Source organism: Rana temporaria, chromosome 9 (genome assembly GCF_905171775.1).
Source record: "Rana temporaria chromosome 9, aRanTem1.1, whole genome shotgun sequence".
In the NCBI taxonomy this organism is placed as follows: domain Eukaryota; kingdom Metazoa; phylum Chordata; class Amphibia; order Anura; family Ranidae; genus Rana; species Rana temporaria.
The window spans coordinates 44,668,857-44,902,577 of NC_053497.1; the positions used below are offsets into that span (position 1 = coordinate 44,668,857).

Sequence of the window (233,721 nt, forward strand, 5' to 3'; positions counted from 1 at the left end):
AAATTGTCGCTCTATTTTTGTTTATAGCGCAAAAAATAAAAACCGCAGAGGTGATCAAATACCTCCAAAAGAAAGCTCTATTTGTGGGGAAAAAAGGAGGCCAATTTTGTTTGGGAGCCACGTTGCACGACCACGCAATTCTCAGTTAAAGCGACGCAGTGCCGAATCGCAAAACGATGCAAGGTCCTTACCCTGCATAATGCTCCGGGTCTTAAGCGGTTAATGACGTTTAATTAAACAAAAATATATATTTTCTGTACAGCTATTGAGAAGCTTTGTTTTTCATACTTGTATTTCTCTGATACTTACAAAATCCTGTATAATTACTTGTACTGTATTATTCTCAATAAAATATTTGAAAGGAAAATTGCAAGAGGAATGAATCCATTTTCAAGGCACTGTAAGCAAAACATGAAATGATGTAATGTTCCATTATATTTTTATTCTTCACCCGGACAATGCAGTGATAGATTAAAAAATGGTAATCCTAAGAAACAAGTGATTTTGATCATTCATTTAGTAAAGTTTTTTTTTTTTTTTTTTTTATAACAATTAGGAAATAGGAATGACCACACTAACAAAATAAGCACCACTCCAAATCCACAGGTAAAAACATAAGGGCAAACTACAAAGCAATCACAGTACGATTGGCATAGCAGATTGGACATTGGTTTTACAACTCACGGCTATCATTTTCAGAGGATTTTCATTGTGCGTTTCACCTAGACCAGAGCTGATGCACTGGAAGTTCAGCTTGACGCGTTTCGTCATCAATAGCCGCTTCTGAAGATGTCAAGTATTGATAAGGAGACGCATCAAACAGAACATCTGGTGCGTAATTTTTGGTCTCTGGACCCCATCAATATATCTTGACCATTTGTTCACGATTACAACTTTTTCAATATATACAGTGATCAACCAAAATCACATGCTGGGATTTCCAGTTCTGGTTGTGTGTTTCTTGGACCAACAGCCTACTTCCCCAGGAGAAGTGGCAGCAGGGTTTAAATGGACACAGTGAGCGAATGTGTTAATTTAGAAAAGAAAGGGGCTGGTAACCTACATATTTACTAGCCCCTTCCATTCTGAAACATCCCTAGCAGCAGCAGCAGCAGCCGGGGGGCAGATGGACAGGAGGGAAGCCAGCAGCACTGCAGGGCAGCCATCACAAATTTTGGGGCCCCTTACACAGCTTTAGGCAGGGCCCCCTGGAGCACATAAACGGGAGGGGGGCCGGCCAGGCCTGCAAGAGGCCCTGGGGACCGTTGGGCCCCTTACAGGTGTAATGCAAAAAAAAAAAAATGAAGAAAAAATGAAGGAAAAAATTAATAAACAAATGAAAACCCCCCCCCCAAAAAAACGGGAGGGGGACCAGCCGGGCCTGTAAGGGGTCCTGGGGACTATTGGGCCCCTTACAGTTGTAATGCAAAAAAAAAATTAACGGGAGGGGGGCCAGCCGGGCCCCTGGGGACCATCGGGCCCCTTACAGGTGTAATGCCTGTACCCCCCCCTGATGGCGGCCCTGCAGCACTGTGTGGGGTGCCCGGGCAGTAGGGGGAACCGCCCCCCCCCCCCTAGCATTTCTGGCTGTGGCTATCTCGAGTAAGCCCCTAGCTCAGGCATGCTGGCAGGAGGGTGTGCTTAACTGAGAAAACCCCTCCTCCTCTCCTGATGACTTCTGGAATGTATGACATAATTTGCCTAGGCATGAAAACTAGGAAGTAACTAAAGAAATGTAGAAAAAAACTGTAAAAATAAGTAAATATGATACACTTTCCTATCTATTTACTAATACTAGCAGCATAAGGATTCAGAATAGTCAGAGTTGATTGAGAGAGTGACGTTCCACTTTATTTTTGTGCTGTGCTGGCCCTTATCAGTCCTGATGCAAAGTAATAAACACATCATAGTAACTGTTGTGCTATAAACATTGATTGTTTAACTGCTTGCCGACCAGCGCACGACTATATACGTTGGCAGCATGGCACGGACAGGCAGGACGACATATATATACGTCCCTTTTAAGATCGCGGCATTGTGGACGCGCGCCCGCCGCAAGCTCCTTGAGCCCGACAGCGGGGCCCGTGGACTCGATCGCCGCACTGTAAGGAAGAATGGGGAGATGCTGATGTAAACAAGCATCTCCCCGCTCTGCCTAGTGACATTGACAGTGATCAATGCTTCCTGTAATCGGAAGCGGTGATCACTGTCTTGTCACGTGTAGCAATCCCCCCCCCCTACAGTAAGAATCACTCACTAGGGCACACTTAGCCTTTATAGCACTACCTAGTGGTTAACCCCTTCACTGCCAGTGTAATTTTCACAGTAATCAGTGCATTTTTATAGCACTGATCGCTGTAAAAATGACAATGGTCCCAAAAATGTGTCAAAAATGTCCGCCATGATGTCGCAATCGCCATAAAAAATTATTAATAAAAATGCCATAAAACTATCCCTTATTTTGTAGACTCTATGGCCCGGATTCACAAAGCACTTACGCCGACGTATCTCGAGATACGCCGCGTAAGTGTAAGTATGCACCGTCGTATCTATGCACCGTGCCCATAAACGGAGATACGCCTGAAAATAGGCTTCATCCGACCAACCTAACTTTCCTACGCCGGCGTATCGTGGGGGCATATTTACGCTGGGCGCATTTGCCGCTCCCATTGATTTTCTATGCACATATGCAAATGAGGGAGATACACCGATTCACGAACGTACTTGCGCCCGGCGCATAATATACGCGGTTTGCGTAAGTCGTACGTCCGGCGTAAAGTTATTCCCCATATAGGAGGCGCAACTCATGCAAAGGTATGGACAAGGGAACACAGCCGTCGTATCTTTTTTCGTTTACGTTGTACGTGAATAGGGCTGGGCGTAGGTTACGTTCACGTCGTAGGCAGTGATCCGTCGTATCTTAGGGAGTAGTTCTGACGTGATTCTGAGCATGCGCACAGGGATGCGACCACAAAGCGGCGCATGCGCCGTTCTTTTTAAGTACTTCTTTGGCACTTGCCCCATCATTTCCATTAGCATGGCCCGCACCCACTTCCACCTACGCTGGCTTACGCCGAGGAAGCCCAGCGTATCTTTAAGAGCGAGTGGGAGCAAGTGCTTGGTGAATCCAGTGCTTGCCTCTGTGCGCTGCGTCGGCGTAGCGTATATTAGATACGCTACACCCGCATAAATATGCGACGATGTATGTGAATCCGGGCCTATAACTTTTTTGTGCAAACCGATCAATAAACGCTTATTGTGATTTTTTTTACCAAAAATATGTAGAATACGTATCGGCCTAAACTGAGGCAAAAAAAATGTTTTAAGATATTTTTGGGGATATTTATTATTGCAAAAAAAAAACGTTTTTGTTTTTCAAAATTGTCGCTCTATTTTTGTTTATATCGCAAAAAATGAAAAACCGCAGAGGTGATCAAATACCACCAAAGAAAGCTATATTTGTGGGGGAAAAAAAAGGAGGCCAGTTTTGTTTGGGAGCCACGTCGCACGACCGCGCAATTGTCAGTTAAAGCGACGCAGTGCCAAATCGCAAATAGTGGCCCTGTCATTTGGCTGCATAATGGTCCGGGGTTTAAGTGGTTAATATACAGTATACTGTACATGATCATTAAAAGAGGAATCCCCATTTTTTATGAAATGTAATAAGACTATATCAAACACAAAATGTTTAAATATAAGGATATAAAAATACGTAGGCAGGTTGTGGGCGGCGTTAAAACACTTTGTATGCCGTATTTACACAAGTTGTACAGGATTTAAAGGTCAGAGATGTGGTGTGGGTTGGGAAGATCACAAATAATAGGATCATAATGAATTGTAATGTCTGATGTTTGTGGCAGGCACACAGTTAATCACAGTAAGTGAATGTTCAGTCCTCTGGTGCCTATTGTTCCCAGCAGATCTCTGGCAGGTGTCCTCCTGTCTATTGTGTCCGTCTTTGTGTAGAAATGACTGGCCGCAGGGCTGCTATCTACCACCTGGACGAGGGTGGAAAACTGCCCGGAGACACCACAAACTGGATTAGAGTGGCGCCTCTGCCTTCATACAGGGCATAATAAAGGAGGCAGGTTAAAGGGGGCTCCGGATTATTCCCCATTTTCAACAACACATAAGTAACTAAACTTCTGTGCTGTATTATATGCCGGGCGTTACTCAATATACTCACACATAACGCTATCATTAGCAGGGCCGTCTTTAATGTTGATTGGACCCTGGGCAAAAAAATTCTTGCCCCCCCCCCCCCATGCAATTTTGCACTCCAACTGCTCTGACAATAACAATAAATATCAGGTAGACTTAAAACCAGTTTACTGTATCAGATCAGGCAGCAATTGTGATTGGTTGCCAGAGGTTACAGCACATGATTTCTTCTTGAATGGTTGCTAGAGATAACTGTACAGTAATAATGCTCACTGATTGGTTGCTAGAGGTTACAACACACATTACGGCTCACTGATTAGTTGCTAGAGGTTACAGCACATGATTTCTTCTTATTGATATGTTGCTTGAAATTACTGTAAAGTAATAATGCTCACCAATTGGTTGCTAGAGGTTACAACACACATTACAGCTCACTGATTAGTTGCTAGAGGTTACAGCACATGATTTCTTCTTATTGATATGTTGCTTGAGATTACTGTACAGTTATAATGCTCACTGATCGGTTGCTATAGATTACTGTACAGTAATAATGCTCACCGATTGGTTGCTAGAGGTTACAACAGACATTACGGCTCACCGATTAGTTGCTAGAGGTTACAGCACATGATTTCTTCTTATTGATAGGTTGCTTGAGATTACTGTACAGTAATAATGCTCACCGATTGGTTGCTAGAGGTTACAGCACACATTACGCATACCTCCCAACATTTTGAGAAGGGAATGAGGGACACCTACTATAAAAAAAAACATATCTAGGCATAAGACACACCCCCTGCCACATCCCCTTAAAGGAGAAATAAAGTTAATTAAATCCACAAGGGCTTTTTTTTACCACTATTATTCCTTTATATTGGCTTTTCAAATTTACAAATGCAACAATTTAGAAATCAGATGAAAGTTTTAGTGCTGGAAAACACTTTGATAGATAAAGAGTTCATTTTATATACAACTCTATAGATCAGGCCAAAATGAGGGACAAATGAGGAGGAATGAGGCACAGAGGGACATTGCTCGAAATCAGGGATAGTTGGGAGCTTTGCATTACGGCTCACCGATTAGTTGCCAGAGGTTACAGCACATGATTTCTTCTTATTGATAGGTTGCTTGAGATTACTGTACAGTTATAATGCTCACTAATTGGTTGCTAGAGGTTACAGCACATCATCTCCTCACAGCAGAGGGGCAGGATATACATATAAATGCAGCCTTTATTTACATATGAATTCCGTCGGCCTCAGCTATTTACATATGAATGGTGGTTATTTACATGTAAACACAGGGTCTGCAGGTGAGTAATCTGTACACAACAATAGGGCAGAGCTGGGTAGCATTAGTAGCAGCACTTCACACTGAGATATCAGGACACAGCACAGGACTAAAACTTGAAGGGACAAGGGAATTTAAACTGGGATAGTTGGCAAGTATGGGGCAGCTGCTTTGGGCCCCAAAACAATGACAGGGCCCAGGGCAGCTTCCCCATTTGTCCTGCCTTAAAGATGGCCCTGATCATTAGCAATCTTGCTGGGACGGATAACTATAAAGATTTGTGAAATGATTGAACTACTTACCTTTCCTGAGAAAATGCAGCTTAAAGTGGAACTTTAGTCAGAAAATTAAGTCCTGCATGATCACTCAATTTTGGTATAGCTATGTAAAACCTTAAAAAAGGTTACTATACTGTTTAAAATCCAGTAATACACTGTCTCACCCTGCTCTGTACATGCTCAGTTCTTCTCTATTGTTAGGACCTATCCTGAATTTCTAGAAGACGATCTGCTGACAGCCTAAAGATTTACTGCTGCTCGTGGGCACTGGGCTGCAGCGAATGGCAGCCTCCAGCAAGGGGAAGCAGTAACAATTCTATAGGCAATTTACAGCACACACCAATTATTAATGTGGAATGTATGTTCCTTGCTAAAGAATATTGTACCTCCACACAGTAATGCAAGGCTTTCTCCCTGGTGTGGAGTGTCGTGCTCACCCCCCCTCACTTGGACTACAGGAAAGTCAGGACACCCACTAACACACAGCTCCTTTCTCCGTCTGCAGCGTAGAGAGCGTCCTGACTCTCCCGTGGTCCAAGGGAGGGGGAAAGCACGACACTCCACACCAGGGAAAGCCTTGCATTACTGTGTGGAATTACAGACAGAAGAAGAGGAAGCGAAGATTTCTCAGAAGAAATAAGGACATTTAAAAGCAAAATGGAAGGATGAGGTAAGTGAAGGAGGACTGCACCAAGGTAAAGGTAAAGGAAGCTATTTAGGAAAAAAAATTGTACCTTTACAACCCCTTTAATTTTTTTTTTCCTGTCAATCCTGTACCAAGATGAGCTCTGAATGCAGGATTGATGCCCGAAGCAAACACTACTTTGGTGTCACCACTGCAGAGGCTTCCATCTTCACAAGTACTTCCTTCCGGGTTCCCAGACTCCAGCTCTCTGACTGCCCGGGCCTCATGCCTGCTCTTTTACACAGGAGTCTTGGCTGCGGCACACAGCTCTGAAGGAACAGCCCGGGTATGCTGCTCCTTAGGAGCGCATGTGCTGGTGACGTCACTGGCCCAGATTCAAGAAGCACTTGCGCCCGCGCAACCATAGGTTGCGCGGCGCAAGGGCTTACTTGCTCCGGTGTAACGAGTGCTCCTGATTCAGGAACCTCGTTACACCGACTGCTGCCTAGGATATGACAGACATAAGCCTCCTTATGCCTTCACATCCCAGGCTGCATTCTTGCGTTGGCCGCTAGGGGGCGCGGCCTTTGTGATCGGCGTATAGTATGCAAATTGCATACTACCACCGATTCACAAAAGTTGCGCGGGCCCTGCGCACGCAAGGTACGGAGTTTCCGTACGGCCACTTTAGCATAAGGCTGCTCCTGCTAATAGCAGGCGCAACCAATGCTAAAGTATAGCTGCGCTTCCCGCTCGCGACGTTCAAATTTTACGTCGTTTACGTAAGTGAACCGTGAATGGCGCTGGACGCCATTCACGTTCACTTAGAAGCAAATGACGTCCTTGCGACATCATTTGCCGCAATGCACGTCGGGAAAGTTTCCCGACGGAGCATGCGCTGTTCGCTCGGCGCGGGAGAGCGCCTAATTTAAATGATTCCCGCCCCCGGCGGGATCATTTACATTAGGCAGCCTTACGCACGGCTGATTAACATATCGCCCGCGCAATTGCTCCGTGAATCGCGGGCAAAGCGCAATATTTGCGTGGGCGCAGAGAAAAATTTTTGCTCTTTGCCCACGCAAATATTGCGCGATTCTACCTGAATCTGGGCCACTGGCTGCTACTGGCTAGAATATCTCCTAAAAAGAGCACGTTTAGGAGATATTCTTTTTATCTACAGGAACATTTTTATTATAAGCTTACCTGTAGGTAAAAATAAAAGCAAAGGCCCATATTCTCAAAGGACTTACGACGGCGCAGCGCCATGAACGCCGTCGTAAGTCCTAATCTGGCCCGTCGTATCTATGCGACTGATTCTTAGAATCAGTTACGCATAGATATCCATTAGATCCGACAGGCGTAAGTCTCTTACGCCATCGGATCTTAACTGCAATTTTTTTTTGCCCGCTAGGTGGCGCTTCCGTCGATTTCCGTTTTGAGTATGCAAATTAGCTAGATACGCGAATTCCCGAACGTAGGCACGGCCGATGCAGTAAAGTTACAACGTTTACGTTAGGCTTTTCCCGGCGTATAGTTGCCCCTGCTATATGAGGGGCAGCCAATGCTAAGTATGGCCGTCGTTCCCGCGTTGAAATTTTAAAAAGTTACGTCGTTTGCGTAACTCGTCCGTGAATGGGGTTGGACGTTATTTACGTCCACGTCAAAACCAATGACGTCCTTGCGACGTAATTTAGAGCAATGCACACTGGGATATTTTAGGGACGGCGCATGCGCAGTTCGTTCGGCGCGGGGACGCGCTTCATTTAAATGATACACGCCCCCTACCCACCGAATTTGAATTCCGACGGGTGATTTACGCTACGCCGCCGCAACTTTACAGGCAAGTGCTTTGTGAATAAGGCACTTGCCTGAAAAACTTGCGTCGGCGTAACGTAAATGAGATACATTACGCCCACACAATTTTGCAGCGATCTACGTGAATCTGGGCCAGAGGGTTTACTACCACTTTAAAGCTAGACATACACAGTTCCCAATATCTACATCCAAGCCGTGGATGGAGAAATATACACCACCAGCTATTGTATTCAGCAGCCAAGGCACCTGCAAATGCCCAAATACAATGGCACTGCCAACAGTGACTGAATGTGGCTGTGGTCACTGTTCAAACGATAATTTTCCATCTGGAACAGTCAATTTTATTTGAGTTTTTGATGAGCTGGGTGGTGCTTGGAGAACCACCCACAGCCAATTCAACGGGAATTGCGTGTAATTCGAGCGGTCTATGGCAAGCCTTACGCCTTAAGAAAGCACATGTTCACCTTTTAGGGGGCATTTACTGATAATCTGACACATGCCAAGATGCGGTTTAATATTTGTTGGAAAAGCAATAAATAATATAGTACAGTTAAACACTGTGATCCAAGTGACTCAAAGGTCACCAGTAGTCACTATCCCACACATTTTGCATAAGAATTTGCAATAAACTTTGCTAAAAGTTTCCAAATGTATAAAACTGTCCCAAAGAGAATTGTTTTGCGATCAAGAAAAGTTTAAAGCTGGCCATACACTGGTAGATTTTCATTTTAAGAAAAACCTTTCATCATGCGCCTTCAAATTTTCTTATTACTACATTTTCTACAATTGTCGATTTGACTCCACTAATCATTGGAATAGCCAACACATGTTCAAAATACAATGTTGCTTGAGCCTGCCATACACAGCTCAAATTACATCCAAATTCTTTGGAAGCTGACACAATTTGAGCCATGCGTAGGAATGGGCAAGGGGTGTGCCTGGGTACACCCTAATCCTGCGTTTGGCAACCGGTCAATCAGGTTGGTGACGGGTAAACGGCGATCCTTCCTTGCCAACCCCCAGAATCTGGACAGGAGTTGCAGCAGGGGGTGGAATTTTTGAAAAATAATCTGAAGCAGCTGAAAGTAGGCTTCTTCTCCTCTTCCTCTCGCCAACATTCAGCTGCCACAGGAAAATGCAGGAGAACAGTACCAATATATGTTGCCCCCCCCCCCCCTCTCCTGTCCCTGTTTCTCTTCTTTCTACTGTGTGCTCCCCTGTCCCCGTTATTTCAGGATGGAGAGCAGAGAGGGGGCCGGGAAAAATGTAATTCACCTGCCCCTTCCTTTTCTCAATGAACACAGTGAGTGATTGGTACAGCGTTAATTAATAACTGAAGCATAGTAAACTATGTTTACTGTGCTTCAGTTTGTGAATGAACAGGAAGTGTCTCAGCACAGGGCACATCCCATTCATGCACTGTCCATTGCAGCTGAGGGACTGTGGAATCTCTACCCTCAGTCCCTTTCTGCATCTGAAAAGTGAGACATCAGGGGTCTGTTTAGACCCCCGATATTTCACCATAGCCCCCCAACTGGGCTCCTACAAAAAAAAAATAATAATAATAATAATGTAAAAAAAGAATAAAAAATAAAATTGTAAAAAAAACACACTGACACTGTACACTGCCTGACACCATCCTCTGTCCTACTGACATATCAATTGTTCTGACTGACACCATCCACTGTCCTACTGACACTGCTCTATTGGCACTGTCTATGTTTTAATATATTTTAAAATGTTTATTTACATTTACTGTATTTATAAATGTGTGTGTGTGTAATATATATATATATATATATATATATATATATATACACATACATATACATATACATATATATATATATATATATACATACATACATATATACATACATACATACACACACACACACACACACAATATATATATATACATATATATACACACACACAATATATATCACACACACACACATATATACACACACACACACAAAACACAACATATCACCCATGCATCTGTTTTAGTGGATAGGATCGGATGTCGGCAGATAGTCCAATTGGGCCCACTTAAAAAACGCACAGGCAGAGAAGATCGGTCCGCCTGTGTGAAAGGGGACCATGAAAATATTAAAAGTGAACTTTTTGCCATTAGCTCAGGTTGCAGTGTTTGCTATCTAGCAATAGCTGGTTAATGACTGGTTTCAGGTGCTGCCTAGAACTGATCTAAAAACAGCACAGAACTATACAAAGTCGCACACCATTAACAAATTCTTTATTTACAATAAACAGAACAGAAATGGTAGAAACTCTGTTCAGAAGACTTTCAAGGGTCATCGCATTGGGCTGTCCATGTTGCCCCTTACACCCATATCAATGCACAGCTGTCATTTTCTATTGTAGCTTGGGAGAGCGAATGACTGGTTACTACAGGCAACACAATCACTCCTTTCACAATCGGTTGCTTCTTATGTTGGGGGGGAAGATATGACTGCTCCATTTTCCATTGTCCAATTGGAGTGCTGCATCCCTGATACTGACAGGTCCTCCTTGTCCCTTCCGATCACAATGTCACGTCATCGTGCTCTCAGACTTCTTCTGGTTTGGTCCGATGTATTTCTGTAGAGTGTAAGGAGGCTTTTCTATAATGTCTGTGCCCATGTAAGGCTGCAAGACCTTAGGAACCCGCACTCTGCCATCCTAAAAAATAAACAACGTTACAGCATCTTTCAAACACAGTAAAAATGTATAGGCATTTCCCCTGTGCTTATACAACACTAGATTTGCTTGTTAGTCCAGTGCTTTATGCGATTCTTGTATATATGAAAAAAAATTATTTACCCATAAAAACTTGTAATGGTAAAATATACTGTATGTGTATTTTCCTGTAATAAAATGTTATGTCTAATTGCACAAGGTTAATATAAGCATTTGTTTGCTGCCATTTAGCATCCATTCACACCTGATAATTTACAGATGATTTTAGACTTTTCTCTTTAAAAAAAATAAAAATGAATAGCTGGTTAAGGAGCGGGCTACTCTTGTAGTGTCTTTATTCCTTTTTTGGTCAATGAGTAGGGGTACCCCATAATCATTCACATGGGGGGGCGACGACTGGGATCTGGACGTTGAAGCGGCGAGGGCACACAAAATGGCTCCCACAGATTATAGCACCTACAGCCAGGCTGGTGCCCAGCAGAAATACAGTGCTTATTCTGCCCAGCCAGCTCAAGGATACACACAGACTGCTCAGGCAACCTATGCACAACAGAGATATGGCACTTATGGGCAACCTACTGATGCCAGTTACACACAGGCACAAACCACTGCCACTTATGGTCAGTCAGCCAGCCTATGCTACTGCTTATGCACAGCCTCATGCTGGCTATAATGCTCCAGCAGCATCCTACCACTACCCAGGATACATATGCTGCACCCACTGCTGATGGTGCTCAGCCAAGCATACCCTTCCTATGGGCAGCAACCTGCAACCACTGCTCCAGCAAGACTTCAAGATGGAAGCAAGCCAGCAGATACAAGCCAACCTCCACCAAGTACAGCCAGGTATGCACAGCCCAGCGTGGGTTACAGTCAAAGCAGCTACAGCCATCCCTCGGTCCCAGCCAGCTACCCTATGCAACAAGTGACTGCGCGACCATCTTATCCACCAACTAGTTATTTCACATCCCAGCCTTCCAGTTATCAGCAGAGTTCCTATTCCCAGCCAAGCTCTTACATGCAACAGAGCAGCTATTGGCAGCAGAGTTACAACCAAGCAGTTACAGGCAACAAGGTGGTTACAGCCAACAGAGCAGTTACCAGAAGCAACAGCAGCAGCCACCTCCAACAAGCTATCCATCACATTCGTCCTCTTATGGCAGCCAACCACCCAGCCAGTATGGGCAGCAGAGCAGTGGCTATAGCCAGCAAAGTAGTTATCGTCAAGACCACTCAAATAACAAAGGCTCTTATGGGCAGGAACCCCAACAAGGTTATTCTGTTCCTGAAGGGCACAAAACTGGACGCTCGAATTCCCGCAGTAGGGGCCGGGGCATGTAGGACAGAGGTAGCATGAACCAGGGGAGGCCGCGGAGGCATGGGTGGTGGAGATCGAGCTGGCTTCAGTAAGCCTGGCGGACTTCTGGATGATGGTCCTGAACCTGACTTTGCATACCCCCTATTGAACCAGAAGAGGAAGCGGCGAACCCTACTATTTACATGCAGGGTCGAATTGAAAATGTGACTGTTGAAGAGTTGGTGGAGTTCTTTAAAAATTGTGGGGAGGCCAAGATCAACAAAAGAACTGGGCAGCCACTAGTAAACATTTTTATGGACAAGGAAACTGGAAAACCAAAAGGGCGATGGAACATTTTAATTTGAAGACATACCTTAAGCTAAAAGTGCCGTGGAACTATGTGATGGAAAATAATTTCAAGGAAATAAACTGAAAAGTGTCTTCAGCTCGGAAGAAGGCTCCAACTAGCAGGAGAGGTGGATTATTGCCACGTGATGGTCATGGGGGGCAACCACCACTCCTTAGGGGAGGTCCCATGCCAAGAATGGTTGGCAGAGGAGGGGACCGTGGTGGATTTATGCGAGGAGGGCCACGTGGTGGTCTGCATGGCAGCCCTGTTGGTGGACCCAATGTGCAGAACCGAGCTGGAGACTGGCAGCGTCCAAACCCCGGTTGTGGTAATCAGGACTTTACCTGGTGAACAAAGTGTAATCAGTGTAAGGCTCGAAAACCTGAAGGCTTCATTTCTACTCCATTCCCACCCCCAGGTAATGAAAGAGGTAGAGGCGGTCCTGGTACGAGAGGAGGCAGAGGTTTAAAGGACGGTGGTGGCCCTGGTATGTTTAGAGGTGGACGAGGAGGAGACAGCGGAGGCTTTAGAGGTCGGGTGATGGACTGTGGATTTGGTGGAGGAAAGAGAGGGGAACCACCTGGTTCCCCAGGACCTCTCTTGGAGCCAATGGGAGGAAGAGGTGGAAGACGCGGTGGCCCTGGCAAGATAAGGGCGACCATTGCCAAGAGCGCAGGGAGAGACCCTACTAGAAGTTGAAAGCCTCCTTTATTCAAGATTTATTTTTTAAGGCAGAAATGTATTAAATTTACAATTCAATATTTATAATGCTAGCATGGAATTCCTCCATTGTTACATTACGACTATTCTTTGTCTGTAGCTTTAGTATTCACAACTTTTAAAATTTTAATAAAAAAAAAAAAAAAAAAAAACACACACATAGGTAGGTGTCTAGGGTTAAGACTTGAACATTTCTCTTTCAGCCAAGGGAATACTAGTTACTAGGGGAAAATGGTCGCTTAGGCAGCAAATTAAATCTGTTGGGTCAAAAATGACAGATTCTGCTTCCAAAGTAGCCCATGTACCTTTTTAGGTGTCAGGTTCTAAGTTACAGATGCCTGTATGCTTAGTTGTGAGCAGACACCATTCAATATCATAGGGTGATTTGGTTGTTAAAGTAGAATTCAATCCAAAATCTAACTAGTCTTAAACATGTTCCATATTCCTTGTTAACATCTATACTGACTAATAGTGATGGGCTCGGGTGTGGTCTGATCTAACCCGCCAGGAAGCTGTCACTGTACACTGCCAGTCATATACAGTGAGGCATCACCTGACCAGCAACTGCACATACACATGCTGCCTATGATTGGTGGTGTGCAGTGCCGGCTTCCTGGCGGGTTCTATCCGAACACTCCCAATCCCATCTCTACTTACTAACTTAAAAAAAAAAAAAAAAAAGAAAACAGATGTATTTTCTTACCTATTTTCAGCTCACTCTGGCAGCAGTTGCAGGGGAGAGGAGTGAGAGTTCTCGGCAATGGCTGGGAATACCTAGAAGCAGTGATCACAGCCATAGGCTTCCATGTCCCAGCAATTGTTGGTGCTTCCTCCTCCCTGCATCCACCACTGGCTGACACAGGGGAGCAGGATTATGTGACTGGATTGGAGTGGACCAAAAATAGGGAAGTACAGTATATACACATCTTTTTTACACAGGTTAGTCAGCATGGGTGTTAGGAGGAGGATGGGAACATTTTTAAAACTAGATAGGTTTAGGGCAGGAATTCTACTTTAACAGGATAAGTTTCAGGAAAAAAAAAAATGCAAATAATTTTTCCAGAAAAATAAATAAATGGGCATTTATTATTTTTTGCCTACAGGAGCCTGCACAGCAATGTACAGATCTGTTAGAAAGTTGAAAGAAGTGTCTGGAGTCTACAAGGGTGCTCATGCGTGTTGGCAGACAGGACTTGTTGTTTTCTTATTCACAGATCCCTGTGAATGAATGACACGGCTGTAGGGGAGAAGAAACCTCGCCCTCTGTCACGGGGTTCTTCTAAATACAGGTGTAACATGCTCAAAAAAGGGTGAACTTGGCCTATAAGCATTGTGGAGCTTTGAACTTTTGAAAAATTAAAGCTGAGGGCAGAACTCCTCTTTTAGCAATAAGATGAAATACTGTAGGTGAAAAAGGTGATGAGTGCAAGTGATGAGACGTTCACCTTTAACTGGTTTGACTCCAGAATGGCAATGATGAGTCGGGGAACTGCGCAGGCTGTACCATTAATCTACAAGAGAAAAGATCAGATTATACTGCAAAATAAATAACTAAATAGAAAAATCAACATTAAAATGTTATATTATATATACACACACACACACACAAAGTATTTGATCCCCTGCTGATTTTGTATGTTTTGCCACTGACAAAGAAATGATCAGTCTATAATTTTAATGGTAGGTTTATTTTTTTATTTTTTACAAACACTGGTATATATACTGGAATTTACAAAGCTATAGACGCTATACTGTAATGGCCGTGATCAGCGACTTATAGTGGGACTGTGATAGTGCAGCAAGCAATTTGGCGCTAGCCGACGCTGGCTGGAAGGTACACAAATTAACTGAACATCAATAGTGACACTAATACAGTGATCAGTGCTAATATTGTACACGGTCACTGTACTAATGACACTGGCTGGGAAGAGGTTAACATCGAAGGGCAATCAAAGGGTAAACTGTGTGCCCAACAATGTGTAATGTGTGCTTTTACTTAAAGGGGTTGTAAAGGTTTAATTTTTAATTTTTTAAATAACAAACACACCATACTTACCTCTACTGTGCAGTTCGTTTTGCACAGATTGGCCCAGATCCTCTTCTTCTGGTGTCCCTCAGCGGCTGTCCCAGCTCCTACCCACAAGAGCTAACCCCCCTGGGAAGCGCTCTCCCAAGGGGGTTAGCTTGCGGGTGCTTCCATGTTATACAGTCGGGGGCCATTGCCGCCGACTGCATTACTCAGCCCCATCCCCCGGCCACACCGCGTCATTGATTTGATTGTCAGCAGCGGGAGCCAATGGCTGCGCTGCTATCAATTATCCAATGAAGAGCCCACAAGAGCTGAGGGAAAGCATCGCGCCCACAGAGATTTGGGGCTCAGGTCAGTAAAACGGAGAGTGCAAGGTATTTTTTCACCTTAATACATTGGATGGTCTGGTTGTTGTTTTTTTCAACATGCAGATCACGGTTCACGATATACAGAGTTCTGTGCTTTTGTAAACGCAGAAATCTGTGTGTAATTAGCCACAGCCGATTTCAGACATAATCATTGGCTGAAATAAGCTGGCAAACTTATGCTGTGTCCAATGACAGCAAGGGTCGGCACTAGGCAAGTGGGTAAACCTTTTTTGCATTTACTTTCTCTGTCTCATGCAAGATCAACTTAAAAGCAGTTACATAGCTTACTCACCGTGTGTGCATGACGGCACTCGCCATTAGGTCCCTGGTACATAATGTTCAACCGACGGCTCTGGTAATCAGTACAGTTTGATGCACTGGAAATCTAGAGGTCACGGAAAGAAAATGTCAGCATTGAAGAGCAAAGTGTTCTCAAGTAGACGTAAAGGCCACTTCGTTCACGCAAAATCTTTTCTTTGTCTCTACAGTCAATTCTTTGCTTTGACAACAACCCTATAAAACATGTACTAGCTGGAAAAGCAATTTTTTTATGTTGATCAGATTATCCCTCTAGGTGTGTCACTCTGGGTTCTGACACCTGTCCTAAAGTAAGCCTAATTTTACTGTGCTGTGAATTTCAACTGGTGTTGAGGGGGTGATGAAAAAAAAAAAAAAGAAGGGGATCACAAATAAAGATTAATAAAAAATAACAACTCCTGCTCTGGTGCTTCCAGCTGGAGGTAATTAAGTATTACACCAGATTTAAAAAATCTGTTTCTTGAACATTTTAGCGACAGTGACTCCTTGGATATACACAGGGCCATGTTGTTTGGCAGTTAGCGTTCCAAGTTACCTCTCCATATTTCCCTCTTCCGGGCATCCATGCCTCTATATCATGCTTCCTATAGGCAGGTAGGCCCAGTTCATGAGTCGGCATCTCCAAAACCCTGAAAGGCAAAATTAATCTTGATAAATGTTGTTGCGGTTGGTGAAAAGATAGACTCCGTACTACTGGAATACCACCCCACTTAATTCCATGAATTGTTAATGCGTGGGCAGCCTGACAGTAGATTTTCACCACCAGGATGCAGGCAAAGAGGAAGACCACCGCCAGAGGAGGCAAGCAAGCACTAGAGGGGTGATGGTTAGGCTGTATAAAAAGTTAGGGGACTAGGGGATTATGTACAATAAAAACATTACATTTGTCCTTAAAACAATGACAAGCTCTATTTTTCTTTCAGGGAAAGGATTATTTTAGAGAAAACCTTAAAAAAAAAAACCGTTCTTTGCTCTATTTACAAAAAAAAAAAAAAAAAATATCAGCAGCTACAAATACTGTAGCTGCCAATTTATAAAAAAAACAAAACAAAACACTACCTACCTGTCCAGCGGTCCATCTTCACCGGGGCCCATTCTACGGGTCCCCAGCGACAGCATTTTTAGTGTGGGAAGACGGCTATGACTCCTTGCGGTTTCTCACAGTAGGCTTCCTGCTGCACTGCAGGGATAGACCGGCTATCGAGACTACCGGGAGTTTCCCGGTGGGCCGATTGCACAGTGGGCCGTTTAACACCTTCCATACCGCGTCATTGTAAAATGACAGCGGCAGGAACCCCTCGCCGATCCGGGTAGACGTCATATGACGTCCTGTGTTCCCGACGATCTAGGGCGTGCGCGCCCGCGGCGACGCTCGTGACCCGGCGCGGGTGCCAGGCGGCCGTGATTGTCGGTAATCACGGCAGGAGTGTGGATCTGTGTGTGTAAACACACAGATCCACCTCCTGTCAGCGGTGAGGAGACCAATGTGTGTTCCCAGTACAGAGGAACACACATCGGTCTCCTCCCCTTGAGAGTCCCCTCCCCCCCATAACACACCTTAGGGAACATATTAACCCCTTCAACGCCCCCTAGTGGTTAACCCCTTCCCTGCCAGTCACATTTACACAGTAATCAATGCATATTTATAGCATTAATCGCTGTATAAATGTGAATGGTCCCAAAAAAGTGTCAAAAGTGTCCGATGTGTTCGCCGCAATGCCACGGTGACAGTAAAAAAATCACAAATCCCCGCCAATACTAGTAAAAAAAGTTATAAAATAAGAAAAACCATAAATCTATCACCTATTTTGTAGACGCTATAACTTTTGCGCAAACCAATCAATATACGATTATTGCAATTTTTTTTTACCAAAAATATGTAGAAGAATACGTATCGGCCTAAACTGAGGAAAAAAAAAAGTTTTTTTAAAAAAAATTGTGATATTTATTAAATAAAAAAGTAAAAAATATTGTGTTTTTTTTTAAATTGTCGCTCTATTTTTGTTTATAGCGCAAAAAATAAAAACCGCAGAGATGATCAAATACCACCAAAAGAAAGCTCTATTTGTGGGGGGAAAAACAAAGATTTAGTTTGGGTACAGTGTTGCATGACCACGCAATTGTCATTCAAAGTGCAACAGCGCTGAAAACTAAAAATTGGTCTGGGCAGGAAGGGGTGAAAATGCCCTGTATGGAAGCGGTTAAAAAAAACCCTCTGTCTCTCAGACCCCCTCTGTCTCTTAGACCCCCTCTGTCTCTCAGCTCTCCTCCTCCTCTGTCTCTCAGCTCCCCCTGACTCTTAGGCTGATTCACACTGGGGCGGGCACTGACGGTATAACGCTGCTAGTTTTAGCAGCATTTTACTGTCATTTTAGCTGCGCTATTCAGCTTCCAGCAGGCGCTTTTAACCCCCGCTAGCAGCCGAATTAAAGGTTAAATGTGCCCGTGAAGCGCTGCTGCCTAAGTGCTCCTGAAGTGGCCATTAATTTCAATGGGCAGGAGCGGTATGTACACTGCTCCTCCACCGCCCTAAAGATGCTGCTTGGAGGCCTTTTTTTAATGGCCTGGCAGCGCCCCAGTTTGAAAGCACTCAGCCTTTCACACTGGGACTGCAGCGGAGGCGTTTTTCAGGCGCTATTTTTAGCCCAAAAGCGCCTGAAAAATGCCTCGGTGTGAAAGGGGTCCTCTCCAAACCATTGCTGGTCAACTTATTAGATACATAAGGCCTTAAAGCGAAATCCATAAAACAGTTTAATTTCCAGCACTCTCATTGGTTGTGCTCTCAACCAAACTGTCAAACCATCCAATGGCTGGTGTCATAATTGATCACATGTGCAGCATCATGGCAGTTGTAGACTAAACAGAGGCAAAGATGACAGCTTCCTTGGCTGAAAGCGATAGGGGGGTTTACTTACACTTTAAGTGTTGACACTGAGATCAGTGTACATAAGGATAAAAGCATTTATGACCTTTTGTCACATGAGAGGGTATGATTTTTGAAACTTTAACTGTACAGATTTTTTTTAAATAGTCATTAGAACTAGGCCACAGTAACTCATTTTAACACATGCTGATGCACAGCAATTCCGCAACATAAAGATGAATGCAATACTTACTTAAAGTGTAAACCAAGCTCCGAAAATATCTCTTTCTGCAGCTGAAGGAATTCATTAAGCAAATCCTGACTTTCTGTTCCGCTTTCAGCAGCTGTGACCCCAAACATTTCTACCTGAGTGGGGAAGGAGAACAAAAGTTAAAAGCCGGGAAGCAAAGGTGTGAATAATTATTTGAAACTCTAGCTGTAGTGTAATAATGTCAATAAATGTAATACTGCCCCCCCCCCCCCCCCCCAAGACTTATATTGTCTTCAGCTATGCTTTATTTTAAAGGGTGGCAAATTCTTCCCGATTGGGTGGTACTTGACATTTAGTCAGTGCTAAAATTCACTTAGACCTTTTTAGAAAAGTAGTAAAGTGGCCATAGAGCGATTTTCTTTCCTGCAACCATAAGTTGCAGGAAAGAAAATCACTTGATTCCACAATCAGTGTTGATAGGGGAATCCTTCCTGTGTTCTCCTGGTGGGGAGAGCCGTCCTGGCCAGGAGAACACAGTGATTATTGCCAGTGGCTATAGTCGCTGGCAATAATCGCATAAAAAAGCCAACAGCCTGGTTGTACCCAAAGCTGATTAATAAACTTGGGTACATTCAGCCTGCCCATACACATTTCGAATCTCAGCCAGTTCAGCAGGAACCGGCTGAAACTCGAACAGTTATTGGGCAGGCAGAAAGTACCAAGTTGATCGATCAATCAACTTGGGGACAATGAGCCTGCCGGATTCTCTTACCATTATAGCTAGTGGTTGCTATAGCTGCTAGAAATAATCACTGTCTTCTCCCAGTGGGGATGCCTTCCCCAGCCAGAAGACAATTGCGGATGCCCCTGTCAGCACTGTCTGTGAGGTTGGGGGAATTGGGAAAATTGCTTTCCTGCAACCTGTGGTTGCAGGAAAGAAATTTGCATCATATGGGCGGGCTAAGTAATAGAGGTGCAAATTGCATCAAGGTTTTTGTGTGATGTTGCTTGTACACTGTGCTCTCTGAATAAACACCCAACAAGCCACAAGATGTATTCAAGGATTCCTTGTGTTTGTTATGTGTCCAGAGATAGTTAGGGGACAATTTCCTACAGCTCTTTTAGACCCCTTTCACACTGGTGTCGCTCCGAACGTCGGCGGTAAAACGCTGCTATTTTACTGTCGGATTTGCGGCGCATTTCGTCCGCTTGCGGGGTGCTTTTAACCCCTGCTAGCGGCCGAGAAGGGGTTAAAACGGCCTGCAATGCGCCGCTACTTTGGCGTATTGTGGGCGATACGGCAGCGCTGCCAATTGATTTCAAGGATTTCAGGAGTGCATTAGCAGCGGTGAGTTCACCGCTGCTAATGCACTCCAAAGAACCTGCTGGCAGGACTTTTCCTGACGCCCTGCCAGCGCACCGCTCCAGTGTGAAAGCCCTCGGGCTTTTACACTGGAGACAATATAGCAGCTGTTTTAGGGCAGATTGCAGGTGCCATTTTTAACGCTATATCGGTCTGAAAACAATCTAAATGGAGCAGTCATCCGCAGCTGTGGTGTTGGGATTTGGCAAAGAGAGACTGGATGGACAGGTTAGTAAACATTGCCCAATCCTGTGTTTTTTTCCCCCCGAAAAGCTGTTGCTGAAGGCAGCAGAAATTTCCACCACCTCCCTCTACAGGCTAAATACAAGCCGTCAAGATAGTTAAACATTCATGTTCAGTGGCTCGGCCGCAGATTTATATGCCTGAAGTTTGTATGGTCATATCTACCCATCTCAATGCTCTTCACTGTCTCTGACTCCTCTAATCCAGTACAAGCACGATGATTAGCAAGTCAAGAGTCAAGTCAAATATGCATACGTGGTCTGCGTCACTGACTTAGAAACTATCCTGGCAACTTTGAATCAGAGAGAATGCCAGACAACTAGCATTTTGGAGGAGAAGAGGACATGTTTTCTTTAGGAGAAGAGAGCGAGACAAACCTTGGTGAAATGGTGAACACGGTAGAGACCCCATGGTTCCCGGCCTGTGTCTGTCTCTGCTCTGTAGCATGTGCTGCTGCAGACAGTTCTAGAAAAAGAAGAAAAAAAAAACGTAATACCATAACGTTACTGGACACCAGGAAAAAGTAGAAATTTGGCAAATAAGTCATACTGGTACCACCAAATAAAGGGGTTACAGTGCGCCTTTACTTAAAGTGATACTAGACACAGACTGTTTATTTTACATTGTCCCTTCTCTTTATGTATATGAATGATGGCACTGTAAATTATTTTCATTAAACCAATACATCCAAGTCATTTTCCTAATCGATATTCAGCAGTCACATGACCCAGCTTTTTCCCAGCCTGTCTGCAGGGAAACATAAGCAGGAGGAGCTTTCTAGTCCTCTGCTGCAGGTCACATGTAAAAAAAAACAAAAAAAACAGCTTTTGGAGTAGAGTACAAATAAATGTATACAATCAATTAACGGTTTTATATTGTCATATTTAAAATCTTTATTATTGTTTGGATACAACATGGTGTGGGTGGATTTCTGCCATTCACAGGCTGTGTACTGCCCCTCCAGCCTGTGTGTTAGAATAAGAGGGAGATGAGGCCTCTATCAATCTACATGTAATATCCCACCCCCATTGTGTTTAGCCGATTAGTGGGCATGGAGGGGAATAGAGGGAGTGGGCTGTCATTTACAAATCTATAGTCACATGGGCTAGGGAGGAAATGCTCAGCATATAAACGCACTAAAAACTGAGCATGTGCAGAGTTGCCACAGGAGCTGCAAAATCCCTAGCTGAATTGGGGACATGAACAGAAGGTGGAGATTGAGATTAGCAGGACCAACCAGGCTTTTTGCTGAATACATAAAATAAAACTTACAGTGGTCGAGTGAGTATGAAAGTAGTTTTTTATGATGTGGGTTTAGCGACACTTTAACCACTTTAGCCCCGGACCATTTTGATGGTCAATGACCGGGCCACTTTTTGCGATTCGGCACTGCGTCGCTTTAACTGACATTTGCGCGATCATGTGACGTGGCTCCCAAACAAAATTGACGTCCTTTTCCCCCCCCAAGAAATAGAGATTTCTTTTGGTGGTATTTGATCACCTCTGCGTTTTTTAGTTTTTGTGCTATAAACAAAAATAGAGCGACAATTTTGAAAAAAAAAAAAAAAAAGAAATTTTTTTACTTTTTGCTGTAATACATATCCCCCCAAAAAATAGATACAAAAAAAAAAAAAAAAAGATTTTTTCTTTAGTTTTGGCCGATACGTATTCTTCTACATATTTTTCGTAAAAATAAAAATAAATAAATCGCAATAAGCGTTTATTGATTGGTTTAGCAAAAGTTATAGCGTCTACAAAATAGAGTGTCGTTTTATGGCATTTTTATTAATATTTTTTAATGCAATTTTTAATCGGTACTGCGACCTTATGGCGGACACATCAGACACTTTTGACATATTTTTGGGACCAATGGCATTTTTATAGCGATCAGTGCTATAAAAATGCATTGATTACTGTAAAAATGTCACATTTGAACGCCCCTAGGGGGGCGATCAAGGGGTCAATTATGTTCCCTAAAGTGTGTTCTAACTGAAGGGGGGGGACTGACTAGGGGAAATGACAGATCGCTGTTCATACATTGTATGAACATACGATCAGTCATTTCTCCCCCTGAAAGAAACACACAGCTCCTGGTTCTCACTCTGTCAAGAGCGGGTTGCCTGGCAGTGATCGCGCCCGCCGGGCACTCGCATCAGCACCAGGAGTGAGCGCGCACGCGCCCCTAGTGGCTGCAGAGCAACACCACAATATATTACGTGATCTTGCGCAGCCGAGCCAACCTGCTGCAGTGAAACTGCGGTGGGCGTCGGCAAGCGGTTAAGCCACTAATATGCTGCCTAATGAAAAGCAGTGAAGGCTCCATAGTAAGTAGTTGCAAAAGGGCAGCAGAAGTGAAAAAGGGATGAAAAGCAGATAACCTAATATTACTAAACATACACAACTCACCTCAATGGAAGATCTGACAGTTGTACTGCATGATCCATAAAGTATCCTGTTTTGAATAAAAAGAGCAAGCAGCCGAATTATCAACACTAATTTTTCTCTCTGATCAGGTGTGCAAAGTAGAGCAGTGCGTGCATAAGGTATAGTACAGCATACAGAGCACAGCTTTTTATGCGTATAATGTAGAGCACAGCATACAGATTAGAACAGTGTGTGCGTAAAGTACAGCACAGTGTAGTGTGGAGCAGTCTCTGTACAAGCTATACTATAGAGTGTAGAGTGTGTTAAGCGTATAGCACAGCAGTCAGAGTAGAGCAGTGTGTTTACACAATGTATAGCACAGCGTACAGAGTAGAGCAGAGTGTGTATAGCAGGGGTGCCCAACCGCTGGCTCGCAGGCCACATGTGTCACCAGTATCAGTCATTAGTACCAGCCACGCAGTACCAGTCACCAGTATCAGCACCAGTACCAGCCAGCAGTACCAGTACCAGCCAGCGGTACCCGCCAGCAGTACCAGCCAGCGGTACTAGTACCAGCCAAAAGTACCCGCCAGAAGTACCGGTACCCGCCAGAAGTACCAGTACCCGCTAGAAGTACCAGTACCCGCCAGAAGTACCAGCCAGCAGTACCAGTACCCGCCAGCATTACCAGTAGTCAGTACCCAACAACAGTACCAACCAGCAGTCAGTACCCAACAGCAGTACCAGCCAGCAGTACTTGCCACCAGTACCAGTACCCACCAGCAGCATCAGCCCTGGAGGACAGCCAGCAGCAGCCACCAGCCATAACCGCCTGGGGACAGCAGCAACCAGCTGCAGGAATCCTGAGAAAGAAGTGAAGATTGAGGTCAGTTGAGGTGCAGGTAAACCGCTGTGCATCAGTGCGAATGCAGTCTTAGGTCCCTGTCACACGATCGGTCCAATCGGGTTAGCCTGTCTGTTTTTCAGGCGTACCCAATCGGACCCTCCATTCACCTCTTTAGAGCGGCAGATGTAAAACAGACTGGTGTCTGTTTACACCCGCCTATCTGCAATCCGATCTGCTTAAAAAAACAGAAAGGGATCTGTCCCCTGTCTGGGCGGATCGGAGGGCCTATAGAGTAGAGAAGCCTGCATTCGTGTCTGCTCTACATATGCAGAGTGGACACAGACCTGCCATCCGCCCGCTACACTCATTGTGGCCCGTGACCGGTTACCAAGTTGCTAAAGTGGCCATTGCTCCTCAAAAGGTTGGGCACTCCTGGCCTAGAACAAGCATGCAGAAGGTGATGTCAGGATTCCTGATCTGCATTTTGTTATAGGTGAGAAAACACATAAAGCAAACCTGTGCAAAGCAAGAAAGGCAACATAATAAGCATTAGAAGTGAAAGAGCAAAGTTACCTGCAATGCCAACTTCTGAGGTGCCAGCCAGGTGCAGATCAGGGTGCGAGGATGGATCCAGGCTGTAAACTTGAGAGCTGTGGGCACCAGGCTGCATACCACAGCCTTCCTGAGACACAAGGTACAACAGAGATGTCAGGAAGATGGAAGAGAACATGACAGACACAACCACATGCAATGGTTACAGACCTATAAAAAAAACTTAATTCACAGTCTCTTTTTGCAACTGCTAGTTCTCGGTCTGTTATTCTGATCCTCCAGCTTCCTGGGAATTCCAGAGTCAGAACAGGCACACCCCAAATCAGAACTAACCAGCATATTTGTCCTGGGCAATCGACTTACTTAGGAGTTCTGCATAAAGCGGCGTTCCACCCAAAAATGGAACTTCCGCTTTTCGGAATCCTCCCTCCGTCTGGTGTCACATTTGGCACCTTTCAGAGGAGAAGGGAACAGATAACTGTCCAATACAGGTATTTGCTCCCACTTATGGGGAAAGATATCCGTGGATAGTTAAAGCCACGTCCGGCACCTGCTCCTTCCCCTCCGCTGTCTTCTGGGAGACACACAGGTCCCAGAAGACAGCAGGGACCATTCAGACTCACGCATGCGCAGTAGGGAACCAGGAAGTGAAGCCACAAGGCTTTACTTTCCGATTCCCTTAACGAAGAAATCGGCACCCGAGAGTCAAGGGACAGATCAGCTTCGGGTGCCAGCAGATGCTGACTTAGGCATCAGCAAAACAGACAAGGAAGTAGAATTTTTCAAGAAAAGGGATAGGAAAGGGCACAGCCATTTTCCTCATCAGATTCCCTTTAAACCATCTTTACACTAGGTGATATTTTTTGTGAATTATTACACCATCCAGAGGCCTAATCAAAGAGAAGAAATGGCACCGCTCACCAACCAAGTGCATTAGTATGTATTGTAGACCTCTGTGACCAAGCGGGGCGAAACATGTCGTGGGGGAGTGGCAGAGGCCGACGATGGTAAGCGGTGCCCTTTCCTCTTTGATAATTCTCTTACACCTCTGAATGGTGCACTGAAGCCAGCTACCTTCGCTGCAACCCTCTGAGAGATCTCAGTCTTAGATTAGCGTAGCACTGCACGTTTCATTTGGACCACCCAGAGGCCCATTGTACACTCAACCCCCATAATAGACATTCTGCATTTTTCCCAATAAGCAGAGCGGTGCAATACTGTATATCACAGGTACCGCAAAGCTAAAAGGAGGTAGATCTTGTTTCACAAGGGCTTCGGCTTTTAGAAGAGCAGTGTGAACAAGCTTTTACAAGGCATCTGCAGAGCTTTCAGCAAGCATTGTTGAAGTTTTAACATACCATTCAGCTCCAGTTTGTAAAGGTTGAACACAAATCCTAAAGGGAGTGCTTATTGCAACATTAAGCATGCTACTAGCAGGCTTCAGCTCTACTTGAAGCTTGCTGAAAGCCTGCGAGCAGCTTGTTTAAAGTGATTATCAATACTCCCATTGGGATCCATGTAAAACATTTCCAAATGGGAATTGAAGGGAGCTTCAAAGGTTTGGGATAAGCTGCTCAAAAGCTGCTCAAAGCTTGCGGCAAGTTTTATAAAAAAGGTTGCCGTTCATACTGCTCCTGTATATTCCGAAGCCCATGTGAATGTAATGTGTGTAATGAGCTTTAAGCTGGGTATACACTAGTAAAATTTTAAACCAAAATTTGTAAGAAAATTCTCAGTATCTTCGAAAGTCATTCAAAAGTAGTTCATGATTCCATTTGACTTAAATTGGGGTTTTGGAATGAACAGACTTTTACTGAACGCAGACCACATACACAGTTAGAAAAATCTTCCATTCTGTTCCTCAAAATTTTCTCATCACTGTGGTTGAAAACAAACGTTGATTTGACACCACTATTGATTTAATAAATGAACGCTCTTACAATAAACAAATGTTGAATACAACTCTACCAGTGTATACCCTGCTTTAGTCATTTACACTTTTATCAGGAAAACAATAAAAAGACAGAACTTACGAATACAGCTCCTCTGAACATGTCAGGAACAGACATCGGGATAAAACCCTGCAGGGGATAAGAGCGAAGAGTGAATGGTTTCATTAGTACTAGGCATTCCTTTACAGAGACCAGTGCTAGCTATGCACTGCAATTTTCAGGCAATGTAAACCAATGTCAACAACATTCAATAGCAGATGTGACAGAATAGATCAATGCAGCCCAACATCAACAGCTTCCACCGACACTGTGAAATGAACATAATTCCGATTAGCTCCCCACAGACGCCACAACTACGAGTCAGGGTTGTGGGGAAGAGGCCCTTGGCCCAACATGGGAACAAGGTGCTCTGGTGGGAACCCCCTAGATCACCCTTCATCTTGAAGACATGCGGCCTGGTATGTTTGGGGGAGGGGTGCTCTCTCTCCCCACTGCCACTCTGCATGCTTGGACAAGGGTCTGGTATGGATTTGGGGGAGGGCCTTGACATTTTAGAACAACATTTTGGCGTGGGGGTTCCCCTCAAAAATCCATACCAGAACGAAGGGTTTTCTTATTATTTTATCGCCAGCAATGGTTTTTTTTTTTATAATCAGCTGTCAGCGGGGAATCCTGCTGACAGCTGATGACTCATCTGTTAAGAAGCAGGCCGGGAAGTTGGGCATCGCGTCCTTAACAACCAACTATTCACTGGTTAAGGATACCAGTGCCCACTCCTTAATGCTACAGCTACTAAACATAGCTTACACATAGGCTAAAACACATGCAAAAACATGTTTGTTTGCGTTAGGCTTTTTTGTCCAATGTTTTTAAAGCAGTTTTTAGCTTTCTAGTGTGCATGAAGCCTAAAATTTATGTAAGAAAAAAAAAAGAATTCTTTGCAAAATAAAGAACAAAATGAGGCCAATGTATATAAACAAAGGGAATACAAAAAACTGCTAGTGAAGTAAATACAGACAAAAAATAATAATAAAAGAAACCGGTAGGCTGTGGTCACTAATGTGTATAAGAACGATAAGTAATTTTGGTTACCTTTTTTACAAGTTTATCGATTGTAAAGTTAACAAGAGCATACTGTAACATCGTGCCAGCTCCTCTGAGATAATAGGATCGGTGACCCGAAACATGTGAAAGGCGCCTGTCAAAATTAAATAAAATACATATAAATAATCCATTTATACACAGCAACAGTAGGGTTATAAATTGGTGACATTGCAGTCCGGCAGTCATTTTTAGAGACAAAAAAAAAAAAAAAAAGAAGAAGGACAGCTGAAAGTATAGCTCAGTGAGCATCTTTTTTTGTATCATTAGTGTAGTATTTTACATATTTTATTTGTGGTTTCTTCCATTTTTTTTTTCTTATGAAGTAAAGATGTGCAAATGAACCAATAGTAGGTCTGCCTCATTCATTCCCAATGCCGAACACCTACTGAGATAGAAACATCAACCACATTGGGAGTGCATTGTTTACAGTGAGTCGGCATTGTGATAGAGCAGTAAAACAGAACCACTCCATGGCTCCCATATACATAGAGCATATCATTCCAAAATATTCACAGAATGCACAGAAACATTCATTAAAGCGGAGTTCCACCCAAAAATGGAATTTCCACTTTTCAGAACCCCCCCTCTGGTGACACATTTGCCACCTTTCAGGGGGGGGGGTGCAGATACCTGTCAGGTATTTGCACCCACTTCTGGGCATAGACTCACGTCCATAGCCCCCCCACCCCCCGCTGTCTCCTGGGAAGCACACTGTTCACAGGAGAGAGCGGGGACAAGTGACGGTGAGCCGCGCTACTCGCGCAAGGCTTCACTTCCTGATTACCTCACAGAGCATGGTGGCGGCAACAGCATCCGAGGACCAAGCAATTGCTCAGCCTCGTCTGCTGACATTGTGGGCGTGCTCGACAGGCAAGTGTCCATTTTTTAAAAGCCAGCAGCTGCTGACTTTTAAAAAAAAGATTTTCGGGTGGACCTCCTCTAGGTATTAAAGGGCCCATTCATGGCAAAATGCTGTGCAGAAAGGCACATTTCGTGCATGTGAACACGCTGCCCTTGTGACAGACACGAGTGTGCCAATGAATTGTAAATGGCACCCCAAACGCATCCCACAAAAGCAGCACATTACCGCAAGGTACCACAGTAAAATGCAGTTTGGTGCAGTGCAATCTGAAAAAGCAGTGCTTGCACTACTTTTTCTGCGTTCCAGTGCATTTTGCAGCTCATTATCCACTTGCCGACCGCCGCATGCCTATTTACGTTGACAGAATGGCACGGCTGGGCAAATGGTCGTATATATACGTCCCCTTTAATTTGCCACCGTGTGGATGCGCTAAAGCTCCGTGACCGTGCCCGCGGGACTCGATGTCCGCCGGTGTCCCGCGGTCGGGTCACAGAGCTGAAGAACGGGGAGATGTCAATGTAAACACAAGATCTCCCTGTTTTTCCTAGTGACATGTCACTGATCGCATGGTGTCAAAAGTGTCCGCCATAATGTCGCAGTCACGATTAAAAAAAAAATAAAAAACACGTTGATCGCCGCCATAACTAGTAAAAAATATTTTTTATAAAAATGCCATAAAACTACCCCATATTTTGTAGACGCTATAACTTTTGTGCAAACCAAACGCTTATTGCGTTTTTGTTTACCAAAAATATATAGAAGAATACATATCGGCCTAAACTGATGGAAAAAAAAAATTTTTATAGATTTTTTTTTGGCCATATTTATTATAGCAAAAAGTAAAAAATATTGCATTGTTTTCAAAATTGGCGCTCTATTTTTGTTTATAGCGCAAAAAATAAAAACCGCAGAGATGATCAAATACCACCAAAAGAAAGCTCTATTTGTGAAAAAAAAAAAAAAAAAAAAACAGGACATCAATTTTGTTTGGGAGCCACATCGCACAATTGTCAGTTAAAGCGACGCAGTGCCGAATCGCAAAAAGTGGTCTGGTCTTTGGCCAGCCAAATGGTCCGGGGCTTAAGTGATTAAGATGAACAGGCTATCGAAACCAGACCGCATAGGAGTGTGTATGTTCTATTGTAAACTGACCCTTATACAAACACATATCTTGAAAATGTCTGAAAGAACAAAACAAAAAACACGTTCTCACAGAGGAGAGAAAACTGTCACTAACCCGATTTGTTTAGACTTAACTGGCTGACAATTGTTACGCTACATTTTACACATTTTTAAGCATTTTTAGGAGCAAAATTGTACATATTTGCTGCTTTTGTCAGGCGTTTTTCAAATAAAAAACAGTTGTGTAGTGCAGCTGAAAAAGGAGAAAAGAGCTGCTGTTTGAGCAAAATACGTGCAATAAAACACTTGAAAAGACACAAAAAAAAAAAAAAGATCATAATCTTCTCCTACAATCTGCTAGGTTATCTATTTTCATTTTCAAGAGTTACTTTCCTGAATGATTACGCCTTTTTCTATTATACTATTGTTCTGTTAATGGAATATCTATTTCTTTTATATTATTGTACATTCTGACAGTGGAGGAGTTCCCCTGCTATTAGAATATAATAGCCCAGCAGGGAGGGTTCCCCTATCCACCTTTAAAATGCGTGGATGGGAGGAATCAGTTTAGTTTTTTGTTCAGCCCCATGGCCGATCAAAGAAAAAAATAAAAAATAAAATAAATACTGAACAATGTATGATCAGCTTTACTGTCAAAACATAAACCTTCGCCCACATTTCTCCCTCCCATCTACTTCTCCACCTGTGACTCATTATCTCCCGATTTATCTTCTATATTCTTCACAGTATTATGACTACACTACATAAGCTGTTGTACAGAGACAAACAAATGGCCTTATGCCACACAGACGCCTAGAAGGGTACAACCGAGTTCACAGACTGCGCTTTATTGTGTTCTGACAGATGCATCCCACTCTTATTCCGAGAAATGATGAGGGAAACTGAATTAGTAGAAGACTATAGTATGGAAATTGCCTGAGGCCACTATTACCTAATGAGACATTTGCTACATCCAGATGTGTCCTATACAGATTCAGACACCGAGTAATTGTGTACTCTGTGTCATACCGTTCTTTAACCACTTAAGGACCGAAAAGATTTACCCCCTTAACCACTTCAGCCCCGGAAGAATTTGCCCCCTTAATGACCAGAGCACTGTTTGAGATACGGCACTGCGTCGCTTTAACCGACAATTGGCGCTGTACCCTAACAGAATTGACGTCCTTTTTTTCCGCTCAAATAGAGCTTTCTTTTGGTGGTATTTGATAACCACTGCGGTTTTTATTTTTTGCATATAAAAAAAAAAAAAAAAAAAAAAAAAAAAGGGTAAATGTTTTACTTTCTGCTATAATACATATCCCAAAAAATATATACCGTATATACTTTGAGTATAAGCCGAGGCACCTAATTTTACCACAAAAAAATGGGAAAACGTATTGACTTATGGGTGTCCATCTGCGTGCCTCACTGTGCCCATGTGCATGCCTCACTGTGTCCATGACTAGACTGACGAACATGGGAGCCTATGGAAGGGGTACCCGGCTTTGAAAAATGCTCCCCAGACAACAAACCTTGCACACTTGTAGAGGAGAAATGGGGCTACAGGTGTGCCAAGTTGTGGGTCCAGGGGACCTACGACCGGCCGGTACCGGGTTCCCAAAGTCCAGGAGATCTTAGGTGGTTCGAACACAGTGCGGGAAGCCGGGATCGAGCGGAGAGGACACCACGATGGCCGCAGAAGGACGCCGGACCGGACGAGGACGCGATGGACGACGGGCAGGACGCGATGGACGACGAGCAAGACACCGACGAGGGGCATCCAAACTAAGTATTTTTTTCAGGAATTTTCCTTTAAGTTCGGGGGTGCGCGCTATACGCCGGGCACGTTATAGCCCGATAAATACGGTATGCCTGGATTTCAGATTTAGCATTCATAAAAAAAAAAAAAGGTTTTATATATTCATATTTACTGTTAGCTCAAGTCTTGGATCAATGTCAGCTTTTCTACCTCTGTCTGATAATATCCAGGTCCTCTCCTATTTCCAGATGGCCTCGAACTTTAAAATCAAACTCTAAAAAAGAATGGATAGGACAGATAAGAATATTGACAGTTCCTTAAAAAGTATTTAAACCTCCCCAAAAAATAAAAAAAATTATCAGTCTCTATATGGAGGTTCCTACATTTGATTTTTCCCACTCTGGCTTTTTTTTTTTTTTCATTTGGCAATCATATTAACAACACACTTTCTGCAGCTACGCTCACTCCTCCACTTTATCTATGGAGGAAGCCATTGGGGTTGCCAACCAGGCAAAACTGCAAACAAATCTGTCTTTGTTCATCTCCATCACATAACTGCTGAGGGATTAGTTTACAGAAAGATAGTATTTTTTTTTTACGTCCAATTCAGCTCACAGGAAGTGATCAGGACACTACTAATTCTATTGGCTTTCTCCCAAGATATTGCATGGTGGTTTTGCATATATGTGTTGACGTTCTAAAGGCAGTGGGGTGCTGGAGCTACAGCCACCTGATTACAGCAGTTTTTCTAACTACAGTGGGGAACTCTGCAATCCCGACATAGGTTTCTCTCTGCATACACAGTTAATGTATACAATCCCCCTCCCCTATGCCAAAAATCACACTTTATCTCCCACAAGACATAAACACTTACCAGGCTTCACACCAACTACTTCTAGTTCTCGAGCATTGCTCTCATCTCCCACAGGCTGTTACGGGAATATGAAATAAAATCAACATTAGACAGACATTGTGATGACCCAAAAATACTGGAAAATATAGCGATACATTTTTTTATTTTATTTTTAAATAACAAAACATGCTATACTTACCTGCAAAACCATTGCACAGAGCAGGTAACCCCTGCTGGCACTCCTGGCCCCTCGCCCTCCTGCGCCTAAGTCGAGCCACTGCTCTGTGTGTCCATATAGACACAGAGCCATGGCTCAGCCCTGCCCCCCCCCCCTCTCTTCTCATTGGCTCACTGACAGCATGGGAGTCAATGGCACCCGCTGCTGTGTCATGAAGGAGAGTACCGGACAGTCAAGACTTACATGCAACATCACTGGAGCCAGGTGGGGCTCAGGCAAGCATTAGCGGGGCTGCTACATACAGAAGTTTTTTTTTTTTTTTATCTTAATGCAAAGGCTGCATTAGGATAAAGAAAATCTTCTGCCTTTAGAACCAGGAATTAGGAAGTTCAACTTTACCAGGAAAGGTCAAGATTTACATTTTAAAGTGTTACTAAACCCAGGACCCTGCATTCACTATATCTGGTCTCCCACAGTACACAGAACATGGAAATGCAATAATTTTTGTAAACATAAACCGCTAAATACCTTTTCTCATCAGCAGTCTATAGCAGTCTTGTGACTTTTAGAAGTCTCTGGCCGAGCACTGGTTAAAGCTTGTAGGAGGAGTTTTCATTCTCCAACTGTCCTATGAGGCTGCATAACCCCTGACCCTTTGTCTGGACAGAGCCAATTAGCCCTGTGCTGATCACATGCAACCCTGCGAAGCTTCTTATGTCCGTCAGACAGGGTTCACGATCCGTAGCCGAATACGCCATTGAGTTTCGTACCCTGGCAGCAGAGGTAGGCTGGAATAATGAGGCTCTGGTCGCTGCTTTCTCTCATGGTCTCTCGGATGCCTTGAAGGATGAGGTTGCAGCCAAGGACCTACCAGTGGAGCTCGAGGCTCTTATTTCTTTCCTGATTTTGATTGACACCAGACTCAGGGAGAGACCTTCCTTTAAGGAGAGCTTGCGGAGGCCTCCTAACAGTTTGGCGCCTACGTTTGCTGTCCCACCCGTGCCTCCCTCTCCTCCCACGCCTCCTGGGGTTGACTTGTCTGGGGGTGAACCCATGCAGCTGGGGTTTGCTCGCTTGTCCGAGGGGGAGAGGGTACTCCGGAGACGCGAGGGCCGATGCATGTACTGTGGTCTCGGTGGGCATTTTCGGTTGGCATGTCCGAACCGTCCGGGAAACGCTCGCACCTGAGATCCTGTCGGGGGCAGATCTTGGGTGGAGTCTCCTCGTCCCCGGTTTCCCGTGTTGATAAACCACTGATCACTGTTGTCCTCTCCTGGGTCGGGGGCTCGGTGACGACCCAGGCGTTGGTGGACTCTGGTGCTGGTGGTTTTTTCATTGATAGTGAGTTCGCTGCCGCCAATTCCATTCCTCTGCAGGCTCGAGGTTCCCCGCTGGCTCTAGAGGCGATAGACGGCAGACCCCTCCAGCCCTCACACGTGACTCATGAGACCCTTCCAGTGGGGATAGCCATTGGTGTCGTTCACAGAGAGTCGGTCTGCTTCCAGGTTATTTCGTCTCCACACTACTCGGTGGTCTTGGGGTACCCCTGGCTCCAGAAGCATAATCCGACTTTCGACTGGAGATCGGCCGAGATCCTCTCATGGTCACCACAGTGTGGGGCTAGTTGCATCCATGGGCCTGTCAAGTTGCTGTGTACTTCCTCTGACTCTCTGTTGCCTCCTGAATACGAGGAGTACCGGGATGTATTCGATAAGGTGCGCGCAGTTGCCCTACCTCCGCACCGCCCATACGATTGTGCCATAGAGTTACAACCTGGTGCCGTTCCTCCTCGCGGCAGGGTCTATCCACTGTTGCGGAGAATGAGGCCATGGAGGAGTACGTGATGGAGGCGCTGTCCCGTGGCCACATTCGCAAATCCTCGTCCCCGGGAGGGGCTGGATTTTTCTTTGTGAAAAAGAAGGGCGGTGAGTTGAGGCCTTGCATCGATTACAGGGGCCTTAAATCGCATCACGATCAAGAACGCTTACCCGATACCCTTGATTTCCGAGCTGTTCGATCGCCTTAAGGGGGCCACGGTCTTTACCAAACTCGACCTGAGGGCGGCATATAACCTGGTAAGGATCAAGGCGGGCGATGAGTGGAAGACCGCGTTTAACACCAGGACCGGTCATTATGAATCCTTGGTTATGCCCTTTGGGTTGTGCAATGCGCCCGCAGTCTTTCAGGAATTCATCAACGATGTTTTCCGTGACCTGTTGCAGCAGTGTGTGGTGGTCTATTTGGATGACATCTTGGTATACTCTGAATCCATGGAGGCCCACATTCTGGATGTCAAGCGAGTGTTGCAACGGTTACGAGAGAACAAGCTGTTCGGTAAGCTTGAGAAATGCGAATTTCACCGATCCCAGGTAACCTTCTTAGGTTACATCATTTCCGCTGAGGGGTTCTCCATGGACCCCGAGAAGGTTTCGGCTGTCTTACAGTGGCCTCAGCCCAGTGGTCTTCGATCCTTGCAGCGCTTTTTGGGCTTCGCCAATTATTATCGGAAGTTCATCAGGGACTTCTCCATGCTGGCTAAGCCTCTCACGGATCTGACCAGGAAGGGCAGTAATTCCCAGGTCTGGCCGCTCGAGGCCATCCGGGCTTTTGAGGCCCTAAAATCCGCCTTTGTGTCGGCTCCGATTCTGTCTCATCCCAACCCTGGGTTGCCCTTTGTCCTCGAGGTGGACGCGTCTGAGACGGGAGTAGGCGCCCTTCTGTCTCAGCGTAGAACACCAGAGGGTCCGCTGCTTCCTTGTGGGTTTTACTCCCGGAAACTGTCACCCGCGGAGTGCAACTATCAGATTGGTGACAGGGAGTTATTGGCCATAGTGCAGGCTCTCAAGGAGTGGAGGCACTTGCTCGAGGGCTCGGTGGTTCCGGTTCTCATCCTGACGGACCACAAGAATCTGACCTACCTTTCTGAGGCCAAGAGATTGACACCACGTCAGGCCAGATGGGCTCTGTTCTTGTCACATTTTTATTACGTGGTCTCCTACCTACCCGGTTCCAAGAACATCAGGGCGGATGCCTTATCACGGCAGTACTACGAGCTGTCCAGGGAGGAATCTATACCGACTTCGGTCATACCTCCGAATCGGATCCTGGCCGCCATTCGCACCAGCCTGACCTCTCCCCTTGGTGAGCAGATTTTGGCGGCTCAATCTGGTGCTCCCTCTGGGAGACCCAACGGCAGATGTTTTGTGCCTGAGGAGTTGCGCACTCGGTTGTTGCGAACCTACCATAACTCCAAGACCACGGGGCATCCTGGTAAGAATCAGCTGTCCTGGGCTGTTTCACGTCTGTGCTGGTGGCCTTCCCTACGTTCCGACATCGCCGCATATGTAGCGGCATGCTCCGTTTGTGCCCAAAGTAAGTCCCCTCGGCACCTTCCGTTGGGCCTGCTGCAACCCATAGCCACCGGGGAGCGCCCATGGTCACACCTGGGGATGGATTTCATTGTGGACCTCCCTGCATCCCGAGGCCATACGGTCATTCTCAGGATTGTGGATCGGTTTTCCAAAATGTGCCACTGTGTTCCTCTCAAGAAGTTACCCTCTGCACAAGAGTTGGCCACGATTTTTGCCTGGGAGGTCTTCCGGTTGCACGGTTTGCCCAAGGAGATAGTGTCGGATCGGGGGAGTCAGTTTGTGTCCAGGTTCTGGCGTGCCTTTTGCTCCCAGTTGGGGATTCATCTCTCCTTCTCCTCGGCCTACCACCCTCAGTCCAATGGGGCCGCAGAACGATCCAATCAGGCCTTGGAGCAATTCCTTCGTTGCTATGTCTCCGATCACCAGGACAATTGGGTTGACCTCCTGCCTTGGGCTGAGTTTGCCAGGAACACGGCGGTGAACTCTTCCTCTGGGACGTCTCCCTTCATGGCCAATTATGGGTTCCAACCTGCCGTGTTACCGGAGGCATTCTCTCCCCAGGATATTCCGGCTGTGGAGGATCACCTTTCCGTCCTACGCGTCTCTTGGGTACAGATCCAGAGGTCCCTTGAGGTCTCTGTGCAGCGCCAGAAACCCCAGGCTGATCGCAGACGAGCGCCTGCTCCTTCCTACCAGGTCGGAGACCGTGTATGGTTGTCCACTCACAATCTCAACCTTCGAGTGCCCACTCCCAAGCTGGCTCCTCGCTTTGTTGGTCCCTTCCGAGTGCTTCGCAGGGTAAACCCGGTAGCCTATGCCCTTGCGCTTCCTCCTGGCATGCGGATCTCCAACGTGTTTCATGTCTCCCTGTTGAAACCACTGGTGTGCAATCGCTTCACTTCCTCGGTTCCTCGGCCTCGTCCGGTCCAAGTGGGCAATCATGAGGAGTATGAGGTGAGCAATATCCTGGACTCACGCCTGGTTCGCGGTCGGGTGCAGTTTTTGGTCCACTGGCGTGGTTATGGTCCAGAGGAGCGTTCCTGGGTTCCCTCCGCAGATGTCCATGCTCCTGCCTTGCTCCGAGCCTTCCACGCACGCTTCCCTCAGAAACCGTTTTTTGCACCGCGGAGGAGGGGCCCTTGAGGGGGAGGTACCGTCATGGTCTTACCTCTCTCCTGTCTCCTTCGTTTGACATGTGCTGGCGGCCATCTTGGTTTCTGGGTCTCTTGTAGCCTCCCACCCTGCGGCTCCTCCTCCTCACTGGGAGGAGCTGGATGCCTGGCTCATATATACAGTGAGGAAAATAAGTATTTGAACACCCTGCTATTTTGCAAGTTCTCCCACTTGGAAATCATGGAGGGGTCTGAAATTGTCATCGTAGGTGCATGTCCACTGTGAGAGACATAATCAAAAAAAAAATTCCAGAAATCACAATTTATGATTTTTTAACTATTTATTTGTATGATACAGCTGCAAATAAGTATTGGAACACCTGTCTTAAACCAGCACATGTCAAGGCTCGTCTTAAGTTTGCCAATGACCATTTGGATGATCCAGAGGAGTCATGGGAGAAAGTCATGTGGTCAGATGAGACCAAAATAGAACTTTTTGGTCATAATTCCACTAACCGTGTTTGGAGGAAGAAGAATGATGAGTACCATCCCAAGAACACCATCCCTACTGTGAAGCATGGGGGTGGTAGCATCATGCTTTGGGGGTGTTTTTCTGCACATGGGACAGGGCGACTGCACTGTATTAAGGAGAGGATGACCAGGGCCATGTATTGCAAGATTTTGGGCAACAACCTCCTTCCCTCAGTTAGAGCTTTGAAGATGGGTCGAGGCTGGGTCTTCCAACATGACAATGACCCGAAGCACACAGCCAGGATAACCAAGGAGTGGCTCTGTAAGAAGCATATCAAGGTTCTGGCGTGGCCTAGCCAGTCTCCAGACCTAAACCCAATAGAGAATCTTTGGAGGGAGCTCAAACTCTGTGTTTCTCAGCGACAGCCCAGAAACCTGACTGATCTAGAGAAGATCTGTGTGGAGGAGTGGGCCAAAATCCCTCCTCCAGTGTGTGCAAACCTGGTGAAAAACTACAAGAAACGTTTGACCTCTGTAATTGCAAACAAAGGCTAGTGTACCAAATATTAACATTGATTTTCTCAGGTGTTCAAATACTTATTTGCAGCTGTATCATACAAATAAATAGTTAAAAAAATCATACATTGTGATTTCTGGATTTTTTTTTTTTGATTATGTCTCTCACAGTGGACATGCACCTACGATAACAATTTCAGACCCCTCCATGATTTCCAAGTGGGAGAACTTGCAAAATAGCAGGGTGTTCAAATACTTATTTTCCTCACTGTATATAGGAGGTCTGTGGCTTCAGTTCCTTGCTTGGTCCTCCTGTGTTCACATGCTTCTAAGACTGCTGCTGCTTCTGGTTCCGATCCTGGCTTCGTCTGACTTCCCTGCTGGTTCCTGATCCTGGCTTCGTCTGACTTCCCTGCTGGTTCCTGATCCTGGCTTCGTCTGACTTCCCTGCTGGTTCCTGATCCTGGCTTCGTCTGACTTCCCTGCTGGTTCCTGATCCTGGCTTCGTCTGACTACCCTTCTGGTTCCTGAACTCTGGCTTCGCAGACTCTGCTTCGGTTTCACCATCCGTTTGGACTTTTGCTTTAATGCTTGATTTTCAATAAAGCCTTCTTATTTTCACTTATCTCTTGTTGTACGTCTGGTTCATGGTTCCGTAACACAGATGAATTGGAGACTATGGAAGAAGGGGAGGATCAGAAGATGGGATCAAACAGCCTTTTTACACAGTGTGGAGGGTTAACCCCCTTAGGTTCCACAGTGAGTGTAACAAGCATGATTTACTGCATATACAGAGTGATTTTATTGTTGTGGGTTTAGTAACGCTTTAAGTATATCTAAAGCCAAAAAGGTTTTTCTTTGTAAGTTTTGGATTAGAAAAGGAATTGATAAAACCATCATTAGGTTTATTTCAACTGTTTGTGCTCCATTGGGGAGATTTTTCTTCACACCCGGTCCAGAGACACAACAGGAAATCTCCTGCAAGTGCAGGAACTCCTCTTTTGAACAACTGTCACATGACAGGTTTCCCCACTGTAAGATCTGCATTTTAGTGACACCTATAGTATTTTGGATCAAACCATCACCTCCCTCCTGTGCGAATGACAATAGGAACCAGGACAAACAGACTGTCTTCAATAAAAGTGACCACGTTATATATTTTTACTCGTGCTTAAAAGCAGAACTTCACCCAAAAGGAGAAGTTATGCTATTCCTCAGCCTCCTTCACATTTGTCACTTTATTTTTTTTTGGGGGGGTACCTGGTTTTGACCGGTACCCGCTCCCCCACTTCTGGTCGAATCGAAGCAGCCATTCGGGCAAAAGCTTGGCCCTCCTTCCCCCGCAGCCTTCTGGGGCACGTCATAGGAAAAGTTTCAGGACCATTTAGGGCAGTGATGGTGAACCTTGGCACCCCAGATGTTTTGTAACTACATTTCCCATGATGCTCATGCACTCTGCAGTGTAGTTGAGCATCATGGGAAGTGTAGTTCCAAAACATCTGGGGTGCCAAGGTTCGCCATCACCGATTTAGGGTATGGGGTATGTGCAGTGAGCAGCTGGCTGTAATGCCACAAGCAGTCGCAGGCAGCTGCCCACAGTTAGTATGACAGCGCCACAAACCAAATCCTAGTGAAGAAACTGTCTGGGTGAGGAAAGCACTGGATCCCTGGACAGGAAAGTTTTTTTTTGATTTTTATTAAAAAGGCAGCAGCTACAGTTTTTGCAGCTGATGACTTTTAATTTTTCAAAAGGAGGACTGAAGAAAAAGAACAGCCTAAAACTAAAAACTCTAAATCTACAGCCAACTTCTACGACTAACCTATCTAACCCTTCAAAGCAAAAATCGCTAAACATACCTTTTTTTTTAAAGCTGGTCCAGTCTGATCTCCAGCGGCGGAAGATGTGTGCAGGACACAGCCGACAATGGCTGGGAAGTGACGTCACCCATAGAGTTACTATTGGGCTTCCGTTGTCTGCTGCCTCTTCTGCACACTCCCACACACAGAAGCAGCCGCTGACAGCTCAGTGTGGACCAGACCAGCTTCAGAAAAGGTATGTATAGCGATTTTTTAGTTTTTTTTTGAGTTAGTCTTAGAATGTGGCTGCCAGTAGATTTAGAGATTTTAGTTTTAGGCCAAACTTCTACTTTAATTTAAACTGCCCAGATATGTAACAGGAATATCTTAAAGGGGATCTGTCACAAACTGATAATGGAAGCCTCTTCTGCCAACTTGTTCTTAAAGTGGATCTTTACTGCAACGAGCACCACAAACCAAAAACACTATTTATTATTATTATTATTATAATACAGGATTCATATAGCGCCAACAGTTTGCACAGTGCTTTACATCAGGGAAGACAGTATAGCCACAATACAATTCAATACAGGAGGGATCAGAGGGCCCTGCTCATTAGAGCTTACAGTCTAGAAGGAAGGGTCAAGTGAAACAAAGGGTAGTAGCTGTGGGGGATGATCGGATGGACAAAAATGAAAATACAGTTGTTAAGTGTGGGTAGGATAGGCTTCTATTCAACTCCCCCATCCATCCATGCCTCTATGCTTTATTTTGGTGAAAAAAAAATCTCTTTAAAACCCCCCCCCCCCCCCCCCCCCCAGCATTTCTGGCCTTGGCCATGTTGAGTAAGGGCAAATGATTCATGTAGCATTTACTTCCTGCCCTTAGCTCAAGTATGCATGTAGAAGTGTGTGCTTAGCTGAGAAACCCCCCTCCTTTCCTCCCATACTGGATACTCCTGGGATGTATGAAATTATTTGCTGTAACTGAATAAAATAAAAGAATAAAAATGTATCTATCTATCTAATATACTTTTATATCCATCTATGGATTTACTAATGCTAGCAGCAGAGGATTAAAAATAATCAATGTTGATTGAGAGAGTGAATTTTCACTTTAAAAGTGCAAGCTTAGATGAAGATGAAGCAAACAAGCAAGCAAGCAAGCAAGCAAGCAATCATCTGCATACAAGGGCCCGGATTCACAAAGCACTTACGCCGACGTATCTTGAGATACGCTGCATAAGTGTAAATATGCGCCGTCGTATCTATGCGCCATGCCCATAAACTGAGATACGCCTGAAAATAGGCTTCATCCGACCGACGTAACTTTCATACGCCGGCGTATCGTGGACGCATATTTACGCTGGCCACAAGTGGCGCTCCCATTGATTTCCTATAGGGAGATACATCGATTCACGAACGTACTTGCGCCCGGCGCATAATACACGCGGTTTGCGTAAGTCCGGCGTAAAGTTATTCCCCATATATGAGGCGCAACTCATGCTAAGGTATGGACCAGGGAACACAGCCGTCGTATTTTACGTTGTTTACGTAGTACGTGAATAGGGCTGGGCGTAGGTTACGTTCACGTCGTAGGCAGTGATCCGTCGTACCTTAGGGAGTAGTTCCGACGTGATTCTGAGCTTGCGCACTGGGATACGTCCACGGGACGGCGCATGCGCCGTTCGTTTTAAGTACTTGTGTGGCACTTGGCCCATCATTTGCATGGGGTCACGCCTCATTAGCATGGCTCACGCCCACTTTCACCTACGACGGCTTACGCCGAGGGAACCCAGCGCAGTTTGGGAGGCAAGTGCTTTGTGAATTCGGTGCTTGCCTCTCTGCGCTACGTCGGCGTATCGTATATTAGATATGCTACGCCGGCATTAAATATGCGCCAATGTATGTGAATCCGGGCCTTAGTTTACTACTTAGGATTATTTATCCTGACAGGTTCATCTAGAGAAATATGGGACATGCTAGGAGGTCAAAATTGGCAACAGCTATTATTTCTTTCCCCAAGAAAGATATTAGAAACTACTGATGTCTGGTACTCACCGTGCCTGGGTGGGTTCTATTTGGCAGCTTTAATGCCCGGAGGTAGAAGGAATCCTCCAGTGTAGTCTCTTGCTGGTAGAAAGCAGTAAGCTGTTGGCGGATTTCTTTTCCACGATTCCTCATGGACTGGAAGCTGGGAAGCTAAGATATAGGCAACATCAAGACAAGCTAATACTTTCCAGCACATGCTGCAGCTGTGCCAAGATCAGAAAATGTATTAAATTCATCTTATTTCAGAGTTTATTGCTAGCAACTACAATACCATGCACATACAGCTCTATTAGTACTTTCTAACTCCTGTGGTTTTAAACTCAATGCCTTGGCTTTTTGCATCTGCAATCGCATTCAAAACTCCAAGTTAGGTTTGAATCCAACAATTGGCTGTGAGAAACGATTTAGAACTGGAAACTGGCATCTTGTTAATTTCTCTAAGTGAAAGGTAGCAATAGGTCTGCAGGTTGTGTTCCAGCACCACAAACAGTTCACAATAGATCCATCCCACCCGTGTACTTCTTGGGACTAGAATATTTTTGTGCATGCATGACACACACTGGTGATAGGATGATGTAAGCACCCTGGTTGAAGGAACAATTCCCAACTAATCACTATGCTAAAAAAATCCTAAACTAAAAGCTCCTTTTACTTACCCAGATCATAGTCATGTAATGCGCTGGGTCCAGAGTCTCCTCCTTCTTCCTCATTGCAGAAGAGGCGGGTCTTTCAAGTGTCCATAATGCCTGGGTCCCCTGGACACTTCCTATTGGCTGTTTAGCAGCGGGACCTCTCAGGCTCCAGAAGACTGCACGGTTTTATAAAATGTTGTAAATGGGATTATGGTGGGAAGGTAGAAGGGCTTGGAGGAGAGACCGTGATGCCCAGGGATAGGCTTCAAATACGAAGGAGAAGAAAGAAAGAAAAGAAAAAAAGAAAAAGAAGTCCACTTAGATGTTTCTAAGGTTTCTTAACTACTTGGACCCCGGACCATTGTAAAATGACGGCCACAAGGTGGCTCTACAATGTCGGGAGGCCGTCTATTGACGTCCTTGGCTCCTCCGGCCACTGGGGGACGCGCGAGTGCCCGCCGTGTCACTGAGATGCCGATGCACGTGCCTGGCAGCTGCGATGTCCGTCAGGTACCCGCAATCATGTTACCATGATACTGTGATGTGTGTCCAGTCTTCCTAAGGTATTTGCCCTAATCATAACGTTTTCCGCACAAAAATCATTTCAAATTATAGCAGGACTTACCGATTGCATACTCTGGCGATCATGTGTGAGCTGTGGGAGACGCACAATTAGAAAAACAAATATGAAATAGATCACAAATATTTACATGGTTTAAAAACATGATAATATTATACACACACGATATTGCCAAAAGTATTGGGACACCTGGCTTTACATGAACTTTAATGGCATCCCAGTCTTAGACCGTAGGGTTCAATATTGAGTTTGTTTACATTGTGATCGGCTGTGACTGGACACCGCTGATCACATGACAACGGGCCGATACGATTAGCCATTTACCACAATCTGTGATCGCTGTAGACATCGGCTAGGGGTGCAGGTGCCAGCATCTTCACTAAGGGAAATCTGAAGTGCATTTCCTACTGCGCATGCGCAAGTTGCGCTGCGCTTTCTGAATGGTCCCGCTGTCTTTTGGAACCCGTGTGTCTACTAGAGGACAGCTGGGGGGGGGGTCGGAAATTTTGTAGATTGACGTACAATTGCGGTGAACTAACCCGGAAGTTGGAGCGGGTACCTGATTTTGAAAAGTATCCGCTCCCCCCAAAAGGTGCCAAATGTGCCAGTGGAGAGGGGGAGGAATCAAACAAGTGGAGCTTCCCCCTTTTGGGTGGAGCTCCGCTTTAAAACCCACTAGGTCGGGGGGGGCGGGGTTTCCAGCCAAGAAATGCTGATAATAGCCTATGGGGGTTATTTATTAAAAGGCAAATCCACTTTGCACTACAAGTGCAAAGTGCACTTGAAATTGCACTGGAAGTGCAGTCGCTGTAAATATGAGGGGTAGATCTAAAATACTCCGATGCTTCAGCCCGATACCTGGACAGTCAGGGTGATCAGTGCGGTGGGGAAGTTACAAGCACTGATCACCGCTGACTGTCCTCGTATCCCCCTCCATGTCCCACTCCATACTGCCATCTCCCTCCGTGCTGCCATCTCTTTTTCCATGTTCCTGCCGTGTGCCCCCATCCGTGCTGCTGCTGTGTCCCTCAATGCTGCAGTCTCTTTTTCCGTGCTGCTGCCGTGTCCCCCCTGCATGCTGCCGCCGTGTCCCGTATGGAGACGATCTGTCAGGATGGAGAGCGGGGGTAGGAGCCGGTAAATCCGGCTCCTACCTTTTCCGAATGTAGAGAGTCAGTGAGACCCTAGATAATAAAATGGCGGTTGTTGCAATATTTTATGTTGCACTGTATTTGTGCAGCAGTCTTTTTAAATGCAATTTTCTTGGAAAAAATTAGTTTAATGAATTTTAAAAAAACTAGCAAGTAAAGTTAGTGCAAATAATTTTTTTGTATAAATGTAAAAGATTTTACGCCATGAGAATCGTGATCTTTATTCTAAGCAATAAAAATTGTGATTCTCATTTTGCCCAGAATCGTGCAGCTCTAGTACATGGCAGCAACCTCATATTCTGGCACTATAGCTCTTGGGGAGAAGCTTCCCTGTTGATGTTTTCGTATGACCACCCCCCAACCAAAAAAAATAGGAAAAACTAACATTTGAATAGGACAGGCACCTATGTGGCCAAACAACACATTCCAGTTTTTAGATTGCTGCTGGGATACATCCTGAAGGAAAGAGCATCTTTCAGAAATGTTTATGGCCAACTTTACCTTTAGGACTATAGTTAGACTGGGTCTGACCCACCTGCCATCCCCAAAACTTTTTTTTTTGGAAAAGTGGACTTGGCCTTTAGAAAGGAGATACTGCGGGTGCATTGGGGGTCAGTAGGTGGCATTAATGTTCATTAAAAATCCATTCACATGGCAATAAAGTTCATTAAAAGTCCATTAAGACAGTCTCTTATAGGGTCCACTTAGGAGAGGGAGTTCCCTTAAGGCAAGTGGAAGCCAACTCTGTATGCCAAGGAAATAAAAAGCAGAAAAGTGCCTCTAAGTGTAGTATCTTTATAAATATTAGTGGCACGCCAATGAGGGACAACTCACATGGAATACAAGAAGATAAGGCCGTTCCCTTCCTGTACCAAGGCTCTCGGGTTGTGGTCCTTGGGTGTTCTAGAACTTTGATGTTGACCAGTGTTGATAAGCCTTACCTTCTTGTATTCCATGCGATTTGCCCCTCTAGCAGGTCAATAAATTGTATGAAGATATTACATTTGAGGCACTTTTCTGCTTTTCATTTCCTTGTTGGCCTTTAACTCTTGAGCCACAGCGCCACTGCATCTCCCATAATAATGAAGAGCATTTCACAATAACTTTCCAAGGCCAAGCATTTAAACAATGAAAAGCCATAAGCTCATAGCGCCCCCAAGTGGCAGCGTACTCACTGCCAGATTCTTGATCTTGTTGGCTATTTGTATCTTCTCCTCTTCCAGGCGGTGGATATCCTGCTTCATCCTCTGCAGATGCTCCCATGAGCTCAACTGTGAAATCAACAAGATAGGAAATCTCTTTACATACGTTTTCCTCCGATAGCACAAAACACTCCTTTAGTTGCACTAGATCAGGGATATGCAATTAGCGGACCTCCAGCTGTTCCAAAACTACAAGTCCCATCATGCCTCTGCCTCTGGGTGTCGTGCTTGTGGCTGTCGGAGTCTTGCTATGCCTCATGGGACTTGTAGTTCCGGAGGTCTGCCAATTGCATATGCCTGCTCTAAAGGTCACACTGTCACTGAATGAAACCTGACCCTGACCCTCGCTGTGTCTGGGCTGGAAATCTGTCACACTTGGCTGCCCAGGAATACAGACACACAGGTCCCTGTCACCGAGACACACAGGTCCCTGTCACCGAGACACACAGGTCCCTGTCACCGAGACACACAGGTCCCTGTCACCGAGACACACAGGTCCCTGTCACCGAGACACACAGGTCCCCGTCACCGAGACACAGGTCCCCGTCACAGACACACAGGTCCCCGTCACAGACACACAGGTCCCCGTCACAGACGCACAGGTCCCCGTCACAGACGCACAGGTCCCCGTCACCGAGACACAGGTCCCTGTCACAGACACACAGGTCCCTGTCACAGACACACAGGTCCTTGTCACAGACGCATAGGTCCCCGTCACAGACGCACAGGTCCCTGTCACCGAGACACAGGTCCCTGTCACCGAGACACAGGTCCCTGTCACCGAGACACAGGTCCCTGTCACAGACACGCAGGTCCCCGTCACAGACACACAGGTCCCTGTCACAGACACACAGGTCCCCGTCACAGACACACAGGTCCCCGTCACAGACACACAGGTCCCTGTCACAGACACACAGGTCCCCGTCACAGACACACAGGTCCCCGTCACCGACACACAGGTCCCCGTCACCGAGACTTTGCTGATTTGGGCAGCTAAATAATAATTCCCAACTGAATCCTCACTGCCTGGTTATCCTAGAAAGGCGGAGCAGAAATACAGAGAACATCGGGTAAGAAATGACATTTATTTTTTCCTGACATTGTAAATCCAGATTGGTCATTGCTGCAGAGCAGGTCGGTCATCTGTATAAGTAAAAAAAAGTGTCAGTAAGGTTGATTTACTGAAACTGGAGTGTAAAATCTGGTGCAGCTGTGTCTGGTAGCCAATCAGCTTCTATCTTCAGCAAGGCCTGGACAATAAGTAAGTGTTGTGTGTCAGTCAGTAAAGTGTCAGTAAGTAAAGTGTCAGTATTTGGTGTCAGTAAGTGATGTGTGTCAGTCCATAAAGTGTCAGTAAGTGCTGCATGTCAGTAAGTGACGCGTGTCAGTCAGTAAAGTGTCAGTAAGTGACGCGTGTCAGTCAGTAAAGTGTCAGTAAGTGACGCGTGTCAGTCAGTAAAGTGTCAGTAAGTGCTGCACATCAGTAAGAAAAGTGTCAGTAAGTGCTGCGTGTCAGTCAGTAAAGTGTCAGTAAGTGACGTGTGCCAGTCAGTAAAGTGTCAGTAAGTAAAGTGTCAGTAAGTGCTGTGTGTCAGTAAGTGTTGTGTGTGTCAGTAAGAAAAGTGTCAGTAAGTAAAGTGTGTCAGTATGTGGTGTCAGTAAGTGATGTGCGTCAGTCCATAAAGTGTCAGCAAGTGCTGCGTGTCAGTAAAGTGTCAGTAAGTGACGCGTGTCAGTCAGTAAAGTGTCAGTAAGTGACGCGTGTCAGTCAGTAAAGTGTCAGTAAGTGACGCGTGTCAGTCAGTAAAGTGTCAGTAAGTGACGCGTGTCAGTCAGTAAGTGACGCGTGTCAGTCAGTAAGTGACGCGTGTCAGTCAGTAAGTGACGCGTGTCAGTCAGTAAGTGACGCGTGTCAGTCAGTAAAGTGTCAGTAAGTGACGCGTGTCAGTCAGTAAAGTGTCAGTAAGTGACGCGTGTCAGTCAGTAAGTGACGCGTGTCAGTCAGTAAGTGACGCGTGTCAGTCAGTAAGTGACGCGTGTCAGTCAGTAAGTGACGCGTGTCAGTCAGTAAGTGACGCGTGTCAGTCAGTAAGTGACGCGTGTCAGTCAGTAAAGTGTCAGTCAGTGATGCGTGTCAGTAAGTGACGCGTGTCAGTCAGTAAAGTGTCAGTAAGTGACGCGTGTCAGTCAGTAAAGTGTCAGTAAGTGACGCGTGTCAGTCAGTAAAGTGTCAGTAAGTGACATGTGTCAGTCAGTAAAGTGTCAGTAAGTGCTGCACATCAGTAAGTAAAGTGTCAGTAAGTGTTGCGTGTCAGTCAGTAAATTGTCAGTAAGTGCTATGTGTCAGTCAGTAAAGTGTCAGTAAGTGCTGTGTGTCAGTAAGTGCTGTGTGTCAGTAAGTGCTGTGTGTCAGTAAGTGCTGTGTGTCAGTATTTGGTGTCAGCAAGTGATGTGTGTCAGTCCATAAAGTGTCAGTAAGTGCTGCATGTCAGTAAGTGACGCGTGTCAGTCAGTAAAGTGTCAGTAAGTGACATGTGTCAGTCAGTAAAGTGTCAGTAAGTGCTGCATATCAGTAAGTAGTGTCAGTAAGTGCTGCGTGTCAGTCAGTAAAGTGTCAGTAAGTAAAGTGTCAGTAAGTGCTGTGTGTCAGTAAGTAAAGTGTCAGTAAGTAAAGTGTGTCAGTATTTGATGTCAGTAAGTGATGTGCGTCAGTCCATAAAGTGTCAGTAAGTGATGCGTGTCAGTCAGTAGTGTCAGCAAGTGCTGCGTGTCAGTAAAGTGTCAGTAAGTGACGCGTGTCAGTCAGTAAGTGACGCGTGTCAGTCAGTAAGTGACGCGTGTCAGTCAGTAAAGTGTCAGTAAGTGACGCGTGTCAGTCAGTAAAGTGTCAGTAAGTGACGCATGTCAGTAAGTGCTGCACGTCAGTAAGTAAAGTGTCAGTAAGTGCTGCGTGTCAGTCAGTAAAGTGTCAGTAAGCGCTGTGTGTCAGTCAGTAAGTGCTGTGTGTCAGTAAGTGCTGTGTGTCAGTAAGTGCTGTGTCAGTACGTAAAGTGTCAGTACGTAAAGTGTGTCAGTATTTGGTGTCAGTAAGTGATGTGTGTCAGTCCATAAAGTGTCAGTAAGTGCTGCATGTCAGTGACGCGTGTCAGTAAGTAAAGTGTCAGTAAGTGCTGCGTGTCAGTCAGTAAAGTGTCAGTAAGTGACGTGTGCCAGTCAGTAAAGTGTCAGTAAGTGCTGTGTGTCAGTAAGTAAAGTGTCAGTAAGTGCTGTGTGTCAGTAAGTCAAGTGTCAGTAAGTAAAGTGTGTCAGTATTTGGTGTCAGTAAGTGATGTGCGTCAGTCCATAAAGTGTCAGTAAGTGCTGCGTGTCAGTCAGTAGTGTCAGCAAGTGCTGCGTGTCAGTCAGTAAAGTGTCAGCAAGTGCTGCGTGTCAGTAAAGTGTCAGTAAGTGACACGTGTCAGTCAGTAAAGTGTCAGTAAGTGACGCGTGTCAGTCAGTAAAGTGTCAGTAAGTGACGCGTGTCAGTAAGTGACGCGTGCCAGTAAGTAAAGTGTCAGTAAGTGCTGCGTGTCAGTAAGTGACGCGTGTCAGTCAGTAAAGTGTCAGTAAGTGCTGCGTGTCAGTAAGTGCTGCATGTCAGTAAGTGCTGCATGTCAGTAAGTGACGCATTTCAGTCAGTAAAGTGTCAGTAAGTGACGCGTGTCAGTCAGTAAGTGACACGTGTCAGTCAGTAAAGTGTCAGTAAGTGACGCGTGTCAGTCAGTGACGCGTGTCAGTCAGTAAAGTGTCAGTAAGTGACGTGTGTCAGTCAGTAAAGTGTCAGTAAGTGACGCGTGTCAGTAAGTGACGCGTGTCAGTAAGTGCTGCACATCAGTAAGTAAAGTGTCAGTAAGTGCTGCGTGTCAGTCAGTAAAGTGTCAGTAAGTGCTGCGTGTCAGTCAGTAAGTGCTGTGTGTCAGTAAGTAAAGTGTGTCAGTAAGTAAAGTGTGTCAGTATTTGGTGTCAGTAAGTGATGTGTGTCAGTCCATAAAGTGTCAGTAAGTGCTGTGTGTCAGTCAGTAAAGTGTCAGTAAGTGCTGCGTGTCAGTAAGTGACGCGTGTCAGTCAGTAAAGTGTCAGTAAGTGACGCGTGTCAGTAAAGTGTCAGTAAGTGACGCGTGTCAGTCAGTAAAGTGTCAGTAAGTGACACGTGTCAGTCAGTGAACTGTCAGTAAGTGCTGCCTGTCAGTAAGTGCTGTGTCAGTAAGTAAAGTGTCAGTAAGTAAAGTGTCAGTAAGTAAAGTGTCAGTAAGTAAAGTGTGTCAGTATTTGGTGTCAGTAAGTGATGTGTGTCAGTCCATAAAGTGTCAGTAAGTGATGCGTCAGTCAGTAAAGTGTCAGTAAGTGCTGCGTGTCAGTCAGTGACGCATGTCAGTCAGTAAAGTGTCAGTAAGTGACGCGTGTCAGTCAGTAAAGTGTCAGTAAGTGACGCGTGCCAGTCAGTAAAGTGTCAGTAAGTGCTGTGTGTCAGTCAGTAAAGTGTCAGTAAGTGCTGTGTGTCAGTCAGTAAAGTGTCAGTAAGTGCTGTGTGTCAGTAAGTAAAGTGTGTCAGTAAGTAAAGTGTGTCAGTAAGTAAAGTGTGTCAGTATTTGGTGTCAGTAAGTGATGCGTGTCAGTCAGTAAAGTGTCAGTAAGTGCTGCATGTCAGTAAGTGTCAGTAAGTGCTGCATGTCAGTAAGTGTCAGTAAGTGACGCGTGTCAGTCAGTAAATGACGCATGTCAGTCAGTAAAGTGTCAGTAAGTGACGTGTGTCAGTCAGTAAAGTGTCAGTAAGTGCTGCATGTCAGTAAGTAAAGTGTCAGTAAGTGCTGCGTGTCAGTCAGTAAAGTGTCAGTAAGTGATGTGTGTCAGTAAGTGCTGTGTGTCAGTAAGTGTTGTGTCAGTAAGTGAAGTGTCAGTAAGTGATGTGTCAGTAAGTGATGTGTGTCAGTCCATAAAGTGTCAGTAAGTGCTGCGTGTCAGTCAAGTGCCAGTAAGTGCTGCATGTCAGTAAGTGACGCGTGTCAGTCAGTAAAGTGTCAGTAAGTGACGCGTGTCAGTCAGTAAAGTGCCAGTAAGTGACGCGTGTCAGTCAGTAAAGTGCCAGTAAGTGACGCGTGTCAGTCAGTAAAGTGTCAGTACGTGACGCGTGTCAGTCAGTAAAGTGTCAGTACGTGACGCGTGTCAGTTAGTAAAGTGTCAGTAAGTGACGCATGTCAGTCAGTAAAGTGTCAGTAAGTGCTGCATGTCAGTAAGTGCTGCACGTCAGTAAGTAAAGTGTCAGTAAGTGCTGCGTGTCAGTCAGTAAAGTGTCAGTAAGTGACATGTGTCAGTCAGTAAAGTGTCAGTAAGTGCTGTGTGTCCGTCAGTAAAGTGTCAGTAAGTGATGTGTGTCAGTCAGTAAAGTGTCAGTAAGTGATGTGTGTCAGTAAGTGTTGTGTGTCAGTAAGTAAAGTGTCCGTAAGTGATGTGTGTCAGTCCATAAAGTGTCAGTAAGTGCTGCATGTCAGAGACGCGTGTCAGTCAGTAAGTGACACGTGTCAGTCAGTAAAGTGTCAGTAAGCGACGTGTGTCAGTCAGTAAAGTGTCAGTAAGTGCTGCATGTCAGTAAGTGCTGCATGTCAGTCAGTAAAGTGTCAGTAAGTGCTGCGTGTCAGTCAGTAAAGTGTCAGTAAGTGACACGTGTCAGTCAGTAAAGTGTCAGTAAGTGACACGTGTCAGTCAGTAAAGTGTCAGTAAGTGACACGTGTCAGTCAGTAAGAGTTGTGTGTCAGTCAGTAAAGTGTCAGTAAGTGATGTGTGTCAGTCAGTAAAGTGTCAGTAAGTAAAGTGTCAGTAAGTGATGTGTGTCAGTCAAGTGCTAGTAAGTGCTGCATGTCAGTAAAGTGTCAGTAAGTGGCGCATGTCAGTCAGTAAAGTGTCAGTAAGTGGCGCATGTCAGTCAGTAAAGTGTCAGTAAGTGACACGTCAGTCAGTAAAGTGTCAGTAAGTGACGCGTGTCAGTAAGTGCTGCACGTCAGTCAGTAAAGTGTCAGTAAGTGACACGTGTCAGTCAGTAAAGTGTCAGTAAGTGCTGTGTCCGTCAGTAAAGTGTCAGTAAGTGCTGTGTGTCAGTCAGTAAGTGCTGTGTGTCAGTCAGTAAAGTGTCAGTAAGTATTTGGTGTCAGTCAGTGACATGTGTCAGTAAGTGCTGCATGTCTGTCAGTAAAGTGTCAGTAAGGGCTGTGTGTCAGTCAGTAAGGGCTGTGTGTCAGTAAGGGCTGTGTGTCAGTAAGGGCTGTGTGTCAGTAAGGGCTGTGTGTCAGTAAGGGCTGTGTGTCAGTCAGTAAGGGCTGTGTGTCAGTCAGTAAGGGCTGTGTGTCAGTCAGTAAGGGCTGTGTGTCAGTCAGTAAGTGACGTGTGTCAGTCAGTAAAGTGTCAGTAAGTGCTGCATGTCAGTAAGTATTTGGTGTCAGTAAGTGACGTGTGTCAGTCAGTAAAGTGTCAGTAAGTGCTGCGTATCAGTAAGTATTTGGTGTCAGTAAGTGCCGTGTGTCAGTAAGTAAAGTGTCAGTAAGTGCTGTGTGTCAGTCAGTAAGTGATGTGTGTCAGTCAGTGCTGTGTGTCAGTAAGTGACGTGTGTGTGTCAGTCAGTAAGTGCTGTGTGTCAGTAAGTGCCGTATGTCAGCCCTGATGTAGACAGTGGCGGGGTGTGTCAGTGATCAGTGTCCCCCTCACTCACTCACCAGTGCTCTCAGTTCCCCCTCCGGAACTATCCCGGGTCTCCTCTCTCTCAGCTCGCGCTCCGCCTCCTCCAGCTCCCGGCTCAGTCTTTCCATGTCCAGCTGAGGCCACCCGGTGTATCCCTCCTTCACATGTCCGTAGAGGCGGCTCGCTGGCTCCCCCCCACTCAGTGCCCGGCTCCCCGCCGCCCCCCTCCACACCGACCGGGCACACAGCCTGACCAGCATGCGGGCTGCCATTTTCTCCGGGAACCCCAAAACTGACCAATCACAACGCGAACTGGACTCTCCGGCACTGCCATTGGTTCATCGTGAAACGTCCTAGCATTCTGCAATTGGTTTAACCAATCACAGGCAACCTGTATGCTCCTTGCCCGCAGACTGCACCAATCATGGAACAATAACTTGAAAACCTGTCAGTAGCGGACTGTCATTGACGAAGGGGCATCTAGTTGCTTCCTAGACAGGCAGAGCTTCGAATATGTGATTGGGCGAAAGGAAAAGTTAACCTTACTAGCTCCGCCCGGTATTGCTGTGACCCGGAAGTAGCCGCACATGGTGTGCTGAGTGTGTGGCTCGGGTCTTGGGGGCTCTTCAAGGTGAGTGAGGATCAGCAAGGCATGCTGGGACTTATAGTGTGATAATGAAGTCCATGAATATACAGAGAGGCAGACTGTAATTCTCAGTTCATTCTGCTAAAGGATCTCACACGGCTGACAATCACCTTATGTGCCGCACATTGATTGTGGTGTTTAGGAGGTGAATGTCACACTCAGCATGGAGTCCTCCCCTCCCCCTCCGAGATACAGCACACATTTCACATAGTAGTTTTGATTCATATTTATCAGCACAATTGTATACACTGTGTAATACAGGGCTTGACAAGTTTGCATGGAATCTAGGAGCCAGCTAAAAAAGTTAGGAGCCAGAAAACGCGCCCCGTCCCGACGAGCTCACGCGCAGAAGCGAACACATACGTGAGCAGCGCCTGCATATGTAAACGGTGTTCAAACCACACATGTGAGGTATCGCCGCGATTGGTAGAGCGAGAGCAATAATTCTAGCCCTAGACCTCCTCTGTAACTCAAAACATGCAACCTGTAGATTTTTTTAAACGTCGCCTATGAAGATTTTAAAGGGTAAAAGTTTGTCGGCATTCCACGAGCGGACGCAATTTTGAAGCGTGACATGTTGGGTATGAATTTACTCGGCGTAACATTATCTTTCATAATATAAAAAAAATGGGGATAACTTTACTGTTGTCTTATTTTTTTAATTAAAAAAAGTGTAATTTGTTCCCAAAAAAGTGCACTTGTAAGACCGCTGCGCAAATACTGCGTGACAGAAAGTATTGCAACGATCGCCATTTTATTCTCTAGGGTGTTAGGATAAAAAAGATATATAATGTTTGGGGGTTCTAATTAGAGGGAAGAAGATGGCAGTGAAAATAGTGAAAAATTACATTAGAATTGCTGTTTAACTTGTAATACCAACGGCCACCACCAGATGGCGCCAGCTCACACAAGGAAGAGCTGGGGACTTCACTTTTTTTTTTTTTGCCCACCTTCCAAGTCAAGTCGCCAGGATGCTATTTCTAGTCGCCCTGGCTACTGGGATTTGTCGAGCCCTGTACTAAGGGGTCCAAAGTGTTCCAAGAAAATACCCCCCCACCACCACCACCATTGCACCACCAGCCTGAACCATTGATACAAGACAGGATGGATCCATACTTTCATGTTGTTTACGCCAAATTCTGACCCATCTGAATGTCTGAGCTGAAATCCAGACTTATGAGACCAGGCAACGTTTTTCCAATCTTCTATTGTCCAATTTTGGTGAGCCTGTGCGAATTGTAGCCTCAGTTTCTTGTTCTTGGCTGACAGGAGTGGCACCCGCTGTGGTCTTCTGATGCTGTAGCCCATCTGCCTCAAGATTCGATGCGTTATGGGTTCAGAGATGGTGTTCTGCGCATACCTTGGTTGTAACGAGTGCTTATTTGAGTTACTGTTGCCTTTCTATCATCTCGAACCAGCCTGCCCATTCTCCTCTGACATCAACAAGGCATTTTCCTCTACACAACAGCCGCTCACTGGATATTTTCTCTTTTTTGGGGCCATTCTCTGTAAATCCTAGAGATGGTTGTGTGTGAAAATCCCAGTAGATCAGCAGCGTTTGAAATACTCAGACCAGTACGTCTGACATCAACAACCATGTCACATTCAAAGTCACCTAAATCCCCTCTTTTTCCCATTCTGATGCTTAGTTTAGGCTTCAGCAAGTCTTCTTCACCTCGTCTAGATGCCTAAATGCATTGAGTTGCTGCCATGTGTTTGGCTGATTAGCAATTTGTGTTACCAAGCAATTGAACAGTCACCTCATATAATGGGCGGTGATATTGTGTGTGTGTAGGGGGGGGGGTATGTATGTATGTATGTGTGTGTGTATATATATATACACACACACACACACACACACACACACACACACACACACACACACACACACACACCCCTCCTGGTAAAATAAGTATTGAGCACGTCACTTTTTTTTTTTTTTTATAGGTAAATAGATTTCTAAAGGTGATTCTGACATCCAATTTTCATAATACGTCGGTAACAACCTGTGCAATCCATAGATACAAAGAAACAAAACAAGTCCACAAATGAAGTTATGTGTATTAAAATGGAATGACACATGGAAAAAGTATTGAACACATGAAGAAAAAGAGGTGCAAAAAGTAGAGGTCGACCGATATATCGGCCGATATTTGGCGTTTTTTAATTAATCGGCATCGGCTGATTTGTACTGTAAAAAAAGCCTCTTGAGGGGGCGAGCAGGAGTGTCAGGACGCCCACTAACACACGGCTCCTTTCTGTATCTGCAAAGTAGAGAGTGTCCTGACTTGCCTGCTCGCCCCCTCAAGAGGCTTTCTCCACACCAGGGAGAAAGCCTTGCATTACGGTGTGTAGTTACAGACAGAAGAACAGGAAGTGAGGATTTCTCAGAAGAAATAAGGACATTTAAAAGCAAAATCGAAGGATGAGGTAAGTGAAGGAGGACTGCACTAAGGTAAAGGAAGCTACCGTATTTATCGGCATATACCGCGCACTTTTTTGCCCTGAAAATCAGGGCAAAATCGTGGGTGCGCGGTATACGCCGATACCCGCTTTCCCGCGCCGAGTTTTGAATACTGCGCCGACATATACCGAGCGCAGTACACTCGGGTATAGTCGGGCAGTCTCGGCTCCTTCCGCGCTCACGTCCTGGACGTACAGGACGTCAGCGCGGGTAGCCGAGCATTGCCGACAATACACGAGTGTACTGCGCTCTGTATATGTCGGCGCAGTATTCAAACGAGCGGGGAGGACGCCGCAGAAGGACGCCGGACCCGCCTCAGAAGGACACCCGACCCGCCTCAGAAGGACACCCGACCCACCGCAGAAGGACACCCGAAGCCGCAGAAGGACATCCGAAGCGGCAGAAGGACGCCGGACCCGCCGAAGAGGACACCCGAAGCCGCGCAAGACACCAAAACTGTAAGTACAAAAAAACTTTTTTTTTCCACAGGATTCGGGTCAACTTTGGGGGTGCGCGGTATACGCGGGAGCGCGTTATACCGCGATAAATACGGTATTTAGGGAGAATTTTTTTTTTTCCTTTACAACCCCTTTAACTGGCCTGCACAGGGTCCTGACCTCAACCCGATAGAACACCTTTAGGATGAATTAGAGTGGAGTTTGCAAGCCAGGCCTTCTCATCCAACATCAGTGCCTGATCTCACAAATGTGCTTCTGGAAGAATGGTCAAACATTCCCATAGACACACTCCTAAACCTTGTGGACGCAATTGTGTGTGTGTGATATATAAAAATGTGTAGAATTGTAAACAATTATTAGTCAGCTGGGATCAAATTATTATCTTATCTGCTATCACATACAGACAGTTTTTATAGTATGTGTATATAATTATATAATGTGTAAAACATGATGCTGGGCAGTAATCCAGGTCACAGGCTATCCCTCTGTCTTGACAGATAACATCTTCCTGATCCAGAATGGTCTTTGCTGGAATCCGGAGTCTGGTCTCTGCACCCTGGACATGGGGTAAGTCTGTTCTTCAGCATTGTCCATTGACACGGAGCCTAAGAGCAACCAATGCTTGAACAAAGGCTTACTTATTAACCACTTCCCGACGGCCGTACGACTTTGTACGGCCGCAGGGTGGTTCTACTTCTCTGAGTGGCAGTCTTTATACGGCCTCCGCTCCTCCTGGCCACTGGGGGGCGCGCCCACCGCATCACTGGGATGCCGATGCGCGTGCCTGGCGGCCGCGATGTCCGCCACTCTCCCGCGATCGGCGGTTACAGAGACAAGGACGTGGATCTGTGTGTGTAAACACAGAGCTCCACGTCCTGTCAGGGAGAGAGGAGACCGATCTGTGTCTCTTGTACATAGGGACACAGATCGGTCACCTCCCCCAGTCACCCCCCTTCCCCCACAGTTAGTAACACTCACTAAGGTATACATTTAACCCCTCCCTCACCCCCTAGTGTTAACCCCTTCAATGCCAGTCACATTTATACAGTAATTAGTGCATATTTATAGCACTGATCGCAGTATAAATGTGAATGGTGCCAAAAATGTGTCAAAAGTGTCCGTCATAATGTCGCAGTACCGATCAAAATCGCAGATCGCCGCCATTATCGTCGCCAATAATAATTCTGTCCCCTATTTTGTAGGCGCTATAACTTTTGCACAAACCATTTGCTTATTTTTTTTTTACCAAAAATATGTAAAATACGCATCGGCCTAGACTGAGAAAAAATTTAGCTATTTATTTTTTAGCAACAAGTAAAATATATTATTTTTTTTTTTCAAAATTGTCGCTCTATTATTGTTTATAGCGCAAAAAATAAAAACCAGAGGTGATCAAATACCACCAAAAGAAAGCTCTATTTGTGGGGAAAAAAGGATGTCAATTTTGTTTGGTAGCCACGTCGCACAACCGCGCAATTGTCAGTTAAAGCGACGCAGTGCCGAATCGCAAAAAGGGGCCAGGTCCTTTACCTGCATAATGGTCCGGGGCTGAAGTGGTTAAGCATGGAGGATGGGGAAGTTTGCTTTGAATATTAAAAGTGAATGAATATGTTTTCAGTTTGTGGTGCTCAGATACAATTTAGTTTCGCTTTAGAGAGGAGTCTTGTTCTTTAAAGTGCACCTGCAAAAAAGTATTTAAATCTTCTCTCCTGCTGCCCTGTTTTCCATAGTAAAGAGAAATTTTCCGCTAAGGCAGTGGTCATCAACCCTGTCCTCAGGGCCCCCTAACAGGCCAGGTTCGCAAGATAACTGAAATACATCACAGGTGATATCATTTGCTGCGCAGTGATTGCAGTATTCTAGTCTGCATCTCCCCAAGGTAATACATAAAACCTGGCCTGTTGGTGGGCCTGAGGACAGGGTTGATGACCACTGCGCAAAGGAATTTTCAGAAACCAACATGTCAGGAGTGTGAACCTCCAGGTCTCCCCGAGCTCTGTGGTTCCTCCTGCCAGCCCTTGCGTCACTAGAAGACACAGATTTTTATTTATTTTTATGTCACACTGTAGAGCAGGGATCCTTAAACTACTGCCCTCCAGCTGTTGCGGAACTACACATCCCACGAGGCATTGTAACACACTGACATTCACAGACATAACTAGGCAGGATGGGAATTGTAGTTCCTGAACACCTGGAGGGTCGTAGTTTGAAGACCCTGATGTAGAGTATAAGATTTCCTATCATCTGTGCCCAGTCTTGCCACACAGAGTTAATCCAGCTCTGAGCAATCCTCTTTTATTGTTCAGTGAAAATTAACAGACTTCCAGATAAAAACCTGTCTAAATACAAAGTCCTTTCCTCTCTCCTTGCTTTGAGTGACAGGTTATTTACACATCTAGCTTGGACATGTTTATCATATGTTATGTTTATCATATGAGGTGATCCACAATTAATTTTATATTACCAGGTTGTGTTATGTGGGGGAGGGGTGGATTTCTCACTTTTTATACTGTGGATCACCTCATATTATGATTAACATAACATATGATATACATGTCCAAGCTAGATATGTAAATAACCTGTCACTCAAAGCAAGGAGAGAGGAAAGGACTTCGTATTTAGACAGGTTTTTATCTGGAAGTCTGTTAATTTTCACTGAACAATAAAAGAGGATTGCTCAGAGCTGGATTAACTCTGTGTGGCAAGACTGGGCACAGATGATAGGAAATCTTATACTCTACATTGTGACATAAAACTTTATGGCAAATCTACTGTTTACTACAAGTGCAGTTGTTCCAGAGCTTAGTAAAGTAGGTAAAGCTTCACTTTGCAAAGAATAACCAATCGCCTTCAATAAAAATACGACTTATTTCCTGCACATGATTGGATGATTGAAATCGGCAGCGCTTCCCCTTCTTTACTAAGCTCTGGAGCAACTGCAAGTACAGTATATTCGACTTCATTAAATCAACCCCATCGTATTGATGTACAGGTTGGTGGAAGAAACAAATAGTTCTTCTTTGCAGGTGCTGCTTTATTTTGGTTTTAGCCGCACAGAATTCTCAATGGAAATCTTGTTACCAGTAATGTTTCATTCTCCTGGTCTAAAGAGAGCACTCGCTACTTTTACCTATACCTTTTTTTCATATTGAATATTTACAACTTTTTGGTTATAGGATCCTCCTTCTTTCGGACAGTTGTACCAAATTACTCCGCTCTTCCACTTATAGCGTCCCGAAGCATGGCCACCCTGAATCAGATGCATCGAGCTGGCAAACCCAAGCGTCCTCCTCCCAAAGTAGGACCTTTAGGTGGCTGTCCTCAGCTGAAGGGCGTTGTACTGAAGACCATGATCCGCAAACCCAAGAAACCCAACTCCGCAAACCGCAAGTGTGCCCGTGTGCGGCTTAGCAGCGGCAAAGAAGTGGTGGTTTTTATTCCAGGCGAAGGACATAATCTGCAGGAACACAGCATTGTCCTGGTGGAAGGTGGCCGCACACAGGACCTTCCCGGGGTGAAACTCAAAGTGGTGCGGGGAAAATATGACTGTGCCCATGTGAAGAAAAAGTAGTAAGGGACATTGGGCAACCTGTCATTAATTCTTCACCAATTCCTGAGCCAGAGGGGTATACATCAACTCATACAGCAAGGGGGCTTATTTGGGGTCTTCCAGTGGCATCCTTGTGTCTCCACCACTAAAATTTCTCTCAGCCAGTTATTTTGTGTTCCTTGGAGTCTCACTTTTGGTGATGCAATCTCTGAGAATAAGAATAAAACCTACTAGAAGTAGCAAGACTCTTATAATGGTTGCAGAAGATGGGAAAATCTGCTGTAGAGATCTGACCTCTGGAACTACTAGAGATAGTAGGAGGCTGATGGGATTATTCAACCCACCTACATCCATCCAAGATCAGTTATGGACGAAGTGGCCCTTAGGGTTTTATGGACTTCAGGATTCGGTCTCTTGTGCACTTCTGTTTTCAAGGAAATTTCTGCTATTAAAATATTTGTATTTTGTAAATGTATTTTATTTCAAACGCACATTTTTGGGGGAAGCAACATATATTTTGGGAATATGATGGTGTATTTGGAAATTCACTTTCCCTATGTTTCCAGTATGGTGCTATGTTGCCTAGCACTACCACCTTACAGTATCGGTGTCATTTTTATCAGCAATGTAACATGGTTATATGTAGAGTTGAGCGGACACCTGGATGTTCGGGTTCGGGTCCGAACCCGAACTTAAAAAAAAAAAGTTTGGGTTCGGGAACCCGAACCCCATTGTAGTCAATGGGACACGGACTTTTAGGGAAAAAAAATGCGCGGAGGTCCCCGCAAATTCAATAACCAGACCCTTTAGGTCTGGTATGGATATTAAGGGGAACCCCGCTGTCAATTTAAAAAAAATGACGTGCGGTTCCCCTTAAATATCCATAACCAGACCCGTTATCCGAGCACGTTGACCTGGCCGGCCGCAGAAAAGAGGGGGGGACAGAGTGCGGCACCCCCCCCTCTCCTGAACCGCACCAGGCCACATGCCCTCAACATGGGGAGGATGTCCCCATGTTGATGGGGACAAGGGTCTCATCCCCACAACCCTTGCCCGGTGGTTGTGGGGGTATGCGGGCGGGAGGCTTATCAGAATCTGCAAGACCCCTTTAACAAAGGGGACCCCCAGATCCTGACCCCCCCCCTGTGTGAAATGGTAATGGGGTACACTGTACCCCTACCATTTCACGAAGGAATTGTAAAGTCTTGTAAAAAAAACACACACACCGTAGAATAAAGTCCTTTATTAATAAAAAAACTCCAGTGGTGATAATCCACTCGTTCCCGGCTTCCTGCTCCAACGTTGTCCCGATCCTGCGACGGCTGCCGGTGATCTCCAGCGATGAGAAGATCGAGCGACGGCCGGGTGATCTCCGCTCCAGCGATGAGAAGATCCATCCGGAGTGCAGCATCCCCGACCTCCTCTCAGCGCTGGACACAGCCCAGCGAATGACGTGCTGGAGCTGTGACATTACTTATATAGAGGAGGCAGGGCCACCCGTCACGTGACCCCGCACCCTCTGACGTTCCCTCTGCTACGTCACTGGGGAAGCCGGGCTTCCCCAGTGACGTGTCAGAGGGTGCGGGGTCACGTGACGGGTGGCCCTGCCTCCTCTATATAAGTAATGTCACAGCTGAGGTCGGGGATGCTGCGCTCCGGCTGGAGCGGAGATCACCCGGCCGTCGCTCGATCTTCTCATCGCTGGAGATCACCCGCAGCCGTCGCAGGATCGGGACAACGTTGGAGCAGGAAGCCGGGAACGAGTGGATTATCACCGCTGGAGTTTTTTTGTTTTTTTTTTTAATAAAGGACTTTATTCTACGGTGTGTGTGTGTGTGTTTTTTTTACAAGACTTTACACTTCCTTCGTGAAATGGTAGGGGTACAGTGTACCCCATTACCATTTCATACAGGGGGGGGGGGTCAGGATCTGGGGGTCCCCTTTGTTAAAGGGGTCTTCCAGATTCTGATAAGCCTCCCGCCCGCATACCCCCACAACCACCGGACAAGGGTTGTGGGGATGAGACCCTTGTCCCCATCAACATGGGGACATCCTCCCCATGTTAAGGGCATGTGGCCTGGTGCGGTTCAGGAGAGGGGGGGGGCGCACTCTGTCCCCCCCCCTCTTTTCTGCGGCCGGCCAGGTCAACGTGCTCGGATAACGGGTCTGGTTATGGATATTTAAGGGGAACCGCACGTCATTTTTGTTTTAAATTGACGGCGGGGTTCCCCTTAATATCCATACCAGACCTAAAGGGTCTGGTTATTGAATTTGCGGGGACCTCCACGCATTTTTTTTTCCCGGACCCGAATTTTTTCCAATTATTCGGGTTTGGGAAAAACCGAAAGTCCGTACCGAACTTTACAGTTCGGGTTCGCTCAACCCTAGTTATATGCATTTAAAGTGAAAGAGGAACTGCAGTCTGCTCACATATTTTGTAATAAAAACATCTTGAGCTTCCCTCCAACCACTTTGCATATTATTTTATGTGATTCTGTACTTGCCAAATATGCTGCAGAAATCTCCATCCATTGAGTCTGGCTGAAACCATTTTAACTGTGGGCAGCTGAAGCTGCTGTCTGTTCACATCCTGGATTTACACAGACAAGCACCTCCAGCTCTGCATCTGTCATTTGCCCTCTTATGACTCATCCCCCACCTCCCTTCCTGGCAAAAACTCACGAGTGAGAGAGAGCTGTGCATGATGTCATAAGCCTAGGCTAATGACCAGACAAGAAACAGGAAGTGGGCTGTATAAGGTATTGGCAGAAAAAAATATGTTTTACTATCCAAAGTTAAAACAACAAGGGCAGAGGATTTAATAGATGGAAAAAAATGACTGGAGTCACAAAATGGGAGGGGGTGTACTCACTTTTGGAATGGTTTTACAGGTGGAGGCCACTGACTATTTTTATTATTCCCTACCTCACTTTTCATACATATATAAATATCTTTATAAAATTCCTGAGCTACTAGCCAAACCTCATGGATTACTCGCCACCAGTTGCCCTACCATACCCAGCCCCTAAACACGTCCCCATAAATTATCTCATGAAATGACACTTAAATGTTTTATGCAGAATTAAGTTCTAAAAATAAATATTAACAACTTTATCTGTGCCCACCAATGCAGCCTGCCCATGTCAATCATGCTGCCCCTCATGCTGCATGTGTCCATCATGCCGCCTGTGCCCTTCATGCAACGGAACAGAGGAGAGGAAATGGATTACCGGGTGGATGATGAGAGCGCAGAGGAACATCACGGCTTTAATTTCAATTGCCGTGTGTTCCCGCCAGTCCGCGTCACTGCCCCCTGGCCGGGGAACTTTGATACATGCCACTCGTGATTGGATGGGTGATCTGTCTATCAAAGTTCCTGGACCAGGGGGTGGGGCTGTGTTTGACAGCGAGTGCGGGAAACACACAGCAATTATAAATGACAGCCGCTAGTGATTTTACCTGCGCTATGATCCGGCCGCCACTCTCCTCTCTTCCCCTAAGAGCGCTGGGAGAAGGACTTCAACCCAAACGCATCAGAGGTATGCATTTTTTTTTTTTGTAGAAAAATGTATTTACATTTCCCATAAGAGATTTCAGTGATATGCATTTAAGGTACAACAAATACCATTTTTTTTTCCAATATGGATTAAGGAAGCATTAAAAGCCCTTTAATTATAATTTTTTTTTGCCATTTGTGTCCTATTGGGGAGGTTTTCTTTTGCTTCCTGTCCCATAACCAGAATGGTCACCAGGTTAAAAAATAGGGTGGAACTTGGCTTTAAGGAGATTCAACTCTCTGAGATTTTTTTTGCATTATCAGACTCCTGGAAACCTATAAAAAAAACATTTGGAGCAAAAAAAAAAAAAAAGTTTTACTTACCAGAATGGCCATGTTGCTATGTAATCCTCCTAATCTACCACTTCCTGGTCCACGGAGCTCCTAGGTAACTTCCTCCCTCGCCTTTGCTTCTGGGAAATGATGACACATCATTTCCCAGAAGTCTGTGGGCAGTACTGTGATCATAAATTGTGTTATTTCCCGACTGGAAATTACACGATTTAAGGCGGATCACAGTGTTGAGATGTGTTTGTCTATGTTGCCATAACAACGGGGCGGGACCTTCCTCCATCGTCGCCTGTTATGGCAACTTTGGAAACAATCGGGGCTACGGCCGCCGGTGAATCGCACATGTGCAAGATCGTGAGGTGCATGCTGGTTACCCAGCATGCACCTCTCCAAAGCAAACCAGGAAGAGATATCGATTAGGCTTCACATGCCCACAATCATAATGGCAATGTCCACAACAGGAGGGAGAATATGTTGAGGAAGTAATATATATTTTTAATAAATACATAATGAACTTTGTATAATCGTTATTGTATTTAATTAGTAATAATGCTCGGATCAACAAAAAAAAAAAACCTGACGTGGGTTCTATTCCCTCTCCACGTATGTGTAGTTTCAGTTGGGTAGCTGGGAAAGTTGCCCCCATGGCACTTCAAGGGCAGTTGGGATGAACTTCCCATTCTGCTGAATGACATCAGCATACAGTATAGAAATTACAATTTTGACCGAAGGCTTCTCACAGAGGCTTTTTTTGTGACATAACATTGGCAAAGGACTTTTACCCAAAACAAATCAGGAGCACACTTGATTTTGTGTTGAAAAATAATTTTTTTTTTTAAATTTGTCATAAAATATTTAGTGGTATTCATCTCTCAACATCTACTACATAGCTACTGTATAACTACAAACAGTATATACACATTGAAAAGGTGACCCAGAAAACACCACAAAATGAGCCATATTGCTGGTACAAGGAAGAAATAATAAAACAAATATGGCTCAAGGTGTACGTCTGGTCACGAGAGGGCTGGTTACTGATCACAGCCATTGTCTACTACTGTGATTTGTTCACATCGATAAGGCACAGAGCCACTCTGATTGGCTCTTTAGATTTGGCCTGTGATCTGCACTGTTTGTTGATAAGCATTGTAAGTACACAGTGCAACCAGCATCCTCTCAACAACTGGTGTCCTGACTGGCTGTTAATTAAAACAATCGGTCATGGGTAGGGATGTCCCGATACTAGTATTGTATCGGTACCGATAACGAGCATTTCCCTGAGTACTTGTACTCCGGGGAAATGCTTCACCCGCTACCTGGACAGTCAGGGTGATTGGTGCGGCAGGGGAGTTGCAAGTCTTCTCCGTTCTGTCTTCTCCCCCCATGCTCCGTGCTGCCTTCTTGCTCCGTGCTGCCTTCTCCCCCCTGTGATGCCTTCTTGCTCCGTGCTGCCTTCTCTCCTCCGTACCGTCTTCTCCCCCCTCCGTGCCGCTCTCCCCCCTCAGGATGTAATTTTCCGAATGAACAGAGTCAGTGATCACTGACTCTGTCCATTCACATAACTGAGCAACGTAACCTGTGATTACGATGCCTCAGTTTATGAATGGAGAGGAGCTTCTCTCCATTCATTTTAACTGAGGCTGCAGAGAAAGGGACTGGGGAATCTGTGTCCTGTCTTAAGTCCATTTCTCTGTCCTAAAGGGGAGATGTCAGAGGTCTGTTAAGACCCCTGATATCTCACCAAAGACCCCCAACAGGGCTGATTAAAAAAAGAAAAAAAATTGCAATAAAAAATAAACACTGAATACCACTTTCTCAATTCCTGCCTAAGCAAGAATGACATGCACTTGGGTACACCCCACCAGCAGCCTTCTGAGATATGTCACATGTCCCAGGAGGCGCAGCACCGGTCCCGCAGCGTCATGCAATCCCATGCATGTGCAGTGGGGAGCCGGCTGTGATTCCTCGGGAAGTCAGTTGCTCCCATATCCAAAGTGGTGGCACAAGACCCACAGCAGTAAGAAGAACCAGCTGCTGGTGGGGTAATCAATTTGTAAATATTCAAATTCGAAAGAAAATTCGAAAGAATGAAAATCTAAAATTTGAACATAAGAACGAAAATTCAAAAGAACGAAAATCCGAAAACCAGAAAATTCTAAATAATAACCAACTAATAACTATTACTAACTATTAAAATGGGACAGGGGTTAAATCCGTTCACGATATTCCATTCCACCCAAGACAGCTTATCGACACTCCAACCAACAGGACCCGATCCATCCCATTTCCCAGAATAAGACGAGACACAGCTCTGTGCTTTCTGGTTTCAAAATGAAGACTATTTTAATGGTTTCTTCTCAGCTTATATACCGTACAAGGCATTAAAGGAACAATCAACTCCCCACCCACACACTAAGGCTAATTACTAACCATTCTAGACAGGTCGGCGCCGGCCTATAATTATCATGTCTAATCACTGCACATTCCTTAATTAACAGCATAACAAACAAAACCCCATCACACACTGAGTTCCCTAGGCAGACGTTCCGTCTCCGCATACAGCTTGACACCTATTCACACCTCTGAGCATCTATAGGTTTTAGACAGTGTTATCACACAATTAAAGGCCTTTCAAAAGCCAGCCTTATTTAACATATTAACAGTCTTCACAGAGAGATGAGTCACTATTGACTGGTTGGGGTCACAATTAACCAACAACTTGCAATCTCTCAAGATCCTGCAATATGGACTATTATTAATGTCCCATCTCATGTAATACATGAATTATGATTCACTTGCCACCCAATGCCCAAAGGGCACAGGGTGGACTCAGACCCAAGAGTTATCAGTGACGCTGACACAGGAGTATCCTCCATCCTCACAAAGTCTTTGGGTGTCACGGGTCATTCCGTTACATATAGGTATTAGAATTTCCTTTTCAAATTTGGCTGTTAGTGAACGTAACTAATATGAATTTATCGGAAGTTACGAATTATCCGAATTAACGAATGGTGCATCTAAACAAATGGAACGTAACAAATAATAAATAATATTTTTTTTAAATTAGAAATTATTTATTATTAATTTATTACGTTCCATTCATTTAGAAGCGGAATTTGTTACTTCAGGAAAATTCATATTCGTTACGTTGACTAACAGCCAAATTTGAAAGGAAATTCCAATACCTATAACTCGATTGTTGGTTATTATTTTGGATTTTCACAAATTATCCCAATAACGAATACCGCATCTTAACGCATGGAACGTAACGCGTTTACATTTTTGCTAAGTTACGAATTTATAAGAAATAACGAATTTCGATTATAACGAATAACCCAAAAAATAAATTATGAAAAAAGAAAAACAACACATTTTTCGGCAGTGCACATGTCTATAGGGGTGGTACTATGTGCAGCAGGGTCCAGAGGGGTAGCCAGGATATTTGGAGTTAGCTCAACATTTCAAAGGTGAACTTACTTACCCTTTAACATATTAAATGTCTTATGCCCCATATACACGATCGTAAATTCCGACAGCAAAAGTACGATGTGAGCTTTTGAATGGAAATTCCGACCGTGTGTATGCTCCATCAGACTTTTGCTGTTGGAATTTCCGGCAACAAAAGATTGAGAGCTGGTTCTCAAATTTTCAGACGGAAAAACTTCCTATCGGAAAATCCGATGGTCTGTAGCAATTCTGACGTACAAAATTGCAACGCATGCTTGGAAACGGCTTGTTGTAGTGTTGTACGTCACCGCGTTCTTGACGGTCGAAAGTTCAGAGAACTTTTGTACGACTGTGTATATGCAAGCCAAGCTTGAGCGGAATTCCGTTGGGAAAACCATCCAAGGTTTTTCCGATGGATTAAAATGTTTAATATAATGACCGCGTAGGCAATGATATGTTTTTATTTTATTGCTAATGCAGCTTTTCCTTGTTGCTGAAGGAATTATTATTTTGATTCAACTTTTTTTTGTAGTCGGTTTTGAGCCTTAATATAAGGGTTGGGTTGGTTTCATTTGAGGAGAAATTTTTTAAAACAGGTGCTGGTTAAAAAAAATTTTTTTTATTAATAATAGACCAAGAACACACCCCCAAGTAAAAATAACTATATACATTTTAAGCGATCTTGGGGGTTACCAAGTACAAAAAAAGTGCAGAAACCCACAACGGCCTATCGGATATCATCATTCACTGAAGAGACTTATTAGGATAAAGCCAGGTTGTTCTCTTTGCATGTACTTTACACACCATCACTGTTCGGTGTCATAGTAGATGGAGGACCACGGGTAATGTCAGTCTGAAGCCAGTAAGAGTGGCATGTTTATGAGCAGCACGGTTCAATGTTATTATTCATACTTTATTGTTACTGATGAGTTGGTGATTCGGGCGCCGTACCGTCCCGACCAGAACTGTGAATCCTTTCCTTTGTGCATAAACTTCACATAGCGTACCCCCGGTCCATACCTACGAAACTCATGAGAAACCTGTAAAGAGACAGTATTGTGTCAAAGCTTGTATGAACAAGTGTATGGCTATTGCATATGTGTCTGAGCTGTGGTATCATGTGTGCTACTATCAGAAAGTCAGAGTTACATTTCCTGTGATCTATGCATCGTATGAATGTCTATCTGCACCTCTGTATCATGTGGCATAGAGACCCTGACACCAAAGCCTTTGCCTTGAAAAAGTATTCCTACCCCTTAAAAATGTTCTACAGTCATGTTACAACCAAAAACGTAAATGTATTTTATTGGGATTTTATGTGATAGACCAGGGTTGTCTAAACTTTTTTCAAAGAGGGACAGATTTCATGAAGTGAACATGCTCGAGGGCTGACCATTTTGCCTGACAATCTGTGAACCATTAAAATTCTAAGTGTGTTCGTTCGAGCACTAATACGTTGCCCAACAAGAATTCCCTTGCCTTTGTGGCTGTGGGTGGTGAAGAGATGAGCTCAGGCGTGTTATTTGGATATACCGTATTTATCGGCGTATAACACGCACCTTCACTTTAAAAAAATCTTAAATTTTAAATAAAGAACTGTAAATCAAAATAAGGGTCACTGCCCATCAATGCAGCACCCCCCTTGCCCTGAATGCAACACCCCCCTTGCCCTAAATGCAACACCCCCCCTTGCCCTGAATGCAACACCCTCCCCCTTGCCCTGAATGCAAAAACCCCCTCTTGCAATGAATGTAACACCCCCTCCTTGACATGAATGCAGAACCCCCCCTGCACTTAATGCAGAACCCCCCTTGCCATGAATGCAGACTCACCATTGCAGCCTGATTCATTCATCTGCAGTATTGGAGGAGACAGGAAGGGGGCAGGACAAGCTCCGACAGACATACAGGAGAATTTCCTGTTTTATCGGCGGCCTCTTTAATCGAAAGTCCAGCCTCCTGTGATGGACAGAACAGTCGTCCAATGGCAGCGCAGGAGACGGGACTTTCTTTTACACAGGTCGCCGTGTAAACAGGAAGTACTCCTGTATGCACAGCACTCGTCTCACCTCCTCCAGGGCAGCCAGCATGTATTTCTTTTGTAGCACCCGGCGCTACGGGATTTATTTGGGGCCACAAAAGACATACATGTCAAAATGACAAGGCGTGCCGTCCGAAACCGGAACGCGGGCTGTGATTGGCCCGGTGGCCTGACTTTGGACATGCCTGTGATAGACGAACACAAAGTGGCACATAATTTAGAAGTGGAAGGAAAACGATAAATAGTTTTCAATTGTTTTTTTACAAATAAATATGTGAAAAGTGTGGCGTGCATTTGTATTCAGCCCTCTGAGTCAATAATTTGTAGAACCACCTTTCACTGCAATTACAGCTGCAAGTCTTTTTGAGTATGTCTACTAGCTTCGCACATCTAGAGAGTGAAAGTTTTGCCCATTCTTCTTTGCAAAATAGCTCAAGCTCTGGCAGATTGGATGGAGAGCGTCTGTGAACAGCAATTTTCAAGTCTTGCCACAGATTCTCAATTGGATTTAGGTCTGGACTTTGACTGGTCCATTCTAACACATGAATATGCTTTGATCCAAACCATTCCATTGTAGGTCTGGCTGTATGTTTAGGGTCGTTGTCCTTCTGGAAAGTGAACCTCCGCCCCAGTCTCAAGTCTTGCTGACTCTAACAGGTTCTCTTAAGATTGCCCTGTATTCTCCAGCCAGCTTCCTATCAACTCTGACCAGCTTCCCTGCTGAATAAAAACATCCCCACAACATAATGTTGCCACCTAGTTTTGGTCTCATCTGACCAGAGCACCTTCTTCCACATGTTTGCTGTGTCCCCCACATGGCTTCTTGCAAACTGCAAACGGGATTTCTTATGGCTTTCTTCTTGTCACTCCTTTATAAAGATCAGAGTACACAACTAATAGTTGTCCTGTGGACAGATTCCCCTACCTGAGCTGTGGATCTCTGCAGCTCCTCCAGAGTTACCATGGGCCTCTTGACTGCTTCTCTGATTAATGCTCTCCTTGCCCGGCCTGTCCGTTTAGGTGGACGGCCATGTCGTTAAGGTTTGCAGCAGTTCCATACTCTCCATTTTCAGATGATGGATTGACCAGTGCTCCGTAAGATGTTCAAAATTTGGGATACTTTTTATAACATAATCCTGCTTTTAATTTCTCCACAACTTTATCCCTGACCTGTCTGGTGTGTTCCTTGGCTTTAATGATGCTGTTTGTTCACCAATGTTCTCTAACAAACCCCTGGAGGCTTCAAAGAACAGCTGTATTTATACTCTCTCCTCAGCTCACTGGCTGTGATTGACAGCAGTGTGAGCCAATGAGGAAAGAGAGACCCGGGAGAGCCACTGCTCTCAATTCATGCACATCGCTGGATCAAGATGGTGCTCAGATATATAAGCTGGTTCTTAAATGGTTGAGGTAATTTTTTCTAGTAGCAAACTTTATCCCTAATCGTATCACATGTTAAATATTACTTTGCAAACCAGCATTCTTGATATAGCAGACATTAAAATGTAGGTTCTTGTCTGGGTAGCCATTCCTTTGGGCTGTATTAGCAGCACCACAATTTTCTGCAACCACAATTCAGGAGAGCACACTAGATTTGGAATCCTCCGGTGTCATCAGTGGCTCCGTCCCATCAACAGAGCTCAGCCAACAGCATTGTACAAGCCTGTGTCATGACTACTGAGTGTGTCACATGGCCATTTTCCTCCCAGGGTCATGTGACCAAGTCACATTTTACTAACACTAAATCCAATGCCTCCTTCTACAAAGCATATTTTACGACAAGATGCACCACAATGAGGTCATGTAACCCATATAAATACAACATTTCAGAAGTATATTTCCATGCACAGACCTGAGTGTATTTTTCATCATTCCACTGTGGAATAGGATCTGGTCTTATGGCGAACTCTTGGATCACAGTTATCTTATTAACAGCCAGCAGTTGGACCGTCAGACTATACACACAGCCACAGTCATGTCGTCCACCATACCTACAGAAAAAAGCATTCCAAATGCAATTTTTTGAGGAGAAAATACACTTTCATGAACTAAAACAAAAAAACAGTAAAGTTAGCCCAATTGTTTGGATAATGTGAAAGATGATGTTACGCAGAGTAAATAGATACCTAACAGGTCATGCTTTAACATTCTGCACACTACGGTACTTAAATATCTCCAAAGGGGACGCTTTAAAAATTCTTGTGCTAGAATTATTGCTCTCGCTCTAATGATTGCAGCGGTACCTCACGTGTGGTTTGAACACTCTTTCCCGACTTACGTATGTGTTAGCTTCTGCACGCGATAACGGAAAGATGGGGCGCTTTTAAAAAATGTTTGTTTATTTATTTAGTTATTTATTTTACACTTCCTTTTGAAAAAAAATCTTCTGATCACTTTTATTGCTGTCAGAAGGAATGTAAACATGCATTGTGACAGTTAAAGGCAGTGACAGGTACTCTTTATGGAGGGATCTGGGGTCTAAAAGACCCCAAATCCCTTCTTTGCACTTAAAAGCATCCAGAACGACAAGTTTGGACGTTTTAAATACTGTAATTTATTTTTAATTTTGGCACCTTTAAACCTGAAGTGATCTCATGATATCGCTTCCGGGTAACTAGATCCGAGACCTGATCGAAGCCGATTCCGGCTACGTTCAGGTCCTCGGCCAGCCATCAGAGGTGTCGGCTGGTCCCTCGGGGCTCCCGGTGGGACCAGAGAGCTTGGGTGAGCTACGGAAGGCGGAGAGGACTTTCCCTCCCGCTGCTTGAGATAACAGTCGAGCGGCTTCTTCGCTGCAACGGTTGTTATCCCAAAAAAGCCAACCGCTGGCTCTAAAAAACAGTACTGGGGTGATGCCTGCAGACATCACCCCATTACAACTCCTTCAAATCAAGGACGCATATTAGCGTACGATCGGCCTGAAGGTGTTAAAGTGGTTCTAAAGGCTGAAGGTGAAAAAACCTTCTGTGTGCAACTCGGTCCCCAGCCCAAGCCTCATCTCGACCCAGTAATGTGCATGAGACCAACTGCTCTTTCTGGCTTTCTCCCTCCTAATTGGCTCAGCACAGAAGCAGGGACCAGTGGCTTGCTCTGCTGTTGATCACAGCCAGTGAGGACAGAGTGGGGGGCTGTGGGGCAGAGCCCCATTCTGTGTGTTAATGGACACATAGAACAGGGCTTGGGAGCAAGCATGCACAAGTGCCCCCGTAACAAGCAGCTATGTGGGCAAGCAGCAGAGGGGATGATCCCACCGTGGGCAGGCCCGGATTTCCCACAAGGCCACTGAGGCCAGGCCTTGGGGCGGCAGGGAGCCAATGGGCGGCAGGGAGCCAAGGGGCAGCAGTGGCATAGATTCCCCCGACGCCTGGAACATACAGTTAAGGGCGGTAAGTTATGGGGGAATCCGCTCGCTCGTTAACAAGTGATTGCGGCGATGTCGCCCAAATCACTTGTAAAATGTGTGCTCCCGTCCGTCCTCCCCTCTCCCCCCCACCCCACATACCTCTCTCTGCTGGCTCTGTCTTCGGGACTCCGTCCTCCCCCCGGCCGCTGAGTCTGTCTCCTGTCCCTGCTGCCGATGTACACAGTGAGAGGGGAGAGCCAGTACACGTGGAACCCTTCAGGTATAACACCTGTGACAGGAGTTCTATCACAGTGCTAGGACTCTGTTTTGGAGGTGACAGGGTCAATAAAGAGAACATGTCAGCTCCAATTGCTATCACACAGGGAATTGTTTTCTCCTGTGTGATAGCAAAAAAGTTAAGTAAAAAAAAATTGCCAAAAAAATGAATAAATAATAACAAATAATAATTTACTTAATAAAATAAAAAAAGTAATTAAAAAGTAATAATAACAAGAAAAATAATAAGAAAAGTGATAAGAAAATTATACAAAAATAAAAAAAAGTAAGCGACAAGCTACAAAAAAAAAAAAATTTGAACTAACCGTGCCACCCGGTTGCCATTCCCTGTTGATTTGGGGGGGGGGGTTTGGTTAGCGGGGAGGGGGTGCATTGCGGAAACCTGGCCTTGAGGCGGCAGGGAGAGCAAATCCGGCCCTGACCGTGAGACTCCAAAAGAGGAGGATCAGGGCTGTACTGTGCAAAACCATTGCACAGAGCAGGTAAGTATGAAATACAGTGGAACCTTGGATTACGAGCATAATGCGTTCCAGGAGATATCAAAGCGAGTTTCCCCATAGAAGTCAATGGAAACAAAAATAATTTGTTCCGCATTGACTTATATGGCATGCAATACTACATGTGGCCAAAGGTGGGGGGCGCCAGAGTGCCTGAGAAATACTCGGGACAGCTTGACAGCTTGACAGCTCCGCCACCCCCACACCTCTGACCAAATGCGGTACTGCATTCGCAAAACGAGTTAGGACTTCTTGAAATAAAAAATGCTCGTATTGCTAAACGCTCGTTAACCACGTTACTTGCAATCCGATGGTTTCACTGTATTTGTTATTTAAAAAAAATCCTTTAGTATGACAAATGCTGCTTAAACACGGGGTATTGACGCACATGTGAATGAACATAGAAATACTTGAAAGTCCAAAGCCTGACTACCGGTAACTCTGGTAAAGTGTGAAAACATAAAGAGCATTCATTTAACATAGGAGACAGAAAACTTACCAATCTGAGATACAGATGGGTGGTTGGTGAACATCCAGAAAGTGTTCCCATAACCCTTCTTTAACCAAATCTATTATCTGTTGTTTCTCACACCACCTGTGTAGAGACATACAGGAGGGTTAGAGATGGTTCTGGTTGATGTTCTACAAAGAGTGAGCTGAACACTTACCCAAAGGAGGTGACAAAGCAAGTCTGGCTCTCTGCATCTTCTAACTCAGTGCGGCTTCTTTCTACTGCCCAGCCATCTCCTCCATTTATGATGTCCCAATACTGAAATCGTTCTGAAGATGGAAGTGAACAAATGTTATGCAAAATGACAAATTCCTTTTCACATTAACGCAACTCTGGATAGTAGGCTTGGCATGTTTCCCAGTGTGGTCACAAAAGTAAAAAAAATTACCGCTGAACTCTATCCCCCCACCAAAAAAAAATTATGTTTTGGATGGAGTCAGGGTTTAAAGAAAAAGTAAACTTCCTCTGCCGACATTTACCTATAATAAGGCTCACCTATAGGTAGTGTAAATATCTCCTAAAAGTGTAGCGTTTAGGAGATATTTACATTACATGCGGCCAGTGACATGACTGCCGCATGCGCTCTTAACCACTTAAGCCCCGGACCATATTGCTGGTCAAAGACCAGGCCACTTTTTGCGATTCGCCACTGCGTAGCTTTAACTGACAATTGTGCGGTCGTGCAACGTGGCTCCCAAAGAAAATTGGCGTCCTTTTCTTACCACAAATAGAGCTTTCTTTTGGTGGTATTTGATCACCTCTTCGGTTTTTAGTTTTTGTGCTCTAAATAAAAATAGAGCGACAATTTTGAAAAAAATTATATTTTTTACTTTTTGCTATAATAAATATCCCCCAAAAATAAATAAAAAAACTATTTTTTCCTCAGTTTAGGCCGATACGTATTCTTCTACATATTTTTCGTAAAAAAAAAAAACGCAATAAGCGTTTATTGATTGGTTTGCGCAAAAGTTATAGCTTTAACAAAATAGGAGATAGTTTTATGGCATTTTTATTAATATTTTTTTTTTTTTACTAGTAATGGCGGCGATAAGCGATTTTTATCGGTACTGCAACATTATGGCGGACACTTTTGACACATTTTTGTGACCATTGGCATTTTTATAGCGATCAGTGCTATAAAAATGCATTGATTACTATAAAAATGCCACTGGCAGGGAAGGGGTTAACACTAGGGGGCGAGGAAGGGGTTAAGTATGTTCCCTGGGTGTGTTCTAACTGAAGGGGGGTTGGGACTGACTTGGGGAAATGACTCATCGCTGTTCATACATTGTATGAACAGACAATCAGGCATTTCTCCCCCTGACAGGACCGGGAGCTGTGTGTTTACACACACAGCTCCCGGTTCTCGCTCTGTAACGAGCGATCGTGGGTGCCCGCCGGGGGCGCGTGCGTGAGCCCCTATTGGCTGCTCGGTGAGATGACGTATAGCTACGTGATCTCGCCCAGCAGAGCCGACCCGGCGGCTGGTCGGCAAGCAGTTAAAGAATGGCCACCGGTGCCGTTCCTTCAGGGCCCTGTGCCGCACATGAGCAGGAGTGATGTTACCGCGGCTCCGGCCAGTCACAGAGCCAGAGCATGCAAACCTGAAAGCAAGATGAGTAAAAATGGAAGCGGCTGCAATGCTGACATGTCAGCGCTGGAACAGCTTTGTTTTAAGACAAGTTTCACGTAATGTGCTAATATGTGATGCATACTAGCACATTAGGACTTTACCTTGCTGGAAGGAAAAAAAAAGTTCAGCGGTATACAACCACTTTAAAGAGACCCCGTCCCCAGCCTAAAAGTTCCAGATAAATAAAAACACTTGAAGTGCTTACTAGTAGGGTTGAGCGAACCCGAACTGTAAAGTTTGGGTTCGGTACGGACAATGGGCCAGATTCATAAACGATGTACGCCGGCGTATCTCCAGATACGCCGCCGTAATTTCAAATGTGCGCTGTCACATCTTTACGCCGATTCACAAAGCGAGTTACGTCCAAAAACATGGCTTCAGCCGTCCGACGTAACTTGCCTACGCCGGCGTATCGTAGGCGAATAGTTACGCTGGACGCATTCGACGTTCCCATTATAAATATGCAAATGAGCAAGATCCGCCGATTCACGAACATACTTGCGCCCGGCGTATTAAAATACGCTGTTTACGTAAGGCGTACGACCGGCGTAACTTTACCCCTCATAAAGCAGGGATAAGTCATGTTAAGGTATGGACGTCGGAACAGCGTCGTATTTTACGTTGTTTGCGTAAGTCGTACGTGAATGGGGATGGGCGTAGGTTACGTTCACGTCGACTAAGCATTGAGCCGGCGTAATTTACGGAGAAAATTCGACGTGATACTGAGCATGCGCGCGCATGCGCCGTTCGTTAGGCACGTCATTTACGTGGGGTCACGATTCATTTCCATACGACGCTTCCCCTACCAGCCTACTTTGAATTACGCGGGCTTACGCCGGCCCATTTACGCTACATCGCCGCAACTTACGAGGCAAGTGCTTTGTGAATACTGCACTTGCCTGTCTAAGTTGCGGCGGCGTAGCGTGAATAGGATACGCTACGCCCAACTAAAGATACGCCATTGTATCTGAATCTGGCCCTTTGGGTTTTTTTGTACCCGGACCCGAACATTTTGCTGAAAGTTCGGGTTTGGGTCCGGTGTTCGGCAATGTAATGGTGCGCTGCAGGGCAGCCAATCGCCACTTGTTTTACCTAGAAGCCATGCCTACTATTGGCATGGCTGTGATTGGCCAGTGCAGCATGTGACCCAGCCTCTATATAAGCTAGAGGCACATAGCACAGCTCGTCACTCTGCATTAGCTAGGGTAGGGAAAGGCTGCTGCTGATCTGAGGGAGAGATTTAGATAGGACTATCCTGCTTCAGAAATCTACACCAGCAACATTTCTTTCTGTGAGATACTCTGCATTAGATAGTTTAGGGCAAGGTTCCTGCTCATCTGAGGGAGAGAATTATATAGGAGTCAGTCCTGGTTCACAAATCAAATTGCAGCTGCACTGCATCTGTTCCTGTTTGATACTCTGCAAATTGCAGCAGCAGTGCATTTCTTTCTGTGAGATACTCTGCATTAGATAGTTTAGGGCAAGGTTCCTGCTGATCTGAGGGAGAGAATTATATAGGAGTCAGTCCTGGTTCACAAATTAAACTGCAGCAGCACTGCATCTGTTCCTGTGAGATACTCTGCATATTGCACCAGCACTGCATTTCTTTCTGTGAGATACTCTGCATTAGATAGTTTAGGGCAAGGTTCCTGCTTGTTCTAATAGGGAGAGACTTATATAGGAGTCAGTCCTGGTTCACAAATTAAATTGCAGCAGCACTGCATCTCTTCCTGTGAGATACTCTGCATATTGCACCAGCACTGCATATGTTCCTGTGAGATACACCCTGTATATACGTTTCTTATATTGTGCTATTCAAAAAACATCCATTTAGGGCAAACAAATATATTTTGCAGTGTTTCCTCCAGTGTTTGCCGTGTTTCCTCCATATCTGTAAGTGTGAGATAAACACTTTAGCTACTGTTCTTCTGTTGTTCTATTCAAAAAACACCCAGTTTGGTGCAAACAATATATTTTGCAGTGTTTCCTCCAGTGTTTGCCATGTTTCGTCCATATCTGTACGTGTGAGATGCACACTTTACATACTGTTTTCTATTGTGCTATTCAAAAAAAAATTATTTTTGGTGCGTTTCCTGCATATCTGTAGGTGTGAGATAAACACTTTAGCTAGTGTTCTTCTATTGTTCTATTCAAAAACACCCATTTAGGGCAAGATCCTACATTTTTTGAAATATGAGAACGTCAAATAAGGGACGTGGTCGCGGTGCTGCTGGTGGAGCTCCTGTTACAGGGAGAGGACGTGGTCGATCTGTGCCAGCTACACGCACAAGTGAAACACCTTTCTCAGGTGCGAGTAGGCGACAGAGCCTGCAACGGTATTTGGTCGGCCTAATCCAGCTCTACGAATGTTGAGGCCAGGAGCAGAACAGGCGGTATTAGATTGGGTTTCTGACAGTGCCTCCAGTTCCTTCACATTGTCTCCCAACCAGTCTTGTGCTGAAAGGTCAGAGTTGGCACCTGCAGCCGATGTCCATCAGTCTTTCACCTCACCCCCTTGCAAATCAGCCAAGCAGTCTGAGCCCCAAATCATGCAGCAGTCTCTTCTTTTTGATGACTCTGTTAGCATGGTTTCCCAGGGCCATCCACCTAGCCCAGCCCCAGAAGGGGAAGAGATTGAGTGCACCGATGCCCAACCACTTATGTTTCAAGATGAGTTCATGGGGGGACCATCACAGCATGTCTCGGACAATGATGAAACACAGTTGCCAACTGCTGCTGCTTTTGCAATTGTGCAGACCGACAAGGAGGGCAGTGGTGAAGACTGGGTGGAAGATGATGTGGTGGACGATGAGGTCCTCGACCCCACATGGAATCAACCTCATGCAGGTGACCCATGTAGTTCGGAGGAAGAGGCGGTAGTCGCACAGAGCCACCAGCACAGCAGAAGAGGGAGCAGGGTGCCCAACGCAGCAAGGGACCGAGCACACCAAAGCCAGGTCCAAGGAGTTCCCAGGCGTGGCAGTTCTTCACACAATGTGCTGATGACAAGACACGAGTGGTTTGCACGGTGTGCAATCAGAGGCTGAAGCGAGGCATAAACGTTCTCAACCTGAGCACAGCCTGAATGACCAGGCATCTAAGTGCAAAGCACGAGCTGCAGTGGAGTAGACACCTCAAAAACCAAGAAAGGTCTCTGGCTCCTCCTGCTTCCTCTTCTGCTTCAGTCTCGGGCCTCTTCATCCACCTCTGTAGTGACAGTGCCACCTGCCACCCCGCAATTAGAGGACCGGCAAGCAACACTACAACCTGGGTCACCAAACATCTCCATAATGTCCCATGGAAGCATTCAGCTCTCTATCTCCCAAACACTGGAGCAGAAGAGGAAGAACTCCCCTACCCACCCGCGATCCCTGGCCCTGAATGCCAGCATTTCAAAATTCCTGCCCTTTGAAATGCTGTCATTCCGTCTGGTGGAGACGCAGAGTTTTAAAAGCTTGATGGCATTGGCTGTCCCACAGTACGTCGTGCCCAGCCGCCACTACTTTTCCAGGCGAGTCATCAATTCCCTGCACAACGAAGTGGGGGACAAAATCAGGTGTGCACTGCGCAACGCCATCTGTGCCAAGGTCCACCTCACTACGGATACGTGGACCAGTAAGCACGGTCAGGGACATTATGGGGCTGATTTACTATTCTCTGTGCGCTGCGCTGGTTCATGCCTTAATTAGTGCGCCAGGTGAAGCCTTAATTAGGCGCATGAACCAGCGTAGCAGCCGGCGCATTGCAAGTGATATGTAAAGCCGCCGCCGAACTCCCTATAGAAGTCTATGGGAGAAATCAAAAGTGTTCATTTTAAAGGCTAATATGCAAGTTTTGTCCTAAAAAGTGTTTGGGGACCTGAGTCCTGCCCCAATGGACATGTATCAATGTTTTTTTTTATTTTTTAAAACGGACGTTTTTTCGGGAGCAGTGAAATTAATGCTTAATGCTTAAAGTGAAACAATAAAAGTGAAATATTCCTTTAAATTTCGTACCTAGGGGGGGTGTAAAGTCAGCATGTGAAATAGCGAATTTTTCCCGCACTTAGAACTGTCCCTGCACAAAATGACATTCAGAAGGAAAAAAAGACATTTAAAATTCACACGCGGCAATAATGAATTGTCGGCTCTGACAATTCTGACAGGATTCATTCATAAAAAATTTAAAAAAATGTGTGGGGGTTCCCCCAAATTAAATTACCAGGCCCTTCAGGTCTGGAATGAATATTAAGGGGAACCCCGCTGTAAAAAAAAAAATGACGTGGGGTCCCCCCAAATATCCATACCAGGCCCTTCAGGTCTGGTGTGGATTTTAAGGGGAACTCCACTGCAAATGTAAAAAAAAAAATGGCATGGAGTCCCCCTAAAAATCCACACCAGACACTTATCCGAGCACGTTAACCTGGCCGGCCGCAGAAAAGAGGGGGGGACAGAGTGCGGCCCCCCCTCTCCTGAACCGCACCAGGCCACATGCCCTCAACATGGGGAGGATGTCCCCATGTTGATGGGGACAAGGGCCTCATCCCCACAACCCTTGCCCGGTGGTTGTGGGGGTCTGCGGGCGGGGGGCTTATCAGAATCTGGAAGACCCCTTTAACAAAGGGGACCCCCAGATCCTGCCCCCCCCTGTGTGAAATGGTAATGGGGTACATTGTACCTCTACCATTTCACCAAAAAAAGTGTCAAAAGTGTTAAAAATGACAGTAGCCGGTTTTTGACAAATCTTTTATTATCTTCTTTCTGCGGTTCTTCTTTTCTTCTTTCATTTGGGTTTCTTCCTCTGCTTCTTTCTTGGGTCTTCTCGTCCACATCTTGCCGGACGTCTTCTTCCATCTTCTTTTCCTTCCGTCGGCCTTCTCGTCCACATTTTGCCCGGCGTCTTCTCCGTCCTTCGGCCTTCTCGTCCATCTTTTTCTTCCCCGGACGCATCGCTTGAAATTGAATTCGCCGCCATGTGTCGCTCCTGGGACCCGCCCCCCTCTGACGCCACAAGTAAACTCATTAGAAAGTCATGTGCGTCAGAGGGGGGCGGGGTCACAGAGCGTCATACGGCAGGGGAATTCAATTTCAAGCGCGCCGTCCGGAGAAGAAGCCGCCGCACTATGCAGACGAGCTTCCAATTCAAGTTCCCGCCGTGTGACGCTCATGTGACCCCGCCCCCCTCTGACGCACATATACCACATGCGGACTTTCATATGAGTTTACCTGTGGCGTCAGAGGGGGGCGGGGTCCCAGGAGCGGCACACGGCGGGGTCTTCAATTTCAATCGCAGCGCCCAGAAGAACAAGAAGATGTGGACGAGAAAACCGACGGACGGAGAAGAAGATGGGAGAAGACGTCGGGCAAGATGTGGACGAGAAGACCCAAGAAAGAAGCAGAGGAAGAAACCCGAATGAAAGAAGAAGAAGAACCGCGGAAAGAAGATATTATTAAAAGATTTGTCAAAAACCGGCTACTGTTATTTTTAACACTTTTTTTTGGTGAAATGGTAGGGGTACAATCTACCCCATTACCATTTCACATAGGGGGGGGGCCGGGATCTGGGGGTCCCCTTTGTTAAAGGGGTCTTCCAGATTCTGTTAAGCCCCCCGCCCGCAGACCCCCACAACCACCGGGCAAGGGTTGTGGGGATGAGGCCCTTGTCCCCATCAACATGGGGACATCCTCCCCATGTTGAGGGCATGTGGCCTGGTACGGTTCAGGAGAGGGGGGGGGCCGCACTCTGCCCCCCCTCTTTTCTGCGGCCGGCCAGGTTAACGTGCTCGGATAAGGGTCTGGTGTGGATTTTTAGGGGGACTCCACGCCATTTTTTTTATTTGGGGTGGAGTTCCCCTTAAAATCCACACCAGACCTGAAGGGCCTGGTATGGATATTTGGGGGGGACCCCACGTCATTTTTTTTTTTTTTACGGCGGGGTTCCCCTTAATATCCATTCCAAACCTGAAGGGCCTGGTAATTTAATTTGGGGGAACCCCCACACATTTTTTTTTAGTTTTAATGAGCAATGACTATTCTTTATAGCCATGAGTACTTTTAAATTACTTTTTTTTCACTTCAGAAATTACATCTTGTACAGGGACAGTTCTAAGCACGGGAAACATGCGTGTACCCCCCCTCCCCCCTGTATGAAATTTAAAGGAATATTTCACTTTTATTATTTCACTTTAACCACTTCCATACCGCGCCTATTCTGGCACTTCTCTCCTTCATGTAAAAATTATATTTTGTTCCTGGGAAATTACTCAGGACCCCCAAACATTATATATATTTTTTTTTTAGCAGACACCCTAGGGAATAAAGTGGCGATCATTTCTTATTTGATTTCCAACGGTATTTACGCAATCATTTTTCTAACACCTTTTTTTTTGGGCCCAAAAAAAAAACGGTTTCATGAATTAAAAAATAACAAAACAGTAAAGTTAGCCCAATTGTTAGGGATAATGTGAAAGATGATGTTACACTGAGTAAATAGATACCCAACTTGTCACGCTTTAATATTGCGCACACTCATGGAATGGCGCCAAATTTCGGGACTTAAAAATATCCATAGGCGATGCTTGATTTTTTTTTACAGGTTACCAGTTCAGAGTTACAGAGGAGGTCTAGGGCTTAGAATTAGTTCTCTCGCTCTAACGCACACGTCAATACCTCACATGTGTGGTTTGAATGGTGTTTACATATGTGGGCGGGACTTACATGCATGTTCGCTTCTGAGTGCGAGCTACTAGGGACAGGGGCGTTTTAATTTTTTTTTTTTTTACCTAATATTTTTCTTTTTGCACTTTTTTTTATTTTGGATCACTTTTATTCCTATTACAAGGAATGTAAACATCCCTTGTATTAGGACTAGTGTGTGACAGGTCCTCTTTATGGAGAGAGGCGGGGTCAATAAGGCTGGAAAGCATGGTATTGGAAAAAAAAAAAAAGATCTCATGCTTTCAGCTGCAATCATGTTGGTTCAGCACAGTGGTGTAGTGTATAGCACTTTGACCTAGCAGCAAAAGGGTCGCTGGTTCGAATCCCGCCCGTGACACCATCTGCCTGGAGTTTGCATGTTCTCCCTGTGCCTGCATGGGTTACCTCCCACAATATAAAAACATGCTGTAAATCGGATCCGGTCTAAATAAGCCCTAATATGCAGTAGTATATTTAGGTTTTGTGCTGCCCTAGGCCTCACTACATTTCTGCACCTCCTAATAGAAAAATGACCCACCCTTCCTGTCAAGGCCACACCCTGTTTTTGTATGACCCGCCCAATATTTTCAGGGGACACACACACACTAGTTCTGGGGGGGAGGGGGGCACTGGATTCCCTTAATTTGCATAGTTTTTCTCTCACTTCCTGTTTGGCTATGGGACAGGAAGTGAAGGCAAATCTCCCCAATTGGACACAGATAATACAAAATAAACTGACAGGGGCTATAACCCTCCCTCACTCCAAAATTAACCACTTCCATACAGGGCACTTACGTACCTTCCCGCCCAAGCCAATTTTCAGCTTTCAGCACTGTCGCACTTTGAATGGCAATTGCGCGGTCATGCTACACTGTACCCAAACAAAATTGGCGTCCTTTTTTCCCCACAAATAGAGCTTTCTTTTGGTGGTATTTGATCACCTCTGCGATTTTTTTTTTTTGCGCAACAACTAAAAAAATACCGAAAATTTTGAAAAAAATTACGTTTTTATTTTTTTCTGTAATTTTTTTGTAAATAAGTAAGTTTTCTCTTTCAATTATGGGCACTGATATGGTGGCACTAATGGGCACAGATGAGATGGCACTGATGGACATCGACGAGGTAGTACTGACGGGCACAGATGAGGTGGCACTGATTGGCGGCGCTGGTATGCGGCACTGATGGGCACACATGGGCGGCACTGATGGGCACTCATGGGCGGCACTGATGGGCACTCATGGGCGGCACAGATGGGCACTCATGGGCGGCACAGATGGGCACTCATGGGCGGCACAGATGGGCACTGTGGGGTGGCACAGATGGGCACTGTGGGGTGGCACTGATGGGCACTGTGGGGTGGCACTGATGGGCACTGTGGGGCGGCACTGATGGACACTGTGGGGCGGCACTGATTTACTTGTTGCCAGTTTGGCATCTTTTTATTTTTTTCATCATTTTTTTTTCCCCAGACTTTTTTTTTTTTCCAGCCTATTTTTTCCCCATTTTTATTTTGTTTTTCCCTTCCCTGGTGGGCATCCCTGGTGGTCCATGTGGCGATCCGAGGGGGGGCTGCGCTGATAAACAATCAGCGCGAACCCCCCCTGTCAGGAGAGCCGCCGATCGGCTCTCCTCTACTCGCGTCTGTCAGACGCGAGTGAGGAAGAGCCATCAACGGCTCTTCCTGTTTACATCGTGATCAGCCGTGGTTGGACACGGCTGATCACGTGGTAAAGAGTCTCCGTGAGAGACTCTTTACCGAGATCGGTGTTGCGGGGTGTCAGACTGACACCCCGCAACAACGATCGCCGCGATGCGCGCCCCCGGGGGCACGCAGCGGCTAAGAATCCTGAGGACGTCGTATGACGTCCGGTCAGGATTCTACAACCACTTTGCCGACGTCAATCTGTCATTGGCGGGCGGCAAGTGGTTAAAGAAAATAAAAAGTGTTGATTATAGTTCTAGTTTAAGCACAAATTTCAGAGAGTTTTATTGAGAGGCCTAAGAAAATATAACCATGCCAATAGGCCAGGATACAGCGTTGCTAATATGTATGAATGTGTGTTAGGGACCCCCACAAACACCACCCAATGTTAAATAAACAATTTTCTTAATTTGCAAATAAGTATTATCTGCTCATTTTTGGGGGATGCCTGCACCCCTAATAGGGTGAAGACACCTCACAAATGTTGTCACTTTCTACTTCAAATTCATTCACTTCCTGTCACATAGCCAAACAGGAAGTGAGGGTAAAACCTAATGTCTTTTGTTGGGGACACACAGATCAATCTAAATAGTTTCCCATTATGGAAATTGCATTTTGCTGTGTACACCCCAAATCATTAGGGATCTTGGACTTTGGGGGTCCATTTACTAAAGGCAAATCCACTTTGCATTACAAGTGGACAAGCAAGGAATAAAACAAAAAAACTTTGCTTCTACAGGATTGGATGTTAAAACCGTCAGTGCTTCCTCTCTAATTTTCAGCGACTACACTTGTACTGCATAGTGGCTTTGCCTTTACTAGACCCCAAGCTAACTAATCATTTGGGGTGTACACAGCAGTGCAATTTGCTTAATGGGGACACTAGTTAGACTGACCCCAAGAAAAGACATTGGTAGGGTTTTAACCTCACTTCCTGTTCACCTGTGTGACAGGAAGTGAAGACAATTTTAAGAAAAGTGACACAAAGCCCAACCCAAAAAAAACACAAGCAGGGGTTCTAACATTCACTTGGCTTCCCTCAAACACCCACAATTAGAATAGGATTGCCTTGCGCTAGATTTAAGCACAGTGCTGTAAATCAGCACTTCAAGCCTGTCCACCAATACCCCCCCCAACCCCCCCCCCCCCGCCCCCAACAGGCCATGTTTGCAGGTTTTCCTTCATCTTGCACATGTGCTTTAAAAGACAGTCTGGACAGCAATTCTTGATAAGAGAAATCCACAAAACATGTCCTGTTAGGGGTACTGCAGTAAAAAGAAAATACTTTGTCTTTTTAATTTCCTGGTGATTAAACATGGCAGCAAACTTTTCATGCCTACACACCAGGAAAGAAGCTTAGACAAAAATCACACCTAATTTGTTAGGCCAAACCTATTTCAGCTGCAGCTGTCAAAATCTGTAGCATGAAAAAGTAACAAAAAACAAACTTCAAAATTTGAAAGTAATTTTTATTGGTCAACAAAACAAGGAAAGCAAAAAAGACAAACAAACAAAAACACACACACAAACATAAATAAATTTTAAAAATCAAAATAAACATAGGTTAACCGTCACAACATCTTCAGAAATATTTTTCAAAATAAGGCCTCATTCACACTTGGCCGTTCGGGTCCGTCTGTCGGCGGACCTGAACGGCCGCTCCATGCATCGCTATGGAGCGTCGGATGTCAGCGGAGACATGTCCGCTGACATCCGACCCGCTAAAAACAGACGTATGGGGGCCACGTCCCCATCCAACTATGCGGATCAGATCGGGCAAGATCTGATGAAAACGGACATGCTGTCCGTTTTCATCAGATCGCTCCATAGGGACACAGCGGTGCCCGACAAGCCCCTCCCCACTCAGTGAGCAGAGAGGAGCTTGTCATTGTCGGCTCAGCGGAGATCTGCGGACTGATCTCCCGCTGAGCCGACGGGAACAGGCGGACTCCGTAGCGACGGAGTCCGCCAAGTGTAAATGGAGCCTAAGGCAGCAGAGACAAATACATCAAATTGAACATCATTTAAAAATAAACGAAAAACATTGGCAAAATAAAAATAAACATGCTCCAAAACACATCTATGTTTAGCAGCAACAACATTCATTCATTCATTCATTCATTCATTCATTCATTCATTCATTCCTGCCTCCTCTCAGGGCAGCTTAGGACTGCTCTATCCACGCTTTTTATAACATGTGCTTGTGTGCTAGTAATGAAGCAATTGAAATCACATGAACAAATTTCAGTCTCTAGTTTGGGTCAGCTTGTAAGTGGTTACACCTGTTAAGGATGTCCTTAAATTACTAACCCACCCACGCTCTATGAGCATGCTCAGAGACATCCAAGTGATTTTCACCCTCAAAAAGAAAGTAAAACATTTCTAAGTGCCTGAGCATGCTCAGTTCAGCTCACATGCAGGAACAAAGCTGCAATGGCTGCTGAAAGCATGAGAGCTGTGTTTTTTCCCCTGAACTCATGCTTTCCAGGCTGAAGGGGAGGTCTTAGTTATTATTACGTAACAAAAATAAATAATAATAATTAAAAGGCCCCTGTCCCTAGTAGCTCCCAGTCAGAAGCGAACACGCACATTTTTTTTCAGGTTACCAGTTTAGAGTTACATTGGAGGTCTAGTGCTAAAAGTATTGCTCTCGCTCTAACGCACGCGTCAATACCTCACATGTGTGGTTTGAACGATGTTTACATATGTGGGCGGGACTTGCATAAGTCCCGCCCACATATGTAAACACCGTTCAAACCACACATGTGAGGTATTGACGTGTGCGTTAGAGCGAGAGCAATACTTTTAGCACTAGACCTTCTCTGTAACTATAAACTGGTAACCTGAAGAAAAAAACGTTGCCTATGGGGATTTTAAAGTATTGAAGTTTGGCACCATTCCATGAGTGTTTGCAATAGTAAAGCGTGACATGTTAGGTATCTATTTACTCGGTGTAACATCATCTTTCACATTATCGCCAAAAATTGGGCTAACTTTAGTGTTTTGTTAATTTTTAAACACTTGAGCCCCAGACCATATTACTGGTCAATGACCGGGCCAGTTTTTGCGATTCGGCACTGCGTCGTTTTAACTGACAATTGCGATCGTGCGACGTGGCTCCCAAACAAAATTGGCGACCTTTTTTTTCCCACAAAGAGAGCTTTCTTTTGGTGGTATTTGATCACCTCTGCGTTTTCTTTTTTTTTGTTATAAACAAAGCTATAAACAAAAATAGAGCGACAATTTTAAAAAAAAGAATATTTTTGACTTTTTGCTATAATAAATATCCCCAAAAATATATATAAAAAAACTAATTTTTTCCTCAGTTTAGGCCGATACGTATTCTGCTACATCTTTTTGGTTCCAAAAAAAATCGCAAAAAGCGTTTATTGATTGGTTTGGGCAAAAGTTATAGCGTCTACAAAATAGGGGTTATTTTTATGGCATTTTTATTAATATTTTTTTTACTAGTAATGACGGCGATCAGCGATTTTTATCGGTACTGCGACATTATGGCGGACACATCGGACACTTTTTTGGGACCATTGGCATTTTTATAGCGATCAGTGCTATAAAAATGCATTGCTTACTATAAAAATGCCACTGGCAGGGAAGGGGTTAACACTAGGGGTGAGGGAGGGGTTAAATAGGTTCCCTGGGTGTGTTCTAACTGAAGGGGGGGGTGGGACTGACATGGGTAAATGACAGATTGCTGTTCATGAAGGGGAACTCCAGACCAAAAAAAAAAAAACGTGGGTTCCCCTCCAGGTGCATACCAGGCTCTTAGGCTTGGTCTGGAACGTTAGGGGTTAAACCCACGCCGAAAACCAGCCTGGGGTTCCCCCCTTGATCCAGACCAAGCCCTTATCCCAAGCACGCAGTCTGGCCGGACAGGAATGGGGGTGGGGATGAGCGAGCGCCCCCCCCTCCTGAGCCGTACCAGACCGCATGCCCTCAACATGGGGGAGTGTGTGCTTTGGGGGAGGGGGCACTGCCCCCCACCCCAAAGCACTCTTGTCCCCATGTCGATAGGGACAAGAGCCTCTTCCCGACAACCCTAGCCGTTGGTTGTCGGGGTATGCGGGCAGGGGCTTATCGGAATCTGTGAGCCCCCTTTAATAAGGGGGCCCCCAGATGCTGGCCCCCCACCCTATGTGAATGAGTATGGGGTACATCGTACCCCTACCCATTCACCTGGGGGAAAAATGTAAAGTAAAAAAAACACACCACACAGATTTTTAAAATAATTTATTAGTCAGCTCGGGGGGCCACCCCCCTTTCTTCTTTAAGCTCTTTTAGAAGGGGGGGGTGTCTTCTCTCTTCCGCCGGGGCCCTGGCCTTCGCCGTTTTCTGCCGGGGGAGGGCGCCATCCCTCGGTCTTATCCGGGCTTCAGCGATTTCTGCCAGGGGATGGCGCCTATCCCCCGGTCTTTCCGGTGCCTTCCGCCAGGGCCCCGGTCTTCTTCCTCGTCTTCCTCGCAGAAGAGGGAACAGAGAAGAAAGCGGAAAGAAAGCCCTGGCTCCGCGGGGGAGACAGGCAGAAGAGGGAACGCCAAGAAAGCAGAGAAAAGACCGGGGATTTGGCGCACCTCCGGCAGAAAACAAGGAAGAAGACCGGGGCCCTGGCGGAAGGCACCGGAAAGACTGGGGGATAGGCGCCATCCCCCGGCAGAAATCGCCGAAGCCCAGATGTCCCCCCCCCTAATGTAAAAGAGCTTAAAGGGGTTTGGGGGCCCCGGCGGAAGGCACCGGATAAGACCGAGGGATGGCGAAGGCCAGGGCCCAGGCGGAAGAGAGAAGACACCCCCCTTCTAAAAGAGCTTAAAGAAGAAAGGGGGGGGCCCCGGAGCTGACTAATAAATTATTTAAAAATCTGTGTGGTGTGTTTTTTTACTTTACATTTTCCCCCCAGGTAAATTGGTAGGGGTACGATGTACCCCATACTCATTCACATAGGGTGGGGGGCCGGCATCTGGGGGCCCCCTTATTAAAGGGGGCTCGCAGATTCTGATAAGCCCCTGCCCGCATACCCCGACAACCAACGGCTAGGGTTGTCGGGAAGAGGCTCTTGTCCCTATCGACATGGGGACAAGAGTGCTTTGGGGTGGGGGGGCAGTGCCCCCTCCCCCAAAGCACACACTCCCCCATGTTGAGGGCATGCGGTCTGGTACTGCTCAGGAGGGGGGGGGGCGCTCGTTCATCCCCACCCCCATTCCTGTCCGGCCAGACTGCGTGCTTGGGATAAGGGCTTGGTCTGGATCAAGGGGGGAACCCCACGCTGGTTTTCGGCGTGGGTTTAACCCCCAACGTTCCAGACCAAGCCTAAGAGCCTGGTATGCACCTGGAGGGGAACTCACGTCGGTTTTTGCTTTGAAATTTGGCGCGGAGTTCCCCTTCATGGTCAGCGCAAGCTAAAAACAGGTCGGCCTTTCACGTGCACCGACTAATGCCGCGCAAAGGCTGCTACGCTGCTTGGTATTTACCAAGATATTCCCAGCGTAGTCAGTCGGCGTGCGTGAAAGGACGTATCAGCCCCGCACGCATGCGCAGTATGCAAATAAACCTCCCGGAGGTTTATTCCTACTTGCGGCGTACGGCGCTCGATTTCACTAAAAACACTTTCACTTTCAATTCGGCCTGGGAAACTTAAAACAAACACATGTCACTACACCTCCCCACTTCACCTCACATTCCCCCCTAATAAACTCCCGCCCAAACCCCGTCTATTTACATTTCTTAATGCGTACGCCAGGTCTATACAGGCGCACCATGCGCCCTCTCCTGGGCATACTAGGCATTTTAGTAACTAAGGAAATACACTGCACTAGCAGCGTATTTCTTTAGTAAATGTCAAAACGGCTGCTACGCCTGCCTTTGCTCCATGAGTCATGGAGCAAAGGCTTGGTAAATCAGCCCCTATATCTCCCTAACAGCGCACTGGGTAAATGCAGTGGCGGCTGGGCCTGAGGCGGATAGCAGTTTGGCACATGTTCTTCCACCACCGAGGATTGCAGGGCGCTTCAGTTTACCTCCTGTTGCCAATTCCTCCTACTCCGCTTCCCCATCCTCTACCGCCTCCTCATCCGGTCAGCGTAACACATTCACCACCAACTTCAGCACAGCCATGGGTAAACGCCAGCAGGCAGTTTTAAAACGTTCCTGTTTGGGGGAAAACCCCCACACCGCGCAGGAGTTGTGGAGGGACATGGAACAACAGACTGATGAGTGGTTGGCGTCAGTGAGCCTCAAGCCGGGCCTGGTGGTGTGCGATAACGGGCAAAATCTCGTAGCAGCTCTGGGCCTAACCGGTTTGACGCACATCCCTTGCCTGGCGCATGTGCTGAATTTGGTGGTGCAGAGGTTCCTGAAAACCTTCCCCGATATGCCACAGCTGCTACAGAAAGTGCGGGCCGTCTGTGCGCACTTTCGGCGTGCTCACCCTGCTGATGCTCGCCTGGCAGCGCTGCAGCGTAACTTCGGCCTTCCCGCTCACCGCCTCATATGTGACGTGCCCACAAGGTGGAACTCCACCTTGCACATGCTGGCCAGACTGTGCGAGCAGCAGCAGGCGATAGTGGAGTTTCAGCTGCAGCACGCACGCGTGAGTCGCTCTGTGGAACAGAACCATTTCACCACCAATAACTGGGCCTCCATGCGAGACCTGTGTGCCATGTTGCGCTGTTTCGAGTACTCCACCAACATGGCCAGTGCCGATGACGCCGTTCTCAGTGTTACTATCACAGTTCTATGCCTCCTTGAAAAATCACCTCCGGCGATGATGGAAGGGGATGTGGCACAGGAGGAGGAGGAGGAATCGGGATCATTTCCAAGGCTTTCAGGGCAGTCATTCACAAGTGGCTCCGAGGTAGGGTTCCTGCACCAACAAAGGCCAGGTACACAATTGTCCAGCAAGGGCACAGTTCTGGAGGATGACGAGGTGGAGGATGAGGAGGAGGAGGAGGAACCATGTTCACAGCAGGGTGGCACCCAGACCAGCTCATGGCCATCACTGGTGTGTGGCTGGGGGGATACAGAGGACAGCTTTTCGTTGCCTCTGGGCAGCCTGGCACACATGAGCGATTACATGCTGCAGCGTCTCCGCAACGACAGCTGTGTTTCGCACATTTTAACAGGTGCTGATTACTGGGTGGCCACGCTGCTGGATCCCCGTTACAAGGACAATGTGCCGCCCTAATTCCCTCACTGGAGCGTGATCGCAAGATGCGCGAGTACAAGTGCACGCTGGTAGACGCGCTGCTGGTGGAATTCCCATCTGACAGCGGGGGCACAGTAGAAGCACAAGGCGAAGGCAGAGGAGGAGGAAGAGGTCGCCAACGCAGCCGGTGCACCGCCAGCACCTCAGAAGGCAGGGTTAGCATGGCCGAAATGTGGAAAAGCTTTGTCAGCACGCCACAATAACCAGCACCAACAGCTGATATGTAACGATTTAGCAGGAGGCAGCATTTCACCAACATGGTTGGGCAGTATCTGTACACACGCCTACACGTACTGAATGACGGGTCTGCCTCCTTAAACTTCTGGGTCTCCAAATTGGGCACATGGCCTGAGCTTGCCCTTTACGCCTTGGAGATGCTGGCCTGCCCTGCAGCCAGTGTATTATCTGAATGTGTATTTAGCACGGCAGGGGGCGTTAGCACAGACAAGCGCAGCCGCCTGTCCAGAGCCAATGTGGACAAGCTCACGTTCATTAAAATGAACCAGGCATGTGCAGAATAGACAAGTATACCGGCCTTACCCAGCCATTCTTGTTTTTCTGATCTTTCTAGGGTTGCCACCTCATCCCTTTAAAAGCGAAAACATATTAATTACACAGGTTCTCTGGCTGATTAAGGTGCTGCTAATTAAACTCACTTGGTGCCTTATCAACATTAAATTAGCCCCAGGACGTGTGTAATTACTATGTGTTCGGGTTTAAAGGGATGAGGTGGCAACCCTAGATCTTTCTCAATCTTTTGGTGTTTACCCTAATTTAAAAAATAAATCAATTAAAAACCAAAACCTGCTGCTTTGGCTACCTCCTTGTCAGGATATAACTTACCAAAGCCAAGATGCCAAGGGCGGCTCACCTTTGCGACCTCATGCGATCCGCCCTCTGGATTTTGGGACAGAGGGTAGGACGCAACAGGAGGCACCGGGACCAGTGGCAGGAGGAGATCCAAGGTAAACCGGAAACTGGATCGCAGAAGCACACTGGAGACTGTAGCGGATGACACAGGAAACAGTCCAAAATAGCAGGTGCACACAGGGAACAAGACTGAAGGAAAAACCAGGAACAAGCCGGAGTCAGGGGCTGAAGCAAGCGGTGTATCCAAAAGTCCAAAGCCGAGGGTCAGGGATTACAGAGATCAGAGAGTCCAAGTTCAAGCCGGGGTCAAGGTAAACAGAAGGCGATAATCCAGGAAACAGGCCAGGGGTCAGGTAACGAGATATCCAAAGAGTATTCAGCAGCAAGGTAATCCAAAAAGCTGTTTACGAACCAGCAATTTGCAAAGAGGAAGGGGCTGGCTTAAATAGGCCGCTCAGGCCACTGATTGGTCCAAAGTAGCACGAGTTCAGAACCAGGCTCCGACGGACAGCAAGAAGAATAACACTGAGCAGTGGCTCAGAGGCAAAGACCTGGACCAGCAATGGAGAGGTCCTGGGTTCGATTCCACCCAGAGCCAACTGGGGAATGTGACCGTGAAAGGTTAGTGCCCTGACACTCCTCCTCCACCGCCGCTTCCACCTACACCGCCACAACCTCCTACTACATATGGACCTTGTCCTCCTAGGTCAAGATTATTATTATTTTTTTTATGTTATTTTAAGTTATTTCCCTATCCACATTTATTTCAGAGTACTTGCTATGCTCTTACCGATATTTTGCTGCCATTTACAGCCCTCTAGCCCTTTCCCTTAGTGTTTTAGAGACATTTTTGTACTGAAAAGTTCGGGTCCCCATTCACTTCAATGGGGTTCGGGTCCGGGGTCAAGTTCGGTTCAAGTTCGGGTCCCGAACCCGGACTTTTTTCCGAAGTTTGGCCGAACCCGTCGAACCCGAACATCCAGGTGTCCGCTCAACTCTACTTACTAGTAGTGCTTATATCTTTTCCACCAAATATTCTTCCATTACGTCCCATGACAGCACAGTTGACATATGGGCCCACCTGTGAGGGACAGGAAATAGAGAGTTAATACATTTAAGCCCCGTACACACGATCCGAAAATTGTACGAAAAATTACGCATTCGATAATCTGATCATTAGTACAGACCTTTTCGAGATCAGGACAGTTGATCCAATATTATTATTACGACAGGCACGAAAAAAAAAAAAATTGTACGATGCCAGATCGTACGATTTTCATATAATCAGTACAGCCGTCATTCGAAAATGCAATACAAATGCATTACAACACGACATCACTTCCAAATTTTTATTCTGTCGAACGAGAATTTTCCTCCCTGGTATGGCTGGTTATTCCCATTCCCTTTGAAAGAATATATAGCTAGATTCACATAGATAGCCGCAACTTTAAGGCGGCATAGCTTAAGGCATTTAAGCTACGCTGCCGTAAGTTAGCGAGGCAAGTACATGATTCACAATGTACTTGCCTGCTAAGTTACGGCGGCGTAGCCTAAAGCGGGCGGGCGTAAGGGCGCCTAATTCAAATTTGTCTGAGGGGGCGTGAAACGACGTAAAAATTTTGAATTTCGAAGCGGGAACGGCGGCTATACTTTAACATTACTATTCCAACTATTTGATGGAATAACTTTAGGCCTGCTAATGCGTTACGCAAACGGCGTAAATGTACTGCGGCGGCCGGGCGTACGTTCGTGAATAGGCGTATCTACTGATTTACATATTCTACGCCGACCGCAATGGAAGAGCCACCTAGCGGCCAGCCTAAATATTGCAACCTAAGATAGGACGGTGCAAGCCGTCGTATCTTAGATATGTTTAAGCGTATCTCTGTTTGAGAATACACTTAAACATAGGTCGGCGCAGATTCTGAGTTACGTCGGCGTATCTACTGATACGCCGACCTAACTCTACCTGAATCTAGCTAATAGTACATAGAATCAAAAATCTACCTCTAAATCAAGGAAGGAGGCTTAGTTCTTAAAGTGGATGTAAACCCAATTTTTTTTGGGGATGTCACAATGTACAGTATAAGATTTCCTATCATCTGTGCCCAGTCTTGCCACACATAGTTAATCCAGCTCTGAGCAATCCTCTTTTATTGTTCAGTGAAATAAAACGGACTTACAGAGAAAAACCTTAGTCCGTTCCGCCCCCTTGCTGTGAGTAACATATTATTTACATATCTCATGCACTAGCCTGGAGACAGGCATTACTTTTTAATTCCCACCCCCACTCCTTTTCTGAATCATGTGGTTACTTTTCTGGATTTTGACTGGATGTTAGTGATCATAGCAGAATTTAGTGTAAGGAATACACAGGAAAAAATGCATATTGACAAGGGGAGTGTAGAGGTGGGTGGGGAGTCTACTGACATCACGACTCCACCCACTGAGCTCCAGACAACAGACCCACCCACAGAATCTGCTGTTTTTCAGTTCTTATAACAGACAGAGGGGAAACATTTGACAGGTAAGGATACATGCAGGAGACATGTATATCCTTATAGATCAGCACTATGGCAGTAGTTTAGAAAGGATGACAGTGGGTTTACATCCACTTTAACTGTAGGAATCAAATGCTAAACCATTTTTGTTACAAATGCAAGGTTAGGACAGCTGCAGAAGAATCATCTATGATCTGAATTTTCAAAATTGCCCAGCATTTCATATACTCAAAAAACAATCCATTAGGTCCCCTTTCAGGTACGTATATATCCAGAAGATTCACTCCCCTAGACTCTTACCGAATTGATTGACCCATATATCAGTATTGGGTCAGCAAAAATATATCACTCTCAAGTCTCAACGCCTTAGGCCGCGTACACACGATCAGTCCATCCGATGAGAACGGTCCGAAGGACCGTTGTCATCGGTTAACTGATGAAGCTGACTGATGGTCTGATGTGCCTACACACCATAGGTTAAATAACCGATCGTGTCAAAATGCGGTGACGTAAAACACAACGACGTGCTGAAAAAAGTTCAATGCTTCCAAGCATGCGTCGACTTGATTCTGAGCATGCGCGGGTTTTTAACCGATGCTTTTGCATACTAACGATCGGTTTTGACCTATCGGTTAGGTGTCCATCGGTTCAATTTTAAAGCAAGTTCTCATTTTTTTGACCGAAGGTTAACTGACCGATGGGGCCCACACACGATCGGTTTGGACCGATGAAAACGGTCCTTTAGTCCGTTTTCATCGGTTTTGACCGATCGTGTGTACGCGGCCTTAGTGTCTGCTTTAACCACTTAAGGACCCCTTCACACCGATATACGTCGGCAGAATGGCACTGCTGGGCACATCAACGTATATGTACGTTGCCCTTTAAGCCCAGCTGTGGGGTCGCACGCTCCCGCGACCCGGTCCGAAGCTCCGTGACCGCGGGACCCGATCGCCGCTGGAGTCCCGCGATCGGTCCCCGGAGCTGAAGAACGGGGAGAGCTGTGTGTAAACCCAAGAAATTCCCACAGACCTGGATGTTTAAAAGCACAGGAGGACATTTGCCCTTAAAGTGTAAGCTCTAGCAATCGGATGTCTTATCCATCAAGTGACAATGGACCCTGAATGCAGGATGCCCCTTGCAAGGTCCCAAGGACAGGGCAAATACGGACTCTGTGCTTTGAGGACTATTATGGCTCTTACTATGTGCAGGCAATGAAGAGCAATATTTCCTTTTGGAGCAGGGCATATGTAGAGGGTAGGACTATGTATATTGAGGTGAAAAACTGATACCACCTTATGAAGAAAAGATGGTCTTGGGCATAAGACTGCTTGTTCTTCTGAAATTTAAGGAACGAGTCCTTACAAGAGAGTAGCTAACTCAGAGACATGTCTGACAGATATCCATTAAAAAGGCCATCTTGAAGAAAAGGCCACCTAATGCTGGGCCCACACAGATCGAGATTTGTCCGGTTGAGCAGGAATGAGCCGCATTTCTGTTAAATAGAAGCCGATCATTATTAGATCAGCTTCTGTCAAATGATCCTGCTGGAAAACCAGCATTCGACCAGTCATTGCAGCCAATTCTGACGGAGGTGTGGATGCAGGAATCTGATTTTTTTTTTTTGTTTTGGCCCTCTGGCTGAACGAAAACAAATAAAATAAAAAATAAATCAGTATGTATCCAGCTTAACATTATTGTTTTTTTTTTTTTTTTTAACAAACAGGTTTATACCCCCCCTGCTCTTTACAAATGTATTACACAGAGTGGCCCTAAACCATCGCTCTTCAGGTCCATGACAGCATTTCTGGCTCCTCCTCTTCGGCGAGTGTCCGCCAAAGGAAGCCCCTTCCTATTAGCAGACAGATGTGAATTTGCAGTAGGAAAGGGAGGTAGGCATAGACTAGCCTGAACTAAGACCTGTGATTTATTAAGGCATCCAGTGCCAACGCTAAGAGATGCTTGGTCCTGGCCACAAACAGAGGTAGTTTGTTGTTGAATCTGGAACCAGGATGTCCATATTCAGGTTCCCTCATTTCAGATATATCGGGTTGATGTTTGGATGAAGGACCCATTCCCCTAGATCCAGACTGAGGCAGCTAAGGTAATCTGCTTTTAAGTTGTCCACAACTGAAATGTGGACTGCAGAGAATGCTGGACAGCGAGTCTCCACCGATGAGATTATTGCTTACTTCAAGGCTGAACGACTCCTGGAGCCCCCTTTAAAGTTGGGTTAGTTTTGCTGTGGCATTGCCTCCCTTGCAGAAGGGGGTCCAGTGTTGCAGAGCCATCTCTATAGCCTTGAGCTCCAGGATGTCAATGGGGGGCTTATCTTACAATTTTGGGACAAGGACCCCCTAAAGTGGACATACAAGTCTTCAACATTTTCAGAATTTCTGCACTCCCATTTCAAGATACTCTATAAGATTTTATCGAAAAGAAGATGGCTTCAGCCCTAAGAAAAATGGGTGTTTTATAATCTTCTATCTAAGCATTGCCACAACAAAGGTTGCCAGATCCCTAAAACATTTGAATAATGCAGCTAGAGTCTCATCTGCAAAATAGCACCACAAACAGCAGATTTTGGGATCCCTACCAGTTTTTACCAAGTTGGTGACGCACCACTACCATTTAAAACTTTGCAAATAGGGCCCTATATTTTAAATTTTGGTGGGGCGTCATAGGATCTAAAACTAAACTCTGGGGCATCCACTTGTTCCTCTTGCTTGACAAGACTCTGCACACAATATTAGACAAGGCAGTGGACGAAAAGTAAGCGCTTCTAAAGCAAAAGATGCAGTTTAAAAAAGAAAATGTCCTACCAGAGATTAATTCAAAAACACAGAAAAGACAAGTCAAGTGGCAGTTCCTGAGAAAATGCAGGGGATTTTTGTGCAATCCCAACAGCTGAGAGAAGAGGGAAAAATGCCAGACTCAGCAAGTCCTGTGGGGAGAAGACTGTCTTGCTTCCTAGTAGGATGGAAGAATGTCACTATGAATCCATAAATACTTTAGGTTATCAAGACTGGTTACAGCTGCCTTGGTTTGCAAATTGACCACAAGATGGTCTTCTGCATGTTGGCAGCCGAGGTGACTGTGAGCTTCCAGAAAGTTCTTCTAGATCCTCCTGTGGAGCAATGCAGAGGATTTTATGCGACAATCTTACAATTTTGGGACAAGGACCCCCTAAAGTGGACACACAAGTCTTCAACATTTTCAGAATTTCTGCACTCCCATTTCAAGATACTCTATAAGATTTTATCGAAAAGAAGATGGCTTCAGCCCTAAGAAAAATGGGTGTTTTATAATCTTCTATCTAAGCATTGCCACAACAGAGGTTGCCAGATCCTTAAAACATTTGAATGTTGGCATTGGTTGGAGGACCAATATCTTTGGTCCTCCAACCAAATAGAACTTTCAGGACTATTATCGATCTAAACATCGCAACTTGAAGTACAAGAAATGCAAGATGGAAATGGTATATTCAACTATGAATCTACTTTGAAAAGGATTCTGCATGACAACCCAGGATTTAAAGGATGTCAACTAACAGATTTATTCACCCAGTATCCCAAAAAGATTTAAAAATGGCTGTTTACCTAGGGCAGAAAACCTGTGCATCTGCAGTGTGACTCAAACATCACTCATAAAGATTCATTCTAATCCTAATAAAGAAGACTTTTCCAAATTGGATGTGGAAAGGTGCTAGTTCAAGTATCTGTAGGTCAAAAAGCCTTTGAGAAAAGTCAAAAATTATTTAGTAGAGTTCCAGGGTAGAAATAAAGACCATAAAGACCAAGACATCGTTTGCAGTTACACAGCCATTACTAACCCCCCCCCCTCCCCAAAAAAAAAAAGGAAAGCTGTTGCACATTCTACTAGATCAATCTCTACTTCTTGGACCAAAGCTACAGTGGGTCATATCTGTAAAGCCACACTGTGGTCACATTTTTATACTTTTGGTCAGCGCTACAGACTGGATGTAGATCTGGAGGCGACCTTTGGACAGAACGTTTTTTATGTTTAATTTCCCACCCATAAGATATCTGTTAGAGCTCTCAGGTGTGCTGTCATGGGACATGGGTCTAAAACACAAAGCACTCTTATTGATAATCCTATTTCTACATAGTCAACATGACAGCACAACCTATTCCCTCCCTTTTTAGTTTAGTGGTCCTTTTTTTGCTATTATATTATACACTGAGGGGGTCTGGTGTTAACCATTTATTAACTATTTCCTGAGCCTCACGGTTGGCCAGTACTTGATTTGTGTTTTTTATTCACTTGCAAAATGCCTCTGAACTTGCTAGAAAATGTGACTAGTCAATACCCTAGCACAGCCCTCTCCCTCCTTGGAAGTCATAACCCTCTTTTCTTCTAGGAGTGTCCAATTACTCTTTGTGCTGGCCCAGCTCCTCCACCCCTCCCTTCACTTCTCTGTATAATCTTTCGTGTAGCTTCCAGGGGAGGAGGGAGTACTATAGAAAGTGTCACTTGAGTGACAGCTTTAAGTCTGATGTGGCTTCCGATATCACATTCAAGATTGTAGTGCCCAGCAACACTTGCCATGCTTTTGCACGTCTACACAAAGAAGGCTTTTACAAGTACATACCATGCTTGATGAAATTAATGGTCTGGTGACAGGGTCTCTTTAAGCCAGCATGTGATTAAACATGCATCAAACTCCTTTCATAGATTATGTATGAGGTACAATAAAGACATCAATGCAAAATCCACAAACTTTTCATTTTTTTAAGGTGATGGTATACCTAGAAGTAGTCACATCTGTATGTACGTATAGAATCATGGAATGTGTTTTGTTACTCAACTATGTAGCTTCCCAGGGGTCAAGAACGTACCCCAGCATTTATACCCACACAGGTTGCCTTAATCCAATTGAAATGATATGTGTCAAGGTCGATGTTGACTGTCCCAGAACATAAGGCAAGTTATAAAGGTTGTGAAGTCACCTTGTTTTAATTTACATAATTCAATCACCTTGATGTCATTAAGTCTGAGCAGTTGTTAATCATTTGCATTACATGCCTAATGGTTATGTGAATTATTGTTCACCTTGTTTTTCATAAGCATGCAACATTCAAAGTCCACCTGGTGCTGTCATTATCTGATGCATTTCCCTCCATCACTGGAGATCATTCATAGTCTATGACTAAGAGCCAGTGGTGGAGGCAAATGTTCCAGTAGCTATTGCACTGGGATGACTTTGAATGGTGCATTCTTTCAATTTATATGGGCAGCTCTTCATTGTTTTGGAGGATTGTTTGTGGATGCCTGGCGGTCCATGACCATAGAGAGTCTGCTCCTGCAGCCTAGGAAGAGGATAGACCTTGAGCCTACAGCAGTTTTCTGATCACATATATGAATTGTCGTCAAATCTCCAGAGCAAAAAATGATAAATGGCATATGCGAATGACAGGCAGCGATTGAGTTGCCCAATGCTGGTGTAGGTTGCCGACACTTATTTGAACTAAGGAAGCCACTTGGCCAAGGATGAGTAGTGAAACTGTCTTCAAGGTTACAGAACACATTTACATGAATGTGGCTTACTATACTAAAAAGGAAAAACTTGCCAATAGAACCTTTAAGACATATATACGTAATACACTGGATCATGATTTTGACTTGGACTCTGAACTTGTTTGCTAGAATGCACACTGAAGGTACAAATCCCCGATAATGAGGCTGCTTTGTTTTCAGTGGGCTGAAACATAATTTCAATGTGACCTTTTCTTGGTAGTGTCAACACCCCCCCCCCCCCCCCGCTGTCTTGCCTTATTAAGACTCGACCACTTCATTTCAACTTCTTACCTGAACCACAAGGATTGAGCACCAAGTTCCTGGAGAAGAGTTTCGCCATATAAAATCTCTTCCAGGGAGTGTTTTGACACATATCAGCCACGTGAAGCACATCCCCTCTGTTCAGCCGCTGGCATTTTATTCTCCAAATTGTGGGAGAGTCAACAAGGGACTTCCAAAGACGGCTCACACACCTACAGTAGTCCAAGTCCCTTGCTGGTACATAGCTGAGGATCAAGAGTAGCACCTCATCTGGAAGTTGATCTAAAACTGTAATATATACATTGTCACTTAAGGAGGTATATTTTGGAAGTGGCTCTTCCTGATGGGAGCTTTGTTGGTCCATGCCAAAGTTCAAATCGGGTACTCCGTGATCCCTGTGACAGAAGATATGTATGTAAATATGTGCAAAAAAGAAAAACACCAATTCTTATCTAAGGGAAAGTGTGGACTCAGAAAAATCCAGTGGGTGCAGGCAATGCACGAAGCATAAATGGAAGCAAAAAGGTATGGACAGCCGCACTCTGATAAATGTAAAAAACAATAAAAGCCTTTAATCCAGTAAAAAAACACTGCACAAACAGAGAAATCGCAAACGGTGGGATGATATAGCTGACGCATTTCACATTGTTATACAATGCTTAGTCATAGCCAAGAACAACATAAAAAAACAATCTCATTTAGGCTTCATTTCCACTGGCGTTTTTACAGCCACTTTCTTGAGCGTTTTTTACAGCTTAAAAACGCCTGTCCATGTTATTCTATGGCATCATGCCCACATAGGCGTTTTTGAGCTGCAAATGGCATAGGCGTTTTTGAGCTGTAAAAAAAACGCAGGACCAAGGCGTTCTGAAGCTCCAGAGTAGAGCTGTAAAAACGCCAAACATTAAAAAACGCTTAAAAACGCGCGAAAACGCTCAAAAATGCGACCACTGCATTTTTAAAGCTGCAGCTCACAAAAAATTTTTTTTTTTTTTTTTTTTTTTTACAAAATAAACATGGACAGGCGTTTTTAAGCTGTACAAAAGGCTAACAACAGTGGCTGTTAAAACGCCAGTGGAAATGAAGCCTTATAGTATTCCAAAGAAAAAAAAGTCATGTGGTGATTCCAGTCTGTGATTGGTCCGAACTGATTGCAGTATTCCCATACATCTGTGGGTAGACACAGCGGAGAGAAACTACACCCATTAGAACCAAATGGAAAGGAATTCAAAGATCAGCTGACAAAAAGCAAAAAAATTATGGTACATAAAAAAGAAAAAAATGTAAAAAGGTAAAAAACACACAATTAAACATAAGTCTATGGAAGTAAAGTGACAACAATCGTAGCATCTGCTTATGTAACCAGGTATAGGTGTGGATGTGAATGTGGGATGGAGTAAATAATAAAAAATAGTGAAACCATCCGATTGATATGATGTGTTTGTGTGTGAAACCCCAATATCATGATATATGTAAAAAAATGCTGGATGGTATAGTATCCTGCAAATGAGATTGTCATGAATGGGGGATAATAAACACGTAGTATACTTCACTGCAGTGTGTGGACTCACATAATGGCGTGAGAAAAAGTGACAAAGTGTAAGCACTAAAATAGTGCGTAAATGTGTGACAAGCAGGAAGAAGAAGAAAAAGATATATATGAGCGCAGGATTGCTACAAGGTGTGGTAATCAGTGGAAGGGCTGATTAATGTGGGTATAGGTAAAAACGTGTAAGAGCTAAAGTGAAAAACTGTGAATCACGAAAAGCTAAAAAAATTGTCAGTAAGCTGGCTAGCAGCACGATCTATGAGCAAACAAAGTGAATGATCCATTTCACAAGTTTACTCGCTGTGAGAGATGGTACTGAAACTATATGCATGACTGTCCATGTTATGAACCAGCAGTAGTAAAAAAATATACACATAATTAAGAGATCTATGAATGAAAACATGTCTCTAAAGACATGTATAAAAGGGCGTATGGATGTACCATACACATATGTGGAAAATATACAGATCACCCGGCTGGATGCCATAAACATGGAGAATAACAGTGGAAATATGGTAAAAAATAAAATAAACTAGAAATGTGAAAAAAAGAACCAGAAGTAAGAGAGGGAATATATGTAAGTGAAAGCTTGTGTACGATAGAGTATAAAACCCCTCGTGCATAACTTGACTTTTTCCTTCCCACAGACTTCCCACTGAGGTGCCTTGATACAGCACTCTGGGAACAGCCTATTCGTTCAGAAATGTCTTTCTGTGTCTTACCCTCTTGCTTGAGGTTGTCAATGATGGCCTTCTGGACAGCAGTCAGGTCGGCAGTCTTACCCATGATTGCGGTTTGGAGTAATGAACCAGTTTTTAAAAGCCTCAGGAATCTTTTGCAGGTGTTTAGAGTTAATTAGTTGATTCAGATGATTAGGTTAAGAGCTCGCTTAGAGAACCTTTTCATGATATGCTAATTTTTTGAGATAGGAATTTTGGGTTTTCATGAGCTGTATGCCAAAATCATCAATATTAAAACAATAAAAAGGCTTGAACTACTTCAGTTGTGTGTAATGAATCTAAAATATATGAAAGTCTAATGTTTATCAGTACATTACAGAAAATAATGAGCTTTATCACAATATGCAAATTTTTTGAGAATGACCTGTATACACACACACATTTAAAGGAGTTGTAAAGGAAAAACATGTTTTTGCTGAAATGACTGGTTACAGGGTATAGAGACATAATAGTTAACTGATTCCTTTAAAAATGATTAAAAATAGATAGAAATCAATCATATAATGTACCTGCAGTTTCAGTTTCGTTTTTGCATGCGGTTTCCTGCTTCTGTGATGAACAGAGACAAAGAGCCAATACAGGGCAGTGATGATTTGGAAAACGAAACTGATTGGTGCTGAGGGGTTTAAGACACACAGTAATCACACCCCCTTGATTAGTGACCACAGAGAGAAAGCTCCCATTACTTTTTTCATCAAGAAACAGACTGTTCAGAACAGAGAAGGATTACAGCAACATCAGAGCAAAAACGAACAATGAGGACATGAAACCAGGACTGCAGTAAGGTAAAGGAAGCTATTTAGCTAAAAAAAATGTTCCATTAGTGACCCTTTAATTGTATATTTAGCATACAAAAAGGGAGCAAATAAATGTATATTTAGAGCCTACATCTCCTCCCACCTGCCGTATAGGGAAATTACGTTCTGGGGCGCTGCCCCAGTGTCACTGCTCTTGCGCCACTGCATACAGTGGCGATCGCAGGCGCGTGCTGTATCTCGGTAAAGAGATGACGAGGTGGTTCTTTACCCATGTGATCGGCTGTGTCCAATCAAAGCCCATCACATGAAAATGCGGAAGTGCCATTTATCGGCTCTCCTCGCCCCCACTGACAGAGTGTGAGGTGAGGGGAGCCGATCGGCAGCATCTCTTTGCAGCAGAGATTGTGCAGGTAATCGGTGCCCCGATTACAGTGCAAACCCAACAGTGCCCAGCAAGTGATGCCTGTCTGTGCCCATCAGTGAAGCATAGGAGTGCCTCCCCATCAGTGCCCATTGGTGCTCCCCATCAGTGCCACCTATTCAATGCTCCCCATCAGTGCCACATATTCAATGCTGCACATCAGTAAAAGGAAAAAAATTACTTATTTACAAAAAAAAAGAAAAAAATTCCCAAAAAACTCTTCAGTCTTTTTGTTTTTGTTTAGCAAAAAATATAAAAACCCAGTGGGGATTAAATACCAGCATTGCATGACCGCGCAATTGTCATTCAAATTGTGACAGCGCTTAAAGCTCAAAACTGGCCTGGGCAGGAAGGGGGTGAAAGTATAACTAAAAGGCAAACTTTTTTTTTTTTATAGCTTTGGATAGAATAGAGAAGGGTTAGAACCCTTGTCAGGTTTTTATTGCTGTCTGGGCCCCGGAAAGTCACCTTCTGCATTTGTCTGAGTTACCATTATCACTGAGGGTGGAAAACAAATCCCACATTTTGGGTTGTCACCATTGCAGGAATAGAAGGGAAATCTTCCAATGGGGACACTAGTTCAGGTGACAAGCGGGCATTCCCACACTTCCAAGGGATTTTCCCCTCACCCCCTGTTTTGGCTATGGGACAGGAAGTGAAGGGAAATCTTCCCAATGAGACACCTATGGCTAAAGAAAAAAAATAAAATGTGTGTGTGTGTATATAATAATAATGATTATAAATCTTTCTCACTCTATCCAAAAATGGAAAAAATATATAATTGTTTCTACTTTAATGACATCACTCTTCCCCCTCCCCTGGGCACAGCGGGTCATGTGATCGCCTCCTGACTGCCCATAATTTCCTGGTTATGGAATTTGGGTGAATGTCACTGAGGTGGAGCCAGCCAATCAGCTGCTCTTTCCAGAGATAAGCGTGGCTGCTAATATATGAAAAGAGAAGTCCTGGAACATGTCCCATCATACATGGTCACCAACTTCTGGCCATACAAAGCTGATGTGTCCCCAGAGGGGGGATTTTCTACACCCTGTAGAGGGGGACACAGAGTCAGCACTGGCTGATACAGCAATCCAGACTCTGCACAGTACAGTGCATGTCACATCCCATAATAATCATAACAATCACCTCGTCCTGAATGTACACACCGCCCCCACTCACCAGGATTCAGCTCGGATCTCGACCCACCTTGTATAAACATCAGCTGTTCTATGCTAACTCCGCCCACCCCAGTAACTCCATCGCTGTCATCTGGCCCGCCCCCGGAGCTATTACCCAATCAGGAAGCCGGAGAAGTGCACAACCGACTATAACGGAAAATGTCATCCCTGGACTGACAGCCCACTATTAGGGGAGGCGGGGCTAATGGAATGTGGCGAACACAATTGTGCTATCCTTTGACCAATCACATGACGTGCTGGCTGCGCTCCATTTACTGAGGCAGGAATACGGGAAACTTTGTTATCCGGACAGCACGCTCATCCTGGAATCTCTAACCCCGCCCTCCCTCTCATCCCTATTATTAGAGGAGCGGCCCGTACCTTAGCCTTGAGTGGGCGTAAATTAGATTCCAAGTTGGGATTGGAGTGGGCGTGACGTAGGCGTGTGTTACCTTTGAAAGGGCGTAACTTCGGTACAGAGCGAAGCATAGAGTAGGCGTAACTTAGACGCTGAGTAGGCGTGACTTAACCACTTGAAGACCAGGCCACTTTTTATTAACATGTGAAAATCTTTTTTTTTTTTCTAGAAATTATTTAGAACCCCCCAAACATTATTATATATATTTTTATTTTTAAAGCAGAGGCCTCAGAGAATAAATTGGTGGGTGTTGCAATATATTTCTCCTCCAACCTATTCACAGCTACTTCACTTTCCTATTCCTATATATAAATGTGCAACAATAACAAACACAACTCTATCCCGTATATTGGGCACAATACAGAGCATAGGGGAAGTATTCACAGCGCTTCACTTCTTCCACATTTTGTTGTGTTACAGCCTTATTCTAAAATCATTATTTTACTCAAAATTCTTCAAACAATACAATTCTACAAAAACAATATCCCACATACATAAATATTCACAGTCTTTTCTCAATACTTTGTTGAAGCACCTTTGGCATACCTCCCAACATTCTGAGAAGGGATAGAGGGACGCCTACTAGCAAACATAGGTAGGCATAGGACACGCCTCCTGCCACACCCTCTTAAAGTAGAATTAACAAAAAAGAAAGGTTAATTAAAACCACAAGTGCTTTTTTTACCATTACTATTCCTTTATATTGGCTTTTAAAATTTACAGCAATTTAGAATTTGGATGAAAGGTTTAGCACTGGGAAACACTTTTTGAAAAATAAAAAGTGCATTTTATATACAACTCTATGGATCAGACAAAAACGAGGGACAATCGAGGGGGAAAGAGGGACATTGATCCAGATCAGGGAAAGTTGGGAGCTATGCCTTTGGCCCCAATTACAGCCTCAGGTCTTTATGAGTATGATGCTACAAGCTTGGCACTAGGGATGAGCCGAACATACCCGGGTTCGGTTCGCACCAGAACGTTCGAACAGACCGCGGTTTCGCACGAACATTTAGAACCCCATTGAAGTCTATGGGACTCGAACGTTCGAATTCAAAAGTGCTCATTTTAAAGCCCAATATGCAAGTTATTGATGGAAAACGTCTTTGAGAACCCGGGTCTTGCCCCAGGGAACATGTATCAATGGAAAAAAAAGTTTTAAAAACTGTAGTTTTTTCTTGAGCAGCGATTTTAATGATGCTTAAAGGGGAAGAAAAAAATTCCTTTAAATATGGTACCTGCTGGGTGTCTATAGTAGTGGCACGTGTTTAGAAATGTCCCTGCACAACATGAGATTACCCTCAGAAAAAAGTAATTTAATACTGCTTGCGGCTTTAATGTAATGTTTGGTCCCTGCAATATGGATAAAAATCATTGAAAAAAATAGCATGAGTTTCCCTGCCACCACTCCCCCCAGGTCATTACAAGACCCAGTGCCGATCCTGACCTCCCTGGGGCCCTAAGCAAAATGACATGGCACTTTAAAAATGAGAATCGGGGGGGCGCTGACGACAATGACATGTCACATTAAAGAAAGTTGAGAAGCGGGGGGAGGGGGTGTTCTGCTGTCGGAAATGACTCAGCCAGTGAGTTTAGAAGCGGGGTGAGGGGGCGAAAGAAAACTACTTCTCACCAGGCAGGGCCTCTAGTAATTTGGGGGGCCCTTTGCAGCTTGCATAGTGAACCTATAGCGAGGATCGGCCCTGACAAGACCGTTTGGCCCTATATACTTTGAATAGCAGTATACAGACGTTGCAAACAAGATAAGGGGCCAGATTTACGTAGATCAGCGGATCTTTAGATCCACTCGATCTACCTGATTTAAGATCCGCTCCCGCAAGTTTGCGAGGCAAGTGGGTAATTCACAAACCACTTACCTCCAAACTTGCGGCGGCGGATCGTAAATCCCCCAGCAGAATTCAAATTCCGCGGCTAGGGGGAGTGTACTATTTAAATCAGGCGCGTTCCCGCGCCGATTTAAATGAGCATGCGCCGTCTGCGGAATTTCACTAGGACGTCAGTGGTTTCGACGTGAGCGTAACTAGCGACGCGCGGGTTTCTGAATCGGCGTACGCAAACGACGTAAAATTTTTTAAAAGCGACGCGGGAACGACGGCTATACTTAACATTGGCTGCGCCTCATAGAAGCAGGGGTAAGTATACGCCGGGAAAGCCGCTACGGAAACTTCGTAAGAACACTGCGTCGGGTCCGCGTATGTTCGTGAATTCGCGTATCTCGCTGATTTACATATTATTCAACGTAAATCAGCGGGAACGCCCCCGGCGCCATTTTCAAATTGAAAATAAGATCCGACAGTGTAACACAGTGTAACACTGTCGGATCTTAGCCATATCTATGCGTAACTGATTCTATGAATCAGACGCATAGATAGGACCAGTGTAAGTCAGAGATACGATGGTGTATCAGGAGATACACCGTCGTATCTCTTTGTGAATCTGGCCCATAGACTGTAGGTTTCTTAAGTAGAATCAGAACCATGTCATACTTTGCTCCTGCATATTGCACAATTTCCTAAAGAGACCCTCAACAAACTACATGACACTTGTGCCTGATGAGGCCACTGATGTTCCAGTGGTGGTGGCCCGTGAGACTGTCCATACAGGTTTGGCCCACCAAAGTGCACGTGCTATGTGGCAACAATATGTCGATTATTTTAGGGGTGGGGGGGGGCCATTACAATGCCAGATCTTGGCTCAATAAATTATTTTTTTGGGAAAGTAAAATTCTAGAAAAAAGGGGGGTTGCCATCCGGGGCCCCCTTTGAACAAATTCTGTGAAGAACTCCTGTTCTCTGAAGGCCTCCATTATTTCTGCAAGTCAAAATTTAGCAAAAAAAACTGTCAGTCAAGCCTTAGCTTTCTCCCCATATCAAACCCACAAACTCATCCACTGATCATAAGTCCAAAAATCAAGTTTCGTATCGTCGTACTGCACAATCGTTTTTCCGACGTTTTCTACCGACTGTGAACGACGTTCTCATTCAGGCAATATCCCTTTATACACTGCGCATGTGAGAAGCTCCGCACGTTGCCACGCCCATGACGATCGTTCTAGTGATTGACACGCCCCTTTTCCATCGTTCAATGCAAGAGTCAGAAGAAATGATGGAGGGAAGACAGCAAGCTGCAACCAGGCAGGAGAGAGGCCAGGCACACACCAGGAGGAGCAGGAGGTACAAAACCACCAACATGAGCTTCGAAGAGATGGTAGAGATGGTGGCTGTTCTTAAAAAGGAGGACTACGACGGCAAAAAAGGGCCTTACAAGAACCCCAATAAACTCAAGGCCCAGATAATGGAGAAGGTGCGGAGGACTCTCCATGCAAAATTCGGGGTGCAGAGGTCCAGGGAGCAGCTGCGGAAGCGATGGTCTGATTTGAAAATCAGAGAGCCGGACCAGATGGAGAGAATTAGAAGAGTTCTCAGAAGACGTAAGTAAATTTCATATGTACTCTGAATATTTGTTTAAATTATTTTGCGTCATTTGGTTTTCTTTCAGGTTGTGTATATAGACAGTCCAAGAATAGATGTTTCAAGGTTCATGTTTGTGGGCATAATAATTGGTTGTTCATTGTATTGAAGATCTTTTTATGTGAGACCAATTTTTTATTTAATGTAAATGTGTTATTAACTAGATTTAAATAATCCAACTTAAGTCATTATACAGTAAAAGGAGAGTATGCTCAGCACAGCAGTTGATTACACATATGGACTCAGTAGCACAATGGTTGGCATGGCCGATCCGCCCTATAGGTTTGCTATGCAAGCCGCTTAGGGCCCCGCAAAAGCTGCAAAGGGTCCCTCAAATAACTAGAGGCCCCGCCTAGTTAGAAGTCATTTTCGCCCCCTCACCCTGCTTCTCAACTTGCTGACTGCATGGGAGAAGAGGCAAGAAGTCAGCACCTCTTGCTTCTCAATTTAATGTAAGATGTCATTTCCGACAGCACAACACCCCCTCCCCCCACTTCTCAACTTTCTTTAATGTGACATGTCACTGTCGTCAGCGCCCCCTGCTTCTCATTTTTAATGTGCCATGTCATTTTGCTTCGAGCCCCAGGGAGGTCAGGATCGGCACTGAGTGTTGGTCACAAGAACAACCTAGTTAGCGTGTCACACAGAGGTGATCCAGTGTATACTTGTTGTTTTTCCATGTAGGAAACTTGCCCAAAGATAGAGAAATGCAGCAGCTTTGGTAATGGATAAAATCCTGCATTCTGCATCCCTTGGTTATAGTTCTCTGGGGTGGTATTTAAAGTAGGGCTACAACTAACGATTATTTTCATAATTGATTAGTTGGCCGATTAATCGGATAATAGCCTTAAAAAAAAAAATTGCATATTTTTTGGGCCAATTCGTTTTTGGGCAGATTACAAAACACAAATTGCAGCAAAAACACATTACATGCTTTTCTGCAGCTTCTCCATTGAAGTATATTGAACCGGAAAAAAAAAAAAAAATCGCACCATTTTGCGTTAAGTCCTTGCCCTTTCCAAATACGCAGCAGCTGAAAAAAAAAATCATGGATGTGAACGTGTCCCATAGGAAAACATGTAAATGAACTGTAGTGTGTTTCTGCAAAAAGCACCAAAAAACACAGAGGTGTGACCCCAGGCCTGAGATGTTTAGTAACATGATGGGGTTAAAAAAACAAAAATAAGTACAAATAAGAGCAAATAATTGCTACTGTAAGGGGTTAATTTTTTAGTAATATTTACAGTAGCGATTTGCTTCTTTGTACTATAAAGGGCTAATTTTTTTTTTTTTTAACCCTATTATGTTACTGGCCGATTAATCGATTATGAAAATTGTAATCAATTAATTTCATAATCGATTAGCTGTCGATTAATCGATTAGTTGTTTCGGCCCTAATTTAAAGTGAAAGAGGAACTGCAGTCTGCTCACATATTTTGTAATAAAAACATCTTGAGCTTCCCTCCAACCACTTTGCATATTATTTTATGTATACTGTGATTCTGTACTTGCCAAATATGCTGCAGAAATCTCCATCCACTGAGTCTGGCTGAAACCATTTTAACTGGGGGCAGCTGAAGCTGCTGTCTGTTCACATCCTGGATTTACACAGACACACACACCTCCAGCTCTGCATCTGTCATTTGCCCTCTTATGACTCATCCCCCACCTCCCTTTCTGGCAAAAACTCATGAGTGAGAGAGAGCTTTGCATGATGTCATAAGCCTAGGCTAATGACCAGACAAGAAACAGTAAGTGGGCTGTATAAGGTATTGGCAGAAAAAAATGTTTTACTATCCAAAGTTAAAACAACAAGGGCAGAGGATTTAATAGATGGAAAAAAATGACTGGAGTCACAAAATGTGAGGGGGTGTACTCACTTTTGGAATGGTTTCACAGGTGGCGGCCACTGAATATTTTTATTATTCCATACCTCACTTTTCATACATATATAAATTAAAAATGTATACAAAATTCCTGAGCTACTAGCCAAGCCTCATGGATTACTCGCCACCAGTTGCCCTACCATACCCAGACCCTAAACATGCCCTCATAAATGATCTCATGAAATGACACTTAAATGTTTTATGCAGAATTAAGTTCTAAAAATAAATATTAACAACTTTATCTGTGCCCATCAATGCAACCTCACCTGTGCCCACCAATGCAGCCTGCCCATGTCAATAATGCTGCCCTTCATGCTGCCTACCTGTGCCCATCACGCTGCATGTGTCCATCGTGCCGCCTGTGCCCTTCATGCAACAGAACAGAGGAGAGGAAGTGGATGTGTCCATCATGCTGCCTGTGCTCTTCATGCAACGGAACAGAGGAGAGAAAGTGTATTACCGGGTGGATGATGAGAGCGCAGAGGAAACATCACAGCTTTCATTTCAATTGCCGTATGTTCCCGCCAGTCCGCGTCACTTACAGCCCTGCCCCCTGGCCGGGGGAACTTTGATACATGCCACTCGTGATTGGATGGGTGATCTGTCTATCAAAGTCCCTGGACCAGGGGGCGGGGCTGTGTTTGACAGCGAGTGTGGGAAACACACGGCAATTGAAATGACAGCCGCTAGTGATGTTACCTGCGCTATGTTAATCCGGCCGCCACTCTCCTCTCTTCCCTTCCGAGCGCTGGGAGAAGGACTTCAACCCAAACGCATCAGAGGTATGCATTTTTTATTTATTTTTTGTAGAAAAATGTATTTACATTTCCCAGAAGATATTTCAGTGATATGCATTTAAGGTACAACAAATACCATATTTTTTTCCAATATGGATTAAGGAAGCATTAAAAGCCCTTTAATTTTTTTTTTTGCCATTTGTGTCCTATTGGGGAGGTTTTCTTTTGCTTCCTGTCCCATAACCAGAATGGTCACCAGGTTAAAAAATAGGGTGGAACTTGGCTTTAAGGAGATTCAACTCTGAGATTTATAAATTTTTTTGCATTATCAGACTCTTGAAAAACGTATAAAAAAATTTTTTGGACCAAAAAAAAAAAGTTTTACTTGCCAGAATCGTCCTGTTGCTATGTAATCTGCCACTTCCTGGTCCACGGAGCTCCTAGGTCACTCCCTCCCTCGCCTTTAGAAACAATCGGGGCTACGGCCACCGGTGAATCGCACATCTGCAAGATCGAGAGGTGCATGCTGGTTACCCAGCATGCACCTCTCCAAAGCAAACCAGGAAGAGATATCGATTGGGCTTCACATGCCCACAATCATGATGGCAATGGCCACAACAGGAGGGAGAATATGTTGAGGAAGTAATATATATTTTTAATAAATACATAATGAACTTTGTATAATCGTTATTGTATTTAATTAGTAATAATGCTGGGATCAAAAAAAAAAAAAACCCTGACGTGGGTTCTATTCCCTCTCCACTCTTATCTAAAACGGTTCAGCCAACTTTTTCTTACCTGGCTCCTTTAGGGCTCTTTCACACGGAGCAGATCCGTATTGATCTGCTCCGTTAGCCCGTTTGGCTCAGCGGGGATTCCTCCGTTAATCCCCGCTGAGCTGTCGGCGGATAGAGCGGTCCCCGCACACAGTGCAGAGACCGCCCTGTCTCTCCTCCGCTCTCCCCTATGGGGAATCGGATGAATACGGACCGTGTGTCCGTATTCATCCGATCCGTTCCGCCGGACGGAAGAAAAATAGGGTTTTCTTCCGTCCGCAAAAGCGGATCTTTGCGGACGCGGATGCATCATCCGCTAATGTCTGCAATCCCATAGGGATACATTACAAGTCCGTAAATGGACTTGTAATAAACGGACCGTTTGTCCGTGCGTGTGAAAGGGCCCTTAATCTCTCAATTGATGTTTACTGAGCCAGGTGGTGTCGGCAGGGCTGCCCATGGATAAAAATGTTGTCCGACAATAATTGGCTGAAATTCAAGTCATGTATGTGTAGTTTCAGATGGGTAGCTGGGAAAGTTGCCCCCATGGCACTTCAAGGGCAGTTGGGATGAACTTCCCATTCTGCTGAATGACATCAGCATACAGTATAGAAATTACAATTTTGACCGAAGGCTTCTCACAGAGGCTTTTTTGTGACATAACATTGGCAAAGGACTTTTAACCAAAACAAATCAGGAGCACACTTGATTTTGTGTGGAAAAATACTTTATTTTATTAAATTTGTCATAAAATATTTAGTGGTATTCATCTCTCAACATCTACTACATAGCTACTGTATAACTACAAACAGTATATACACATTGAAAAGGTGACCCAGAAAACACCACAAAATGAGCCGTATTGCTGGTACAAGGAAGAAATAATAAAACAAATATGGCTCAAGGTGTACGTCTGGTCAGGAGAGGGCTGGTTACTGATCACAGCCATTGTCTACTACTGTGATTTGTTCACATCGATAACAAGGCACAGAGCCACTCTGATTGGGTCTTTAGATTTGGCCTGTGATCTGCACTGTTTGTTGATCAGCATTGTAAGTACACAGTGCGACCAACATCCTCTCAACAACTGGTGTCCTGACTGGCTGTTAATTAAAACAATCGGTCATGGGTAGGGATGTCCCAATACTAGTATCGGTACCGATAACGAGCATTTCCCTGAGTACTTGTACTCCGGGGAAATGCTTCACCCGATACCTGGACAGTCAGGGTGATTGGTGTGGCAGGGGAGTTGCAAGTGTTTTCTCCGTGCTGACTCCCCCCCCCCCCCCCCCGTGCTGCCTTCTTGCTCCGTGCTGCCTTCTCCCCCCGTGCTGCCTTCTTGCTCCGTGCTGCCTTCTCCCCTCCGTACCGTCTTCTCCCCCCTCCGTGCCGCTCTCCCCCCTCAGGATGTCATTTTCCGAATGAACAGAGTCAGTGAACACTGAATCTGTCCATTTACATAACTGAGCATCGTAACCTGTGATTATGATGCCTCAGTTTATGAATGGATAGGAGCTTCTCTCCATTCATTTTAGCTGAGGCTGCAGAGAAAGGGACTGGGGAATCTGTGTCCTTAGTCCATTTCTCTGTCTTAAAGGGGAGATGTCAGAGGTCTGTTAAGACCCCTGATATCTCACCAAAGACCCCCAACAGGGCTGATTAAAAAAAGAAAAAAAAATTGCAATAAAAAATAAACACTGAATACCACGTTCTCAATTCCTGCCTAAGCAAGAATGACATGCACTTAGGCACACCCCACCAGCAGCCTTCTGGGATATGTCACATGTCCCAGGAGGCGCAGCACCGGTCCCGCAGCGTCATGCAATCCCATGCATGTGCAGTGGGGAGCCGGCTGTGATTCTCTCGGGAAGTCAGTTGCTCCCATATCCAAAGTGGTGGCACAAGACCAACAGCAGTAAGAAGAACCAGCTGCTGGTGGGGTAATCAATTTGGAAATATTCAAATAAAAAAAAAAAAAAAAAAGCTTTTCAGAAAATTCGAAAAAAATAAAATCTGAAATTCGAACATAAGAACGAAAACCAGAAAATTCAAAATAATAACCAACTAATAACTATTACTAACTATTAAATTATAGGTATTGGAATTTCCTTTCAAATTTGGCTGTTTGTGAACGTAACTAATATGAATTTATCGGAAGTTACGAATTATCCGAATTAACGAATGCCGCATCTAAACAAATAATATTTTTTTTAAATTAGAAATTATTATTAATTTGTTATGTTCTATTCATTTAGAAGCAGCATTTGTTATTTCAGGAAAATTCGTATTCGTTACGTTGACGAACAGCCAAATTTGAAAGGAAATTCCAATACCTATAATTTAATTGTTAGTTCTTATTTTGGATTTTCACAAATTATCCAAATAACGAATACCGCATCTTAACGAATGGAACATAACGCATTTGAATTTTTGCAAATTTATAAGAAATAACGAATTTCGATTATAACGAATAACCCAAAAAATAAATGATGAAAAAAAAAAATAACACATTTTTCGGCAGTGCACATGTCTATAGGGGTGGTACTATGTGCAGCAAGGTCCAGAGGGGTAGCCAGGATATTTGGAGTTAGCTCAACATTTCAAAGGTGAACTTACCCTTTAACATATTAAATGTCTTATGCCCCGTACACACAATCGGAAATTCCGACAGCAAAAGTACAATGTGAACTTTTGAATGGAAATTCCGACCGTGTGTATGCTCCTTCAGACTTTTGCTGTCGGAATTTTTGGCAACAAAAAATTGAGAGCTGGTTCTCAATTTTTCAGACGGAAAAAATTCCTATCGGAAAATCCAATTGTCTGTAGCAATTTTGACGTACAAAATTCCAACGCATGCTCGGAAACAATTCAACGCATGCTCAGAAGCATTGAACTGTTGTACGTCACCGCGTTCTTGACGGCCGAAAGTTCAGAGAACTTTTGTGCGACCGTGTGTATGCAAGCCAAGCTTGAGCGGAATTTCGTTGGGAAAACCATTCAAGGTTTTTCCTATGGAAAATCCGATCGTGTGTACGCGTCATTACACATTCTCAGGTTACAGTTTCATATAAAGAAAGTATTGAAATTTTTAATATAATGACCGCGTAGGCAATGATATGTTTTTATTTTATAAAAAACAAGTTTCTACCATTAAATCCAGCATACTAGCGTGAGCTACAGTATGCCTTTATTTTATTTTTTTACGCCGTACTCACAGTTTAATCCCGTAGTGAAGTTTCAGACTCCCCGCGGGGAATGGGCGTTCCTATGCAGAGGGAAGATGATTGACGGCCAGCTATGGCGCGTCACGCTTCCCGAAAATAGCCGGAGTAGGTCTCAGCTCTTCACAACGCTATACGGCGCCTGCGCACAGACTAGGAGCTGACTGCGCAGGCGCCGTGAAGAGCCGAGACCTACTTCGGCTATTTTCGGGAAGCGTGACGTGCCATAGCCGGCCGTCAATCATCTTCCCTCAATATAATGTTTTGGGGTTCTATGTAATTTTCTAGCAAATAAATGATGATTTTTACATGTAGGAGAGAAATGTCAGAATGTCACACATGTAGTATTGCCATACTCAGGAGGAATAGCAGATTGTGTTTTGTGGTATGCATATGCTGTGTGTGAGAAAAAAACTACTAATATGAAAATGTTGTGGAAAAAAATAAAAATAAAAATCTTGATTTTGCAAAGAACTGTGGAGAAAAATGACAACTTCAAAAAACTCACAATGCCTCTTTCTAAATACCTTGGAATGTCTTATTTCCAAAAAGGGGTCATTTGGGGGTATTTGTACTTTTCTGGCATGTTAGGGTCTCAAGAAATGAGAGAGGCCGTCAGTACTTCAGGTGTGATCAATTTTCAGATATTGGCACCATAGCTTGTGGATGCTATAACTTTCACAAAGACCAAATAATATCCACCAATTTGTACTTACCATACAATTTGTAAACATACCAAAGATATGTAGCAGTATAAATTTTGGCCTAAATTTATGAAGAAAAAATACTAATTTGCTAAATTTTATAACGGAAACAAAGAAAAATTATTTTTTTTACAGAATTTTCAGTCTTTTTTCTCTTATAGCGCAAAAAAATAAAAGAAAAACCCAACGGTGATTAAATACCACAAAAAGAAAGCTCTATTTGTGTTAAAAAAAGGACGGAAATTTCATTGGGTTACAATGTTGTATGACTGAGTAATTGTCATTCAAATTGTGAGAGCACCGAAAGCTGAAAATTGGTCTGGTTATTAAGGGGGTTTAAGTGCCCAGTGGTCAAGTGGTTAATAATAGAAAAAGGACACACCCCCAAGTAAAAATAGCTATATAAATTTTAAGCGATCTCGGGGGTTACCAAGTATAAAAAAAGTGCAGAAACCCACAACGGCCTATCGGATATCATCATTCACTGAAGAGACTTATTAGGATAAAGCCAGGTTGTTCCCTTTGCATGTACTTTACACACCATCACTGTTCAGTGTCCTAGTAGATGGAGGACCACGGGTAATGTCAGTCTGAAGCCAGTAAGAGTGGCATGTTTATGAGCAGCACGGTTCAATGTTATCATACTTTATTGTTACTGATGAGTTGGTGATTCGGGCGCCGTACCGTCCCTTCCAGTACTGCGAATCCTTTCCTTTGTGCATAAACTTCACATAGCGTACCCCCGGTCCATACCTACGAAACTCATGAGAAACCTGTAAAGAGACAGTACTGCGTCAAAGCTTGTATGAACAAGTGTATGGCTATTGCATATGTGTCTGAGCTGTGGTATCATGTGTGCTACTATCAGAAAGTCAGAGTTACATTTCCTGTGATCTATGCATCGTATGAATGTCTATCTGCACCTCTATCATGTGGCATAGAGACCCTGACACCAAAGCCTTTGTGTCAGGAACGTTACTTACCGAGGCCGAGATGCCAAGGGCGGCTCACCTTTGCGACTCGATTCGCGATCCACCCGCTGGGGTTTGAGACAGAAGGAAGGACGCACCAAGAGGCACCGGGTCCAGTGGCAGGAGGAAATCCAAGGTGAACCGGGAACTGGATAGCCGAAGCTCACTGGAGGCTGTTCAGAAGCACACAGGAGATAGTCCAAACAGAAGGTGCTCAAACAGGAACAAGACTGAAGAGTAATCCAGAGAACAAGCCGAGGTCAGGGGTTGGAGCAGGTAGGGTATCCGAAGTTCAAAGCCAAGGTCAGGGGTAGAGAAGTCAGACAGTCCAAATTTCAAGCCGGGGTCACAGGGTTGGGGAGAGCAGCAATCCAGAGAGCAAGCCAAGGTCAGGTAAACAGGATATCCACAGACAAGGTTTCCAGTAGCAAACACTGACAACGAACCAGCAATTTGCAAGGAGGAAGGGGCTGGCTTAAATAGGCCGCTCAGGCCACTGATTGTAAGGGCTTACCTTGAGTGGAGTCCATTTTGCAGGTTTGTATGCTCACCCTTACAAATACACACAGCCCACAGTAATAAGGTAAGACACTACCTGGGCTGTGAGTCTGTGCACGGGGGCTTGATAGGGATTTGCCAAGGATAGCCAAAGTATAGCCGTGGTCCAGGATTCCAGAGAGAGTCAGGTAACTATTGACGGAAAGTTCAGGGTTGCAGACAGGAACCAAAGACAAATCCGGGGCACAAGCCGTGGGTCAAGGGCTGGAGAAGGCAGGGAAAATCCAAAAGTACAGGCCGGGGTCAAAGGGCAGGAGACAGCAGCATTCCAGGGTACATAAGCCAAAAGGGTCAGAAGCTGGGGTCAGTCTTGTAGGCTGAACACAACTACAGGATCACAGGAACCGTTGGCACAGACAGGACTATCAGAGAACAATGAACTGACACCTGCCTCATAGTGAGGCAGGGCTTTATACCCTGGTTGATTAGGAAACCTGCCTCAGCTGGACCAGGATAAACAGGTGCAGATTGCAGGGAGATTCAAAGACAGGCAATCAGCACATAGTTCAGAACCAGGCTTTGATGGACAGCAAGCAGAATATGAACTTGAGAAGTGGCTCAGAGGCAAAGACCTGGAGCAACAATGGAGAAGTCCTGGGTTCAATCCCACCCAGAGCCACTTGGGGTGTGACCATGCCTCGCTGTCTGTTTGGCACGATAGCGATCGTGACAGTTCCCCCCCCTTAAAAACGCCCTCCGGGCGTTGGAAGGAGCTTCCTCATAGACACAGTCTGTAAAGTCCAAACCACCCTCTTCACTAGAGTAGTCAAACACATCGTCCGACAGGAGAGATATGTTGCCATAGGCATCCATGCCATACAAACAGTACTCGTCCAAACCATGGGGAAACAAAGCACCAACGACAGAGTCCGAAGACTTTTTCTTTTTGGACTTCGTTGCTTTTGAAGTTCTGGTAGGGGGTGCACTCACTGCTTGTAAAGCTTGTTCAAACACTGCTAGATCCTGCTTACGGACCATAGTACCATTCGAGGCATATGTGCAGTCAGGTGGAAGAACTTCACATGGGGACACCGGAGCTGGAACTTCAACCGGAGACACAGGAACTGGGGACACTGGAGACACAGGAACTGGGGACACTGGAGACACTGGAACTGGAGACACTGGAACTGGAGACACTGGAACTGGAGACACTGGAACTGGAGACACTGGAACTGGAATGTCAGACTGGGGCAAAGGAACTTCAAGCTGCATAGCAGGCAAAGATTCTGGGGTAGAGAAAAAACTCCCAATAGTACCCACCTGAAGAACCCTTGGCCGAGGTGGGCGAGTTGGGCAGAGAGATATAAGGTGCCCGCTAACACCACAATAAAAACAAAGTCCATAGCCTCTCCTCCACTCTCTTTCTACCTTAGATAGGCTGGACCGGATGGCCCCGATCTGCATGGGTTCCTCATCCTCCAAGGTAGGCGTGTGTGCATCCACAGGAGCGTCAAGGCTATGTGGTGTTGGAGCTTCATGACTGGGCACATACAGAGCTTCATACCTTGGCACATGCTGGGCTGGCTTGGTGTCATATCTGTACTGGGAATTCCTGTCCCTGGATACTCGTAGGCCACGTGAACCGAGAGCAGACTTGGGAATACTGGTTCTCTTGGAGACAGGAATGTATGAGTCCAGAGCAAACATGAAAGTTTCCCAGCTGTCCAAGACTGGACTCTTTTCCTGCAACAACTGATGAGCCCATGATTTGATTTGCCCTGTGAGCAGGTTGATGGAAGCGCGAACTTTAACATAGTCTGTGGCATAGGTCTTAGGTTTAAGAGTAAACAACAACTCACAATCCATCTTAAAGCATGAGAAGGATGCACGGCTACCGTCAAACCTCTCTGGCATCACAACAAATGGCTCAGGATATGCTGGTTCCGGGGCTGGGCGTACTGTCCCTTTAAGCAATAGAACTTCTTGCTGTAGTTCAGAAATGGTATGGCCCAGGCTGGAGACTTGCAAAGCCAGGGAGGTGAGCATTTTATACAACTCTGTGGACTCCATGTTATTGGTCAGTTCATTATGTAAGGGCTTACCTTGAGTGGAGTCCATTTTGCAGGTTTGTATGCTCACCCTTACAAATACACACAGCCCACAGTAATAAGGTAAGACACTACCTGGGCTGTGAGTCTGTGCACGGGGGCTTGATAGGGATTTGCCAAGGATAGCCAAAGTATAGCCGTGGTCCAGGATTCCAGAGAGAGTCAGGTAACTATTGACGGAAAGTTCAGGGTTGCAGACAGGAACCAAAGACAAATCCGGGGCACAAGCCGTGGGTCAAGGGCTGGAGAAGGCAGGGAAAATCCAAAAGTACAGGCCGGGGTCAAAGGGCAGGAGTCAGCAGCATTCCAGGGTACATAAGCCAAAAGGGTCAGAAGCTGGGGTCAGTCTTGTAGGCTGAAGACAACTACAGGATCACAGGAACCGTTGGCACAGACAGGACTATCAGAGAACAATGAACTGACACCTGCCTCATAGTGAGGCAGGGCTTTATACCCTGGTTGATTAGGAAACCTGCCTCAGCTGGACCAGGATAAACAGGTGCAGATTGCAGGGAGATTCAAAGACAGGCAATCAGCACATAGTTCAGAACCAGGCTTTGATGGACAGCAAGCAGAATATGAACTTGAGAAGTGGCTCAGAGGCAAAGACCTGGAGCAACAATGGAGAAGTCCTGGGTTCAATCCCACCCAGAGCCACTTAGGGTGTGACCACGCCTCGCTGTCTGTTTGGCACGATAGCGATCGTGACACTGATTGGTCCAAAGTAGCACAGGTTCAGAACCAGGCTCCAACGGACAACAAGAAGAATAACACTGAGCAGTGGCTCAGAGGCAAACACCTGGACCAGCAATGGAGAGGTCCTGGGTTCGATTCCACCCAGAGCCAACTGGGGAATGTGACCGTGAAAGGTTAGTGCCCTGACACTTTGCCTTTAAAAAGTAATCCTACCCCTCAAAAATGTTTTACATGTTGTCACGTTACAACCAAAAACGTAAATGTATTTTATTGGGATTTTATGTGATAGACTAGGGGTGTCTAAATTTTTTTCAAAGTGGGCCAGATTTCATGAAGTGAGCATGCTCGAGGGCTGACCATTTTGCCTGACAATCTGTGAACCATTAAAATTCTGTCTAAGTGTGTTTGTTTGAGCACTAATACGTTGCCCAACAAGAATTCCTTTGCCTTTGTGGCTGTGGGTGGTGAAGAGATGAGCTCAGGCGTGTTATTTGGATATACCGTATTTATTGGCGTATAACACGCACCTTCACTTTAAAAAATCTTAAATTTTAAATAAAGAACTGTGAATCAAAATAAGGGTCACTGCCCATCAATGCAGCACCCCCCTTGCCCTGAATGCAGAACCCCCCTTGTCCTTGAATGCAACCCCCCCTTGTCCTTGAATGCAACACCCCCCCCTTGTCCTTGAATGCAACACCCCCCCCTTGTCCTTAAATGCAACACCCCCCCTTGTCCTTGAATGCAACACCCCCCTTGTCCTTGAATGCAACACCCCCCCTTGCCATGAATGCAGAACCCCCTGTTGCCATGAATGCAGAACCCCCCGTTGCCATGAATGCAGAACCCCCCGTTGCCATGAATGCAGAACCCCCCGTTGCCATGAATGCAGAACCCTCCCTTGCCATGAATGCAGACTCACCATTGCAGCCTGATTCATTCATCTGCAGCATTGGAGGAGGCGGGAAGGGGGCGGGATGAGCTCCGACAGACATACAGGAGAATTTCCTGTTTTATCGACGGCCTTTTTAATCGAAAGTCCAGCCTCCTGTGATGGACAGAACAGTTGTCCAATGGCAGCGCAGGAGACGGGACTTCCTTTTACACAGGTCGCCGTGTAAACAGGAAGTACTCCTGTATTCACAGCGCTCGTCTCACCTCCTTCAAGGCAGCCAGCATGTATTTCTTTTGCAGCACCCGGCACTACGGGATTTATTTGGGGGCCACAAAAGACATGCATGTCAAAATGACCAGGTGGGCCGTCCGAAACTGGAACGCGGGCTGCGATTGGCCCGCGGGCCGGACTTTGGACATGCCTGTGATAGACGAACACAAAGTGGCACATAATTTAGAAGTGGAAGGAAAACGATAAATGGTTTTCAATTTTTTTTTACAAATAAATATGTGAAAAGTGTGGCGTGCATTTGTATTCAGCCCTCTGAGTCAATAATTTGTAGAACCACCTTTCACTGCAATTACAGCGGCAAGTCTTTTTGGGTATGTCTACTAGCTTTGCACATCTAGAGAGTGAAAGTTTTGCCCATTCTTCTTTGCAAAATAGCTCAATCTCTGGCAGATTGGATGGAGAGCGTCTGTGAACAGCAATTTTCAAGTCTTGCCACAGATTCTCAATTGGATTTAGGTCTGGACTTTGGTCCATTCTAACACATGAATATGCTTTGATCTAAACCATTCCATTGTAGCTCTGGCTGTATGTTTAGGGTCATTGTCCTTCTGGAAAGTGAACCTCCGCCCCAGTCTCAAGTCTTGCTGACTCTAACAGGTTCTCTTTTAAGATTGCCCTGTATTCTCCAGCCAGCTTCCTATTAACTCTGACCAGCTTCCCTGCTGAAGAAAAACATCCCTACAACATAATGTTGCCACCACCATGTTTCACGGTGGGTCTGGTGTGTTCAGGGTGATGTGTAGTTGTCTGCCAGTTTGCCTTTAGGTCAAAAAGTTTAGTTTTGGTCTCATCTGACCAGAGCACCTTCTCTCACATGTTTGCTGTGTCCCCCACATGGCTTCTTGCAAACTGCAAACGGGATTTCTTATGGCTTTCTTCTTGTCACTCCTCCATAAAGGCCAGAGTACATGACTAATAGTTGTCCTGTGGACAGATTCCCCTACCTTAGCTGTGGATCTCTGCAGCTCCTCCAGAGTTACCATGGGCCTCTGGGCTACTTCTCTGATTAATGCTCTCCTTGCCCGGCCTATCAGTTTAGGTGGATGGCCATGTCGGTAAGGTTTGCAGTTGTTCCATACTCTTTCCATTTTGAGATGATGGATTTAACAGTGCTCCGTAAGATGTTCAAAACTTGGGATACTTTTTTATAACATAATCCTGCTTTAAATTTCTCCACAACTTTATCCCTGACCTGTCTGGTGTGTTCCTTGGCTTTAATGATGCTGTTTGTTCACCAAGGTTCTCTAACAAACCTCCTGAAGGCTTCACAGAACAGCTGTATTTATACTCTCTCCTCAGCTCACTGGCTGTGATTGACAGCAGTGTGAGCCAATGAGGAGAGAGAGACCCGGGAGAGCCACTGCTCTCAATTCATGCACATCGCTGGATCAAGATGGTGTTTAGATATATAAGCTGGTTCTTAAATGGTTGAGGCAATTTTTTCTAGTAGCAAACTTTATCCCTAATCGTATCACATGTTAAATATTGCTTTGCAAACCAGCATTCTTGATATAGCAGACATTAAAATGTAGGTTCTTGTCTGGGTAGTCATTCCTTTGGGCTGTATTAGCAGCACCACAATTGTCTGCAACCACAATTCAGGAGAGCACACTAGATTTGGAATCCTCCGGTGTCATCAGTGGCTCCGTCCCATCAACAGAGCTCAGCCAACAGCATTGTACAAGCCTGTGTCATGACTACTGAGTGTGTCACATGGCCATTCTCCTCCCAGGGTCATGTGACCAAGTCACATTTTACTCCTGCCTCCTTCCACAAAGCATATTTTACGACATGATGCACCACAATGAGGTCATGTAACCCATACAAATACAACATTTCAGAAGTATATTTCCATGCACAGACCTGAGTGTATTTTTCATCATTCCACTGTGGAATAGGATCTGGTCTTATGGCGAACTCTTGGATCACAGCTATCTTATCAACAGCCAGCAGTTGGACCTTCAGACTATACAAACAGCCACAGTCATTTCGTCCACCATACCTACAGAAAAAAGCATTCCAAATGCAATTTTTTGGGGAGAAAATACACTTTCATGAACAATAAAACAGTAAAGTTAGCCCAATTGTTTTGTATAATGTGAAAGATAACGTTACGCTGAGTAAATAGAAAACTAACGGGTCATGCTTTAACATTCTGCACACGACGGTACTTAAAAATCTCCAAAAAGGACACTTTAAAAATGTCTACAGGTTACCAGTTTAGAATTATAAAGGAGGTCTTGTGCTAGAATTATTGCTCTCGCTCTAAAGATTGCAGCAATACCTCACGTGTGGTTTGAACATTGTTTTACATTGGCTTTCCCGACTTACGTATGTGTTTACTTCTGCATGCGACCACGGAGGGATGGGGCGCTTTACATTTTTTTATTCTAAACACTTTTATTGCTGTCAGAAAGAATGTAATCATGCATTGTGACAGTTAAAGGCAGTGACAGGTACTCTTTTTGAAAGGGATCTGTGGTCTAAAAGTTCAGGAGCGGTTGGCATTATATGGTGCTAACCCATCAGAGACCGCCATACAGAATGCCATTAGAGACATCCAGCTGCAGGATGAGCGACAAGAGAGAGAACGAGAGCGACAAGAGAGAGAACGAGAGTGGCAACATGAGCAGAGAATGGCAGAAATACGGCAATCGGTGACAACGCCTAAGGAAGCAGCACCAAAGGAGAGGAGAGGTACATATACCAGTAGCCATCTAAGAGGAATTTAGAAGGAGGTTGCGAGAGAAGCAGATACAACACAGAGGACCAGTATCAGAGGAGGTCCTGCTTGGATGGTCTGATTCGATCCGCTGCGAACTCTGGAAGAAAGCACTGCCTCTTGAGCAGCAACACCAGGGAAAAGTTCTCCACTCCATCCATGTAAGGTACTGGCCGCAGTATGATGCACGAATGCTGTTATTGGGGGAACAACCGACGCAGGAGTGGACAGCTAAGTTAAGCAGGCTGATCCGGGCAGAGATGCAGTTGGACGAGAGCTACAGAGCCCTCCAGGTGGTATGTAGCCCAAGAGTGCCCGTGGTCAGTGAATGATTACAGAATGTATGGACTTAATGGACTGTTCAGAGTATGTTATGGATTATGCATCGCCAGCTCAAGTACTGGCAACAGGGCAGAGTGCTACCAATCTCTGCCCAGCACCGTAAACAACTGTGGAGTTCCAGGGAGCCGGGGCAGTTGGCCCCTCTCTCCAGCAACAAGCTGATGTGGTAAAGCTTCTACTCCCAGCTGAATCACTGGCAATAGAGCAGAGTGCAACGGGTCTCTGCTCTCAACTAACAGAAGAGGGAGTTCCTGTGGTAGTGGATGGGACTCCGGTCTTCATTGACACAACCCCAGAAAATGGTGCGGCACTGAGACAGGAGGAGGTCAGCCTTGCTTTGCAAGCACCGGGGGATTTTCACCTACCACAAGTGGATGGGACTTCAGTCTCCACTTGTATACCCCAGGGGTGCTGGTCAGTTGTCCCAGATCCCCAACAGCATGATGGACTGAGCCCAGTCACCCTGTCTTCTCTCCAGTGGCTGAAAGGACTCCAGGGAGAAGGGCCAGTCCAGGCCTCTCCCCAGCGGCGGGCATGTTCTCTGAGAAAGGCGGAGGTTGGCTGGGTGAGTAATGCTCTATTTGGGACAATTTATTTGGGGTACTGTGTGGGTACCGGCATTGGGGTCTCCTCCTGTGTTAGTCTCCTGCCAAAGGGGGAGATGTGTGACAGACCTAGCCGGGACAGAGGCTTTTGTAGAGGACTGAATGCGAGCCTCTTGCCTTCCGATTATGGGCCAGGGACTCAAAACAGGAAGGCAGTAGGGTTATCTCCGCAGACAGACCTGGAACCTTAAGACTACTTTTCCAACATCCTCGAGTTGACCCGATCGGGGTCCCACTGTGGCTGTTGGACTGTTTCCCAGGGAAAGTATTGTCATGGACCTTGTAATGCGGAAGTGTTTCTCCTTGAAATCTGTTACACAGTGGGGTGGTCTTCTGCCCTGTCTTAAGGATACCCCCCCCCCCTCCAGACGGCTCCATTGTTCTGTGTCTGGCTGTTTGTGTACATTGATTGCCCCTCATTACACATAGCAGTCCTTCTATTCAAGCTATCGGATCAATCCCTGCTGACCCTGTTTCAAGTCCTCATTTGCATGGCTAAGAGGACCTAATGGAGAACTACCATGTACTTTACAATTGACCAATAGGAAAGCGGTTGTTGGGATGTTCAAACTTCTGTATAAAAGTGTGTTGTGTGCTTCCAATAAAAGAGTTTCCTGTTTGAACTTATTTACAGCCTGCCTGGTGTTTGTTCTAATGGATTTTAAATTGCACATAGCTGTAGTTCGGATCCCGGAGCCTCCAAAACCATCAGACGTTGCGATCTGCAATCTGATTCAATAGCAGCAGAGGAGTGTCAGGAAAGCGGAACCGAGCAAGTAAGGGTCTCGTTACAATGCTCATATTGTGAAACGCTCGTTAACCACGTTACTTGCAATCCGAGGTTTCACTGTATTTGCTATTTTAAAAAAATCCTTTAGTATGACAAATGCTGCTTAAACACGGGGTATTGACACACATGTGAACGAACATAGAAATACTTGAAAGTCCAAAGCCTGACTACCGGTAACTCTGGTAAAGTGTGAAAACATAAAGAGCATTCATTTAACATAGGAGACAGAAAACTTACCAATCTGAGATGCAGATGGGTGGTTGGTGAACATCCAGAAAGTGTTCCCATAACCCTTCTTTAACCAAATCTATTATCTGTTGTTTCTCACACCACCTGTGTAGAGACATACAGGAGGGTCAGAGATGGTTCTGGTTGACGTTCTACAAAGAGTGAGTTGAACACTTACCCAAAGGAGGTGACAAAGCAAGTCTGGCTCTCTGCATCTTCTAACTCAGTGCGGCTTCTTTCTACTGCCCAGCCATCTCCTCCATTTTTGATGTCCCAATACTGCAATAGTTCTGAAGATGGAAGTGAACAAATGTTATGCAAAATGCCAAATTCCTTTTCACATTAACGCAACTCTGGATAGTAGGTTTGGCATGTTTGCTAGCACAACTCTAGGCAAAAGTTTTATTTTGTGTTTTTTTCTCTTTTAAGACATGAAAGTGGTTCTAAAACCTAAACATTTTTTTACCTTAATGCATTCCTTGTGGAGCAAGTGAGCGCCAAAATCGCACCTGTGCTAAAATTGCACAGAAACCGGGAATGACATTGCGACATTCCAGTACATAGGAGTGAACCCAGGACACAAATTGATTTTTGCCTTGGCGCTTGAGATTTGTCGAGCCCTCTGTTACAGCAACAGAAAGTAAGGGAATATTTCCCAGTGTGGTCGCAAATGTAAAAAAACTGACCGCTGAACTCTATCCCCCCTATCCCCCCCCCCCAAAAAAAATTATGTTTTGGATGGAGTCAGGGTTTAAAGAAAAAGTAAAATTCCTCTGCCGACATTAACCTATAATAAGGCTCACCTATAGGTAATGTAAATATCTCCTAAAAGTGTAGCGTTTAGGAGATATTTACATTACATGCGGCCAGTGACATGACTGGCGCATGCGCTCTTAAAGAATGGCCACCGGTGCCGTTCCTTCAGGGCCCTGTGCCGCACATGAGCAGGAGTGATGTTATCGTGGCTCCGGCCAGTCACAAAGCCGAAGCGCGCAAACCTGAAAGCAAGATGAGTAAAAATGGAAGCGGCTGCAGCGCTGGAACAGCTTAATTTTAAGGCGAAGTTTCACATAATGTGCTAATATGTGATGCATACTAGCACATTAGGACTTTACCTTGCTGGAAGAAAAAAAAAAGTTCAGCGGTATACAACCACTTTAAAGAGACACCGTCCCCAGCCATAAAGTTCCAGATAAATAAAAACACTTGAAGTGCTTACTAGTAGTGCTTATGTCTTTTCCACAAAATATTCTTCCATTACGTCCCATGACAGCACAGTTGACATAAGGCCCACCTGTGAGGGACAGGAAATAGAGAGTTAATACATTTAAGCCCCGTGCACACCAGGGTTTGACAAAGTTTGCTTGGAATCTAGGAGCCAGCTAAAAAAGTTAGGTGCCAGAAACGCCCCCCGTCCCGCCAAACTCGCGTGCAGAAGCAAACGCATACGTGAGTAGTGCTAGCATATGAAAGCGGTGTTCAAACCACACAAGTGAGGTATCGCCACGATTGGTAGAGCGAGAGAAATAATTCTAACCCTAGACCTCCTCTGTAACTCAAAATATGCAACCTGTAGAATTTTTTAAACGTCGCCTATGGAGATTTTAAAGGGTAAAAGTTTATCGCCATTCCACGAGTGGATGCAATTTTGAAGCGTGACATGTTCGGTATCAATTTACTCGGCGTAACATTATCTTTCAAAATATAAAAAAATAAATTGGGCTAACTTTACAGTTGTCTTATTTTTTTATTTTAAAAAAAGTGTATTTTTTCCCAAAAAAAGTGCGCTTGTAAGACCACTGCGCAAATACAGTGTGACAGAAAGTATTGTAACAACCGCTATTTTATTCTCTAGGGTGTTAGTATTCGGCCCCCTTGAACTTTGCGACCTTTTGCCACATTTCAGGCTTCAAACATAAAGATATAAAACTGTAATTTTTTTTGGAAGAATCAACAAGTGGGACACAATCATGAAGTGGAACGAAATTTATTGGATATTTCAAACTTTAACAAATAAAAAAGTGAAAAATTGGGCGTGCAAAATTATTCAGCCCCTTTACTTTCAGTGCAGCAAACTCTCTCCAGAAGTTCAGTGAGGATCTCTGAATGATCCAATGTTGACCTTAATGACTAATGATGATAAATAGTATCCCCCTGTGTGTAATCAAGTCTCCGTATAAATGCACCTGCACTGTGATAGTCTCAGAGGTCCGTTAAAAGCGCAGAGAGCATCATGAAGAACAAGGAACACACCAGGCAGGTCCGAGATACTGTTGTGGAGAAGTTTAAAGCCGGATTTGGATACAAAAAGATTTTCCAAGCTTTAAACATCCCAAGGAGCACTGTGCAAGCGATAATATTGAAATGGAAGGAGTATCAGACCACTGCAAATCTACGAAGACCTGGCCGTCCCTCTAAACTTTCAGCTCATACAAGGAGAAGACTGATCAGAGATGTAGCCAAGAGGCCCATGATCACTCTGGATGAACTGCAGAGATCTACAGCTGAGGTGGGAGACTCTGTCCATAGGACAACAATCAGTCCCTGTATACTGCACAAATCTGGCCTTTATGGAAGACTGACAAGAAGAAAAACATTTCTTAAAGATATCCATAAAATGTGTCGTTTTAAGTTTGCTACAAGCCACCTGGGAGACACACCAAACATGTGGAAGAAGGTGCTCTGGTCAGATGAAACCAAAATCAAACTTTTTGGCAACAATGCAAAACGTTATGTTTGGCGTAAAAGCAACACAGCTCATCACCCTGAACACACCATCCCCACTGTGAAACATACTTCTTACATGTTTGGAGTCCCTGCTCTGGTCTCCCCTGCTTTGGAAGGCTTGCCCTAGGACAGCGTTTTTGGGGCAATAAGCTCATCACAGAACAGTGTCTCTCCCTTCACGACTCATCGTATCATCCACCATTCCCAGGTTCCATCCATTTTTTGTTATTATATATTTTTTTTTAATTTTCTCTATTTTTATTGTAACAAGGATTTATTACCTACCCATCGGACTCTTTCTCTACCAATGTGTTACTAAATTGCAGCGCCACAATTTTCTTTTGTTGCCACTGTGAAACATGGTGGTGGCAGCATCATGGTTTGGGCCTGCTTTTCTTCAGCAGGGACAGGGAAGATGGTTAAAATTGATGGGAAGATGGATGGAGCCAAATACAGGACCATTCTGTAAGAAAACCTGATGGAGTCTGCAAAAGACCTGAGACTGGGACGGAGATTTGTCTTTCAACAAGACAATGATCCAAAACATAAAGCAAAATCTACAATGGAATGGTTCACAAATAAACATATCCAGGTGTTAGAATGGCCAAGTCAAAGTCCAGACCTGAATCCAATCGAGAATCTGTGGAAAGAACTGAAAACTGCTGTTCACAAACGCTCTCCATCCAACCTCACTGAGCTCGAGCGGTTTTGCAAGGAGGAATGGGCAAAAATTTCAGTCTCTCGATGTGCAAAACTGATAGAGACATACCCCAAGCGACTTACAGCTGTAATCGCAGCAAAAGGTGGCGCTACAAAGTATTAACTTAAGGGGGCTGAATAATTTTGCACGCCCAATTTTTCATTTTTTTTTTAAGTTTGAAATATCCAATAAATTTCGTTCCACTTCATGATTGTGTCCCACTTGTTGTTGATTCTTCAAAAAAAATTACAGTTTTATATCTTTATGTTTAAAGCCTGAAATGTGGCAAGAGGTCGCACAGTTCAAGGGGGCCGAATACCTTCGCAAGGCACTGTATATATAATGTTTTGGGTTCTAATTAGAGGGAAGGACACGGGAAGCTTCATTAGCATTGCTGGTTGTATGTCATACCAACGGCAACCACAAGATGACGCCATATCACAGAAGGAAGCATAGGCCTGCAAAGCCGCAACCTCAATTACCGGCCGACGCGGCGGGGGCGCACGGAGACACAGGATGGGGTATCCTGTGTCTCCGTGCGCCCCTGCCGCGCAATCGTGTCGGGCCGCGCCGGCAATTGAAGCCGCGGCTTTGCGGCCTTCTGCAGGCCTATGCTTCCTTCCCCAGGCGCCAGGTCGCTAATTCTAGTCGCAATTGCGACTTGGCGCCCGGATTTCGTCGAACCCTGGTACACATGATCCAAAAATCCTACAAAGAATGCCGTATTTGATAATTGGTACAGAGCTTTCGAGATCAGGACAGTTCATCCAATATTATTATATCGGACATGCACAGAATGTTTTTTTCGTATAATGCCAGATCGTACGATTTTCGTTAAATCAGTACAGCTGTCGTTCGAAAATGCAATACAAATGCATTACAACACATGACATCACTTCCGAATTTTTATTCTGTCGTACGAGAATTTGTGACTTTAGTAAACTCGTCAAATTCGATGTGAGATTAGCATGCAAAAAATAAGGCCGATGTCCGTTTTTCACTAGCCTCTTTCTCCGCTTTCTCTCTCTCCATATTTCAGGGCACTGCCCACCTCTCTACTGCTATTTCTCTTTCCACTGTTTCATTACTTTAGAAAAAAAAATATATGGGAGCTGGCCCCACGGGGCTACGGACCCCTGCCTAGTAGGAGTTGGCCGGCGGGTGCAACCGGTGGGCTATGGAAACCCTCAACGATATAATGGGTGGAATAGTCCGGTGGATTTCACCTGGAACAACAATGTTAGTCACACGTTCTTGAGGGGATGCCACTGTGGCTGTCGGTTGCCGCCTATGCCGTCTATGTATAAACTCTGTAATTGTGCTGTATGTAACATGTTGCCAATTGTTATCTTTGTTTTATCAATGTGGCCGCTGTGGGCCTGACTCTCGTTATAAATAAACAATTAAAAAAAATAATAATAAGGCCGATCATTCGTCCGATAATCGTATCGTGTGTATGGGGCATTAGGATAACACCACACCCCCTCACTCATGCGGGAGGGGGCAGGACTAGAGGGAGCACTACCATATGGGGGGTCCTTGGGCTTCCTCTCTAGTATGGCTGGTTATTCCCCTTCTCTTTGAAAGAATATACGGTAGTACATTGAATCAAAAATCTACCTCTAAATCAAGGAAGGAGGCTTAGTTCTTAACTGTAGCAATCAAATGCCAAACCATTTTTGTAACAAATGCAAGGTTAGGACAGCTGCAGAAGAATCATCTATGAATCTGAATTTTCAAAATTGCCCAGCATTTCAAATACTCAAAAACAAGGTACATATATAGCGAGAAGATTCACTCCCCTAGACTCTTACCGGATTGACTGACCCATATATTGGTATTGGGTCAGCAAAAATATATCACTCTCAACGCCTTAGTGTCTGCTTAAAAATTATATATATATATATATATATATATATATATATATATATATATATATATATATATATATATATATATATATATATTATATATATTTTTTCTCATGTTTCCCCAAAAAAAGGGAAGGAGGATGTACTATAGAAAGTGTCACTTGAGTGACAGCTTTAAGTCTGATGTGGCTTCCGATATCACATTCAAGATTGTAGTGCCCAGCAACACTCGCCATGCTTTTGCACATCTACACAAGGCTTTTACAAGTACATACCATGCTTGATGAAATTAATGGTCTGGTGACAGGGTCTCTTTAAGCCAGCAGGTGATTAAACATGCATCAAACTCCTTTCATAGATTATGTATGAGGTACAATAAAGACATAAATGCAAAATCCACAAACTACTGGAGGTTTTCGTTTTTTTGAGGTGATAGTATACCTAGAAGTAGCCACATCTGTACTTGTATAGTATCATGGAATGTGTTTTGTTACTCAACTATGTAGCTTCCCAGGTGTCAAGAACATACCCCAGCATTTATACCCACACAGGTTGCCTTAATCCAAATAACATGATATGTGTCAAGGCCGATGTTGACTGTCCCAGAACATAAGGCAAGGTTTAAAGGTTGTGAAGTCACCTTGTTCTAATTTACATAATCCAATCACCATGATGTTATTAAGTCTGGACAGTTGTTAATCAATTGTATTACATGCCTAATGGTTATGTGAATTATTGTTCACCTTCATAAGCATGCAACATTCAAAGTCCACCTGGTGCTGTGACTATCTGATGCATTTCCCTCCATCACTGGAGCTCATTCATAGAGTCTATGACTAAGAGCCAGTGGTAGAGGCAAATGTACCAGTAGCCATTGCACTGGGAGGACTTTGAATGGTGCATTCTTTCCATTTATAATACATTTACAGTGTCATTTAAAGTGGAGTTCCACCCATAAATATAACATTACATCAGTAGTTTTAAAAAATTGTCATTAGTCCTTTAAGAAATTTTTTTTTTTTTTTAGATGCCTTCAAAGTGTTGTTGCTAGGCAGAATAGTTAATCTTCCCACTTCCTGCACCTAGGTGCTTAATGCTTCCTAACCTACACCGCACAGACTCCTGGGAATGTAGTGGGTGTAACTTTCCAGGAGTCTGTGCACTCCCCAGTCTCAAAGAATCATGTGACTTGGACAGCACAGGTGCTGAAATCTGATCTGACATTGCTTGTGCAGCACTGAGCATGTGCGAGATCTGCAAGGCTGAAATCCAGGAAGTCATACAGTCTGGCTTCATGATGCCCACACTTAAGATGGCCCCAGTCAATTTCTATTTTATAACGTGTCTAAATGCTGTACCAACCTAACAAAACGGACCTTAGTTTACAGACTAACTTTACTAGAATACATTAAACTTGTGTATTACAGGGGTATTTATATTTAAAAAGTGAAATTGTGGCCGGAACTCCGCTTTAAGGTGGGCAGCTCTTTATTGTTTTGGAGGATTGTTCGTGGATGCCTGGCGGTCCATGACCATGGAGAGTCTGCTCCCGCAGCCTGGTGAGAGGAGAGACCTTGAGCCTACAGTGAAGTGCAGTTTTCCGATCACATATATGAATGGTCGTCAACTCTCCAGAGAAAAGATGATGAATGGCATATGAGAATGACCGGCAGTGATTGAGTTGCCCAATGCTGGGGTATGTTGCCGACACTTAGACAATGATGAGTAGTGGAAATGTCTTCAAGGTTACAGAACCCATTTACATGAATGTGGCTTACTATATTAATGGGAAAACTTGCCTATAGAACCTTTAAGAGATAAATACGTAATATGCTGGATCATGATTTTTACTTGGACTCTGAACTTGTTTGCTAGAATGCACTATGAAGGTAGAAATCCCCGATAATGAGGCTGCTTTGTTTTCAGTGAGATGAAACATAATTTCAATGTGACCTTTTCTTGGTAGTGTCATCATCAGACCCCCCCCCCCGCTGTCTTGCCTATTTAAGACTCGACCACTTCATCTCAACGTCTTACCTGAACCACAAGGATTGAGCACCAAGTTCCTGGAGAAGGGTTTCGCCATATAAAGTCTCTTCCAGGGAGTGTTTTGACACATATCAGCCACGTGAAGCACATCCCCTCTGTTCAGCCGCTGGCATTTTATTCTCCAAATTGTGGGAGAGTCAACAAGGCACTTCCAACGACGGCTCACACACCTACAGTAGTCCAAGTCCCTTGCTGGTACATAGCTGAGGATCAAAAGTAGCACCTCATCTGGAAGTTGATCTAAAACTGTAATATATACATTGTCACTTAAGGAGGTATATTTTGGAAGTGGCTCTTCCTGATGGGAGCTTTGTTGGCCCATGCCAAAGGTTCAAATCAGGTACTCCGTGATCCCTGTGACAGAAGATATGTATGTAAATATGTGCAAAAAAGAAAAACACCAATTCTTATCTAGTTACAATGAAAAAAAAGTGTAGAAAAAAAACTACACTAAAAAGGAATACAAACCTAAAACAGTAAACACAAGCAGCAATTCTCCTGTATGACATAAAGCACAGTATAGCATAGATTAGAAGAAAATTTGAATTGCGCTAAATCTAAATTCCATCAATCAATTTTTCAGATCTATGCAGAAAGGAGTTCATATAAAAAGTCCACCAGTGCTTGAAACTACAGGTTTTTCCAAGTTTGTGATGGCATGGTCCATCCACTGTCACCATTTGTGAAAAATCCACCACCAGATAATATGTTTTGCTTCTTACCAGCTCCACATGATCCCCCGTTACAGAGGATCAAAAAGCGTGTGTAGTTTAAACACAACCTGGATCTTTCTCCCAATATGAGCCATAGGGCACCTCTCATTCGCTCGTGCGGATGAATTAATATAGAAGATAAAAGAGCTCCATATAGTGTAAAACCTTTTACATGTTTATTAACCACTACAGATCCGCGCTATCGTCAAAAGATGTCTGCAGCGCGGACCTGAAATGCCGAGTGGACGTCTTTAGACGTCCTATTGTTTACATTACCCGCGCGCGCCGCTAGGGGGCGCGCAGCGGGTAAACACTGTCCCGGCGCATCGCTGGGAAGCCGATGCGTGTACCTGGCGGCCGCGATGTCTGCCGGGTACACGCGATCGTCGGGAACACAGCAGGGACGTGGAGCTCTGTGTGTAAACACAGAGCTCCACGTGCTGTCAGAGGAGAGAGGAGACCTATCTGTGTCCCTTGTACATAGGGACACAGCATCGGTCACCTCCCCCAGTCACCCCCCTCCCCCCACACAGTTAGAACACACCCAGGGAATACATTTAACCCCTTCCTCACCCCCTAGTGTTAACCCCTTCCCTGCCAGTCACATTTATACAGTAATTAGTGCATTTTTATAGCACTGATCGCTGTATAAATGTGAATGGTCCCAAATTTGTGTCAAAAGTGTCCGATACGTCCGCTGCAATATCGCAGTCCCAATAAAAATCGCAGATCGCCGCCATTACTAAAAAATCATAATTCTGTTCCCCATTGTGTAGGCGCTATAACTTTTGCGCAAACCAGTCGGTTATTGCGATTTTTTCTTTTTTTTTTACAAAAATACGTCGAAAAATACGTATCGGCCTTAACTGAGAAAAATTTTTTTTTTTTTTTTTTAAAAATTGGGATATTTATTAAAGCAACAAGTAAAAAAAATATATATATTTTTTTTTAAATTGTGGCTCTTTTTTTGTTTATAGCGCAAAAAATAAAAACCGCAGAGGTGATCAAATACCACCAAAATAAAGCTCTATTTGTGGGGAAAAAAGGACGTCAATTTTGTTTGGGAGCCACGTCGCACGACCGCGCAAATGTCAGTTAAAGCGATGCAGTGCCGGAAGCTGAAATTTCGCCTGGGCACGAAGGGGGTTTATGTGCCCAGTAAGCACGTGGTTAAAAGAACAAAATATTGCATACAGCATCAGAGTACGTTAAATTTTGCACGCCCAATTTTTCAGTTTTATTATTTGTTAAAAAAGTTTGAAATATCCAATAAATTTTGTTCCACTTCATGATTGTGTCCCACTTGTTGTTGATTCTTCAAAAAAAAATAGTTTTATATCTTTATGTTTGAAGCCTGAAATGTGGCAAAAGGTCGCAAAGTTCAAGGGGGCCGAATACTTTCGCAAGGCACTGTATAATAATAATGGATTATAAATCTTTCTCACTCTATCCAAAAATAGAAAAAATATATAATTGTTTCTACTTTAATGACATCACTCTTCCCCCTCCCCTGGGCACAGCGGGTCATGTGATCGCCTCCTGACTACCCATAATTTCCTGGTTATGGAATTTGGGTGAACGTCACTGAGGTGGAGCCAGCCAATCAGCTGCTCTTTCCAGAGATAAGCGTGGCTGCTAATATATGAAAAGAGCTGGAACATGTCCCATCATACATGGTCACCAACTTCTGGCCATACAAACCTGCTGTGTCCCCAGAGGGGGGATTCTCTACACCCTGTAGAGGGGGACACAGAGTCCGCACTGGCTGATACAGCAATCCAGACTCTGCACAGTACAGTGCATGTCACATCCCATAATAATCATAACAATCACCTCGTCCTGAATGTACACACCGCCCCCACTCACCAGGATTCAGCTCGGATCTCGACCCACCTTGTATAAACATCAGCTGTTCTATGCTAACTCCGCCCATTCCACTAACTCCATCGCTGTCATATGGGATATGGCCCGCCCCCGGAGCTATCACCCAATCAGGTAGCCGGAGAAGTGCACAACCCACTATAACGGAAAATGTCATCCCTGGACTGACAGCCCACTATTAGGGGAGGCGGGGCTAATGAAATGTGGCGAACACAATTGTGCTATCCTTTGACCAATCACATGACGTGCTGGCTGCGCTCCATTTACCGAGGCAGGAATACGGGAAACTTTGTTTTCTGTTATCCGGACAGCACGCTCATCCTGGAATCTCTAACCCCGCCCTCCCTCTCATCCCTATTATTAGAGGAGCGGCCCGTACCTTAGCCTTGAGTGGGCGTAAGTTAGATTCCAAGTTGGGATTGGAGTGGGCGTGAAGTAGGCGTGGGTTACCTTTGAAAGGGCGTAACTTCGGTACAGAGCGAAGCATAGAGTAGGCGTAACTTAGACGCTGAGTAGGCGTGTGTTACCTTTGAAAGGGCGTAACTTCGGTACAGAGCGAAGCATGGAGTAGGCGTAACTTAGACGTTGAGTAGGCGTGTGTTACCTTTGAAAGGGCGTAACTTCGGTACAGAGCGAAGCATAGAGTAGGCGTAACTTAGACGCTGAGTAGGCGTGACTTAACCACTTGAAGACCAGGCCCCTTTTTATTTACATGTGAAAATCTTTTTTTTTTTCTTCTAGAAATTACATAGAACCCCCCAAACATTATTATATATATTTGTATTTTTAAAGCAGAGGCCTCAGAGAATAAATTGGTGGGTGTTGCAATATATTTCTCCTCCAACCTATTCGCAGCTACTTCACTTTCCTATTCCTATATATAAATGTGCAACAATAACAAACACAACTCTATCCCGTATATTGGGCACAATACAGAGCATAGGGAAAGTATTCACAGCGCCTCACTTTTTCCACATTTTGTTGTGTTGCAGCCTTATTCTAAAATGGATTAAAATCATTATTTTACTCAAAAATTTTCAAACAATACAATTCTACAAAAAAAATATCCCACATACATAAGTATTCACAGTCTTTTCTCAATACTTTGTTGAAGCACCTTTGGCATACCTCCCAACATTCTGAGAAGGGATAGAGGGACGCCTACTAGCAAACATAGGCAGGCATAGGACACGCCTCCTGCCACACCCTCTTAAAGGAGAATTAACAAAAAAGAAAGGTTAATTAAAACCACAAGTGCTTTTTTTTAACCACTACTATTCCTTTATATTGGCTTTTAAAATTTACAGCAATTTAGAATTTGGATGAAAGGTTTAGCACTGGGAAACACTTTTTGAAAGATAAAAAGTGCATTTTATATATAACTCCATGGATCAGACAAAAATGAAGGACAATCAAGGGGGAAAGAGGGACATTGATCTAGATCAGCGAAAGTTGGGAGCTATGCCTTTGGCACCAATTACAGCCTCAGCAGAGGCGTTGCTAGGGGGGTGCGGGGGGTGCGGTCCGCTGACATGCCCAGCTTGCCCCGTGCAATCCCAGCCTGCCCTGTACCACCCCAGCCTGCCCTGTACCACCCCAAACAGCCCTGTACCACCCCAAACAGCCCTGTACCACCCCAGCCTGCCCTGTGCCACCACAGCCTGCCCTCTACCACCCCAGCCTGCCCTGTACCACCCCTATACTATCATTTACAGTGGCTGGTTTTGGGTGCGCCCCGTGCGCTGCCTGCTTGGTGCTGGGCAGCCTAGACAGAGGGGGGTGACACCAGGGCCGGACTGGCCCACCGGGATAGCGGGAAAAATCCCGGTGGGCTGGCCGCCTGGCTGCTCCTGGAGGCCGCTGTAAGGGCAGCGGCTCCTGAAAAAAAGATGGCGCCGCTCGGCGATGTCGTGTCACTGCGCATGCGCCAGCACAGTCCCCGAAGCTAGCCGCGCTCGGGAAAGCCCGTACACGCTCGGAAAGTTTCGGAAAGGCGGGCGCATGCGCAGTGACACAAAGTCGCCGAGCGGCGCCATTTTTAAAATTTAAGCAGCAGCACCGCCGGCACCGCTCAGTGAGGTGAGGTAGGTCTCGTCTGGCGTGTGCCTCTTCCTACCTCCCCTCCCTGCAGCGTCTGTGTGGCAGTGGCAGTAGATAGAGCTGCTGCTGCTGCTGCAGCAATGATTTGGCTATTGGGAATCGATATGTCGGGAATGGCTAAGCTGCCTAGAGATATTGATTATACAGCCACTGAATGATCGGGGGGGGGGGGGCAGGAGGTCAGAGGCTGCAGAGGAGGTGGACTTTCCATCATTCAGTGGCTGTATAATCAATATCTCTAGGCAGCTTTAGCCATTCCCAACATATCGATTCCAATAGCCAAATCATTGCAGCAGCTCTATCTACTGTCACTGCCACACAGATGCTGCAGGGAGGGGACAGCTTTAGCCATTCCCAACATATCGATTCCAATAGCCTCTGACCTGTCCCCTCCCCACAGCCTCTGACTTCCTGCCCCCCTCCGCAGGCTTTGACCTCCACAGCCTCTGACCTCCTGCCCCCCCCCCCCTCTGCAGCCTCTGACCTCCTGCCCCCCCTCTGCAGCCTCTGACCTTCCATTCCCCCCTCCGCAGCCTCTGACCTCCCGTTCCCCCCTCTGCAGCCTCTGACCTCCCGTTCCCCCCTCCGCAGCCTCTGACCTCCCGTTCCCCCCTCCGCAGCCTCTGACCTCCCGTTCCCCCCTCCACAGCCTCTGACCTCCCGTTCCCCCCTCCGCAGCCTCTGACCTCCCGTCCCCCCCTCCGCAGCTTCTGACCTCCCGTCCCCCCTGCAGTCTCTGACTTGTCCCCTCCCCGCAGCCTCTGACTTGTCCCCTCCCTGCAGCCTCTGACCTCCTGCCCCCCTCCACAGCCTTTGACCTCCGCAGCCTCTGACCTCCTGCCCCCCCCCTCTGCAGCCTCTGACCAGTCCCCTCCCCGCAGCCTCTGACCTCCTGACCCCCTCTGCAGCCTTTGACCTCCACAGCCTCTGACCTCCTGCCCCCCCCTCTGCAGCCTCTCTGACCTCCTGTCCCCCCCTCTGCAGCCTCTGACCTGTCCCCTCCCCACAGCCTCTGACCTCCCCTGTGCCATCCGCAGCCTCTGACCTCCCCTGTGCCATCCGCAGCCTCTGACCTCCCCTGTACCACCCGCAGCCTCTGACCTCCCCTGTACCACCCGCAGCCTCTGACCTCCCCTGTACCACCCGCAGCCTCTGACCTCCCCTGTACCACCCGCAGCCTCTGACCTCCCCTGTACCACCTGCAGCCTGTGACCTCCTGCCCCCCCCTCTGCAGCCTGTGACCTCCTGCCCCCCCCTCTGCAGCCTGTGACCTCCTGTCCCCCCCTCTGCAGCCTGTGACCTCCTGTCCCCCCCTCTGCAGCCTGTGACCTCCTGTCCCCCCCTCTGCAGCCTGTGACCTCCTGTCCCCCCCCTCCGCAGCCCCTGACCCCATGTCCCCCCCCCTCCACAGCCTCTGACCTCCCCTGTACCATCCGCAGCCTCTGACCATCTCTTGTCTTATATCAGGTCTGGAGAGCAGTTGAGAGTGGGAGTGCCGCCAGGATGAGGGTAAAGAGAGAAGTCAGACGTGTATGGACTGTGGAGAGGAAACTATGGGATAAAACCAGAGCCACCAAGCTGGAGCCGACTGACTGAGCCCCACACGGTGTACCTGAGAGGAGGTCAGTGACGGCACCGCCAGGTCAGTCTGGGGGGGGGGGGGTCAATACAATATTGTAAGAGGGCACTGATCTAAAGGTTTTCCCCTTATATCAGTAAACCCCCTTACCTTAGTGTTCACTTTCTGCGGAAGGTGGTCTCTGGTCACCAGAGTCCTCCCCGCATTCCCAGAGTTCCCCTTTACATCATACAGTGCAAGGGGGCACTCTGATGTAAAGGGGAATGCAGTGGACTCTGATATAAGTGGGGTCTCTGGTCACCAGTGCCCCCCTTTATATCAGAGTTCAACCCCTTTCACACCAAGGCGCTTTGCAGGTGCTATAACGCTAAAGATATCACCTGCAAAGCGCTCTGAAAGAGCAGCTCCTCACACTCCTCCACCGCTCCTGCCCATTGAAATGAATGGGCACCGCAACTATACCGCCGGCAAAGCGCATGATGTTATGATGTTGGGCTGGTATAATAATGTTATGGGGCTGGTATGAAATTATTTCCAGGGCTGGTTTTTATTCCCAGTCCGGCCCTGGGTGACACCATGTTTTACCGCACCGGGTGACACCAACCCTAGTGACGCCACTGAGCCTCAGGTCTTTATGAGTATGATGCTACTTGCAAGCTTGGCACACCTATTTTTGGGAAGTTTCTCTCATTCTTCTTTGCAGGACCTCTCAAGCTCCATCAGGTTGGATGGGGAGCGTCGGTACAAAGACATTTTCAGATCTCTCCAGGGATGTTAAATCAGGTTACACTCTTGGTTCTGGCTTGGCCACTCAAGGACAATTTACATCGTTGTCCCATAGCCACTCATTTGTTATCTTGGCTGTGTTCTTAGGGTCGTTGTCCTGTTGGAAGATGAACCTTCGCCCCAGTCTGAGGTCCAGAGCGTTCTGGAGCAGGTTTTCATCAAGGATGTCTCTGTACATTGCTACATTCATTTTTCCCTCGATCCTGACTAGTCCCCCAGTCCCCGCCGTTGAAAAACATTCCCACAGCATGATGCTGCCACCACCATGCTTCACTGTAGGGATTGTACTGGCCAGGTGATGAACGGTGCCTGTTTTTCTCCAAACATGACGCTTGCCATTCAGCATAGCTCCCAACTGTCCCTGATTTGGAGGGACTGTCCCTGATTTGGAGCAATGTCCCTCATTCCTCCTCATTTGTCCTCATTTTGGTCTGATCTATATAGATATTTTGATAGATAAAATGCACTTTGTATCCATCAAAAAGTGTTTCTCAGTGCTAAAACTTTCATCCAAATTCTAAATTGCTGCATTTGTAAATTCCAAAAGCCAATATAAAGGAGGAGTAGTGGTAAAAAGGCACTCACCAATCTTGTTTTTTTTTTGTACAATTCTCCTTTAACCCGGACCATTATGCAGGTTAAGGACCTTGCCCCTTTTTGCGATTCGGCACTGCGTCACTTTAACTGACAATTGCGCGGTCGTGCGACGTGGCTCCCAAACAAAATTGACGTCCTTTTTTCCCCACGAATAGAGCTTTCTTTTGGTGGTATTTGATCACTTCTGCAGTTTTCATTTTTTGCGCTATAAACAAAAATAGAGCGACAATTTTGAAAAAAAATCAATATTTTTTACTTTTTGCTATAATAAATGTAGCGCTACTCCCAAAGGAGCCACTGGTTGATTTGGGAATCGGCCTACTAAGTTACCCTGGCGGTGTCTAGGGGTGTAACAGTGAGAATAGCAACAGTGAGTGGAGGTCCAGACATTCGATAAAAGGTTTCAATGCTTTATTGCCCAGGCCAAACACGGCCAACATCAACACAATTTAGGGAGGACAAAGTTGATGAAGGAAGAAAAAGAGAACCATGCGGTATCAGGCCTGGATGTAGAACTGAGCAATACGCTGCTCTGCATTGAACCAATTTGGTCACATCTCGCCACTCTACTCGGAGTGGGTGAAATGCCCCCGGACAGACCCCTGTGATAGGCCTGGCAGCCGGAGCGCCACTTAGGATAATACTGGGAGGAACAGGTCTCTCACACAGACCTATCTCTAGGGCCCCTGCCACAGGCAAATTTCAATAGAGGACTTGAGTAAATAAGGAATAAGAATCCTCCCAGTAGTCTTTTCTATGAATGGTCCCCGGATGACAGCAAGCATACCTGTCAGTGGTCCGGACACCCGATCCCAGGCTGGGATTCTTTCAATAGGCCTTGGAACCCAGTGGAACGCTGAGGTCCATTCTCTCATCAGGATGAGGTTCGCGGTGGAGTTCAGCTCTGGCCAGGTGGGCCGCGCCGGCGGGGTCCATGGATGCGCGTACCCTGAAGGTGGGTACCGCACCTGGAACAGGGAGCCCGCAGGAAGAAGAAAAAGACCCTCAACACATGACCTCTGTCCCAGATATACCCTCCCCCAGCATGCCCTGCGAGGGAAAACATCCTCTAATTGGCCTATTGAGAGAAGATCTGCTCTGCCTAGAACCCCTCTGGCGCCAGCTGCCGGCGAGGGGTGGCATTGCACTCCCTGACCGCAGACTGAACCAGTGGACATTTCCAGAATGACAGAGGTCCCAAATTTTAACAAACATTGGAAGGGAGCAAAGTAACTCTCCCTTCCCACTAAATTTAGGCGTAGTGTCCATGCTGAAAGCAAGGGGGCGCTACATAAACATCCCCAAAAAATATATAAAAAAAACGTTTTTTTCCTCAGTTTAGGTCGATATGTATACTTCTACTTATTTTTGGTAAAAAAATAAATGCAATAAGCGTTTATTGATTGGTTTGTTAAAAGTTATAGCGTTTACAAAATAGGGGATAGTTTTATGGCATTTTTATTATTTACTAGTAATGGCGGCGATCAGCGATTCTTTTCATGACTGCGACATTATGGCGGATACATCGGACACTTTTGACACATTTTTGGGACCATTGTCATTTTCACAGCGTAAAGTGCTATACAAATGCACTGATAACTGTGAAAATGACAATGGCAGTGAAGGGGTTAACCACTAGGGGGCGCTAAGGGTTTAAGTGTGCCCTAAGGGAGTGATTCTTACTGTAGGGGGGCGTGGCTGGACGTGTGACATCACTGATCGTCGTTCCCTATAACAGGGAACAGACGATCAGTGACACTGCCACAGAGAAGAACGGGGAAGGTGTGTTTCCACTACTGCGAGTTGTTGTGCAACTTGACACGTGAAGTCGCATGACAAGTCAAAACCCATGCATTTCAATGGGCCTTACTTTGTTCCGACTTTGGTGCGACTTGTTTTTACTGGTCTCATGACATTGCATGAAAAATCGCATTGCAAAGTCACACTGTAAGTCGTGCATAGACATGTGCACAGCAAAAAATTTTGTTTATTTCTGTTTCGTTTCTGTTCGTTTATCGTGATTCGTAACGAGTCGTAATTTCGTAAGACGTTAGTTATCGTATTCCGTTTCCGTTTTTTTCTGTTAGTTTATTTTTCGTTGAATCGAGATTAGTATTTTCGTTATATTTTGTATTCTGCCACGTTCGTATTTTTTAAAATGATTTTATTCGTTCCTTCGTTTTTACGTTAGTTTAATTTTCGTTGTTTTGCTATTCGTATTTACATTATATTTTCCATCATGCCGCGTTTGTATTTTCGTAAGAACTATATCTTCGTTGCTTTATGATCATTCGTATTTTCGTGTCTAATTTCCTTTGATTGTAAAAACGTACTTTTGTAGATTTTATTGCATTCGTAATTCTGTTAGAATACATTTTACGTTTATTCCACACACTACTCGTCGTAATTTTGTAATTCGTACTTTACTGTGATTGACTTGACTGTCTTAGTTAGCACACACACCCTGTCTAGAATGAAGTCTGACGTAGAAGAAAACTAAAATATGTCAGATATTACAAATACAAATCTAGAAATTAGATGCACTGCAGCCTAACACAGAAAAAGACACAAGGAGCCAGGAGGTAATGAGAAAGAAGCTCATTGGGGGAAGGAACAAACCTCTTCAGAGGAAAGGGACAGCGCTCAGTGGCTATTGGTCAATGTCCAGAAATATTTCAGTACTAACGAAAGCTAATTTACATTATTTTGTATTTTCGTTGTTTTCATTTCCGTTTTCCGAAGATTCGTAATTTATTTTTCGTTAGTTTTGATTTTCGTTTTTTATTCTTTGTTCGGCATTTCGGTTGTTTTCTTTTCGGTCTTCGAATATTAGTAAGTTTGCATTTTTGTTCATTTTGTTTTTCGTAATTATTTTTTTTTTTTGGGTTCGGTATTTTCGTTGTTTCTATGTTTTCGTTTCTTTCTTCTTTCGTATCTTCGTTGTTTTTCATATTCGTTATTTTGAAAATATCGTTATTCGTTATTAATTGTGCTAAACCGTTCGTTCATTTGTATGTTAAAGAGGGGGTTCACCCTATAAAATATATATTTTTTTTCAAGCATTAAATTAAGCATAGTAGCGCGAGCTACAGTATGCCTTTATTTATTTTTTTTGCCCCGTACTCACTGTTTAATCCTATAGTGAAGATTCAGACTCCCCGCTAGGAATGGGCGTTCCTATCCAGAGGGAAGATGATTGACGGCTGGCTCTGGCGCGTCACGCTTCTCCGGAAATAGCCGAAATAGGACTTGGCTCTTCACGGTGTCTGCGCATAGTCTGTGCGCAGGCACCGTATAGCGCCGTGAAGAGCCGAGACCTACTCCGGCTATCTTCGGGGAGCGTGACGTGCCATAGCCGGCCATCAATCATCTTCCCTCTGGATAGGAATGCCCATTCCCCGCGTGGAGTCCGAATCACTATAGGATTAAACAGTGAGTACGGGGCAAAAAAATAAAATAAAGGCATACTGTAGCTCGCGCTACTATGCTTAATTTGATGCTAGAATGTTGTCAATGAGGGTGAACCACCGCTTTAATGAATCAACTAAAATAATGAAAATTGACGGAAAACGTATTCGTAACTTAAAAAATTGCACATGCCTAGTCGTGCAACTTTGGGGTCGCAATAGTGGAAACCTAGCTTAAATCAGCAGAAGTTCAGCGGACTTCGATCATCCAATCATGTGCAAGCAAAAATTCAGTTTTTTATTTTCCTTGCATGTCCCCCTCGGATCTACAGCGGCTGCACTTCCAAGTGCACTTTCAGTGCAATTCCATTTTTATTTATTTTTCCTTGCATGTGATTGGGTATTCTTGGCAACATGAAGCTTTTCCTTATTTACTAAGCTCTGGAGCAACTACACTTGCAATCTATTTGCCGTTAGTAAATCAGCCCCTAATACTGTAGCTTCCTATTGAAGAACATGCGCTGGTTTGGCATGCATGCATTACTGGATCTGCTCACAAGAGGGCAGACATGTTTAACTCTGAATCTTGCTGAGCAAGTCTTCATTGTTTTGTTTCCGGCTTTGCCCATTGCCCAATCTGTGTCCTCAGCCCCTTGTCTTGTGCTGCTGTCATTGGCAGCGACAGGAGCTGAGAAATCTGGTGTGCCAACAGTATAAGGACTGCAGCTAAAGTTCAGGTATGCCTTCTTCTCTTTCCTTATCCTCATAGTTTATAATCATGCTGTACAGCAGGACAGAGAGTGTTGGGATACAGAATGTCCTGGGTCCAGCTCCCACCAGGGGACAGTACATGGACACTGCTAGCTGGATTCAGGTAGATGCGCGCATTTTTACGGCGGTGTAGCGTATCGTATTTACGCTACGCCGCCTTAAGTCAGAGAGGCAAGTGCTGTATTCACAAAGCACTTGCCTCCTAAGTTACGGCGGCGTAGCGTAAATGGGGACGGCGTAAGCGCGCCTAATTCAAATGAGGATGAGGGGGGCGTGTTTTATGTAAATGATTGGTGACCCGACGTGATTGACGTTTTTTACGAATGGCGCATGCGCCGTCCGTGTACATATCCCAGTGTGCATTGCTCCAAAGTACGCCACAAGGACGTATTGGTTATGACGTGAACGTAAATTACGTCCAGCCCCATTCACGGACGACTTACGCAAACGACGTAAAAATTTCAAATTTCGACGCGGGAACGACGGCCATACTTAACATTGACTAGGCCAGCTATTTGTTCGACTAACTTTACGCCGGAAAAAGCCTAAATTTACGACGGAGTAGATTCCGAGTTTACGACGGCGTATCTACTGATACGCCGGCGTAACCCTACGTGAATCTAGCTATGCATCTCCTTTCAGGGGATGAAGGTTAATTGGATCTATTGAGACGCCAGTGTGTATAAGAACTGCGACAGATGCTTTATCTTGTAGACACTAATGTGGAATTATAAATGGTCGTGTTGTGAGGGTACGAACAAAAAAAATAAAAAAATACTCTTGCATCAGGTTCAACATAAAAAAAAACATTTTCCGTAATTTCTACCCCTACCATATAGCTCAGGGGTCTCCAAACTTTCTAAACAAAGGGCCAGTTTACCGACTTTCAGGCTGGGTTCACACTAGAGATCGCAGCGTCTCACAGCAGGAGTTCCGGTGCGTCTCCATTCACCGTTTGAGGTCCAATTTCAGCCCGAATTTTAGGCTGAATTCGGACCTGAAACGAACCAAAAGACACACTGGAGCCACTGCAGAGATGTGTGAACTGGCTTCATAGAGAGCCGGTCACAATTTCCTGCTAGGGTTGTCCCGATACCACTTTTTTAGGACCGAGTACAAGTACAGATATTTTTTTTCATGTACTCGCCGATACCGAATACCGATACTTTTTTTAAAATGCAGCCAGGTGTCCCCAAATGCAGCCTTGTGTCCCCAAATGCAGCCTTGTGTCCCCAAATGCAGCCTTGTCCCTAAATGCAGCCTTGTCCCTAAATTCAGCCATGTCCCTAATTCAGCCATGTCCCTAAATTCAGCCATGTCCCTAAATTTAGCCATGTCCCTGATGCAACCATGTCCCTAGATGCAGCCATGTCCCTAATGCAGCCATGTCCCTAGATGCAGCCTTGTCCCTAAAATCAGCCATGCCCCTAAATTCAGCCATGTCCCTAATTCAGCCATGTCCCTAAATTCAGCCATGTCCCTAAATTCAGCCATGTCCCTGGTGCAGCCATGTCCCTAGATGCAGCCTTGTCCCTAATGCAGCCATGTCCCTAATGCAGCCATGTCCCTAGATGCAGCCATGTCCCTAATGCAGCCATGTCCCTAGATGCAGCCATGTCCTAGATGCAACCATGTCCCTAGATGCAGCCATGTCCCTGATGCAGCCATGTCCCTAATGCAGCCATGTCCCTAATGCAGCCTTGTGTCCCCTAAGAGAAAGCCAAGTCCCCCCCGCCCCCCCACCGCCGCTGCCGACATCTAGTTGATCAGCGCTGGGGGAACACAACAGCTTTCATTTTAATAGCTGTGTGTTCCCCGCCGTGCCTCGTCATGTATAGACACTCCCCCTTGCCTGGGCACTTTGATAGACAGATCACCCGTCCAATCCTGGGACTGGTGATCTGTCTATCAATGTTTCTGGGCAAGGGGGAGTGTCTATACATGAGGCGCGGCGGGGAACACACAGCTATTCAAATGAAAGCTGTTGTGTTCCCCCAGCGCTGATCAACTAGATGTCGGCAGCGGCGGGGGGGGGGGGGACTTTGCTTTGTCTTAGGGGACTAGGCGGAAGCGGCAGCAGCTCTCCTCCATACGAGGACTGCTCTGCTCCGCTCTCTGCCCCCTCTCCACCCGCACTCCACCCCCTCTCCACCAGCTATCGGGGGAAAAAAAAAAAGGATCGGGTCAGGCATCGGGAGTATTTGCGCGAGTACAAGTACTTGGGCAAATGCTCAGTATCGGTACCGATACCGATACCTGGGCAGGAAGGGGGTATATGTGCCCAGTAAGCAAGTGGTTAAAGGGGTTATAAAGGTTTGTTTTTTATTTTCTAAATAGGTTCCTTTAAGCTAGTGCATTGTTAGTTCACTTACCTTTTCCTTCGATTTCCCTTCTTTTTTTTCCCCCTTTGTCTGAATTTCTCACTTCCTGTTTCTCCTCAGTAAGCTTGCCCCCATCATCCGAGCCGTTCTGGCTGGGGGTTAGTCAGCGTGTTCGCCCCATCCCTTGGGACTACATCCCTGCGGGGAGACGCTGTGAAGATGTCGTCCCAAGGGAAGGGGGCGAGCACACTGACTAACCCCCAGCCAGAACAGCTCAGATGATGGGGGCAAGCTTACTGAGGATGAACAGGAAGTGAGAAATTCAGACAAAGAAAAAAACATTTAGAAGGGAAATCGAAGGAAAGGGTAAGGAACATATTTAGAAAATAAAAAACAAACTTTTACAACCTCTTTAAACACAGAAGATATTCCTTCCTAACTGCTAATGTCATTGAGATAATATATAGAGCTGCAGCATTTATTGTCCCCACATAAAAGAACACAATATACCCCGGTGCAGTTACACATTCCTTCTGTGGCCAAACAGCCAACATTGAGAACAAACTAAATATAAAAAAAGCTTCCTGTTTACTCTTTGATGTGCATTGTTAATGATTGTGTGAATTTGTCAGAGCAACAGCTGCTTTCCAAGGTCGGGAAGCTAAGCACCTGTGCGACTGGGCAGCGATGGAAGCAGCCATTCCTGGACTCACCACAATACCAGACACTGGTTTCAGGCAGTGAATTGGAATCATTTGACCACCCCGAAGCTACTATGCTATGCATTAATAAATACCACCAAAAGAAAGCTCTATTTGTGGGGAAAAAAAGGATGCCAATTTTGTTAGGGTACAGCATCGCACAACCGCGCAATTGTCAGTTAAAGCTACACAGTGCTGTATCGCAAATAATGGCCTGGTCATTAAGGACGCAAATCTTCTGGGGCTGAAGTGGTGAAAGACAGGGTAAGGATGATAGCCCTGTAGTTCCCCCCCCCCACCCAAAAAAAAACAATGGCAGCTCCTGTATTTCGAAACTGACATCTTCGCTTTTTTTTTTTATACATTCTTTATTTTACATTTTTCGCTTTAACCGCTTAACGACCGTCGCATGTACATATACGTCGGCAAAATGGCATGGACAGGCAGAACGACGTTCCCGCACTCCACTGCCTAGACGTGGGACCCCCCCGGTACATACGGAGGTCGTTAATCGTGTGGGAGCGATCCGGAATGAGGGGGCGGATATTCGTTTATAGCCGCCCCCTCGCGATCGCTCCCCGGAGCTGAAGAACGGGGAGAGCCGTATGTAAACACGGCTTCCCCGTGCTTCACTGTGGCGGCTGCATCGATCGAGTGATCCCTTTTATTAGGGAGACTCGATCGATGATGTCAGTCCTACAGCCACACCCCCCCACAGTTGTAAACACACACTAGGGGAAACATAACTCCTTCAGCGCCCCCTGCGGTTAACTCCCAAACTGCAACTGTCATTTTCACAATAAACAATGCAATTTAAATGCATTTTTTGCTGTGAAAATGACAATGGTCCCAAAAATGTGTCAAAATTGTCCGAAGTGTCCGCCATAATGTCGCAGTCACGAAAAAAATCGCTGATCGCCGCCATTAGTAGTAAAAAAAAAATAATTATTAAAAATGCAATAAAACTATCCCCTATTTTGTAAACGCTATAAATTTTGCGCAAACCAAACGATAAACGCTTATTGCGATTTTTTTTTTACCAAAAATATGTAGAAGAATACGTATCGCCCTAAACTGAGGAAAAAAATGTTTTTTTAGATATTTTTGGGGGATATTTATTATAGAAAAAAGTAAAAAATATTGCATTTTTTTCAAAACTGTCGCTCTATTTTTGTTTATAGCGCAAAAAATAAAAACCGCAGAGGTGATCAAATACCACAAAAAGAAAGCTCTATTTGTGGGGAAAAAAGGACGCCAATTTTGTTTCGGTACAACATTGCATGACCGCGCAATTACCAGTTAAAGCAGCGCAGTGCCAAATTGTAAAAACACCCCTGGGCATTTAGCTGCATATTGGTCCGGGGCTTAAGTGGTTAAAGAATAGCACATGGTCTACTTTTCTTTCTAATGGCAGATCTCTTATAAGATTTGTTTTTTGATGTCCGATTACCATGTAATATAATATATTGTGTTTTTTAGGCACTATGTGGAAGCCCTTTATTTTCCTGTGTTCAACATTGTTATGTGTTCTCGGTGCTAGCATCGACCATTACCAACCTGAACAGGTTCACCTTTCCTACACTGGTAAGTACCATTCATACAGCTAGCTGATTGCAAAAATAATGCTTTAGAGTCCTTTCACACCGGAAACGCCTATAGCGGAGCGTTAAAATAGCGGTAAAACACTGCTATTTTACCGCGATTTGCCGCGATTTTACCACGCTTTTACCGCATTTTTACAGCGTTTTTAAATTCATTTCAATGGAGAGGGGTGTTTTTGGAGCGTTTTAATAGCGCTATTTTTACCACAAAAACGCGGCAAAAACACCGCAAAAATGCACTAGTGTGAAAGAGCTCTAATAGCCAGATTCAGAGAGAGTTACGCCGGCGTATCAGTAGATACGCTGGCGTAACTCTGAATCTACGCCGTCGTAAGTTTAAGTGTATGCTCAAACTGAGATACACTTAAACCTAGCTAAGATACGCCAGCCTGCGCCGTCGTATCTTAGGGTGCAATATTTAGGCTGGCCGCTAGGTGGCGCTTCCGTTGAGTTCGGCGTAGAATATGTAAATGCCTAGATACGCCGATTCACGAACGTACGTGTGCCCGTCGCAGTAAAGATACGCCGTTTACGTAAGGCGTTTTCCGGCGTAAAGTTAGTCGAACAAATAGCTGGGCTAGTCAATGTTAAGTATGGCCGTCGTTCCCGTCTCGAAATGTGAAAAATTTACGTTGTTTGCGTAAGTCGTCCGTGAATGGGGCTGGACGTAATTTACGTTCACGTCGAAACCAATACGTCCTTGCAGCGTACTTTGGAGCAATGCACACTGGGATATGTACACGCCCCCCCATCCTCATTTGAATTAGGCGTGCTTACGCCGGCCCCATTTACGCTACGCCGCCGTAAGTTAGGAGGCAAGTGCTTTGTGAATACAGCACTTGCCTCTCTGACTTAAGGCGGCGTAGCGTAAATACGATACGCTACGCCGCCTTAAAGATGCGCGCCCCTACCTGAATCTAGCTATAAGGCTCCATGCACACTGGAGCTGATAAACTGCAGTTTATTGGAGTTTGGGTATTTTTAAAAAAAAAATGCCCATAAACTCCACCCTATGTTAGCCTATGTGGCCATGTACACATGGACGTTTTTCAGCTTTAACCACTTAAGGACCAGCCCATGTACATATACGTCCACAATATGGCACGTACAGGCACATGGGCGTATAGGTACGTCCTCGCCTATTAGCGGGTGGGGGGTCCGATCGGGACCCCCCCCGCTACATGCGGAGGTCGGGTCCGCTCGGGGAGCGATCCGGGACCACGGCGCGGCTATTTGTTTATAGCCGCTCCGTCGCGATCGCTCCCCGGAGCTGAAGAACGAGGAGAGCCGTGTGTAAACACGGCTTCCCCGTCCTTCACTATGGCGGCGCATCGATCGCGTCATTCCCTTTATAGGGAAGACACGATCGATGACGTCATTCCTACAGCCACACCCCCAAACAGTTGTAAACACATACTAGGTGCACCCTAACTCCTACAGCGCCACCTGTGGTTAACTCCCAAACTGCAACTGTCATTTTCACAATAAAGAATGCAATTTAAATGCATTTTTTGCTGTGAAAATGACAATGGTCCCAAAAATGTGTCAAAATTGTCCGAAGTGTCCGCCATAATGTCGCAGTCACGAAAAAAATTGCTGATCGCCGCCATTAGTAGTAAAAAAAAAATAAAAAATAAAAATGCAATAAAACTATCCCCTATTTTGTAAACACTATAAATTTTGCGCAAACCAATCGATAAACGCTTATTGCGATTTTTTTTACTAAAAATAGGTAGAAGAATACGTATCGGCCTAAACTGAGGAAAAAAAATGTTTTTATATATGTTTTTGGGGGATATTTATTACAGCAAAAAGTAAAAAATATTGCTTTTTTTTCAAAATTGTCGCTCTATTTTTGTTTATAGCGCAAAAACTAAAAACCGCAGATGTGATCAAATACCACCAAAAGAAAGCTCTATTTGTGGGGAAAAAAGGACGCCAATTTTGTTTGGGAGCCACGTCGCACGACCGCGCAATTGTCTGTTAAAGCGACGCAGTCCCGAACTGTAAAAACACCTTGGGTCTTTAGGCTGCATATTGGTCCGGGGCTTAAGTGGTTAATGAGCAGTGGAGTTTATGGGCTTTTTTCTGAACGCCCGAAAATCGTGTTCAAAGTGTCGTGTTTTTTTTTACCTCAAAAAACGCTTAAAACGCCAAATGCAGATAAGTGCTAGCAAAAACGCTAATAAACGTGGCTCGCAAGCGTTTAGCATTTTTGATCCATTGAAAAAAGAAAAGAAAACGATAATAAAACGCTAATGCAAAAACGTTAAAAAACGTGGAAAGCTACTGCCGTTTTTATAACATTATTTTAGTGTCCAGTGTGCATGGAGCCTTACAATTGTGCTCTGTGACTTTTCTGTTAAAAAATAAATAAAAAATTGTGCTCTGTATAAAATATTTTGAATGTAAAAAATAAATAAATAAATAAAATATTTTGAAAGTAAAATTGTGCTCTGCATAGCAATAGTCAGCCAGTAAAGTTTTGTTTAGTGCAGGTTACAAAAGGAGAGTTTAAAGCAACTTTCCTGCGAAAGATAACTGCTTGCAGCGCCCAGTAGGCTACTTGTTAAATGTAGTTTTTGGCCTCCCTGTAGCCAGGGGGAGCAACAGTTGTTTAATAGTGTCTGTTCTGGGTTCTGCTGGTGCAAACTCGGTTACTTTCCCCTGTATCCCACTGAGCTATGCTGGGATATAGTGGGTGGAAGAACACAGACTCTGGCCTGCAAATTAATACCACTTCAGCCAATCTCTGATCAGTGGAGTAATGACCAGCAGGGGGCTAAGAGGGGTATAAATAGGCTGGAACCCAGAACAGAGGTCTTATATTTAATTTCAGGGGGAGTAAAACTCAGTCTGAGACCTGTGGCATCCTTTGACAGAATCTTCAGCATTTGACACTTCTGGATGTGTTCGAGTCTTGATCCCTCACTGAGTGCTGTGGTTCCCCCCACCAGCCCCATATCACTACTATGTTCCAAAAGCAGGGATATACAATTAGTGGATCTTCAGCTGTTGCTGAACTACAAATCCCATGAGGCATAGCAAGACTCTGCCAGTCACAAGCACGACACCCAGAGGCAGAGGCATGATGGGACTTGTAGTTTTGCAACAGCTAGAGGTCCGCTAATTGCATATCCCTGATCTATAGTAACAAAGCAACCAACGGGAGGAACCACAGCATGCAACAAAGGATGCTGGCATCTGATACATCTGGAACTGTTAGATGCTGAAGATTCTGGGCCAGATTCTCAGAAGAGTTACGACGGTGTAACTCAGGAAACACCGTCGTATCTCTGTTTTTGGCCCCGGGTATCTATGCGAGTGATTCCTAGAATCATTTTCGCATAGATACGGCCAAGATCCGACAGGTGTAAGTCACCCGAACAAATTTGCGTCGCGTAGTCGTCGCGTACGTCGTTTCCGTAAGGTTACCCCTGCTATATGAGGGGTAACCTTACGCCAGTCCGCCGTATGCCATGTTAAGTATGGCGTCGGGTCCACGTCGGCTTTTTCCGTCGTTTTCCTAAGTCGTTCACAAATACGACTTTACGTCAATGACGCTCACGTCGGCGTCATTGACGTTTTCCGTCGTGAGCTGGAGCATGCGCACTGGGCTATTTTTCCGCCCGGCGCATGCGCAGTTCGATCTTCGCGGGGGCGCGCTTAATTTGAATACAAGCCGCCCCCTTTGAATTACGCGGCCATACGCCGGGCCATTTACACTACGCCGCCGCAAATTATGGAGCAAGTGCTCGGAGAATACGGCACTTGCTCCAGTAAGTTGCGGTGGCGTAGTGTAAATGGCTTACACTACGCCAACGTCGATTCTATGAGAATCTGGCCCCCAGTTGAAAGATGCAGCTCTTGAAGGCAGCTGAGTTAGGAAAGTCAACCAGAACGGGTGATTATAAAGAGACTTTTTTTTTCAGGCAGCCTTTGTTTCTCCTCAGTAAGCTGTTCTGGCTGACTAACCCCCAGCCAGAACGGCTCGGGTGATGGGGGCAAGCTTACTGAGGAGAAACCGGAAGTGAGAAATTCAGACAAAGAAAAAAACATTTCGAAGGGAAATTGAAGGAAAAGGTAAGTGAACCAACAATGCACTAGCTTAAAAGGAACCTATTTAGAAAATAAAAAACAAACCTTTACAACCCCTTTAACCCTTCTTTAAACCCCTTTTTCAACAATTCTCTTGCCCCCTACAAAGCTGGCCATACAAAAAGAGAATTTTGGATTGTTCTTGATGATTCTGATTACATTTACCTAGTAGGTGGGCATGTTGACCCCTCCTGCATAACATCCTTTGATTAAAAAAAAAAAAAAAAATCAAAGGAGCCAGACACAATATTGTCTCCTGAACAACGACTGCGTCATAGCAAATGCAGCAGCTGCCTGGGTTTTTCGGCAGTCGGTGGCATCAGTTGACAGAATACAATAGCTGGAGATTCAACCACCTGCGCTGTTTAGCATGGAATATAGAAAGGTGTTGGATTTTTTCCACTTAGCCTGCAGACTGAAAGGGTGTGGGGAGCATGGTGGATACAAAATGTTAAGGCCCGTACACACGATCGGATTTTCCGACAACAAATGTGTGATGGCAGGGTTTTTGATCGGAAAATCCGACCGTTTGTAGGCTCCATTGGACAATCCGGATTTTCCGACAACAATTGTTGGATAGCATGTTTTCAAATTTTCCGACAACAAATGTGTGCACGCATGCTCCGAACCAATGCTAACCATAAGACAACATTAGCAGAAGTTGCCCAAAGGGTGGCACTAAAGAGCTGAAAAAACACGTAGTACGTCTAGTACGTCACTACGTTCCTGTTTGTTGGCTGACAAAATGTTGCCGTCTGTATGCAGAACAAGTTCACGGCCAACGCCCTTCACACAAAATTCCACGGATTTGTCCAATGGAAATCCAATCGTGTGTACAAGGCTTTAGGCTGACATTTCTGTTTTTGTATAGTTGTACATTGTATACAATGGTATCTACATCAATCAATGTATTCCTTTCAGGTCAGCCAGCATCTATGACAGTGACATGGACAACCTTCAGTTGGACTCCTTCTATGGTAGAGTTTAGTTCTCTTCCAGGACCCCCTTCATTTAACCTCACGGCTTATGGTGAGACAACCTTATTCGTGGATGGAGGACCGATGAAGAGGAAAATGTACATCCATCGGGTTACCCTGAAGAACCTGATTCCTAGCCAGAGATATGGTGAGACTTGGGTCCTAATTAGACAACATGATGCTCAAGGCCATAGGTGTGCGCAGCCTATTGCATTAGGGTGTGCAACCCAAAGCTCAAACATATTTGCATGTGTATATACAGTATACTGATGGTGCCAGCAGAGCGGTGGACGGTGTCAGTAGGGCAGAGATTGGTGTCAGTAGGGCAGTGGACAGTGTTAGCAGTTTTTTATTTTTATTATATATTTATTTTATTTTAGGAGCCCCATTAGGGAGCTTTGGTGAAATATCAGGGGCCTATTTCTGTGCATTACTGCATGTTTAAAGCAGTATATTCCAGTGTGTTACTGCACTTTTAATGCAGCATATTTCTGTGCATTAGTGCACGTGGTTAGTGCCGGTTCACACTACAGCGACTTGGGATCCGACTTGTGTCGCCCCCAAGTCGCGCGACATGAGAAATTCCATTGAAGTGAATGAGAGCCGTCTTAATGTACTCGCTCCGACTTCAGAAAAGGTTCCTGTACTACTTCAAGGCGACTTCTAGGCAACTTCTAGGCAACTTGTACCCATTCATTTCAATGGAAGTCGCCTCCAAAGTCGGATCACTGTCTTAACTGAAGCAACTTTACAGGAAAAGAAAATGGTTTAAACCCCTCCCTCCCACAGAGCTGATTATTCTGTGATTGGCCACAGCCAAAGTCGCCTGTCCTGGAGGCAACTTTAAGTCGCGTTGTAAGTTGCTCCAAGTCGCGCTGAAGTCGGGTTGCCCCTGTGTGAACCGGCACTTACTGTGAGGCCTTGTACTCACGAGCAGACATGTCCGATGAAACCGGTCCGCGGACCGTTTTCATCGGACATGTCTGCCCGGGGACTTCTGTTCGATGGCTGTACACACCATCGAACAGAAGTCCGCGCGTAAACAATACGCGGGGCGTGTCCGCGGTGTCGCTGTGTCGATGACGCGGTGTCGCCACGACAATGACGCGGCGACGTGGGCGGGCCTGCCTTTTAAATGCTTCCACGCATGTGTCGAAGTCATTCGACGCATGCGAGGGATGGCGGGCGGCCGGACATGTACGGTAGGTCTGTACAGACGACCGTACATGTCCTGTCCGATCCGCCCGAAAATGGTCCGCTCGGGCCTACACACGGCCAAACATGTCTGCTGAAACTGGTCCGCGGACCAGTTTCAGCAGACATGTTTGGTCGTGTGTACGGGGCCTAAGGAGTAGCCTTCTACTGTATGTTTCCTCATTAAAAAGTAGGGCACATCTGTTTATAAGGTCATTGCCTTGCAGTCATCTATTCCATTTTTTTCTTCTTTGTTTCTCAGTTTACCACTGTGGCAGTTCTCTTGGCTGGAGCCCTCAGTTTTATTTCCGGGCCCTTTGTAATGACCCATCGTGGGGACCACACTTGGCTGTGTTTGGAGATATGGGAAATGAGAATGCTAAGTCACTATCTCGGCTCCAGAAGGAAACCCAGATGGACATGTATGATGCCATACTCCATGTGGGTAGGTAAGAGTTTGAGAGTTTTCATGAAGGTGTGCATTTCCGGGGCAAATGTGGCAGACATTAAAAGTGTAGCAGACATTAAAAAAAGTAAAAGTAAAAAAGAATAATGATAATAAAGGGCCCCCCTGGAGCAGAGAACCGGGGGGGGGGGGGATGCTAATGCGCGATAATAAGCGGGGGGGGGGGGGGCTTATCAGGCCACTTACAGGTGTATTGCAAAAAATAAATAAACCGGGAGGGGGGCCAGCCGGGCCTCTAAGGGGCCTTGGGGACCATTGAGCAGGAGGGGGGACCATCGGGCCTCTTACAGGTGCAATGCCTGTACCCTCCTGATGGCGGCCCTGCCCCTAGGACAGCTGTGTCATCATCCACCCCTGTTCTGCAGTTGACTGTATTGTTCACTGTATTGTTCCCTTGGACTACAGGAGAGTCAGGATGCCCACTAACACACAGCTCCTTTCTCTATCTGCAACGTAAAGAGCGTCCTGACTCTCCTGTGGTCCAAGGGAGGGGGCGAGCACGATACTCCACACCGGGGAGAAAGCCTCGCATTACTGCGTGGAGTTACAGACAGAAGAACAGGAAGTGAGGATTTCTCAGAAGAAATAAGGACATTTAAAAGCAAAATGGAAGCATGAGGTAAAGGAAGGAGGACTGCACTAAGGTAAAGGAAGCTATTTAGAGAGAAAAAATTGTACCATTACAACCCTTTTAATGCATGTATTATAGAGAATTATTTCTATAGTAGATGTTGTATCAGTTGTATGATTCAGTTTTCCAACACAAGTCACATATATACATCAACTCTTTTTTACCTTTCTTTTGCAGGCGATTTTGCATATGATATGGACAAGGTAAAATATGTTCATGTTCTAATATATCTCAGTGCCCAGCGTATGCAATTAACAAGCTTTTACAATTACCATCTATAATACTCCTGTTATTTTCCATGCTTTACTCCTTTTATTGCTGAGAGTCCGTCATTTGCACCCATTTATTATTTCATGTGTGCCACCTAAGGTTAAAGTAATATGTTGATGCTTTGTAAATACAGAATACAAATAAAGCTGTATTATTGATGATATAAAATAAAGTCTTCTTCTTACTTTAAGGATAATGCTCAGGTGGGTGACGAGTTTATGCGTCAGATCGAGTCAGTGGCCGCCTACATTCCCTATATGACCTGCCCTGGAAACCATGAAGAGGCCTAGTAAGTGCAAATTCTTGTATTCACACTCGTGTTTCCAGATGTGACATTTGGTTAAATTACATGCAGGCCTATCCACTGTTTAAAATGCTACTGTTTTGAATATTGTTCTTCAGCAGACTAAGGGCTAGATCCACGTAGCGGATTGTAATTTTAGTCCGGCGTAGCGTATCGTATTAACGCTACGCCGCCGCAACTTTGAGAGGCAAGTGCTGTATTCACAAAGCACTTGCCTCTAAAGTTACGGTGGCGTAGCGTAAATCTGCCGGCGTAAGGGCGCGGAATTCAAATGTTAAAGATGTGGGCGTGTTTTATGTTAATTTTACTTGACCCGAAAATGACGTTTTTTCTGAACGGCGCATGCGCCGTCCGTGGGGGTATCCCAGTGCGCATGCTCCAAATTAACCCACAACAAGCCAATGCTTTCGACGTGAACGTCATTCTACGCAAAGCCCTATTCGTGAACGACTTACGCAAACAACGTAAATTTTTCTAAATTTGACGCGGGAACGACGTCCATACTAAACATAGGATACGCCTCATATAGCAGGGGTAACTTTACGCCGGAAAAAGCCTTACATAAACGACGTTAAAAAATGCGCCAGCCGGACGTACGTTTGTGGATTCGCGTATCTAGCTAATTTGCATACTCGACGCGGAAATCGACGGAAGCGCCACTTAGCGGCCAGCGGAAATATGCACCTTAGATCCGACGGCATACTAAGACGTACGCCAGTCGGATCTAGCCCTGCTTCAGGTGTATCTCGTTTTGTGGATACAAAACAAAGATACGCCGGAGCAACCTAGCAGTTACGCGGCGTATCAATAGATACGCCAGCGTAACTGCTTCGTGGATCTGGCCCTAAATCTTCCAATTCTTAAAGCCCAATTAAACCCTCACAATTGATTTCTGTAACACATTTGGGTGGCATATCGATAAATCTAGCCTTTTATTAAATATTTTTTTAAACAAAAAGTAAAAAAATTGAGGGGACAACCCACTCCAAAATAAAAAAAAATGGTGCCCCCCCCAAAAAAACATACCATCCCCTAATCCAGGGGTCTCCAAACTACGGCCCGCGGGCCACATCCGGCCCGCCAGGCCATTTCTTCCGGCCCGCAGCGTGAATCCTTAGTCCACCTGTTAGTTGTGGAACCTGCGCTGCATATTCGCCCCCGGCAATATGCAGCGCAGGTCCCGCAATCCCTCCCGGCGTCTCACTGTGTGTGTTGGCTGCTGGGACCACGGCATCCCAGCAGCCAATGAGGTGTTTAGGGCAGACCCGTTGCCGCCTCCCTGCTCCCGCCTCCCGCCTCGCTGTTAACCAGTAACGAGTGTGTAATACCAGCGGGGCGGGAGTCAGGAGATGCAGCAGGTCTGCACAGCCAGTGATGGAGAGTGGAGACGCGCTGGACACATGCAAGGAGGGGGGGCTGATACACTTGTGTGGGGGTGGGTTGAATGGCTCTGATGGGGCACAAACATCTGGGGGCTGATGACTCTGCTTGGGACACACGTGGAGGGGGGTTGTAGACTGACGGGGACACACATTTTGGGGGGCTGATGACTCTGATGGGGACACAAATGTGGGGGGGGGGGCTGATGACTCTGATGGGGACATACATGTGGGGGGGGGCTGATGACTGATGGGGACATAAATGTGGGGGGGGGGGGGGTGATGACTCTGATGGGGACATACATGTGGGGGGGGGGGGGTGATGACTCTGATGGGGACATACATGTGGGGGGGGCTGATGACTCTGATGGGGACATACATGTGGGGGGGGGCTCTGATGACTCTGATGGGGACACAAATGTGGGGGGGTGATGACTCTGATGGGGACATACATGTGGGGGGGGCTGATGACTGATGGGGACATAAATGTGGGGGGGGGGGGTGATGACTCTGATGGGGACATAAATGTGGGGGGGAGGTGATGACTCTGATGGGGACATACATGTAGGGGGGGGGCTGATGACTGATGGGGACATACATGTGGGGGGGGGGGCTGATGACTGATGGGGACATAAATGTAGGGGGGGGGGTGATGACTCTGATGGGGACACAAATGTGGGGGGGGGGGGCTGATGACTCTGATGGGGACATACATGTGGGGGGGGGCTGATGACTGATGGGGACATAAATGTGGGGGGGGGGGGTGATGACTCTGATGGGGACACAAATATCTGTGGGGTCTGATGGGGACACACATGTGGGGGGGGGGCCTGATGATTCTGATGGGGACATAAATGTGGGGGGGGGGGTGATGACTCTGATGGGGACACAAATATCTGTGGGGTTTGATGGGGACACAAATGTGGGGGTGCTGGTGGCTCTTATGGGGACACAAACATGTGAGGAGGGGGGCTGATGGCTCTAATGGTGACACAAATATGCAGGCGGGGGTGGGCTGTGATGGGGACACCGTGCAGGAAGACTCGGATGAATGATGGGGGGGGGGGGGCTCTAATGGGGACACCAATTTGTGGGGATAGCCTGATGAGTGATGGGGACACAGATGATTGGGGACACAGATGATTGGGGACACAGATGAATGGAAGGACTGATGGGGACACAGATGAATGGGGACACAGGTGGATGGGGAAACTGATGGGGACACAGATGAATGGGGACACAGATGGATGGGGACACAGATGAATGGGGACACAGATGGATGTGGACACAGATGGATGGGGACACAGATGGATGGGGACACAGATGGATGGGGACACAGATGGATGGGGACACAGATGAATGGGGACACAGATGGATGGGGACACAGATGGATGGGGACACAGATGAATGGGGACACAGATGGATGTGGACACAGATGGATGGGGACACAGATGAATGGGGACACAGATAATTGGGGACACAGATGGATGTGGACACAGATGGATGTGGACACAGATGAATGGGGAGACTGATGGGGACACAGATGAATGGGGACACAGATGAATGGGGACACAGATGAATGGGGACACAGATGGATGTGGACACAGATGGATGGGGACACAGATGGATGTGGACACAGATGGATGGGGGCACAGATGAATGGGGAGACTGATGGGGACACAGATGAATGGGGACACAGATGAATGGGGACACAGATGAATGGGGACACAGATGAATGGGGACACAGATGAATGGGGAGACTGATGGGGACACAGATGATGGGGACACAGATAATTGGGGACACAGATGGATGTGGACACAGATGGATGGGGACACAGATGGATGTGGACACAGATGGATGGGGGCACAGATGAATGGGGACACAGATGAATGGGGAGACTGATGGGGACACAGATGAATGGGGACACAGATGAATGGGGACACAGATGAATGGGGAGACTGATGGGGACACAGATGATGGGGACACAGATGAATGGGGAGACTGATGGGGACACAGATGATGGGGACACAGATGATTGGGGACACAGATGATTGGGGACACAGATGATGGGGACACAGATGATGGGGACACAGATGTATGGGAAGACTGATGGGCACACAGATGAATGGGAAGACTGATGGGGATACAGATGGATGGGGACACAGATGGATGGGGACACAGATGGATGGGGACACAGATGGATGGGGACACAGATGAATGGGGAGACTGATGGGGACACAGATGAATGGGGAGACTGATGGGGACACAGATGATGGGGACACAGATGAATGGGGACACATGATGGGGACACAGATGTATGGGAAGACTGATGGGGACACAGATGAATGGGAAGACTGATGGGGACACAGATGAATGGGGACACAGATGGATGGGGACACAGATGGATGGGGACACAGATGGATGGGGACACAGATGAATGGGGAGACTGATGGGGACACAGATGAATGGGGAGACTGATGGGGACACAGATGAATGGAGAGACTGATGGGGACACCGATGATGGTGACACAGATGGATGGGGACACAGATGGATGGGGACACAGATGAATGGGGAGACTGATGGGGACACAGATGATGGGGACACAGATGAATGGGGACACATGATGGGGACACAGATGTATGGGAAGACTGATGGGGACACAGATGAATGGGAAGACTGATGGGGACACAGATGAATGGGGACACAGATGGATGGGGACACAGATGGATGGGGACACAGATGAATGGGGAGACTGATGGGGACACAGATGAATGGGGACACAGATGGATGGGGACACAGATGGATGGGGACACAGATGAATGGGGAGACTGATGGGGACACAGATGAATGGGGAGACTGATGGGGACACAGATGAATGGGGACACAGATGAATGGGGACACAGATGGATGGGGACACAGATGGATGGGGACACAGATGAATGGGGAGACTGATGGGGACACAGATGAATGGGGAGACTGATGGGGACACAGATGAATGGGGACACAGATGGATGGGGACACAGATGGATGGGGACACAGATGGATGGGGACACAGATGAATGGGGAGACTGATGGGGACACAGATGAATGGGGAGACTGATGGGGACACAGATGAATGGAGAGACTGACTGATGGGGACACAGATGATGGTGACACAGATGGATGGGGACACAGATGGATGGGGACACAGATGGATGGGCACACAGATGGATGGGGACACAGATGGATGGGCACACAGATGGATGGGCACACAGATGGATGGGCACACAGATGGATGGGGACACGGATGTAAAGCCTCATGCACGCTGGAAGTTTAGCCCCGCTGCATGATGCTCCAGCGTTTAGGTGCCAGCAAAGAATATAGGAGCACCATCCAGTCCTGCTGTCAGCAGTAAGTCAAATTCTATTCTATTCTTCTTCTACTGTGGATTTATTTATAAATTATGTTTCCGGCCCGCGAATATGTGTGAAATATAGAATGTGGCCCTCGAAGTAAAAAGTTTGGAGACCCCTGCCCTAATCCGAGCATGCAGCCTGGCAGGCCAAGAGAGGGGGGGGAACGAGCAAGCGCCCCCCTCCTGAACCATACCTGGCCACATACCCTCAACATTGGGGGGGTGGTTTGGGACAGGGGGGGCACTCTTCCCCACAACCCTGGCTGGTGATTGTGTGGGTTTGTGGCCCCTAGATCCCACCCCCCTCAATGTGAATGAGTAGGGAGAACATGGTACCCCTACTCATTCACCAAAAAAAGTGTAAAAAATGTAATAAAAACCCACAACATATTTTTTTACATTCAGCTGTCAGCTTTTACCATCTAATGTTAAAGACGCTGGTGGCTGCCAGCTTCAAAAATGAACAGCTGCTTATGAAATTTGTAGTGAAAACTGAGGGGAAATTTGAACCGGATATGTGTGAACCTAGCCTAAAGCCTCGTACACGCAATTAAATATTACGACGGGAATTGTGTGTTGACACTCTGTTGGCCGAAAATCCGACCGTTTGTACACTCCATCGGACAATTGTCGGATTTTTCGCGGACAAATGTTGGATGGCAGGTCTTAAAATTTTCCGTGGACAACTGTGTGTTGTCAGATTTTCCGATTGTGTGTACACAAGTCTGTCAGACTAAAGTTCGAAGTACAAACACGCATGCTCGGAATCCATGCTCACCAAACATGACATTAGCAGAAGCTGACAAAAGGGTGGCGCTCAAGAGCTGAAAAAACATGTAGTACGTCTAGTACGTCACTACGTTCGTGTTTGTTGGCTGACAATTGTGTACCGTTTGTATGCAAGACAAAATCCAGGGACACGCCCTTCAGACAAAAGTCAGACGCTTTGTCTGCGGAAATCCGATCGTGTTTACAAGGCTTTAATGAGCTTTTTATATTTTACTCCAAACTTGTCCACTCTTCCACTCTCCAACAACACCAGCTGTGCTCTCATGTGGTATAGATGACCCACATAAAAATGTAAGGTCAAAAACAGCTCAAATTCTCTTTTAAATGGAATCCTGTATGTTCAGTGGATTATCTGTGACTTAGAGCACCAGTCCCCTGTACATGGAATCCTGTATGCCCAGAATGTTATACTAGTTGTGCTCCCCTCCTCAATACAGCACCAAGAAAAAAAAAAGAGCAAATACCATAGTGGACTTCATCCAAATAACTCCACCTCTACGTGTTTCGTCACATTGTTTTAACACACATGGAAGTGTTATAAGGCGTGAGCAGGGAGAGCACCAGTCCCCTTTACATGGAATCCTGTATGCCCAGAATGTTATACTAGCTGTGCTCCCCTCCTCAATACAGCACCAAGAAAAAAAAAAGAGCAAATACCATAGTGGACTTCATCCAAATAACTCCACCTCTACGTGTTTCGTCACATTGTTTTAACACACATGGAAGTGTTATAAGGCGTGAGCAGGGAGAGCACCAGTCCCCTTTACATGGAATCCTGTATGCCCAGAATGTTATACTAGCTGTGCTCCCCTCCTCAATACAGCACCAAGAAAAAAAAGAGCAAATACCATCGAGGACGTCATCCAACTAACTCCACCTGTACGTGTTTCGTCACATTGTTTTAACACACATGGAAGTGTTATAAGGCGTGAGCAGCTTGTTTCATGTAAACTCATTTTTTAGTGTAAAGAAAATAGCAGTGCAAAGATTTATTGTTTACAGAGTCCCGGTTTTCCTGTAGGCTGACACAACCCCCCCTGAACAGTGCGATAATAAAACATGCTCCTCAAGTAGTAAGTGCTGTTGATTTATACACTGTTCAGAGCTAGAGAGCCGCTGTTCGACTTTCCAGATCACTGCAGCATTGGATATTTTACCATGGCTGCTATACAGCCAATTGTGAGGGTTTAATTAGGCTTTAAAGCATGACTTCCCACCTATTCTACTTTTTGAGTTTTCTTTTTATTTGGGGAGCAGGTACCGAGTTTTAATGGGTTCCTGCTCTCACTTCCGCTTGAACCTCCTATGCGATCGGAGTAGAAGTTTTCCTCTCTTTGCCCGCAACCTTCTGGGAAACGTTGCAGGTCCCAGAAGGTTGTGGGTCCATTCAGAAAGCACAGCACAGCTCGTGCATGTGCATTAGGAAGCCTGTGTCTGGAGCTGCAAAGAGTCACAGTCGGCTTCCCTTAGTAAACATGCCAGTGCTGGGAACTCCGAAGATTGGCGAGGAACCATCCTGGGTAGGGTTGCCATCTTTTCTTCAAGCCAAACCCGAACACTTTAGCGGCACAGGGCACTTTTTTTTCCGTAGAATACACAATAGGATAATAAAAGACCTGGGGCACCTTTGGGTGCCTCAAGGAGAGTGGTAATGCAGCGCGCTGCGGCAAACAGTGGGCGTGGCCAAACTGCTCTTGCTGACATCGTGGCTCCCCCTCAGTGATGCCAAACCTGCCCCCAGACAGCGGCCCGCATCTCCCGAATGGAAACAGATTTTTGTGTGACTACCTCAGTTACTTGGGGAGCCACAGCCCAGTCTAAATAATGTGTCCGGGTTACAGGCAGACTGAATCCCAGACACAAGATCCCAAACCCGAACTGTCCGGGTGAATCCTGGACAGGTGGCAACCCTAATCCTGGGTGAGGACAGTGCTGGAGCCGTGGACAAGTACGTTTTTCCTTTTTCAAAGTCAGCAGCTACAGTATTTGAGGATTTTTCTTTAACTACTTGCCGACCAGCCGCCAGTTATACGGCGGCAGGTCGGCTCCCCTGCGCGAGAGCCCGTAGCTCTACGTCGCCTCACACGGTGCCCCCCTGCTTGTCCCTGATCCCGATGCGCATGCCCGGCGGGTGTGATCACCGCCAGACACCCACGATCGCTCGTTACAGAGCGAGGATCGGGAGCTGTGTGTGTAAACACACAGCTCCCGGTCCTGTCAGGGGGAGAAATGTCTGACCGTCTGTTCATATAATGTATGAACAGCGATCAGTCATTTCCCCTAGTGAGTCCACCCCCCCCCCCACACTCAGAACACACCCAGGTAATAATTAACCCCTTCCCTGCCCCCTAGTGTTAACCCCTTCCCTGCCAGTGGCATTTTTATAGTAATCCAATGCATTTTTATAGCACTGATCGCTATAAAAATGCCAATAGTCCCAAAAATGTGTCAAAAGTGTCCGAAGTGTCCGCCATAATGTCGCAGTACCGAAAGAAAAAATCGCTGATCGCCGCCATTACTAGTAAAAAAAAAAATATTAATAAAAATGCCATAAAACTACCCCCTATTTTATATATATAATATATATATATATATATATATATATATATATATATATATATATATATATATATATATATATATATATATATATATATATAATTTTTTTTTTTTGGGGGGGATATTTATTATAGCAAAAAGTAAAAAATATTCATTTTTTTCAAAATTGACGCTCTATTTTTGTTTATAGCGCAAAAACTAAAAACGGCAGAGGTGATCAAATACCACCAAAAGAAAGCTCTATTTGTAGGAAAAAAAGAACGCCAATTTTGTTTGGGAGCCACGTAGCACGACCGCGCAATTGTCAGTTAAAGCGACGCAGTGCCGAATCGCAAAAAGTGCTCTGGTCTTTGACCAGCAATATGGTCGGGGGGTTAAGTGGTTATGAAGACTAAAAAAACACTTTAAAACCTGTCATATTAATTATCTTATATTAAAAGATCTGACACTATCCTATTAAAACAGCAGTTTTTGTCATCTTTTTGTTTTTCAGCAATTTCTCCAATTATCGCATGCGTTTCTCCATGCCAGGAGTCACAGAGGGCCTGTGGTACAGGTAGGAGAGCACTAGGCAGAAATGACACAATGATGCATGAAATGTACATGTGACCTTAACATTTATACATTGTTCTCTCTCCAGCTGGGATCTTGGGCCTGCTCACATTATCTCGTTTTCTACAGAGGTTTATTTCTACCTGAAATATGGCCAAGAATTGGTGGCGGAGCAATTTAAATGGCTACAAAGGGATCTGCAGGTTAGATGCACACTGTTGTTCTTCAGTCTCCACCTATGTCCTAGATCATGGTCTTGTTTTTACGATGCATACTTTTGGAATCATGGTTTGAGTAGATGTGTATGAATTGTTTTTGGAGAATAAGGATATATTTTATGCCGCGTACACACGGTCGGAATTTCCGACAAGAAAAGTTTGATGGAAAAAAGAAATGTTCCTGGACTGCCGCACTCTGATAGGCAATTTATTGAAACAAAATAAACAAAGGATAAAATCCAAAGCTGTATAAAATCCGAAAAATCATGCTATGACTAAGCATCTATCCATGATGTGAAACATGTAAGCTTTTTTGTCCCCTATGTCCACTTTTTACCATTGATTGCAATGTTGCATGATTTTTTGGATGTTATACAGCTTTGGATTTTATCCTTTGTTTATTTTGTTTCAATAAATCGCCTATCAGAGTGCGGCAGTCCAGGAACATTTATTTTTTCCACGGATCAGCGCAGAGTTTGCACCTGTCAGTACTACAGGGCGGGAGCACAGCATAGGTCGCAGGGCTTGGAGCGGTACACTTTTCCAAGAAAAGTTTGATGTGAGCTTTTGGTCCGAAATTCCGACTGTGTGTGTAGGCCCCATCTGACTTTTTCTGTCGGAATTTCCGACAGCCAAAATTTGAAAGCGGGTTCTCACATTTTCCGACGGAAAAAGTTCTTGCCGGAAATTCCGATTGTCTGTATGCAATTCCTACGCGCATGCTCGCAATCATTGAACTTCATTTTTCTCGTCTCGTTGTAGTGTTGTACGTCACTACCTTCTTGATGCTCGGAATTTCGTGTGACCGTGTGTATGCAACACAAGTTTGAACTAAAATTCAGTCGAAAAAAAAAAAAAAAGGTTTTCTTGTCAGAATTACAGATCGTATTTGTGTCACTTTGAAGGCACATTCAGGTCAAAAACTAATATCTTTCAATTTAGAACCCAACTCCAGCCACAACTTTTGATTTTGTTTGGGATACAGCAGGGGAGAGTTTTTATTGCCGTCAGTATCCCTATTATTTAAAACAGGAAATGTCAGGCTGCTGAATGCAGGTTTATATGGAGAACACATCTCATCAATGATAGCATAAAAAAAAAACAATAAAAAAAAAAACAGTAGAAATACAAATATTTGGCCCTGATGTAGCCCCAGAAACGTGTTGGCCATAGTGGATTGGCGCTTCTGCCATTTCTTATCTTTGCGTAGTGTAGTCAGTCTTCACAGCAAAAGGTGAAGTACTGTTAGGTGTATTACCATGATCTGGGCCAAGTATCCCATAATTAGGGCTGGATTACCATCATTGAAGCCTGTAGGCACCCGAGCCCTTGGTGCCCAAAGCAACATATTAAAGCGGGAGTTCCGCAGGAAAACTTTTTTTTTAAATACGTTTTTGTGACGCTGATGGTACAAAAAAAATTGTACTCACCAGTCTCATTGTCGCAGCCGCTAGCAGAACGATTTCCCCCAAAAGTGTATTTTATAAAAATTTGTGATGGCCATCTTAACTGCGGGCACTCTGAAGCCCTCCTGTGTAATCTTCCGGGATGCGGTGAATGCTGTCCCAGCATTCACCGATCTATCCCGCGCATGCGCAGTGTGACGGCGAGCCGCGCCGTCAACACTGCATAGTTGCTAGGACAACGGCCGGCAGCGTCCTGAAAAGGACACTCCCTGCTGTGACTAGCAGACAAGCAGACAATCCCCTAATCCATTGCGGTGAAAGTGACACGCCCAGTCCCGCACCGCTAGAACCCGGAAGTGCCAGGTCGAGGAGGCAAAAATAAGGTATGGAGATTTTTAGAATTTTTTTTAACAGGAACTCGTTATGTCCCACGGGGGGACTATTATTTAAGACAAAGTCACTAAATCGGGTGAACCTCCACTTTAAATATGTGATAAAAAATGTCCAACTTTCCTCTTTTAGGAGGCCACCAGCAAGGCTCGTCGTTCTGAGCGCCCATGGATCATCACAATGGCACACCGTCCGATGTATTGCACCAATTTTAACAGTGATGACTGTGCCAAAGTTAACAGCACGGTGAGTAGAATATCCAAGCTTTTTGTGAATCTTATTTCCAGGATGGACTTCGATCAGTCAACTTGAGTACAACTAGCCTGCTGGATTTTATGTTATAGCCACTAGCAATAATCGCTGTGATAGCCCCCCCCCCCCCCCCATGGAGAACACAATGGCTCCACAGGTGGGATTCTCCTGTCAGCACTGTCTTTGTTGATGGGGAAATAGAGCGAATTTGCGCCTAATACGGCCAATCCAATCACGCAATCCAATTGCAGAAGCTCCTCTTCTATGTAGTTGTTGGCAGATAATTATATCAGATTGCAACATATATTGTTAGCTTAAAGTGTACAGGCTAAACTTTGTCATGTTTATTATTATCACTGAGAGTGAAAGTGAATAAAAATCACAATTTTAGATTGTCACAAGAACAGGAATAGAGGGGAAAATCTTCTATTGGGGACCCTGGTGACAAACAGGGATTTCTTCACTTTGGAAGGGTTTCCTCACACTTCCTGTTTTGGCTATGGGACAGGAAGTAAAGGGAAATCTTATCGAAGGGAGACTGACAGGGTTCATAACCCTCCCTTAGGCTGGGTTCACACTTGTGCAAATTGGATGCGGTTTTCTCTGCATCCAATTGGCATGACAGGAGACTGCGACTGGCTCTCAATGGAGCCGGTTCACACATCTCCGGGGGACGACTGGGAAGCGAATTGCACAGGAGTCCTGTGCGGCTTTGGCTCCATTTCAGGTTCGAATTCAGTAAAAAAATTGGGCCTGATATGTCACTGAAACAGAGAACAGGGACACACCGGACCCCCTGCTGTCAGCCGCATGTGAATCAATTGTGAACCCAGCCTTATGCCTTGTACACATGATCAGCGTTTTTTTTCAGCGGAAAAACGGCTGAAATTTGTCTTGCATACACACGGTCACTCAAATCTTGGCTGAAATTCCGAACGTCAATAACGCGGTGACGTACAACACGTACGACGAGCCGAGATCCAATGAAGTTCAATAGGCAGTTTGGCTGTTCTGCTCGATTCTGAGAATGCGCATTTTTTTTGCGCGTCGTAATTGCATACAGACGAACGCGATTCGCAATAGGATTTTTTCCTGTCACAAAAATTGAGATCCTGCTCTTAATCTTTTCTTGGCAGGAAAACTGACAGAAAAAGTGTGACGGAGCATGCACACGGTTGGTTTTCCTGACAAAAACCTCACATTGTACTTTTCCTGTTAGAAAAACCGTGTGTATGAGGCATTACTCTATCCAAAATGAAAACAGTTTTGCCTTTAGTTCTATTTTAATTGTCTATCTGGTTTTACAAATTGAATAGATCGATAAAGTTGGGTACACATGGATTGAAATTCAGTAAGTTCAGCAGGGACCGGACAAATTTTGATCTATGTGTAGCTCTCTCTCTGTGACAGAAACCAATCATTAAAATGAACAACAAAAGAACACCGCTATGACTAAGCACCCCATAGTGGTGGGAAACATGTCAGCTTTTCATTGATTCTGTGCCTCTGATGTCTTTGTACCAGAAGAATTTTTAAACTGTCTTCAATAAAGGTGTTAATAGTGAGTGCGTCCGTCCAGCCTTTTCTTCGACTCAATCATTAAAATGGTTCTGCTGGTAAACTTTCTTTAACCACTTGAGATCTGCGCTATGGTCGAAAGACGTCCACAGCGTGGCTCTCAAGTGCCGGGTGGACGTCCCTGGACGTCCTGCTGTTGTTGTTCCCTGTGCGCGCCGCTGGGGGCGCGCGGCGGGGAAACAACGTGCCCGGCGCATCGCTCGGGAGCCGATGCGAGTGTCTGGCGGCCGCGATGTCCGCCAGACACTCGCGATCGTCGGTAACACAGCAGGACACACAGAGCTCCACGTGCTGTGAGGGAGAGAGGAGACCGATCTGTGTCCCTTTACATAGGGACACAGCATCGGTCACCTCCCCCAGTCAGTCCCCTCCCCCCACACAGTAAGAACACAAGGAGGGAATACATTTAACCCCTTCCTCACCCCCTAGTGTTAACCCCTTCACTGCCAGTCACATTTATACAGTAATTAGTGCATTTTTATAGCACTGATCGCTGTATAAATGTGAATGGTCCCAAAATTGTGTCAAAAGTGTCCGATACGTCCGCCGCAATATCGCAGCCCTGACAAAAAAATCGCAAATCGCCGCCATTACAAGTAAAAAAAAAAAAACATAAATCTATCCCCCATTTTGTAGGCACTATAACTTTTGCGCAAACCAGTCGCTTATTGCGATTTTTTTTTTCTACAAAAATACGTCGAAAAATACGTATCGGCCTTAACTGAGAAAAAAAATAGTTTTTTTTAAAAAAAATTGGGATATTTATTTATAGCAACAAGTAAAAAATATATATATATTTTTTTAAATTGTCGCTCTTTTTTTGTTTATAGCGCAAAAAATAAAAACCGCAGAGGTGATCAATTACCACCAAAATAAAGCTCTATTTGTGGGGAAAAAAGGACGCCAATTTTGTTTGGGAACCACGTCGCACGACCGCGCAATTGTCAGTTAAAGCGACGCAGTGCCGGAAGCTGAAATTTCGCCTGGGCACGAAGGGGGTTTATGTGCCCAGTAAGCAAGTGGTTAATAAGCAGCTTGCAGCCAATCGGCTATAGCGCTAATCAGTTTATTATGATGGCGGAGAGTCCCCGCTGTCAAAATACAATGTCCTGGCGAAGGGGAATACTGCATCCACAGTGCTTGTGTGGATGAAGGAATCTGTTTAAAGCTTAAAGCCTAGTACACATGGGCCGAATGACGGGCGAGATCAGCCAGTTCAATTAAAACCGGCTGACATTCGGCCCGTATGGACGGCAGCCAGTCCAACAGAAGCCGGACATTCAGCTGGCTTCTGTTGGATGAGCATGCTGGAAGACCAGCAGCCTTCCTGGCTCTAGATTAGCACTCTCAGCCAATGGCTCTGCCCAGGGCTGTCAGGTTTTATTTTTTTCGTTCCAACCGCTGGGTTGAACGAAAAAAAAAAAAAAAAACGAGTGGCGTGTTCTTGGCCTTAACCTCCCTGGCGGTATGATTCTTTCAGAAAAAAGGTGCTGAAAGCGGTACCATTATTTGCCAGGAAATTTGGCGTTTTATACTGTAGGCCTGTAATTTTTAGAAATAACTCACTTAAATCTGACCAAACAAGAGACTAATAGGCATCTTTTTTAAAAACAAAATTATAAATTATAATATAATAAATAATTATAAATAATTATAACAAGTAATAATATAATTATAATAAAAATGATTCAATAATGTAATCAAATCAAAATCACTGAAATTTGCTCAGTTGCAGAATTGTCGCTGTCATTATTATTTTTTTTTATGACGAATTTCCCCACAAATCGCTATCGCACAATTCTGCAAGTGATTATAATTTATTATCGCTGTTTTTTAGCTGCTCTAAAACTATTTTTGACATAAAGGGACACTTTTGGTTGCTATGGACAATCTACAGTTTGCAGTCAGAAAAAAAAAGTTTTTATTATATAAAAGTACATGTAGGACACTGGGCAGACCACTAGGGACAAAGGGTGTGTGTATTTTTTACATACAGTACTGTAATCTATAAGATTACAGTATACTGTATGTAATGTGTTTGTTTATGTTTTTGAATTTGGCGCCGTTCTCCGCTCCCGTGCGTCGTAACGTCGCAGGGAACGGAGATCGGCGTCACACAGAGGCACTGTGTGAATCGAGCGAGGTCCCGCTCGCTCACACAGCGTGGTGGCATCGCTGGATCCAGGGACAAGGTAAGTAAACACTCCCTGTGGATCCAGCGAGGCAAGCCCGAGTCTGACTCGAGGTTACCGCTCGCAGCTGGAAAATCTAACCCCGAGTCAGACTCGGGAATACCGCCAGGCAGGTTAAGTACAACTTCAGGTGACATAGTTTATGTAAATCTAAAGGAGATTGCACAGCTGATGGTGTAACCGATTTGATCACGGAGTGGGGAGCGGGAAATCCACTTTGCACTAGTAGTTCACCCAAATAACATCTATATAAGACCAAATTCTTTATACTTCTAACATGTACAGCAGGCACTTTTTTTTTTTTAGGCTGTACATACCTTATTATCGCTATTTTCAATCCGGCTTCCGGGTACTCACTCCCGCAGGAGTAGGCGTTTCTATGCTGAGCCGCAATGTAATCTGGGAATTCGCCCGCGATGTCCTTCAGAAAAAATTCCCCCCGGCGGATAAGGCCCCCCCCCCGTATTGCTTAGGCGCGTCACGAGAGTCACAGAGTTTCCGAAAGTAGACGAACATGTAGAGCCGCGAGTCAGCTCTATACGGCACCAGCGCAGTCAGCTCTACATGTTCGGCTACTTTCGGAAATCTGTGACTCTCGTGACGCGCCTACGCAATACAGGGGGGGCCTTATCCGCCGGGGGAAACTTTTTCTGAAGGACATCAATCATCTGGGCGAACTCCCAAATTACATTGCGGCCCAGCATAGAAACGCCTACTCCCGCGGGAGTGAGTACCCGGAAGCCGGATTGAAAATAGCGATAATAAGGTATGTACAGCCTAAAAAATAAATAAATAAAGTGCCTACTGTACATGTTAGAAGTATAAAGAATTTGGTCTTGTATAGATTGTATAGATGTTATTTGGGTGAACCTCCGCTTTAAATACAAGATTTCTGCAGGTGCATGTGGGACTTGTGTTGCATAGAATGCCATGTAAATCCTCCTGTTATGTATCCAAGTTACCTTGTCTCCTGTAAGTCATATTGTCTCCATTGCTGATGAGATATCTTGCTGTGTGCTCTGTTTTTCAGATACGTACTGGACTACCGGGAGGCCAGTATGCACTGGAGGATTTGTTCTATAAATACGGTAGGTGTCGCTTGATTTAAAACATCACCTAGTTAAGATGGCATCTATTCTGTATAACCGGATGGGATGAAATCTCCAGTCCTGGATCTGGGTTTTGAGACTCAGCGGCGCACGATTTGTTCAGGTGTGTGGGCCTGATAGTAGAGTAAGGCCGGATTTACACTAGTGCGGTGCAAATTTCAGCTCTCTTATCTCTGCAGAGAGATAAGAGAACTGTTCAGCAGATCCATTGCGTTTTAGCTGCAGATTAGCTGCGAATTTGGAGACCTGGGAGAGGGGAGAGGGAGGGGGGGAAGTGTATTGAGTTGAATGAGAGAAAACCTGAAGAGAAATGAACACATCTGCGAATCAGCTGTGTACCCATAGAAGATAATGGGCCTAAATTCGCACCTGAGCCGCACCGCAAGGCCTAAAATACGCACACGTTTTTTCGGCAATGAGCAGTGCGAATGCATCGCACATATGTGAACCAGCCTCATTGAAAACAATGGCCCGGATTCAAGAAGCAATTGCGCCTGTGTAACCATAGTTACACAGCGCAATTGCTTACTTGCCCCGGCGTAACGAATGCTCCTGATTCAGGAACCTCGTTCCGCCGACTGCAGCCTAAGATATGCTGGCATATCTTAGGCTGCATTCTTGCAACGGCCGCTAGGTGGCGTTCCCGTTGTGCTCAGCATATAGTATGCAAATTGCATACTAACGCCGATTCACAACGTTACGCGAGCCCTGCGTACGCAGTTTACGTTGTTTCCGTACGGCGTCTTTCGCGTAAGGCTGCCCCTGCTATTAGCAGGGGCAGCCAATGTTGCGTATACCCCGTCGTTCCCGCGTCGCGAAATTTCAAATTTACGTAGTTTGCGTAAGTGATTCGTGAATGGCGCTGGACGCCATTCACGTTCACTTTGAAGCAAATGATGTCCTTGCGACGTCATTTGCCGCAATGCACGTCGGGAAAGTTTCCCGACGGAGCATGCGCTCTACGATCGGCGCGGGAACGCGCCTAATTTAAATGATTCCCGCCCCCTACGGGATCATTTAAATTGCGCGCGCTTACGCCGGGCATTTTTCCGGCGCGCCCACGCAATTTACGGAGCTACTGCTCCGTGAATCAAGGGCAGCGCAGTAAATTTGCGGGGGCGCAGGGCAAAAACGTTGCCCTGCGCCTCCGTAAAAAAAGCGCAATTGTACCTGAATCTAGCCCATTGTATTTAGAAATGTTCTGCATATTGGATGCGGTTTAAGCCGCACTCAATTCGCATAGGTGTGAACCCGGCCTCAGGGTTCTGGGCTCCACCCTCCCGACGAGTGCAGGTGTGCACTGGACAAGACCGGCGAGTGCTTGTGTGCACAGTGGAAGCCAGAGACCCAAGTCCGAGGATCAGAGCAGTGAGGGGCTTCTATCTAAATTTACGGTGTTGGCAAGGGAATAGTCTGTAGGAGACAGACAAATGCCTAAAGTGGAAGGCCTGAGCAGCACTGCTGTATGTATAAGCCAGGAGGCTGAATTTATCATTACCTGTATGGATGGTGAAAATCCCCTGCGAGGGAAAACCTTTGATTTTGCATAGCATACTAGCTCATTATGAATAACTTACCCGAGAACAAAGCCCCCGCAGCCTCCCTCGTCTCCCTCTCCGGCGGCGACATTATTTCCGGGTATTGCGGCTCCGGCGCTGTGATTGGCCGGAGCCACGATGGCACCACTGCGCTGCGCTGGATATCTCCATGTGTTGACGTCATGCGGCACATGTGCATGCTGTTGCTTCAGTTGTACTGTGCCGTTCCCGGCGGCTCACGCACAGTACAACTGAAGCAACAACATGCACATGTGCCGCATGACGTCAACACATGGAGATATCCAGCGCAGCCTAATTATAGGCTTGCCTGTAGTTTAAACTGGTTGTAAAGGGTTAACAACCACTTTAAAAATCCAATGAAACTTTAATATTGAACTTTTTGAATACTTTTTATGCTTTGTTTTTCCTACCCTTTTATTATTTTATTTTCTGAGTAAGGAGAAGTTTTTCTTCAATAGTTAATAAAGTATATTATGGATTTAATGCTTTATGACATGAGAAGTTATTGAATTTAGTTTTGGCCATTAGGGGTTAAGGAACCTAGAGGCAGGATGAGAGAGTTTTTAAAGAGAGTTTCATCTAGACATGTGCACTGCCGTTTGTTATTTTCGTTTTCTTTATTTTTTCGTAAATTCAGGAAATTCGGAAAATTCGTTTTTCCCGTTTTTGTTTCAATCGTTTTTTTTTATTTTTTCGGAAATTCGTAAATTTCTAAAAAAAAAAAATGTTTAGTTTTTTTACTTTTTTCGGAAATTCGGGAAATTGTAGGATTTCCGAAAAAGCAAAAAACGGAAAAAACGAATGAAACGAAAAAAACGAATGAAACGAATAAAAAAAAAAGAATTTTCAGAAATTTCGAATTTCAAATTTTTCAATTTTCGAAATTTCGAATTTTTGACATTTCGAATTTTTCAATTTTCGAATTTCGTATTTTTGAAATTTCGTATTTCGAATTTTTCAGTTTTTCGAATTTTTGAATTTTCGAATTTTTCAGTTTTCGAATTGTTAAATTTTTAAATTTTCGAATTTTTAAATTTTCGAAATTTCGAATTTTTTAATTTTTGAAATTTCGATTTTAGAATTTTTCAATTTTCGAATTTTCGATTTTTGACATTTAGAATTTTTCAATTTTCGATTTTCGAATTTTGGACATTTCGAATTTTTCAATTTTCGAAATTTCGTATTTTCGAAGTTTCGGAAATACGAAAATTCGGAAATACGAAATTTCTAATTTTCGAAAATTGAAAATTTCGAAATTTCGAAAATTAAAAAATTCCAAATTTCGAAATTTTCGAATTTTTCAAATTTCGAAAATTGAAAAATGTTTCAAATTTCGAATTTTTCTATTTCCGAATTTCGAATTTTCGTATTTCCGAATTTCGAAAAATTCCAAATTTGAAAAATTCGAAATTTTAAACATTTTTCAATTTTCGAAATTTCGAATTTTCGAAAATTCTAAATTTGAAAAATTCTAAATTTGAAAAATTCCAAATTTGAAAAATTCCAAATTTGAAAAATTTGAAAATTGAAAAATTCGAAAATTGAAAAATTCGAAAGTGGAAAAATTCGAAAATGGAAAAATTTGAAAATGGAAAAATTCGAAAATTGAAAAATTTCGAAATTTTCGAAAATTCGAAAATTCGGAATTTCGAGAATTCTAAAATGCTAAAATACGAATTTCCGAAATTCGTAAAAAAACGGAAATTCGAAAATTCGTAAATTCGAATTTTCGGGAATACGAAAATTCGTGAATTCAAAATTTTCGTAAGTCCGAAAATTCGTAAATAAAAAATTTGTAAATACGAAAATTCGTAATTAACGAATTTCCGAATTTTCGTAAAAAAACGAATTAGAAACAAAACGAATTGCACATGTCTACATTCATCCACCAATAGCCTTCCTTGAGAAAGATTAGTGTTTACCAATCGAAATGCGTTGAATTAGCCTTCAGATCGGCTGAATTATTTTTGGCATCAATTCAGGAAGGTAATGGAAATGCTTCAATTTAGGTCCATGCTGATTTGATTGAACAATTAGGGCCAGCTCACACCATAGAAACGCCGATCCAGATGTTTTTCTGCATGCGTGTTTTTGATGCGTTCCAGTGCATCCCTCCTCTTTTTTTCTTAAAGCGGGGTTACGGGCAAAAACAAATGTATTTTATTTTTGCAATCTCAATTACATTATTATGAATATTCATTAAAACATATTAATAAAGCACGATCGGTGCATAAACAGTTGCAAAAACTTACCTGATATCATCTCAGGGATCTTGTGACCGTTTCCATCATAGCTGTGGGCATTATGAAGCCCAGTTCCTTCCTGGATTTCCCTAGAGAGGTGCATGCTGGGATTTTTAGGCACAGTAATGCCCAAAGACTCCTGGGAAATGAGTGTCATCATTTCCCAGGAGGCAATAGGGTCTTAGTACAGGAAGTTCTACCACCGCGGACTAGGAACTAGGCAGATTACAAAATCTGCCTAGTAACAGCCATATAGAAGTGAGTAAAAAAAATATATTAAGATTTTTTTTTTTTTTTTACATTAAAGGCAAGCTGTCCATAAAAAGTTTGTTTTAAGGGTGGAACTCTGCTTTAACCTTAAATAAGGACATGTGTGTTTTAGTGCGTTATACCGCGTTCCACTACAGCCCAGTGCAGAAAAAATGCAGCATGTTAAACTTTTTTTTTTCTGAAACTGACCACACTGGTGTGACCATTGAAAACCGTATAACCTACTATCCATGTTTTTGATGCAGAAAAAAAAAAACGCACTGGACTGTGGTGTAAACTGGCCCTCAGTCTTTGCACCCCCTGTTCTGCCTCATCTTAAAGGACTCTGCATGTTATATATAGCAGATATTTTTATATCAGGCAAAGCTTTTGCAATCTTTAGTCATCCAGTGCCCAGTGTAGTATCAAGTCTACCTATTCTTTTCTAACCTTCTGAATGTAAGTCCTAGCTAGGGATGAGCTTTGTATGAGATCGACTCGAACATCGTATGTTCGATCGTTCGTCGAAATAAGAACAAAACGGGTCATTTGCGCCAAATTCGAGTTACGTTTCACAGACCATAATTTACTGCCGCATTGCTGGCTGATGAGTGGCCAAGCATGCACTATGACCCGCATGCTTGGCCAATCACAGCTTGCAAAAAATGGAGAGCCATAATTGGCCAAAGCCAGGATGGCTTTGGCCAATTATGGCTCAGGGGGTTTAGTACACGCCCCACACTATAAAAGGCCGCCTGCAGGTCAGCCTCATGTAGTGTGTTGCGGTGGTTAAGAGAGGACAGAGAGTGTCATTTTTTGCAGGTAGATAGAGCAGGCAGGCAGGCAGGCTAGTCAGTTAATGTTACAGTGTGTAGAGGATATATATACATCCCAGGTGTTGTACATATATTTATACACTGTATAGTTTAGCTAGATCAGTTCTTCCTAATTTACTGGCAGGCAGGTGATTGTGCTAGCTGCAGTATTCTTACGTGGTTTTATTACCTGTGTCCTCTGTAGTTTGCACCTAAAGCTACTTGGTGTGTACTGGCCGTGTGCTCTGTAGTTTGCACCTAAAGATTCAGGAGCAGCGATTTTAATGATGCTTAAATAAAAAAATATGAAAAATTCCTTTAAATATTGTACCTGCTGGGTGTCTATAGAATGCCTGTGAAAACGTCTTTGAGAACCCGGGTCTTGCCCCAGGGAACATGTATCAATGGAAAAAACGTTTTAAAAACAGTAGTCCTGAAAAAAAAAACGACCGTTTTTAAAACTTTTTTTCCATTGATACATGTTCCCTGTGGCAAGACCCGGGTTCTCAAAGACGTTTTACAACAATAACTTCATATTGGGCTTTAAAATTAGCACTTTTGAATTTGAACGTTCGAGTCCCATAGACTTCAATGGGGTTCTAAATGTTCGCGCAAGCGGTCGGTCCATTCGAAGGTTCTGGTGCAAACCGAACGGGGGGGTGTTCCGCTCATCCCTAGTCCTAGCCAGTATTTTTTTCTTTTGTTGTGGGTAGAGCAGGAAGGGTTATATTGCTGTGTGTGTTCTTATTGGGGAGATTTTCCCTTATGCCCTATCATAGCAGGAAGTGGTGGAAAATGTCTCCGATGGGATGAACCCTCCTTTTTAGGACAGTGAGGAAAGATTACAATCTCATGTTTTTACTGTTGTCTGTGCCTTCCTGTCCCAGTGACCACTACACCCCACATTTATCTTACATGGACAGGAAGTTGCCCAGAGCATGCATCTTTTCCATTGTAATGTTTGGTAAAAGTACAACTGAATTTCTTCATTACATTTGAAGTTTTTTAATGTTTTGAGCTGCAGCCACGTGATTTGTGGTTTCTGGTTTGGCTGTTTGCTGAAAGCAGGTTTACCTAATAAAGGAAGCATTGATTACCAGGTTTCCGTGCAGGAACAGGTAATGCATTTAAAGATAATCAATTACATTTCCCTTTAATTTCAGGGGTGGATCTAGAAATCTGGGCACATGAACATTCCTATGAGAGGTTCTGGCCTGTATATAACCTCAGGGTAAGTACTCCAAACTCCAGTTCTGAGCTCCTAGTATAGACAAAGCTCCCAACTGTCCCTGATTTCGAGGGACTATCGCTGATTTGGAACAAAGTCCCTCGTTCCTCCTGATTTGTCCCTTGTTTTGGTCTAATCTATATAGATGTATATAAAATGCACTTTTTATCTATCAAAAAGGGTTTTCCAGCACTAAACCTTTCATCTGATTTCTAAATTGCTGCATTTGTAAATTCCAAAAGTCAATATAAAGGAATAGTAGTGATAAAAAAAAAAGTATTTGTGGGTTTAACCAACCTTGTTTTTTTGTACAATTCTCCTTTATGGAGGCTTTTAAAGATGCTTTGAAGCACCACTAAAGCCACATGGGGTATATTCTATGCCCGAAAAATGTATGCAATCTTTTCAATTACCGTATTTATCGGGGTATTGCGCGCTCCGGCGTATAGCGCGCACCCCTAATGTGGACCCGACATTCCTGTAAAAAAACAGTTTTGGTGTCTTGCGCGGCGGCCTCATCGGGTCCGGCGTCCGTCTGCGGCTTCGGGTGTCCTCTTCGTCGGGTCCGGCGTCGTTCTGCGGCGTCCTCCCCGCTCGATCCCCGCTTTCCCGCGCCGAGTTTGAATACTACGCCGGCATATACCAAGCGCAGTACACTCCTGTATAGTCGGGCAGGCTCGGCTACTCTCGCGCTCACGTCCTGTACGTCCAGGACGTGAGCGCGAGAGGAGCCGAGCCTGCCCGACTATACACGAGTGTACTGCGCTCAGTATATGCCGGCGCAGTATTCAAACTCGGCCTGGGAAAGCGGGTATCGGCGTATACCGTGCACCCACGATTTTGCCCTGATTTTCAGGGCAAAAAAGTGCGCGGTATACGCCGATAAATACGGTATACGTCATGCAAATTGCAACATGTCTGTGAAATCTCACAAATAGGATTTTTCTATATCAATATGTCACATTCAACAGGAACATGCACTAATCAATGTATTTTTTGACGCACTGGAAAAAATGTAGCACCGCTGATATTTTCCATTATGTTGCCAGTCCAGTGAAACTCCACCCAGAAACTCACACTTTTTATCCAAAAACCCCCAAACTATGCCAAGTTTTGGTGGCGGTCACCTCCTCGTCCAGCTGAACATGAAATAAGTCCTGCAAATATTGATTCTATTCATGCTGGGTATGTTTGGCTAAAGGTAGAACACCCAAAAAATTGGCACCTCATCCCAAATAGTTAAAGTGGGAAAGAAGAGGGGCATTGTTACAGTGCTTACAAATAATAATGGTAACCATATATTAATAAAAATACATACGTTTAATGAGAATAAAGTTACAAATAATAATGGAAACCATATATTGATAAAAATACATACGTTTAATGAGAATAACGTTACAAATAATAATGGAAACCATATATTAATAAAAAATACATACGTTTAATGAGAATAACGTTACAAATAATAATGGAAACCATATATTTAAAAAAATATATACGTTTAATGAGAATAACGTTAACCGCTTCAGCCCCTGACCAATTTGGTGGTCAAAGACCAGGCCACTTTTTGCGATTCGGCACTGCGTCGCTTTAACTGACAATTGCGTGGCCGTGCGACGTGGCTCCCAAAAAAAATTGACGTCCTTTTTTCCCCACAAATAGAGCTTTCTTTTGGTGGTATTTGATCACCTCTGCAGTTTTTATTTTTTGCGCTATAAACAAAACAAAAAAAAGAGCGACAATTTTGAAAAATAAAAACTATATTTTTAACTTTTTGCTATAGTAAATATCCCCAAAAAATATATAAAAAAACATATTTTTTCCACAGTTTAGTCCGATACGTATTCTTCTACATATTTTTGGTAAAATCGCAATAAGCGTTTATTGATTGGTTTGCGCAAAAGTTATAGCTTCTACAAAATAGGGGACTGTTTTATGGCATTTTTATTAATAATTTTATTTTTACTAGTTATGGCGGCAATCATCGATTTGCATCGTGAGTGCGACATTATGGCGGACACATCGGACACTTTTGACACCATTTTGGGATCATTGTCATTTTTTACAGCGATCAGTGCTATAAAAATGCACCGATTACTGTAAAAATGACACTGGCAGTGAAGGGGTTAACCACTCGGTGGCGCTGCAAGTCAGTACTAGGGAGTGATTCTTACTGCTAGGGGGTGTGACTACACAGGGCCGCCATCAGGGACAACCCTCCCTTAAAAAAAAGGGAGGGTTGTCATCCGGGGGCCCTGGGGACCTCCGGACCCCTAAAAAAAAAAAAAAAAATTGTCCCTTTAATAAAAAATAAAATAAAAATATATTAAAAAATATATATTTTTTATATAAAAAAAAATGGGGGTTGCCATCTGGGCCCGTGGGGACCTCCGGGCCCCTTACAGGTGTACTGCCTGTATCCCCCTGATGGCGGCCCTGTGGCTACACGTGACATGTCACTGATGACTGTTCCCGATCACAGGGAACAGTCATCAGTGACAGTGTCACTAGGCAGAATAGGGGAATGCCTTGTTTACAGGTAGTTGATGATTCTATTCATTTAATAGCTCTAAATACATCCACAGAGCTTAACAGGCTATTCAGATCAGTCTATTTCTCCTTACAGTCTAATGTCCCTGTCACATTAATCCAAACACATTCTAGGATCAATATTAAAGCAGACCTTCACATCAAAGTAAAACTACTGCTCATCGTCCTATCCACCCCCCACCCCTAACACATGAGAGGAGTTATTTTTTGGGGGGAGCGAGTATGTTTTATGACAGGTACCCAATCCCTCTTAATCAATTCTTGCCAAGGTGTAAATGAGGTCATTATCCTGCCCCCCCCCCCCCCAACCTTTTGGGACATGTCATAGGAGGCTGCAAAGCCAGTCTCACTGTGTGATGTAATCTCCAACATGTACAGTGGGTAGTATAAGGAAGTACCAAGCATCTCCCAAATTCAAGATGGCAGCGCCAGGGACCAACAGCATTCAGAAGAATCGACTACAGTAAGACAGCTCTGGACTCCATGGACTGGTAAGTACATAACTACATCTATATGGGTCTCTGTGTCCAGGGCTGACCATTTGTAGATAACTGCTCCATTAAAGTGGTTGTAAACTCATACAGACCACTTTAACCTACAGGTAAGCCTAGATTAAGGCTTACCTGTAGGTGCAACAAATATCTCCTAAACCTACACGGTTTAGGAGATAAAAGACTGCACCGATGTCTACAGCGCGCATGGTGCAGGCGCATTAGTGAGGGCTATCGTGCTGTCACTGACAGCTCCCGCACGCATGCACGGGAGTGACGTCATCGCGGCTCTGGTCAATCATAGCGTCGGAGCCGCGATACCCGGAAGTAACTTAAAGGTATCAATGGCGGCTGCGGAGGTGAGGAACAAGAGTCGCTTCGGGGGATTCGATCTCAGGTAAGTAATTCATAATAAGCTAGTATGCTATGCATACTAGCTCATTATGCCTTTCTCTTGCAGGTTTTTTTTTGTTTAAAGAAATGCTTTAGAGGGTTTACTTCCTCTTTAATGCAGCTATGAACAGCCGGGGGAGCTGTCGGCATCCCATTGCTTCCATTCAGGCTTCCCTCTTGCAGATAATTGCAGGGAACCCCCACTGCAGCTCCATCTAATCGCAAATAGTCCTATTTGCAAGTGTGAATGGGGCCCTAGATCTCTTGCATGCAAACAAAATGAAAATGTCTATGTTGTCCATTGCAACTAGTTCAGCTGTTATTTTGCTATCGCAGGTTAGAAATGCTAACATCTGATTGGTTGTTGTGGGTGACACAGATTCTTCTGGTTTCTATGTAAATTATCCAGAGCATACAAAAGATCTAATTCTGATATGTTTTTGGTTGCAGGTGTATAATGGATCCATTGATGCCCCATACACCAATCCCCGGGCTCCAGTTCACATAACCACAGGATCTGCTGTGAGTACAATGTAGACATAATAATGACAAACACATTACTAATATATTATAGGAATACAGCAGTAAAGGTCCCACACACTCAGAAGCTATTTATTTTTTATGAGGCTAAAATTACATATACAGTATCTCACAAAAGTAAGTACACCCCTCACACTTTTGTAAATATTTTTTATTCTATCTTTTCATGTGACAACACTGAAGAAATGACACTTTGCTACAATGTAAAGTAGTGAGTGTACAGCTTGTATAACAGTGTAAATTTGCTGTCCCTCAAAATAACTCAACACACAGTCATTAATGTCTAAACTGTTGGCAACAAAAGTGAGTACACCCCTAAGTGAAAATGTCCAAATTGGGACCAATTAGCCCCGGTGTTATGTGACTCGTCAGGCCCTGTACACACGACCGAACATGTCCGCTGAAACTGGTCCGCGGACCAGTTTCAGCAGACATGTTCGGTCGTGTGTACGGCCGACCGGACAATTGTCTGGCGGATCAGACAGGTTTCCAGCGGACAAATGTTTCTTAGCATGCTAAGAAACATGTCCGCTGGAAGCCTGTCCGTCGGACATGTTCGGTCGTCTGTACAGACTCACCGTACATGTCCGCTCGGCCGAAAGCCCTCGCATGCGTCAAAGTGATTAGACGCATGCGTGGAAGCATTGACCTTGCAGGGCCATGCACGTCGCCGCGTCATCGTCGCGGCGACGGTGCGGCCACGTCACTGCGTATCGTGTACGCGCGGATTTCTGTCTGATGGTGTGTACAACCAGCAGACAGAAATCTCGAGCGGACATGTCCGCTGAAAACGGTCCGGCGGACCGTTTTCAGCGGACAGTCCGCTCGTCTGTACGGGGCCTCAGTGTTACAAGGTCTCAGGTGTGAATGGGGAGAAGGTGTGTAAAATTTGGTCAACTTGGCACCTTATGGCAAAGAACTCTCTGAGGATCTGAAAAAAAGAATTGTTGCTCTACATAAAGATGGCCTAGGCCAGTGATGGCGAACCTTGGCACCCCAGATGTTTTGGAACTACATTTCCCATGATGCTCATGTACTCTGCAGTGTAGTGTAGCATCGTGGGAAATGTAGTTCCAAAACATCTGGAGTGCCAAGGTTCGCCATCACTGGCCTAGGCTATAAGAAAATTGCCCAGACCCTGAAACTGATCTGCAGCACGGTAGCTAAGACCACTGCATGTTTTCCCTTCTGGCTTTGCCCGTTTTGGATACCCCGTGGCGAGACCAATTAGACAGGAAGACCCCCCTCACACCTGAGTGCTACAGCGGCACCATCGCTTATCAATACTCTTCAGAGATGGTTCTGCATGCTTGTCCATTCTAGCGATAGGTGGTCCACATCATCTGGTAAGAATTCCTAACCACAGAGTCTATTTAAAGGGGTTGTAAAGGTAACAATCTGAGCCGGCACCTGCTTTTTTTATTTCCCCTTCCAAGGTAAGGGAAGCTATTTAGGGAAACATTTTTTTACCTTTACAACCCCTTTAAGGTTAGATGTAGGATGGACGAGGGTGGTTTCAAGCAAACTGGCAAACTTTATAAGGCTTACAGGAGAATGTCCACAAACCATGGTAATGTATAATGCTCTGTTCTTTGTTTCTGTTTTCTTCCTAGGGCTGTAATGAGAGGCTGGATCCATTCTTTCCTCTACATCGGGAGTGGAGTGCAGTAAGGATCGAAGATTATGGCTATACTCGGATCCACATTGCCAACAAGACTCACATACACATTCAGCAAGTGTCTGATGATCAGGTACACACACGTGTTAGTGTTTGTACATGGTATGGGCTCTAGGTGAAGTAATAATGACAACTAAAGAAGTGTAACGCCACGTACACACGACCATTTTTAATGTCATGGAAAAAACTATGTTTTTCTTGATGTGATTCTTGTCAAGCCGGCCTTGCATACACACGATCGTGAATAAAAATGCTCGAGCAAAGCGCGGTGACGTACAACACGTACGACGGCACTATAAAGGGGAAGTTCCATTCGAAATGGCGCCACCCTTTCGGCTGATTATGCAAATTTCCATTCTCATAACTTGCTTCTGAGCATGCACGTTTTTTTTCCCAGTTGTTAAAGCATACACACGACCATTTTTCACAACTAGAAAAACGACAACGAGAAAAACAACAACGTGAAAAACATCGATAAAAAATAGAGCATGTTCGAAATTTTTAATGTCCATTTTTCTCGTCGAGAAAAATGCTCTGGAGCAATTTACCAATTTAAAAAAATGGCATTTTTCTCGTCGTGAAAAATGGTCGTGTGTACGCGGCATTAGGTGCATAAGCAAATTCTACTTGGCATGGCAGCCTACATTACCTTTTATGATCAAGGTTGCTGCCATTTTCTAGTAAGACCACTGGGGGGAGCTGTGTCATTGAGAATAAAGGATGATGGGCCAGATTCACAGAAGTACGCTGGAGTCTCTGCTGATACTCCGGCGTACTTTCAAATTTGCCGCGTCGTATCTTTAGTTTGAATCCTCAAACCAAGATACGACGGCTTCTGGCTTTGATCCGACAGGCGTACGGCTTCGTACGCCTTCGGATCGTAGGTGTAATACTTCGGCGCCCGCTGGGTGGAGTTTGCGTCGTTTTCCGCGTCGGGTATGCTAATTAGCTTTTTCCGGCGATTCACGAAGGTACGCGTGGTCGTCGCATTCTCTTACGTCGTCGCTAGTCGGCTTTTCCCGGCGTATAGTTAAAGCTGGTATTTTGTGGCGTATAGATAGACCTGCCATGTTAAAGTATGGCCGTCGTTCCCGCGTCGAATTTACATTTTTTTTTTTTTTGCGTAAGTCGTCCGTGAATAGGAAAGGACGTAACTCACGTCTACGTTCAAAAAATGACGTCGGTGCGACGTCATTTCGCGCAAAGCACGGCGGGGACGCGCTTCATTTAAATGAATCACGCCCCCTACCCGCCCAATTTGAAATACGCGCCGAGAAATACACTACGCCGCCGTAACTTACGGCGCAAAATCTTTGAGAATTTCAAGATGCGCCAGGTAAGGTACGGCGGCGTAGCGTATCGCTGATACGCTGCGCCTGGGCAATTCTACCTGAATCTGGCCCAATGTCTTCATAGCACTTTTGCTGAGCTTTATAAAAGAATCAGATACCCTTAATGCATAAAAAATTACATAAACTTACATATATTTCAAGCTTATTTTGCTTTATTTCCACCTGGTAATCCTGAGAATAACACGCTTCCTCTACCTTGGGGTAATGGGGGGATTCCCGAAAGAGGAGAAACTTGAGTCTGGTGGTGGAAACCTCCTGTGTTTGTTTGTTGTTTTTTGTTTTTTTTATGTTATACAAACTTCTGTTTAATCACAATCAAGGAAACACAGTATAGTCTGAGAGTCTGGCATTTCTGAATAGTTTTGTTTTTTGTTCTAAACAGACTTTATTGAAAATATATATATTTTTTTGTTTACAAACACTGCAAGAACAAAACAATGTTTTGTTCAAAATGGTATAAAGAGTCAGTATAAAGCCTCATACACACAATCGGATTTCCGTTGGACAAAGCCGCGGAATTTTGTCCGAAGGGCGTTCACAGTGAATTTGTTCTGCATGCAGACGGCAGAACTTTGTCAGCCAACAAATACGAAACTATGTAGTTTTTCAGCTCTTTAGTAAAAGACGATTCGCGCTTTTCTGTCTGTTACAGCGTGATGAATGTGCTTACTCCATTATGAATGGTAGTTTTACCAGAACGAGCGCTCCCGTCTCATAACTTGCTTCTGAGCATGCGCGGGTTTTTTACGTCGTTTTAGCCCACACACGATCATTTTTTACTACCCGAAAAATGACATTGTTTAAAACTACGTTAAAAAATGCAGCATGTTCGAAAAAAAATTTTGTCGTTTTTCAGAACCTAAAAAATGATGTGAAGCCCACACACGATCATTTTAAATGACGTTTTTGAAAAACAACGTTTTTTTCATGCCGAAAAATGATCGTCTGTACGCGGCATAAGACACCTGATATGCACATTTGTCCAGACAAATGCTGAATACAAAAAGAATGAATGGATTAAAAATAAATAAAAACATGACAGCATGTCCCTTCAACAGAAGTTAAAGTGGAGGTTCACCCTAAAAACAAGTATATACATGTACAGTATGCTGTTTTTTTTTTATTCCGTAGTATAGGATTGATTGAAGTATGACAAAAGCTTCCACCCGGTGCATAATGCTCGTCACCAGTTTCCGAAAGAAGCCAAACTATGAGTCGGCGCTATACGGCGCCTGCGCACCGACGTTCGGCTTTTTTCGGAAACTGGTAAAGGCGCCTTTTGCACCGGGGGGGGGGGGGGACTTTTGTCATACGTCAATCACTTAGGGCCAAATCCTCAAAAGAGATACGCAGGCGGATCTGCTGTTCCGCCTGCGTATCCCTGTGCCTATCTTTGGAACTGATCCTCAGAATCAGTTTTCCAAAGATAGGCAGAAGATCCGACATCTGTAAGAGACTTACACTGCCGGATCTTAGGATGCAGTACCGCATCCGCCGCTGGGGGCATTTTGTGTTGAAATGCCGCCTAGCGTATGCAAATTAGCACTTACGGCGATCCACAAAGCTTTTCAGCTTCGTTTTTTCGCCATAAGTTTTAGTTTGCATGTGTAAAATTAGGGCTGCTTTTACAAAGTGTAAACTGTTTACACCTTGTAAAAGTAGACCCTTCTTCCTCGCGACGCGTTTTTTTTTTTATTTTGAATTTTTTTTTCCCCGCCGTATCTTTTTTTTTTTTTTCGACGCAACTTTTTTACCCGGCGCGATCCTCAAAACTCGGCGTATCGTAAAAACACGCGATGCACGTCGGGAAAAATGACATCACGGGCATGCGCAGTACGTCCGGCGCGGGAGCGCGCCTAATTTAAATGGGAATCGCCCATTTGTATTAGGAACGCCTTGCGCCGGACGGAGTTAAGTTGCACTGCCGAAAATTTCCAGGTAAGTGCTTTGAGGATCGGCACCTAACTTGGGAGATTTGCGGCAGTGAAACTTAACTCGGAAAAGTTAAGTTAAGCCCGTTTTTTGAGGATTTGGCCCTTAGTCTCTGAATAGGAACGGCCACTCCCGCGGGATTCACTACCCGGAAGCCGGGGGGGGGGGGTGAAATACCTATACTACGGTATGTAAACCGAAAAGAAAAAAAAACAGCATACTGTACATGTCGGCAGTAGGCTGGATTGAATGGTATATACTTGTTTTTAGGGTGAACCTCCGCTTTAATCAAATGATTGGCTTCTGTTAAACTGGGACAGATCCCTGGGTTGATCTCTAGACAGATTTCGGTCAGTGCATGGCCAGCTGTAGGAGCTGAGTACACGTCTGACAGGTCTTTAGGTATTTTTCTGGACTTGCTGAGCCTTTAAGGCAGGGGTAGGCAATCTGTGGCTCTACAGCTATTGTAGAACTACATTTCCCATGAGGCATTGTAAGGCTGGCAGTTACAATTACTACCAGAGGCATGATGGGACTTGTAGTTCTGCAACTGCTGGAGGGCCCCAGGTTGCCTACACCTACTTTAAGAGATTAAACATGGAGGAATGTGCACATACTGCAGAGATATTGTCCCAACGTTTAGTTGAAGCTCTAAATACGCATGTACAGTAATCTTTCTGTTTTTTTTGCCCTAGGATGGAGAGATCGTGGATGATATATGGCTGATTAAAGACAAGAGCTAAAAAAAATGACATTTCTGAATAGTAACAAAACTCACAAAGCTCTAGATACAAATCCAGCCTTCTAGATCCCTGGAGTCCCCAACCTGTGGCCCTTTGCGACTCGAGCCCTCTGGGGGCCCGCTGATTGTAGTCTATTTATTTTACGTAGATTGTTCCTTTCCATGACCTTTGGCAGGAAGGTTCCAGAACTCATTTCTAGGATAGACTCCTGACGCTGCTTTCGTTTGATCACCTGTTAGACTCATGAACTTCATTTTTGTGAACTACATTCTATATGAGCTTCCGGTATTGCTTCATAAGTATCAATAATCGCCATTTATTTACTTCAGAGGGACAGCACAATGGCCTTACTCTTTTTGCACTGGGTTTCCAATATATCCCCCAATGGGAGATAGATTATTTGATTTTGTTATTTACTTTGGTTATGTACAGTATGTTTGTTTTTTCCAATCGCACACTTCTACTTTAAATGATTTTTAAGATGGCTGCAGGAAACACAAATGTGAAAGCATTGGCGCTGTAATAGACTGGGTCCCAGATAATGTTTCTGCAGGCTATGACTGTCTCCTGAAGCATATTCCTAGTTTCCAACAACTTCTATAGAATGTATGCAGTCATTGACAATTTCCTGTTGCATGTATGCAGTCATAGCCTAGGTTCACATTGGAGCGATTTGGCATGCGATTTGAAATTGCATGCCATATCGGCGGCTATTGCCGGCAATGGCACCGCCGAATCAGTGCAGTGTCGACTCCCAAAAGTAGTTCCTACAGTGGCAGCCCATCCTTTCTCCTCCTCACCCCCTATATGCAGTGTATAGATTCATGCATAGCACGGCCAAGGCGAATCTATTCGCTGTTGCAACACTGATCCTCCTCCTGGCTAATCGGGAAGCAGGTCTGGTACCTGTCACACGATTGGCTGACAGACCAGGTGATCCTATTGGACGCCTTGCAAGGAGGAGAGAAAAGATGCACCTTTATGAGAGGAAACAGAGCTGCTCCTGGGACACATCTTGCTGCCATTTACATGTTGCCTGACCCGCCACTAAGATGGGGTAAGTGCCAGGCAGACAGCAGGTGGTGGGGTGCTGGATTAGCGATTGCCGATAGCCGTGGTTATCATTCGGGTCCTCCTGGATCAGTCCGCTTTGCTGACCGGGGGGGGTGTCTGTGTGCGTCCGTGCCGTTTGCGGGGTGGGGGGTTAGTGGATTGCTGCCCCCCCCCAGAAAAAACACGAGCTGCCACTGAGTTCCTGTATTACTTTTGGTGACTTCTCAGGGGCGATTTGTATAGACATATGTGCATGGAACCCGCATAGATGTATGTCAAATCGCTGCTGAAGTTGGACTGCATTGCTGGGTTGAAATCGTGCGAGTTCAGCTGAACGTGCATGATTTCAATCCCGCAGCGGTGTGAACCTAGGCTTATAGCTCTTCAAAGCATTACGTTCACTGAATATTGTGTGCCGCCCCCTGGTGATGTTTAGGGTCATACTTGAGGCCCCCTATATCAAGAAAATCAACCACCATTGTTCTAGATCAGTGTTTCTCAACTCCAGTCCTCAAGGCGCCCCAACGGGTCATGTTTTCAGGCTTTCCATTATTTTGCACAGGTGATTTGATCAGTTTCACTGCCTTGGTAATTACCACAGCCATTTCATCTGAGGGAAATCCTAAAAAAAATGACCTGTTGGGGCGCCTCGAGGAAGGGAGTTGAGAAACACTGTTCTAGATTAATGAGCGGGATGCATCCCCAGAAGTGGCGTCACTACAGGAGGGCAGGGTGGGGCAATTGCCTTGCCCCAGGTTATTCCTTGCTCCCCTGATAAATTAGGCTGCCGGGCAGAGGTAGGTTCCTAGGTCCCGGTGCCGCAACTGCCTGAATTCCTGTGGTGCTTCGGGAGGTGGCTTCAGTCCCTACCCCGCCTGTCAGACATGTAGCTCCGAGCCGAGAGCTCTAAGAACTCTTCCTTGGCTCTGTGCTACACTGCACTGCGTTTTTTGATGTGTTTCTGCTGTGTTTCCATTAAAGTCTATGAAACCAAAAATGCAGCCGGAGGTGGGCAAAAAATTCCCTGACCTTTTCCAAAAAACGCACCAGTTGAATATACAGAGATGTGAATGTGACCCATAGGAAATCTTGTTAAATAGACTGTAGTGGGTTTCTGCAAAACGCATAGGTTTGAACATAGCCACAGAGAACTTCAACATACTGTAGGACTTGTACACTCGGTTGGGATCAGGTTAGCAGTTTTTTTTTTTCCTCAAAGAGAGAATGCTATGATCAGTATTTGCAACTCAAGGAGTGTTCAGGTCAACTGACTCTCAGCAGGATCTGTTTCCGTTGGCAGATACCCCAGTTGTCATTGCAGGCCTACTTAATGGATGATACAGACAGTCAAGGCCTTAATAAACTATTTAAAGGAGATTTCCACTAACTGGAATGTCCCTCTATGCCTGGGACACCTCCGTGTTGTAACACAGCGAGTCTTATTTATAAAGAATTGCTCGGTAGAATCCGCATTGCTAATTTTACGGATTGCCAGGTGACTCTCCACCAAAATTGCAAGGTATTTTTTCCAGGTTCACACTGCACCCAACTTTAAAGTCGGACCCCAACATGAGTTTGGCACAACTTGCATGTGACTTCTGTAACAGAAGTTAAAGCGGAGTTCTGGCCACAATTTCACTTTTTAAATATAAATACCCCTGTAATACACAAACTTAATGTATTCTAGTAAAGTTAGTCTGTAAACTAAGGTCCGTTTTGTTAGGTTGTTACAGCATTTAGACACTTTATAAACTAGCATTAGGCCGTGGCCATCTTAAGTGTGGGCATATGAAGCCAGACTGTATTACTTCCTGGATTTCAGCTTTGCAGACCTTGCACATGCTCAGTGCTGCACTGAGAAGCGGAGGGGGGGTTGATCCGCGGGAGCCGCGAGTGACTATTATAGAAAAATAATTTATTGAGAAGGGGGGGGGGGGAAGGTCCGCGGGAGCCGCAAGTGACAATTATAGAAAAATTTATTGAGAAGCGGGGGGGGTGATCCGCGGGAGCCGCGAGTGACAATTATAGAAAAATTATTTAATGAGAAGGGGGGGGGGGGGTGATCCGCGGGAGCCCTGAGTGAAAATAAAAGAAAAGTTTACTGAGAAGCGGGGGGGGGGATTCCGCGGGAGCCGCGAGTGACAGTAAAATAAATATTTATTGAGAAGGGGGGGGGATTCCGCGGGAGCCGCGAGTGACAATAAAAGAAAAGTTTACTGAGAAGCGGGGGGGAATCCGCGGGAGCCGCGAGTGACAATAAAAGAAAAGTTTACTGAGAAGCGGGGGGGGGGATTCCGCGGGAGCCGCGAGTGACAATAAAAGAACAATTTATTGAGAAGCGGGGGGGGGGGATTCCGCGGGAGCCGTGAGTGACAGTAAAATAACAATTTATTGAGAAGGGGGGGTCCGGGGGAGGCACGAGTAACAATCAAATAAAAATGACTAGGAGGGGATGTGACTCAACAATCCCAGGAGTCTGTGCGGTGTAGGCAGAGGAAAACGACCGCGGATCAGGAAGAAGGCAGATTAGGAAGTCTGCCTAGCAACAACCGTTTTAAGGTATGTAAAAAAAAATTTTTTTTTTTTACTCAGCTAATGACATTTTTTAAAAAGTGCTCATGCAGAGTTTAATTTGAGGGTGGAGCTCCGCTTTAATGCAAGTTGTCCCAAAAGTCAGACCAAAAGTAGTGCAGGAACTCAAGTCGCACCAATTAGAATGGTTCCATTGCACAGAATGGGGGCCCAACTAGGGGGTCGGACTTCTGATGCCACAAATGCTCCAAAGTTGGAGCAATTATTGCATCAGTGTAAACCAGGATTTAAAAAGCAGCATTAATCCAGCATAGTTTTATGCTGGGTTCACATATATGCGGATTGGATGCGTTTTTGACCGGCTTTCAATGGAGTCGGTTCACACATGTGCGGGGCGATCATGATGTCCCTTCTACTGATCACCACCTGCATTGTGCATGAATGGTGTAACTAGTTGGGAAATGCTCATCAAATCTGTGCAATATTATGTTATATTCTTCTAACTATTTGTACTATCTTGTTCATTTGTTGAATATTCATTTTTAACCATGTCTAATTGGTATGAAAATAAACTGTTTTAATATTTAAAAATAACCATTTCTTTTCAAATTGCCTTAAAGTGGATGTAAACTCTCCATACACCCAGTGAAGTGAACATCCTCAGATAATACACAGGGATGAACCAAATCTCCCTACATAGGCTTTCCATGTATATCTGTTATCTTCACATTTATATACTGTTTAGAAAGTTCAGATGTGTTAGGAGATTTTCTCTGGTTACCACAGAGTGTGATGTCTGGGCATACAGCCAAGATAGCTAACATTGCTGATTGGAGGAAAGACACACACCCCCCTCTCCACATAGGCTGAGACCCTCAGAGGTGTTTTGCAATAGGGCCAGCTCCCTACTAATCTATTTATAGCAACCTACCCTGACAGAAATGTCAGGCTGCTTTTATCTGATGTGTCCGAGATTTTGTCAGGAGTTATCAGGCTGATAACAGAGGAACAGATCAGGAGAGAGCTAAGGGACTTGGCTTTTTGAAGAGAGATAACAAAATACTTCCGATATCCCGTATGTGCCCAGCTCAAATTTCATAAATTGGGTTTACATCAACTTTAAAAATCCAGTTTTAGAGGTAATAATTTTTTCATATATAAAGGGATAATGGCAAGCCATGCGAGTCTTTAATTTTAGCCATGGTGCAGTTTTAAAAAGAGTCCTGTGCGTTTTTGGGTCCGGTTCTGGTGCAAGTTTAGGGAAAAATCATTATAAGCAGATGATATCTAGATGTATTCAGGTATTTATGGAAGTTACAGTTGCCACAAAAAGTATGTGAACCCTTTTGGAATGATATGGATTTCTGCACAAATTGGTCATAAAATGTGATCTGATCTTCAACTAAGTCACAACAATAGACAATCAGACCCGGTTCACACTGGGGCGACACCTCAGCCGCCTGACGAGTGGCGTCCCATTCAATGCAATGGAACCGTTCTAATAGGAGCGACGCAAGTCGCTCCGACTTAGAAAAAGGTTCCTGTACGACTTCGGGGGCAGCTCGGGGCGACCTGCATTGACTTCTATACAGAAGTCGTTTTGCAACTCGCCTCTGAAGTCGTCCTCAGGACGACTTGCAGAGTCGCCCCCGAAGTCGTGCCGCTGCAGTGTGAATCGACTCTAACAGTCTGCTTCAACTAATAACACACAAATAATTAAATGTTACCATGTTTTTATTGAACACACCATGTAAACATTCACAGTGCATGTGGAAAAAGTATGTGAACCCTTGGATTTAAAGCGGGGGTTCCGCTGCAATAAGTTTTTTTTTTTTTTTTCAGATGTTTCTGGCGCTCTTATCTTACATAATAGGGTACTCGCGTGTCCTATCTTTTTAGCCGCCAGCATTCCGATTCAGCCCCAAAAGATTATTTATAAAAATCGTGGATGGACGCTTCCATCTTGCTTGTGGGCGCTCTGAAGCCCACAAGCAAATCCTTTCTGGGATGCTGTGAATGCTGATGTCCCAGCATTCACCGCTCTATCCCGCGCATTTGTGCAGTGTTGACGGCGAGCGGCGCCGTCAACACCCCATCATCCGAGCCGGTCTGGCTGGGGGTTAGTCAGCCAGAACAGCTTACTGAGGAGGAACAGGAAGTGAGAAATTCAGACAAAGAAAAAAACATTAAGAAGGGAAATTAAAGGGAAAGGTACAAACCATTCCAACCCCTTTAAGCTTAACCACTTCCCGACGGCCGTACGACTATATACGGCCGCCGGGTGGCTCTGAATCTCTGGGAGGCCGTGTTTTTACGGCCGCCCCTTTTCGCGTTCCCCGCGCGCGCTCCCGAGCGCGCAGCGGGGAACTGCTGTGCTGGCCGTGTCCCTTGGACACAGCCAGTCACAGATCGCCGTGAACGGCCAATCGAAGCGGCCGTTTCCTAGGCAATCTGTGCGGCCAATGAGAGATGATCTCATATGTTTACATATGAGATCATCTCTCATTCCCGGCTCTCGCAGACAGCGGTGCTGTCAGGGGAGAGAGGAGACGGATCTGTGTCTCTTGTACATAGAGACACAGATCGGTCACCCCCCCAGTCACCCCCCCTCCCCCACAGTTAGAACACTAATTAGGGTACACATTTAACCCCTTCCTCACCCCCTAGTGTTAACCCCTTCCCTGCCAGTCACATTTATACAGTAATTAGTGCATATTTATAGCACTGATTGCAGTATAAATGTGAATGGCGCCAAAAATGTGTCAAAAGTGTCCGATGTGTCCGCCATAACGTCGCAGTCCCAATAAAAATCGCAGATCGCCGCCATTTCTAGTAAAAAAAAAAATTTATACAGTAATTAGTGCATATTTATAGCACTGATTGCAGTATAAATGTGAATGGCGCCAAAAATGTGTCAAAAGTGTCCGATGTGTCCGCCATAACGTTGCAGTCCCAATAAAAATCGCAGATCGCCGCCATTTCTAGTAAAAAAAAAATTTATACAGTAATTAGTGCATATTTATAGCACTGATTGCAGTATAAATGTGAATGGCGCCAAAAACGTGTCAAAAGTGTCCGATGTGTCCGCCATAACGTCGCAGTCCCAATAAAAATCGCAGATCGCCGCCATTTCTAGTAAAAAAAAAAAAATAATAATAATAATTCTGTCCCTTATTTTGTAGGCGCTATAACTTTTGCGCAAACCAGTCGCTTATTGCGATTTTTTTTTTTTTTTTTACTAAAAATATGTAGAATACGTATCGGCCTAGACTGAGGATAAAAAAAAAACGTAAAAAAAAAAAATTGAGCTATTTATTATAGCAACAAGTAAAAATATTTTTTTTTTTTTCAAAATTGTCGCTCTATTTTTGTTTATAGCGCAAAAAATAAAAACCGCAGAGGTGATCAAATACCACCAAAAGAAAGCTCTATTTGTGGGGAAAAAAGGACGTTAATTTTGTTTTCGAGCCACGTCGCACGACCGCGCAATTGTCAGTTAAAGCGACGCAGTGCCGAATCGCAAAAAGTCCTCTGGTCAGGAAGGGGTTTAAGTGCCCAGTATGGAAGTGGTTAAAGTATAGCATACAACTGTTTTTACAGTTAGAAAACACACGGGGGTCACCAGAAAAACAGTCAGGGTTTACTTTGGGCTTTGGCTCTTGCGTTACTGCTGGAGGTGCGTTTACACGCAAAGACAGTTCATGGACTTGGCGTGTCAGTTTGAAAGTTTCCTCATCAAATAAACGGGCCTGTGTAGTGTCCATCTTCACAGAACTGTCACATCTCCACGCACCTAATCCATAGACATTTAGCGATGTACCACTCTCTCTTTGTTCTCCTTTCTTTCCCTTTTATCTCTCTATATCCTAATTTCTTTCTTTCTTTTTTCATCCCTCTGTTTAGCTGTCTTTCTTGTTCTTTTTTTTTTTTTTTTATCAATAAATTTTTATTGGGTTTATCAATTTACAACACTTGAGGTAGTTGCATTCAAAATACAACTTAAAGCGGGAGTTCACCCAAAAATCAACTTTCTGCAGTTAGATCCAGCATACTGCTGACATCTGCAGTATGCTGGTCTTCTTTTTTTTTTTTTTTTGGTACTTATCGTTTTAGCAGTATTTCTTCTATCGCTCCGAGCGGGGATTACTTCCTGGTATAGGCGTTCCCGAAGACAAGCAAGTTGATTGACAGCCTTCGATAGCGCGTCACGGCTTCCGAAAATCCACACGAGTGACACTCGGCAATTTACGGCGCCTGCGCAGTCAGCTCTACACGGCAGGCGCAGGCGACGTAAACAGCCAAGTGTCACCTCGGCTGTTTTCGGAAGCCGTGACGCGCTATCATAGGCCGTCAATCAACTTGCTTGCCTTCGGGAACGCCCATTCCTCGCAGGATTCCCCGCTCGGAGCCATAGAAGAAATACTGCTAAAACGATAAGTACCAAAATAAAATAAAAAAGACCAGCATACTGCAGATGTCAGCAGTATGCTGGATCTAACTGCAGAAAGTTCATTTTTGGGTGAACTCCCGCTTTAAGTAGTATAATCACCTTGTACAGGCAAACATTTAACAGAAAAATAATATGGTACTCGGCGACCTAGGCCAGCCTACCCCAATTGGGTACAAACTGTAGAACTGGGAGGTCACCAAGATGATCAGTGGTACACCTATAAAGGAAAGGAAATATAGTTGCGCTGAAAAAAATAATAAACAATACATAAAAAGTGCATATAAATGTCTCAGTGTCCAAATATGTTAATCACAAAAATAGGATGAGTTCAATCTGAAACCACATAGGCAATTGGAAGTCCTATTGGCAAGGTTATCCAGACGAAAGGTGCAATAAAATGATTCCACATGTGAATCAAACATTGATATACCACGTCCCCGTGCTGACGTGTGGCGTTACGGTCCTGTGTGGACGGGCATTCGAATGAGCCGGCCGGCTTTACTAATTTGATCCCATGCTTTTACGAAGTAACTTTCTTGTAAGTGTTTTTTTTAATTATTAAATTCATCTATATCTACGGTACTTCACTATTGTGAGCCTTGTTTTTTTCGGGTTCCTACGATTGATAACGGTTGCCTGGAGGATCCATAGTGTACCGGTATATGTTGCAGTCCCCTTACAAAGGCCCGGGCTGGGGTTTACAGCCGCAAGCTGGTTATGCTTGCCATCTGGTAAGCCTGCATCCCTTATGGTGATTTCTGTCAGTGGTGGTATATCAATGTTTGATTCACATGTGGAATAATTTTATTGCACCTTTTGTCTGGATAACCTTGCCAATAGGACTTCCAATTGCCTATGTGGTTTCAGATTGAACTCATCCTATTTTTGTGATTTACATATTTGGACACTGACACATTTATATGCACTTTTTATGTATTGTTTATTATTTTTTCAGCTCAACAATATTTCCTTTCTTGTATTTTTGGCGTGTATATCACTTTTTAGTTGCAGCTTATTTAGGGTATTTAGCGCGGTAATTTTCCTTTTTTGCAGTGGTACACCTATACAGCTAAAGTAAATACAAATAAAGGAGGGGGGGAGGGAGGGAGAAAACTGAAATAAAGGCTGCCTCATTATCTTTACCAAAGATTCAGTATTTTATACTGTTATTCTTCAGACTATAGGAAGATTATTGAAGTAAGGAATCTTTTAAATATTTGGAAGCTTTCGCGTGGGTTAACCACATTTTCCATTTTCTACGATAGGGGATTATAGAATCATTCTTATAGGCTAATAATAGTTCTAATTGAGCTTGGGTGTTTAATCTGGTGATGACCATTGGTAGGTTTGGGGCGTCTGTGGATTTCCATAGAGAGGCCACTGTAATTCTTAAGGCTATCAAAATATGTAAGACAATAGTCCTATACAAAGTGGGGTATTTGTCTAGATCTATACCTAATAATGCGTTGGTAGGAGTAAGCTTGGTAAGGTTACCAGTAAGATTGGCGATAAAGGATGAGACTTTCTTGTTCTTTCTCTCATTCTTCTCTCCTTTTTTCTTTGTTCCTCCCCCTCTTTTCCTCTCCCTTCCATGTATTCTCTATTTTTTTTCCTTCTCTTATTCCATGGTGGGGGGGTGGGTGGAATGGGATGAGTGGCAGTGCTGGCGGGGAGTAGGAATGAGTGGCAGTGCTGGCGGGGAGTAGGATTGAGTGGCAATGCTGGGGGGAGTTCTGATCAGCCAACTTAGGTGCTCTTGATCAAGGTCATCTGCTGATCTGAGAACTGTAGTGGGGACTTTTAATGGCAACTCTAATCACAGGTAGTGTTACTCACTGTGTTTCCGGCTCTTTGGTGTCTTGCAGCAGTGACACCTATGCCAAAATCAGGAGATAGGGTCTCCTCCAGCCCCTCCAACTTCACATTCCTCATCAGTCAGCTGACCTCTAGTCTCTGCCCCCCACCCATGCCGTGAACTGAATGGGCGGCTGTGAAGGGGCTGAGTGGGCGGGCTCCAGGAACAGCCCAGCTGGGCGGCCACAGGCTCCAGGGACAGCCCTGCTGGACGGCTGTGAAAAGGCTCGGAGAGTGGTACAGGCTTCAAGAACAGCCCAAGATTTGGTGACCCCTGGCAAATTGTGATTTGACCCCTGAGGGGGTCCCAACACCCAGGTTGAGAACCACAGCTCTAGAACAATGCAGGTAAGTGTATCTCTATCACAAGCGAGGGATAGAGTGTTTGGTTTGCTTATATCAGGTGACTGACCAGATCAATCAGCTAACAGGTGAACACAGACAGGGGAAAGCAATAGACAATACCCGGGTGCTGGAATGAGGAACAGGGGCTCTAAGTGATCATGTCCTCAGGAAGGATGTGCTGGAACTGGAGAGACTCCAGAGAAGGGCAACAAAACTAAAAAAGGGACTGGAGGATCTCAGCTATGGGGAAAGACTACAAGCATTGAACTTATTCTCTCTGGAGAGGAGATATGATATCCATGTACAAATACTGTATTGGTAACCACACAATAGGGATGCAACTTTTCAGTGAAGGAGAAATCAAAAAGACATGTGGCCATTCACTAAAAGTAGAAGAGAAGCCGTTTAACCTTTAATTGTGTAGATGGTTCTTTACTGTAAGAGCGGTAAGGATGTGGAATTCTCTTCCACAGGCGGTGGTCTCAGTAAAGAGCATAGATAATTTCAAAAAACTATTAGATGGGTACCTTAACAACTACAACATACAGGGATATACAATGTAATACTGACATACAATCACACACATAGGTTAGACTGGATGGACTTGTTTCTTTTTTCCTCACCAACTATGTAACCGCATCAGTGTGGGACTCAGTCATGGCAGCAGCCTAAACAGGGACATAGAAAAGGATTAACCACTTGCATACTGGGCACTTAAACCCCCCTGTCTGCCCAGGCCAATTTTCAGCTTTCAGCGCTGTCACTCTTAAGCCTTGTACACACGATCGGATTTTCTGCGGACAAAGCGTAGGACTTTTGTCCGAAGGGCATTGGCCATGAAATTGTCTTGCATTCAAAACGGCAAAGAATTGTCAGCCAACAAACACAAAACCACGTGTTTTTTTCAGCTCTTTAGTTTAGTGCCACCCTTTGGGCAACTTCTGCCAATAATGTGTTATGGTGAGCATTGCTTCTGAGCATGCGTCTTTGGATTTTTTACCCAACAGACTTTTGTACATGCGATCGGATAATTCGACAACACACATTTGTTGTCGGAAAATTTTAAAGCATGCTATCCCACATTTGTTGGCGGAAATTTCGACAAAACACTTGCGCAATGGAGTATACAAATGGTCAGATTTTCCGACAACAGCCTGTCATCACACAATTCCCATCGGAAAATCTGATTGTGTGTATGGGCCTTTACAATGACAATTGCGTGGTCCTGCTACAATTACATTTTTATCATTTTTTTCTTTTGGTGATATTTAATCACTACTGGGGTTTTTATTTTTGAAAAAAGACCGAAAATTGTAAAAAAGAAAAAAAAAAAACTATTTTCAAAGTTTGTTATACAATTTTGCAAACAGGTAATTTTTCTCCTTTATTGATGTGCACTGATGAGGCTTCACTGATGGGCACTGATGGGCACCTGATAGGTGGCACTTAGCAGTGCTGATATGTACTGGTAGGTGGCACTGGTGGGCACAGTTTAGCAGTAGTTGGTCAGGAGTGTGCAGGACTGATGTCCTGTTTACTCCAGACGGTGATTGGCTTGTTTTTTTCCTCGCGCTGTCAGCGTGAGAATAAAAAAAACTGATTACCAGCTCTGTTTACATTACGTGATCAGCTGTAATTGGCTGACAGCTGATTATGTGGTAGGGCGCAGGGTCTCATTGACTTGCTGATCACAGAGCATGCCCTGCAGGCAGCTCATGCATGGTAGGACGTACATGGACGCCCTCCTGGTAATTTAGGCCCGCACTGTAACCGTCTTTCAGCTATAGCGCGGGTGTGAAGAGGTCAATAAAGAAGCTGCATACTCAGTAAGTGGTTAACCACTTCCTGTCCGCGCTAAAACTGAATGACGGCTACAGTGCGGACCCCAATTGCCGGGAGGACGTCAATAGACGTCCTCCCCGCGCTGTAATCACCCGAGTTACTGAGATCAGCCCCTTACCACTTGATCAGCTGGCAGCCAATGACAGCTGATCACGTGATGTAAACAAAGCTCGGTAATCGTTTTTTTTTTCTCCTCACGCCGACAGCATGAGGAGAAAAAAAAGCCGATCACCGGCTTAGGTTGCAAGGGACATCGTTCCCGAACAGGAAGGAGGCACATCTGCCAATCTAAACCCCCTGCCAGTGCCACCCCCAGTGTCCACAGTGCCCACCTATCAATACCCACAAGTGTCACCTATCAATACCCACAAGTGTCACCTATCAATGCCCACAGGTGCCACCTATCAATGCCAACCGCCATTGGTACCAATCAGTGCCACCTAGCAGTGCTGCCTATCAGTGCCCATTATTGCCACCCATCAATGCCCATCGCTGCCACCCATCACTGCCAGCTATCAGTGCCACCTATTAGTGCCACTTCTCAGTGCCCACCAGTGCCACCTATCAATGCATTTCAGTGCCATCCACCAGTGTCGCCTATCAGTGCCGCCTTATTGGTGCCCACTAGTGCCGCTTTATCGGTGCCCATCAGTGCAGCCTCATCAGCGTACATCAATGAAGGAGCAAAATTACCTGTTTGCAAAATTTTATAACAAAATTTAAAAGAATATTGGCCCAGATTCTCGTACAATTGCGCAAAACTGGGCGGGCGTAACGTATCTGATTTACGTTACGCCGCCGCAAGTTTTACAGGCAAGTGCTTTATTCTCAAAGAACTTGCCTGTAAAGTTGCGGCGGCGTAGCGTAAATCCCCCTGGCGCAAGCCCGCCTAATTCAAATTAGCCGGGTAGGGGGCGTGGAGCATTTAAATTAGGCGCGTTCCCACGCCGAACGTACTGCGCATGCGCCGTCTGGAAAATATCCCAGGGTGCATTGCTCCGAATGATGTCGCAAGGACGTCATTGGTTTCGACGTGAACGTAAATGGCGTCCAGCCCCATTCACGGACGACTTACGCAAACAACGTAAATTTTAAAATTTCGATGCGGGAACGACGGCCATACGTAACATTGATTGCCCCTCATATAGCAGGGGCAACTTTACGCGGCGCAAATCTAACGTAAACCTCGTAACTTCACTGCGTCGACCGTGCGTACGTTCGGGAATTCGCGTATTTTGCTAATTTGCATACTCGACGGGGAAAACGACGGAGGTGACACCTAGCAGCAAAAATAAATAAATTGCATTTAAGATCCGACAGCGTAAGAGCCTTACGCCTGTCGGATCTAATGGTTATCTATGCGTAACTGATTCTAAGAATCAGTCGCATAGATACGACGGCCCAGATTAGGACTTACGACGGCGTACATTGCGTTGCGCCGTCGTAAGCCCTTTGAGAATCTGGGCCATTATTTTTTAATTCAGTCTTTTTAATTTTTTTTAACCAAAAATACAAACCGCAGAGGTGATCGAATACCACAAAAAGAAAGCTCTATTTTGTGGGGAAAAAAATGATAGAAATCGCATTTGGGTACAGTGTTGCATGACCGTGCAATTGTCATTCCAAGTGCATCTGGCCAGGAGGGGGGTTTACGTACCCAGCAAGCAAGTGGTTAAATCGCCTACAAAAAGGGATTTCTACAAGTAAGGGATTAATAATGTAAACACAGGAGTGCCAGTGTGAGTGAGGCCCGCTGACAGGTGACCCCGCATACCCCAACATATGTCTGGGGTGGTCATGTGGTCAGCTGGGGGCTGTATCACGTGCTGACAGACGTATGAATCATTGATCACTGATTGGCTGCTACTTTTTGATACTTTATAATGTCAGCCAGTAAAGAGTGGATTCTGCATTATTTCCCACCAGCGGATTCTCAGTCAGCCCCTCCCCCGTGTATGAGTCACCCTGACCCGCCACAATGACTCCCGGACACAGCTGACTGCCCTCAACTTCTTCCCATCACAAGACAATAGTGCGGCTTATGAATCCTCTCCCGGCCAATCAGAAGACACCTTTCCTTCGACTGACTCTCCACCACTGGTTGGCCTTTCTGCTCGTACTGAGGGCTGGCCCGGCCAATGGGCGCCCTCCTTCCAGCTCGGTGGGCGGCCCCACACAAGGCGTACAGCGTTGCTGGGCAGCGGGCGCTGTGGGAGTTCGGAGTCCCCGGATGTTGTAGTTCGCACGCAGGACAACATGGCGCCCGGGGCCGGAGGACGGTGAGGAGACTGGAGGCTGCGGGAGTTCAGGTAATGGAAGGGGGACGGAGGGAGGGACAGAGGTCCGTGGTGCCGGGCTGAGTGGCACTGTGAGGTGAAGGGTTCAGGGAGGATTCCTGTGTGTGTCACACTTCATATGGCTGTCATTACACATCCTGTGCTGGGGAGTTCATGCTGTCACTGCGCCTTCTTTCCAAGGACTGTAGTGTGGTAATGTATGGAGAGATCTCAGTGTGGGGGGTCCTCAGGGACTGTCCTATGGAGGGGCCTCCAATGTGACCCCCAACATTTCCACAGGGACACAACCTCTATTGCGTCAAGTTAGACAACCCATACGAAACGAATGGCGAGATCACGCCGCAACTTCCGAACGTGCCGCAACTTCCAGACGTGTCCATTCTGCGTCCTTTTTTTTTGCAGTGTATCACAATGTACATGGATGGAGTACAATAACCCCCGGCACGGGTGCCAGTGAGTGGCGACAATAACCCCCGTCACTGGTGCCAGTGAGTGGCGACAATAACCCCCGACACTGGTGCCAGTGAGTGGCGACAATAACCCCCGACACTGGTGCCAGTGAGTGGCGACAATAACCCCCGGCACTGGTGCCAGTGAGTGGCAACAATAACCCCCGGCACGGGTGCCAGTGAGTGGCAACAATAACCCCCGGCGCTGATAGCTTTGTCCTCATATTACATCGTTTTGGTGGATCTAAAGATTGAACGATCGGATTGTAATCTGTATGGCCAGACATAGATGGGTGTCATGGCGTACATGTTTTCTAAATTGTACCGTCATATATTGGATATTGTTTCTTATTCTTCTTGTTTTTCTGATAGTACGTTGTGTCATCATTGTGTCTTTTTCCAGGCAGAGCACTAGTTGTTTATTGGGTATGGAGGTTATTTACTAAAGGAAAATCCCCTTTGTACTACAAGTGCACTTGGAAGTGCAGTCGCTGTAGATCTGAGGGGGACATGCAAGGAAAATAAAAAACAGCATTTTTGCTTGCACGTGATTGGATGATAAAATCGGCAGAGCTTCCCCCCCCCATTTTAGAGCTTCCCCCCCCCCCCATTTTAGAGCTTCCCCCCCCCATTTTAGAGCTTCCCCCCCCCCATTTAAGAGCTTCCCCCCCCCATTTTAGAGCTTCCCCTCAGATCTACAGAGACTGTACTTCCAAGTGCACTTGTAGTACAAAGTGGACTTGCCTTTAGTAAATCACCCCCATGGTGTCCTATTAGCCTTCTTTCCTAGTAGTGTGCGCTCACACTGCCTTATGTAAACTGCTGGGAGTGTTACTGACGCCCCCAAATCTGTTTGCATAGCGCAGCGCAATCTGAAAATTCAGACATGAATTGGATCGCTTTCCTGTGAACAGCAATGCTATCCGGTTCTGCTGCGGACTAAAAAAAGCGTCATGTGCAAGTTTGGTCCGAATGCGATGCAAATTCCGCCATACTTTCTGTGGCTGAATTCGCATCGCATAGAGATCACATGTGATTTGCACTCCAGTGCGGTGCGAATCGCCTCCGATGTCGGACATCGCACCAGTGGGAACCGGCACTTGGATACAGTGTCATACTCCCCATATATTCAGGTAGTAAGATTAAAATATTTGGTATGTGAACTTATTCAGTAACGAGAGAGGAGCGCGGTACTAAATGAAGAGAACTTTGCACTTGGAGTTTTTCTTTCTTCACTGTTCTGTTTATTATATATTAACAGCATATTTTGTCATCATTCTTACCTCAGAACTTTTTAAAGTATAACTAAAGTCAAAACTTTTTTTAGTTCAGGATACAGTGAAGATGGATTAGACCCCTTGTCCGTTTAAATTGCTGTCTGTGCCCCTGTTAGGGAAATCCCCATTCTCTATTTGTCCTGTTTACCATTATCTATGAAAATGAAAGTGAAAGAAAATCCCAAATGTTAGGTTGTCCCCAGAAAAGTAAGAGGGGAAATCTTCCAACGAGGACACTAGTTCTGGTGACCTGGGGGTCCCCAAGATATTCCTTTTTATTTGCAGGAACTCCCCCTCACTTCCTGTTTGGTTTTGGGACAGGAAGTATAGAGAAAGCTCTGCAATGGGACACAGATGTCAACAAAACAAATCTGACAGAGATTGTAACCCTCCCTTGCTCTATCCAAAATAGTTTTACTTTAAGGGATAAGTTCACCTTTTCAGAACAATCTGTAATATGAACTTACAAAGGACCCCCGCTGATCTGCATGGCAGCGATCGCCCGTTTTGAGCCCTGGTATAGCTGCCTCACAGCTCCAGGGCTTAGAAAGCAATGGAGCTTAATCTCCTAAACGTACCCCATAGGAGTATTCTAATTTGGTAAGCGCCGTCACATGGGGGTGGGGGTCCTGTGTAAGTTCACCTTATAGATTTTTCTGTAAAGGTGAACTTACACTTTAAGCTTATAAAACAAGTTATTTCTCTTTTCGTCCATGGACGGACACAGCTCATTAAATCTTGACATTTGGGTTATGTTCCTGTTCATAGGAGAGGACTAGGCAGAACATGTTAGTTATGTTAAAACATGTAACTTTAACAGAGTTGAACAGCCCCGCCCAGGGGGCGCTCCCTCCGGTCATAACCCCTCACCCTGCAGCTCAGTTTGTTTCTGCCTAGCAGAGGAGACGGACCTGGCTCCCGTTGGGCCCAGAGACCTGAAGAAATTTGTATTTATTTTATTTATTTCATTTTTGTGATTCGTCTATCAACTGCCGGTTGGGTGACAGGCTGCATATTATAGATCCTTGTAGTCCGGCCATCGAGCGTGAGCAGACCTTAGCTACGTGCTGGATCGGCTACTACATACCCCATGGCTCCAGGGGTGGCCGGTGAGCATATGCTCCGGGGTCCACATATGACTGGGCTGCTGTCTCTTTTTTCCAAATACTGAATTCAGATTACAGATCTGTTTCACTGTTAATTTTCCAAGTAGTGCAACAATGTATTACTTCCCATCGTTCCAGATACCACAGACTATGTTGGCCATTGTTTACACTGCCGTGGCTTCAAATCCAACATCACTGCTCGACTTCATCGTGGCTTGCATACGACTTCTTTAACAAAATTTTTAAAGTTGTGTGGAAGTCGCACCAAAGTAGTGCAGGAACCTTTTTTCAAGTTGGAACGACTTAAGTCGCACCAATTACAGCGGTTCCATTGCTGTTAAATTTTTTTTTTTTTAACATTAGAGTGATACTCATTTTGTCAGGGGGAATCGGGTATTTTTTTTAAAATCGAAGCAGTACTTACCGTTTTAGAGAGCGATCTTCTCCGCCGCTTCCGGGTATGGTCTTTGGGACTGGGCATTCCTATTTGATTGACAGGCTTCCGACGGTCACATACATCGCGTCACGAGTAGCCGAAAGAAGCCGAACGTTGGTGCGCCTGCGCACCGACGTTCGGCTACTTTCGGAAAATCGTGAAAAATCGTGACGCGATGTATGCGACCGTCGGAAGCCTGTCGAAAGACTGTCAATCAAATAGGAACGCCCAGACCCGAAGACCATACCCGGAAGCGGCGGAGAAGATCGCTCTCTAAAACGGTAAGTATTGCTTCGATTTAAAAAAAAAATATCCCGATTCCCCTAGACAAAATGAGCCTTAATCTAATGTTAAAAATTTAGTTTTCGGGTGAACCTCCACTTTAATGAGGCACAACTTGTCATGCGACCTTGAGCTCTCAAGACACATGACAAGTTGTGTCAGTGTGAACCGGGGCTGAGGAAGGGAGTCACCGCTCCAGGTGGGTATACTAAGCAATCAAGAACCTTTCAGGAAACCAACGGCAAATGGTGGAAACTTAGGAAAAATGGACAGCCGCACTACAAAAAAACCCTTTGAGTTTTCTTTATTGTAAAATCAATGGTAAAATGCACTACAAAAGGCAGCAAAAATAGGGAAAACAACCTACGCGTTTCACACTGGATCAGTGCTTAATCATGGCTTGGATGTGTATATTCTATAACAGTCATCTGTTGAAGTGATTCTAAAGGCTATTTGCTTCCTAGAATAAAAGAAAAACAGGGTATACTTGCCTGCCCCCGCCAGTGCTGTCTGCATCTTCTTCCTCTGGGTGCCCCCAAAGCAAGCCTTGTGCCATGGGGGCACCCATGTGGACACACTCCAGAGCTGGACTGTGTGTGTCCATAGACGCAAGCAGATCAGCTTGGCCAAGAATGTGACTGACAGCAGTGGGAGGTTAGGGCTCCCTCTGCTCTTATGCCGCGTACACACGATCATTTTCCGGGTTCTAAAAAAACAAAGTTTTTCAGGCTCTAGAAAAAAACGACATCATTAAAACGACATTGCCCGCACAGGATCGTAAAAAAAAAAAAAAAGCTCTAGCAAAGCGCGGTGACGTACAACACGTACGACGGCACTATAAAGGGGAAGTTCCATGCGGATGGCGCCACCCTTTGGGCTGCTTTAGCTGATTCCGTGTTAGTAAAAGACGATTCGTGCTTTTCTGTCTGTTATAGCGTGATGAATGTGCTTACTCCATTATGAACGCTAGTTTTACCAGAACGAGCGCTCCCGTCTCATAACTTGCTTCTGAGCATGCGCGGATTTTTCTCGTCGTTAAAGCCCACACACGACCATTTTTATCAACCCGAAAAACGACATTGTTTAAAACGTTGTGAAAAAATAGAGCATGTTCAGAATTTTTTTTTTTTTTTTTTTTCAGAACCCGAAAAATGCTCTGAAGCCCACACACGATCGTTTGTAAATGACATTTTTAAAAAAAGGTTGTTTTTTACAACCCGAAAAATTATCGTGTGAACACGGCATTAGAGTCTCTTGTGAGACCAGGAAGAGAGAGTAGCAGCACTGCAGCCAGGGACCGCACTGGAGTTTGAGGGGATAGGGATGAGACGGGGACAGGTAGTGTGTGTTTTTATTTTTTTTTATTTTTATGAATTAACCACTTAAGGACCGCCTCCTGCACATAAACGTCGGCAGAATGGCACGGCTGGGCACAAGCACGTACAGATATGTCCTCTTTAAGTGCCCAGCCGTGGGTCGCGGGCACGCGCCCGCGACCGAAGCTCCGTGACCGCAGGACCCGCGGACCTGATCGACGCTGGAGTCCCGCGATCGGTCCCCGAAGCTGAAGAACGGGGAGAGCTGTGTGTAAACACAGCTTCCCCGTTCTTCACTGTGGCGCCGTCATTGATTGTGCTTCCCTATAAAAGGGAACACACAATCAATGACGTCACACCTACAGCCACACCCCCTACAGTTAGAAACACAAATGAGGTCACACTTAACCCCTTCAGTGCCCCCTTGTGGTTAACTCCCAAACTGCAATTGTCATTTTCACAGTAAACAATGCATTTTTAATGCATTTTTTGCTGTGAAAATGACAATGGTCCCAAAAATGTGTCAAAACTGTCCGAAGTGTCCGCCATAATGTCGCAGTCAAGAAAAAAAATCGCTGATCGCCACTATTAGTAGTAAAAAAAAAAAAAATGCAATAAAACTATCCCCTATTTTGTAAACGCTATAGATTTTGCCCAAACCAATCGATAAACGCTTATTGCGATTTTTTTTTTTTTTTTACCAAAAATATGTAGAAGAATACGTATCGGCCTAAACTGAGGAAAAATGTTTTTATTTTTTTTATATATTTTTGGGGGATATTTATTATAGCAAAATGTAAAAAATATTGAATTTTTTTCAAAATTGTTGCTTTATTTGTGTTTATAGCGCAAAAAATAAAAACCGCAGAGGTGATCAAATACCGCCAAAAGAAAGCTCTATTTGTGGGGGGAAAAAAGGACGCCAATTTTGTTTGGGAGCCACGTCGCACGACCGCGCAATTGTCAGTTAAAGCGACGCAGTGCTGAATTGCAAAAACTGGCCAGGTCCTTTAGCTGCCTAAAGGTCCGGGTCTTAAGTGGTTAAGACAAAAAGCTTTTGTGTTTAGAACCACTTTAAGGTCCCTAGAGAGTTGAGGATTTAACTGACCTGACCGATTAGATTGGATTTAGACATGCATCTAAATCTGATGCTCCTCAGAAGAGCGATCTGCGCTCAAATCACATTTCAGAGGGGATTGACAGGTGGGGAGGTGATGTGATGCCTCCTCACTGCCGGTTTTAACCCCATTTTACAGACAAAAACATCACAACCACATGCATTGCATATGTTTGTGGTGCTTCCCCATAAAAGTGAAAGTGTTTCATTCAGCGGCTTTTTTTAATCTACTGCTACAATTAACTCTCCCCTCCCCCCGACTGACAATGTTGCTGTCTGCTGTGCCTTCTGTTCTCCTTCATCCAGAGTGGGGGCACTTTAATACTGGAGGTGAGTTACTGGTCAGATCACCAGGTGAAAATATAAGGGAAAAAAGCCAAGGAAAATAAAACTGATGCGGCCACCACTGATTGGTAAACTGCAATATATTACATATTAGATTTTGAGTTAAATACTGCTTTTAGGTATGGAACTATACATTCTCTCTTACTATACAGTATAAATCAAAAGTGAAAATACATTTAAAGTAAGTAGAAACCTGCATAAATCAATGATTACCTCAATATAAATGCTTGTGCTTTTATTTGTGAACCTTTCACTCCACGAATACATAGGCTAATCATTACCAAACTATAATAAAGTTCTCCTGCTTATTCCCATGGACCCTGCGCTTCCCCAAAGTGCAGTAGTTGGAGGTCTAGGGCTAGAATTATTGCTCTCGCTCTAACGATCGCGGTGATACCTCACTTGTGTGATTTGAACACCATTTTCATATGCGGGCGCTACTCATGTATGTGTTCGCTTCTGCGCGCAAGCTCGTCGGGACGGGGCGCTTTAAAAAAAATATATATATATATATATATATATATTATATTATATTTTTTTTTTATTATTAATTTTTACACTAAAAAATAAATTAAAGAAATGGGTCACTTTTATTCTTATTACAAGGAATGTAAACATCCCTTGTAATAGAAATAAAGCATGACAGGTCCTCTTAAATATGAGATCTAGGGTCAAAAAGACCTCAGATCTCATATTTAGACTAAAATGCAAAAAAAAAAAATATGCCTTTCAGAAGCATGGGCGGAAGTGACGTTTTGATGTCGCTTCCACCCTGCTATGCTATGGAGACGGGTGGGGGGCCCATCTTGCCCTCACTCGTATCCCAGCCGAGCAGGACACAGGACGCGATCGCAGCTGCCGACGGCTTCGGTAAGCGACGGAGGGCGCAGGAGGGGGGGGGGCCTCTCCCACCGTCGATAACGGTGATCTTGCAGCGAATCTGCCACGGTGACCACTGATCACAGGAAAGATGGATATCTCGGTTGTGGCAGCGGCTGGTGCCATTACAGAGATATCCATCTTTAAAGTGATGACGTGTGTATATATACGTGAGCGGGGTCCTTAAAGGGGTGTTCCAGCCTTTTTTTTAAGTTTATTAAAAATCAGCAGCTACAAAAAGTGTAGCTGCTGGCTTTTATTAAACAGAAACTTACCTGCTCCACGGTTCCAGTGACGCGCCGGCCGGGGCTCCGCTCCTCGCCCCCCTCTTCATTCCTAGTGTTGGCACCCGGCAGTGACCGCTTTCAGCTTCACGGCCGGGCACCCACTGCGCATGCGCGCGCGGCGCCGTCCGATTGGACAGGCGCTCGCCTACAGGGAGGGGCTGCAATAAGGCGATTAAGCTATTCGCCTTACCAGCCCCTCGGCGGAAGTGGGACAGGAAGTCCCACTACTCCTGAAGCCCCCACTCCCCCCCCCAAAAAAATGACATGCCAAATGTGGCATGTAAGGGGGCGAGGAGTGGATTAAGCGGAAAGTTCCCTTTTTTAGGTGGAACTCCGCTTTAAGTGGTTAAAGTGGAAGTAAACCCTGATGGGTTTTACTTCCTTTTTGTTTCCCTGCAAAGGTAAAGCATAATGGGCTACTATGCATCGCACAGAAGCCCATTATGTGTCACTTGCCTGAAACCGAAGCCTGCATGTAATGTGTTTTTGCGGCAATTTGTGTTTTGTAATCTGCCCAACGACAAATTGGCCCAAAATTTTAGGCTATTATCCGATTAATCGAAACAATAATCGACCAACTAATCGATTATGAAAATAATCGTTAGTTGCAGCCCTAATGGAAACAAAAATAATTTGTTCCGTATTGACTTCAATGGCATGCAATACCGCATGCGGCCAGAGGTGGGGGGACGCCGGAGAGCCTTGGGAACACACGAAAAGGCCCGAGGACAGCTCGGGAATGGCGTATTTCCGAGTCTTTCCGATCATTTTAAAATTTCTCCGCTCGGCTCCCACACCCGCCCACCTCATGCCAAACGCTGTACTGCACGCCACTTTCGCTTGAATCCTGCTAGTTTTGCGAGCCAACAATCGCAAACCGAGTTAGGATTTAAAAAAATACAGTGCTCTCGTATTGCGAAACGCTTGTTAACCAAGTTACTCGCAATCCAAGGTTACAATGTACATGTACACATGGTTGTTTATAGTTGTTTCTACTCAGTTGAGTTTAACCACTTAAGGACCGGTTCACGCATTTTTACATCGGCAGAATGGCCGGGACAGGCAAATCGACGTAAATATACAACAATTTAAATTTGCCGCCATGTGGGTGTGTGCCCCTGTCCGTCCGGAGCTGCAGAACGGGGGACGCCAGTGTAAACAAGCATCTCCCCGTTCTGCCTAGTGGAAATCATATGCTCCCTCTCATCGGGAGCAGTGATAAGTGTCGTGTCACAGTAAGCCACGCCCCCAACAGTTACAATCACTCCCTAGGACACACTTAACCTCTTCCTCGCCTCCTAGTGGTTAACCCCTTCACTGCCCGTCACATTTACACAGTAACCAGTGCATTTTGATAGCACTGATCGCTGTATAAATGTGAATACGAATACGTATCGGCCTAAACTGAGAATTTTTTATATATATATATATATATATATATATATATATATATATATTTGGGAGGATATTTATTTAAAGAAAAAGTAAAAAATATTGTTTTTTTCTCCCCAAATTTTTGCTCTATTTTTCTTTATAGCACAAAAAATAAAAACCGCAGAGGTGATTAAATACCACCAGAACAAAGGACGTCAATTTTGTTTGGCCACATCGCACGACTGCGCAATTGTCAGTTAAAGCGACGCAGTGCCGAATCGCAAAAAGAGCTCTGGTCTTTGGGCAGCCAAATGGTCCGGGGCTAAAGTGGTTAAAAGCATTTTTTGGAAAGCAAATACGGTAAATGCGTTCAGGACGAATGTTCAGAGGCATTTGAAACACAAATGTAACAGCTTGTAAACGCGGTAAATTCTACACGCAAAACATTCGTTTTTAAACGTCCGTTACTATATGTCATGCTAAATCGTTGAGGAGAGGTTGTAAAACGTCCCGTGTAGTGCTGGCACGCTTTCCATGGTGCTTGGCAGAGGATATTGAAGTGTTCACATCCGTCCCTGCCCTGAAGGAGCTTACATGCCGGTTACCACAAACGCAATCACTGGATCATTTTAGATTGAGGAAAAAAACCTAGCAGTATGTTTTTGGATTGTGGGAGGAAACCCACCCACATTACTCAACAATCAGCCGTAGCGCTTGTCGGGAGAGCCTGGTGACTGTTATTTCCTTTGTTGTGTTATAGTGTGGGATCCGCGCATTATTTGTTGCCTGTAGTCCTGACTCCTTTCCTGTTGAACTGTACAGTGGTCCAATATGCAGGAGGGTTAAATGACAGTCGCTGGTGAGGTGTGTCCGAGTTCTGTACTTGGCACAGTGCTGCTGGATTATGATTTGGGTGCGGTTTTGCCTTGTTTAAGACGGAGACAGAAATATCTGGGAAGTCTTAAATGACAGTTAAATGTAGTTTGTGCTCTCATATTAACGTTACACTTTTATGTCTGAAATCCTTAAAGCGCATGCTAAAACCATTTTGTATAAACTACAAGGTTTCCTGTGAAAGGAACTTCTTAGTTTTGAATCCATGATGTTTTGTGTTCTCTGAATACCAAACGCTAATGCTGGGTTCACACTATTGCGACTTGGATGAGGGTTTTCGCAGCATCCAATTCGCATGTCAAGAGATTGTGACCGGCTCTCAACAGAGCTGGTTTACACATCTCCTAGGTGGCTGCAGAGTGAATTGCATGGGGGTCCTGTGCGTCTTCTGGTCCATTTCAGGTTCGAATTCAGGCTGACAACAGACCTGATACTGAGAACGGGGACACACGGGACCCCTGCGGTCAGCTGCTCCATACGGCAGTGTGAACCCAGCCTTAGAGATCTGACCCATGAGAAAACATGAGGCATTATTTAAAATGGGGCACATACTGTATATTACACCGCAGTGGTTGCTCCACACTGTGCCATCATTTTGTATGATGTGTCCTACGGAGTGCTCTCTGCATCATGGTGCAGAGAATAGTCTGTGATTGGAGAATAGTGTGGCTGTGGCGCAATCATTTTCCCTTTTGGGATTAATGGAGTTGTAAAGAAAAAACAATGTTTTCACCTTAATGCAATCTATGCATTAAGGTGAAAAAACATTGAATGCTGACGCCCCCCAACCCCCCCCCCCCCCCCGAGCCCCTGTTATACTTGCCTGACCCCTCGAAAGTCCCGCGCGGTCCCGATATCCTCTTCGCCGCTCAGCCTGGCCGCTGACCGGCTTGAGCGGATGGATTGAGAGCAGCGCAGCCATTGGCTGGCGCTGCTGTCAATCACATCCAGTGATGCGGCGCGCCGAGGGGCGGGGCCGAGTGATACTGTGAGCGGCTATGGCCACTCACGGTAGCGCGCCCGCAATTACTGACCACCATGCGAGCTCTTGCATGACTGTGGTGACTAATTGCAGGGAGGACCAGAGACAGCCGCCGAGGGACCCCAGAAGACATGGATCGGGACCACTCTGTGCAAAACGAACTGCATGGTGGAGGTAAGTATGACATGTTTGTTATTTTAAAGTGGGGGTTCACCCAAAAAATCAATTTTTAACATTAGATTGAGGCTAATTACGGGAAGCAGAATCGGGTGTTTTTTTTTTTTTTTTTTAAATCAATGCAGTACTTACCGTTTTAGAGATAGATGTTCTCCGCCGCTTCCGGGTATGGGCTGCGGGACTGGGCGTTCCTATTTGACAGCCTTCCGACCGTCGCATACTGCGCGTCACAAATTTCCGAAAGTAGCCGAACGTCGGTGCGCAGGCGCCGTATAGAGCCGCACCGACGTTCGGCAACTCGTGACGCGCTGTATGCGACCGTCGGAAGGCTGTCAATCAAATGGGAACGCCCAGTCCCGAAGACCATACCCGGAAGCCGCGGAGAACATCTATCTCTAAAACGGTAAGTACTGCATTGATTTAAAAAAAAAAACACCCGATTGTGCTTCCCGTAATTAGGCCCAATCTAATGTTATAAAAAAAATTCGCTTTAAATGTAAAAAAATTTTCCTTTACTAACGCTTTAATAAAGTATTTTGACTCTGAAGAGGTCTTCACATGCACCCTCCCATCTCTCTCTTTTTTTTTTTTTTCATTCAATGGTACTTTGTTTGACTAATGCCAAACACACACGATCGATTTTCCTGTTGGAAAAACCTTGGATGGTTTTTCCGACGGAATTCCACTCAAGCTACACGGTCACACTAAATTCCGCCCGTCATGAACGCGGTGGGCAATGGGCAGTTCGACTCTTCTGCTTGATTTTGAACATGCATATTTTCTTGCGCATCTGAATTCCATACAGACGAACGTTTTTTCCGCTAGGCTTTTTTTCCCATCGGGAAACTAGAGAACCTGCTCTTAAACTTTTGCTGGCCGAAATTTCGACAGAAAAAGTCAAAAGCTCACATCTGACTTTTTCCGACGGGAAAACCGATCGTGTGTACGCGGCATTAGGCTGCTTTCACACTGAAAGCGCCGGTCCTTAGCGGTAAAGCACTGCTAGTTTTAGTGGCGCTTTACCGCTGTTTAAGCAGCGCTTTTGCACCGCTAGCAGGGCTCTTTTAACCCTTGCTGCTTGCAAGACTGTTTCTTAACGTCCCGCAAGCGCACCGCACGGGTGTGAAAATAGGTGTGCCAAGCTTGTTGCGTCATACTCAAAAAGATTTAAGACTTTAATTGGTGTCAAAGGGGCTTCAACAAAGTATTGAGCAAAGGTTGTGAATTCTTATGTGCATGTGATTTTTTTATTTTTTTGCGTTTCTTATTTTTAAAATCTAAAGATTTTAAACTTCTTTTCACGTTGTCGTTAAGGGGTATCGTTTGTAGAATTTTTGAGGAAAATGGTAAAATTTAATCCATTTAGGAATAAGGCCGTAACATTACAAATGTGGAAAAAGTGAAGTGCTGTGAATACTTTCTGAATGCACTGTAAATCTAAAGGAAATTTAACAAGAGAATTGTATAATGTATGGCTGACAAGAAAACCGTAGATTTTTTTTTTCCAACGGAATCTTGACTCAAACTTGTCTTGCATACACACTGTCGCACCAAATACCGACCGCGAAGAATGCAGTGACGTACAACAAGCTGAGAAAAATTAAGTGCAATGATTCCGAGCATGCGTCAAATTGATTCCGAGAATGCGTGTGTTTTTTTTTTTTGTTTTTGCGTGTCGGAATGGAATACAGACGATCGAAATTTCCGACAAGAACTTTTCCCGTCGGAAAATTTGAGAACCAGCTCCCAAATTTTTCTTGGCGGAAATTCCGACAGAAAGATTCTGATGGAGCCTACACACAGTTGGAGTTTCTGACCAAAAGTTCACATCTGACTTTTCTTGTCGGAATTTCTGATCGTGTGTAGGCTCCATCGGAATCTTTCTGTCGGAATTTCCGGCATTTGGCCCCTTTCACACGTGCGGACCATATGTCCGCTTTTTAATCCATCTGTTTGCGGATGAAAAAGGGACATACATTGGTCCCTATGAGATCGCGGATGTCAGCGGATGAACATTCTATATAATTCTGGCATTCTATAAATGGGCCCTTTTGGTTCCATCTGTTGCCATTGTATATAGATGATAAAGTTGATGGTAAACAAGCTAAAGTTAAAAATATAAATGATTTATAACCTTTTCTTTTTGGTTGTGTGGAACTTTGACTTTGCATTGGGCTGTACACGTTTAATATTAAAAGCTTTAGCCATGCCCCCAAACTATCATAAAAATACAGACGTAGACTGGTGAAAAGTAGTATGCAGAGGAAATTAAAAATGACGTTCAAGTAAATTTTTTTTTTTTTTTTTTTTTTTTTTCGAGTTGCTTCACTAACTGTGCCCCGGCTAACGTCAGGTATGTGTCCCCTGTGCCTGCTGGGACCTTTCAGTGGGGTCACTTGTTCTGATGACAACCAGGAATTCCCTCACTTTAAAGGGATTTACTTTCACTTCCTGTCTAGGCTATGAGACAGGAAATGAAGGGAAATCTCCCCCAATGTGATACAGGTGGCAAAACTGAACCTGCCAGGAGTTGTATAACCCTCACTTATCCAAAATAAAAAAAGGTTTTTAGTTTTACTTTTACCCCCTTCCCTACCGGCGCATTGTAAAATGACGCCGGCAGGAACCCTCCCTCGATCCGGGTGGACGTCATATGACGTCCTGCGTTCCCGGCGATCACCCGCTCATGACCCGGCGGCCGCGATTGCCGCCGGGCACCCGCGATTGCCGGTGATCACAGCAGGAGTGTGGATCTGTGTGTGTAAGCCTGTCAGTGGTGAGGAGACCAATGTGTGTTCCCAGTACAGAGGAACACCGATCGGTCTCCTCCCCTTGTGAGTCCCCTCCCCCTTACAGTTAGAACACACCTTAGGTAACATATTAACCCCTTCAGCGCCCCCCTAGTGGTTAACCCCTTCCCTGCCAGTCACATTTACACAGTAATCAATGCATATTTATAGCACTAATCGCTATATAAATGTGAATGGTCCCAAAAACGTGTCCGATGTGTTCGCCGCAATGTCATGGTCACAATAAAAAAATCGCCGCCAATACTAGTAAAAAAAAATTTATAAAATAAAAATGCCATAAATCTATCGCCTATTTTGAAGACGCTATAACTTTTGCGCAAACCAATCAATATACGATTATTGCGTTTTTTTTTGTTTGTTTTTTTACCAAAAATATGTAGAAGAATACGTATCGGCCTAAACTGAGGACATTTTTTTTTTTTTTTTTTTAAATTGTGATATTTATTAAATAAAAAAAAGTGTTTTTTGAAAAAATTGTCACTGTTCTTTTGTTTAATAGCGCAAAAAATAAAAACCGCAGAGATGATCAAATACCACCAAACGAAAGCTCTATTTGTGGGGGGGAAAAACATAAAGATTTTGTTTGGGTACAGTGTTGCATGACTACGCAATTGTCATTCAAAATGCAACAGCGCTGAAAACTAAAAATTGGTCTGGGCAGGAAGGGAGTGAAAATGCCCTGTATGGAAGGGGTTTATTTTCTTGCTCGGCACACATAATGTATCCTGGCCCCTCTTCTCCCAGAAATGATCAAGCTTCCTTGTGTGACAGGTGAGTCAGGGATGTTCCAGCAGGATTGGTGATCGTGTGCTGTGACTGATGGCGTAAAACAGGTGCAGCTGGGAAACGGCCTCTAGATATACAGTCATCCTCCATTGCAGGTTCATTCTCTCTGTTGGGGCGAGCTATAACATGCTGAAGCAACAAGTGTCTCCCTATCCACACCTGTCATTATAGCGCAGCAGCATGGAAGTGAAAGCTGTCCTCTCTGCCTTGTACTTCCCTGATAGGTATTGCTGCAGATGCACTTATGTCAGAGCAGGGAATGTGCATAGATATGACGGTAAAGCATTGCTGCCTCACGTAGCACATGAAAACTTTCTGGCTTGCAGATGAAATCCCTGTGGACTTCTCTTTAGCCTAAAGCACAAACTATATAGAAAAGACAATGTGAAATAATTGCAGAACACAACCTGCAAAACCACCTTTACCGAGGCTCAGATGCCTGGTTCTATGAGGATGGTGACTCCTCTAATTTATCAATAGACCCCGCACAACCAAGTCCCAGTTTTGTGGCTGCTAGGAGCTGCATTCATTTGCATTTTTTTGCTAGGAAAAAATGAATTGCAGTAAATGAGGGTTCATCATTTCCACAGGTTTACAACTCGGTCACTAGGAGATTGCATCGTTTGGAGCTAGCTGCAATATCGCCTGCTTCAGCAGCTGCTCATGTTATCCAATGCAGCTGCCAGTGATCATAGCACACTAGTGATTCCTAGCCAAGCAAGCCCGCTGCAGTAGAAAATCCGGAGCTAGCTACATATATCCAGCGATTCTAATCTGATTTGTAGCTGCTGTAAAATGGCTCCTAAAGTGTTTTTGTAAAAATATATATTTTTTTATTATTATTATTATATGTTTATTATTAAAACAAATGTTATATTTACCGTATTTATCGCGGTATAACGAGCTCCCGCGTATACCGCGCACCCCTAAAGTGGCCCCCAATCCTGTGGGGAAAATTTTTTTGTACTTACAGTTTTGGTGTCTTGCGCGGCGTCCATCGGCGGCCTCGTCGGGTCTGGCATCCGTCTGCGGCTTCGGGTGTCCTCTTCGTCGGGTCTGGGGTCCGTCTGCGGGCTTCGGGTGTCCTCTTCGTCGGGTCCGGGGTCCGTCTGCGGGCTTCGGGTGTCCTCTTCGTCGGGTCCGGCGTCCTTCTGCGGCGTCCTCACGTCCTCCCCGCTCATTTCCCGCGCCGAGTTTGAATACTGCGCCGACATATACAGAGCGCAGTACACTTGTGTATTGTTGGGCAGGCTCGGCAACACTCGCGCTCACGTCCTGTACGTCCAGGACGTGAGCGCGGAAGGAGCCGAGACTGGCCGACTATACCCGAGTGTACTGCGCTCGGTATATGTCGGCGCAGTATTCAAAACTCAGTGCGGGAAAGCGGGTATCGGCGTATACCGTGCACCCACGATTTTGCCCTGATTTTCAGGGCAAAAAAGTGCGCGGTATACGCTGATAAATACGGTACCTGCTCTGTGTAATGGTTTTGCAATCTAAGGTCCCTAACTCATATTTATGCATATATGTACTAAAGCCTATTCACTCTTGAGAAGAGGAGATTAAGGGGGGATATGATCAACATGTATAAATATCTAAGGGGTCCACATAGTGAACTTGGTGATTGAGTTATTCACTTTACGGACAAGGGGGCACTCTCCAAATACGGAAAGGTTTCTTCACAGTGAGGGCCCTTTCACACTAGCGGACCGTATGTCCGCATTTTCATCCGTCCGTTTGCGGATGAAAATGGGACATACATGGGTCCCTATGTGATTACGGGTGTCAGCGGATGAACATCCGCTGACACCCGTAATTTGTCCGCCTCCGCAAAGATCCGCATTTGCAGACGGAAGAAACCCTATTTTTCTTCCGCCTCCAGGATCGGATGAACACGAACATACGGTCCGTGTTCGTCCGATCCCCCATAGGGGAGAGCGGAGGAAACACAGGGCGGTCCCTGCACAGTGTGCGGGGACCGCCCTGTCGGCTGCCAGCTCAGCGGGGATTTTACGGAGGATCCCCGATGAGCTTTGCGGACACACGGAGCGGATCATTACTGATCCGCTCCGTGTGAAAGGGCCCTTAGCTTGATCAAGCTAATTTTTTTTTTTTTTTTTTTTTTTTCTTCCTGCAACATGTGGTTGTGGGAAAAAAAAATGGCATCATCTATGGTCTGCCTTAGGTTGTTGGCACTAATGAGCAGGGACCTTCCATTCCTCCTGTATTGTAACTGCACTGTTTGCCCTCATGTTGTAAAGCGCTGCGCAAACTGTTGGCGCTATATAAATTCTGAATAATAATAATAACTGTCCTTTGGCTTTGTCCTATGACCGCTAAGGGCCCAATTGTAAAAAAAAAATTAATTTCGGCACGTTTTTTCTTTTGTAACTGCTACATAAACCAGATTTTACATTTATCTAAACACGAATGGCCAAATTGTTCAGATTTATAAAATCTTTTGGAACCATTATGTCCCATGAAAATGGTGACGTGGCTCCTCTGACCTTTTTGCACATAGACCCGAGAATTTCTGTGGCTGATAACATTAGTGGGTTTGTGCCGGGAGGGAAGATGCCATTGGAATCTCCAGATACACATTTCTGCTTCCTCGTCCCACAACTGTTTGTATGTGAGAGGCAGAGAACACCGGCTGTGCGAGTGTGGGGGTGGCTGGCAGATTGGACGCTATCCAGGTTTCATGCTGACAAGTCTCGTATATCTCTTCCTTCATTGTAATTGTACAGGTATGTGATAAGAATTGATCACCGTCTGATCCCTGCAGATATACTCATTTTTCATAACTTATTTCCAGTCTGCCCAGAGAAGTGTGCTGCTTAAAGCCGATTTTTACATTTTTTTTTTTTTTTTTTTAAAGTGCCTAAACACAAAAAACAAAAATATTATATACTGTATGTTGCAGCTTACCTGGGTTGTAAAGGTGTTTTTTTATTTTCTAAATAGGTTCCTTTAAGCTCATGCATTGTTGGTTCACTTACTTTTTCCTTCCATTTCCCTTCTAAATGTGTTTTTTCTTTGTCTGAATTTCTCACTTCCTGTTTCTCCTCAGTAAGCTGTTCTGGCTGACTAAACGCCGCTCAGATGATGGTGTGAAGTTTACTGAGGAGAAACAGGAAGTGAGAAATTCAGACAAAGGGGGGAAAAAACATTTAGAAGGGAAATGGAAGGAAAAGGTAAGTGAACCAACAATGCACTAGCTTAAAGGAACCTATTTAGAAAATAAAAAGCAAACCCCCTTTAAATGTAGTGGCTGCATTAGTTTTCGTGTGTGGTGTGGTGTTTTTTTTACTTTCACCTGGTAATCCTGTTAGCGCACTTCCTGTCACTTCACATCTACTTTTTTCTTTTCATATTGTATCTGAGGGCAGCCATGGTTTTCACGCAGGCTGAACTTCAAACACATCTGCCTTTGATCTCCATTACATGGTGGATTGATGGGACTAGTAGTTTTTACAAGCAAGTGTGTTTAATTTGCATACTTCTACTTTAGGTATCTAAACCCAACTTGCTATTGGCCTCCTGTATTGGCGCCCTTTCACACGGACGTGTCGGGGCTCAGCGGGGATCGCTCCGTCGATCCCCGCTGAGCAGGCACAAGACAGGTCTGTCTCTGCGCACTGTGCAGGGACCGACCTGTCAGAGCGCCGCTCTCCCATATGGGGGATCGGATGAAGACGGACTGTAGAGTTCGTTTTCATCCGATCTGCCAGACGGATGGAAAATAGTTTCCATCCGTCACACTTTAGCGGATCGGAGTGAGTCGGATGTCAGCGGGCATGTCACCCCTGACACCTGTTGCTCCATAGACCTGCACGGAGTGTCCGTTCAGGTCTGCCTAAAAATGGTCTGCCCGTGTGAAAGGTGTCTTATGGTAAACAGCAGTAATGGGACTGGAAGAGGAAGGAGCAGCATTCTGAGGCAATTGGGCTAATATGCTTTGCCTAGTTCTGTCTGTAAACATGCTTACAAGAAGTGAGCAGAGGGATGAACTCATCAGTGTGCTGCTTCTCCTGTGTTGTCTGGGACCAGGTTGTTCTGTGCACCAAAAAAAATATAAACAGTTGCGCTGCCCGATCCTTTTGTTCCATGAAGATCTTGTGCAAATACCCCCACATCCCTAAAGCCGGCCATAGATAGAGCGATATTCTTTCACTCCCCCCCCCCCCCCCCCAAACACAGTCGGTGTTGAAGGTAGAATCTCTCTCCTGGAGCTATTGTGTTCTCCCAGCAGGGGGGTGGGGGAAGCTATCTTGGCTGGGAGACGACTAAGTGAATAATGTTAGCGGCTCTAGCCACTAGGCAATAATCGCATGCAAAATCCGACAGGCTGGTTGTACCCAAGTTGATCAATAAAGCCTGCCTAAATGTGGTTCTGCAGCATGCGCAGGGACTGATTCAACCTGTTTATGGCCAGCTTAAGTGACAACACTCAGGCCTACTGATTAGGAACAGTAATTGCATTATGGAAGACAGTGAGTGTGCATGTATGTCCCATACCCAGATGCACGGGGGTTTTCAAGGGTTACAGCGGAGAATAGGGATGGTGTGGTTGGCTAAGATTCAATGTAGATTCCATATCCCCCCCAGTATGGCTCAAAGAGGAGTTATCCTTTAACCACTTCCCGCCCGGTCAATATACAATTGACGTCCGGGAAGTGGTTGTGAAATCCTGACTGGACGTCTATTGACGTCCTGCAGGATTTCATGCTGGCGCGCGCCCGTGGGGGTGCACAGCGCAGCGATGGGTGATGCGGGGTGTCAGTCTGACACCCTGCATCTCCGATCTCAGTAGAGAGCCTGGCAACATGGGCACTGACTGTAATGATGCCCCTCAGTGTCCATCAGTGCCACCCCTTAGTGCCACCCCTTAGTGCCCACCTATGAGTGCCCATCAGTACAGCATACCAGTGCCGCCTATCGGTGCCCATCAGTTCCACCTCATCGGTGCCCATCAGTGCCGCCATATCAGTGCCCATAATTTAAGAAAATAAAATTATTTACAAAAAAAAGTAACAGAAAAAAATAAAGACTTGATTTTTTTTCAAAAATTTCATTAGTTTTTTAGTTGCGCAAAAAATAAAAATCGCAGAGGTGATCAAATGCCACCAAAAGAAAGCTCTATTTGTGAGGACAAAATGATAAAAAATTTAATTTGGGTACAGTGTAGCATGACCGTGCAATTGTCATTCAAATTGCGACGGTGCTGAAAATTGGCTTGGGCAGGAAGGTGCGTAAGTGCCTGGTATGGAAGTGGTTAACATCCAATTCTTCCCACACTGATAGTCCAGTTTTGTATGGTTCCAAACTGAATCATATCCTGGCTTCTCCTCCAACAGCAGAAACTTTTTATTTGTCTAGAAAATTTGCTAAAGCTGAACTCCAGGAACAGATCCTTTTATTTACGGTAAATATATACCTCAATAGCCGCAAAGGATATAAATCCACTTTATAGGCAGCAAATGCCTATTGCAAACCACGTTTTACATTGAAAAAGTACAGTGCCATCATCACTGTGCTCCACTACCTTTGCCTTTCTCAACTTTTTCTTGCCCTTGAAATAATTTTCAGGTTTCAGGGAACCCCCTGCCATAACCAATTTTTTTTTTTTTTGGGAAGCATGCCCCTTACATTGGTGGTAAGTGAAAATAATGCCCCCCTTACAGTAGTGGTCACCGATGGCTAATAAGCTCATTGGTATCAAGCAGCTGGCTCTGCCAAGTTGTGTTGACCCCAGAACTATGCAGGCACCGTCGGATGAGAAGTCCATCAGCCATCGCTCAGGGAAGCCCTACCTAGCAAGCTCTGGAGGAATGCTGGTGGGGAAAAAAAGCTGTAGGAGGGACCCGGCAGCTCCACAAGGTATCTGTAGATAACGTCAGGAGGGGCAGATAGAAGACCAATCATCCTGCACAAGGAGAGAGCGCAGCAGTGATCAGTCTTGATTGAAGAAAACTCCTGCACAGAGGAAACGTCTCACACTGATTACTGCACAGATCTGGAAGAAATGCACAAAGCACACCAAAATTCAGGTAAGAATACACATTTGGACAATAGCCCCGATTTTAAGCTTTAAATGTATGCTTTAGTATTTCCCTCTTAGAAACGTATTGATAAGAGATGTTTACTGTACTTGCATGCCCCAGACATGGTACCGCTGATAGACCAACCCATCTGTCAGTTTACAGCAATCTGTCCTGCAGAATGTATAGCAGCTGTCCTGGGTAGCAAGTGCTGGCTCGTTCTTGGAATGGGCAGTGCCACGTGCAAGTCTAGCACACACTATGTCTTTGTATTGTGTGGGCGACATCACGGTTACAAGTCAATGACAAAGCATAATGCTCCTCGGAGCTATGTGACAATGGAGCTTTCCAGGAAGGACACTACTCCTTTCATGTCACACATGGTTATTGTTACATGGAAGAGAGGAGACTTTGCAGGAAGGCGAGGGATAGGGGCTATAACCTGAAAAGTCATTTGTGGGGGTCATGTTGCTTTAATAACTTTGTCTGTAAAGCGCTAGTCCTTAGGCATGTGTCTGGTTAATCGGAGGGGCTGCCAGGAGATGGTCTCTGAATCTCCTCTAACATTCCACACATAACTGCCCCATCCCCCTTATCAGCAACCCCTTCACCCCAGTGAAGTCTGTGAACTGAGAAACCCTACATTGACACATGCAATATGCCTTACAGACAGGGCGAGCTCTGTTCTTACTGGCGTATTCTGATCCATAGGCCAATGGAGCCGCTGTAGTTCAAGCATCTCAAATTGTTAAATAGAAAGGTCACTGAATTAAACAATACAATGACCAATGCAAAATTTGACAATTGACCTTCTAACAATGGCCCTCGTGTCGGCTCTCATGATGTGAATTTGTAGAGAGGGTGCCCGCCAACACACAGACATGTGTGAAGTCCTGTATGATACTTCTAGGAGAAGTGGTCAGAATGAAAATATATCTATCCTTTCTGATGGCAGAGCTGTTCATTTTACAAATGTATTTAGCATTGACCATTTCCCTGACGGTCTCCTTGCCTAGTTTGAAGGTGCCTACCAGCTAGTGTTCTAAGCCATCATAAGGGGATGCAACCACTGTCTGTGTACAGTGAGGCCGGGTTCACACTATTGGATGTGGGTTTTCCCCCGCATCCAATTCTCATGTCTGGAGCCTGATCACACAGCTCCGGGACGGCTGCGGAGCGGATTGCACAAGGGTCCCGTGCGTCTTCTGATCCGTTTCAGCTCCGAATATTCGGATTAAAATCGGACCTAAAATGGTGAATAGGGACGTACCGTACCCCTGCTGTGAGCCACTCCACGCGGAGGTGTGAACCCAGCCCCAAAGTGTGTATCTGCGTTTGTAGCTTGAGTCTCAAAGGAATCGTAGTGTATTCATCACTACACTCTCTCCCCCTTTAGGAGTGTTGTCCTGGCATTTGACAGGTCACAGTCCCTGTTAAACTGACAGTTTTCCACCCGACTCCTTTTTGACTCCTTTTTGATTTTTTTTTTTTTTTTTTGTCTACTTTTGTCAATCCTAGTGGTGCCTATAGGGCTACCCACAGCTTAAATTTTCGACCAGTTGAGCTGTGAGTGGCCAATTAAAGTTCACATAGACATTCAGATAATATCCTAAACTTGTCAAATTCACATTATTGCATTGTAATCGAATACAGCCTTTTTTGCAACCAGGGTGCCCAGGTAAAATGCCCCACAATTGCCCATAAACTCTATACAAGCCAGCGGGTTGAACGAAGCCTGCCTTTTTAGTTGCACAAAGCCACAGGTTTTCATTGTGTACCATTACAACCTTCTAGCCGTCCGCATCAAAACAACCAATAATGTCATTGGTTGATAGGAAGGATGTCGGCCACCTGCACAGTAGAGCTGCATTATTATTTGTTAAAAAAATCATGCGCCCGATTCAACCCCCCCCCCCCCCTCACAATCTTAATCCGCCATTTCCTCGATTCTTTGTAAGCAGTGCAGAGCCTTTCTCTGCTCAGAGCTGTAAAAAAAAAAGTCGGCAAATGTTTATCAACTTTCCTCAGCGCTGAGATAACTATAAACAAAGTATCATTTAGTTCTTTTAGATCCGGGGTCTTAAACTGGTGGACCTCAAGCTGTTGAAGAACTACAAGTCCCAAGAGGCTTTGCAAGGCTGACAGTTATAAGCAGAGCTTTTTTTCTCAGAAAATAGGTGCAGGAACTCAACCACGACCCGTTCAGATTTTACAAACAGTAGAAGGGTCTTAAAGGGGCATTAAATACCAGAATTGCATTACATACAGAGTGCAGAGTTCAGGGGGTTACAAAGCTGTCACTTGTAAACACAGAAACCAGACTTATGTGTTTACAAGTGATTGTGGTGAGCAGGCACCAAAGGGTCTGAGCCAGAGGTGATGGAACTGAGTTCCCCCAAGTTCCCCCAGAAAAAAAGCCCTGGTTATAAGCATGACTCCCACAGACAGAGGCATGATGGGACGCGTAGTTTTGCAACAGCTGGAGGGCCGCCAGTTTGGGGCCCCTGTTTTAGATCAAAGAGATCAACTTCGGTCTGTAAATGAGGTCAGTTTAACCCAGGGGTAGGCAACCTCAGCCCTCCAGCTGTGGTGAAACAAGTCCCATGAGACATTGCAAAACCCCTGACAATCACAGGTATGACTCCTAGAGGCAGAGGCATGATGGGATTTATAGTTTCGAAACAGCTGGAGTGCAGAGGTTGCCTACCCCGGGAACCACTTAAAGATCAACCTTTTTTCTGACACTTGTTGCTTACAAGTTAAAAATCAGTATTTTTTGCTTGAAAATTACGCAGAACCTCCAAACATTTTTTTATATATATATATATATATATATATATATATATATATATATATATATACCGTATTTATCGCGGTATAACGCGCTCCCGCGTATACCGCGCACCCCTAAAGTGGCCCCCTAACCTGTGGGGAAAAGTTTTTTTGTTTTTTTTGTTCTTACAGTTTTGGTGTCTTGCGTGGCGTCCATCGGCGACCTCGTCGGGTCCGGTGTCCTTCTGCGGCTTCGGGTGTCCTCTTCGGCGGGTCGGTTGTCCTCTTCGGCGGGTCGGTTGTCCTCTTCGGCGGGTCCGGCGTCCTCCCCGCTCGTTTCCCGCCACGAGTTTGAATACTGCGCCGGCATATACCGAGCGCAGTACACTCGGGTATCTTCGGGCAGGCTCGGCAACTGTCGCACTGACGTCCTGTACGCTCAGGACGTCAGTGCGAGAGGCGCCGAGACTGCCTGAAGATACCCGAGTGTACTGCGCTCGGTATATGCCGGCTCAGTATTCAAACTCGTGGCGGGAAAACGGGTATCGGCATATATCGCGCACCCACGATTTTGCCCTGATTTTCAGGGCAAAATAGTGCACGGTATACGCCGATTAAATATGGTGTATATGTGTGTGTGTGTGTGTGTGTATATATAATATATATATATATATATTATTAGCACAAACCTGTGACTATTCTGTTGACCTCCATTGCTTGTGGTTTAGCATCCTTTGATTTATTGTAGATTTTCAATCACCACCATTTATCTGCCCAGTTCTAGCATAAACCCAGCCCTTCTAAAGAGGCAGCAAGTGTTGCCTGCATCCAGACCTCCATTTTTTCCTTATCTGAACTATTTCAGATGCATGGTGTCTCGTAGCCCTAAGATGAAATATTTGCTGTGAAATTTATATCGGCATATACAAGGTAATACAATACATAATAGCAGTTGTTAATATGTACGTTGATTTTAGATTGGGGGCTCATACCAGCAACACTGGTCCCACTGTCCCAATGCAAGAGCACGACAATTTGCCTCATTTTAGATTTAGTTTACACACAAAGTTGGTGTGAGCTGATAATGGTGGGCCATGTTTCATTTTCACAAATACATTCCGAAATTCGAGCGAGGGTGTTAAAAAAAAAAAAAAATAAAAAAAAAAAAAAAAATTCACGTAGAAAGGAAAAAAATAAATAAAGCAGGACAACCGAAAAATGCATGTTATGTGCGTGTCTTATGTTGTCAATAAGCCCTTAAGGGGCCTGTTCACAAAGCAAACACACCAGGAAATGTATACTTATTTTCAAATGCATTTTTTTGCAGCCAATGAGAATGAAATATTACAGTCGCATAGCTACATTAGCCATATCCTTGTTTTAAAGCTGTATACATTGAGCCTTTAGTGTGCAGCCGTAACATATGCAGTATTGCATGCTTTACCAAAGTATACTGTGTATGTGTGTTTTCTGTTCAATTTATATGGCACCATAATACACATAAACAATACTCCTGCATTATAGCGCAATACAACGCATGTTGCGATTTGCTGTAGTAAAAAAAAAAGTTGGAAACGATTTCTCCTGCTTTGACCCTATTCAAACAGAATGGGCTGCGGGAACGCAGCGCGCCACTGTACACAATTAAAGAGCATTGCGGCTCCTGCATTACTGCAGTGTAGCGCTAATTGACTCTAATGAGCTGCAGACTGTCCAACATTCTTACCATTTTGCCACATCTGGTTGCCAGGGTACTCCCCCCATAATGGTCTCTTGCCATCTGTAGCCTGTTGCTAGCAAGGATAGTAAATGAGAGAATTTTACAAGCAGCCTACAAAAGAGTCCAGTCTTCATGGTCATATGTCTGCATGGTTCTCCGCATGAAGTGTGCAGTCATAGTGAAAGGAGAGGTCACGACTTTTGACCTCTTGGTCACAAAGATATCTTCTTTTTCTGTCTCCAAACATCCAGATCCTCTTGTGCTCTTTTTCAACACTCCACTGTAGGATGTCACACTGACTTATGGTATTATCTTTTGTTAAAAAGAAAACAGTATTCTGAGTTAGTATTTTTACCAATTTAGACTCTGTCACTCTGCCATAAGTAGAAGTGACTGTATCTATAAATATGTCAATGTCAATACCGTGGCATTAGTGTCAGAACAGTTCTTCCCCATACAAGTCAATGGTATTGCAAAAGCAGCTTGTAGTAATCCAAGGAGGTCAGGAGAATTTCGGAAGCTTCTCAAACACATCCTAAATGCAAGCAGAATACACTTAAATACATGCTGAATTTGTCTATCTATACAAGTCTAATGTGAAGAAATGTATCCACACTTAACAGGGTCAAAGACAATATCTAAAAAAAAAAATAATTTAATGTTTTCATAATGTTCCTGTCTGTATTTCCATTGGAGAGATTTCCACTTGCTTCCTGAATAACGTGGGCCCAGACCTTCCGTATTTCATCCAGTAGACTTGATCTTTGTGGCCGTTGCCTCAGACGATCCCACCACTCCAATGTCTTTCTCATGGTGGCACAGCTATCTCCCTGCCCATTGAACTTGGTTCTTAAATTATAGGTCCCTGGTGCCCAGCCTATGGCCCTTTTGGCGCCTATTGTGTGGCCCAAGAAGCTAAAAGTCTGAGTTGTAATGCTTTTTCAAGCCAATAACAAAAATAAATTTTAGAGTGGCTTCTTGTAGGGACATGGTTCAGTTTATGCCTTTCACGATATCTTAAAGGGTCACTAAAGGAAAAAACTTTTTTTTGCTGAAATTACTGTTTACAGGGTATAGAGACAAAAGTTAACTGATTCCTTTTAAAAATGATTACAAATAGATACAAATCAATCATATAATGTGCCTGCAGGTTAGTTTCACTTTTAAACTGGTTTCATGTTCCTGTGAACTAGAGAGACACACAGAACAAAAACAAACAAATCCAGGGCAGTGTTTTGTTTTTAAAATTAATCTGATTGGTTCTGTTAAGTTTTAGACACACAGTAATGACAGCTTAGACCACCGTGAAAATCTCCCAGTACTGTGGTTATAAGGAGCCAGACAACCAGGAAGTGTGATCACAGCAGAATTACAGCAACTTCAAAGCAAAAACGAGCAATGAGGGCATGAAACCAGGACTGCAGTAAGGTAAAGGAAGCTATTTAGCTAAAAAAAAAAATTCCTTTAGTGATCTTTTAATATAGGGATGAGCTCTGGTGTGTTCGCACACTCCACGTGCAGCACGCTGCGCTAATCACAGGCAGTGCGACATTTACCGATCTCTGCAGCCACGCATCAGGACAATGTCTCACTGCCTTAGATTAGCGCAGTGCTGTAACGACTTCCTGGCGGGCTCTGCACGTGGAGTGTGCGAACACGCCGGAGCTCATCCCTAATCTTAAAGTGGCTGTGAAGCTTAGAATATTTTTTTCTTATAATACAATACATGGCATACTTGCCTGCCCCAAACCTCCCTTTCAGGTGTCTGCCGCCGGTGCATTGCCATGAAATGCGATTTGCCATGAAATGTGATGGTCCGCCTCCATCACATCCCATTGGCTCACTCATGTCATGTGACATATAGACACGTCATCAGTCTCAGCTAGGCTATCATAGGGAGAGGATCTCCTCTCCCTGTAATAGCTGAAGCTGCACGGAGCTGTAGTAGTAAATGTAGCTTACTCACGCACCCAGGGAGGTCAGCCCCCGTGCAGCTCTTCAAAGGGCTAAGAGAGAGGAGAGAGGGGCAGGCAGATGGGAGGCTGCTCCATTATACAGGCTGCCCATGGTGTGTGTGTGTGCTGCTGGCCACACAGCCTGAGAGCAGGAGGAGGGGAGAGGCAGCCTATAGATGTGTGTGAGATCATTGTTTCTATACATTGTTACACCAGCAATGTACTCACTGCAACACAGGCTGCTCCTCACAGAGCTGTGCATATCACACTGGCTTCTCCTTCCTAACAGTATATACCAGCTCCGCGCAGCTTCAACTATCATAGGGAGAGGAGATCCTCTCCCTATGATAGCCTAGCTGAGACTGATGACGTGTCTATATGTCACATGACATGAGTGAGCCAATGGGATGTGATGGAGGCGGACCATCACATTTCATGGCAAATCACATTTAATGGCAATGCACCGCGCTGTCTGCTCCTCCTCTTCTCCATTGGCTCCCATAGCAAACCACTTGATATGGGGGCAGGTGTGTGGGCTCAATCCCAAGCCGGGCTGTGTGAGTCCATAGGCATGGGGGGTATAAGGGGTAGTGACATTTGAAGGTTTTTTTTTTTTTTTTTTAACCATAATGCAGAGAAGGCATTAACATAAAATAAACGTTACCTTTTTATAAACACTTTAATGTGTAAGTTTAGCTTTCAGAAAAATTTAAATGTGAACAATTACCTTACACATGCTGGTACTGCACAATCGGAACTGCTCGGATCTGTCCCAGCATCCCTAGGAAAGAAGAATAAGAAGAAGCAAGTGACGGTTTTCTGTTCCCAGGGCCGCTGCACTGGGCTGCATGGACAGAGATGGTGTGCATTTGGGGACCCACACCCGCATGAATGTTTGTGCATCCACTGCGATCCAATTAACATGAATGGTATTTCTTGCACAGGGATACAGAGAACAAATGCGAATCCCCATGCAGGCAAACAATGCCCTTGTATGGATGTACGCTTTAGGCCCCTTTCACCACTTGTCCTGCGACTTGGGACTGCAAAATCTCATGACAAGTTGTACCCCATGATTTTCAATGAGTACCATTCATATCTGTGCGACTTCAAAGTAGTCTCTGTACTACTTTGGTCCAACTGATGCGAGTTGAGCTCCGTAGACCCCAAGTTTACACAGGCATGCCCTAAAATCGCGGCCGTAAAATCGCGCTACTTTCAAGTCGCGGCAGTGTGAATGAGACCTTAACCACTTAAGGACCGCCTCCTGCACATAAACGTCGGCAGAATGGCACGGCTGGGCACATGCACGTACCTGTGCGTGCTGTGCTGTTGTCCAGCCGTGGGTTGCGCGCCCGCGACCCAAATCTCTGTGGACCCGCTGGAGTCCCGCGATGGTCTCCGGAGCTGAAGAACGGGGAGAGCCGTGTGTAAACACGGCTTCCCCGTTCTTCGCTGTGGCAGCGTCATCGATCGTGTGATCCCTTTTTTTTATAGGGATACATAATCGATGATGTCACACCTACAGCCACACCCCCCTACAGTTGTAAACACACATGAGGTCACACATAACCCCTACAGCGCCCCCTGTGGTTAACTCCCAAACTGCAACTGTCATTTTCACAATAAACAATGCATTTTAAATGCATTTTTTGCTGTGAAAATGACAATGGTCCCAAAAATGTGTCAAAATTGTCCGAAGTGTCCGCCATAATGTCGCAGTCACGAAAAAAATCGCTGATCGCCGCCATAAGTAGTAAAAAATGTTTTTAATAAAAATGCAATAAAACCATCCCCTATTTTGTAAACGCTATAAATTTTGCGCAAACCAACCGATAAACGCTTATTGCGTTTTTTTTTTATTACGTATTCTTCTACCTATTTTTGGTAAAAAAACGCATCGGCCTAAACTGAGGGAAAAAAAAAGTTTTTTTTTAATATATTTTTGGGAGATATTTATTATAGCAAAAAGTAAAAAATATTGCATTTTTTTCAAAATTGTTGCTCTATTTTTGTTTATAGTGCAAAAAATAAAAAACGCATAGGTGATCAAATACCACCAAAAGAAAGCTCTATTTGTGGGAAAAAAAGGACGTCAATTCTGTTTGGGAGCCATGTCGCACGACCGCGCAATTGTCTGTTAAAGCGACGCAGTTCCGCATCGCAAAACCTGGCCGGGTCCTTTAGCAGCATTTTGGTCCGGGTCTTAAGTGTTAAATGGGATCTTAAATTGTCTTAAATTGTTAAGGGATCAATAAATGTGAAAGCGTTGACTTGTAAAGTGCTTGTAATAGCTGTGATCTCTAGCAGTCTCGTGTCCCCAACAACTTCAATAGTATTTTTGTAATCTCTGATCATTGCCTGTTGCAGTGTCTGACTGTTTTTTTGTAACATTACATTCGTTGAATAAAATATGTTGACCTTCGGTGATGCTGGGGGGTGCGCTTGAGGCCCACTATGGTTGACTTATAGCTAGGACAATTACGATATCTATAAATGCTCATAGCACTGTCATCACAAATGTCAGCCGATAACCATTTTGTGTGACTTGTTCAATTTTTAGGGTTATTGTTTAATCTCCTTTTAATGATAATTTTTATTAAAATTTTCCATGGATGGCCAAGTTAATCTGATGAAGGAAAACGCAATTTATTTATTTTTTGTCTGTAGGTTAGTGCACTGTACTATATATAACGTGCATATGCATTGGTGGCATTGTTTATAGAGTGGACAAGTCAGATGACTGGTGTCACCGAGCTACATATGCTGCTGCTTGTAGATCTCTGTAATCCCTTTGTGTGCGTGAGCAGTGAAAGCAGATATACATTAACTTGTGATCTACACGCCTCTTCATTCCCACCTCCCTCCTTTTACAGTGTCTCTTGTCCCATCCAAAACCCGCTCCGCCTGTATTTCTAGTAGCCTGTGTGACTTCACATGGGTTACGTTTTGTCTGTTAAGATACTCTGTATTACCTACGTCCTTTTTGGCTTTGTGTTTTTAAGGATCATGTGCTCCTCTCTTATGAAATCTAATTTCTCCAATTATAATAAGATGAAATAACAGCCTAGGGCAGCAGGAGTCGGGATATCCCAGAGGAATTCAACTATAACAAGAGCCACGCTCCCAAAACAGTTGTGTGCCTCAACGCAGGTGCTCTGTGCCTAAAATGATTCCAATAAAGTGCTAAATCAAAAAATACGAAACAAAAAATGTAATGTATGATACAGAGTGTAAGAAAATAAATTCTAGAATGCAATTTACAATCCAAAAAATGCAAACATTGATAGTGACCCTTCAATATATACTGTACATGCCAGTCTATATCCCAGAGGAATCACTTGTTTGATGAAATGAATTGCATTCAGAACAATTATGTATTTCTGTAGTTACAAGTTCTCAGGACACACAATGGGGTAATGCCAATGTGATTTCTAATGTGTTATGGCCCGTACACACGATCCGAATATCGTACGAAAAATGCCGTCCGAGGTAGAATCGTACGATAATCGGATCGCTATTACAGAGCTTTCGAGAGCCGATCATGACATTTCATCCGAAATTATTTTATCGGACATGCACCTTTTTTTTTTTTTTCGTACGAGAATTTTCGTGACTATTAAAGTCACAAAAATTCTCGTACGAAAAAAAAAAGTGCATGTCCGATTAAAATA

At 45.0% G+C, this 233,721-nt stretch overlaps 5 protein-coding genes and 1 pseudogene across 7 annotated transcripts; 3 read left to right on the forward strand and 3 right to left on the reverse strand.

The window, feature by feature from the left end:
* Positions 1 to 10,409: 10,409 nt before the first annotated feature.
* SARS2 (seryl-tRNA synthetase 2, mitochondrial) lies at positions 10,410 to 52,284 on the reverse strand. Its single transcript, XM_040323341.1, has 16 exons — positions 51,850 to 52,284; positions 45,080 to 45,175; positions 42,799 to 42,828; positions 41,551 to 41,691; positions 32,067 to 32,121; positions 31,403 to 31,466; positions 27,438 to 27,543; positions 26,427 to 26,474; positions 24,415 to 24,523; positions 23,037 to 23,082; positions 21,008 to 21,095; positions 19,067 to 19,179; positions 16,486 to 16,579; positions 15,925 to 16,017; positions 14,681 to 14,746; positions 10,410 to 10,851 (listed from the first exon to the last, which is right to left on the reverse strand). Exons 1-16 carry the CDS (start codon positions 52,084 to 52,086, stop codon positions 10,723 to 10,725), a joined length of 1,515 nt encoding a protein of 504 aa, XP_040179275.1. The 5' UTR covers positions 52,087 to 52,284; the 3' UTR covers positions 10,410 to 10,722.
* On the forward strand, positions 11,303 to 13,207 carry LOC120913424 (annotated as a pseudogene).
* Positions 52,277 to 59,619, forward strand: MRPS12 (mitochondrial ribosomal protein S12). Of its 2 annotated transcripts, none has more exons than XM_040323342.1 (3): positions 52,277 to 52,445; positions 55,880 to 55,949; positions 58,559 to 59,619. In XM_040323342.1, exons 2-3 carry the CDS (start codon positions 55,901 to 55,903, stop codon positions 58,951 to 58,953), a joined length of 444 nt encoding a protein of 147 aa, XP_040179276.1. In that variant the 5' UTR covers positions 52,277 to 52,445; positions 55,880 to 55,900; the 3' UTR covers positions 58,954 to 59,619. The 2 variants fall into 2 exon arrangements, with proteins under 2 accessions (XP_040179276.1, XP_040179277.1); XM_040323343.1 differs by lacking the exon at positions 52,277 to 52,445 and adding an exon at positions 52,507 to 52,605.
* A 7,204-nt stretch (positions 59,620 to 66,823) lies between these two features.
* LOC120913429 (F-box only protein 27-like) lies at positions 66,824 to 104,045 on the reverse strand. Its single transcript, XM_040323346.1, has 6 exons — positions 103,954 to 104,045; positions 99,337 to 99,701; positions 73,072 to 73,183; positions 72,903 to 72,998; positions 70,119 to 70,257; positions 66,824 to 67,266 (listed from the first exon to the last, which is right to left on the reverse strand). Exons 2-6 carry the CDS (start codon positions 99,668 to 99,670, stop codon positions 67,129 to 67,131), a joined length of 819 nt encoding a protein of 272 aa, XP_040179280.1. The 5' UTR covers positions 99,671 to 99,701; positions 103,954 to 104,045; the 3' UTR covers positions 66,824 to 67,128.
* An 11,462-nt stretch (positions 104,046 to 115,507) lies between these two features.
* LOC120913428 (F-box only protein 27-like) lies at positions 115,508 to 135,316 on the reverse strand. Of its 2 annotated transcripts, XM_040323344.1 has the most exons (7): positions 135,258 to 135,316; positions 132,667 to 133,032; positions 126,551 to 126,625; positions 125,510 to 125,621; positions 125,341 to 125,436; positions 122,508 to 122,646; positions 115,508 to 115,958 (listed from the first exon to the last, which is right to left on the reverse strand). In XM_040323344.1, the coding sequence occupies exons 2-7, from the start codon at positions 132,998 to 133,000 to the stop codon at positions 115,800 to 115,802; spliced, it is 915 nt and encodes a 304-aa protein (XP_040179278.1). In that variant the 5' UTR covers positions 133,001 to 133,032; positions 135,258 to 135,316; the 3' UTR covers positions 115,508 to 115,799. The 2 variants fall into 2 exon arrangements, with proteins under 2 accessions (XP_040179278.1, XP_040179279.1); XM_040323345.1 differs by lacking the exon at positions 126,551 to 126,625.
* A 9,045-nt stretch (positions 135,317 to 144,361) lies between these two features.
* On the forward strand, positions 144,362 to 189,068 carry ACP7 (acid phosphatase 7, tartrate resistant (putative)). Its single transcript, XM_040323348.1, has 14 exons — positions 144,362 to 144,478; positions 149,014 to 149,118; positions 154,155 to 154,358; positions 155,667 to 155,849; positions 156,679 to 156,704; positions 156,963 to 157,060; positions 165,693 to 165,755; positions 165,840 to 165,954; positions 167,898 to 168,011; positions 172,818 to 172,875; positions 178,926 to 178,993; positions 182,875 to 182,946; positions 184,578 to 184,715; positions 188,622 to 189,068. The coding sequence occupies exons 2-14, from the start codon at positions 149,019 to 149,021 to the stop codon at positions 188,667 to 188,669; spliced, it is 1,287 nt and encodes a 428-aa protein (XP_040179282.1). The 5' UTR covers positions 144,362 to 144,478; positions 149,014 to 149,018; the 3' UTR covers positions 188,670 to 189,068.
* The last annotated feature ends 44,653 nt before the right edge of the window (positions 189,069 to 233,721 follow it).

Excerpts from the sequence above, each read along its gene's own strand:
- ACP7 (XM_040323348.1), top strand. The coding sequence starts at position 149,019 with ATGTGGAAGCCCTTTATTTTCCTGTGTTCAACATTGTTATGTGTTCTC. Across the intron at positions 156,705-156,962 it reads TTGCATATGATATGGACAAG|GATAATGCTCAGGTGGGTGA; the intron begins GTAAAATATGTT and ends TCTTACTTTAAG. Across the intron at positions 165,756-165,839 it reads ACAGAGGGCCTGTGGTACAG|CTGGGATCTTGGGCCTGCTC; the intron begins GTAGGAGAGCAC and ends TTCTCTCTCCAG.
- LOC120913429 (XM_040323346.1), bottom strand. The coding sequence starts at position 99,670 with ATGGACCAACAAAGCTCCCATCAGGAAGAGCCACTTCCAAAATATACC. Across the intron at positions 73,184-99,336 it reads GCTCAATCCTTGTGGTTCAG|AACGATTTCAGTATTGGGAC; the intron begins GTAAGAAGTTGA and ends TTCCATCTTCAG. Across the intron at positions 70,258-72,902 it reads CCCATCTGTATCTCAGATTG|GTATGGTGGACGACATGACT; the intron begins GTAAGTTTTCTG and ends TTTTTTCTGTAG.
- MRPS12 (XM_040323342.1), top strand. The coding sequence starts at position 55,901 with ATGGTCTTTGCTGGAATCCGGAGTCTGGTCTCTGCACCCTGGACATGG. Across the intron at positions 55,950-58,558 it reads CTCTGCACCCTGGACATGGG|GATCCTCCTTCTTTCGGACA; the intron begins GTAAGTCTGTTC and ends TTTTGGTTATAG.
- LOC120913428 (XM_040323344.1), bottom strand. The coding sequence starts at position 133,000 with ATGGGCCAACAAAGCTCCCATCAGGAAGAGCCACTTCCAAAATATACC. Across the intron at positions 125,437-125,509 it reads TGCTTTGTCACCTCCTTTGG|GTGGTGTGAGAAACAACAGA; the intron begins GTAAGTGTTCAA and ends GTCTCTACACAG. Across the intron at positions 115,959-122,507 it reads ATGATGAAAAATACACTCAG|GTTTCTCATGAGTTTCGTAG; the intron begins GTCTGTGCATGG and ends GTCTCTTTACAG.
- SARS2 (XM_040323341.1), bottom strand. The coding sequence starts at position 52,086 with ATGGCAGCCCGCATGCTGGTCAGGCTGTGTGCCCGGTCGGTGTGGAGG. Across the intron at positions 26,475-27,437 it reads TCGATAAACTTGTAAAAAAG|GGTTTTATCCCGATGTCTGT; the intron begins GTAACCAAAATT and ends TATCCCCTGCAG. Across the intron at positions 14,747-15,924 it reads AGTGCCGTCATGCACACACG|ATTAATGGTACAGCCTGCGC; the intron begins GTGAGTAAGCTA and ends TTTCTCTTGTAG.